Source organism: Drosophila elegans, unplaced genomic scaffold, assembly GCF_018152505.1.
Source record: "Drosophila elegans isolate 14027-0461.03 unplaced genomic scaffold, ASM1815250v1 contig_538, whole genome shotgun sequence".
In the NCBI taxonomy this organism is placed as follows: domain Eukaryota; kingdom Metazoa; phylum Arthropoda; class Insecta; order Diptera; family Drosophilidae; genus Drosophila; species Drosophila elegans.
Window position 1 is genome coordinate 26172 of NW_024545921.1, and position 288358 is coordinate 314529.

General features: G+C 39.3%; 2 protein-coding genes and 1 pseudogene across 2 annotated transcripts; 1 reads left to right on the plus strand and 2 right to left on the minus strand.

Moving 5' to 3' along the window:
- The first annotated feature begins 12157 nt into the window (after positions 1 to 12157).
- LOC121467735 (cytochrome P450 307a1) lies at positions 12158 to 179330 on the plus strand. Its single transcript, XM_041709994.1, has 2 exons — positions 12158 to 12710; positions 177744 to 179330. The coding sequence occupies exons 1-2, from the start codon at positions 12296 to 12298 to the stop codon at positions 179024 to 179026; spliced, it is 1698 nt and encodes a 565-aa protein (XP_041565928.1). The 5' UTR covers positions 12158 to 12295; the 3' UTR covers positions 179027 to 179330.
- Positions 179331 to 200482: 21152 nt separating this feature from the next.
- Positions 200483 to 207799, minus strand: LOC121467727 (annotated as a pseudogene).
- A 72530-nt stretch (positions 207800 to 280329) lies between these two features.
- LOC121467728 (protein GVQW3-like) lies at positions 280330 to 280939 on the minus strand. The gene is made up of 2 exons (XM_041709989.1): positions 280662 to 280939; positions 280330 to 280489 (listed from the first exon to the last, which is right to left on the minus strand). The coding sequence occupies exons 1-2, from the start codon at positions 280937 to 280939 to the stop codon at positions 280330 to 280332; spliced, it is 438 nt and encodes a 145-aa protein (XP_041565923.1).
- Between the last annotated feature and the right edge of the window lie 7419 nt (positions 280940 to 288358).

A 288358-nucleotide genomic window follows, 5' to 3' on the forward strand; every position in this document is an offset into this window, starting at 1 on the left:
CTTGAAGGTATACTCGGGGCAGCAGCCACTATTTCAACACCAAAAGGAAAAGACGTGCAAGCTAATCATTTCAAAACCAGTCTAAAAATTGAACAGCTATTACTGAAAAAAAGGCGACTGCGACGTGCTTGGCAAACCAACAGATCGCCATCCTCAGAACAACGTCTTAAGGGAGCCACCCGCACTTTCGCCAACCAATACAAATTATCATCTGTGGAGGGCTCACCCAAACCTGAGCTCTCTAATCGAAACAGTCACTCCGATAATAAATTCATCAGGTAGCTGGGCCCGCAGCGACAAAGATAGAGCCGAAACTTTTGCTTCACATCTTCGAAAAGTCTTCCAGCCGAACTCAGACACTGGTCCATATGTGTTACCACAAACCGAATCAAAAACTGTTTCAGACGAAGGAGATCGCGAAAGTCATAGGGGAACTGAAACCGAAACGGCCCCGGGCGATAACCTTATAAAATTATACTTGGACTTCCCAACTCTGCTATCGAGGTTATTTGTAAACTCTTCAATTGGAGGCTTCTATCCTAGAAAATGGAAAAAAAAATCATAATGATACCGAAACCCGGAAAAGACCGCACAGTTCCGTCTTTCTACAGACCAATTAGCTTATTATCGTGTCTGTCTAAACTGTTGGAAAAATGTCTTTTAACACGCATAATACTATATATAGAATCATAATGTCATCCCGGCACATCAATATGGCTTCCCTCAAAGCCATGGAACAATCGAACAAATTAACAGATTAACATCAGAAATTTGCACAGCCTTTGAGCATGGGGAATATTGCAGCGCAATATTCCTAAATGTATCTCAAGCTTTCGATCTAGTCTGGCTCGATGTCCTCATGTATAAAATCAAATCAATCTCATATACAGCGAATATTCCTACCAAATAGCAACTAACAACATCTACGTTCGCTGACGACACTGCAATCTTAAGTCGCTCTAGGTGCCCAAACCGAGAAACAACACAACTAGCCAATCAGCTCATCGCAAACACAATTCGTTTACTCTGAACAGGCAAACATGCCCTCCACTATCATTGAATAGTACGTAGATTCCCCAAGTCAACGAAGTAATGTATCTCGGCGTTCACCTAGACACCCGATTATACTGGAGAAGACACATCGAATGCAAGAAACTACATTTAAAACTAAAAGAAAGCAGCTTCCACTGGATCTTAAACGCTCGATCGCCCCTGCGTCTGGAATACAAGGTCCTGCTGTACAATTCCACTCTCAAGCCCATCTGGACATATGACTCCCAGCTATGGGAGAACGCGAGCAGCAGCAATATAGACATCATACAGCGTTCACATTTAAAAATCCTGAGAACTATCAGTGGAGAACCATGGAACCAGGCACCTCGGCATTCTTGCACTAAAATATGAAATATACAAATAAAAAGCAACCTACAATGAAAAACTCTCTGTGCACCAAATCATATCGCAAGAGGCTTGACTCGGGTTTCCAACAGAACCCGCCTACAACGCAAAGACCTCCCAACCCAGCAATAATTCTCAGGGCCCCATAACTCCGAAAAAAGAAGATTCAATAAATAAATAGCAAAGCAATTTAAAAAAAATGTAACAAACCAGATCTGCATTCTTTAATTCCTTTCCTAACTCTTGTTGGCATATTGGCAGAAAAACATTCGTTGATTGCTAAAAACGATTATTATTTGCCTAAAATTGGAAGCAGCAACTCGTCTTAATCACAATTTGTTAGGTATCAATAAATTTAACACCTCAGCCAGCTTTCATTGTGATCGGTTGTTTTTCACTATGTCTCTTTGCACCGAATGCAATTGCGAGGTTACTGCTACGCAGCTACGTAGCTTCGAGGCGGTCCGTTGTTCGTCGGTCTGTCTCCGCACATTTCACATATATTGTGATGATTTGCCCAAATAGGCAATTAAATTACTAATTAATATGCCGAACCTTCTCTGGCAATGCTACGGTTGTTTTGTGAGTAACGATTCTCACTCTAAAATCGGAGAACTAATGGAAGAGATTCGGGAGCTAAGAAATCTATACATGGACTTAAATTCAAAGTTTAATAATGCTTTTCCCGTTCCTGCTATTGGCAACAATAATGTCAGTCAGCGCAAAAAATTGGTGAAACTTGCAGCACCAACTCCATCTACTTCCCATCAAGCGAACCAGGCTTCATCCCATCATGCTAAGCAAGCTGTTCTGGTATCCACCGCTCTAGCAGCTGCCCCCAAAAGGAATCACAAAAATAATCATAGGAACAAGGGACGCAATTTTGGTTTAGCCCCTAGTTGTGACCAATTCGAAGTTCTACCAAGCAACAAATTTCTGCATATTGGTAAATTTGCAGAAAACCAGAGGCGTTGTGCGAATTTGTTGCTAATAAGTTGTGCATTAAAACTGACCGTATAATTTGCAAACCTTTACCTTTTGGTATACAAAAGGCCTAAAAAAGCTGAAAAATCTTCGCAATAAGTTTTATAAAAAATTCTTAGTATCGCGTGATCCGAGTGATTGGAATAGGCACTTGCAACACAAACGTGAATTTGAGTTTTTAAATAAATTTCTTTACCATCAGTACATAGCAGACGCTGAGCGGGCTGAAACTCAACCCCAAATCTTTTTGGAGGTTTGTCAGATCCAAAAAAAAACCGTTTATTCAGTTCCCTCTGCTATGTACCTTGGAAATTTAACTTCTCATTCTGATAAAGAAACTTCAAATCTGTTTGCTTCTTTTTATACCCTTGCAGAGGGTATTATAATTTCAGTCAGAAGTTTGCAACGCAGTGAAGGAGACATCTCCGACCCTATAAAGTATATATATTCTTGATCAGCATCACTAGGAGAGTCGATCTAGCCATGTCCGTCTGTCCGTCAGTCCGTCTGTCCGTCCGTTTCTACGCAAACTAGTCTCTCAGTTTTAAAGCTATCTGCATGAAACTTTCCCAAAAGTTGTCTTTCTATTGCAGGTAGTATATAAGTCGGATCGAGCCGGATCGGACGACTATAGCATATAGCTCCCATAAGAACAATCGGAAAAATAAATTTAAAAAATTATAACTTTGGTGTTTTTTAATTTTTTTTGTTAGTTCTTCGACATATAGTAATGGTTAAATATTTCAGAATTACGGTTCAAATTTCATCAAAATCGGACGACTATTGCATATAGCTCCCAATCGTATAGCTGCCATAGGAACTATCGAATAATTAAGCTGCAAATCATTATAGCTTCAATGTTTTTAAACATACACGCAAGTAAATAATAATTTTAACGTTTTCTAGAGTATTTAGTTTTTGAAATAGCTGCGAGGGTATATGAACTTTGGCTTGCCGAAGTTTGCTTGCTTTCTTGTTTTAGAGCTAATTTTGAACGAGCAGAAGATTGGCATGATTCCCAAACCCTTGATTCAATTACAATATTGGTAAACATAGGTTCTTTGTCTGTTGAAGACGAGAATATTCATTCGGCTATTCAAGACTTCGACGATTCTTACAACCCTGATTGCGATGGGATTCCTGCTTATGTCCTCAAATGTTGCAATGAAGAGCTATGTGTACCGTTAAAAATTATTTTTAATCTATCACTTTTGAGTGGACACTTTGCTGATAGATGGAAGGTTGCATAGGTTGCACTCCAATTCGAAAATCCGGGCCCAAGAAGACCATTGCCAATTATTGCTCTATTGCTAAAATAAGTAATATTTCTAAGCTTTTTGAGCGTATTGTTGCCTACAAACTTTCGTTTCCTCTAAAAAGATACATAATCAACTGTCAACATCTTTTTGTATCAGGTCGGTCAACCATGACAAACCTAGCAGTTTTCAGCAACTATTGCATTCAAGCCTTTAATTTTTTTTTTTATTACATATGCATTTTATTTATTGAATCTTCTCTGAAATGAGACTAACAATAAGTATATAAAATCTTAAATTAAAAAGCTATATCTGACAGTCAAGTTGACTGACGCGGGATGAAAGGGCTCTAATAACTATTGCTGAGCTGGAAGGTCATTTCGTTGCAATCGGGTCCGGTTGGAAACCCTGGCTAGGCCCCTGGCGAGCTGGTTTGGATGAGAACTTAGCTTGGTGTGGTAGGACGCCTTTTGTTTTGAAATTTCATCTTTTACGGGTAGAATGCCAAGATCTCTGTGGATGTTGTCGTTCCATGCCCCAGTGATAGTTCTCAGGATTTTTGATTGTGCTCGCTGGATAATGTCGATGTTACTGCTGCTCGCGTTTCCCCACAATTGGGAGCCGTAAGTACAGACTGGCTTAAGCGTTGAATTGTAGAGCAGAGCCTTGAAGTCTAGGCAGAGGGGGGAGCGAGCGTTCATGAGCCAATGGAGGTTATTGGATTTTAGTTTTAAATTAATTTTCTTAGCTTCGATATGTCTCCGCCATGTAAGTCTTCTGTCAAGGTGAACGCCAAGGTACGTTACATCGTTAGCTTGTGGAAGTGGCGTGTTATTCAGAGTTAGCGGGGGACACGTTTGTCTGTTAAGAGTAAACGTTATGTGTTTACACTTTTGCGCATTTATTTTTATACGCCAGTCTGATAACCACCTCTCCACTACCACGAGATGATCAGCTAGTTGTGCTGTTGCCTGAATTGGGCTTTTGACCGACTTAAGATCGCGGTATCGTCTGCGAATGTAGAAGAAGTTAGCCGCTCGTTCGTGGGAATATCTGCGGTGTAAAGGAGAAATAGAGTTGGACCAAGGGCGCTACCTTGAGGAACTCCAGCCTCTATCGTGTAATCGTCGGATATTGTAGTGTTGCATCTCACGGCGAAGGCTCTGTTGTAAAGGTACGATTCAAGTATCCTGTGAGTGTTTTCCGGCAGTAACGTTCTGATTTTATGCATAAGGCCATCGAGCCAGACTCGGTCGAAAGCCTGCGCAACGTCAAGGAATACCGCACTGCAGTATTCCCGAGACTCGAATGCTGTTCTTATTTCTGTTGTTAATCTGTTAACTTGCTCTATTGTTCCATGGCTTTCTCGAAAGCCAAATTGATGCGCCGGAATAATGTTGTGCTCTTCCAGATATGGGATTATGCGTGTCAAAAGGCATTTTTCGAGCAGTTTTAACAGACACGAGAGTAAACTTATTGGTCTATATGAGGCTGGTATTGTGTGATCTTTTCCTGGCTTTGGGATCATTATGATTTTTCCCTTTTTTTTGGGAAGTAGCCAAGTCGTGTAATCCCGTTAAATAGTTTACAAATTACCTCAACTGCACAGTTTGGGAGTTCAATTAGCATCTTGGGAGTTATTAGATCACCGCCTGGGGCCTTTGTTGTTTTTAGTTGCTCGCTGATGACTTTTGCAACTTCGTTTGTTTGGAACAGAATTGGCGCCGTCTCAGTTCCACCTCGAATTGACGGCGACGGTAGTGTGAATGAATTATTTGCAGGGTTTGGCTGAAAAACATTTCGAAGGTGTAGGAGGTGTGAAGCAAATGTACAGGCTCTGTCCTTGTCGCTTCTGGCCCAGCTGCCTGAAGAGTCTCTTACGGGAATTACTGTTTCGGCCGGCGCACTTAGATTTGGGTGGGCCCTCCACAGGGGATGCTTGGTGCTGGTGGGTGAAAGTTTCTCAATGTACTGGCGTTGTGCTTTTTGTTCTTCGTGCCTTAGAGCCCTGCGACCAGCTTCCTTAAGACTATGTTTTGAGGATGGCAATCTGCTGGTTTGCCAAGCACGCCTCAAACGTCTTTTCTCCAAAACAAGCTGTTCGATTTCAAGGTTAGTTTTGTGTGGGTGTGTGTGCCCATCCCTCCCTTGCGGTGTAGAGACTTTGGCTGCTGCGACGAGTACAGACTCCAGTGCATTGGCATAGCAGTCGATGTCCTCCTTGAAGTTGAGCTGTGGACTTAGTTCGATGTGGGAACTTACGTACTTTTTGAACTTCAGCCAGTTGGTTCGATGCGACGTCAGTCTGCAAGGGTGCTCGATTAATTCCGGGCTTTGAAGAAGAGTTATTAGCACTGGTGAGTGGCCCGATGATAGATCCAAAAGCGATTTTGCAGATATTAGATTGCGAGAAATATTTTTTGTCACAGCAAAATCAATTAAATCAGCTAGTTTTCTAGGATCCGTTAGCCAGTATGTAGGACTGCCTGGTGAAACGTAGTCCAGTTTGTTGCTTGTTTTGATGCATTATTTAGTTGCCTTCCTTTGGGGGTAACAAGGCGGGATCCCCAGTGTGTGTGCTTGGCGTTGTGATCACCTGCTGCTATGAATCGCTCTCCAAGTGAATTGTAGAAGTCCATGAATTGGTCTTCTGAGACTGTAAAGCGGGGTGGGCAGTAGACAGCGGCAATGGCAAGGTTGCTGGTGCCCAAATGTAATTTTATTGATGTAGCTTGCAGATAATTTTTTGCAAAACGTTGGTGAAAGTGGTGTTTGATAGGTCTCTTATTAAGATGCCGGCTCCGCCATGTGCTTTACCATCTGGATGATCGGTGCCGTAGAACGTGTATCCTCGTATTTGAAAGTTAAATTTGCTGGTGAGATGCGTTTCTGCCAGCAACATATCGTCGATGTGATTTTCTTTCAGAAATTGAGTTATTTCAGGTTTATGCCGTGAAACACCGTTGGCGTTCCACAGAGTTATTCGGAGGCTAGACATAATTTTTTTGGACTGCTGAGCTGCGACCATTTGTAACAAGATATTTTGGTTTTGCATTAGAGTTTGCATGATGGTTTTCACGAAGGACATAAATTCCATGATATTTTGTTGCAAAGTTATCATCATAGTTTCCATGTTACTTTGTGGCTGTCCCATGGCCTGCTGTATGTTATCAATTTTCGGCTCAATGTGAGCTGTGCCTGATCTTAGAGCACTGGCGTAGGAAATGCCGTTGGTGGTAATTGAAGGCCCAAATGAGGACCTGGCTGCTTTTGCGAAGAAAACTTCCAGTGTCGTTTGTGATTTCATGTAAATGTTCTGGCGTGCCGTTGTCGCTCTTTGCATCCGACTTTTCATCTCCTTGTAGACTGGACAGCCTCTGTAGTTTGCCGTGTTGTTTCCTTGGCAGTTTACACACTTTTTAGTGAGAGAGTCTCCCTTGTTGGCAGGGCAGGGTTCGGAGCCGTGGCAGTTTCCACAAGCTACACAAACTGACCTGAGGGTGCAGTAAGCCCTGGTGTGTCCGTATTCCTGGCAGTTTGTACATTGCACTGGCCCGTTCCGTTTGTGCGGCTCTTCAACTGTGATCCTACGGTGCAGAAGGAACTGCAACTTGTAGATCGGGTGCACTGCGTTTTTTTTCAAAGTTCTGCTGTCTGGCTCCAGCTCGACTTTGAAAAGGGGTTGCGGCTTCTTGTTTTTGTTCATAATGTTTATAACATTTTTGGCGCAAAAACCGTTTTCTTTTAAAGCCTCTATAATTTCAGAGAGGGTCACATCGGGTTTTATTCCCTTGAGGACAACTTGTAAGCCCTTGCAACTTTTCAGCTGGTACGTGTAGTAATTCTTTTTGGCATTGTTTAGGTACTTCGACACTGCTCGGAAATCATCTTCGGTTTTGGTTTGAAGTTTGGTTTCGATTATGTTCCCTTTCATAAGCGGAATAACATGAAAGTTATCCTTCCCGACCAGCTCAACTATTTTATTGACTAGGACGTTGGAGATCTTCTCCCGAATAAAGATAGGTGGGGGCTTAAGTTTCTTTGGGGCTAATTCTTCGTACTCCGTTTCAGGCTCCGCCAAAATGGAAAATCTATTTTCATTTAATGGCCCGAGATTTTCAGGGCCTTTGTTGGTACGGTTTATTTTGGGCATATTGCCGTCAGATTTTTTTGGGGGGGTTAGCTTGCGCTAATATAGCGATCCATGCCTGTCTGCATGGCCGAACCCGCTTGCGGAATTGTAATTTTTTCTACCGTAGCTTTGTTTTTGCCGTTTGACCCGATTTTTGCACTTGGTTGTGTTGTTGCTTTACCCGCTGCAGAAGAAGAGAGTGGAGTCGTTATTGCATTGTTGGCGACAGAGACCGTTGTAGTTGACGTAGTAGTTGCTGTTGCTGTTGCACTAGGTGGCAGAAGCTCTGTTGGAGTTTTGCATTGCTTACTCCATGGTGTTTGTGCGGTGAAAGGCAGGGCGGGAGAGCAAGAACTAGCTCTCTGGCTTTCGGCGGTCAGTAAACTTGCACTTTCTTGCACTTGCGGTTCTAGAGTATTACTCGTGAATGAGAAATAAGCATTGTTTCGGGCCAAAGAGAGACGACGTTTGTCTTGCTCTCTCTGAATTTTTTCACGGGCTTCGTCTTGTTGTTTTTGGCGTTGAGTGCGCTGATCCACGTTCTTACTCATTTATTGATAGAGCGCAATATTAATTAATTAATTAACTAAAACTTTAGTTTACGATATACGAATTAGCATCGCGAATCGCAAAACCTCGCGTTTATAAATTTTTTCGAACGTTTATGACTTAGTGGCTTATTGTTTTTCCGGAGCGTTAAGAAAACACGTCTACACGCGACCGAAGTAGACACGAGTGAAAAAGCCTTTAATAAGCACTGCCAAGTTGATACCGTATACACGGATTTCGCTAAAGCTTTTGATAAAATTTATCACTGTGCCTTGTTGGCAAAGCTTGCACATTTGGGCATACACTCAGCTATGTTAAACTGGATAAAATATTATCTAAACCATCGTAGCTACAAAGTGAACATTAATGAAACATTTTCGGAACCTTACTTGGCAACATCTGGCCTTTCGCAGGGGAGTGCTTTGGGACCCCTGCTTTTCATTATTTTTATAAATGATGTACAATTCAATATCTCTTCAGAATGTCTCCTCTATGCAGACGATTTAAAAATTTTTAGAGAAGTCGAAACTCCAGTAGACTCACTATCTCTGCAGTTAGACTTAGATTTCTTGAGTTCATAGTGCCGGCAAAATTTACTTCCGCTAAACATTAATAAATGCTTTATGTTAGCTACAGTAAATGCGTATACAACCTTATAACCACATACAGTATTGCAGGGCAGCCCTTAAATGTTCAACAAGAATGCATAGATCTGGGTGTAATGTTTGATTCCAAATTTAATTTCTCAGCACACTTTGATTATATCATGCCTGAAGCGTACGCTATGTTTGGGTTTGTAAAGCGGAACTCAGCGCTTTTCATGAATCCCTATACGAGGCTTGCGCTCTATTCAACATTTGTGCGCTCTAAAATAGAGTACGTGGCTTTTATCTGGAATCGTTCAGCCAATATCCACATAAATAGTATAGAAAGGCTACAGAAAAACTTTCTAAAATTCGCTCTTTTACCCTTAAGAATTTCTGAACCCTTCCCCCCTTATCAGCAGCAGTGTCTCCTCGTTCACCTTCCCACACTTGCCAATCGCAGAACAATCGTCTCCATCTGTTTCATCGCCGATCTGGTGGCCGGAATCATTGACTGTCCAGAACTTCTTTCAAAAGTAGTCTTTAATGCTCCTGCCAGGCACCTACGAGATTTTGCTCCCTTTATTGTTGAGTTACGCAGGACTAATTACTCCCAAAACGAGCCACTTTATAGAGCCTTGTGTGAGTGCAATAAACTTCAAACTAACATGCGACTTAATTATTTTTCTAGCAAGTCTGATCTTAAACATAAATTGATCGATTACTTTTTTCAATGTTAGTGCGTAAGAATAATGTTAAATATATAAGTAGCCAGCTAAAGAATGAATACCGTTGGCGAAATAAATAAATAAATAAATAAAGTTATTGAGCCAAAACGAAAATATACTGAGCTGCGGCAGCGCCGCATGAGCATAGAAGTCGGGGCGACAGAGAGCGGACTTCTTCGGGCGCGGTCATCGACATTGCGTTGCTATTTGGGTTCGGTGAGCTGCATCTAAGCTCAATATCCAACAGTGTACGGGAACGCCAAATATATATATATCGGAAAGCAGATCGCTTTCAAGTCGGCAATGCATTTTACTTTCACACACTCAAGAACCAAAAGTGTATGACAACGAAAAAAAAATTTCAAAGCTTCTGCTCTGAGCATAAGATGTTCAGCCGCTATACCCAGAGATGGCTAATGAGTCTGCGGAGACGTGCAGACGAAACTAACGCTAGTCTTATCTGAGTCCGAGAATCATTCCCTAACGAGTGCTAGCGTGATGAAAGTTATTAAAAAAAGCTCTACTATAAAGATTTATAACTTACTAGGACCTAGAGTTTTTCACTTCGATTTATGTATATGAAAATTATTTATTTTTTCTATTTTTTAATTATACCCTTGCAGAGGGTATTATAATTTCAGTCAGAAGTTTGCAGCGAAGTGAAGGAGACATTTCCGACCCTATAAAGTATATATATTCTTGGTCAGCATCACTAGGAGAGTCCCTCAGTTTTAAAGCTATATGCATGAAACTTTCCCAAAAGTTGTCTTTCTATTGCTGGTAGTATATAAGTCGGAACGAGTCGGATCGGACGACTATAGCATATAGCTCTCATAGGAACAATCGAAAAAATAAACAAATTATAACTGTTTTTTAATTATAACTTTGCTGTTTTTGAATTTTTTTTTAGTTCTTTGACACATAGTAATGGTTAAATATTTTAGAATTACGGTTTAAATTTCATCAAAATCGGACGACTATATCATATAGCTCCCATAGAAATAAAAAAATATATATAAAACTATCTAATAAATGAGCTGCAAATCTTCATAGCTTCAATGTTTTTAAAAATATACGCAAGTAAATCATTAGTTTAATGTTTTCAAAAATATTTAATTCTTACAATAGCTGCAAGGGTATATGAACTTCGGCTTGCCGAAGTTTGCTTTCTTTCTTGTTTTTTTTTTTAATTCTTTTGGAAATCAGTAAATGTCATATGTTATCATAGGTAACATTATTCTAGCATATGCATGTTTAAATCGAAATTTAGATGTCTTAAATAATATTTAATTTTTGTTATTGCTGCAAGGATATATAAAATTCGGCTTGCGAATATAGCTTCCTTTCTGGTTTATTGTTTTCGTGTGTTTTTCGAGATTTAGTATTGGTAAAATTTTTCAAAATTAAGGTTTAAATTTCATTAAAACTTGCCGACTATAGCATAACGCTCCGATGGGAACAACTTGAATATTAAAAAACCGAGAGACTTGCTTGCGAAGAAACGGACGGACAAATGGACATGGCTCGATCGACTCTTCTAGTCATGCTGATCAAGAATATAAATACTTTATTGGGTCGCAGATGTCTCCTTCACTGCGTTGCAAACAATTTATAATAAACTACCTATGTACATTATCTGCAGATTCGACTTGACCCAGCCATTACTAGATGTACAATTTCCATGTTTAATACGTGTGAGGAGTCTGAAAACTGTCGACAAAATCCGATTCAGGAGAACGGCCTAGCATCAGCGAAGAAGGCGAAAAATCCGAAGGTGGCAATAGAGCAACAGACTTTGGACCCACGCAAAACGGAGTGACCGAACCGCGCTGCGCGTTAGACCCTCACACGGCAAGGGCAACGAGGTCGAACTGTGAAAAAAACAGGGCTGTGAAGCACAGCGGAGGGGAAACCTCCGATAATTACGGGCTTATAAATCATGTAAAATAATATTTTTGTAAACGTTAAAAAATAATTTGGACTCTGATCAAAGTGAAATTACGTTTCTATTGAAGAAAAACATCTTTCGGTGCTAAATCAGTCCCAAAAACAAGAATTCAAAGTATAAATATGTATTAGAATTGCAGTTACATGATAATTAATGAGCATTGAACCCACCCAATTTTGATCGAAAATTATTCGATTGTAAATTGCAAACTGTTAACTTTTAATGCATATACTGGGTAAATGCAAAATTACGTCGTTTTGGTATTAAATGGTTTGCTTTAAGGCATAAATAAGAGTAACAAGAAGTTACGCTATAGACGAGTGCCCCGACTGCTATCGGTAAAAAAGCGTTTATCTTGTAGTCATTTGTTTGCAAAAAACATACAACCTTTATAAATTAAGAACCATCTTAAAGCTTAAAAAACAAAAATATTGTGTTATTTTGAGTACACGTGCTTCTTCTTCACTTTACACATATATATTTATATACATATAGCAATAATCATTTGTATATTATTATATGTGTTCTCGTATATAAGAGCACGCGTATACGCATACCAAAATAAGAACAGTTGAAAACGTTGCTAAGCATGCAAATAATAACAATACAAAGTGCGGAGAAAGTGTAAATATATCACGAGCATATCATCTAAGTATTGAACATTACTTAAAAATATTACAACCTATTAGTTAAAAAGAAAACTGAGGAAATTAATAATGACAATGATCCTGTTGGTGCCTTACTTAATATTTGCTATTGGAATAACCGTTGTTACGTTTTCTTACACAATCTTATTTTTTAAATGCAAACAAAAAGCATTTGTGTCAACAGGACTCTTCTATCAAGGAAAAGAAATTCGAAAGTTTGATCAGGCACCTGGTCCAAAGCCCTGGCCTATAATCGGAAATTTAGATTTGTTAGGTCGGTTTAAAAATAACCCTTTTGAGGGTTTCGGAGCATTAACAAAAAAATATGGTGACATTTACTCAATAACTCTCGGACACACTCGCTGCTTAGTTGTTAACAATGTTGAATTAATTAAAGAAGTTTTAAATAAAAATGGGAAATATTTTGGTGGGCGTCCGGATTTTGTTCGATACCACAAGCTATTCGGCGGAGATCGAAGCAACTGTAAGTTTTTAAAAAATATTTAAACACTTGCTATTTACCTATTACAGTTACACATAGAGTAATAGCCTAGATACACTCATGTGAGTTTCTTATCGATATCGGACTAAAGGCAATGACGCCGAACTTCCGTTTACACTTGAAAGTTGCGAGTAATGTCGTCTGCCGGAAGGGAATTTCGAAGACATAACGTTCTTAAACATTCCAATACATATTGTAAGGATTGAGTTTTCAATTTAGATGCTAAAGCTCCACGAAGTTTTCAGATCCACAACTTCAAAAATGCACGCTATAAAAGCGAAATTAATTTTTAAAGATGAAATATGAGCAAAGCTCTAAAGCGTAACAGCACACAGGTAAATTGGATTTTCTGTCAAAAGAAACGTGTATTTCTCGACTGGAAACAACCTTAAAAACAAGGTTTTTCCCAGTTCTAAAAATCCGTTTGAAAAAGATTTACGTGAGGTCTGTTAAGAATTATAGATTGTTGGAATTGTTGGTAGTGATTGATTGAAGATCAAGCTATAAAACTAATTTCTGCTTTTATTGTGCAATTTATTATGCATTATTAAGCATGTTTTGAAAATTTCGTCCGGCTTAAGCAATTATATTAGATGTCGTTCTATTCTACTCTATCAAATATTGTAGTAAAATAAGCTATTGTTGACGGAAATCGGTTAAACAAAACTGAAGACAAAAACCAATTAAGGGCGCTATAGTCAAATTCCCCGACCATAAGATACAAGCAAGCTCGATTTTACAGTTTTAGTGACTACCGATAGATAGCCCAAAACACACACACAGAGCCTAACTAAGGTCCAATATGACTCAGAGTGATTTCGCAATTTGGAGTGGTCAAAGCGGGCGATGCTCCGAAATCACGGACGGACATGACTAGATAGATTCGGCAATTGATCCTGATCAATAATATAAGTCCCTGCCTCCGCTCTTCTTATTAATTATCATCAGATGAAGCAGTGACGATCGCTAATGGGAAAGACAGAGCGAAATAACTGTTATAGGGTAGGGGCGCTGCATGATCTTAGCTTATAATATTGGCGTTGCAGTTCGGCATATGCACAATGGGCTAAACGACTACTCTTTGTGGCATTAATTAATAAATTAAGATCAAAATGAGATATTTATGTTTTATTTTTTTTGGATTTAAGTATATAATAACAAAAGTAATGAATTTTTGGGAAAAATGGGCCTGGTAGAGACCCTTTTCAAAGGAATTAATTTTTAATTCCTAACACAAATAATTTTTGTTGTTTTTTTTAATTAAAATACGACGACGTGGTCATATCCTTTTTATTACGGAAAATCTCACTTTTGTACATATTTTCGACAAAATGCTAAAAAAGATGCTTGGATCCTTCTAAGCGCAGTTATTATTTCGAGAAGAGGACGTGAAATGACTATATTGTATACCATTTTTGAAGCGTTCTTTTGAGACTGGCCTACACAAGACAAAAATAGTCAGAATTTTACATCTTTAAGATGTGACCTAAAAATGTCAGTTTTGAAGAAAGTGCGCAAAAGTGCAAATAACATTCATTTGAACAAGAATTGCATACTCTAACACGAAAAATGAATTTTAATTTGGAACTAGTTGAAACTCGTACTATTTCTTTATTCAAAGATTAATTTTTTATAACCAATTTTTACATGTCAGACGGCTTCTGAAAACACTCAACTTAAGAACACCGAGAATATTTAAAGAAGTTGGCAATCACAAACACATAGCTATTTTATGATTCCATAAAAAATTGTCATTTAAATCTTCTTAATTTCGCTGTTTTATGTATTAACAATATATGTATGTATTGTTTTGTTAAAAAACTGCCGCTTGCGCACGTCACTTACAACAGCTGTTATAACAGCCGATATCTGAATAGTTCGGGTCTCTGTTAAAATTTTTGGTACGGAACATTGAAGTCTGACGTAAAGTTAACACGATGCGGTAAAAAGATCTTTATATTAACGACTATTAAAAAATGGGTCTGGCCAAAACCAAAAACTGGTCGCACAGCCTATAGTGATAGCGCCAACTAAATCAAAAATGTTTTGTTTGAAACTTGTTAGCTGAGTAGCGGGTGTCTAATAGCGTGGGAACTTGACCATAGCGTTCCTTATACATACATTAATGATAGTTTTTACTTGAACTCGAGTTCATGTATTTAACGTTGATTTAAATATTTCTATAACACATCGTATTCAACTTCACACATCATTAATAAATTCCATTTCTCCCACTACGTGTATAAGCGTAAAGAATAACATTTTTGGCAGAATGGCTAAGCTTTTTCCCATTGGAAAATTGACCAATATTGTCCACCCGAACAGAATTCAAAAGAATTTGTTGGTGATTTATTCCTTTACTGGTAGGAGGAGAACTTTTATTGCTTGTAGTCGGGGATGAAGTTTGAGTTACCGCACGACAACCGCGCTTCGTTATTTTTCCTGCCTTGCACAATAACTCAGCTTATAAAAGCTTGAAGTCGAAAATTGGCATTTTCTGACGGCAAAAAAAATCCATGAATAATCCACGGGCATATAAATCATGAAAAATACTTTTTCTGTAGATCATTTTTTTGGACGCAATGAAATTCTATAAAGTCCCAGTAAAGAATCCAGTAGGTCAACGCCGCCCATATCGTAATTGTACACATCAACAGTCTTAGGAGAGTCAATTTCTATGTATATACTTTTTGTTTTGATTTTTTTTTTGCAGTTTCTTGCATAACATAGTACATGGGATGCTCGCCTATGGTCAAATTATATTTTTTATGAAAGAATAAAACTATTTTTTAATAGAACAAATTTGATTTGAGGCGCTTGCACAACACTGATAGAAACTTTAGATTAGCCGACGCAAGAAAGTTCTGAAAATAGAATTCCAAAAGAATACAGTGCAAATAAAATAATTGAGAATAATCGAATCAGCGTATATACCGCTTTACCTCAAATAAATTATTGAAGGTGAGAAGCCGTTTATGGCTTTCTATGCCGAAGGGGATAAAAGTAAGTAAAACTTTTTTGAACTAAAAAGGAAGTTAACTTCCGCAAGCCGAAGCTTATAAACCCTTATTCTAAATGTACATACTGGGTAAATGAAAAATAAAATCGTTTTTATATTAAATGGTTAGATTTTAGGCATACATAAGAGTAACAAAAATATACCCTATAGACGAGTGCCTCGTCTGTTATCGGGAAATAGGCGTTAATTCTTGTAATCATTTGTTAACATAAACATACAACCTTTACAAAATAAGGACCATCTAAGGGCCCACACCCACTAGAGGCAATGACGCTGAAATGCCGCATACACTTTGCAGAAGCGGGGAAATTGTGATTTTTGTTTTGGTTTGTAAATGAAAACTAACAAAATAAAGGAATATAACGTTCTTTAGCATTTCTATACATATTTTATGGATTGATTTCATATATAGATGCTAAAGCTCGACATCAGCGACCACAACAGTTCTATCTTATGAGCATTCGATAGTGTTTAGTGGTGGCAGAGGACTCAATAAATTTTAAATAAACTGCTTGCTTTTGAACATGTTTGTGTCTTCCGATATGTATGAGAAAAATTTAAAGCTTTCAAACTGAGAAACTAGTTTGCGTATAAACGAACAGAAATACGGACAGACGGACGGACAGACGGACGGACAGACGGACGGACGGACAGGCGGACGGACGGACAGACGGACGGACAGAAGGACGGTCGGACGGACGGACAGACAGACAGACGGACAGACGGACGGACCGACCGACGGACAGACGGATGGACCGACGGACAGACGGACGGACAGACGAACATGGCTAGATCGACTCTTTAGTGATGTTAATCAAGAATATATATATTTTATAGGGTTGGAGTTGTCTCCTTAAGTGCGTTGCAAATTTTTAACTGAATATATAATACCCTCTGCAAGAGTATAAAGATGTTAATTTTAAATAAAAATTGGTTTTGTTCATTCTTAAATTGTTTCATTTGTCTATCTCAAGATCAGTTTTTTTAACTATTTGGCGTAAGGATGCTCTCTGCTCAGTCAGATCAAGAAGACCTTTCACAAGAAATTGGTAAATCACTGAATCACCGGACTAGAGAATTCCGCTCAACAGGTGAACGAAGATTTAGGGGTTTTTATTTACCTCGGAAGGGAGTAAACGATGTTGACTGTGTTGCTGACCTGTCGGGACGGTGGTCCACTCTCAGGTCAAAGTGCTAAAAGAGGAAGGGGACTAGGGTGATAGACCAGTCGCGACGGGTGCCCACGCGCAGGCCAAAATTCTATGGAGTAAAGGAAACTATGGCCTTTTCTATCGAATGTCGAATGGCCACCTCGGGTTCTAAAATTGGCACCAACTTATACTTTTATCTCTTAAAACTTACAAATTAAACTAACAAATTAAGAAAATGTAATTGGGGAGTATCTGCCAACTAGGCGGGATCGTCACACTTTAAAGATTATTTTATTATTAGCTTAAAAATTTTCTGCAATCCCAAAAGCATTTGGGCGTGTTATTATTTCTTATTTGTAAGACATGTTTTCCTCGCTGATCTCACCTTATCAACATGGGTTTGTTAGTGGGGTTATGACACTACATTGTTGACCTCATTCATTACTCATTTTTTGTTTAAACTATCCGATTTTACGTAAGTGTGAGCAAGACTAACGTATGACGTTTCCAATGAGCAATGAATTAAGAAAATTGACAAAAATAAAAGTACAATTTTGCGCTTCCCATGAGTTCTGAGGCGCTCTCATATTTCACTTGGCTAAGAGTTGCGATTTGTTTAAGTACAGTGGGTACTCACTACAATGACACATGCATACTACATCTCCCTCCTTTTGAAAAATAGCGTTGTGTAATGAAGTTATTTTCTAAATATGTTTTTTTTTCTTTAATTTTAAAACGTAGTAAAATGAGATTACATTTAGTTTAGTTTTTTTTTTTATTAATAATCGCCGCCCATATCGTAATTGTACACATCAACAGTCTTAGGAGAGTCAATTTCTATGTATATGCTTTTTGTTTGAATTTTTTTTTCGTAGTATTTTGCATAACATAGTACATGGGATGCTCGCCTATGGTCAAATTATATTTTTTATCAAAGAATAAAACTATTTTTTAATAGAACAAATTTGATTTGAGGCGCTTGCACAATACTGAAAGAAACTTTAGATTAGCCGACGTAAGAAAGTTCTGAAAATAGAATTCCAAAAGAATACAGTGCAAATAAAATAATTGAGAATAATCGAATCAGCGTATATACCGCTTTACCTCAAATAAATTATTGAAGGTGAGAAGCCGTTTATGGCTTTCTGTGCCGAAGGGGATAAAAGTAAGTAAAACTTTTTTAAACTAAAAAGGAAGTAAACTTCCGCAAGCCGAAGTTTATAAACCCTTATTCTAAATGTACATACTGGGTAAATGAAAAATAAAATCGTTTTGATATTAAATGGTTAGATTTTAGGCATACATAAGAGTAACAAAAATATACCCTATAGACGAGTGCCTCGTCTGTTAACGGGAAATAAGCGTTAATTCCTGTAATCATTTGTTAACATAAACATACAACCTTTACAAAATAAGGACCATCTAAGGGCTTAAAGCCAAAATGAAAAATGTTGTGTTACTTTTTGTTCACGTGCTCCTTCTTCACATTACATATAAATACTATCAAATGAAAACACTTTGAATAATATAAAAAAAATAAGTGGACTTCGATCAGAAGATTGCGATTGGTTAATATGGTGGCCTGATAATTGGGTTCTCAGGTTGCATCTATTGTAAATTAAATTTGGATTGGTCAAAGCATTAATGCTGATGAATGGGTTCTCAGACTGGACCGTTTCTTTAAAAGTTTATAATTGGTCTAAGTCTGTTGTCGTCGGTAAGGGCAAATCGCTTTCGAATAGACAATGCATTTAACTTTCACACACTAAAGAAGCTTTAACGACAAAAGCTGCATTATAGCTCAAAAACCAGAGGTGTACGCAACGCTATAAATGCAAAGCTTCTGATCTAAGTCTAGGATTGCTAGTGTGATGAAAGTTATCAAAAAAGTTGTGCTACAAAGATTTATAACCAACTATGACATCGAGTTTTTTAATCCGATTTATCCGTTTGAAATGTTTATAATTAGGGGACTGTTGATAACAGGGAAAATGTTTATGTCTAATGTAATATCTGATTGATTTGAATAACTCCATTAGTAAGCTCTGAAATATTTTTTTTTGACAAATGAAGTTATGGCTATCTCGGGATATACAGGCCGAGTGTTAGGCTTGATGACTAGAGTGTTTGGTAATGCGTCACTTATATATATTTATATGTATATAATAAAAAACATATATACGAGCATGCGAATGCACACAGAAAACTAAATTGCCTAAATTCTAGGACAAATTTTCCTTAAAACTAGAAATAATTGCATTTAACTTGAACCTAGAACGGAGTTTAGGACAATAAACTCCTTGGGATTCGTATTAGACATTACCTAGTCTTACAAAATTTTGTATGAAAGGCTCAAATTTAAGGCAATTATTCCAAATGTTGAGGCAATTTTTCCTAAAATCAAGGAACTTAGTTTTCTGAGAGTTCGTATAACAAAATAAGAGCATTTCATGTAAGCGTTGAATATTACTTAAAAACATTAGCACCTAATTTAAAAAAAAATAACTAAGGAAATTAATAATGACGAAGGTCCTGGTGTCTTACTTGATATTGCTATTGAAATAACCGTTGTTACGTTTTCTGGCACAATCTTAATTATTAAATGCAAACAAAGCATTTGTGCCAACCGAAATATCATAACACTCGTTGCTTAATCGTGAACAATTTTGACTTAGTTAACAAGTTTTAAATAAAAATGGGAAATATTTTGGTGGGCATCCAGATTTTGTTCGATATCATAAGCTATTCGGCGGGGATCGAAGCAACTTTAAGGTTATTAAAAATATTTAAACGCACCCACTAGACACACCCACTAGAGGCAATGACGCTGAAATGCCGCATACACTTTGCAGAAGCGGGGAAATTGTGATTTTTTGTTTTGGTTTGTAAATGAAAACTAACAAAATAAAGGAATATAACGTTCTTTAGCATTTCTATACATATTTTATGGATTGATTTCTTATATAGATGCTAAAGCTCGACATCAGCGACCACAACAGTTCTATCTTATGAGCATTCGATAGTGTTTAGTGGTGGCAGAGGACTCAATAAATTTTAAATAAACTGCTCGCTTTTGAACATGTTTGTGTCTTCCGATATGTATGAGAAAAATTTAAAGCTTTCAAACTGAGAAACTAGTTTGCGTATAAACGGACGGAAATACGGACAGACGGACGGACAGACGGACGGACAGACGGACGGACCGACCGACGGACAGACGGATGGACCGACGGACAGACGGACGGACAGACGGACGGACAGACGAACATGGCTAGATCGACTCTTTAGTGATGTTAATCAAGAATATATATATTTTATAGGGTTGGAGTTGTCTCCTTAAGTGCGTTGCAAATTTTTAACTGAATATATAATACCCTCTGCAAGAGTATAAAGATGTTAATTTTAAATAAAAATTGGTTTTGTTCATTCTTAAATTGTTTCATTTGTCTATCTCAAGATCAGTTTTTTTAACTATTTGGTGTAAGGATGCTCTCTGCTCAGTCAGATCAAGAAGACCTTTCACAAGAAATTGGTAAATCACTGAATCACCGGACTAGAGAATTCCGCTCAACAGGTGAACGAAGATTTAGGGGTTTTTATTTACCTCGGAAGGGAGTAAACGATGTTGACTGTGTTGCTGACCTGTCGGGACGGTGGTCCACTCTCAGGTCAAAGTGCTAAAAGAGGAAGGGGACTAGGGTGATAGACCAGTCGCGACGGGTGCCCACGCGCAGGCCAAAATTCTATGGAGTAAAGGAAACTATGGCCTTTTCTATCGAATGTCGAATGGCCACCTCGGGTTCTAAAATTGGCACTAACTTATACCTTTATCTCTTAAAACTTACAAATTAAACTAACAAATTAAGAAAATGTAATTGGGGAGTATCTGCCAACTAGCCGGGATCGTCACACTTTAAAGATTATTTTATTATTTTCTATCGAAAGAAAAGGGAAGAAGCAAATGTACTAGTTTCCTTTCCTTTGTAGTATTTGAACCCGCGCGTCGACACCCATCCCAACTGGTCTTTCACCATAGTTTCCTTTACTCCATAGAATTTTGGCCTGCGCGTGGGCACCCGTCGCGACTGGTCTATCACCCTAGTCCCCTTCCTCTTTTAGCACTTTGACCTGAGCGTGGACCACCGTCCCGACAGGCCAGCAACACAGTCAACATCGTTTACTCCCTTCCGAGATAAATAAAAACCCCTAAATCTTCGTTCACCTGTTGAGCGGAATTCTCTAGTCCGGTGATTCAGTGATTTACCAATTTCTTGTGAAAGGTCTTCTTGATCTGACTGAGCAGAGAGCATCCTTACGCCAAATAGTTAAAAAAACTGATCTTGAGATAGACAAATGAAACAATTTAAGAATGAACAAAACCAATTTTTATTTAAAATTAACATCTTTATACTCTTGCAGAGGATATTATATATTCAGTTAAAAATTTGCAACGCACTTAAGGAGACAACTCCAACCCTATAAAATATATATATTCTTGATTAACATCACTAAAGAGTCGATCTAGCCATGTTCGTCTGTCCGTCCGTCTGTCCGTCCGTCTGTCCGTCGGTCCATCCGTCTGTCCGTCGGTCGGTCCGTCCGTCTGTCCGTCCGTCTGTCCGTCCGTCTGTCCGTATTTCCGTCCGTTTATACGCAAACTAGTTTCTCAGTTTGAAAGCTTTAAATTTTTCTCATACATATCGGAAGACACAAACATGTTCAAAAGCGAGCAGTTTATTTAAAATTTATTGAGTCCTCTGCCACCACTAAACACTATCGAATGCTCATAAGATAGAACTGTTGTGGTCGCTGATGTCGAGCTTTAGCATCTATATAAGAAATCAATCCATAAAATATGTATAGAAATGCTAAAGAACGTTATATTCCTTTATTTTGTTAGTTTTCATTTACAAACCAAAACAAAAAATCACAATTTCCCCGCTTCTGCAAAGTGTATGCGGCATTTCAGCGTCATTGCCTCTAGTGGGTGTGGGCCCTTAGATGGTCCTTATTTTGTAAAGGTTGTATGTTTATGTTAACAAATGATTACAAGAATTAACGCCTATTTCCCGATAACAGACGAGGCACTCGTCTATAGGGTATATTTTTGTTACTCTTATGTATGCCTAAAATCTAACCATTTAATATCAAAACGATTTTATTTTTCATTTACCCAGTATGTACATTTAGAATAAGGGTTTATAAACTTCGGCTTGCGGAAGTTAACTTCCTTTTTAGTTCAAAAAAGTTTTACTTACTTTTATCCCCTTCGGCATAGAAAGCCATAAACGGCTTCTCACCTTCAATAATTTATTTGAGGTAAAGCGGTATATACGTTGATTCGATTATTCTCAATTATTTTATTTGCACTGTATTCTTTTGGAATTCTATTTTCAGAACTTTCTTGCGTCGGCTAATCTAAAGTTTCTATCAGTGTTGTGCAAGCGCCTCAAATCAAATTTGTTCTATTAAAAAATAGTTTTATTCTTTCATAAAAAATATAATTTGACCATAGGCGAGCATCCCATGTACTATGTTATGCAAGAAACTGCAAAAAAAAAATCAAAACAAAAAGTATATACATAGAAATTGACTCTCCTAAGACTGTTGATGTGTACAATTACGATATGGGCGGCGTTGACCTAATGGATTCTTTACTGGGACTTTATAGAATTTCATTGCGTCCAAAAAAATGATCTACAGAAAAAGTATTTTTCATAATTTGTATGCCCGTGGATTATTCATGGATTTTTTTTGCCGTCAGAAAATGCCAATTTTCGACTTCAAGCTTTTATAAGCTGAGTTATTGTGCAAGGCAGGAAAAATAACGAAGCGCGGTTGTCGTGCGGTAACTCAAACTTCATCCCCGACTACAAGCAATAAAAGTTCTCCTCCTACCAGCAAAGGAATAAATCACCAACAAATTCTTTTGAATTCTGTTCGGGTGGATAATATTGGTCAATTTTCCAATGGGAAAAAGCTTAGCCATTCTGCCAAAAATGTTATTCTTTACGCTTATACACGTAGTGGGAGAAATGGAATTTATTAATGATGTGTGAAGTTGAATACGATGTGTTATAGAAATATTTAAATCAACGTTAAATACATGAACTCGAGTTCAAGTAAAAACTATCATTAATGTATGTATAAGGAACGCTATGGTCAAGTTCCCACGCTATTAGACACCCGCTACTCAGCTAACAAGTTTCAAACAAAACATTTTTGATTTAGTTGGCGCTATCACTATAGGCTGTGCGACCAGTTTTTGGTTTTGGCCAGACCCATTTTTTAATAGTCGTTAATATAAAGATCTTTTTACCGCATCGTGTTAACTTTACGTCAGACTTCAATGTTCCGTACCAAAAATTTTAACAGAGACCCGAACTATTCAGATATCGGCTGTTATAACAGCTGTTGTAAGTGACGTGCGCAAGCGGCAGTTTTTTAACAAAACAATACATACATATATTGTTAATACATAAAACAGCGAAATTAAGAAGATTTAAATGACAATTTTTTATGGAATCACCAAAAAGGTTTTTTAGCTATGTGTTTGTGATTGCCAACTTCTTTAAATATTCTCGGTGTCCTTAAGTTGAGTGTTTTCAGAAGCCGTCTGACATGTAAAAATTGGTTATAAAAAATTAATCTTTGAATAAAGAAATAATACGAGTTTCAATTAGTTCCAAATTAAAATTCATTTTTCGTGTTAGAGTATGCAATTCTTGTTCAAATGAATGTTATTTGCACTTTTGCGCACTTTCTTTAAAACTGACATTTTTAGGTCACATCTTAAAGATGTAAAATTCTGACTATTTTTGTCTTGTGTAGGCCAGTCTCAAAAGAACGTCCTCTTCTCGAAATAAAAACTGCGCGTAGAAGGATCCAAGTACCTTTTTTAGCATTTTGTCGAAAATATGTACAAAAGTGAGATTTTATTCAAAACGATAATTTTGTTTGAATCAGAAATTATTGATATCATGTATAATATTTGTTGAAAATGATATGATATGATATTAAGACGTTACGACGTTTTTATACCCTCGCAGAGGGTATTCTAGTTTCAGACAGAAGTTTGCAAGGCAGTGAAGGAGACATCTCCGACCCTATAAAGTATATATATTCTTGATCAGCATCACCAAGCGAGTCGCTCTAGCCATGTCCGTCTGTCCGTCTGTCCGTCCGTTTCTACGCAAACTAGTCTCTCAGTTTTAAAGCTATCTGCATGAAACTTTCCCAAAAACTGTCTTTCTATTGCAGGTAGTATATAAGTCGGATCGAGCCGGATCCGTCGACAAAAAAAAAATAAAAAAAAATTATAACTTTGATATTTTTTAAGTTTTTTTTTAGTTCTTCGAGATATAGTAATGGTTAAATATTTCAGAATTACGTTTTAACTTTCATCAATATCGGACGGCTTTATCATATAGCTCCCATAGGAACAATAAGAAGAAAAAATACAAAAAAATTATAACTTTGCTGTTTTTAAATTTTTTTATTAGTTCTTCGAGATATAGTAATGGTTAAATATTTCAGAATTACGGTTTAAATTTCATCAAAATCGGACGGCTTTATTATATAGCTCCCATAGGAACAATCGGAAGAAAAAATACAAAATAATTATAACTTTGCTGTTTTTAAATTTTTTTTATTAGTTCTTCGAGATATAGTAATGGGTAAATATTTCAGAATTACGGTTTAAATTTTATCAAAATCGGACGACTATAGCATATAGATCCCATAGGAACAATCGAAAAAATATATAAAAAACAATTATAACTCTGCTGTTTCTTAATTTTTTTTTTAGTTCTTCGACATATAGTAATGATTAAATATTTTAGAATTGCGTTTTAAATTTCATCGAAATCGGACGACTATATCATATATCTCCCATAGGAACAATCGGAAAAAAATGCAAAAAAAATTATAACTTTGCTGTTTTCTAATTTTTTTTTTTAGTTCTTCGATATATAGTAATGGTTAAATATTTCAGAATTACGGTTTAAGTTTCATCAAAATCGGAAGACTATATCATAAAGCTCCCATAGAAATAATAAAAATATATAAAATAACTATTTAATAACTGAGCTGAAAATCATCATAGCTTCAGTGTTTTTAAACATATACGCAAGTAAATCATAATTCTAATGTTTTCAAAAAATTAATTCTAGCAATAGCTGCAAGGGTATATGAACTTCGGCTTGCCGAAGTTTGCTTCCTTTCTTGTTTTTTGTTAATTTTGGTTTTATTTTTGTGTATGTCCTTAATAAAATTTCAAGTTTATTAAAATTATAATTTTTTTTTTGGTATTGGCCATACCATTGCAAATGTAAAAATAAAAAATATTAATATATATATCAATAAAATCAATAAGGTAGGACATAAGTTTCCTTTTTTTTTTAATTTTTGTTGAAAACCAATAAAACCTTAATATAAGTATACTTAGTAAAATTGTAAAGTGTTTAAAATTGATCAATATTATTTAAATAACTTTGGGAGTTATATGTTCTATGAATTAAACGATTTTAACCTATCTTTATGTACTATCTGCTGTGTTTCTTATTGTCATTTATTTTACGTTATCTTTTTGATTGATTTCAATTACTACATAAGGTCCTAAATACTTGTTACGGTTTAAATTTTATCAAAATCGGACGACTATAGCATATAGATCCCATAGGAACAATCGAAAAAATATATAAAAAACAATTATAACTCTGGTGTTTCTTAATTTTCTTTTTAGTTCTTCGACATATAGTAATGATTAAATATTTTAGAATTGCGTTTTAAATTTCATCGAAATCGGACGACTATATCATATATCTCCCATAGGAACAATCGGAAAAAAATGCAAAAAAAAATATAACTTTGCTGTTTTCTAATTTTTTTTTAGTTCTTCGATATATAGTAATGGTTAAATATTTCAGAATTACGGTTTAAGTTTCATCAAAATCGGACGACTATATCATAAAGCTCCCATAGAAATAATAAAAATATATAAAATAACTATCTAATAACTGAGCTGAAAATCATCATAGCTTCAATGTTTTTAAACATATACGCAAGTAAATCATAAATTTAATGTTTTCAAAAAATTAATTCTAGCAATAGCTGCAAGGGTATATGAACTTCGGCTTGTCGAAAATGTATACTAGCCCAATGAATTGCTGCTAGTTCCTGTTCTGTAAATGAACGTGATGCATATGCTATCGGGAGTTGGAGTCCGTTATGGTTTTGAGTTAATACCGCTCCACATGCTGGTTTACTTGCATCCGTTATTATACAAAATTCTTTAAGGAAATCGGGGTTTTGTAACAACGTCTATAAGTTTATCTTTTAAATATTGGAATAAATTTTGCCATTCGGAAGACTATTCAAATGGAACATACTTTTTGCATAATCTAGTTATGTACCGTGAATAGTCGTCCAAGTTTTTAATAAAACGTCTATAATAATTGCAAAATGCTATAAATCTTGTAGCGCTATCTGGATCATGTGGGACTGGATAGTTTTTTATGACATCATATTTCTTGTCGTCCGGTAGGATTCCTTTATCTGTGCATTTATAACCAAGAAAAGTAGCTTAATGCTTAAAAACTGAACATTTTTGTGGATGTAGTTTTAAATTGTATTTTCTGCATGTTTCGAAATTGTCTTTTAGGTTTTTAAGCATATGTTTTTCGGAACATCCGATGACTATTAAATTATCCATAAAAAGGAATGCTTGAGAAGCTTCAAGTCCAGAAAATGCAATAGTCATCATTTTCTGAAATGAATTTGGGGCTATTTTTAAACCGAAAGGTAATCGCGTGAAACGATATGAGCCATTGCTCGTTGAAAACAACGATAAGTTTCTTGAATTTTCTTCTAGTTTGATTTGATGGAAACCTGACATTAAGTCAAGGCATGAAAATTACTTTACTCTACCCAGTTTGTCCAAAATGTCATCCATTCTTGGGGGTGGAAATTTATCAGACATAAGTTTTTTGTTGATTTGGCGATAGTCAATTACTAGTCGCCATTTCTTTTCGTTTGAACCCTAAACTGTTTTCTTTGGGACAAGTAAAAGTGGGCTGTTGTATTCTGATACAGATGGTTCGACCATATTGTCTTTAAATAATTTTCCTACTTGTTTTTGAATTTCCTTAACTTGACTGCGGGCTTCGATAATTTTTTATATAAATTGGTTCATCGTCCTTCAATCTCAATTTTTGCTTGTAAAAATTATTTGTTGTTATTGATTCGGTTTTTAGACCGTTCATAAACATACACATACACACATAGTTCAGTTAATTGTTTTTTTTTATTTGAACGGGAAATTTTTTTTGTAGTTTTTCCATAATGTTTGGTTCTCTATTACTTGAAGTGTTTTGAATAACATTACAATCGGAAATTGGTTCACATTTTAAATTTTTTATACTATTCAATTGATCGGTAGTGGTTGTGTAAAGCAATCGGACAAATGCATTCTGTTTTGATGTGATGGTATTGGCAATGTAAATACCAGGTTGAATCTCCTGATTTGGTATTAATAAAGTATCAGTATCGGACATTATTTCTATTTTTCGTACTACTTGAGATCTGGCTGGTAGGAGAATTGTATTAGTACCAGAAGTGTATGTTTGTGGAACATAAATGAGAATGTCTATATTATTTGGTCTTATTATAAACCAATCCTCTGTAGGGTTAAGATCTATTTGACAGTTTAATTCTTTTATAAAATCGATTCCTATTATTCCATTCCATGGAATCGCAAAATCTTGATTTACTATATGAAAAGTAAAGAATTTGCTCCCGTATCTACAAGGAACGTAAGATGCTTCCCTGTTTCTGAATTAATAAATGGTACGAAAATATTGAGATTGAGATTAATTTATTGTTTATGGACTTTTAGGACCACACTTGCAAACATTATAATTACACTTATTATTAATAGTCTTGGTATTTGTATCAATATTGTCAGATTCTATTTTATTAACGACGTTCGAGGTTGAATCAATACTTTTTGTGTCTACTTAATCCATCTTGGGAATATTTTCCAAAATTCTATATTTTATGCAAAGTGTATATGGCGAATTATAATTTTCAAGTTCTATTTCTTTATTTATACTATTGTTCAATTAAAAAGAAAATTAGGAAAGTGAAGAAAATATTGGGTATAGTAATGTTTCACATTGGAGATTTGCAATGTGTCGATCTATGTAATTAAAATATTTTCCATATGATTTTAGTATAAAGCCTATCAGTGGTTAGTATTTTTCAAGCAGCGCTTTCGCGCATCGGCTTGAGTTAGAGGTTGTTTAAAACTAAAGGCAACTTAGGCATTGTCATAAATGCAGCCCATGTTGCGTTACTTTGCAGTGTGATCGTGAACTTATTACCAAAAAAATCTCAAGCAGTTTCCATATAATTGTCTCTGTCTCTGAGCTTCAATGAATCCGTCAATGAATGAGGCGAACAATGTAGTGTCATACCCGTATAAGCGCAGGTCAACCACTTGGATTTAAAGTTATTGGAATGAAAGAATATATAGAGTTATTTTTTAAAAGCTGTTTCCCATTTGTATCCGGTTTGCCTCCGGGTAGTCATTTAGACCCTTTGCTAATTAGTTTATTCAATAATGATCTCCTTCTATCATAACAAATTCGCGCTTACTAATGTATGCTGATGGTTTATTTTATATTCCTTTATTAGTAACAAATCTTACGAAGCCAACAAAGCTGACTAGTGCGTGAATAGGGAGTCGTACCGTCTCAAGGCATTGTTTCGCGCGACAGATAACCACCTAGTCTGCTGCTCCTCTTCTTAACCTCTCCAAAACGCTTTTTGCGAATGCTGCTGCTGCCTCCCATGTCCTTTGGCTCATTAGCATCAGGGAAACGAGGGTTTCCGGAAGTACTCTCGCCCCAGTTGTGTCCTCCAACACTTGGCGCTCGTGGGTAAGCCGGTGACACTCAAACAGGGTATGCTCCTCTGCAATCCCGCTGTCGCACTCAGGGCAACCGTCCTCCGTATCATGTCCGTAGTGCTTAAGGTAGCTCCGGAAACAGCCGTGACCGCTTTGCGCCTATGTAAGGTTGACATCAACCTGACCATGCTTTCGGTTTACCCACGACTCGATGCGCTTGAGGGTCCAGCGTCCTTTGCCTTTGTCCCATACTTCCTGCCAGTTGCTGACGCTCTGCCGTCTGGCACGGGCCCTAGTTAATAAATTCGAGGTGCTCGCGGTACGATAGACGTGTGTCCAGCATGACTCCAAGATACTTTAGGGCCCGCTAGGTCTGTATTGTCGCCCCGCCGACATGTATCTGCGCTGATTCCACCACTTTCCTGCTCGAGATTAGGACTGCTTCTGTTTTATGAGCCGCCAGTTCCAGGCCCGCCACTGAGAGCCACGCCTCTACCTCTTGGATCGCCCTGTTTGCAGTACCAACCACCACTACCAACGCCACGTCGTCGGCGAAACCAATTATGTTGGAGTTGTTCGGCAGTGGAAGCTTCAGGACACCATCGTACATAGTGTTCCACAGCAAAGGCCCCAGCACCGAACCCTGCGGTACTCCGGCTGTGATCGCGTAAGCCGTGGGTCCCGATGTGGTGTCTAGGATCCGCTGTCTGTTGCTGAGGTAGATGTGGACTATGTTCAGCAGGTATCCGGGTATGTTGAAGGACCTTATCGAGTCCAACGTCTTTCCTCCGTCCGCTGTGTTGAACGCGTTCCGGATGTCGAGGGTGACCACCAGGCAGTACTCCTTCATCCCTCCCTTCCACCGTACCTGCGATGGCATCTACAGCAATGCTGGTTAATTTGCCTATCGCATCCAGGGCTGATCTTCTTTTCGTTACCCGTGTTGACTTTTAGAAAGCCCTCCTGCGCCCTGCAGGGCAGCGTTCAGCCTTGATGCTATGACTCTCTCGAATAGCTTCCAGATAGTATCCAACAGGCAGATGGGTCTGCTTGTCCTCGACTCGACCAATCCATCAGGAACGGAGTGCGTGCGTCTCGCGGGAAACAGTGCTTCTAAAGCCGCTAGGTCCGATGGCGATCTATTGCCTGCATTTATGCGTTTCACAGCCATCTTGTACGCCCTTCCCAATGTCATTCTCCAGTTCGTCACAGAGCTTCAGTTAGCATTGTCTGTTGCTGTTCCTGATCGACAGCTTGAGTGCTTTGCCGCCTTGAACCTCTTATTAAGGGTATCCTGGTTCTGTGTGCCCCTCGCTCTCTGAAACAACATTTTCGCTCGAAGGCATGTCTTTCGCAAACTCCAGAGTCCCCTTCGGAAATAGCCAAGCCCTTCAGCGCACTGGTAAAAGTGTGAGCTTTGATGATGTCCTGGCGGTAGGCCTTCCTGTGCACCTCCGGCGGCAGACTATTTAAGGTCTGCTGTTTAAGGTCTGTTGGAAGCCCTCATTATGCAGCAAAATGTCTAGGGATGCATTGTATTTGTGATTGATTCTGTTCCCGGGCATTGAATTCCCCTCCAACCATCACCTTTGGTCCGCCCTCGGAGTTCGCTGCAGTGGTCGTCCGTGGCTCGATTGAAGGAGTCCTGGGAGACGCTTGGAGTCAGGTAACAGTCCCTTATTTTTGCGCAAACATACCCCTCGGCCGCCTTGATTTTGGCACCTCTCTTCCGCAAAGCCATAGGGCTGATTTGCCAGTCTTGTCGACTGCCAGTCGACGGTTATTTCCGGCCTTGTGTGGTGCACTAAGTAATGCCACCTCCAGGACCAGCCTATCCTGATCTCCAGGTGGTTCGTTACCATTTGCCCATTGGGAACTGATAGGCCGAACACTGCCGTCTGTGTCCCGCAGAAACTTGGCCGAATCTTGCGTACCATCCCCTTTTTCGCATCTATTCCATACAACAGAGACCTATGAGTCCTCGGTGATGGCACGGATCTTCGCGATATTGCCAAGCACTTGCGCTATATTCCCTCATTGTGTCCGTGCTCTTCTCGCTTGTTTTGGCCACTTACAGGAGGAGGTTTCCATTTGCCGTGACGGACCTTATTAACACAAGAGACCATCGCCAGAATCTCCTCTTTCTTCTGGTCACAGTTCTCCACTCGTTACCGTGCTCTGCGCCGTCGCTTGCATCCGGTTTGCGTTGTTGAGCGCTGTTCCCCTGCTGGACATGTGAGGCCCTCGAGGCCGGTATCCTGGTCGACTTGGACGCCGTTGGCTTTATGCGATCGCACTATTGCGGCCTGTCACCCTCTATACTTTTAACTACTTCCTCGGGGAATTACTTCGTTTCAGTTTGAACTTCTCACGCCTTGCTCAAAACGTTTGCGTTTTCCTGCGCCTTGTTAGCAGAGCCCAATTCAGGCTCAGTGCACCCCTTCTTCCCGGCTACTTAAGTGAGGTTCAGCCACACTCCGATGCTAGACTGCAGCTGCTACATCCGCGCTAACCTAGCCTTTGTAGCCATCGTGATATGACGCACCTTGTCGTTGCTCACGATGTTCAGTACTTCGTCCAGGATCTTCCCCAGTTCCGACAAGTTGTCGAGACAGGATGGCTCCTCGGGGACTGCATGAGTCGGTTACTTTTACCTTCCTTCTTGGCTTGGTGCTGTCAGCCCTTCGCCACATCAGTGTTCTTTGGAATATTTTTTAGGGCCTCCAGAATCCTTGTCCTGGCGGAGGGTTCCCCCCGGGGGGGTTTCCTCGATTGTGGCTGCCACCTGGAGTAATCTCGTTTTGCGAGGACATTCCTTAATTTTGCAATTTTCCCGAGACTGCGAGACTGCATTTCATACCGACTGCCAGATGTGTCAGCTGCCGCCCACTATGGCTCAGACGCAGACCACGCAGCCGCTCATTGTGGGACATACGCTACGCGGATTTTTATCCAGAGCGGATGCGCTTATCGCCGGCCGAAGATTGCCCTCCGACGTTGAGGTAATGGGGGTATACCGCACTGCCTCGGTTGCCAGAGCCACGTTTTGAGTTTACCGCCTAGGCGGTGAGGATAGCATCTGTCTGTTTCATGACCTTTACCACCCGTTGGTCTCCCTTGCGTACCTCAAAGGTGCAAAACGCCAAAATACATCCTTTTTTGAAAAGAGTGCGAGTAACAGCCCTGAAATGTATGTTACAGTCCTTGAAGCGGTCGTCAAGTGAAACTCGCAGCAATCAGTTTCCGATAACCAGCGATAACAGCCACCATAGGGGGCGATGTAGTGCAAAGCGCCGTCTGGTGCATCGCTGCCATGCTCCTGCAGGTCACCCATTAACTAACATTGGGTCACAGATGGTGCATCCACATTTGCTACCCGAAGAGAGTTTGGACATAAAGAGAGACAGTGGAAGAGAAAGTTTCAGGCAACATATGATCCCCTATCACCCCTGACCAGCGACATCGCTCCGCGTGGACGGAGCATGGATGTGGCCTCGACTGGTGAGTCCACTCCGAGGCTTTGTGCTGCCTTGTAACCAGAACTTTACACACTTCAAACTATGTATGCTGATGGTGTTAGTCTTTGTTTGTCATGCAATAATTTGCCGTCGAGTTTCACCTTACAGTCAGGTATTAAATATTTTCATAGATGGTATTAATCTAACCTCTTAAATCTAGGTATCCTTAAATGTAAAGTATTGACATTTCATAGAATAAAAATTTGGAATATTGATTTCCCGTTTGGCCCCAATATCAAGTACAAATTGATCGTATTAAGTCGGTAAAGAACCAATTTATGTTGTCCATTTTGGTTTGAACAGACATCTTCTAACCCTATTAGATTATTATCGCCTAATTAACCTATTCTTGTAATTCGTAGAATCATGCTTGGTTATTCCTTAAATAAGTGAATTTAAGGTTTTCTTTGCGAAGTTTTTGCACTGCGTTTAGTAATTTTTCCAAGAATTCTCCTTTGGTTTTTCCGATAACCACTATGTCGTCTATTAGTGGTTTGATCACTGAGTCCAGAGTTCTTTGAAAAGTGGCTAGTGCTGCCAATAGCCACTTTTCAGATCAAGTGTGCTGATGTACTTTGCTTCCCGTAGTTGAAATGCACCTCGTTCTGAGTGCACATTCAGATGCCTATAGTCTTATATTCCTAACTACGATCACCAATTTCTTATTTAAGCTATGTGACTTATTCCGTTGATCTGGCTTCTAGATCATTTTAAGGTTTCTACTGGATCTCTTTTTCTGTAGCACCGTGCGTAATTGACTGATGGCGCAGGCGAATAGAGCAGCTTTAATTTTCATACTGTTATCCAAATTGGATGCAATAACTCGGAAATCCTTTGTTGAATGCGGTGAATCTGATATTGCCATCAATCAATTCCTGGCATTTCTGACGTGACATCGAGACACCTTAAAGGCCTGCTCTTTCCCCACAAACTCGATGAGCAGATACCACACACTACGATGACGTGAATCCGAAATGCGACGAACAAAATTGCATATCGGGCCGGCAGAATCATCCACTTTTTAGTTGCATTCAGTTTCTAGCATTAAACATCGAGAATCGCCGAGAATTCTCTAAACAAAATAAGCCCTGTTTTAATTGCCTTTAGGCAACCCATATGGTCGACAAACTTACATCGAAAAACAAGTGTCGGGTCTGCCACCGCAAGCATCACATTGCTTCACTTAGAGCCAACCAGCATTAGCAGCAACTATCTTTTCACAACCTCCCGACGAGTGTTTTCATTTGTAAACAATAAATCTCGTACGCAAGAAGATCAACCACCGGGGAGCGCTTCTCCTATAGAAAGCAACCCCACTTATCACACCGTGGGTAATGTTCCCTATTGCCAGCGCCTAGAGAAATACCACAGCATGCAGGATGCTCCTGAACACGGGATCCACCATAGCATTGGCAACGGAATCATTTTTCCAGCTGATAGGCGTGTGTCGATCGCACGCTCGGATTTCAATTATTGATCTCGCAGTTACCAACTGATCTCTCTCCTGTACGCGCACTTTTTTAGCTGCGCTCTCGACATTGGGATCTGGTCATCAAATTCGCCTCTTTCATATGACATTATAGACGCTAGCGCTACCAGCGCAAATTTTAGACAACAATTATATACTACCTGCAATAGAAAGACAACTTTTGGGAAAGATCGGCTCTCCTAGTGATGCTCATCAAGAATATATATACTTTATATGGTCGGAGATGTCTCCTTCACTGCGTTGCAAACTTCTGACTGAAATTATAATACCCTCTGTAAAAGTATAAAAAAGATATTCAGAAGGGTTCAATATATCCAGCCCCACATCAAAATTCAACGATTGATTGGCAAAGAAATGAGAGAAATCCCATTCTAAATGTACGGTTTTTGATCGTCATTCAACCACGATACCAATATCTGCTGCCGAAAGGCATATTCCGCGTTTCGGCACATCTGTACATCAACAACAAATGTATCCACGAGTTACTCATCAAAATGATTTTATCATGGACGCATCTTACAATAGTATTTTGTTGATCGTTTATGCACTATAGTCAGTCCAAACAAGTGGGCCAAAAAAATCATGCATGGGACTGTTACGCGTGGGTTCTTTTAGCATTGTGGGCTATTGAATTTGCGAGGGAAACTTAAACAAGTTAAAAAAGAGACATATATAAAAATATTAAAACTAAGCGGTTAATGCAGTTTCAGTTGGACATTCATGCGTTTACTGCGTAACACTCCTGCTCTCTCTCTCTCTCTCTCTTTCTTGAAAGTTCTAAGCGTGCAATTTCTGCGCTTACGGTTCCTTTTACTGCTCGCTTACCAATTTCAGTTCAGTAGTCGTTCGATTTAATATAAATTGGAACAAAAATTTTACGTGTTTTTGCAAGAAAGGCAGTCGAATGGCCAGCGCTGACCAGTCAAGCATGATTTGATGTCAGGCCAGGCTACAGGCCAAGCAAGAATGGTCATCTTTCTAAGGGGCCCAATCTGCGATTTTGTCGTAATGACTGTCGAGGTTGCGAACAAGATGAAATCGGTCATGCGCCAAACTAAAGGCGTCCTTTTAGAGCTTATCAGCTGTTTCTCTGCGCTGGACTCGTAGTTTATTAGCCGCAAGATATTAACGGGGTCCCCTAAGCGCAAAAAGGCCGCTGGTGGTGGGCAGCCAAAGGGGAATACACCGCAGCCATCAACAAGCAAGCAGCAGAACGCTCCGCCAAGGCCGCTAAGATCGGCAGCTTACGACAGGGACTTCCCCAATTTCCGCTGTCCGCTGTGGTTTCGCAATCAGTCAACCCATAAAACCCAAGTAACCAAACTTTACCACCGCAAGGGGATATTGTGTTCGGAATACCGGCTGTAATTGGTTCTGCAGAAACTAAGTCTGCAGTTCTGAACCCCCTTTAGCGATATTGCTCAAGAAACAAATATTTGTTTCTCGGTTTTCCTTTGCTCAGACATCTTCTGATATGCTGTCTTATATACAAGACAGAACTAAAGCCGATTATATTTTTGTTAAAGAGGGAAAATTCAACTTTTCTTACACAAAAAAAAATCCAATCTCAATTAATTCTGCGTGTCAACATGACATACGACAATAAACCTTTTGGAGCTTACGACATTTGTAATTTATGTCTTCAGAAATAAACTCCAGACTGATGTAGCTTTCACTGATTTGAGTAAAGCGTAAATCACTCGCTTCTTATCATTATGGACGACAGGTTATGCAGTGACGATGCGCACCAAAAGCGTGTGCATAGGAGACTACTATGATGGCCCAATTGTAACAAGAAATACAGGAGAAAGGGCGGTGAAAGTGACATTTTTAAAATTTTTTTAGTGGAGTTTTTGAGCTTAAGTTGGTAAAATTCTACACTTTTTTTAACACAGCTTAAATTTTATTAAAAATACGCGTCGAATGATGCTCCGTTCAAAGTTTATTAAAAAAAATTTTTTTTTTTGTAATCCAAAAAAAAAAAGTCTTACTCGTCGTGTCAGTTTAAAAAGATTTTAAGGACTTGTTTTAGAATTCTTGAACTATTTTTTTTGTGTTGGGCAGGTCGATACAAAAAAGTTTGTTCCGCGACTTTTAAATAAACTAGCTTATTAAGCGGAAAATCGTTAAAAATAGCTACACATTGCACGGCCTTAACTTCTAAATTAGTAAAGCTAAAGACAAGAAATATATTTTATTAGGAAGGTATTGTAAAATACTAATCATGAAGCAGTAACATAATTCGTCTAAATAAAATAATTTAAAAATTATTTATTGTTTATTTATTTTTTTGGCAAATTTTTAATTTTTCTGCATGAATGTTTTCGAAAGCTATTAAGAAACAAAAACGGCTGCTTTTCTCAGTTTGAAGAAGTTAACGCTGCTTAGCTAAGAATTTCCACCTATAAGGGTAAATGACATACAAAAATTGTTTCAGGTTAAAGACAGATACATTTTCATTTAATAATTTTAAAATATTAATTACTGTTTTAAATTTAAATTTCAAACAAATTTAATTTAAACTATCTTTTTTAAATTTTAAATTTAAATTTTAAATTCAATTTTATTGTTCTATGGGGCCAAATAACATTCTCGTTAAGTTATATATCCTTACAAATGGTATTTTAATTTCAGAAAGAAGGATTGTTTCCGATTGTTTGTCCACTCGTTTTTACGCAAACTAGCCCATCAGTTTTAAAACTATTAGTAGAAGTTGAAACGAGCCGGATTGGACGATTTATCATACAGCTCCCATGGGAACAATCGGGAAAACATATGAAAAAAATATAATTTGGCTGTTTCTCAACTGATTTGAATATACTTAGATACAAAGTAATGGTTTGTTGTTTCAGAATTACGGTTCTAATTTTATAAATATCCGACCACGATATCAAACAATTTTAAATGTTCCCAGTCGTCACGCCTGTGTAAGCAAAATACTTGGATGAAGCGTTCCGAATGGAAACATTTAAAAAGTGTATTTATTAGGCGAATGCTTATTCATTTTTCGTCACAAAATTTGATATCAGACATTTTATATGAATATTTAGACTAAGTTAGTTATTGGGCTTTAAAAATGATTGTTATTATTTTTATACCCTTACAGAGGGTATTGTAATTTCAGTCAGAAGTTTTACAACGCCTTGAAATGGAAATGTATACTTCCGACCCTCTAGTGTATATATTCGCAGACATCCAAAGCGAACGGTCGTGTTTTTTCGGGATCTCCAAATTTGTATTGTTTTTGTAGTAACCCATCGGTGTGAAATATCAACATATATATTAAGCGGACACTTAGTATGTAAACTTTAGTATCTCCGTTCGCGAGTGTAGTGAATTATATTTATTTAAACTTTTGTGTTTTTTTTTCTGTGTTTTTGTGGTTTTTGCAGTTTCAATTTTGTGCTTTGTCTGTCCACGCTGTAGTGTTGTTTTGATCTCTTGATCTCCCGCTCTCTCTTTCTCTCTCTCTCCCTCTCTCTCTCTTTCTAACTCTCTCCCTCTCTCTCTCTCTCTCTTTTTTTCTCTCTCTCTCTCTCTCTTTTGAAAGTTCTAAGCGTGCACTTCCTTTGCTCTAACGGTTCCTTTAACTGCTCGCTTACAAATTTCAGTTCCCATTCACTGGTACAGTATTCGTCCGATATAATATAAATATAAATATGAACAAAAATGACCAGTCAAAAATGACTTGCTGCCTTTCTAAAAATTTGGTACACAATAAGTGCGCCGGCTTTACAGGCCGAACAAGTTATGACCTTTCTAAGGCGCCCAATCTGCAATTTTATTGTGATGCCTGTGTTGAGATTGCAAACGAGATGAAATCGTTCATGCGCTAAACTAAAGGCGGCCCTTAGAGCTTATCAGATGTTTCGGTCAGGCTAGAGATAGTTTTTACCGAGCAGATGAGCTGCTCTCTGCGCTGGACTCGTAGTTCACCCCGCAGCCATCATTAAAGTGAAACAATTCTACTATTCTTACTCTATGTACATTTCATATAATTTTTCAAGATCACTGTCCCAAATGAGCTTTTTGAAACCATATGCCGAGCCGACTTTTGGCCGCAACATATGGTGGTAAAAGAGTTCGAAGCTAAGACAAAAAGAAAAGGCCCGTGGAAGTCAGTCTTCCCAGTCGAGGCCCGATTATTGCGCCATCTCTTTCTTCAGCTCCCTCTTCAGCTCACTCTTAAACAAGGGGCTTATTTAGTAAGCTAACTAAACTAAAATACTGGCTTAATAAGGAGTTACCTGGCCTTAAAAATGTTTAGTCCAGACTTAATAATAAAGAATAACAATATTATAAGAATAACAAATATAAAGTGTTTGAATCACAAGCTGCCTTTTCCAGGTACATAAGTGCTCGGTCTAATTTTACCGTGCTTTACGCTCAGTCTTTTACGGCTTAATTAACTCGTTGTGGGATCCAGTTTTTAAGAGATCCAAAACATTTTTATAATATTGTGAACAATAGGTGTAAATCCGCATCTTACCCAGCACACCGATCAGGCAATGCCGATCTTTTTGCGCAGTTTTTCAAAACGACATATTCAGTTACGTCCCGTCCCAATCAGTCCTGTTCAGAAAGAATCAATCTAAACTAATCTTTTTTCTGAGTCTAAGTAACAGTTCCCTTATCCTAGATCTGCAATGGGTAAAGCTAGTTTACTCACCGGGTCCTGACGGTGTTCCTATGTGCTTAGATACTGCGCAGAGTCCCTGTGCAGACCACTTCAAATTGATTACCCTATCCATAGAAACCACTGACTTTCCTTCTGTTTGGAATGAATCATTTGTTATTCTCTTTCATACAAAGGTATCTCTAAGCGGTCCGCTATCCCAAAGCTTTCCCAAAACGTTAATACTCCCCATTTGCAGCATCTTTATAGATCGATTATAACTCCATGGATCTCATCATGGCTTTATAACACGCAGGTCTACTAGGAAAAATTATTTGAAACTAACATCGTTCGTTATAAATTACTTTACTAATGAATCCATCGCACCAAAACGCAAGAGCTCGTCAGACCGTTCAACAGGTCAAAGACACCAAAGCGTTAACAATGTCGTGCAAACTGACTCCAAAGAAGCTGTGACAGAGTACGGGAAGGCGGCCAAAGAGGCAGTTGAAGAGTTAGAGAGTGAGAACGAGTTCGCACCTTGTGACGACTCGGTTAATTTTTTAGGGAACATTCCCGGCTTCCGTACATTGAACGGCGGTTGGCTGGGAGAACTCTGAAGATGTTGATTGACACTGGCGCGGCAAAGAATTATGTTAAGCCCTTAACAGAGCTAAAGACCATAACGCCGGTCACCAAGTCATTCTCGGTAAACTCGATCCACGGGTCTACGGAAATCAAGCGCAAATGCTTGATGAATATTTTCAAACATACTTCCCCATTTTTTCTCCTCGATACCCTAAACTCTTTCGACGCGATCATAGGCTTCGACTTGCTAACACAAGCCGGGGTCAAATTGAACTTGGAAAAAAATACTCTGGAATACCAGGGTATATCCGAAAAACTCCAGTACTATCAATGTGCTGACGTGAACTTCACCGATGTCAACGACATCGTAGTTCCCCCTTCCGTAAAGAAAGAGTTCAGGGACATGATACTCAGAAACAAAAAAGCTTTCTCAAATGCAGATGAAGTTTTCCCTCTTAATACTGCTGTGGTCGCTACAATCCGAACAGTAGACAACGAGCCCGTGTATTCAAGATACCCGAGCCTCATGGGTGTTTCTGATTTCATAAACAAAGAGGTCAAACAACTCCTTGTCGACGGCATAATTAGGCCCTCCAGATCTCCTTACAACAGCCCAACTTGGGTGGTAGATAAAAAAGGCACTGACCCATACGGTAACCCAAAAAAAAGGTTGGTAATCGACTTCAGGAAATTGAACGAAAAAACCATACCGGACCGTTACCCCATGCCTAGCATCCCTATGATCTTAGCAAGTCTAGGAAAGGCAAAATACTTCACTACCCTCGACTTAAAGTCTGGGTATCACCAAATCTACCTTGCGGAGCATGACCGCGAAAAGACTTCGTTTTCGGTAAGCAGCGGCAAGTATGAGTTCTGTCGCCTACCGTTCGGCCTGCGCAATGCAAGCAGCATATTCCAAAGAGCAATAGATAATATCCTGAGGGAGCACATAGGAAAGATTCGCTTTGTCTATGTTGATGACGTCATATTTTTTTCTAAAAATGAAACGGAGCACGTTCAACACATTAACATTGTGTTAAAATGCCTAATCGACGCCAACATGCGTGTAGGCCCTGAAAAGACTCAATTCTTCAAAGAAAGTATTAAATTCCTGGGTTTCATCGTAACCAAAAATGGAGCAACATCCGATCCCAAAAAAGTCAAAGCCATTCAGGAATTCCCTGAACCAAAGAGTGTCTACAGTGTTAGATCCTTCTTGGGGTTAGCCGGCTACTATAGGGTCTTTATTAAAGACTTTGCCGCTATAGCTCGTCCGATATCGGACATACTTAAAGGGGAAAATGGTTCGGTTAGCAAGCACGTATCAAAGAAAATCCTTGTTGAATTTAATGAAGTTCGAAGCGATGCGTTCCACCATCTACGCAATATTTTGGCATCAGAAGATGTCATGTTAATGTATCCAGACTTTCAGAAACCGTTCGACTTAACCACGGATGCTTCGGCCAGTGGAATTGGTGCGGTTCTCTCCCAAGGCAATCGGCCAATAACAATGATTTCTCGCGCTTAAAAACAAGCCGAACAAAACTATGCCACCAACGAAAGAGAATTGCTGGCCATTGTGTGGGCTTTAGGCAGACTGCAGAACTTTCTGTACGGCTCTAGGGAAATTAACATTTTCACAGACCATCAGCCATTCACGTTCGCTGTGGCGGACAAGAACACAAATTCCAAGATTAAAAGTTGGAAAGCTTACATTGACCAGCACAATGCCAAAATGTTTTACAAACCAGGCAAAGAGAACTTGGTGGCAAAAGGCAAAACATTAATGCTCTTCAAGATGAGATGAGCAAAACATTAATGCTCTACAAGATGAGCTACGTTCGGACGCTGCAACCGTTCACAGCGAACTCTCCCTGACCTACACGGTCGACTCAACAGAATTGAATTGATTTGCTTCAGGAACCAGATTGTCCTGGAGGAATCGCGTTTTCCGCTAAAGCGAATTCTGTTGCTGTTTCGCAGCAAAACACGCCACTTGGTCAGTTACACTGACAAAAACTTAATTCTTGGAACACTCAAAGAAGTTGTGAATTCTGGAGTCGTAAATGCAATACTTTGCGATCTCCCCACGTTGGCAAGTTTCCAACACGACCTGATTTTACTTTTCCCTGCTTCCCAGTTTTGGCATTGCAAAAATCTGGTGCAGGATGTAACGGACAAAAACAACCAGTTAGAAATCATCACTGCCGAACACAATCGAGCGCACAGAGCAGTTTAGGAAAATATTAAACAGGTACTCCGTAACTACTATTTTCCCAATATGGGCAACTTACTTGGCAACTACTTGGGCACCAAAGCCAAGTACGATAGGCACCCGAGGAAGCAAGAACTTGGGGAAACGCCTATACCAAGTTATACTGGTGAAATGTTGCATATTGACATTTTCGCGACAGACAAGAAACAATTTTTGACCTGCATAGGTAAATTTTCCAAATTTGCAGTCGTCCAACCGATATTGTCCAGAACAATAGTCGATATCACAGGCCCTCTACTAAAAATTGTTAACCTTTTCCCCGCAACCAAGTCAATTTATTGCGATAACGAAGCAGCTTTCAATTCCGAGACCATCACCTCGATGCTCCGGAACGCCTACGGCATTTGCATTGTGAATGCGGCCCCGCTTCACAGCACTTCAAACGGCCAGGTGGAACGCTTTTATAGCACCCTGACCGAAATTGCGAGATGCCTCAAGTTAGACAAGAAAATCAGCGACACTACAGAGTTAATCTTAAAGGCTTCGATAGAATACAACAAAAGTTTGCATTCAGTAACCCGCGAGAAACCAATTAGGTTGTTCACGCAGCAGCCGGTGATCGTCGCGAAATCGTCAAAGACAGGCTACCTAAGGCACAGCAAGACAATATCAAAAGATGCAATGCATCCAGGCAAAAACGCGTTTTCGAGGTCGGAGAAAAGGTGTTCCAGAAGAACAACAAAAGGTTAGGGAACAAATTAACTCCCTTATGCTCAGAACAAAAGGTCGAAGCAGACTTGGGAACGTCTGTCCTCATTAAGGGGAGGGTGGTCCATAAGGACAACCTGAAATAGGCTTCCCACCACAATTAGCTAGTAAGTCAAATTAGAGTAGAACAACGTCTTATATTGTTTATCCGTTTCAGGTTTGCACTCACTTTACTAGAAGTACTAGCAGCGGTAAATGCTCGGATCGCATGCCAACTACATTCCGGTCCTAGACGGAGAGGTACTGGTGTTCGATCAACGTAGCTACTTGAGGCACTCAAGTAACATTTCTGAATTCATACCGATGATACCGAAAAACAGTCCGATTCCTTTCCACAGTCGCATATGCGCAAATTACTAGACGTAGATACAGATCACCTTAGAACATTATTGTCCGTTCTTCAAGTGCACCACAGATTTGCACGAAGCCTCGATTTCTTAGGCACTGCCTTGAAGGTTGTTGCCGGTACCCCTGATGCTTCAGATTTCCTAAAGGTCCGCGTTACAGAGGCTCAGTTGGTAGAGTCTAACTCCAAACAGATCCTAATAAACTCCGAAACTCAAAAGCAAATTAACAGATTGACGGACACTATCAATAAAATTATCAGTTCCCGCAAAGGCGATTTGGTTGACACTCCTCACTTATTTGAGACACTGTTGGCAAGGAATAGAATACTTAATACAGAAATTCAAAATTTAATACTCACAATAACGTTGGCAAAGGCAAACATAGTAAATCCTACAGTCCTTGATCATGCCGATCTGAAATCACTTATTGAACAAGATACCCCAATAGTTAGCTTATTAAAAGCTTCTAAGATCAAGGTCCTTCAGTCCGAGAATATTATCCACATATTAATAGCCTACCCTAAAGTCGAATTTAAGTGCCAGAAAGTCTCCGTCTACCCCGTCTCACACCAACAAACCATCCTGCGACTCGACGCGGACACGTTGGCGGAGTGCGAAAAGGATACCTTTGCAGTTACAGGATGCACTGTGACTACGCATAACACCTTCTGCGAACGAGCACGACGCGAAACCTGTGCTAGCTCCCTTCATGCGGGAAACACCGCCAACTGTCACACGCAACCCAGTCACCTGAATGCAATAATGCCTATAGATGACGGCGTCGTGGTAATCAACGAAACGACAGCGCGCGTCCGAACTGACGATGCCGCGGAAGTAACCGTCTCAGGAACCTTCCTGATAACTTTCGAACGGTCTGCAGCTATCAATGGCACGGAGTTGGTTGCCCTCAGCAACAAAGTAATATTATTGTAAACAATGCTTACTTGCTACCAAGAGTTCTGCGCGCAGCAACTGTAAACGGACACCGTGTTGCTTGCGCAAGAATGCTGAGTCGGCACGCCGACTCGAGCGAATGGCGTGATGCATTAACTTCGCAGGGCTAACTTAAGCTTGAATATTTCTGTAGCCTTCAGTCTCAATCTAGATCGCAACACCATAAGACGAATAAATGATTAAAGCTCCGGCATCGCCGTAAAACAAGAATATAAAACATTAATTGTGTTATCAATCATAGTTGACCACGTGCAAGACGGGCAACTGGGAAGGTTTCCCACAACATAATCACAGTGTTCCAGTAATCAATTATTGGATGCATCAATACCTCAACGAAGAGAAGAAGTTATCGCCGTCCACGGATCGTCACTCAACAACGAAGTTAGGCGGAAGACTTAATTTACACGGATTTTAGCAAAACTTTTGATTCCGTAAATCATTCGATTCTTATACGGAAGTTAGACTTCTGACATGGATTTCGAGCTGTGTGAAAGGAAGCCGCAGGGAAGCCACCTTGGCCCACTCCATTTTATATTATTAATTTTTATTATCGATCTCCCTTCAGTCTCGATATTTTTCGTAGGATCTTGACGCCTTTTAAACAGGGAAACCACCTTTGCTCACTCCTTTTAACATTATTTATTAACGATCTCTCTTCAGTCTCGACATTTTTCGCAGGATCTTGAAGCCTTTTAAACAGTGTGTTGTGAAAATCTATTGAACTTAAATAGTGCTCAATGCATAATAATGACATTCTATCGGGCCAATCCACAGTATGCCACGTATACTTTGGTTGGTTATGAATTGACTAATATTTGACAAATTGATGATCTTGGCGTCCTTCTGGACCCAAAACTTAAATTTCCTGACCATATTTCGTCCATGGTAAATAAAGCCAGGGGAGTGCTTGGATTTATAAAGGTCTTATTTCATTAGTTCGTCCAATCCTGGAGTACGTTTCATTATTTGCTCTACGGTGCCTTAACTGGAATGTAAACCTTATCTTACCATCTTACTCTAGTAGACTGCCCCTAATTAATTAACCATCCTTATTCCACCGTAGAACGATGCTTGGTATTACGTTATTCAGGGGGATGTGGAGAGTACTGAGCTGCATTCATTTCTCAGTGCCGTATCTTATCAATAGGAACTATATTACTCTTATTTTGAAACATTGCAGATCAAACTATGATATGCACAAATCATTTAGAGAACTATGTAATGACTAATATAGACATTATCATTAAATTTCTACTACTGACTCTTTACCAATTTTAAAAGCATTAATCACATTAAATTAGTTGATTTTTTTCTTTGGTATATATTTTTAATTAGTCTGTCCGTTATTTACTGTCCTTTTTCTTTCACCTCTTGCGATCTCGTTTTTACGGTAAGAGAGCGCGTCACAAGATTAGCTTGGTGTCGTAAGGGCCGCTTGTTTGAACTAATCATACTGCACTAACGTCCAAAAAAATAGTTCCAAGAATGATTCTACGATTTACAAGAGTGGGTAAATTAAGCAAATATTCAGTTTTTTTCCAAATCTTAATTTTGGGTCAAGAAGAACCCTGAATCGTTAACCGAATATATACGGTCTAGTGGCATATTATGAAGAGAAAAAAAGTCATTACGTTACATTTAATGCAATTTAGAATTCAGATTTAGATAGATAGTTAGATTGACACCAAACTCACATTATCAGACTGTAAACTGAAAACCGACTGCAGACAATTATAGGACAAACAAAGTTTAATATCATCAGCATAAATCTATAAACGAGCGTGTGTTATGATGATTAATGAATAAAGTTAATAGCAAAGGGTCGAAATGACAGCCATGAGTCACTCCAGATGTTACATAGATCAAATTGACAACATTTTTTGAAATAGTTTATTGAGTTCTTTCATTTAAATAACTTGAAATGTAAGTGAATAGATTAGATCGGAAACCCCTAGATGGTCTAATTTAAATAAAGGAAGAGAATGATTAATAGAGCCAAAGGCCCTAATAAAATATGTATATATAACATCAGTCTCCATTTTTTATTTAAATCCCTAAGAAGAGAACATTCTGTTATTACCGGGGAAAAAATACAATTTGACCAGTAAGGATAGTCTGACTTAAGACAAGAATTCGTATTATAGGTAATTTGGAAAAATGTTTCAAATAAATCAGCAAATTAAGAATCTGAGTAAAAAAAGAGACAACGAGTAAGAGCGCCGGCTTTAATAAAAAATTAAACAAAAATTAGCAACGCTCGGCACAGCAACAGAACGAGCGACGGTTCTCGTACATCATGAGTTATCAGCTCAAACAAATCTGCAACACTGCCAGCGGACACGGAGCGAGCTAAATCACTCTCTCCAGCATTATTACGCCCAAGCGGCAAAATACAAAATGAGCCATGGAGTGCCCAATGAACGTCCCCCGATCCGTACAACCTTACCAACGATTTGCTAATTACAAGAACTGCCACTGCTTTAAATAAACCTTTCAGCAGAAGTCGTGCTTCTAGGTTTATTAAATATATGCTTTGCAATATGAGAAGGCCTCGGCAAGAGTGACAAGCTCATAGATCTCCGACCTCGAAGGAGCGGTTAAAACTAATCAACAACCTAATACGTAAAGTTTTAGATACGAGAAATCGAACTCAAGTATTCTTTATTCTTTATGAAGCGTCTCTCTCCAAACATTAAAAAAAATCTACTGTGGAAAGCTTAATCAGGCATATGTCCACCAAGAGTGAATCACCTTTACATACATACATAAACAGGCTGGCCGCATCGAAGAGAGGGCAAATACATAGAATTGCCGAGCTGTGCAGTATATTTTCTTACCGTAATATTGAATAGGTGAAATGGGGCTATTATCCTAAAGAATGGAGGAAGTCTGTCATCACAAATCCGGAAAGGACAAGGCCCAGCCATCGTCATATAGGCCAATCAACCTTCTGCCATGTTTATGAAAGATATTTAAAAAGTTGCTCCTGCACCGTATCAGGCAACACCTTCAGGTTCATAATGCCATCCAAATGCACATCTGGTGCTATTTCATTCTCCAACGACATGCCTGTCCCTATTATCCCTTTGAGTGGTGTTCTGGGAAGTATCTGTCAAAGGAATACTCAAGCGACTTCCGAGGTCTCTAAGATTCCTCTGAGAGGGGTAATTCAAAAATCTACATTCGTGACGAGACTTAATTCCGAAGCCACTGCCGAGGATGAGAGGATCTTCCTTTGTGAGAAAATTCATTCATCAAAATCGGACGACTATAGCATATAGCTCCCATAGGAACAATCATAAAAAAAAATAAAAAAATATTATAACTTTGGTGTTTTTTAATTTTTTTTTTAGTTCTTCGAGATATAGTAATGGTTAAATATTTAAAAATTACGGTTTAAATTTCATCCAAATCGAACGACTATATCATATAGCTCCCATTGAAATAATACAAATATACATAATAACTATCTAATAATTGAGCTGCAAATCATCATAGCTTCAATGTTTTTCAACATATACGCAAGTGAATCATAATTTCAATGTTTTCAAAAGTATTTAATTCATGCACTAGCTGCAAAAGTATATGTACTTCGGCTTGCCGAAGATTGCTTTCTTTCTGGTTAAGCTTGCTTTCATGGTCTTCCCAATTGCTCGGCACATTTTCAATTTCCTCTTCATCTTGCAGTTCAGTTCTCCGACCCCTATTTCTTTATTTGGAATACAACTTTCCACTCGGGTTATTTTTTAAATGTACCCCGAGGAATAAAATAATAATCCTTCAGATAAAAACAGAACTTTTAAAATAAGATAAAAATACATATCACTCAATAATAATTTGTAAAAAAAATTAACCGACTTTTTGCTTCGTTTGGAAAAATTTTTGGAAAACTGCTTACTTGAAGGTTATTATTATTATTATTATGTTATTGTTTTTGATTTCCCCAGTTATAAGGCTAATGAGAATGTCTATTTGCTTTTCAGTCAGTAATTTACAATCTAGAAGTTCTTTTCCAGCAGCCGTTCCACTTAAAATTGAATTCAAGGTCTATGAAAAATTATATTATAAATTAATTATAATTAATATTAGACTCAGGTTTTTGGTTATCAATTTAACTGAATAAATAACAACATTTTTAAGATTAAACTTATTAAGGTTACATAATTATAACAACTTAAAGACCCGTACCTTGTAAGGAGTGTATTTGAATTAAGACGCATTAGACGGCAACGGAGATAAAAGTGCTGCAGGTGCCTTTTATGGCGATGGCTTTGGAGACGATGGTTGAGAAGATATTTCTTGAGTAAACTTTAAAAATAAACAAAGAAAGTTACAAAGAAATTTGGAAAGAGAGATAATAATGTTTTACCTTTGATTTCCTCCAAGCGAAACGTTTTTCGCGAAGAGTACTATAATTCCGATTGGCGGAATCGCCTCCTTAATTTCCTCCGCGGTGATAAATTCCAGACAGTCGAAATTTACACCGGCGACTAGAAAAAAATAATTAAACAGCGTAACAATTTTTATACTCGAATTTCAAAACTAACTTGTCCAAAAATTTAAATTGCTAAATTTCAAATTTATTTATTTAAATTGAACACGAGTTGTGAGTCACGCTGCCATGTATGTATGTGTGTTTTATTTGTTGTTAACGCCTTGCAAATGCTCGCATACTTTCTCGTATGTATGTATGTAAGCCTGTTGTGCGAGCATTTGCAAGACGGAAAAGAATAAGATCCAAGGGAAACAAAATTCACATACATACATGAACTGCAGCAGCGTGACTTGCAGTAAATTCCTATTTTACAACTCGTGGTAAATCATTCGTTTTACTAAAGCACGTGTTAAATAGTAAATTTAAACATTCGAAACAAATGTTTTTATTTTTATTTATTGACAAATAAGTTAATACAATCACATTTGCTTAAGTTAAATGAAAATTAGTATATTAAATATTTTTTCTACATATATGTAAATATTATTAGTTATATACTTAGTTTTCATTTTATAAAATATTAATTACTTACCGTGCAAATATCGTCGGGCCTCCAACAAAGCAAACGAGACCAATAAGTCCAACAACCGGTCATCTATTGTCTCCGTCTCCATGCTTCCACTTTTCAACACTCGATCAATCAAAGACAAAAATTTAAAAGGGAAACGACGAGGCCCGAAGTATACTTCGGTAACTTTTCTAACAACTTGAGAGAGACTTTCTCTCCCAATTTTTATCTCTTTCTCTTTTTACGTTTTAAACTAATTTCTTCTCGAGTTAAGATCTTTCCTTTGCGATTAGCGAAATCGAGAACAAAAAGAACAGTCTCTCCTCGATTTCAAGAACGTTTCTTTTCGATAAAGTGAGGAGTAAAAATACTGAAATCGAGCAGATTTGCTCTTGGTTTTTTCGTTCTCAAATTGTCTCGGTGGAGGCAGTGTTACTATTCGGCCAATCAATGCTTTTGAAGAAAGATCTTTACCAGAAAGTTCTAGAAGTAAATATGCAATTTTGCTATCGATTGAGTGTTTTTTTTTAACGGTACAATTAAGTTTTTTATTTACATAAATAGCGACATCACCAGCCTGACAACCATAACACGCAATAGACAGATCACAAAAATCAGACAAGAACCAAGTTTCGGTTTTTTTTAAAACATCTTAGAATATTCTGCAGATTTATTTTTTTGCATAAGCTTGTCATAGGTGATGTGAACTCCTGCCTGCCCCTTAGCTATATTGACATTGCTGTTCCCTCAAGATTTATTCGTACTTTTCACATAATTCACTTGCCAATTTGTAGATCCTACTTTGTCCTCCAAATTCAAATTATAATGCAGTATATCCTGTAATATCTTTGGAAAATTCTATTAATCGGTAATCATCAAACATTTATGCTTTTCTCGAATCATTTAATATCAAGTCATTTAGTGTCTTGCACAGTTTGATTTAAATTACACTTGTAGATGTAACTTATAGGTTCATTGTTAACTATAAATCACTAAAAAATCAAATAAAAACAACGGAGGTTTGCTATTTCTTGGAGGAAGACTGTCTGGAACACATTCATTAAAAATTTCCTTGAAACGCTATAAAATAGTTCAGTGGCATTTTCCGTGTCCATGCACTTGTATAAGTTTATCCAGTTGTATTCGAAAATCAAGTAGTTAAGCCTCTACGGAATCATCTCGTCTTAGTATATGTCGAGGTGTTGGTGGCTTCTTTAGGCTGGAATAGAAAAATACTAAAGGATTCCCACGGTTGAATGCGACACTTGTAAGTCGGAACTACCTAAGTAAAACTTAACTAGCGCTCTTCAAGGCCCACCGGAGACTTGGGGAAGAATTGGAGCTGAGAGCGTAGGGCAGCGGATGGAAACCTTTCGAGGAACTGTCTCTCTACACTGGCAGAAAATACAATCGCCTTTTTGGCGTGAACAGTATAAGAAACTAAATCTTAATAGGTATCAGAGCAGGGCAAGAAAATTGTCAATTTAAATGTGGGATGATTTATGCATAATAAAAATAGTTCCAAGCATAATTCTACGATTTACAAGAGTAGGTAAATAATAGAAACATACTAGAGTAAGAATGCAACCTTACGTTTTGATCCCAGTTTAAGCCACAAAGGGCGAAAAGAAGAATTTTTGTTTTGTACCGACCCAATACGATCGATGTGTACTTGATGTTATTGACACCAAACGACAAGGGAAGTTAATAATAATTTAATTGTATAAGTATCATCAAATTCTTTCGACCACCGCTTAATAAGCCCAAGAACACTCATAACCTTGTTTATGTGACAGTCATATTTTAGTTTTGGGTCAAGAAAAACTCCTAAATTGTTGACCGAATATATTCTGTCCAGTGGCATATTATGAAGGGAATAGCTTATAAATTAAGAAGTACCCCTATAAAATGTCATTACGCTACATTTAAGGCAATTCAGATTTAAGAGGTTAGATTGCCACTATCTCTGAAAACAATCAATATCAGACTGCAAATTATTGTTTGACAAACAAAGTTTAACATCATCAGCATACATTAAAATGTTTTCTGACATTCATCATTGATGAGTTAAGTAAATAGCAATGGGTACAAATGACTACCCTGAGGCTCTCCAAATGTTACGTTAATCATATTAGAAACTGCGATTTTAAAAATAACCCTCTTAGTTCTTCCATTCAAATAACTTGAAATCCAAGATTAAAGATTATTTTGAAAACCCGAGCTGATCTTATTTCAATAGAATAAGAGAATGATTAACACAGTCAAAAATTTTACTATAATCTGTATACATAACATCAGTTTTTATTTTATTTTTAAATCCTTTAACTATAATAGATGCCAATTCAAATAGCTTCGTGGTAGTAGACCCTTACTTAACAAAACCATGTTGATAAGGTGATATTAGTGAGGAACACAAACCTTGCAAATGGGAAGTAATAGTGCGCTCAAATGCTTTAGGTATTGCAGACAATTTATAAATAACTCTATATATACCCTATAATTTTGAACATCAGACTTCCCTCCCTTTTTATGGCGTGGAGTAATAAAAGAATCTTTCCAGATAGTTGGAAAAACTGATGTTGAGGCAGAAAAATGAAACAGTTTAAGAATAGGTTTACAAATAGTTGAGACACAGAACTTAAGAACGCGCCCAGGAAGCCAGTCCGGACTTCGAGAATATGTTTGTGTAGTGGTCTCTAAATTCCTTACAAGAGAACTTTCTGGGGATAAAAGCACAATTTTACATATAAAAACGGTAAGGGTAGTCTGAGTTAAGACAAGAATTCAGGTAGGTAGTTTGGATGAACTTGGCAAATAAAGCAACAATTTAGAGTCAGTAGATGCCTCAGTTGAGTTTAATCGTACTAATGAAGGCAAGCGGAGTTTTTTCTCTTATAAAGTTATCAAAGTGGTTTAAACAATTTGAAAATTCGTTACACCGGCTAAAAAACATAGCTTAGCATTGACTGTTAAGATCACAAAAATCCGATCGAGCAACCACATATTTCCAAAAATCGGATGGCTTGCCCGTCCTTGTGTACTTTTTGTAAGTGTTTGTTTTTAGGTTTTTAAATCTTTGAAGCTCTTGTGAGTACCACGGAGGTCTGCTCGGTCTTGCAAGAAGACTGTCAGGAACGCTTTTATTAACAAACGTGTTTAAAACGCTATAGCATAATTTAGTGGCAATTTCCATATCCATGCTATTGTATAAGTTTGTCCAGTTGTATTCGGAAACCAAGTAGTTTAGTTAATTAAATTCACATTTACGGAAACATTTCGTTTTAGTTTAAGACACTGAATGGGAATAGGTATCATGACCGGGCAGGGAATCCGATGCTATCGGTCCTTTGGGACAACTAGAGGGTCAATTCTAGATACAACGACCTCAGACGGATCCAAATACCAGATCTAATTGCCTACGGATAGAGCTTGTTTGTTAAAATGATAGATCTAAGGGTCATTAATAAAGTCATGTTCCGATAAAAGGGTGCAAGTGAATCAGGAGAGGTCCAAGATATGTCTGACAGATAAAAATCAACCAAAACAAACAAATGATTCCTATCAAATGATCCCTAGAACAGAATTAATAGCAGACAAATGATGTTCATAAATTGTTATGTCAGGTCCAAGGGTATATAAGAACACGTTACAAAAATTGATAAGGACTGTAAAGAAAATTTTACATTAACAAATTTAATTTCATAGGGGAAATCGGGCTGAATTATCTCAGATGTAAGACAGGAGTAAACAGCAATAAGCACCCCGCCTCCCCTACGAAAAACGCGATCAGTTCTTTAATTGCTAAAGTGAGTAGGAAATACTTCAGAGTTGGATATCTCCGGTTACAGCCAAATTTCAGTAAACGCTTGAATATTCAATAAAGGCAGAAGAGTCTTTTCTTCAACCACCAACACCCTGAAAATGTTGAAAATTTTAGTCAAACTTTCGGATGGAAAGAGTGGTTCAGAGCTTGCAGTGCCATTCCGGGCTTCTCCATAGTTTTATAGAGTTTGGACCGCCTTAATAAAATTCTGCTTACGTCATTGTAACAGAAGGTGGATGATGGGTGCTGGTTTTGTGAGAGCACCAGTCCACCATCCATCAAAAATTCAAACCGTTTTCTGATCACTTACCGCATTGAACCCTTCTGTGAGTGTATTTAGCACACAAAAAAGATTTTTAAAAATGTGTCGATCGACTGAGCGTGGCTTGTACGTACAATGTTAGTCAAGTCCCGAGAAATAGAGCAGAAGAGAGAAAAATCGTGCAATGTTACAATAACAAACACTAGAAGCATTGGCAAAGCATGCAATGTAAATACAAGAACAACAACAGGGTTACAAAATTTAAAAAAAAGAATTTATTCACATAATGCACGCAAACATATTTCGGTAAATATAAATATATAATATATATATCTTCCAAAGCGCAGTACCCAGAGCGTCGAGATCTCACGCCGGATAAAAGCTGGAAAGTTTATCGGGACATGATTCCATATCTATTGAACGTATTTATATATATATTCATGACAATGATCACAACTACAGAAAAAGCAAATACTTTCTGTAACGATACAGAATTTAACAATCGGTTAGAGTATTTGTTATCCAGAATTTGCCTAACTATCTGTGTATTTGAAATAGAACAGAAATACAAATATGAATTTAATTTAGATTTTTCTCCACTGTATCATTGTATTAAGACGCAAAAAGCCATTGTTTATCCAAGTTAAACTGGACTAAAGTATATTCAATTATCGGTGATAATTGTTTTTCTGCCCCTTTCTGGGCAATAATTTATTGTATAACAGTACAAGCAAGTGACAAAAGAAGTAGTTTTTTACTTCCAGCATTGTCGGCAATTATGAAGTTCGCGAGGTCAATACAAATAACATAATAGAGAGAAATTTAAAAAATGATGTATTGGTGTCTAATTGCCTACTAAGATAGTTAATGATTAAGCTAATTTGTTGTAATAATAGTTTAAAGGGGTTTCAAGGAAGGAAGCATGATCCGATAAAGGGTGCAAGCAAGTGAGTCAGTTGGAGAGGACCAAAATATTTCCGGCAGATTCAAGTCACTCAAGTCAGATAGAATAGATAGAAAAGATTGACAAATGATGTACACAAACTGGTAAGTCAGATCCATCGGAGATATAAGAAGACGTTATAAAAACTTTGCTAGGAAACTTTTTCACTAACAAATTCAATTTCATAGGGGTAATCGGGCTGAATTATCTCTGATGTAAGACTGGAGTAAACAGCAATTAGTACCTAACCATCCCTATAAGAAACGCGATCAGTTCTATAAGTTAAGTCAGAGGTCTGTTTGAAACAAACAAACCAACTAACTATTGTTATCGCTTCATCGAACGCCTTCGTCTAGAGCAAGGACCCGATTCTGAGACCTCAGTTCATTGAAGCTTCTGGCAGAAGGAAGCTAACTCCTTTGTCACATTTAACGAAAGGCTTTTAAAGATGGTCAGGTACCTAATTGGCCCGCATGAGCTCGCCGGATTTGGGTGTGTTTCTTCTTGGTAGCTTCTGCCCTTTCCAACATATTAAGAAACAATATTAGACTTACCTGCTAAAAGCCAATGAATGTAAAAGTCATTAAACATTGCCCAAAAAGCTCAGCTGTCGCTTGATCGTAATGCGATTCGGTTTCATATCCTCCCCGTCAATGTGCCAACGGATCGTCACGGGCCGCGCAATATGATCCCCTTTTCTCATGGTTGTACGTCAGAAATAACGTAATTTTCTGGACCTACTCCACTGTTGCGTCAGCACCCGCTTTGAATTGGTGTCTACCAAGCCTTGTTTAAATTTGAGGTACTTTATAAGTTTATTTGTTCAAAATTTTATCTGTGCTAATACGGATTTCAAAATAAAAACAAGGAAGAAAGCAAACTTTGGCAAGTCGAAGTTCATATATATTGCAGTTATTGCAAGAATTAAACATTTTTGAAAACATTAAAATTATGATTTACTTGCGTATTTGCTTAAAATATTGAAGCTATGATGATTTTCAGCTCAGTTATTATATAGTTATTTTATATATTTTTATTATTTCTATGGGAGCTATATGATATAGTCGTCCGATTTTGATGAAATTTAAACCGCAATTCTAAAATATTTACCTATTACTATATATCGAAGAATTAAAACAAATTAAAAAACAGCAAAGTTATAGTTTTTTTGTATTTTTTTTCTGCAAGGGTATAATTATTATTTATAAATAACATTTTAACTTTATTTAAATTGGCAACTAAAGGAAAAAAGATTAATAGCAAAGGTATTAAATAAAACAAGTATAATGTTAAAACAAATGTAGGAACTTATATTGAATTACTCCTAATTTTCTTAATATAAAAAAAAAACTATAAAAAACATGAAAAGAAGTAAACTTCTGCAAAAACAATTTCTAAAAAAAAATTACAAAATAAAAAAGCTAAATTAAAAACAATTTTTTAAAATATTTTTATTGTTCCAATGGAAGCTTTATGTTATAGTCGTCCGATTTTGATGAAATTTAAAGCGTAATTCAAAAATATTTAACCACTACTATAAGTCGAAGAAATAAAAATTAAAATTATTATTTTTTCATTTATTTTTCCGATTGTTCCTATGGGAGCTATATGTTGTAGTCGTCCGATCCGGCTCGTTTCGACTTATATACTACCTGCAAATGAAAGATGCTTTAAAACTGAGAGACTAGCTTGCGTAGAAACGGACGGACAGACGGACAGAATGACATGGCTAGATCGACTCGCCTAGTGATGCTGATCAAGAATATATATATTCTTTATAGGGTCGGAAACGTCTCCTTCACTTCGTTGCAAACTTCTGATTGAAATTATAAGGGTATAAATATTACTGTTGTGAAGAAAAATTTGTTATATTTGATTTTAAGTAGTATATTATTTTCTGATACACGTGTATATATAGAAATCTATATTTAAACCGAATTTAATGAAACCTTTCATAGTATATTGGTCTTAGTTCAAAGATGGTTTATAGCCATATATTGTCCTGCTAGCACTCCACCCGCACACACCTACGCATTAACTCGAACTATCGAACCGATTGACCAATCTTACCCAAATCTTTCCCAATAAAACACTATTAATTTCTGAAAATCACAAACTGCCGTGAAACGTTAACGAAACAGATTTATAGAATCTCATGCAAGAAATCCAGTAAGTTCTGTGCTGTATTTTATTATGCCCCTTTTATCAACTTTAATGTACATGGATGTATTGGAATGGTGGAATTTACATGCTCACATTGTGAAGCGGGTAAAGTAATCAATGATATTATTACGGAATATCAATCCACCAAAAATGTGTAATGATGCATGACTGGCAATAATGAATCTAAAGCCAAATTTGATTGAAGCAACTATAATCAATGGCAAAGCATAAGGCGAAAATGTGCTTATACCTCGTATTTATATGGTTCCAACAGACATGTCGTTCAATTTCAAACGTCTGCAATTTCCCGTGCGTTAATCATTTGCCATGACTATTAAAAAGGCACACGGGCAAACACTTCAATTATGCTGCGTAAAATTAGAAGACTCGTGTTTCTCACATAGGCAGTTATATGTTGCATTTATTTATGCACCGGACAGTAAAACCAAAAACGTTTTTTATCCAAATGGTTTGGATTAGAATTTTAGATTTTACTTCATTTGTCAAACATAACATTTCAGAGCCTACAATAAAAGTTATTCAAATTAATCAGACATAAACATTCCCCATTTCCAACGCCTGTTATCAACAGTCGCCTTATTACAAACATTTCACACGCCTTTACCGATGATAGCAGGCATAAACTTTTAAGCAAAGGGTCCAGCATGAGAACCCATTCATCAGCATAAAAGCTTTGACCAATCCAAATTTAATAAGGAAAAGATGCAGCCTGACAACCCACTCACCAGGCTACCATTTCAACCAATCGAAATCTTCTGGTCGAAGTCCTCTTTCGCTGCTGTTATAAGAATAATAAAATTGTAAAATAAGTTCAATTTTGGGAATCTAACTGTAAAGACTTTACCAATAAAACTCCACTGTATATTAAAATAAAAATCGTTTTTTTTAATATATCTCAAAGTGATACTTGTTTTAAAATAAAAGGTAACTATTTCAAATGTCACATATTGTACTAAGGATGCATAAGCCGCATATACTTTGTTAAACATATCTTGGTCGATTCTCATCCAAAACTAATAATACTATTTAATTTCATATTAACGAACTGCGCAGGAAGAGCTAGTATAAATTCAAATGGAAATTGTTCCGATATAGTTACCCTATTCGTCCGACGATGAGATCTCGACGCTCTGGATCCTGGGCTTTAGAGGATCCATATGCGTGCTTTACATATATATCCGTGAAAAAAAAAAGGTGGATTTTTTTAATTGATTAATTCGAATCAAACTTAAAACAACATAAATATAAAAAAAAATAACTGGCACATATTTATATATGTAAGCCAGCTCAAAGTTGTGACGCCTGCGAAATAACGACGCTTACTGCTCTCCGTCTCTTTATGTAATTTTAGTTGCATTAAAGTAGTTGTACTTTCGCAGGCGGCTGGCCAAGCTCCTTCCGCCGTCTTCCCATTTGTTTTGTCTTGGCAGCCCATTATATAGAGGTATAGGGCTAGGAATGGTGAAAGGTGAATTTCACTATTCCTATTCAAATGCCGTTTCATTTGTTTTCTCAACGCTTACATCCGACCGCGTTCTGTACTGCTGCTGCTGCTCTTCAATGCTTACATGCTCTATGCCCTGCTGCTGGTCTGCTGTTCAACGCTTACATCTGACCGCTCTTCGCCCCGCTGCTGCTGCTTCAACGTTTATACGGTACACCCGAGCTCCCCTCTCCTCGTCTGTGCACATTGACCTGATACTTAACAAAATGATCATAGCTTGCACTGCAGTTAAATTCGAGTATAATGGAATTATAAGTGGTGAAAACTACTTCATATGCTGGTTAAGTGATAACTATTCTCATGTTAGGTGAGCTGGTTTCAACGGCAGTGTTGGGAATTTAATCTCTAACATAGTTGGTTTTAACTGGTCCTGCACGTCACGCTCCTACAAACTAGGACTGTATTTATGGAAGTTCGTAAACTTTTCTACGCTATGAATGACAAATTTCTGACAATGGAATCCCAGTTTCTTGGTGCTAAGATTCTAAGCGAGTCACTGAAAAGAAAAATAACAATCTTCTTCTTGTAAATGATTTGCCAACCAACTCCACGCCAACTAACGCTTATAATATGGACCTTTCGCCAAACGATCTAACATCTTCCACGGGCTCACAGTTCTCTTTCTGGACCTTCTGATGATCCCTCTCATGCTTCATTGACTGCGGTAGCACTTGTTAATGTTCTGCTCCTGTTGCTACAAATTCTGCTCATACATCTGCTTCTGCATCTAGTGCTGTTTCCTTCTCCAACGATATGCCTGGCCCAAGCCTTGCGGCTCCTGTACGCACTAATATTCCTTTGAGTGGTGTTCCAAGAAGTATCCGTCAAAGGAAGAGTTATGCGACTTCTGAGGTCTCTGGGATACATTATATTATGTATTATAATAATAATACATATAATATTATATAAATTCTGCTAAAATAAGATAGATCTCAAGTCTTAAAACAAAATTTTAATATTTTCAACCCATTTTGACTAATGCAATAAATCTAAGCTTAACCTTGTGGCACTAGGATAGTAAATAAATAAATTAAATCACTTGCGTTAGAGTTTCCAAAATGATTAGAGTGTATGGGAGCTGAAGTCCGATAAAAGGACATATATAGGGTCAAGTAAAAAGTAATCCATAATTTGAACAGTGGATGACTTAAGTGATCGGTATCTCCCGTTGTATAAGTCAGATTTTATTTTAGTAGGCGGCATTAGAAAGTTGAGCTTTTGTACTGAAAAGCGTCTCAGAAAAGTTTTGTGGGTGATAACACAAACGCTTTGAGAACTCGATAAATATGAAGACCGACAAATAAAAAATTCGATATATTTTACAATATTTCTTTGACAAAGGAGAAACCGCAATCCAGGCAGCAGAAAATGTAAATGGAGTATATGGCCCTTGTACTGTAACTGCCTACCATCCACAACTCTGGTTAAAGATGAGGAACGCTGGGGAAGGTCAATCGTCAAAATTGCCGAATAAATAATGGAAATCGTTGTGTCTGACCGTCATTCAAGCAGTGATTCAATTGCCCAAGACCTAAACAAGAGAGGATTGTGAAAACCGACTGGCTCAGTTTTTTGCAAATAAGGGCGAAGGATTTTATGAGAGGGGTACCATCAAAATGGCAATCGAGAAAGGAAGCAAACTTCGGCGAGCTGAAGTTCATATACCCTTGCAGCTATAAATAAAATTAAATATTTTTGAAAACATTAAAATTGTGATTGACTTGCGTATATTTTTAAAAACATTGAAGCTGTGATGATTTGCAGATCAATTATTGGATAGTTTCCATGGCAGCTATATGATATCGTTTTCCGATTTAAATAAAATGAAAAGCGTAATTCTCAACTGCCAAATTATTAATTAGTCAGAAAAATGACAAAATAAAGAATCTAAATTTTGTTTGTTAATTTGATTTTAAATATTTTTATTGTTCCCATGGGAGCTTTATGTTATAGTCGTCCGATTTTGATTAATTTTAACCAGTAATTCTAAAATATTTAACTAATATTATTTGTCGAACAACTAAAAAAAAAATTAAAAGACAATAAAGTTATAATTTTATTTCATTTATTTTTCCCATTGTTCCTATGGGAGCTATATACTATTGTCGTCCGGCTCGTTTTGGGAAATTTTCATGCAGATAGCTTTAAAACTGAGAGACTAGTTTTCGTAGAAATGGACGGACAGACGGATAGACGGACAGACGGACGGACAGACGGGCGGACAGACAGACGGACAGACGGAAGGACAGACGGACGGACAGCCGGACGGACAGACGGACGGACAGACGGACGGACAGACGGATGGACAGACGGATGGACAGACGGACGGACAGACGGACGGACAGACGGACAGACAGACGGACGGACAGACGGACGGACAGACGGACGGACAGACTGACGGACAGACTGACGGACAGACGGACGGACAGACTGACTTGGCTAGATCGACTCTCCTAGTGTTGCTAATTAAGAATATATATACTTTATACATCCGTCCGTCTGTCCGTCCGTCTGTCCTTCCGTCTGTCCGTCTGTCTGTCCGCCCGTCTGTCCGTCCGTCTGTCCGTCTATCCGTCTGTCCGTCCATTTCTACGAAAACTAGTCTCTCAGTTTTAAAGCTATCTGCATGAAAATTTCCCAAAACGAGCCGGACGACAATAGTATATAGCTCCCATAGGAACAATGGGAAAAATAAATGAAATAAAATTATAACTTTATTGTCTTTTAATTTTTTTTTTAGTTGTTCGAGAAATAATATTAGTTAAATATTTTAGAATTACTGGTTAAAATTAATCAAAATCGGACGACTATAACATAAAGCTCCCATGGGAACAATAAAAATATTTAAAAACAAATTAACAAACAAAATTTAGATTCTTTATTTTGTAATTTTTCTGACTAATTAATAATTTGGCAGTTGAGAATTACGCTTTTCATTTTATTTAAATCGGAAAACGATATCATATAGCTGCCATGGAAACTATCCAATAATTGATCTGCAAATCATCACAGCTTCAATGTTTTTAAAAATATACGCAAGTCAATCATAATTTTAATGTTTTCAAAAATATTTAATTTTATTTATAGCTGCAAGGGTATATGAACTTCAGCTCGCCGAAGTTTGCTTCCTTTCTCGATTGCCATTTTGATGGTACCCCTCTCATAAAATCCTTCGCCCTTATTTGCAAAAAACTGAGCCAGTCGGTTTTCACAATCCTCTCTTGTTTAGGTCTTGGGCAATTGAATCACTGCTTGAATGACGGTCAGACACAACGATTTCCATTATTTATTCGGCAATTTTGACGATTGACCTTCCCCAGCGTTCCTCATCTTTAACCAGAGTTGTGGATGGTAGGCAGTTACAGTACAAGGGCCATATACTCCATTTACATTTTCTGCTGCCTGGATTGCGTTTTCTCCTTTGTCAAAGAAATATTGTAAAATATATCGAATTTTTTATTTGTCGGTCTTCATATTTATCGAGTTCTCAAAGCGTTTGTGTTATCACCCACAAAACTTTTCTGAGACGCTTTTCAGTACAAAAGCTCAACTTTCTAACGCCGCCTACTAAAATAAAATCTGACTTATACAACGGGAGATACCGATCACTAAAGTCATCCACTGTTCAAATTATGGATTACTTTTTACTTGACCCTATATATGTCCTTTTATCGGACTTCAGCTCCCATACACTCTAATCATTTTGGAAACTCTAACGCAAGTGATTTAATTTATTTATTTACTATCCTAGTGCCACAAGGTTAAGCTTAGATTTATTGCATTAGTCAAAACGGGTTGAAAATATTAAAATTTTGTTTTAAGACTTGAGATTTATCTTATTTTAACAGAATTTATATAATATTATATGTATTATTATTATAATACATAATATAATGTATCCCAGAGACCTCAGAAGTCGCATAACTCTTCCTTTGACGGATACTTCTTGGAACACCACTCAAAGGAATATTAGTGCGTACAGGAGCCGCAAGGCTTGGGCCAGGCATATCGTTGGAGAAGGAAACAGCACTAGATGCAGAAGCAGATGTATGAGCAGAATTTGTAGCATCAGGAGCAGAACATTAACAAGTGCTACCGCAGTCAATGAAGCATGAGAGGGATCATCAGAAGGTCCAGAAAGAGAACTGTGAGCCCGTGGAAGATGTTAGATGTTAGCAGCAGCAGTACAGAACGCGGTCGGATGTAAGCGTTGAGAAAACAAATGAAAAGGCATTTGAACAGGAATAGTGAAATTCACCTTTCACCATTCCTAGCCCTATACCTCTATATAATGGGCTGCCAAGACAAAACAAATGGGAAGACTGCGGAAGGAGCTTGGCCAGCCGCCTGCGAAAGTACAACTACTTTAATGCAACTAAAATTACATAAAGAGACGGAGAGCAGTAAGCGTCGTTATTTCGCAGGCGTCACAACTTTGAGCTGGCTTACATATATAAATATGTGCCAGTTATTTTTTTTTATATTTATGTTGTTTTAAGTTTGATTCGAATTAGTCAATTAAAAAAATCCACCTCTTTTTTTTCACGGATATATATGTAAAGCACGCATATAGATCCTCTAAAGCCCAGGATCCAGAGCGAGTTTTGACAAATGAAGTAATGGGTATCTCGGGATATTAATGGGTTGAAAATGTTAAAATTTTGTTTTAAGACTTGAGATCTATCTTATTTTAGCAGAATTTATATAATATTATATGTATTATTATTATAATACATAATATAATGTATCCCAGAGACCTCAGAAGTCGCATAACTCTTCCTTTGACGGATACTTCTTGGAACACCACTCAAAGGAATATTAGTGCGTACAGGAGCCGCAAGGCTTGGGCCAGGCATATCGTTGGAGAAGGAAACAGCACTAGATGCAGAAGCAGATGTATGAGCAGAATTTGTAGCAACAGGAGCAGAACATTAACAAGTGCTACCGCAGTCAATGAAGCATGAGAGGGATCATCAGAAGGTCCAGAAAGAGAACTGTGAGCCCGTGGAAGATGTTAGATCGTTTGGCGAAAGGTCCATATTATAAGCGTTAGTTGGCGTGGAGTTGGTTGGCAAATCATTTACAAGAAGAAGATTGTTATTTTTCTTTTCAGTGACTCGCTTAGAATCTTAGCACCAAGAAACTGGGATTCCATTGTCAGAAATTTGTCATTCATAGCGTAGAAAAGTTTACGAACTTCCATAAATACAGTCCTAGTTTGTAGGAGCGTGACGTGCAGGACCAGTTAAAACCAACTATGTTAGAGATTAAATTCCCAACACTGCCGTTGAAACCAGCTCACCTAACATGAGAATAGTTATCACTTAACCAGCATATGAAGTAGTTTTCACCACTTATAATTCCATTATACTCGAATTTAACTGCAGTGCAAGCTATGATCATTTTGTTAAGTATCAGGTCAATGTGCACAGACGAGGAGAGGGGAGCTCGGGTGTACCGTATAAACGTTGAAGCAGCAGCAGCGGGGCGAAGAGCGGTCAGATGTAAGCGTTGAACAGCAGACCAGCAGCAGGGCATAGAGCATGTAAGCATTGAAGAGCAGCAGCAGCAGTACAGAACGCGGTCGGATGTAAGCGTTGAGAAAACAAATGAAACGGCATTTGAATAGGAATAGTGAAATTCACCTTTCACCATTCCTAGCCCTATACCTCTATATAATGGGCTGCCAAGACAAAACAAATGGGAAGACGGCGGAAGGAGCTTGGCCAGCCGCCTGCGAAAGTACAACTACTTTAATGCAACTAAAATTACATAAAGAGACGGAGAGCAGTAAGCGTCGTTATTTCGCAGGCGTCACAACTTTGAGCTGGCTTACATATATAAATATGTGCCAGTTATTTTTTTTATATTTATGTTGTTTTAAGTTTGATTCGAATTAGTCAATTAAAAAAATCCACCTCTTTTTTTTTCACGGATATATATGTAAAGCACGCATATGGATCCTCTAAAGCCCAGGATCCAGAGCGAGTTTTGACAAATGAAGTAATGGGTATCTCGGGATATTAATGGGTTGAAAATGTTAAAATTTTGTTTTAAGACTTGAGATCTATCTTATTTTAGCAGAATTTATATAATATTATATGTATTATTATTATAATACATTAATATTATGTATTATTATTATAATACATTATTATTATAATACATATATCTATATATATATATGTCGGCGCACACTAAGAGTGTGTGGATGTTGGTATGAGTGTATGGGTATACAGTCTCTAGAAAATTCCAGAAGACTAATTTCATCAGTAAAGTAATATTGCATAGGCCTCTTACGGTGCTTTGTTTGGTTGTATGCGTGTTGTCGCTTAAGAAGTACCGTTTTAGCGGGGCGACAGCTGTCGCTGTCGCCGAGTGTGGTTCGGTGGTAAGCACAGAAATAAGAAGGGATGACGCCAGAAGTTGCGTTCAGGATTTCGTGCGTGAAAAACCGAAACTCGCTGCGCTTTTACAATGTCGGAAAATAATATCAATGTTGTAACATCAGAAGTGGGATCTGGCTCGCTGCCTAATGAATCAGATGGACCATGGCGAATTTTAGTGGAAATGCAAAATAAAAATTTCATCGAGCTTATAAAAGCTGTACAATCATCGACACCTGAAACAACAAATAAAAAAACAATTGTGCTACCAAAATTCAACGCGGATCTTGATGGCGCTGACGCATCGGCGTGGTGTTCTACAGTGAATAATAATAATAAAAGGCAGCGCGTTGGTGATGGCCTTGAGTGTATCGTTGGAAGGTAGTGCGTCGCAGTGGCTTGCACAAACATGTTATCCTGACATAACATGGGACGAATTTAAAGAACTCTTCATGCAGCGTTTTGGCAGTGTAGAAACGCCAGCGGCTATGTTTCTGTCAATGTTAGCTAATTCTCCGGCCGATGGCGAATGTCTCTCTAATTATGCTAGCCGTATGATGATGACACTTCTCACAAAATGGTGTGACATGAATGTGGAGGAAATTGCAGTTTCGGTAACGCTTGCCAAGATAGCTCATGTTGATAACAGATTGCAGCGCCTAACCTTTACTTCAAATATGCGCACCAGAATTGAGTTGCAAACCGAGCTTAAAGCATTCACGTTCAACAAAAGAAAGAAAACTTTGCAAGATGAAATAACTTCAGCTGACGTAAAGCGTCTGAAACTTTCAACAATCAAGTGCCATTTTTGTGGAAAATTAGGCCACAAAATGATGGAATGTCGAGCTAAACAGCAGCAAAATCATCCTTCGTCTCACGGAACATTCTGGAACAATAGCGACAGGAGCGCACTTGCTCACCATAAAAAAGTGAACGTAACCTGCTTTAAGTGTGGTGAACTTGGCCATATTTCAACACATTGCAATAAGTTCAAGATGGATAAACACAAGGATACACACCAGATGAAAAGAGTGGAGCTATGCGAAGTGGTTGACCCCAAAGGAGAGATGGTTCATCAAGGCGAGACGTTCATAACAACTTTCGATTCTGGATCGGAATGTTCATTGATAAAGCAGAAGATAAGTGTCAAATTAGTTGGTAAAAGAATTAACAATGTAGTGATGTTGAAGGGTATTGGTAGTGGTGGCATATTTAGCACATTACAAATACTTAGCAACGTAAAAATTAACCAACACTGTATTGAAGTTTTGTTTCATGTTTTGGACAATGAGTATTTGAAGAATGATATTGTTATTGGTCGAGAAGTACTGTATCCTGGATTTAATGTTATAATATCACCAGGAAAATTTGAAATTGTTAGATCAAAAATTGTAAATTATTGTTCAAATGAGAAATTTTGTGAATTAAATACCGATCTTGTGGGAGAAGATAGAGATAAATTACAAGATATATTGGAAAAATATTCAAAAGCTTTTATTAATAGAATTTCGTCGTCTAGAGTTAGTTCGGGTGAAATGAAAATTAAACTAGTAGACCCAAGAAAAATTGTTCAAAGAAGACCATATAGGCTTAGCCCAAATAAAAGAGAATTGGTACGAGACAAGATTAAGGAATTATTACAACATAAAACCAAGTTGCTCACCTTACGCCAGTCCCATAATGTTGGTTAACAAAAAAGACGGCACTCATCGTTTGTGTGTTGATTACCGCGAATTAAATTGTAATACAATCGAAGATAGATATCCCTTGCCACTTATATCAGTTCAGATAGCCAGACTTTATGGAGCAAAATATTTTACATGTTTAGTCATGGCAAGTGGGTATTATCAAATTCCCATGCACAAAGAATCGGTAGAGTGTACAGCATTTGTCACACCAGACGGGCAATATGAATTTTTGGCAATGCCTTTTGGGCTCAGAAACGCACCTTCAGTATTTCAACGCACAGTCATGCAAGCTCTTGGAGACCTTGCAAATACGTTTGTTGTCGTTTATATGGATGACGTAATGGTGGCTGCTGCAACAAAAAGTGAGGCTTTAAAAAGGTTTCAAATTACTCTTAATTTTTTCACGGAGGCTGGATTCTCATTCAATGTCAAAAAATGTTCTTTTCTCAAGTCAACAGTTCAATATCTGGGGTATGAAGTGAGTGCAGGTGAAATCCGCCCGAATTCGCTTAAAGTTACAGCGTTAATTACCTTGCCACCTCCTAAGACAGTCTCTGCTTTATGCCAATTTATTGGATTAGCGTCTTACTTCAGGCAATTTATGCAAGGATTTTCCTGTTTTATGAAACCGTTATATTTTTTGACTTCGGAGAAGAATGATTTTGTTTGGAGATCGGAACATGAAGAAATTAGACAAAAAGTTATTTCTATCCTTACACAAAAGCCAGTTTTAGTAATTTTTGATCCGAACCATCCGATCGAGTTGCATACTGATGCAAGTTCTCGGGGATACGTTGCCATCTTGATACACAAAATCAATAACAAGTCTCATGTCATTGAATATTTTAGTAAGGCTGCTTCTCCGGCTGAATCACGGTATCAATCTTATGAGTTAGAAACTCTTGCTGTTGTTTTGTCTATAAAACATTTTCGCCATTATCTATTGGGTAGAAATTTTGTTGTCTTCTCTGATTGTAACTCACTTAAAGCATCAATAACTAAAAAGGATCCATGTCCCAGGGTACAAAGATGGTGGGCGTATTTACAGTCCTTTACATTTGACATACAATATAAAGAAGGCAAACGAATGTCTCATGTTGACTTCTTTTCAAGAAATCCGCCTTCAGCAGAATTGACTTGCAAACTCTAGAAAAACGAGTAAATTTGGCGGTAATATCTGACAATTGGCTTTTGGCCGAACAGCGTCAAGATTCTGAAATAGTTAATATTGAAAGAAAATTCTCTTGCTGAGGACATTGCTAAAACTTACGAATTGAGAGCAGGAATACTTTATCGAAAAATTCAGCGAAATGGTAGAACTCGAACCTTATCAATTGTTTCTCAATCATTTAGATGGTCCGTAATAAATCAAAATCATGAGTCCATCATGCATTTGGGTTGGGAGAAGACTTTAGATAAGGCCTACGACTATTACTGGTTCGATAATATGTCCAAGTATATTCGGAAGTTTGTTGATAACTGCATTACATGTTAAATATCAAAGTCTTCTTCGGGTAAAGTTCAAGTAAGTCTTCATCCAATACCAAAAGTAAATACACCTTGGCACACAATTCACATTGACATAACTGGAAAGATGTGTGGCAAGTCTGATCAGAAGGAATATATCATTGTTCAGGTGGACGCTTTCACTAAATTTGTTTATTTAACCCAAACGCTTAAAATTGATGCTGAAAATTGCATAAATGCTGTCACGTCCGCTATTTCTCTATTTGGAGTACCAAATCGCATAATAGCGGATCAGGGCAGATGTTTCGCCAGTACTAAATTTAGTGAGTTTTGTTCACAACAAAAAATTAATTTACATTTGATTGCGACAGGTGCAAGTAGGGCTAGTGGTCAAGTTGAACGCATTATGAGCACCTTAAAGAATTTATTAACGGCCGTTGAAACTAGCAATCGATCTTGGCAAGATGCATTAGGAGAAGTTCAATTGGCCTTAAACTGTACGGTTAGTCGAGTGACAAAAGCAAGCCTCTTGGAATTGTTTATCGGCAAAGTTGCTCGCCCGTTGGGGTTGCTTCCACTCTGCGATATGATAGAAGAGGTCGACTTGGCAGAAGTAAGAACACGCGCAGGTCAAAATATTTCAGCTGCAGCAACATATATCAAGGAGCGATTTGATAAAAACAAGGCTAAAATTGTTGGATGCAAGGTTGGAGATTTCGTATTGTTAAAAAATGAAGAAAGGCATCAGACAAAGTTAAGTCCAAAGTTTTGGGGGCCGTTTCAAATAACTGAACTATTAAAGGGGGATAGGAATATGCTCAGGTCTTTGACAAATAATAGAAAATATAAATATGCTCATGATGACATAAGAAAAATGCCAAATCCTCAAATACCAGTTGAATTTGAAAGTTGTAATAAGGATTTAAATGTAATTGAAACTGAAACTGTTGAAAGAGACAGTAATAAAAAAGTTGAATCAGAAACTAATGTAATAGTTGAAAAAGACACTGTTGAAAGAGACAGTAATGAAGTAGTTGAAAAAGACACTGTTGAAAGAGACAGTACTGAAATAATGTAAAAATAAACTGTTGAAAGAGACAGTAACAAAGAAAATGAGTTGAATCAGAAACTGTTGAAAGAGACAGTAATGAAGTAGTTGAAAAGGACACTGTTGGGAGAGACAGTACTGAATAATGTAAAAATAAACTGTTGAAAGAGACAGTACTGAAATAATGTAAAGATAAACTGTTGAAAGAGACAGTACATTTGTTTTTAAGAGTTAATAATAAAATCTGTTATAATAATGTAAGCACAAGTGCAAAACAATTGTTTTGATCATGGCGTGTGGAGCATTAGATAATATTTTGAGAAACCTGAGTGGTTAATGATAATGTAAAAATGAGCTGTATCAATAAGAAGATGTTATTTGTAATGAAAATAATAGATTTAGATGAAAAATTCAAAATTATATTTGAATAAACTTTTATAAGGTGTTGAATGGTAACAAAGCATTTTTGGTAAAATTGCACGAGGTCGTGTAATGGTCAGGATGGCCGTGTCGGCGCACACTAAGAGTGTGTGGATGTTGGTATGAGTGTATGGGTATACAGTCTTTAGAAAATTCCAGAAGACTAATTTCATCAGTAAAGTAATATTACATCGGCCACTTACGGTGCTTTGTTTGGTTGTATGCGTGTTGTCGCTTAAGAAGTACCGTTTTAGCGGGGCGACAGCGTTGTGTGGTTCGGTGGTAAGCACAGGAATAAGAAGGGATGACGCCAGAAGTTGCGTTCAGGATTTCGTGCGTGTAAAACCGTTATGTTACAGCATTGATATTATTTTCCGACATTGTAATAGCGCAGCGAGTTTCGGTATATATATATTATATTGTTATGTTGCTACCTCTCTGTTACAACTAAATAAAGAGTCCTATAATCTTTTTTTTTTTTATTTAATTTGTTATGGTATACCGACGATATAAGACTAAGCCTTTTAAGATTCATCGGTCACTTTCTGATTGTTACATTAAAACTTAAATACTTTGTGATTTGTACAATAAAACTTAAATACCAGAAGTACAATTTCATTACATTGCGTTACAATAACAATACTCATTTTAACATTTACAGATTAATACATTTAATAGGCTTCGGCGACATGAGTAATTGGATTTAAAACAAAATGAGATTAACATTAAAAAAATAAAATAAAATAAAAAAAGGATTAGCTTGTGCCTTTTAAATAGTTTATAAGTTCGTTTTTAAAGTGCGTTTTGTTTGGGACGTTATTCCAATAGCGAATAGCCTGTATGAAAAAGTGTTTTTTCGTCATCGCCAATTTTAATCTTTTGCAGAGAATGTTGTTTGTTCTAGCCGACGAAGCCATTTGCACATGTTCAATTAAGATCCGCAGTTCTTTTTTAGTCAGGAGTTTATGCAGAAATAAGAGGGTTTTTAACTTAATCCATGACTCAAGGCTTAGTTCAAGACTCAAGGTTTTAGTAACATGTTATGTGCTCCCTGCGGTTTAAATTAAAAACATATCGCGCAATTGAGTTCAAGGCAACTTTTAGTCTTCGCATGCTTATGGTGTCACAGGAACCAAATACTTCAATACCGTAAAACAACGTTGGAATTATGCAGTTTTTCGCTACAAGCATCTTGATATTCTGTGGTATACGGTTTCTGGATAAGGAAAGCTGCCTGAGCATGCCATATGCTTTTCCTGTGGCTTTGTTCACATGGTCATCCCACGTTAAGGTGGAATTAAATACTATTCCCAGATTTGTGGCTCGTTTAACAAATTCTATTTCAACACTTTTTACCTCAATCTTTGGAAGACAGCTAAAGTCAATTGATTTTTTATGAATTTGTATGCATTCTGATTTGAATGGATCATCCTTCGCATCAGCCCAATCATTTATTTGTTTAATTTTATTGTTGCTAATTCTAATACACTCAATAATTTAATTAGGGGACGGCTAACATATAACTGGACATCATCTGCATATAGGTGCACATCACATACAGAAATACATTTAGGAAGATCATTTACATATAACGGGAAAAGCAGTGGACCTAAAAATGAGCCTTGTGGAACTCCTTGTGTGAGAGGCAGAAATGAATGAATATCCATGTGGTCAAGTTTAGGTCTAGAAGTTTAATAGTCAAGTGTGAAACATGGTCAAGTCGTTTTAGGTTATCCACATATCTGATTTAGATGCTTTTTTTAACTTGTGTATCTAGTATCTCTAGTATCACAGTGACCAAAAATCGCAACCCCATAAAATAGTGTGTGGATTAGGATTACTAATACAAGCTGTGGCAGATAGTCTTTTGAAGCTATATGTACGTCCAGTTGCTTTAGAAATGTGTTTACCCCAGCTCAAGTTATTGCTAAAAGTGATACCTAGTTTTGTTGCATACTTCTTCATATTTTATAGGCATGTTATTAATTATTAGCCTTTCTAAGCATCTGGTAACCAATGATTTCTTGCTAATTACTATGCATTTCGACTTGGATGGATTTATGCTTAAGCCGTTGTCTTTAGCCCAATTGTCAACTAGACACAGAACATTATTACTCTTACATTAAGTTGATTAATCCGACTACTCACATAAACTTGGACATCATCATATATAAATGGACTTCACAACCGGACAAGACACTAGGTAAATCATGAACATATATGAAAAACAATTGAGGTCCTAGAACAGATTACTGAGAAACTCCCCTAGTAAATCTCTAAAGCTGGACATAGAACTCCCAGATACCACTGCTTGTTGTCTGCCAGCAAGATATAAAGAAATAAAATGCACAGTCGTATCTGTAAAAATTTACAGATTTGTTAGCTTACTACTGAGAAAGTAGTGGTTAACCGAGTCAAATGCTTTGCTATGGTCAAGGAAAGTTAAGAATTTTGCACAATTAATGTCCAGTTGGCAGCGAATGTCTTCAACGATGTCTGTTATTGCACCTATGCAGTTAGTTTTTTTCTAAAGCCAGAATGCTTTGGCGAAAGCAACGAGTTCCGTTCAAGAAAAGTCTGAATTTGTAAGGACACTACATTTTTGAGCACTTTGGCTGGGAAGAGTAAAATAGAAATGGGCCTGTAATCTTAATTTAGTTTAATAATTGGGATAACTTTATCTTTCTTTCAAATTTTTTTTTTATTTTTATTTTATTTTAAGGTTACACTCTAAGACAGCACATTCATTGACGCACACAAAGCTACAACTATTATCACAGTAGGGTTAATAAGTCAGGTAATTATTGAATCTTGCCTCAGGTACTTCAAGTTGTGAAAATTCTCGGCAAAGTATTGTAACAACAACGGAGTGGTCATTCATTTGCTTACATTTCCCTATTCCAAGGTTATTCATTTCCCTACAAGTTTGTTCAGCGGAGGTAGAGCTTTCAAACTTATTTTTAAAGTAAATGCGCTTAGCATTTTTAAATGTTTTGGAATCTTTGGCTTTGGCTAATTTGAACTGTATCCTATGCGATTCTGTTTTATAGCGCTTCCACATGTGGAATGCTAGATCGCGTTCGTATATTAGACACTTAATTTCGTTACTAAACCAATGATTTTAATCAGGTCTTAACACTTTTCTTTTAAGCTGAACACTTTTATTAAACATATATTGCAAGTTTGTGTAAAATACATCCAGTTGACATTCAACAGAAGGGCTTTAATAAATAGGAAACCAGTCACAAGCATTGTATTCATCCTGAAGATCATTGTAGTCAGTCTTATGTCATATGTCAAAAAAAACTACACTGGTAAAAAAACATAGTAAATGTAACTATTTCATCATTGAATCAATTATTTTTCCTAACGAATTAGAGTCACACATGAAAATAGTAAAAATAATTATGTCGCATATTATGCGCATAGTAAATTCAAACATTTTTGTATTTGATTCAAATATGCCAAAACAGTTAAAAATATTTAATTTAAATACGCTGCGTACTAAACCATAGTAACTATTTCCATATTTGAATTGATATATTTGATATTTTATATATAATTTTAATATTGACGTATAATTTTTGGGTAAATTAAAAAAAAAAAAAAAAACCCCCCCCCCCCCCCCCCCCCCCCTCCCCCCCAAAAAAAAAAAAAAAAAAAAAAAAAAAAAAAAAAAAAAAAAAAAAAAAAAAAAAAAAAAAATAAAAAAAAAAAAAAAAAAAAAAAAAAAAAAAAAAAAAAAAAAAAAAAAAAAAAAAAAAAAAAAAAAAAAAAAATTAAAAAAAAAAAAAAAAAAAAAAAAAAAAAAAATAAAAAAAAAAAAAAAAAAAAAAAAAAAAAAAAAAAAAAAAAAAAAAAAAAAAAAATTTTTTAATTTTAAAAAAAAAAAAAAAAAAAAAAAAAAAAAAAAAAAAAAAAAAAAAAAAAAAAAAAAAAAAAAAAAAAAAAAAAAAAAATTTTTAAATATAAAAATAAAAAAATAATACATTTCTAATATAATAAATTCATTTTAACTTCACAAAGTTTTCTTCAGAACTCGATCGCTGTTTCGTTTGTTTTCCTTTTTTACCTTTTTCTACACTGGTAAAAAAGTAGTAAATTGAAATACTTTGTATTTAATTTAAATCTCTTTGATTTTCATCCAAATTCGTATATATTTACCTTAAATGTGCACCATATTAATTATATTTTCGTATTTAATTTAAATATTTACAGAGTAATTTTTAATGTTCATTTTAAATTTGGTCCATATTTAAGTTAAACATAATTCATAGTTAAATTATACACGATGCGTATTTGTTTAAAATATAAAACATTTAATTTAACTAGAAACCGTATTTAAAGTAATTATAAACATGTTTGTTTTCAATATTAAAATATTTAATTTAAGTAGCAACCGTATTTAAACTAATATGAAATAAATTAAAGTTAAATACGGTTCATCTTTGTTTTAAATATTAAAATATTTATTTTGATTTATTTAATATATATTTAATATTTAATGTTAATAAAAAACATCTTTAAATTAAATATTCCCAAATTCAATACAGTGCAATTCATATTTAATTTTAATATATTTAAGTATTTAGTTTAAATATGAATTATATAAAATGTATTACTTATCGTCTTAAATATAAATATTTATTATATTTAAATCAAATGTAGGGTATATTCACATAAATTATTCAAAAACATTTTTTAACATAAGAAAAAAATCGAGCAGGTTATTTTTTTTAAATCATTTTATTTCAGCACAAATTATTAACAGTACGGCTTATATAGTTTGTCAAAGATATCTAAATTAAACATAGTTTTTAACACTCACTTTATACATGTTTTTAAAATGTTTGTTTTGTGGCTTTCTACTAACATAAACGGTTGAACTGTTTTTAAATTCGAATAGTTTTTACCGACAAGTTCAGCAATCCTTTGGCGATAGTCGGCGATGGAGTTCACTCGAAGGACTAAACTTTCCTGGAAGTCCTGGTTGTTGATGCTTTTGAAGAGTACCATGTATTGGACGGTAAAATTGAGGGGAGCAGGATAGTCAAAATAAAGTCTGATGAAAAAGAAATAAAAGAAAGACAAATATAAGAACTTTAATTAAAAAATAAAACAAAATATTTCATAATGTCTCTGAATGCTGCTGTTCACGTTGTGGATATTATACGCATAGTACTGTTGTATTTTCTTCTTAAACGCATCCCATTTTGGGGCTAATGCCCCTTTCCTTTCCAGAGAACATTAAATTAAAATCGATTTGTATCTGAAAATAGATTTGCTTAGCTTGGGTTTTTCTAAGTCATTCGTTATCACTAGGGATTGTTTTATTCTATTTTATGGTTATTATTGATTTGATTTTTAAAAATAATAATAGCTTAAGCATTATTATTATTTTGTAATATTTTAAACAATCAAATCAAGTATTCGCAGTTTGAAAACTTTGTTATTCTTTTATCTCTACAAAAATTTAAACATTACGCTACTAGCGGTCCCATAGAAACAGTCGGAAAAAAATGAAAAAAAATATTATAATATAATTCCGACTTATGTATATACTACCTGCAATAGAAAGACAACTTTTGGGAAAGTTTCATGCAGATAGTTTTAAAACTGAGAGACTAGTTTGCGTAGAAAGGGATGGACAGACGGACGGAGAGACGGACATGGCTAGATCGACTCTGCTAGTGATGCTGATCAAGAATATATATACTTTATAGGGTCGGAAATGTCTCCTTTACTGCGTTGCATACTTTTGACTGAAATTATAATACCCTCTGCAAGGGTATAAAGATTAGAATAAACGAAAAAGAAAAGAAAATTCCCAGAAAAACAAGAAACAAAGATAAAATGCAAAAAAACACATGGATAACTTTTACAATATTATCAATAAAATAATCATTAATTAACATTATAATTAAGAGTTATTTAAGTTATTACTCGCCTTTTCATCACAACCCCAATCCACTTTCACAGAAATAACACTTATTTTATTTTAATTGACGTCCGCGTTACTCAACCGTATAACTTAAAGTGATATTCTTCGCGAAAGCGTGGGGTGTAAGCTTATTCACATGTGTATGTGTTTGCAAAAGAATTGACAAATTCTGTCGAACTTTGCCGCATGCCGTTATGTTACAGTAGAGGTTTTTGTTGGCTTGTTTAATATGTTTTTCCATCGCGAAAACTTCAAAACACTGAACAAACATTTTTACATAGATTTTTGACCACTGGTGTACAAATTTCGGATTAAAAGGGCAGACGCAACCTTGCATTTGCTTCTTGTTTACGCATATGTGTGTGTAGAAAAAGCGAAAAGAATGAAAAACGAAAAGCAAACACGCGATCTTGGTTTTTTGCTTGCTTGACCTTGCATTTATAATACATATGTACATATGTATGTTCCTGTACACATGAATATAAAACAAGAAAGCAAGCAAACTTCGCCAAGCCGAAGTTCATATACCCTATACTATACTAAATATTCTTGAAAACGTTAAAATTATGATTTACTTGCGTGTATGTTTAAAAACATTGAAGCTATAATGATTTGCAGCTTAATTATTCGATAGTTCCTATGGCAGCTATACGATTGTTCGTATGTTTTGATGATTGTTTTTGATGAAATTTAAAACGTAAATTTTAAATATTTAACCATTATCTCGAAGAGCTAAAAAAAAAATTAATAAACGGCAAAGTTATAATATTTTTATTTTTTTTATGATTGTTCCTATGGCAGCCATATGCTATAGTCGTCCGATTTTGAAGAAATTTAAAACGTAATTCTGAAATATTTAACCATTACTATATCTCGAAGAACTAACAAAAAAATTAAAAAACACTTAGTTATAATTTTTTTTAATTTATTTTTCCGGATGTTCCTATGGGAGCTATATGCTATAGTCGTCCGATCCGGCTCGTTCCGACTTATATATTACCTGCAATAGAAAGACAACTTTTGGAAAAGTTACATGCAGATAGCTTCAAAACTGAGAGACTATTTTGCGTAGAAACGGACGGACAGACGGACGGACAGACGGACGGACAGACGGACAGACGGACATGGCTAGATCGACTCTCCTAGTGATGCTGATCAAGAATACATATATATACTTTATAGGGAGATGTCTCCTTCACTTCGTTGCAAACTTCTGACTGAAATTATAAAAATCTCTGCAAGGGTATAAAAATGCATAAGGGTATAAATGAACTTGAAAATAAGAATTTTCGGCGCATATTGCTTTTATTCTCTCTCCTCTTCGTCTGCCTTAACTAATTAAAAAGTCGATGTTCAGCATTCGTAAATATTGCTGCAGTTTAACAATTGCATTTTAAAAAAGAACACGCACATATTTTGTGAACGCACGTAAATGCATGTTTATTATGTGTATACATGTGTCAACTTGTAATATTACCCATATCCATAATAAATATGTTAATGTTTCAAATAAATTGCTTAAATGTTTATATCAATTATGAAATAACATTAGTTAAACTATGTTAATTATGTCAAACTTTATCTTAATCCCTCTTTGCTATTTATTTATTTTCTTTTAATGGTTTTAACGTTTTTCATATTCAAAACAAATGGCTTCATGTTTCGGATAAATTTCTAAAATGTTTAAACAAATATAAAATATGATATATCATACTATACAAAATTGCAAATTGTTAAAATAGTAAAAATAAGGATGGAAAACTTTGATTTTAATATAAGGAATATCTTTTTAAATATTATTCTCTTTGATTTAATTATGTTCATAATTGACTGAAGGTTTAACTATGTTTTCTATTGAAATCAATGATTTTTATAATTGGTTCGAATACGAAAATATTAAGATAAATCAATTATAAAAATGTTTGTTTTTTTTTTACCAGTGTATTTTTATTGTTTCCATGGGAGCTATATGATAAAGTCGTCCGATTTTGATACAATTTAAACCGTAATTCTGAAAATATTAACCATTACTATATGTCAAAGAACTAAAAAAAAGAACAAAACAGCAGTTTTAATTTTTTTTATTTATTGTTCCGATTGTTATTATATACTACCTACAATAGAAAGACAACTTTTGGGAAAGTTTCACGCAGATAGCTTTAAAACTAAGAGACAAGTTTGCGTAAAAACGGACGGACGGATAGACGGACGACTCTGCTAGTGATGCTGATCGGAGATGCCTCCTTCACCGCGTTGCAAATTTCTGACTGAAATACCCTCTGCAAGGGTTTAAAAATATTTCTTGACATATATTTATCACAGGAATTACTAAAATGCGTCGGAATCGTCGTATTAACAGCCTTCTGTCCAATTGCTTCAAAACTATTCAAAAGTCGACTTTTGCTAAGATGATTACTATGGAAATCGCCAGCAATAATAATATCCACGTACGCAACTGGTCATTCACTTATAATGTCAACAAAGGGCGCATAGTCTATTAACGGATTTGGTTGGTATATACATCCAATTTGTTTTGAAATTGGCTGTCCACCTCTAAGAATATATATTCAATTGCAATGTCTTCAGGTTCTTTACACTTGAATTTATATTTAAGTTTTCTACTAACATATATGGATACAACACCAAAGCACCATCACAAGCAATTCTCTCCTTCATGGCACGCAAGTCCTCAATCTACCGGTTCAATTTGTTAACACGCTCAGACAGCTGTTCTCGTTGCTCGCGTAGATCAGGTACTTCGCCCTCTAGGCTGAGTACCCTATATCCCCCGTCCGTTTTCCCTCACCCTGGGTTCCGTCCAAGTGCTCCGTAGGGCTGCTAAGGATGCGCGTCTCCGCCTCCCGCACCAGGGTTGCAATATTATTGGTGTGCTCCTGCAGGCTTCCCCGTAGTGATGTGGAAATCTATGCGGAGTGATCCTGAAGACGTACGGTGAGCAAGGCCATAAGCTGCGCTCACTGGCAATCCAAGCGTTGTTGCGGTGTCGCTTATTGGCCGTTGAAGAATAAGACATTATGAGGTTTGGTTTTTGTTTTGCCGTTTTCCAATTCACTCCTTTCTCTGCTTGTTTGTCGTTTTCAATGTGTAGAAAAAAAGGCGACTTGTAATAAAGTTTTTCGCGCTTTGTTGATATTAATCACGGAGCGATAAAAGACGCGTATGACCTTAATTAGTTGTTTTGTATAATGAAAGTTTGTATAAGTGAGTTATGTTTACAAAGTCATTTTTCGGTCACCATTGGTAAAGCTAAGGGTGTTTTAGCCTTCATAAAACGTTGGGCCAAGGAGTTTGACGACCCGTTTACAAAAAAAACTATGTACATTTCCATGCTTCGGCCTATTTTAGAATACTTCGCTTGTGTATGGAGACCTCAACATAATGATCAACAAAAATATCTTCAAAAAATCGTAGAATGTGCAGCGGAGTAATTTTTTGCATACAGTTTGCATGCAGTATATCCTGTAATATCATTGGAAAATTATCATCAAACATTTATGCTTTTCTCGAATCATGTAATGTTAAGTTATTTGGTTTTTGCATAATTCAATTAAATAAATTACTATAAATAATTAATTCAAATCAATTCATAAACTGTTCCCATAATTGCACTCAAATCAATTTCACAGACTCAACTTCCTTAGCCCTCAACTTGGGTGCAATTACCTATGGTGTATGTTGTCAAATTGCAAAGCAATGAACATGGTTGATTTGGGAATGATTTAAATTCAGTTATGGAAAACAGTTGTGAAACACAGAACTATAAAGTTTGGATGCACCTACTGGTTGCTTAGTCATTGGATGGTGTAGATATTGTATGACTCCACATTAGGGTGTACATAGGCTTAATGTTTTTATCGACTTGCGAAATTCTTGTACTAGACTTAAGATAATTATGGTCTGGTAGGCGTACGAAACAACTCTCTAATCGCTGTCTTACTCGTCCGACATTTTTGTATGATTTACCGGTTCACTGTTAGCTAAACTTGGTCAACAGTACTGGATTCCGGGTGCACTTAACATTGTCAGAAAGGTTGAATTCCACCGCTGTTTCCTACAAAGAAAAGGCACAAGTACCCAGATTTTGGAAGATCTACCTATACCTCCTGTTCATGCAAGTCACTGCAATTAATGTATGTTAAATCTTAATTAAAGAATTAACTAAGCGCACAACACGAATCGGAAAAACATGTTTCGCCATATGAGCATGCCTTAAAACTTAGGCATGCACTAAGCCAATGAAATCTACTCAGACGTGTACTTAATGAAATTAAACTTCTGGCCATGTTGCAAAGATTGGATGAAAATGTAGTTCATTTTATTTGCCACCAATCATGTGTTCACCATCTGCGTCCCACTTTATTAATATAAGAAGCCGGAGTTCGAATCAGTAACACATGAGGCGCATAATAGGATAGACAGTCTTCCTTCGACGACCATGACCATACGAGCGTCAAGATGCCAATTTCCGGGTTGTTACAGTGAATACCGCTCAAGGAGTCTTTAAATGTCCGATCACCAAAATGACAGTATTGCTCCTTTTTTTCAAAAGCTTTTTGTCGTTAAGTCAATGACGCCATTTTTTTTTATAGATAATTTTAAATCCCAAACTTATATCAAAGCTTTATAAATTATTGACTTAGTATTGATTATAATTCTTAGAGCTCTCAAAAAAACGGTTCTCCGTTTTTCAACCTCCAAATATAAGTCTCATTTGGTGACCCATTGAGCAAAACGTCAGAAGTGAGTTCTTTGCTTAGCGAACAACCTATTTCTTTGTTTCATTTGTTTTGGTGTAAATCTGATCGGCTCGCAGGCAAACAAATTCAAAACGCCATTTAATGGCAAAACTTCATAATTTAGTTCATAAAATAGAAACCAATATAAAAATAAATAATCAAAAAGAAAAAAATTTATAAAGATGATTACCTATGAAACAAGAAATCTCTTTCTTATTAATGAACTTTGTATCCACCGACGGAAAAGCATTTTTATTTCTGAATGGCGAAAGGTTTTAAGAAAATAAATTAAACCCATTTTACGCCAAGGAATGAATTGAATTTTGTGACTGTAAGGCAGCACTCTTTCAAAGATACCTAAGAGCCCTTGTTAACGAAAAAATTGTACCCCTTAAAATTAATGACGCCACTAGAATGGGTAACTCTATTTGAGGTGTAAATCAAGAATTATAGCCGAATTAATTATCGGTTTCGGTTACTGTTACGGTTACAACAAATATAACCAAATTCGGTTTCGTTTCAAATTTGTTTTAATTTTTATTTTAATTTTGTTAATCTATAAACTTTAATATTAATCTGTTGAGTTAAGTGCTAACAAAACTTTTTAAGCATTTGTGTTTCTTTTCTGTTTTTGAGTTTTTAAGATGTTTCCTTTGTCCGACAACGCTGTTTTAATGTTTTTGGTGTTGGGCTTGCATGCATATTACTGCATTTCGCTGCTGCTCTCTTGCTCTACCGTTCTCTCTCTCTCTCAAAAGTTCTAAGCGTGCAGTCTCAGCGCTCTTGCAGTACTTTTAACTGCTCGCTTAAAAATGTATTTTTTTCAGCACAGTGGTCTAATTAGATATAATTATAGAAAAGAATGTAGTCTGCTTCTGCAGCCCTTTATTAAGGGCTGATCAGTCAAATACGACTTGCTGGCTGTGTGAAAACATGTTTTTAAAGTCCGGTCAAGTAAGCTTTTTCGAAGTTATTAAAATTAGTTTTCGTTGTGCAGATGAGCTGCTATCTGCGCTGGTCTAAGCCCAAAAAAAGACGCTGGTGGTTGGCTTTCAAAGGGGAACGCCCTGCACCCCATATCAGAACAGCAGAACGCGGTTAAGCGGCCGATCGGGATCCCGAACAATCCGGAGTGGACGAAAGCCGATCACGGCAATGTAAAGGTGGAAAAATTAAACTTTTTATTGACGCTAAAGACATTTAATACTTCAAGATTACTGTCCCAAACGAAATCTTTGCAGTCATATGCCAGGCGAAAATACGGTGGTAAAAGAGTTCGAAGCAAAGATAAAAAAAGCGACCTGTGGGAATAAGACTTCCCAGTCGAGGCCTATCCAGTGATGGCACACTGCAAAACAAACCTCTAACCTCCTTCTTTCTTACAAAAGGCTTGCATAGCAAGCTTACTATATTGTATTTTGATGGAAACTTGGTTAAGGCCGGAGATTCTAAGCTCAGCAGTTTTGCCAGGTTTTAACCAAACTTATTTGCTTAACCGTCTTTCTAGACGGGGCGGTGGAGTACTAATTGCCGTGGACTCCAAACCACCACTGGTCGTGGATCGGGGAACTCTGCTGCTGCTGCCGGGGGATCTTGCTTGCTGCTGGTCGCTGCGTCTGTTCCTCCTCGTGCTAGCTTTCCTGCAGTGCCAATCGGCTAATGTCAATACAATCGCGTCTTCCCGGTTCTTCATCAGTGCCAATCGTCCGCTCCGCAAGAAGTGAAGTTCGTGGAAAAAACCTAGTGGGTTTTGTCTTGTTTGCGTGTGAGTGTGTGGTTAGTTAGAGATCTGCGCGTTGCCAACTTATTGATTAAATACTAACTATCATTCGTGTTTTCCTTATAGCTATTATTTATTCTAAACTAAACGTTGCCAGCTGGACTTCATGATTTTGGCTTTTACAGAGTATGGAAAACAAACTTAATATATATATATATATTTGTGGGGAACCTCGGTTCCAAACGCTGCCTTATTCTTATGCCCTTTTCAAGTCGAACCTAATATTCTGTCCCACCTTCAACGTGTTAAGCATATTTATTCGCCAGGCGCGATGGAATTTCTGGTTGCGTGCTTAGGTATTGCGCGGAAGCTTTGTGCAATTGTTCACCAAATCACTTGAAACTTTCCAATTTCCACATAAACTAGATGCCAAGAATTATAGAGGTATATCTAAGTTTTCGGATATTCCAAAGCTTTTTGAAAATATAATGAGTCTCGCGCACTTATGTACGCAGTACTATGAAATTATGTCTGCAGTATAAAAATTGCAATCCAATCTAAATCTCTTTCACAATTCGCACCTGAATAATTTACTAAATTTAAATGGCTCAAAGTCTAAAGTGATGACTTTTTATGGTGTCAATCCAAAAACATGAAATATTCTCGAAGTGACTGCTCGCTGGATTAAATTTCTCTGTAAACGATGCTGGCGTCCTTCTTGACCCAACACGAAAGTTTTCCGATCAAAACAAAACTAGGGGTGTGCTTCGTTTTATTAAAAGGTGGTCAAAGGAATTTGTGGATCCCTATGTTACCAAGACTGCACATATTTTGCTAGTTCGTCCGAATCTGGAGTACTGTTCTCCCGTTTGGAGTCCCCAATATGGAATACATATTGACCGCATTGAATCTGTACAAAAAACTTTTTACTTTTAGCTTTACGGCGCCTCAACTGGAATGCGAACCTTATATTACCATTTTATTTTAGTAGACTTCTTTTAATTAATTTACCCCCCTAGCAAATCGTAGAACGATGCTTGGAACTGTCTTTATTAAAACCTTATAGGTGGTGAGATAGATATCTATGATTTGTTGGGTAGTCTTAGATTCACTGTGCCAAGGGGATTAACTAGAAATATGACCCTAATATTAAATCAGTGTAGATCTAATTATGACTTGCATGAACTTTTCAGTGTATTATGTACTGGCTATTGACTTTACCTTTAAATATCTATTTCTGACTCTTTGCCGCTCTTAAAACGTTTAATCCTTGAGTCACTAACTCAAATGCTACTTTTTCCCAGGACTTTTATTCATAATTTGATATCTCACGTCTATCCTCTCGCGAATCGTGCAGTACGACACGGTTGGTTGGGCTGGTACTTAAAAAAAAATAAACAATAAAATAAAACAACATGCTATATTCTTTTATTAATAATTTAAATATAAATAAATGTTATTAAATTAATTATTGAAGTTTCTAGAATCTTGGAGCTTATTAACATATATTCCTTTGCACGCTTAACAACTTCATATGACCACTAACTTGATTTCTTGCATTGATATGTATTGTAAAAAAAATGTTCTAAAAGGAAAACATCAGCAGGATCTGACATATGAATTTTCTAAGACGTTATACGACTTATCTTTTCTAAAATGACATTAGCAAAACCGGTACTAATGTTGATATATATTTCGGTTATTGTTTCGGTTAGGCAATAAACATCGGTTCTGGTTTCCATTTTGCTTACGATTTTGACTAGTTAAAACCGGCTAAGGATAAAGGTTACGAAACCGGTCGGTCAAGATCTTAGACATGATCCAGCTTCACAATTCACACACTAGAATGCATATGAGGGTAGGTAGTCTTTTATGGACGAAAAATCTATATGTCTTAAATCACGCTAGACCGTTCTTATTTGCAAAAGAAAAATAATGTTTTGTTGGAACAATGACGCTGAAACCAACAACAATAACAAAAGGGGAATTATACGCCCAACACTTGTCGCAGTTGCAAATGCATATAAATTGCGTACATTTTCCGAATTTACATTCGAGGTATATATCGGAAAAGAAGTTAAGAGGCTTACCAGTTCTATGAAGTCAATATCTAGAAATAGTTCGAAGCATGATACAACGATTTACAATAGTAGGTAAGCTTAGCAATATTTATCTACTAGAGTAAGATGGCATCCTTACGTTTTGATCCCAGTTCAAACCACGAAAGGCAAAAAGAAGACATTTTTTTTGTACCGACTCAATACGATCGATGTATACTTTATATTGGGGACTATAAACAGGACCGCAATATTCTAAATTAGGATGGAAAAGGGAAGTAAACTATAGTTAAGTTATTGTTTATGTGAAAAACGAATTATAATTTTAATTCAAGAAGAACTCCTAAATCGTTGATCGAAATTATACGGTCCAGTGGCATATTAGGAAGAGTATAGCTTATAAATAAAGGCATAACCCTATAAAAAACCCTTAGAGACTTAGGTTCATTGGAAAAAAATCTTAGAATGGTTTTTACTCCAACATCGTAGGTTTTAATAAAGCAATAATAATAATGAAGACGACCAATTTCAAAGTCTTCTTCGAAATTTTACAAGGAATAACAATTATTTTGATTTTGAAAATGGGGATTCTTAAACTAATTTTAGACACATAGTTCTTTTGGCAATATTAATAAGAAACGCCTAAAGATTACGTTCCGTCCATCAAGTAACATTCCGCCCTCAAATCGACTCGTTGTTAGCAATTGGACTTGTCATTGCAGGGGAAATATATTAAGCTTTTATAATCTTTTCTAATTTTTCGATTTCAGACACTTATTTGCCCGAAATCAAGTCAGCAATTGGAATTCCTTTTTTTTTGAGCCTTAGCGGACAGCCAATAGTAATTTTATTTCAAAATATTTTTATAAAAAAAAATGTTAAAATAAAATGAAAGTTACATTATTATGTGCAAAAAGTTTAAAATCATTCTATCTAGTACATTTTTCATACAAATTTTAGTATTGACTATATTTTCGGGGGCTAAGGCCCCTGTTCTGTCTAATTAAATTCTTATAACTAAAAAAACTTAACGTAAATTATGTGCTCGATGTTTGCTTTTGCTTTTGCTATTTGCCCTGCGTGGCTCTGGTTCAATTGCTGTACTTGTTTCTCCTTTTTGAATTCATTTCGCCAATCGCCGCCTGACCCTTTGTCCACGGCAAGAATCTTTTTAGTTTTAGTTCATTAAACATTAAACTATATTAAACTTGGTGCCATTTTAAATAAACTTAGTGCACAATTATTTTGAAATTCGTGTGGTTTTTATTAGGGCATCACAAAGGTTAGCGTTAGTGAAAAAGCTCACTGACCCAACATTTTTATGACCCCGACGTGATCTAAAAATAATAAAAACTAAAGTGCAACCAAACAAATAATTTAATTATTTAAGTTCGTTTGAATAATCGCGCATATACATAACCTGCGAGTTCTATGTACATAAACGCAAGCGGTAACACATAAACTCCGCTAGAAACTCACATCGTACCCGCCCATGCGCATCGCAAAAAATATTTTGGTTTTTTCTTTATGCCTTCGTTTCCGCTTTGAACGTTTTACAGCGGCGACGAAACGCTTTCGTTTCCACCGCTATATCACAGTTTTTATGCACATACAATCCATTAGTTTTTCGGTGGTCAAGAGTTTTGGTACAGTGCACGCTGCACAGTCGAATTTAATTATTTGCAAGTGATAAAAACTGAAAATAATTAAAATAAATTTAATAAAAGGTCAACTGAAAAAACTTTAGCTGTTCCAGTTCAGCAAGTGAAGCATCATAAATTAATGGCTGGGTTCGGTTGAGCAAATTTCAAACTGCATTCTTTTCATGCTTTGCTCCAAAAATTAGATTAAAAAACTCAGGCCAATTGGGAAGAATTTGCAGTCATTGATGAAATTCCTTCGATTGATCAATTTACTACAATTTTGTCCAAACGTTGTCAAAAATTGTAGAGGACAATACAGCATCGTACTCGAATAATTCACAATCAGGAAGAAGCCGCAACAAAAAATCACATGTCCGTCGTGCCCAGAGACTCCTTGAGCCACCACTGCGTTTTCAAGGAAGAAAGCACCACGACTAAATTGCGAGTCGTTTTTGATGGGTCTGTCAAAACATCAAGTGGACATTCGCTGATCGAAGTTTTCATGAAACTAGGCCTGCCGCCTTTTTATTCGTTCGACCGATGTATCAATTGGCGAGTGATGAGAAGAGCACATTTACAATCGGCTCTAAAATCGTTTTGCGGGACTTCTATGTTGACGATCTGATCACAGGAGGCCAATCAACACAGGAAGTCCTGGAAATCATGTCTCAAACAACAAACTTGTTTGCACAAGGTAACTTTACGCTCACGAAATGGTGTTCAAACGAGCGTGATGTCCTTGATCAAATTCCTGACTCGGAAAAAGAAACATTCCTGAAGTTTGACTTCCCCATATTAGAGTTGTGCGCTGCTTTACTAATGGCTCAACTGATGCGGGACGTACGCAACATGAATTTCTGTGATTTCCCGTTTTAGTGCTGGTCAGATTCTGCTGTACCTTTATCATGGATAAGCAATGAGCCTTCACTTTTTCAAGTTTTTATTGCTAATCGAATAATTTTAATTCAAGAGCTATCCAATGGCATGAATTGGCGCTATATACCGACTGACTGCAATCCAGCCGACACTTGTCAAGAGGTACTTCCCCGAGCGAGCTTCTGGAATCTGCCTTTGGTTCAGTGGCCCAGAATTTCTTCTCAAGAATCCGCACGGTTGGCCTGTATCTTTTTTGCCTGTGAAGACTCTTTTCGACCTCAGAAAGCGCATTTTGATCGGCGTCGCCACCGAAGTGGATCTTTCTTTTAAATGAAAATTCGTGAATTTTTGGCAAAAGATCACCCACACTTTTGGATACGTATACAAATTTGTCTGCCGCAGAAGACGTCCTGGTCTCAACGAAAATGTTAGAATGGGCACTCAGATGCTTATCGGAAGTATCCAAATGAGCAACTTGGTTGATGACTACCGGAGACTCCATTCTAAGCGGCATATTACATAGTCCAGCCAATTGGCCTTACTTTCTCCATTCATCGATAGCTTTGGTTCACTGCGAGTTGGTGACAGACTACAAAATTCGCCCTTGGATTATAATTCGCAGCATCTTGTCATACAACCACTCCAGCATCCAGTTACACCTGTTATTACACTGGACTTGCTTCTTGAAAATTTGCTTTCTGGTCCGCGAGCGCTGCTCGATAACATAATCTTTTTAGTTTTATTTCGATTTTGTATTCGCTCTCTGCACGGTCGCAGATCGCCTGCCTATTCTTTTCGTTTTACTTTCGCTAGTTAAAAGGTACAGACAGATCGGTCTACCTGCCCAGCCAACTAATCTCAAACATAAACAGTAAACTTTATAAATAAGGCCTTTGTGCCATTTAAAATAAACTTAGTGCATAGTTAAGTTTTGCGGTTTTATTTTATTTGGGCATCACAACAGTTAGTGTTAGTGAAAAAGCTCACTGGCCCAACAGTCCCTTGAGGCAAAATTGATGTTCCAGGTCAGCAGAACTGCTAAACATATCATTTGATTTCGATAACTTTAATCCACCGTATGGTCGTTTACCTCTTAAATTTAAAAACGGGCAAATTATGGCGTTTAACCACATACCGCACCAGACACTCACTCGATGTGGATTCTTTGGCTTCTCCAAGAGACGTGCGGTTTTTCGGCAATACAAGCAGTATTGACATTACCAGGTGGTGAGGAATCTGAAAAGATGATTTTTCGAGATCAATAGCTCAACCAAAAACACTCGACCAAAAGCAAACACAATGACAGTCAAAGTGCTTTGATTGGAGCAAGAGCAAATTAAGTTTAGTATTTTGTTATCTTTCAAGGTAAACCGTAAAAAATATGTAAACTTTTATTTCTGATCGTTTTTAAAATATTTTGTATTATAAAAAAACCACCTCTTGACGAGGTAAGATTAACGTGACAGTCACACCTTCAACTCCGTAAACTTCTAATATCAATTATTGTTACACCTATTTTTTATTTTACCAAAAAAAATTAATTTGTTTTGTAATCGGCACAAAGCTGCACAATAAAATCAGCTCTTTAACTTAACAAATTTAAAGCAGCGTGCCGAGTCAATGTAAGACTTTTTGCTCTACAAGTCCCAAATAAGACAATAATTTCTCCCACTTTCATTCCCATTTCTCCGAAACCAAATGACTTTCTGAAGCTCTTAGTATGCACAAACTCTTATAAAAGTGATACATTTGATTGCTTTATCATTTGTTAATATCGGACTATTCTTAACTGACATCGAACATTGCGAACTATGTATAGAAGTTGCTCATTTAGCGCAAATTTAAATTCGCTTTAAGTAGTATAACAATTTATAATTCAAAATATTTTTGTTAAGGGTGTATTCTGGTCTATAAGTTGGAAAAAATGATTATTTTTTTGGCTTATGTTAAAAGTTTAGTTAGATTTTCAAAAATATAATCCTAAAAGGATTTTTCGAAATTCAAATCATTTTTGAAAACTTAACTTTACATATTTTTGATAAGGCGCAATATAACCCGGTTTAAGCTGAGCATTTTTTTTTTTTCATCTACTGATTACCAGAAATAGAAATGAAAAACACAGAAAAAAGTGCTCTGCCCAGAGGAAGAGCAACAGTAGCGGATCTAGGGGGGGGCGAAAGGGGCAAGCGCCCCGGGCGCCAAATCTAAGAGGCGCTAAATCGAGTCCGACTAGCAATATATGTTTCGAGAATTCATATTTTCCCGCGGCGCTGAGCATGTAACGCCTCCTATAGAATACAAGTGTAAGTGATTAATTAATAATTGCCTAAAATTTTCACTTTAAAAAACACTTCCTCACTCTGTTGCAGTCGAATTCAAGAGCAAAGGGAATGGGGAGAACGAAAAACGAAACCGAAATGTCTGCCTGACGCGTGCCAGGGTATATGCGACCATAACAATGCCTTGTAGTTAAAATCTCTTATGGCAGATAATCAAATATTAACATTTTGGCGTTGCCTATAGCAACTTTACAATAACTTCCAAAATATTATTACATTTAATCAATAAAAATCATTTATATATCATCTTAAAAATTAATAAATATACTAGCGCTTCTAAAAAAGGGTATTTAAAAGTATAAACAGTTCCTTTTCTTCTTGTGCCGTCCAATCCTCTCCCTATTTCAGCCGCTGCTTCTAATTACTTCGAAATAAACAACTACAAAAAAGTTCGAACTTCGGCAGAATTTTGTCAGCCTGCTTTGTTTTAAACTTCGCTAGATGAAGCCCATGTGATTTGTTTTTGTTTTTCGAACTTGCCGGCCAGGAAATGGCAGGGAAGGGAATTTCAGAACTACAGGGGAGCGCGATTGTTGACATACATTCCAATCAAAGCAGTGTTTTTCTATTGCAACATTTAATCAAGGTACTTATGCTTCGATGTTATTTATCAAATATTATTCACTGAACCTTCCATTTCTTGATGTTCTAAAAATATATTTCTACTATTGCTAATTAGGCGTGGAAAACACAAAAATGAACGAATAAAACCAAGTAGTGCCCAGTTCAAAAAAATCCGTGCAAAAAAGCAACACACCGAAAATTTGTCGAAAGAATTTATGTTAACTTACGTGAAAATTCATAACAAGGAAACCTCAGACACCTCAAACCGAAGGATTAGGTTTCTGAATCAAACCTGGAAAATTCATCACAGCATTTTATAGACGAGTGTACAAGCGATATTGAAAATGAGGTATGATGAAAGGTGGTGCAATATTTGGAATATGTTGTAATTTTTTTTTAATGAACCAAATTGATTGAATAAAAATTCAGGTGGAATCTTTATCAAAGGAGATTCTGGAGGTAGAAAACGCTGGACAATCATCTGTTGGAATTGATAGTGAAAAACAACATGTAATAAGTGTTGAAGAAAACGTGGTATGAAATGCTTTTAATTTTTAAAAGCCAGATAACATTAATATGAAAGTGTGAACAATATTTTTGAGTGACTGATTTTTTCTAGGAGACTGTTTTATCACAGGAAAATTCAGGAACAGAGAATATCGAACTATCTATAAACAAAGACTATGTCTGGCCCGAGAAAATGTCACAATCGTTTCGTGATTTGATTGTCAATACTGGAACAGAATCTCTACAGAATAAAAATGGTCCATTTCATCAAGATGATTCTGGAAGATCATTGAATAAGGCTTGGTTTCAACGAACACATAAAAATGGCGAAAAAACTGAAAGAACCTGGATGTGCTATTCTGTTACGAAAAATGCATTATTCTGTCTGTGCTGCAAGTTGTTCCCCTGCAAAAACTACCAGAGTAGTTTCAGCAATGAAACTGGTTTTTCATCATGGAAGAAACTGAATCCTCGAATAGAAGAACATGAAAGTAGCAGAGCTCATCGTTCCTCGTTTCTAGAGTGGAAGGACATGGAACGCTCTTTGAAGAAGGGAGGACTTCTCGACGATCGTCTTTAACAGCAGATTCGAAATGAAACAAAAGTATGGAGGGATATTCTCGAGCGTATTATTGCCACAATACAAACACTCGCACAGCAGGATTTGGCACTCAGAGGACACCGAGAATCCGTTTCTGAAGATCAAAATCCAGGAATTTTCCTTGCTCTTATAAAATATCTGAGCAAATTTGATCCTGTTATGAAAGCCCACGTGGAATCGGTTTCTGCTAATAAGGGACATCTAAGATATTTTTCCCACAACATTCAGAACGAAATCATTGCGCTGCTAGGCAACAAAGTTAGAAAATCCATCATAAATGCCGTTAAAGATGCGGTATACTACAGCATTTCTTTTGATACAACTCCAGATTCTAGTCATGAAGAACAAATGGCTCAGAACATAAGATACGTTGAAGTGAAAAAGAATTCTGTTGAGATTAGAGAATCATTCATCGATTTTATCCCTCTAAAGATAAAAGATGCAGAAGGAATGACAAATGAAATCTTGAGTAATCTCGAAAATGATTGGTTAGATGTCAATAACTGCAGAGGCCAAGCCTACGATAAACAAGCAACAATGGCTGGTACTCGTTCTGGGGTGCAGCAAAGAATCTTAGATCGGAACCCATTGGCAACATTCATTCCTTGTAATAATCATTCGCTGAATTTGGTGGGAGTGCATGCAGCTCATGTTAATGCCCAGGCAGTTACATTCTTCGGAACAGTGGAACGAGTATATACCTTCTTTTCAAAATCGACTTATAGATGGGATGTCTTGAAACAACACGTCACAATCACAGTCAAACGTCAGTCTGATACTAGATGGAGTGCCAACGCAGCAGCAGTAAATACTTTATCTACCCAACTTGATGAAGTAATAACAGCTCTAGAAATACTCCGAGATACCTCTTCTGAAACCGTGGACACAAGACAAGATGCAGCACTTGTCATTGGTGCTGTTGAAAAATTTGATTTCCTGGTTCTGCTCCTCTTATGGGCAGAGATCCTCCCTTCTATTGACAGAATGCAGAAAATGTTCCAAACCAAAGAGATCACCATCTACGAAGCGACAGAATTACTTGAGACATTGTCAGACCACATAAAAGAGTGGAGGGTTAGTCTTTGCGACACAGTATATTGAAAGCTAAAAAACTGTGTGAAGAAATGGGCGTAACGATTTCGAAGAGGAGAATCAAGAAACGTAAGATGCCAGGTGAACTTGCTGATGACGCTGCGCTCGATACCTACGAAGAAACAAGACGCTTTTTAGTTAAAATTTTGGACAGCCTTTCAATCGAAGTTTCTACTCGTTTTGCTAGCTTGAGAGTGATGAATGAGCGCTTCGGATTTTTCTTCAACTTCAAAGAATATCTTAATGACGATGAAGAAGTTTTAAATAGAAAACTATTGGAAGTTAACGATAAATGTAAATCATTAGCTAAAATTTATTCTAATGACTTAAATGGTACGGAATTGTTTCACGATATCAAAGATGTCATTTTTCTTCTGAAAAGGGCCAATAAAAAGGCAGAAAGTCTTGATCTCACTCCAAAAGGAATACTATTGTATATTTCATCGTTGGGGTTAGAGGCGTACAAAACACTTGTGACGGCATTGAAAATTTTTCGCTTTGCCCCGGGCGCCAGCAACCCTAGATCCGCCACTGAAGAGCAAACAATTTTTTTCGTCTCATTAACAGATTCATTATAAGTTTTAACATATCCTACATTTAAATCTTTTTCGATGTTTTCATACAGTATGCACAGCGTTTACTTACGCTTTCGATTGATTCCCAATGGGTCGGAGCACTATGTCAAAATTTGTTTATGGACATTGTTTTTGTAGACTTCCAGTGAAGCTAAAGGTAAGATGTTTGCACTTTTGACCTATTACATGTGTGTCGGTAGATCTGCTGTGTAAATTACTGGGATGATGTTCAAAAAAGAAGTCTTTGCGACGTACTGTGAAATTTCTTTGCTGTAGATTTGACATTCAATTAATATTATGAATTAAGTCAACCGCGGTCGATGGCCTGGGCGACATTCGGAATATGATAGGCATAAAGCTGTTTGTTACTAAAAGTCGTTTGAAGACGTTTTCTTGATGGACGGCAAAGATATTTGCCTCCTCTTCGTTGCTGTGAGCCCACTACCCTGATAATTGTTTATTGTATAGCAATGAACTACTACATAATACATAATATTTTTTATGTAATTCTATAGTGCCAAACCACAACAGGGGTGCATTTTATAACCTATATGTTATCAGAATAAAACGGACGTATTTTCTATCGCTCAGGATTAAATTGATATAAAACACCGATTCTGTATTCAAACAGCAATCTTTGTAATAGAAGTCTTCTCTTTTAATTATTCTGGTATTATAAACAAACAATATAAGCAGGATTAAAGCGAAAAATATCGTTTTCTCTGTGTATTAAAAAAAAATTTTTTAATACATGAATACCCCAATATTGATTGTGTAATAGTTTCCTTTCATGCCTTATCTATTTTTGTATCCTGTTCTTATAACCCCCCTGGATCTGACATTATAATTTATGAACATCATTTGTCAGCTAATAAATCGGTTCTACCTCTACTTTCTGACAAGGATTATTTGATTGTTTTGGCAGATTTGAATCTCCCTGATATATTATGGACCTCTCTTACTGACTCAATGTATTACACGCCTTTGACGGATCATAACTTGGCTGATGGAATTCTATCAATACAAAAAACAAGCTCTATCCGTAGGCATTTAGATCTGGTATTTGTTTTGGATTTGTCTGTGGTCGTTGTATCTAGAATTGACCCTCTAGTTGTCCCAGAGGACCGATAGCATCGGATTTCCCTGCCCGGTCCTGATACCTATTCCCATTCAGTGTCTTAAACTAAAACAAAATGTTTCCGTAAATGTGATTTTATTAGCTAAACTACTTGGTTTCCGAATACAACTGAACAAACTTATACAATAGCTTGGATATGGAAATTGCCACTGAATTATGCTATAGCGTTTTAAACACGTTTTTTAATGAATGCGTTCCTGATAGCTCTTGCAAGACAGAACATGCCTCAGTGGTACAAACAAGAGCTTCAAAGACTTAAAAACTTAAAAACAAACACAAAAAGTACACAAAGCCATCCGATTTTTGGATATATGTGGTTGCTCGATCGGATTTTTATGATCTTAACAGTCAATGCTAATCTATGTTTTTTAGCCGGTGTAACGAATTTTCAAATTGTTTAAACCCCTTTGATAACTTTATAAGAGAAAAAACTCCGCTTGCCTTCATTAGTACGATTAAACTCAACTGAGGCATCTACTGACTCTAAATTGTTGCTTTATTTGCCAAGTTCATCCAAACTACCTACAGTCTGAATTCTTGTTTTATCCCCAGAAAGTTCTCTTGTAAGGAATTTAGAGACCACTACACAAATATATTCTCCAAGTCCGGACTGGCTTCCTGGGTGCGGGTTAAAGTTCTGTGTCTCAACTATTTGTAAACCTATTCTTAAACTGTTTCAATTGTCTACCTCAACATCAGTTTTTCCAACTATCTGGAAAGATTCTTTTATTACTCCACGCCATAAAAAGGGAGGGAAGTCTGATGTTCAAAATTATAGGGTATATATAGAGTTATTTATAAATTGTCTGCAATACCTAAAGCATTTGAGCGCACTATTACTTCCCATTGGCAAGGCTTGTGTTCCTCACTAATATCACCTTATCAACATGGTTTTGTTAAGTAAGGGTCTACTACCACGAAGCTATTTGAATTGGCATCTATTATAGTTAAAGGATTTAAAAATAAATTAAAAACTTATGTTGTATATACAGATTATAGTAAAATTTTTGACTTTTCATTCATTCTCTTTCATTCTCTTTTTTTATTGAAATAAGATCAGCTCGGGTTTTCAAAATAATCTTTAATCTTGGATTTCAAGTTATTTGAATGGAAGAACTAATAGGGTTATTTTTAAAAACGCAGTTTCCAATATGATTAACGTAACATTTGGAGAGCCTCAGGGTAGTCATTTGTACCCATTGCTATTTACTTCACTCATCAATGATGAATTTCAGAAAAAAATGATCGAGTATTTATGTATGCTGATGATGTTAAACTTTGTTTGTCAAACAATAATTTGCAATCGGGTTTCGGTTTACAATCTGATATTGATTGTTATCAGAGATAGTGGCATCTAACCTCTTAAATCTGAATTGCTTTAAATGTAACGTAATGACTTTTTATAGGAGTACGCCTTAATTTATAAGCTATTCTCTTTTCTGGCACTAGACCGAATATATTCGGTCAACAATTTGGTAGTTCTTCTTGACCCAAAATTAAATTACGACTGTCAAATAATGTCTACTATTAACAAGGCTATGAGCGTCTTGGGCTTATTAAGAAATGTTCGAAGGAATTTGATGATACTTATACAACTAAATTATTATTAACTTCCCTTGCCTGTTCAAATTTAGAATAGTGCGCTCCCGTTTGGTGGCACCAACATTAAGTACACATCGATCGTATTGAGTCGGTACAAAACAAAAATTCTCTTTTCGCCCTTTGGGGTTTAAACTGGGATCTTACTCTAGTATATTACTGTTATTTACCTACTCTTTTAAATCGTATTATTTGTGTTGTCCTTGCGAACTCGAAAACTGCCCACAATGCTAATAGGGCCCGCGCATTACAAGCTCATGCTTGGTTTCGTTGCGCCACTTGTCTGTACAGTTTATTTTGCATCAACGTTCAACAATATATTATCCGTAATCACTGCGAACATTGAAAAAAAAACCACTATCGACGATTTCTTTGAACTTTAAACGAGTTTTAAGTCGTAAACTTTAATAAATTTGGAGCCCGGCACTCGTATTTGTATATGTGCTGCGAACCCGGTATTCTCATTTGTGTGCGCGTATCGAACCCACGTCTGCCTTCTATTCTCAACCCCGTACACACTGCTAACTGCTCAGCTCTTGGCAACTCCAGCCTGCGAATTTCGTATTCGTATTCCTTATTTATAGGGTAAGAATTTAAAAATTCTTTACCACAAACTCTGATTCTCACTGAAGTTCACTCCGCCACCAAAATTTACTGACATTTTCTGAGCCGGAAAAACACAAGGATCATCTGTTCACCGGATGGTCATCATAAAAATTTAAAATGTTCATGAAAAATTTACGTTTTTTTTGCAACAACTAAGCTTGCAGCTGACGGAGTTCGACTCGCAAGCCGCCCTTTACGTTAATGAGCAACTCTTAAGAGAGCACTTCGAGATTTTTAAAGGGGCAATAAAGCTTAAGAGTCTTAAAGTTTTATCGGCAGTGTTTACTCGCAGATGCCTCGTAGCGGTGTTAACACCCATGGTGCAACTATACAAGTTGGTCCGAACGCACGAGCTGCTCTCTATTGAGAACGTTATTTGTACCAGTCGTTTGTCAAATGTGCGAAAGAAAACCGGTTGCTATCTCTTTCTATCGCTTGTCTCTAAAAAATTTATTGTCCTCGGCAGAGCTGATGGGACCTCCTTGTATGGGACCACCATGATAACACCTACCGCATTGAGCGCATGGATGAGCTTTCAGCGCTCTCTCACGATCTGAGCGTCGATAACCAAGCTTCTCTGCCCTTCTCCACACCGTCTAGCGCTTGGTCTGGATTGCAACATTATATTTATCTTTATATTTATTTTTATGATTACTTGTATTTTTTATACACTCTTTTAATTGTCAAAGGTTTGCAACTATCTCTAGGTCTTTTAACGTTCTTTAAATTCTGACACCTTAAAATTTAAGGAAGTGAAAAATATCAATTATACTGGACTGGAAGCAGAATATAATTGCTGTGATTGGACGATATTGACTACCTTTTCAAAAAGACTGTGTTGATTAAAAAGACAACTTTTTAAGTCAAGCACAATCCTTGGTTTTCTGACCCAATTAAAAGAACTAAAGCCATCCGCGACGAATTTTATAATAAGTGGAAGCGCGATGAAACCGAATTTTTCAAATCTAAATTCACACAGGCTCGAAAGGATTTAAGTTCACTAGATCTAAATTTTAAAATATTTCTACTAAAAACTACTGGCGAGAACTTAAAAACATAGAAATTAGTAAATTGCTACCTGAAGCTACATGTAACAACTAGCTGTACACTGTACCTGACTGTGACAACAGTTTTAGCATTATGTGTGTCAGCCAATGTGATGTTTTAGAATTTGTTAAATAACTTTTACCCATTCTCCTCACACACATAACGCATATTATGAACACTGCTATTACAACCTCTACCTTCCCTTCTGTATGAAAGCTCGCAAAAATTGTCCCATACCAAAATGTCAAAACGAGTTCAGACCAATATCTCTACTTCCCTTTCTGTCTAAAATTTTTTAAAATCTTGTGACCGCTCAAATTCAACATTTCCTGGACACTTATTTACTTCTAAGTCATAAGCAATCTGGCTTTAGAAAACAGAGGAGTTTTACTATTATCAATGCTGAAGACGTTCAAGATTTGATAATAACTAGATCGCATTTTGACTTTACTTGATCGATACCGACAACAATTGCATTCTGTCCGCGCCAAGGAGGGGCCACTGTCGATATTACAGTTATGTCCAGATGAAATCTCATCTCGCTCTCGGTCTGTTAACAGTCTCCACCCCCGCTCTCCTAGCATTAGATTTAAGTAGAGTTAGTTAGTTCTAATTACGAAGCCATATAGTGAAGTTTTAACGTTGTGCAAGTTACCTGAAATAAAACCTTGAAGAAAAAAGAACTCCGCAAGTCGCCATTTTCAACCAGCATTTACCACGGGCACAAATCCGCCAACCCCCACCTCTTCATTTTGGGTATCCAGCGGCACCGGTGAATTTCCGTCAATTTCAAGAATAATAAAAGATAAGTACGATTTTACTATTTCCAACCGATCGCCATTTTGCGACTCCACGGTTTTTTTTTTCCATTTCCATTTTTATGTACATATTTACATACGTACATTCCAAAATATATTCACATAGGTACATTCCAAAATATATTCACATACGTACATTCCAGAAACTTATTCACATACGTACATTTCCAAAAACATAATCACATACGTTTAAAATAATAATTTTACATATCCACATTTGTATATTCGTGAAACATACGAAAACAAAATACAATACAATCCACAACCAACAAACATTTCCAGCAAACATCCCAGTCGTTTATGTGTGTTAACAAATAAACGCAAAGTGATCATACATATTTCAAATTAATTTAGATCTTTGTCAAGTATTTGTTTACATAAACAACATTAAACAAGTGTATGTGAGAAATAACCAGACATATCAAGAGGAGGGCTACGCATGACACGACGGAGCAGCAAATAAATATAATAACGAAATACTCCAGCTCAACCTGCGTTTTTTTGTAAATTTATTTCCATACATATATATGTCGGATCTTTAGTTTTGTTCGCATTCCTTTCTTTATATGAGTTTCTGTGTGTTAGTGTTGCGTTGAGCCTAACGGAGGTCCGTTATGTGCAGTCTCGCTGTGACATGGTGTGAGTAAAAGAGACGGCCATATGGTATTTGGCAAGGTATGTGAACAAGAGGATGTTGACCAATTTGAGCTGTATAAAAGGGAGTTCTGATGGATAGATCAAACAGTCTCGATTGAGATGCGGTTACGAAAGGTTACGAAATGTCACAGCCGAGAAAGCGCACGGCTCGCAACGCCGCAGTATTCATTGAGGAACTCGATGTTCCTACATCAGAAGTGGGATCGCCTACACTCCAAATTCAGTCCAATGACTGCGTTTGTGCACTTATAGGTGATAAGTGCAGTGACAAATGCAGAACCAAAAAGAAGTGAAAAAAGTCTAGGATATATTGCATCGGCTTGCCGAGGACGTCTATTATTACAAATCCAGGGCAAATCAGAAAAAAAACGTATTAACTTGTGTAATGTATCAGGACCAATAAGGACTTTGACATCATCCGGTGAGTCGTATCCATTTTGCTTTGATTCTGGAGCAGAGTGCACCCTCGTAAAACAATCGGTATCCCAACAGCTGTCCGGCACACTAACCAATAACGTTTTTGGATTAAGAGGGATAGGAAATAAAACGGTAACTAGTACGTTACAAATATTATCCAATGTCATGATTGGCGAGTACACGTTTGAAGTTATTCTGTATGTTGTTCCAAGATAGTTATATTAATTATAGTATTATAATTGGACGCGAAATTCTAAGTCAGGGTTTTGTCGAATCAATAACGATCGATTAATTTAAACTGTTAAAAACTGTATCTATAAATACCTGTTCTGCATTGATTAATAGTTGTAATTTCGATAAGTTAATCAAAATAAGACGGTCCGAAGGCGGCCTTACAGACTCAGTATCGAGGAAAAAGAAATAGTGAGCAAAAGAATAGAAGAATTACTACAAGCTACTATCATCCGTCCTAGCTCTTCTCCACTTGCTAGTACAATGCTGTTGGTAAAAAAAAAGGAAAAACGAATCTAACCGATTCTGTGTAGATTACCGCGAGTTAAATTCGAACACGGTTGCAGAAAAGTATCCCTTGCTTATTAATGATCAGAATACTAGATTAGGTGGGGTAAAGTATTTTACGGTTGTGGATATGGCAAGCGGCTATCACCAGATTCCGATACATCCAAACTCAGTTGAACCACTAACCATACAACATATAGACTGGTCATTTCATACGACGCATTTGGACACAAAAAAACGGACCGCGGAAGGTCCACCGTTCTCACAGCAGCAGGTCCATGCACTTCGTGTGCGTTCGGGTTTTTTACTCTCTCATTCTTATTCTCATTTTTATGCTCGCGCACTCATTGCACGAGTTCAGTCGTTCAGTCGCAGAGAGGCGCTTTTAAAGAAGGCTGTCCTGCGCTTGAATTCGTCTTTGTATGTATGCGTGATCATGCATTCTCATACACGGGAGCATGTGTGCGTTTATTTCATTTCGGCGCATCAAGAATATTTTGTCTTTTGCCACTTTTCAAACTTGGTACCCTAAGAATATGGGCGTATTTACTATTGGGGTATGACATAAATATTAATATTATATGTTATAATATATTTTTTTAATATTTCAGCATACATTTTATTTTTGTTTACAAATTCAAATCAGTGGTAGCAGTAAAATGTTTTACATATATGTATGTATTCGAATTTATAGAAATCATTCCACTGAGATGGGAACAGGGCATATCGCAGTCGTGTCACTTGAAACACCGACTGCTCTTCAGTGGTTGAGAAAACTTCAAACTACATAAATCAATTCTTGTCGATGTTTTGCGAGCGGTTGGTGCCTGCATACCCTACCGACGATTGCTTTTAAGGGGAGCGGGCTTATAGGACACTTGTTTTAAATGTTATGTTTAGTGATCTTTGGTTGATTTATTTTTTAATGATTCGCAGTGTTATTTTAATTGTCTTTAAACAAGTAATAAATAATAAAATACTTTTTATATTTTTGAAAATGTAAATGTAACAAATATAAAAATCCACATGTTTTTAATGATAATAATTTATTTTAATGATTATAATTTTAGATTTTAATTGTACCAATATCTTGAATTTTAACGAATTGTTTAAAGACAATTAAAATAACACTGCGAATCATTAAAAAATAAATCAACCAAAGATCACTAAACATAACATTTAAAACAAGTGTTCTAAAAGCCCGCTCCCCTTAAAAGCAATCGTCGGTAGGGTATGCAGGCACCAACCGCTCGCAAAACATCGACAAGAATTGATTTATGTAGTTTGAAGTTTTCTCAACCACTGAAGAGCAGTCGGTGTTTCAAGTGACACGACTGCGATATGCCCTGTTCCCATCTCAGTGGAATGATTTCTATAAATTCGAATACATACATATATGTAAAACATTTTACTGCTACCACTGATTTGAATTTGTAAACAAAAATAAAATGTATGCTTAAATATTAAAAAAATATATTATAACATATAATATTAATATTTATGTCATAACCCAATAAAAAATACGCCCATATTCTTAGGGTACCAAGTTTGAAAAGTGGCAAAAAACAAAATATTCTTGATGCGCCGAAATGAAATAAACGCACACATGCTCCCGTGTATGAGAATGCATGATCACGCATACATACAAAGACGAATTCAAGCGCAGGACAGCCTTCTTCAAAAAGCGCCTCTGGGACTGAACGACTGAACTCGTGCAATGAGTGCGCGAGCATAAAAATGAGAATAAGAATGAGAGAGTAAAAAACCCGAACGCACACGAAGTGCATGGACCTGCTGCTGTGAGAACGGTGGACCTTCCGCGGTCCGTTTTTTTGTGTCCAAATGCGTCGTATGAAATGACCAGTCTATATGTTGTATGGTTAGTGGTTGAACGTACAGCATTCGTTACACCAGAGGGTCAATTTGAGTTCTTAACAATGCCTTTCGGACTTAAGAATGCGGCACCTGTGTTTCAAAGGGCGGTAATTAAGGCGTTGGGTGAGCTGGCATATTCATATGTCATAGTTTATATGGACGATATCTTAATAATCTCTTATCTTAATAATCTGAAACTGGTTTTTCATTTAATATCGCAAAATTTTTCTTTTTAAAAACAAGTGTGGGTTATTTAGGTTTTCAAATTAAAGATGGCGAAGTTAGACCCAATCCCGAAAAGGTACATGCTTTGGTCAATCTATCCCCCCCGCAGTCAGTTACACAAGTAAGGCAGTTTATCGGTTTGCCGTCATACTTTCGACAATTCGTCCCAAAATTTTCTGAAATAATGAAACCGTTGTACGCCCTTACCTGTAAAAATAAAGAATTCGAGTGGAAAAGCGACCATGAGGAAGTGCAAAGAAAAAAATGTATCGAAATTTTAACTGATAAGCCGGTGCTTTTAATTTTTGACCCCCAATATCCCCTCGAACTGCACACTGACGCTACGGTGCAATACTACTCCATAAAATCGACAATAAACCTAGGGTCATTGAATATTTCAGTAAACAAACACCCGCAACTGAATCACGTTACCACTCTTAGAAGTTAGAAACACTAGCCGTGTTTAACACTATGAATCAGTTTCGTCACTATTTACACGGTCGACATTTTGTTGTATTTACGGACTGTAATTCTCTGCAAGCTACGCGAAATAAAATAAGCCTTACACTAAGAGTACAACGTTGGTGGGCCTATGCAGATGTTTGATTTTGATATAAAATATGTACCTGGTGCAAAACTGACCCACGTAGATTTTTTAATCCGTTGCCACCGAAGATAATTACTAATTCGTATCCAAGTCCTGAAAACAAATGCGTTTCGATAGCCGAAATATCGGACGATTGGTTGCTTGCTGAGTAGCAACGAGATGAAGAAACTTTATCCAATATTTCAGGGATTCAAAATGGAGAACTGGGAGATGATTTGGCCATAAACTGTACTGTAAATCAAATTACGAAAGCAAGTCCTCTAGAACTATTAATTGGAAGAAGAAGAATATGTTGCCCCTCTGTGAAAAAAATAATAAAATACATTTAAGCACTGTAAGAAAAAAAAAAAAAAGAAAAGAAAAGATTTGATAAAAACAAATGTAAAGTTGAAAGTTCTAAAATTGGTGATTATGATTTGCTTAAAAACGAAGAGAGGCATCAGACCAATGATTGGTCTTCCTTCTATTCTCAACCCCGTACACACTGCTAACTGCTCAGCTCTTGGCAACTCCAGCCTGCGAATTTCGTATTCGTATTCCTTATTTATAGGGTAAGAATTTAAAAATTCTTTACCACAAACTCTGATTCTCACTGAAGTTCACTCCGCCACCAAAATTTACTGACATTTTCTGAGCCGGAAAAACACAAGGATCATCTGTTCACCGGATGGTCATCATAAAAATTTAAAATGTTCATGAAAAATTTACGTTTTTTTTGCAACAACTAAGCTTGCAGCTGACGGAGTTCGACTCGCAAGCCGCCCTTTACGTTAATGAGCAACTCTTAAGAGAGCACTTCGAGATTTTTAAAGGGGCAATAAAGCTTAAGAGGCTTAAAGTTTTATCGGCAGTGTTTACTCGCAGATGCCTCGTAGCGGTGTTAACCACCCATGGTGCAACTATACAAGTTGGTCCGAACGCACGAGCTGCTCTCTATTGAGAACGTTATTTGTACCAGTCGTTTGTCAAATGTGCGAAAGAAAACCGGTTGCTATCTCTTTCTATCGCTTGTCTCTAAAAAATTTATTGTCCTCGGCAGAGCTGATGGGACCTCCTTGTATGGGACCACCATGATAACACCTACCGCATTGAGCGCATGGATGAGCTTTCAGCGCTCTCTCACGATCTGAGCGTCGATAACCAAGCTTCTCTGCCCTTCTCCACACCGTCTAGCGCTTGGTCTGGATTGCAACATTATATTTATCTTTATATTTATTTTTATGATTACTTGTATTTTTTATACACTCTTTTAATTGTCAAAGGTTTGCAACTATCTCTAGGTCTTTTAACGTTCTTTAAATTCTGACACCTTAAAATTTAAGGAATTGAAAAATATCAATTATACTGGACTGGAAGCAGAATATAATTGCTGTGATTGGACGATATTGACTACCTTTTCAAAAAGACTGTGTTGATTAAAAAGACAACTTTTTAAGTCAAGCACAATCCTTGGTTTTCTGACCCAATTAAAAGAACTAAAGCCATCCGCGACGAATTTTATAATAAGTGGAAGCGCGATGAAACCGAATTTTTCAAATCTAAATTCACACAGGCTCGAAAGGATTTAAGTTCACTAGATCTAAATTTTAAAATATTTCTACTAAAAACTACTGGCGAGAACTTAAAAACATAGAAATTAGTAAATTGCTACCTGAAGCTACATGTAACAACTATCTGTACACTGTACCTGACTGTGACAACAGTTTTAGCATTATGTGTGTCAGCCAATGTGATGTTTTAGAATTTGTTAAATAACTTTTACCCATTCTCCTCACACACATAACGCATATTATGAACACTGCTATTACAACCTCTACCTTCCCTTCTGTATGAAAGCTCGCAAAAATTGTCCCATACCAAAATGTCAAAACGAGTTCAGACCAATATCTCTACTTCCCTTTCTGTCTAAAATTTTTTAAAATCTTGTGACCGCTCAAATTCAACATTTCCTGGACACTAATTTACTTCTAAGTCATAAGCAATCTGGCTTTAGAAAACAGAGGAGTTTTACTATTATCAATGCTGAAGACGTTCAAGATTTGATAATAACTATATCGCATTTTGACTTTACTTGATCGATACCGACAACAATTGCATTCTGTCCGCGCCAAGGAGGGGCCACTGTCGATATTACAGTTATGTCCAGATGAAATCTCATCTCGCTCTCGGTCTGTTAACAGTCTCCACCCCCGCTCTCCTAGCATTAGATTTAAGTAGAGTTAGTTAGTTCTAATTACGAAGCCATATAGTGAAGTTTTAACGTTGTGCAAGTTACCTGAAATAAAACCTTGAAGAAAAAAGAACTCCGCAAGTCGCCATTTTCAACCAGCATTTACCACGGGCACAAATCCGCCAACCCCCACCTCTTCATTTTTGGCCCTTCGAGCCGGATCGATCTGCGATATCCAGCGGCACCGGTGAATTTCCGTCAATTTCAAGAATAATAAAAGATAAGTACGATTTAACTATTTCCAACCGATCGCCATTTTGCGACTCCACGGTTTTTTTTTCCATTTCCATTTTTATGTACATATTTACATACGTACATTCCAAAATATATTCACATAGGTACATTCCAAAATATATTCACATACGTACATTCCAGAAACTTATTCACATACGTACATTTCCAAAAACATAATCACATACGTTTAAAATAATAATTTTACATATCCACATTTGTATATTCGTGAAACATACGAAAACAAAATACAATACAATCCACAACCAACAAACATTTCCAGCAAACATCCCAGTCGTTTATGTGTGTTAACAAATAAACGCAAAGTGATCATACATATTTCAAATTAATTTAGATCTTTGTCAAGTATTTGTTTACATAAACAACATTAAACAAGTTTACGTGAGAAATAACCATACATATCAAGAGGAGGGCTACGCATGACACGACGGAGCAGCAAATAAATATAATAACGAAATACTCCAGCTCAACCTGCGTTTTTTTGTAAATTTATTTCCTTATACATATATATGTCGGATCTTTAGTTTTGTTTTCGTGGTATTACGCTATTAAAATAAGAATTAACATGAAATGCTGACTTACTTGGAATTACATTTTTACTTAGAATTTAAGCTTATGTTATGAATGCCACTCGTTGCTTTTTATTCCTCCCTTCGCATTCCTTTCTTTATATGAGTTTCTGTGTGTTAGTGTTGCGTTGAGCCTAACGGAGGTCCGTTATGTGCAGTCTCGCTGTGACATGGTGTGAGTAAAAGAGACGGCCATATGGTATTTGGCAAGGTATGTGAACAAGAGGATGTTGACCAATTTGAGCTGTATAAAAGGGAGTTCTGATGGATAGATCAAACAGTCTCGATCGAGGTGCGGTTACGAAAGATTACGAAATGTCACAGCCGAGAAAGCGCACGGCTCGCAACGCCGCAGTATTCATTGAGGAACTCGATGTTCCTACATCAGAAGTGGGATCGCCTACACTCCAAATTCAGTCCAATGATTGCGTTTGTGCACTTATAGAAATGCAACACCGAAACTTGATAGAAGTGATAAGTGCAGTGACAAATGCAGAACCAAAAAGAAGTGAAAAAAGTCTAGGATATATTGCATCGGCTTGCCGAGGACGTCTATTATTACAAATCCAGGGCAAATCAGAAAAAAAACGTATTAACTTGTGTAATGTATCAGGACCAATAAGGACTTTGACATCATCCGGTGAGTCGTATCCATTTTGCTTTGATTCTGGAGCAGAGTGCACCCTCGTAAAACAATCGGTATCCCAACAGCTGTCCGGCACACTAACCAATAACGTTTTTGGATTAAGAGGGATAGGAAATAAAACGGTAACTAGTACGTTACAAATATTATCCAATGTCATGATTGGCGAGTACACGTTTGAAGTTATTCTGTATGTTGTTCCAAGATAGTTATATTAATTATAGTATTATAATTGGACGCGAAATTCTAAGTCAGGGTTTTGTCGAATCAATAACGATCGATTAATTTAAACTGTTAAAAACTGTATCTATAAATACCTGTTCTGCATTGATTAATAGTTGTAATTTCGATAAGTTAATCAAAATAAGACGGTCCGAAGGCGGCCTTACAGACTCAGTATCGAGGAAAAAGAAATAGTGAGCAAAAGAATAGAAGAATTACTCCAAGCTACTATCATCCGTCCTAGCTCTTCTCCACTTGCTAGTACAATGCTGTTGGTAAAAAAAAAAGGAAAAACGAATCTAACCGATTCTGTGTAGATTACCGCGAGTTAAATTCGAACACGGTTGCAGAAAAGTATCCCTTGCTTATTAATGATCAGAATACTAGATTAGGTGGGGTAAAGTATTTTACGGTTGTGGATATGGCAAGCGGTTATCACCAGATTCTGATTCATCCAAACTCAGTTGAACGTACAGCATTCGTTACACCGTCAATTTGAGTTCTTAACAATGCCTTTCGGACTTAAGAATGCGGCACCTGTGTTTCAAAGGGCGGTAATTAAGGCGTTGGGTGAACTGGCATATTCATATGTCATAGTTTATATGGACGATATCTTAATAATCTCTTATCTTAATAATCTGAAACTGGTTTTTCATTTAATATCGCAAAATTTTTCTTTTTAAAAACAAGTGTGGGTTATTTAGGTTTTCAAATTAAAGATGGCGAAGTTAGACCCAATCCCGAAAAGGTACATGCTTTGGTCAATCTATCCCCCCCGCAGTCAGTTACACAAGTAAGGCAGTTTATCGGTTTGCCGTCATACTTTCGACAATTCGTCCCAAAATTTTCTGAAATAATGAAACCGTTGTACGCCCTTACCTGTAAAAATAAAGAATTCGAGTGGAAAAGCGACCATGAGGAAGTGCAAAGAAAAAAATGTATCGAAATTTTAACTGATAAGCCGGTGCTTTTAATTTTTGACCCTCAATATCCCCTCGAACTGCACACTGACGCTACGGTGCAATACTACTCCATAAAATCGACAATAAACCTAGGGTCATTGAATATTTCAGTAAACAAACACCCGCAACTGAATCACGTTACCACTCTTACAAGTTAGAAACACTAGCCGTGTTTAACACTATGAATCAGTTTCGTCACTATTTACACGGTCGACATTTTGTTGTATTTACGGACTGTAATTCTCTGCAAGCTACGCGAAATAAAATAAGCCTTACACTAAGAGTACAACGTTGGTGGGCCTATGCAGATGTTTGATTTTGATATAAAATATGTACCTGGTGCAAAACTGACCCACGTAGATTTTTTAATCCGTTGCCACCGAAGATAATTACTAATTCGTATCCAAGTCCTGAAAACAAATGCGTTTCGATAGCCGAAATATCGGACGATTGGTTGCTTGCTGAGTAGCAACGAGATGAAGAAACTTTATCCAATATTTCAGGGATTCAAAATGGAGAACTGGGAGATGATTTGGCCATAAACTGTACTGTAAATCAAATTACGAAAGCAAGTCCTCTAGAACTATTAATTGGAAGAAGAAGAATATGTTGCCCCTCTGTGAAAAAAATAATAAAATACATTTAAGCACTGTAAGAAAATAAAAAAAAAAAAGAAAAGAAAAGATTTGATAAAAACAAATGTAAAGTTGAAAGTTCTAAAATTGGTGATTATGATTTGCTTAAAAACGAAGAGAGGCATCAGACCATTGATTGGCATTGAAGGCGACGTCGAGAGTCAGTTGGAGGATTCTAAGTAAGATGTGGCATTGATGGACTTCAATGCGTAATGAGAGAATAGAAAATGATGATAGCTTATTGGTGGATTCCAATGAAGCAAACGGCGTGGAAGGCGATTTCGAGAGTCAGTTAGAGGATTTTAACTAAGATGTGACATTGATGGACTTCAATGCGAAATTCTATACAATCATACACTTAAATCAACTCTAGCCACTAGGTTGCTGTAGGTACATGGTCATGTATTCACCTGGCTATGGTGAGGCGCCTAATTAGTGGTGGAAACCTGAATGGTGTGTTTGTTGTAGATGATATTAAAATCTTTGGGAATCGATTTCTAGTAAAGGATATTCGCAAACGAATAATCTAATTAACTAGAAACTATTGGAAAAAGTAACAACGAACGACGTATTAATACGATTTATTATTCCTTTTGAGCGGTACCTTCTAATTACTCTTAGTATTTTCTTTAAAATTTGCAACACACGAGGACGTGTGAATAGCAGGATGACCGTGTCGGATCTTTAGTTTTGTTTTCGTGCTATTAAAATAAGAATTAACATGAAATGCTGACTTACTTAGAATTATATTTTTACTTAGAATTAAAGCTTATGTTATGAATGCCACTCGTTGCTTTTTATTCCTCCCTTCGCATTCCTTTCTTTATATGAGTTTCTGTGTGTTAGTGTTGCGTTGAGCCTAACGGAGGTCCGTTATGTGCAGTTTCGGTGTGACATGGTGCGAATAAAAGAGACGGCCATATGGTATTTGGCAAAGTATGTAAACAAGAGGATGTTGACCAATTTGAGCTGTATAAAAGGGAGTTCTGATGGATAGCTCAGACAGTATCGATCGAGTTGCGGTTACGAAAGGTTACGAAATGTCACAGCCGAGAAAGCGCTCGCAACGCCGCAGTATTCATTGAGGAACTCGATGTTCTGACATATACATATATATCCAGAGATTGAGCAACACATTCCCCTTGGGACAGTGGAAATGTTCAACAGGTTTATTGTAACATTGCATTTATTCCGTCAAAGCTTGAGCCAAAAAATCCACTTGGGACAGTGGAAATTTTCAAGAGGTTTCTTGTTACATTCCATTAATTCCGTCAAAGCTTGAGCAACCAATTTCACTAGACACAGTGGAAATATTCAACAGGTTTATTGTTACATTCCATTCATTCCGTCACATATAAAACGCCATTTATTGGTATATTTTAATATTATTGATAATTACCATACACAAATATATATATATATATATATATATATATATATATATATATATATATATATATATATAAATATATATATATATATAAATATATATATATATAAATATATATATATATATAAATATATATATATATATAAATATATATATATATAAATATATATATATATATATATAATATATATATATAAATAATACACCTTAAAAATTGTTTTGGTGTTTTCCAACTAACATTGTTAATTAATTTTTCCCTATCGAGTTACAAAGTAGTCATTGGCAAAACCCACACCAGCTTGACTGTTCTGGATATATACAATTTATATTTTTTGATATATTTCCTATATTCTTTGTTCCAAAAAAATTGCCATTCATTCCATTCCATAAATTCTAAGTTTTTATTTACCGCTTATTAATTATTTCTTTATTTGCGGCGAATAAAGGCTATTTCCTGATCCTTATTCTAGCTTGCCCATAGGGGATAAGAAAAATTTGGAGACAACCCCGCAGGTAAGCTTAGAGCGACCACGATCAGCGTCCCCTCGCGTGTCTCAGGGTAAACAAGAACCCAAAGCGTTTATTTCCAACGCAAAAAGCGATAGCTCCTTAAACGCTTCTGTAGTTCCACAGATAAAAGTCACGCGATCCAGCGTAAAGATGGCCCAACGCGACGCAGTTTTAGACAAATTTATTTCGATCTCTGACCGTCTGAGCACATTTGAAGCCAGAATAAACGTTTCAGGGGCTTTAGATCCTTCGGTCCACACGTGCCAAGTTCGACGTGATCAAATCAAGTCATTATGGGACAGGGTACAGAACGAGTACGAAGTGTGTTCAGACGCAATTCTTCCAGAGGGCGAGGAGGCGCATGCAATGTTAGAACTTCTCCAAGCCAAGTATGAGCACTGCTATGAAGTTTACGAATCTTGTACCGCGAAACTCAGTGAACAAATTGAGCGAGTGAAAACTCAAACGGCCAACGCCATTTCCAACACCCTGCCCATTCCGTTTTCGTCCGGTTGCCGACTACCGCTATGCGATAGTCCAAGTCCAAGATGAAATGAACACATTTCTTAGCGAACGATACCGAACACTAGAGGCGATTGAGGATATGAAACCCAGCCACAGCAACCACTCTAACGCTAAGAGTCAATCCGTTCCCAGGAAGCTCAACTCCTTCGAAGCCAAGGTAGTTACTAAACCAAAGAATTGCGATCTGTGCTCAAAAGAGAGTCATCCAGTGCGCTTATGCCAGCGTTTTCTCCAGATGTCTGTGGATGCGCGAACAATCTACATCAAAAAAGCAGCTTTGCCTAAATTGCTTCGCAAGAGGACACTAGCTACGTCACCGTACTAGCACTCACACCAAGGTGCAAGGGGCCGCCAATGGTCTAGAAAATCCGCCCAGTGTGAAGAATTATTTCGCAACCGGTGATAGAGCGGTTTTGCCAGGCTCGGCCATTATTGATATATGCCACTTGGGAACGAACTACAGGACTCGTGCTCTAATAGACTCGGGTTCTGAAGCAACGTTTATTTCGGAACGCCTGTTCAATCTGATTAAGCTGCCATTCCGCCTTATCCAAGCCCAAGTTTCGGGCTTAAATCAAACCGTATCCGTTCAGGCGACCAGGCTCTGCCATGTTTCTATTCGAGCCCCTAATAAGCCAGGCCTTCAGCTAGAAACCACAGCTTACGTTTTGCCCGAACTGGCTGGAATGCTTCCGTTGTACCCAATTCCACGAGATGCGCTGATTTACCGGCCATCCTCCTGGCAGATCCAGAATTTTTAGAGTTCACAGATAGATGTTCTGATCGGAGCCGACATCATACTGCTAGGACGGGAAACTATTTTCGGCTGGGTGCTTACCGGGCCAGTGTCCAACGCATCAGTCCAAAAGCGGGATCCAAATTGGGGCACTCGCGATCCATTGCCCCAGCTCAGCTTCCTAGGAACGAAAACCGTTTAAAAAGAGACTTTCCACTAAAAGAGCAATATGACTCAGTCATTCAGGAATATTTGGATCTGGGTCACATGAGAGAAGTTCCCCCGTTTTACGATACTCCAAACTATTATCTTCCATACCATGCTGTGATCAAACCCGAGAGCACCCCCACCAAACTTCGCGTGGTATTCTAGCCCTTCAGCAAATGGGACGAGCTTGAACGATACTCTTCATGCTGGTCCAGTCCTACAATCTGATTTAATCATTCAGATCTTGAAGTGGCATTATTTCCAGTACGTGTTCAGTGCAGACATTACAAAAATGTACCGTCAAATCTGGGTCGATCCCAAGCATAGGCCGTTCCAAAGAATTTTATTCCTGAATAAAGAAGAACAAGTAAGCGATTTCGAGCTAAAAACCGTCACCTTTGGTGTCAACTGTGCACCGTTTCTGGCACTTCGCGTACTCCAACAATTGGCAGACGACGTAGAAATGGAGTTTCCTAAAGCAAGCAATATTATTCTGCATTTTATGTACGTGGACAACGTTCTGGCAGAGGCCAATTACATACAAGAGGCTCGACTTGCTATCAGCGAGCTTTGCCACGCTTTTAAACTCGCCGGGTTCCCGTTGAGAAAGTGGACAGCTAATCATAATAGCATACTCGAAGATATCCCTAACGAGGACCTACTCCACGATGACTTTCGCGATATCAATTCCGAAAGCACTACCAAAACACTTGGTGTTCGGTGGAATGCGACCTCGGACGAGTTCTATTTTGTTCCACCGCTAGTTTCGATTGAATCTACGTATACGAAGGGAGAGGTTCTTTCCCAAATCGCGAAACTTTTTGACTCCGCGGGGTGGCTGTCCCCGTTTGTTGTCCGCTCAAAATTCTTTATGCAAGAAATTTGGTTCCAAGAGTTGGGCTGGGATGAAAATATCCACACAGATATGAATCAATGATGGCAAGAGTTTTTGGGCAGCTATTCCGAGCTCAAGCAAATCCGTATTCCTAGGTGGGTTGGTTTCCAGCCACAGGTGAAGGTCGAGCATCATGGGTTTTGTGATGCGTCGCAGAAGGCATATGGGGCCGCAATATACTTGCGGGTTGAAGTAGGACATAATATTATAACACATCTGCTTACCGTCAAGATCCGATGTGTCCCTGCACGGCTCGAGATGTGTGGGGCATTGTTGTTGTCAGAAATGATCGCAGCTATCCTTCCGAACATGCCAATTTCCAATTCCGACATTTTCTGCTGGAGTGATTCCACCATCGCTCTCGCATGGTTGAACAAACCGGCATGCTACTGGGCCACGTTTGTAGCCAACCGAGTGACCGAGATTACTCAGGTGACGAGCGCTGAGCATTGGGCGCATGTGCGTTCTGAGCAGAATTCCGCGGACCTAGCCAGACGAGGCGTTTCGCTGCGGGATTTGGTTTATAGCCAACTTTGGTGGGAAGGACCTGACTGGTTACAACAGCCAAAAGGCAAGTGGCCAACGCAGGGGCTTGCGACTCCAGTTACAGACTTAGAGCAGCGTGCTGTGAAGGTCAATTTCGCAAAGGCCCTATTCGACGATTTTCTGGAACGATTCTCCAAGTTGCACAAGGCTCTGCGGGTCCTTGCGTACGTGTTACGGTTCAGTCAACGCTGCCGAAAGATGCCAAGGGGCCCAGCTGACCGGCCTACAAAGGCGGAGGTCCGAGAAGCTGAAAGAGCCCTTATTCTATATGCTCAGCGTGAGGAATATACCCAAGAGCTTAAATTCCTAAACGATAAGCGTCCAATTCCAGTGTCCAGCCCGATAGCCAACCTGTTTCCATTCCTAGACCAGCACGGCCTGTTAAGGGCATGTGGTCGCATTACTGCCTCAACAGCACTTCAGTATGACGAGCGCCACCCTATTATACTGTCATAAAACTGTAGGCTTTCTCGTCTGCGCGGCCTTTTTTCACACCAAATTTCCCTGCTTGGCGGCAACCAACTAGTGGTACGCCTCATTCGATCGAAGTATTGGATTCCTAAACTCAAGAATCTGGTAAAAGCTGTGCTAAACTCCTGTAAGGTGTGCACTATTTACAAGAAGAGATTACAGACGCAATTAATGGGCGATCTTCCGTCCGAAAGAGTTTCCTTTTCCAGGCCGTTTACATATAATGGCATTGATTATGCAGGCCCATTTGAAATAAAAAACTATACAGGCAGAGCATGCCTCATTACCAAGGGATATGTTTCCGTGTTTGTGTGCTTCTCCATAAAGGCGATCCATTTAGAGCCTTCTTCTGACCTCACAACCGAGTAGTTCCTCGCAGCATTTGCACGGTTGTCCTCAGCGGGTTCATTCAGATAATGGCAAAACCTTTGTGGGGGCAACGACTCTACTTTCTCGTGATTTAATGCAAGCAATCAATGAGTCTGTGACTGATGCCTATAGCCATCAGGGACTTTTGTGGCGTTTCATTCCACCAGGAGCTCCACATATGGGGGACCGTGGGAGGCTGGAGTGAAAAGCTTTAAAACACTTTTCTTCAAGTCGACGTCAAGTCGGAAGTACACGTTTGAAGAGCTCTCTACCCTTCTTGCCAAAGTTGAAGCATGCCTTAATTCCAGACCACTGTCTCCCATGTTCGAAAATTCTTCTGATTTGTTGGCGTTAACGCCAGGCCACTTTCTGATTGGGGGTCCGTTGCTTTCCACAGGCCCTGCATCAGCAGTTCAGTGCGCGATGGAAAGAGGAATATTTAAAAGAACTGCACAAGCTCAATAAGGGGCAGAATCCTTCCAAAGATATACAAGTGGTCGTCAAAGAAGACAATATGTCATCCAACGACTGTCGGCTCGGCAGAGTTGTATCTGGGTAGTAGAGTTCGCGTAGTAGAAATCCGTACCACTCGAGGAATTATTAAACTTCTTCCTATGGAACCCAAGTACTTCCAAAATAGTGCCTTCTGTCCTCATGCTTCAAAATTCGTCCACGATTGACACTAAATGTACTTATCACTCATCTTTTTTTTAAATATTAAAGCATTAAAACCATGGCTCCATGTCCTCGCAGCGCCCAAACTCTGGACGACAGACGTTCCCGAGGTACTCGACCGCTGCCGAGTCTGTCGGGGAATCCATCCGCTACGGAAATGCAACAGGTTTCTGAGGCTCAGTACTGAGAAGCGTTTCCGCGCCGTTATGATTAACAAATACTCGCTAATTGCCTGGCACATCAGCATTCCGAAGAAGTATGTCGCAGCGGAGAAACGTGCAAAAAATGTGGGCAGGACCACCACACGTTGCTCCATATGCGCGAGTCTTCCAGTTCGCAACGCCAGTCAATTTCTCCAGTGCAACCTTCGGTAACTTCATCACGACCATCAGCTTCCGGCTCACGCTCTTGGGGTCCAACGCCCAGCTTGCGGAATCATTCCCGTCATTCCGACCAGACCGCGGCGCCAACTGCAGCTCCATCTGTGGTGTCTGTGTTGCAGCATCGGAGTGTGCAAATCATCCCGACGGCCATCGTGGTACTCGACACAGCAACCAACAAATACGAGACGGGTGCCCTGATCGACCCGTGCTCCCCGGTGAGCACCATCGATAGATCGCTCGCTGCGGCGTTCCGTCTCCCCACGAAAAGCGTCGGAGACACCGTCTCGTCTCGGCGACTATAAAGTCACGGACAGGCACCTTCAAAATCGACGTGGTGCTTAAGGTCAGCCCCAACTTCTCCACTCGTACTCCAATCCGTGCACTAGCCGACGATGTTCGCGCTCGGTTTAACGATATCCGTCTTGCTGATGAACAGTTTCATCGCCCGGCGACGATATCCCTGGTGTTGGGCTCTGACGTTTATCGTGATGTTATCCAACCCGGATTCCTAAATCTGGATGAGGGGCTGCCTGTCGCACAAAGCACTTGGATTGGATTCGGTTGGATTGTCTCGGGATCATGTCGACAATCTTAAGGCGCCAGACGTGTAGAAAATTTGGTTGCTACGTTTATCGTCGTGAGAGGGGGAGAATGTCTGCGCCAAGGAGGGGCCAGTAAGGGGTAAACAGTCGAGAGTAGATATGTCCAGATGAAATCTCATCTCGCTCTCGGTCTGTTAACAGTCTCCACCCCCGCTCTCCTAGCATTAGATTTAAGTAGAGTTAGTTAGTTTTAATTACGAAGCCATGTAGTGAAGTTTCAACGTTGTGCACGTTACCTGAAATAAAACCTTGAAGAAAAAAGAACTCCGCGAGTCGCCATTTGCAACCAGCATTTACCACGGGCAGAAATCCGCCAACCCTCAACCTCTTCACATTCTATGTTCTAAGCTAAAAAGATTTTTTTTTGCAGACTCTACAGTTAGGCCTTTGAAGTCATTTCTCACAGATAAACAACAATCTGTCGTGTCTTGGTTGTGTTCCCCTTCTTTTATTACACTAACTAGAGGTGTTCCCCAAGGTACTGTGCTAGGACCTTTGTTATTCTCAATTTATGTTAATGACTTACCAAATGTTCTGCGGACGATGTTCAGTTTTATGTCAGTAAGCCTTTACAACAAGGTAGTGACTGCACCAGTGAGTGTAATTTGTTACTCCTTAAAATTTATAAAGGGGCATTATATTGGACTATTTCGGAACCCTAACATAAGTGTACAGTTATATGCCAAAAACCATGCAATACCACCCAATTTCAGACTTTTTTTATTGGCAATAGTTTAATTAAATACGAAGAATTTACAGTTACTTGGGCCTTACTTTTAATAACACATTGTCTTGGAGTAAACATATTTCTAAGGCAACTGGTCGAACGTATGGGCTTTCGAGACAACTTTCGACATCTCAATCAATTCTACCGACTCAGACACGATTGCTAGAGACCAAAACGATTCTGATTCCCACTCCGTTTTATGGTACTAAGATCTTTGGGCACTGCGACTCTCATGACAAAAAAAAAACTGTTGCTTGCAATTCTATCGTCCACTAAATAGTTGATCTCCGTCGGGCTGACCACACATCTCATCTTATTAGTAATATTCTTGACCTTAGTCTTAGCACCGTTAACCTTCATACTTGCTTCCTAAACTTCTTCCAGGATAATCACAAAGAACAAAAAATTGTATTCTCCCCAGATATAAAACCTTGTCCTCAAAGATCCAAATTTTTATTACCGCCATACTCCTACGGAACAATCTACACAAACCCTGAAAACCAGCGCGCCTAAGTTCTTTTCTAAAGTAAACAAATTTCTGTGTACCTAAGGATAGTTGTAACTTACTTAAAGTAAATTTCTTGTCAGACTTTGTGAATTTAAAAATTCCCAAATATGTCATAAATATTATTTTAAAGTGACGAACTCAATTAAAATTAGCCTGTATTTGTAGCGTTATGATATTATAATAATAATAAATAAAATTAAATTAAATATGCCACTGGACCGTGTATATCTGGTCAACAATTACTGTAAACAAGGCTATGAGTGTTCTTGGGTTTGTTAAGCCGTGGTCGAAAAAATTTGATGATACTTATTGTTATTTACTTCCCTTGTCCGACCAAATTTAGAATATTGCGCTCCCGTTTGGAATCCCCGATATCAAGTACACATCGATCGTATTGAGTCGGTACAGAAAAAATTCTTCTCTTCGTCCTTCGTGGCTTGAACTGGGATCAAAACCTAATGTTGTCTTCTTAGTCTTGTAGGTTAATATTGATTTATTAACCTTCTCTTGGAAATCGTAGAATCACGCTAGGAACTATTTTTATGCACGATCTTGTCAGAGGTTAAGTTGATTACATAGAATTGGTATGCCTCTTAAGTTTAACTTGCGAGGATTTTGGACTGCATGAACCCTTTCGAGTTTTTTGTTATTATTATACAAACCTATATAATCAAATTTGTAATTCAACCTCTATCTCTGTCTTAAAAGCTACAATTATAATATATTTGCACCGTACTAAGTTTAATTTATTATAAATGTCTTTATATTATGTTACTTGTGTTCTCCTCGCATGCTCGATAATTGCCCACAATGGCAAAAGGGGCTCGCGCGTAACAAGCTCGTTCTTGGTTTCCTTGGGGCGACTTGTTTTACTGTTAAAAATGCATAAACATTCAACAATTTATAGAGACTATAAAAGCACAAATTACACGGAACTTCAATGTGAGGACCTTACTTTTTGTATGTTACTACCTTTCGTTTTTTGCTTGTGTGAAAGAGAATTAAGTTTCACTCAGCACAGAAATCAATAAGCCCTTTGTTTTGTTCATATCCAAACAAAATGAACTGTCTGCCACAAGCTATATAACAATAAGAACGCAACTCAGTTTAAACCTAATATAAAAGAACATTTAAATCAAAATGAAAAGGAAAATAAAAATTAAAATTCTATTTTACTTATAACAGTTTTAAGTCAATGAGTGCTTAAATAAGTTTGTATCTCCCATTCAATGTGACTAGCGCTACAAATTTAAGTCGAAACTTTCTGCGCTGGGATATTTATTAAATTAAATTAAATTAAAATGATTCCCCTGCTTACAACGAACGGTAGGCACATAGAAATAAAAATCAGGGCAGGACAAACCAGCTAACAACCTAATATAATTACACATTGAAGAGGCTCCGTACAACAAGTTATGGCTAAGACAACTATATTTGTGACAAAGAACACGGAAAGAGTAACGAAGGGCATAATTGAACTTGCACAACGGCAGAGGTAAAGGCCGAAAACGAATTGTCCTGCATGGTACATTCCAGTTTAGGGAACTAAGAAGAAAGGAGGAATCGTCATCACCATTAACTAGTTACTAACGCTTTCGTTTCCTAATAGTTTGGAGTTCAAATTGGTTTTAGGACTGCATCGTACAAAAGGCTTTCGATATGCTTACGCCAAGTAAGCTGTCTATCCAGGTGGACTCCGAGGCATGTTACTCCAGTTGCTTCTGAAATGTTAAAGTTATTTAATGATAGTGAAGGGCAAGTAAAAGTAACGTTTTTGTTCTTTCACTCATTTACAGCGGAGCTTTACCCTCGTCATTCAAATGCGAAACCGAATTGGTGCATTGGAATGGCATTATGGGCCCGAAGCTGTTGCTTGATACGATTGACACGTAGAGAGGCTGATTGGCCTATATGAAGATATCTTAATGGATCATCATGAGGACAGCCCCGTCTTGATGATAATAGCCCCGTTTCAGAAAGCTGCTGAATATTATGGTGGGAAAATATACTGCACAGCTCGGTAATTCTATGATCTTTTAAGCGGAGATAGTATCGCTACCCACCGCTTTTTTTTGATCTCTTGAAACTTTATGACTCTTGTTACTTCTTCTAATTGAATTAGGATAGGCGAAATAGCTTAAGGACTGTAGATTATTGGAAGAACCCAATCTCTTTGTTGCTGGAAGTGGGTAAAAAACGTTTTCTAAATGGACGGCAAATGTATTTTCCCTCTCTTAGTTGTTGCGCGCCTAATCTCCTGTCTGTGTATGTAAAGGCGGATCACTTTGCGTAGTAGGCTGTTCGTTATTTTTAACCGCTCCTTCGATTCAGGTTATATATGGGCTTGCCATTATTGCTCAGCACTTCTTCAAATTGCCTAGAAGCACGACTCCTATTGGAAAGTTTTGTTCGCAGCGTATATCGCGTGTCTTGGGGGCAGCTCAAACCGCTCCGTTCAACTAGCAACATATATCGTTAACCGCCGAATCCCTGACTAAAACACAACAGTATTTCGTTAGGAACTGATTTTATTTGGCGCTCATCGCGTCTTTTATACCCTTTTCCACTTATGTACTAGTTACAGTGTTCTTATGTATAACCAATTCTAGGGGTTTATTCTAGGAGTTCATATGTATACTCTATTTCAGGGACAAATCATGTCAAATGTCAATTCTTTGGGTTATCCCATCCTATTTATGTGGGAAGGAAAACATGCTTCTCAGGTCACAAGTGTAATCTGAAGTGGTGTTGCACCAACAACCTAATTATCCATGTTCAAACGTAAGCATTCTGCGGGGAGACTTAATGCCTTTATTTATATGAATTTAATGTATTCATTGGTAGCTCAAACTTTAAATTAATTTGTTTCTTATCATTCTTAGAAGAACGTCTAACGAAAATTAAACTTGTTACGATTATTTTTTTAATTATAACTATTAGAGCCAAATGCTCACTAGCAGTATGGATTTTAATTCCTCTTAACTTAACATTTTCTGCATTTTGTTTTTTTAGTTGTTTTTTTACTGTTAATTATATCATATGTATTATTTATAAGCCTTGATGCCATTGGTTTTATTTTTTCTTTCTTAATATTAATCGCTACTGTAATCAGTGATGCTACCGGCTCTGTTATATTGTCATCTGTGATTATTTCGTGCAGCTGTTAAAAGGTGTTGTCCATTGCGGGCTGAACATCCGCTGCGCAGTCTCAGTACTTCTTGGGTTTGAATTTGCGTGACCTGACTTGACGTGATGGTTTCCACATGTCCATTCCAACACCGGGTCGTTGAAACCCTTAAAAAGCCAAGAACTTGCAGTAGACAATTCTACCCACGACTCTCCTGGAATTCACAGATTGGGTTCCGATTTGCATTAGGGCCGATAGCTCAGAGGAATTGTCTGATTGGCTGATTACCAGACCCAGTTTCCGCGACAAAGAAAATACTGATTACTTTGACGAGGGCAGGCGTTTAATTGTGTATTTGTTTTCAAAGCGTAAGAGTCTTTGTTAAAGTTGTATATTAACAAGTCAGCCTTTAACTGAGGAAGGATTGTTTTGCCATAACATCCGAATAGTATTAGTATCATTCTATACGCCGTAGATGCTTCCTGATCGAACAACGGCATTTCTGCGTGTATGACGAGTTTCTCATAAATTGTATATCTTTCTTACTTCTGTTCCAGTTGCTGCTCCAGGAGCTGTAGGTTCGGTGCTAGTTTTTCCTTAATTAGTGAAATTTCCTTTTTTAATTGCGGTGGTTTTAACAATTGAGGGTTAACCCGACCGTGATTGAGATCAATTAATAAATTTGTAATTGATCCTTGCGTTGCTCACAAATTTCCAGCAATTGTGCAAATTGAAACAGCATCCTTTTATATGCTAGTGCCATCCGATTGACATATTGATTTTCGTGTTCTTCCTTGTTCTACTTCATTATTTCGTCTTCCATCGCTTTGAACTGGGTGTCCATCGCCAAACACATTGGTTTCACGCATTTTATTACGCTTTCTGCTTGTCCATCGCCCAACACTTGGCTTCACGAATTCATCAATCTCATTTCTAAAGCAACCTTCGATTATCACCAATCACATGGCTTCACTACACTCTTCTGTTTCAACAGACTTTTCCAACAGAGTTTGTTCTTTATAATTTACATCAAACTCTTCTGGAATTTGCACATCCGGTAACTTTCTCAAACTTTCGTGTGGATACTTGTTACGTCTTTTGTTCTGTGTTGACTTTAAAACGTATCGATCTTCGTCCAAAACCTCGACCACCAAAATGGGTCCTCCGAACTTTGGGTCTAATTTCGTTTGGTGTCTCTCACTGTTTTTAAGCAACACAAAGTCACCCACACAGAACTTAATTACCTTAGCCATATTATTATCAAATTTTGTCTTCTCATATCTAGCGACCCCTTCCATGTTCTTAGCGGCCAGCTCCCTTTATTTGATCTTGTCAATTTCAGTTTCAGTATCGTTAATAGGAATCAACCCCAGTGGACGCGCATCTTGACCAATCAAAAGTTCTAAAGGACTACACTTAGTGCTACGATTTACTGTACAGTTAAGTGCTAACTGAACGTCCCCTAGTACATCTTGCCACAATCTAAAACTTGTCTTAATAGCCGTCAACAGATTCTTGTTAACTTTTTATGCTGCTTGATTGTTTTTGCATACAACAGCAGTTTTATTTCACAATTATTTTATGAAAAGAATACAGAAATTTTGAAATCGGGTTCGCTGGCTTTGGACGTTGTTTATGGGTCAAGAAACCTTTCGAAATTAAGCCCCCAAGAAGTTATAAAAACAAAGGTCCCTAATTAAGTGAATTTTATGATAGGATTCAACTGGTCTCCACCGGAGATACCAGTTCCAATCATGTCTTTCTGACCTCTTCCCAGGACTATAGCCTCCACCGGAGTGCTGATTCCCCGTAGAAGGAACTGTCCGAAACCCCCTCCCGCCCAGTCGTCGGAAACAGGTAGACTTGCTCGCAGGCAGACGAATAGAGCTTTACTTCAGACAGATGAAAGAAATTGCCTCCTTGTTTCCTCTCTCTCTGAACTCGAACCTCTCGAGCGACCTGGTTCGTGCCTAGTACAAGCGGATATCGTCGGCCAGAGAGATAGATTCAGTCCTCCCGCCCTTGTATTGGTGGAATCCGTACAGACTCGAACCTCTCGGGCGACCTGGTTCTTGCTTGGTTCAAACGGATAGCGTCGGTTTGTACGGATCTGGTCTGTTCGCCCCTCCCCCCTCTTGGTCAATTGGTTTCCTCTGGACTCGAACCTCTCGAGCGACCTGGTCCTTGCCTGATTCAAGCGGATAGCGTCGGCCAAAAAAAACCCATCAAAATCAAATTTGTTCCATAAAAATGCTATGTCGGTCTTGCATGTGATTTGATAATATTATATAGGGAGTATAACATATTCATAAAACGCATTAAATTTTTCTATTAATAAATCAAAGACAAATGATTTTACTAGACAATGAAAAGAGTCATAAGGTCGCACGGCTATTTTGAGACAGAGTTCCGACTGAGAGGCCTTCTCAATTTAGACTGTCGCTGAAGTTGGGGACTTTATATGTGCAGAAAAAAAATTAAATTAAGTATACCTGCAAAGAGGAATTTTAGGTGTGGCCACAAACTATTTTTGAGCAATAGTTTGAAAATTGAAACTTATGCCTGGCATGTAATTTTTTTCAGATATGCCCTTCATTCGGTATTCCGATTTGAAAATCGTTACCTTTAATACGTAAAACAAAGAAAAATTGTCAGATGTTGAAAGTCCTAGTTCTAAGGATGCGAAGAATCCTTCGTTGGGCGCCAATTCTGTTACGTCGCTGTATTAGTGCCCAATTCCAAAGGACTTGGGCCGAGGGAGTTGCGTCCTGGGTAGGCTCGCTGGGTGCCGGCTCAGCTCGCCGGACGGGGTGGGTTCTTTGGAAACCACTCCCTCCCCAACATAACGAGAATAAATAATACGTCCCGTATGCCGATGGATCGCTGCCGGCCACTGCAATGCGATCCCCAATTGCCAATGTCGTCAGTTGAAAGTTACGTCATTGTTCTTGACCCGAGTTTTTCCATTAGCGCCAGCTCCCCCTTTTATAGACGTTTACCAAGACATTATTGAGTTCTGCCTCACATTGTAATTTATTGAATAGATTTTTCATTTAAAAAGGTGCACATTTAATTGACAAATAAAAGAGTAAACAAGGGTGCCACATTAATTAAATTGAGAAATATTCTACGTGGTGTATATAATATTTATATTAACGTATAATGAAACTGTTGAGAATGAATACATTTTTAAGAATAATATTTTGAGTTAATTTATAAAAATAATAATATGGATCTTACAGGACTTTAAATTTAATGTATGAGGATTAGATATATATCTAAACGTTTAAGTTTCACATAGATCTTGGTATATACGCATATATGTATATATATATATATATATATATATATATATATATATATATATATATATATATATATATACATTTGATTGAAAGTAATTCACACGTAAATCACTTACCCCTTTTTATTTCCATCGACGAGAGCTCTCATTGTGGTAATCTGGGTTTGGAAAATTAATTATACACATATGCATAAATATATTTATATTAATACAAATTCACTTAACATTATCAATAAAGTGTTGGATTAATTTATATAAAAAAAATTATGTTAATTGTCATTTCTTGGGCAATTGCGCGATGTTGGTCTTATTTCACAAACAGAAGAAAAAAAGAAGTTATTCGCTTCATTGCGATACGAATTGCGAGGAAGACAAGTGTGAAAACGGCACTCGCGACGGTTGACGGTAGAACTTCTAGCTGAGGTTTCTTCTGGTGGTGTCAATTACAAATAAAAACTTTGGTCTTTTGCCTGCATTTAATTGTTTGTTTGTTGTTGATTGGTAATGTTGATTGTTTTGCCGAAATTGAAATAATAATAATGAAGTAATTGTTATTTTTGCACGGGTTGATATGTTAGTGCTGGCTCCTTTCTGGCCAATTGGCGGTGGCAGCTATCATTTTCTCCAGCTCGTGTCCATGGTCCCGACGAATCTGCACAGATCGCTTGTACGTCCGGAGGAAGTTCAGAATCAACATACGAATCAAGAGTTTAGTAATGAAGCACAAAACATTGTAGACTTTGGTTATGTCCTCCTTGTGGTCTACAATTTCGACGTTTTTCACCACGTTTGCCGAGTTGTCGGATGCCTTCGAGTTTGTAGATCCCATGATATATAAGTTATATTTCTATCGGGTTCTAAGTTCGATCACTCGGATAGGTCCTCCGCGATTACTGTTTTTGCCAGTAATGGACTTAACGCGGTTCCGCGGTCGTTTCTGTCTCGACTCCCGATTCTCAATTATCTTGGACTATGACTGCCCGATTCACAATCATCTTGGACTGTCTCTCTCGATCCTAAGGTGGGGGCTCTTTTATACCGGTGGTATTGCTTCCGGGTCATCTAAGTGTTCCCACTTAGGTACAGCATTTCCCCGTTTTCTGGCTTAATGGCCCACTTCTGGATTCTGCTAGGTTTCATATTAATTGCTGCGCACACCCATTGCCTGCTGTATGTTCTTATGAATTGCTTACTCTGACCAATTCGTTGCTGGTTACTGTATTGGCCAATTTCGGTGTTTCGCCACCTGCACTTCACAGTGTCTTCTGTCTCTGGTTATTGTATCTATTTCTTTCTTGTTTTATTTCTTACCCCGCTCCCGTAACAGGACCTCAGCTGCCTGTGTCCCAATTCGGAGTCTTTAGCTCTAAGTCCCGTACGTCTCGACGTAGCGATCTTGTTTCCCTGATGACTCCTCACTGCTCTACTTGGTTCTTCACGTTGTTTCACTGATTACTGGTTCAGTTCCAGTCCTAAGATAGAGCCTTAAGGTGCAAACGTGGTGTTACGTCGGTGTAAAGTCCAAAGGACTTGGGCCGAGGGAGTTGCGTCGTGGGTAGGCACGCTGGGTGCCGGCTCAGCTCGCCGGATGGGGAGGGTTCTTTGGAAACCACTCCCTCCCCTACATAACGAGAATAAATTTATCGTGCCTTAGGAAAAAGATAGAGATCGTTCAGTTCGTTTTGTCATTTGTCGTCGCTGCCCACAAGCTACTCAAGTAGCTAGTTCGAGCGTTTGACCGAATTTCGATCGGCAGCGTGTGACTGTTTTACCCTGCCCCTTCATACCTCCCGTATGCCGATGGATCGCCGCCGGCCACTGCAATGCGATCCCCTATTGTCAATGTCGTCAGTCGAAAGATACCAGAGTTTTTCCAGTTGCGCCAGCTCCCCCTTTTATAAAAGTTTACCAAGACATTATTGAGTTCTGCTTCATATTATAATTTATTGAAAAGATTTTTCATTTAAAAAGGTGCGCATTAAATTGAAAAATTAAAGAGTAAATTAGGGTGCCAAATTAATTAAATTGAGAAATATTCTACGCGGTGTATATAATATTTGTATTAACGTATAATAATACTGATAAGAATGAATATAAATTCAAGAATAATATTTGGAGTTAAGTTATAGGAATAATAATATGGATATTAAATGACCCTAAATATATATATATCTAAATGTTTAAATTGCACATAGATCTATGTATATACGCATATGTGTAAATATATATATATATATATATATATATATATATATATATATATATATATATATATATATATATATATATATATATATATATATACTTTTTGCTTGACAGTTAGTCGAACGCAACTCACTATTTATTCTGAATTTTTAAACTGCTTTCGATGTCTTCAGCACCTTATTCATCATTTCATCATTTTCCAATTTCTAATAGAGTTCTTGTTGCTAAAAATGGAGCAGATGCAGTTCCATATGTTACCGTTTTTAGCTTAAATTGCTTTATGTTTTTATCATCATCGGCCTCTGCTTCCTCTATGTGTCCTTGTCGTTTATAATCATCCAAGATTTCCGAATATTGTTGCCTTAATTTTGTATCTTTTCCAAACTTCTATTCCAAATCTATTAATCGCGCCACTGCTTTTCCGGGATTCTTCCAACTCTTTATTTTCCACCAGGGGAATTTTGACCACAAAACGCCCGTCAACATCAATCATCGTCGTTTTTTCGTATAAGTCCATAAATTTCTCATTATCTGTTATGGTTATTGTTTCTGGAACTTCTTTCAATTCCCAAAATTTCTCCAAATTGACTGCCGAGTGAATGCGCTTACTACCCGGTATTTCCACCATTCCTGATAAAATCCATCCTAGTTTAGTACGTTGACCAATCCCGTTTTCTTCCTGCTTCAATCCTTGAGTAATAATTTTAGCTAAGAGATCTCCTCCTATCAGCTCATCAATCCTGCTACGCTTGTTAAAGGTTTGGTCCGCCAAGGTTGTATCTTCCCATTTTCGCATATCATACTCAAATGATTTAACTTCGTTAAAAACACTGCTTCGGTCTCAAATTGATCATTGCTGGAAAATCTTAGAAGAATTTTTAGCTGGATCGACGCTTTTGATAACCCAACCAGACTTTCTCCTAATCCATATATTTGGGTTCTCTTTTTCTTTTTGGGCACCTTTAACATATGAACTGCATCTTGGACCTCAATCTGCGCTGTGGCAAACAAAATTGTGTTTCTTGTTCTTGATATAAGAGTTGCTTTAGTTTCTTCTTGTCCATGTAACAACCCGTGATGGGGTCTACCACACTGCGAACAACCTTGTTCCTCTGGACAGACCTTGTAAAGGGTATATTTGTGGCCCAAGCACTTGAAACAAATCCTTTCTCGACGAACAAAATTCCACTTTTCCTTAATAGCCAGTTGACAACATTTAACGCAATCTTGTAATTTATGCCCTGGAGTTTTACAGTATAGGCAGTTGCCACTCATAACCGCAGCCAATACTCTCGGAGTTTCTCGGATCATGTGTCTGGGCTGCCTTACTGCTTTTATGGCTTGCAGATGTTTCTCCGAAAATTCCAACACATCTTTAAGCGTCTGAACCTCTTTTATTGTTTTCGAAGAATGTGCGTATTGTTGTTTTTCTTGTCGATCAAATTTCCTCAGTAACATTCCAGCGATGAAACCATCGGTTTCATCTAATGCGATACCCATGCCCTTGATGGCATGTTTAAAACACTTCTTTCTGATTCGCTGCTCATCATAGGCAAATCAAGAATTTGATGAACATTTTTCATAAACAACTAACGTCTGTTTTTTAAAATGTCCAAAGCTATTTTATAATTTTCGTCACATATCAGAAGATGTTTTATCAAATATGATGCTTAACCCTTTACAACTTCCTTCAGTCGCATTAGTTTCATCTTATCTTCATCATTTCATCGCTGTCGACCATTTCCTTAAACATGCCAAAAAATCCCGACCATGCGGAAATGTCTCCAAAAAATTTCCATCTCCCTAACAGAAACTCGACGTTCTTCGAATTTATTCTGTTGCGTCCAAATTTCTTTTTTCATTTTTATCTTCTCATACCCCTCTAAAATCTTTAAGGTAATTTGTCCATTTATTTTAAATTATTTTAAATTTTCAATTAGCCGCTGAAAATCTTCCTCAATACACTTCATATATGTTAGTTGTAGTTTCGGGTCTTGGCACGCAGTTTCCAAGGTTCCATGCAGCGCTTGTCTTGTTTGGTTGTACTCGTGTAAGCGCGTGTAAGCGGCCGCCTTCTTTTTAAATTCCGCCAAAATGTTTGTTTTTGATGCGTTTGCCAACAGCTACTTTTGAATAGTTCTCTTGACTCTGTACTTCAGATAGGAATTTCAAATCGGACATTTCTATTTGACCGACATCTTCTTCTCATTTCTTCATCTGGCTATATATGGCTGATTGACTAGCCGCCAGAGCATTAAGTTTATCTATTGTGTGTACAATTTTACTATTTATTTATTAGTGGATTTATTTCTACACAATTCTAGTTCTTTGAACAATTGTTTCTTATATTCCCCTGTTTAAAGGTGGATAAGCCTTCACAATTCTTTTATTTTCCGCCTCTTCTGCTTCTTCGTTCCAGATCTTTTGGATTTTTTTTTCCTCTCCTGAGTTGGTCGGGACTTCTTTTGTCGGGCCTTGTACTCATCGATCACCAATGGTTGTGGTCCTGCTCCATTCTTCGACGCTGCTTTCCAGAAACCTTGTACCTTTTCCAGTACTCAATTAAATTTCTGGTGAAACTCTTCCATCTAATGATGACTCTGTCGCCTCGCCGATGTTGTGATTTTTTCTTTGCACCAAGCCTCCACAGACGCTTTCCTATTAGTCGTGGTCCGACGCTTGATTCGTATTATTTCGTGGACCTCCTACGCCGTTATAGATTTATTTCAAGCCTCCGATGTCCCTTGCCTATGTGTAATCCGCGGTCCGTTACTTGGTTCGTTGTAGCTGAATCTCAAGCCTCCTCTGTCGCTTGCCGATGGGTAAGCCGCGGTCCGACACTTGATTTTGGTATATTTGTGGACCTCCCACGCAGTTGTAGCTGCGCTGCAGTCACAAGCAACCACTTTCGCTACAATTTTAACCGCGGTCCTGCACTTGAATTTCGTAAGCCGTAGCAGCTCTGTATTCAAGCGTCCGCAGTCGCCTCTTTCTCATGTCCACCGCCTCAGTCCCACGCAGCAGTCTTAGGTTGCAATCGTCGATTTATTTGTACATTTTGTTCCCTAATTTTTCCGTAGAGCACCGTTAATTGCGCTTTGCGGACTTTTCTACCGTGGATACCGTCAAGTATACCGAACGGTTTGACAGTGTACATGAGCAAAGAAATTTTATGCTCGAAGGACCAATTGTTAGCAGCGTGTCTTGGGGGCAGCTCAAACCGCTCCGTTCAACTAGGATCTTATATCGCTAACCGCCGAATCCCTGACTTAAACACAACAGTATTTCGTTAGGAACCGATTTTATTTGGCGCTCATCGCGTCTTTTATACCCTTTTCCACATATGTACTAGTTACAGTGGAGTATTAGGAGTTTATATGTATACTCTATTTCGGGGACAAGTCATGTCAAATGTCAATTCTTTGGGTTATCCCATCCTATTTATGTGGGAAGGGGAACATGCTTCTCAGGTCACAAGTGTAACCTGAATTGGTGTTGCACCAGCATCCATATCCATGTTCAAACGTGAACAAGTTTGTTAGCACTTTTAGTGTTTTATAGACAGTAACATAAAATACACTAACGCAGCTACTGGGCTGACAATTTATTTGTTACAGGAAACGACTGGGCAGCAATCAATTGGGGTACTAACATACTTTCTGTCCTTGGGGGGTTATAAACAGCTTGAAAGCCGAAAAATCCCTTAAGGGGTTACATACACTTAGAAGACCGAAAAATTCGAATTTTGAGTTTTCTGAGAAAACTTTCAAATTTAGAAATCTAAAATTTCATTAATTTATTATGCTATCTCGTAACTGTATTTTAAGAGTAAGAAGTAGTTAAAATATTTAAAAATACGTTTTGCTCTGACCAATATATCTTTGAACTGGATCCTCTTAAATTGATTTCGTTAAAGTAAGCAATATTCTATTTTTAAATTAAATGGAAGCTTCTCCAAAAAAATTGATTTTTGACAAACATTTCGGTTTTAAATTGTTTAAAAAAAAATTATATTTATCGGTGAGAAAAAAATCGATTAATTACTAAATAATATACTTAAGAAGATCGTGTTAAAATTTGAGACTTATCGGCTTAGCCGTTTTTTCACCGGCTTTAAAAACTCAATTTTGTGAAAAACGCCTTTAAAGTTTGTACTTGTACTTTCGGGCACTCTGAAACGCCTATCTGAAATTTTCTGTGTCTATTCTTAAATATTTTTACCATATGAACAAAAAACAAAATAAATTGATTTTTAAAATTCTAACTGTATAAATCCCCTTAAGCCAATCTATTTTGCTAAAAGCTAAAAAAGTGTGAGCGTTCTGACAGTGTTGGATGGTCATAGCGATGAAGAATGATCGGCGAGTGATCCGCTGATAGATCTGATATGTTTTCCGCGCGAATATGAACCGTGGCACTATTTTTTAACAGCAAAATAAATCAAGTCGTGCTTCTTTTTAGGATCTTTGGGCAAGTATTAAGGCTTGCTCGGAGAAATAAAGTCAAGCTTGTTGGTGGTGTTATTATAGCATTGTAAAGTTTTCCTCCTTTGGTTTTGGTGAGTCCAGATCACCGGTGGGTGTGTTTTGCATTATAGTCACCAGCTGCTATAAAACGGTCATCTTTTGGTCAAAGAGTTAAACAATTTCTGCTTCGGGAATGGAGAAGCGCGGCTTGCAGTACACAGCGGTTTGCTTAAGCACGATGGCAATTGGTAATGCCTAATGCGTTTCCAGATCAAAAGGGCAGCACCCGGTACCCAGTACAAGAAGTAAACAGTTTTTAAAAACAGAGCTTGGGACCATATGAGGTCTAAGTGAAAAAAAGCTTGGAAGCGATTACACTCTGGATTAAATCCAGATAAGGTAACGCGAATATGAATAGTTGAGATTATTTCTCTTGTCGGACACTGAAAAGTTAATTTATAAAAATCTGCAAATAAAAATACTTATCTCATTCGAAGAAAAAACAAGAAAGGAAGCAAACTTCGGCAAGCCGAATTTCATATACCCTTGCAGATATTGCAAAAATTTGAATATTCTTGAGAACATTAAAATTATCATTTACTTGCGTATATGCTTAAAAACATTGATAATTTACAGATCACTTATTCGATTGTTCCTATGGCTGCTATATGATATCGTTTGCCGATTTTAATAAAATAAAAAGCGTAATTCTCAACTGAAAAATTACTAATAAGTCAATAAGAATTAAAAAAAAAAATACAAAATAGAAAAGTTAAATTTTTAAATATACTTTTTTTATATCTCTTTCGTTTTTACGGTAATTGTGAAATATTTAACCATTACTAAATGTCGAAGAACTAAAAAAAAAATTAAAAGCAGCAAAGTTATAACTTTCCTTATTTATTTTTCCTATTGTTCTTATGGGAGCTATAGTCGGCCGATCCGGCTCGTTACGACTTATATACTACCTGCAGTAGAAAGACAACTTTTGGGAACGTTTTATGCAGAAAGCTTTAAAACTGAGAGACTAGTGGAAACGGACAGACGGAGGGACAGACGGACATGGCTAGATCGACTCTTCTAGTAATGTTGGTCAAGAACATATATACATTTTGGGGTCGGAAAAGCCTCCTTTACTGCTTTACAAACTTCTGCTTGAAATTATTGTACCCTCTGAAAGGGTATAAACATTCAGGAGAGAACAGACAAAAAAAGCTTGCGATTACTTTAAAAGTCACTTTAACAGTGTGTTGGGTAGTTATTGCAACATTCAGAATTAAGTTGAATGTAGTCTGAATTGACTAATGCTTTTTAAGCAAAATTAAACAGTGTGTTTTTCATATATTAGATATGTAAACTGACGAGCAAACCACGGACGTGTATGTAGAGGTGATCTCGTTTTTGTTTGAGGAGCCAATATAATTATTTTTGTTACAGCTAAATCGGTCAAGTCAGGCTTCTTCTTATGATATAAGGGCCAGAAGGTATGCTTGGCAGATTTCTTTCGTGGTATTATAGCGTTTTGTAGTTGTCTTCTTTTGGTTTTGGTGAGTCAAGATACTTAATGGCTGTGCTTTGCATTGTAATCACAAACTGTTATAAATTTTTTTTTTTAGGGAAATGCAGAAGCGGGTAGTAGTGGGTAGTATAAAGCGATTCTTTATTAGAATGCCAGTACCTCCAGTCGTACCAACAGGATGATTTTTCGCATAAAATTTAAAGCCATTAAGGAGAAAATAGTTAAAGGAAAATCTAACATTATCCTATTTTTATGCTCATCATTGAACATTCTTTTATTGCAAATTTATGCGTTTTATTTTGATTTTGTTCAGCAACACATAGAGAAAGTAGAGAATTAGCATTATTTAGCAACGTGACGTATCCAATGCGGAAATTGCGCGCACGCATGCGTTGGTGCATTGGAGTTTGGAACATTTTGTTTCTTCTTTTAACCGCTTAGTTGACCTTACTGGTTATTAAGTAGAATATAATGAAGACAAGGAGTATGAGGATCCTAATTATTATATTGCTGAAAACGAAGCAAATGTTCTCGACGAAACATAAATCTTTTATTGCTCGGTCGTTTGTTTGAAAGTTTCTTTCGTTGCCAGTATCTACTTGTGTACTAAATTTAAGGCCGTAGACATACTGCATCGTCGGTCAATTGCAAAGGATTGCACCTATGCTTCAAATGCCTCAGTTCATCCTATCATTGAAGTTCGTCAAATACTTGTCGCCAGTGCAAGTCCAAATATCACACTTTGGTCTATCTAGCTCGTGAGAGCCGAGAACGGGCCACATTTACTTTGCACTTTGGAGGTTGTTCAGTCAAATCTGTGCGCTCATGTATTAGAAAGAGCTTTCGCTCGCTCGCACCCGCGAGAACCACTATTGAAACTTGAAAACTCATTTAATGGCTCTAGAAGAGCATGAATAAATTTGAGTGGGGCACTCTCCATTTGAAACCGAAGGTGTCCACAAGTTTTGTTCTCGTCTGTCCGACTCATTATTAGAAAATAATTTGTCGTAATTGCACTGACATTGTTGTCGGATCCATTTCGTTGGAGCCGTTGTACTTTTCGTTGGAGCCATATCGTTGGAGGCATCTAAGAAAATTTGGTTGGAGCCGATTTTTGGACGCCGGGCAATTAAATTTGGATTAAAAGCCCGCATCGCGAAAATTCGTTTGGGAGGGACAATGCAACTATTACAAAAATAGTTGGCATCAAACAAATATTGTAAAAACTTAATAAAAAAAATATATCCGCTAATTCGCAAGTACCAGCAAAAAGTGTCACAGAAAATAAATTACCGTGTCTTTGGTAATCGTCTTCTCTTTGTGCCAGTTTTGTTTTGCTGTGGCTGCAAACATAATTGCACACAGTTATTTAAGCCCCTTGACTAGAGCTAAGCCCAGCTTAAATACATCAAAAAAAGTTGAGTGATTTGCATGGTAGTTTTTCACTTATTGTTTGCATTGCGGTTGTCTAATTGGAAGTCACTCTTATGTTCTAACAACATTGAGCCCTTTTTAAGTGATTTGGTTTGAAGTGACAGTGGAACATTGTAATAACAGCTCTGCGCAATAACTACAAATTATTTTGGATAACACTGCGCTTTTTTAGTTGGAGATCACTCAAACTGAGTTCGATTTGTTTCAGTGACTTTATTCGGAGTTACAGTGGAACATTTTGCAGAATTAAAACTTTGTGAAAGTGGAACATTTCAACAATTATACCTTTGAAAAATATTCAAATCAATTTTTTTTTAATTTTCTTAAAAATACCTAAACGTGGAGCTTCTGACAGCAATACTTCTATTGTAGAAGAAGCTGATTCAGAAAATATTATGAGAAAATTGGATTCAGTTAAAAAGGATATTAATCGTATAGCTTAAGCCGTGCAAAATAAAACGATTTCGTTTAACTCTGTACAGTTGGATTGTCGTTTGAGTATTTTAGATACGTATATAGATCGTGCGTTTTCGTTACAGCTGCAAATTGAGGATGTCGATCCGGAATTGTCATCGCGTGCTAACCAGGGCATTGTTATTGTCAGTAAAAACTCCAGCCCCACCAACCAATCTAAACGAATCAGTGTTAAATACAACTGTATCGAATACAAGGCACCTGCCTCGAATGCAGTTGCCCAAGTTGTAATGGTGGTCATTATTCTGAATTCAAAAACTTTATTGGATTACTTTCGAGCATAATTGATAGTGACCCATCCCTATGCTACCCAATTCCATCTGCAAGCGTATTGCGGTCGCTTATTGATATAGTTTTGGCAATATATGAGTCCTTATTGTCCGTTGGCGACGAAAAGGTTATTGTAAACGCACTATTATTTCACATTGTCATGTCAAAGGTTGACGGAAAGACTCGCTCTAGGTGGGAAAAGAGTTTAGATTATCAAAAAATTCCGTAATGGTCTGAGTGCGTTACAGCCCTTACTAAGCAACTTCAGCAATAAGAACCTCTGCAAGTCTATTGATCATTTTAGCCCGACATGTCCATAATTCTCAGCTGCTTCTGTCATAACTCGTTTTAAATTTGCCAAAGGGGTCCCACTTTGCATAAATTGTTTGAGAAAAGGGCATAATGTATCCGCCTGCAAGGCAGTTCACTGGAGAGTATGCTCAAAGCCCCACCATACATTGTTACATCGCTATACGGCTGACGCAAACATACAACAATATTTAGATCCTGCGGCAAGCCATATGGGGGGCAAACTGCAGAACATTCAAACCTTTTGTAGTCGAATCATGCAAGCACCCTCGATGCACAGCAAGTTGTTTTGGCGACAGCGGTTGTAGATATTAAAAGTGGCTCCTGTCAGATTCAGCCAGGCAGGCTGAATTCAGGTGCCCAGATCAATTTTATAACAGACGTGTTGGCGAGAGGTTTGCAGTTAAAACGGATTCGAAAAAAAATTAATTTGTTGGGAGTTGGAAATCTTGCTTATCTGCGCACCAAGTTGTGAAAACAACAACAAGTTTTCGCATTAATAAATATGAAATGGATTTGATTTCGTCTTTCTAAAATATATTTCCTCTTATCACCCAGAAAATGGAGTTTCAATTGAATCTCGTAACATTCCTCCAAATTTACCGCTTGCTGATCCAGCTTTTCACCAGCCACAAAACGTAGATCTGCTGCTTTGACCAGACGCGTTTTTTGATCTTTTGAAAGATGGCCAAATTAAACAAGAAAATACTCTGACTTTGCAAAACATTGTTGGTGGGCGGTGTAAATCAAAACAACTCCAAAGGACTGAAGCGTGTTCTATGGTGAACATAGTTGAGTAGTCTGGTCCACTTGAAAAACGATTCTGGGAGTTGGAACAAGTTCCAAATGTTTCAGGTGACAAACTATATACCCCAGAACAAATGCTTTGTGATTGCAAGTATCCTTACCGTTTAAATCTAGCCCAACGTGTCTCGGATCATCCTTTGAAATGGTAAGAAGGCGTTTTTTATCGTTAGAAAGACGATTAAGTAAAAATCCGAACACACAGTTAATGTTTAATCAATTTATGGAAGAGTATTTGGCTCTCGGACATATGATTGGAATTGAGGGTTCAATTCTGAAAGATTCGCATTGTTTTATACCCTACCAATGTGTAGAACGTCCACAAAGCACATCTACTAAGCTTAGAGTGGTATTTGATACATCTTGCAAGACTACTTCGCAAGTATCGCTTAATGACCTTCTTATGGTAGGACCAACAATACAGCCATGCTTATATTCCACTCTCCTTAGGTTTCGTTGTCGCAAATACGAACTTTTTGCAGATATAACTAAAATGTACCGCCAAGTGGAGGTTGGCGAGGAGCAACGAATATTTACATTTAATTGTAGGGAGAAGAGATGCTGCCAGCGCCTTAAAAACTTATCGCCTAAATACTGTTACGTATGGAACAGCAAGTGCTTCATTTCTAGCAGTAAGATGCTTAAAATATCTTAGCGAGACCCATTTGCAATCTTTGTCATGACACGGACTTCTACGTCGATGACGTCCTCACCAGAGCGGATACAGAGCAGGAAATAACTGTTCTTCGTCACGAGCTAATTGAGATCCTGGAACCAGCGGTCTTTGTTTTGACAAAATGGGCTTCAAATTGCAAAACAGGAGATCTTCAAGATCTCACGACTCTTAGATAGACATGGAATCTACAGACTGAAGTTTTCAAGTACGGCGTTAGGAGAGTATCCACAAATCAGGTGGTTACAAAAAGATCAATCTTGTCCTTTATCGCCACAGTTTTTGATCCTTTGGGCTTGTTATGCCCAATAATAACCAGATCGAAATATTTCTGCAAGGGACTTGGCTTTTGAGTCTGAACTGGGATGGCCCTGTGCCCCAAGACTTTGAAAAGAAGTGGAACCTAGTAAAAAACGACTATGCATTCTTGGAAAAATTGGTTATTCCAAGATTTGTTGGAACACGCAAAGAAGCAGTGTGTCAAATTCATGGGTTTGCTGATGCTTCTACAAGGGTGGTAGAGTTAAACGGGGCGTCGGTGCAGTTGCTAACAGCAAAATCTAGGGTTGCCCCTTTAAAAACAAAGACGGTGTCCAGACTAGAGCTATGTGCAGCGCATTCGTTGGTAAAGCTTTGGGAATCATCAGCTGTTTGGCGGCATGTGCCAACCAAGGAAAATCCTGCGGATTTAGTCTCGCGAGAATGCTCTGTTGTTGAGCTAGATACCTCATTTTGGTACAATGGTCCTAGTTTTTTACAGAAGGAAGCCGAGTGTTGGCCAATAAATTCTCATTTTCAGCTATCAGAAACAGGCGCAGCACTAGAACTAAAAAGGCACGCGTTGCTTTCATCGCAGCCGATGTTGAACTAAAACCGATTTTAAATATTGTGGAAAGGTCATCGTCGTATCTAAAAATATATCGCATTGCGGCATTTATGTATCGATTTATCAACCGAAGAAAAAAGATATCTTGGAATTCAATTTGTCCGTCTGCGGACGAGCGTGGAACAGCGTTTCTTAAAGTAGTTGAAGCTATTCAAAAGACAGTATTTGCTGAAAAAATTGTAAAACTAGAAAATTCCGCTAATATCCGTGCTGGAATTCAAAAATTAAATCCGATTCTATCTGTTGAACAGTTTGGAACGTCGTCATACTCTTTGTTGCGAGTAGGTGGTCGTCTTCTACATGCCCCCATTGTTCATAACGCTAAATTCCCCTTGTTAATGACTAAAAATTGCAAATTTGTGACCCTATACTTGAGATACTTAGATAGAACCAACTGTCAAGCGGGTCCACGGTCGTTGGTTGGCCTTCTCAGACAAGTGGCTTGGATTATAAACCCACGTCGCGAGTGCAGTACCATTGTACGGCAGTGCGTTCATTGTTTTCACTATAAACCGAAACTTCGATTACAGATAATGGGTAATTTACCAAGAGAACGATTGCATGATTTAAAGTAAGAGGAGTTGATCTCTTTGGGCCTGTTAAAGTCTCACTTGAAATTCGGGGAAAGCAGCCAATCAAGATGTACATAGCAGTGTTTGTCCGCTTTGCTTCCAAGGCTTTACATTTGGAAATTGTGAAAGATTTGATACATTTATTTTATGCCTATCCAGGTTTGTGGGACGTCGTGGTCCTGTTGTCAAACTTTATTGCGACAATGCCACGAATTTTGTGGGAGCTGCACGAATCCTGAAGGAGTTTTTGGAACCTTTCGACACCAACGACCAGAGCATCATGTCGTATGCTGCGGTCCACCATCGAATTCATCCCTCCCAGAGCGAAGACGAGCTCCATACCGTCATAGTGGAAATAGAATCCGTCCTAAAGTCGAGGCCGCTCACCGTAGACAGTGGCAGACACAACGAGGGAGAGGTTGTCACGCCAGATTATCTGCTAGTAGACACAACGCTAGCATCGCTGCCGACCGCATCCGCGCAGCCATAGGCACACGGCAGCCTTACGTACTTGCAGAGATGGCAGCTAGTCTCAGCAATTAAATAGCGGTTTCGAGCGACTGGTCGCGGGACTATCTTCTGAGCCTACAGCAGCGAGGGGAATGGACCAAAGGCGTGGAAAATCTTCAGATCGGAACAGTGGTGGCAAGTCACGTTCCCCCAGCTATGGATAATAGGCGAAGTCATAGAGGTCGCTCCAGGACATGATGGGAAGGTTCGCGTGGCTATAGTCAGAACCAAATCTGGGGTATATAAACGCTCCATTCACCGCCTTGCACCTATTCCTATTAGTTGAAGCATTTGTCTGTTAATGCTGTCAACGCGGCCGATGTTCAGTCCATTTGGTGGCGATTTATTTTTGTAAAACAATGTAACAATTAGTACCTTGAAGTCGAACTTGCGCTCTTGTATTAGAAAGAGCTTTCGCTCACTCGCACTCGCGAGAACCAATATTGTAATATTTGAATAAATTTGAGTGGGGCACTCTCAATTAGAAACCGAAGATGTCCACAAGTTTTGTTCTCGTCTGTCCAACATATTATTGGAAAATAAATTGCCGTATCGGCAGTCGTGATTTGCACGAACAGTGGTATCTGTACAAATTATAAGGTCAAGTCCTAAGCGCCGATTGGGGAGAAGATTTGTAATCTACCTCCAGCGATCCGGGTAAAATCGTCGAGATCTGAGACCTTTTTTATACCCTAGCAGAGGGTATTATAATTTCAAATTTATTGCAAAGCAGTGAAGGAGACATTTCCGACCCCATGAAGTATATATATTCTTAATCAGCATGACTGGGAGAGTCCATCTAGCTATGTATGTCCGTCTGTCCGTCTGTCCGTCCGTCTGTCCGTCTGTCCGCCTGACAGTCAGTCTATCCGTCCGTTTTTACGCAAACTAGTCTCTCAGTAATAAAGCTATCTATAAAGCATGAAACTTTTCCAAAAGTTGTCTTTCTTTTGCAGGTAGTACATAAGTCGGAACGAGCCGGATCGGACGACTGTAGCATATAGCTCCTATAAATCAATCGGAACAAAAAAAATATAACTTTGCTGTTTTTAATTTTTTTTAATTCTTCGACATTTAGTAATGGTTAAATATTTCACAATTACGGTTTAAATTTCATCAAAATGGGACGACTATAAGATAAATCTCCCATAACCACAATAAAAATATAAAAGAAAATATTTGTTAAATGTAACTTTTCTGTTAGTTAATTTTTTTTGACTTATTAATAATTTGATAATTCAGAATTACGCATTTTTTTTTGATCACATATCACATATATGCAAGCATGTGATAATTTTAATATTTTCAAGAATATTTAATTTTTGCTTTACCTGCAAGGGTATATAAACTTCGGCCGAAATTTGCTTCTTTTCTTGTTTAACTATGGAATCTACACTGGCACACCTCAATTTTCGAAAATGAATTTCAAACTGTACCCATTATTAAAATCACTGCAAAAGTATATCTGTGAGTATCCAATTAAACTCCTGACGTCCCCACTGCGCTCGTTGAAAGCATTTTCTTTTCTGAACCGCCGGGCTGCGATTCTGGAACCTTGTCCACGTAACTTCTGGCAACATATACGCAGTGGCGATAATCCTGAAAACTGCGCTTCACGAGGAGTGCTATTCAAAAAACCTTAACACTCATGAACTGTTATACAATTGACCATCTTAGCTATTTCAGCCAAGTTCAACTTCGCAAACTGTTAAAGCTAAGTTTACGCTGTGAAAAAGATGGCCGCAAAGAAGTTAAGTGTCAGCCGAACGTTAATCTGCATATTTCCTATGGGGAAAATGTTCTATCTTGTATGAACAACAAAACTTTTTCATGATATCATTTAATCCGGACACTCTAGTACTGTTATCGCTTTGTCTATCGATTGCGTTGTAAGACCCGCCATTCTCCGCCCTGTCGGGACCAATAATATGTAAGCTCTATGATATTTAAAAAAATTTTAGAAGGAGTTCTTCACAGTGGGATACAAGCAGTGAATTGTGAATCAGCCCCTGTCAACAAAATGATGGACGCCTTTTCTAGGGCTGCATATTCAGTTTTTAAAAACAAAATTACAAAACAGAAAAGTTACATAAACAAATATTTTTTAAAAGTTTTTATTGTTTCTATGGGAGCTTTATGTTATAGTCGTCCGATATTGATGATATTTAAACCGTAATTCTAAAATATTTAACTGTTTACTATATTTCGAAGTACAAAAAAAAAAAAAAAAAAAAAAAAGAAAACTTATATTTGTTTGAAAGTTTTTTTTTTCCATTTATACACTACCTGCAACAGAAAGACAACTTTTGGGAAAGTTTCATGCAGATAGCTTTAAAATTGAGAGACTAGTTTGCGTAGAAACTGACGGACAGACGGACGGACGGATAGACGGACGAACAGACGGATATGGCTAGATTGACTATATATATATATATCGGAAATGTCTAATTCACTGCATTGCAAACTTGTGACTGAAATTATAATACCCTCTGCAAAGGTATAAAAATAACACAAAATGATACAGTCTGCAATTATTAGGAAAAACCAGCTATTATCTCGTCGATAAAGACTATTGGTTCGATTCCTTTGATAGCCGCTTGTCATCCTAATAGGGTTGTAATTTATTTTTCCGATGTCGACATTTTTTTTAACTTATCGATTCTTTATCTGTGCATTTACGTACTAGTGACTTCATACATAAAAATATCATTTTTCAGAATGTAACTCCAGGTTATATTTCCTACATTTTTTAAAAACATCAGTGAAGTTTTTAAGCATATGTTTTTCGGAACAATTAATGACTATGAAGACATAATTATGTCTTTATGACAAGGCATGATAAATATTTTGCTCTACCTAGTTGATCCCAAAATATCATCAATTCTAGGTAGTGAAAATTTATCAGACAACAGTTTTTTATTAATCTTACGATAGTCATTTTCCAATCGCAATTTTCCGTTGTCGAAAATTGGAAGTGACTTCTTTGGTACAAACAAGAGTGGGCTGTTATAAGCAGATACTGATGGTTAAACTATTTTGTCATTAATAAGTTTTTGTACTTGTGCTTTAATTTCACCTTTTTGGCTATGAGGACTTCTATAATTGTATTGGTTTTTCATCATTCATCCTCCAATCTCAGTTTTTTATTATAGAAAGCCCATTTTCTTTATATGAAGCCAGTAATTTGAGTGAGACTCTTAAGCGTACATTAGCATCTAGCTGTTACTCATGCATAATTTCTATATATTTACCCGGTTTTACTGCTGCACTTCCAGCGCTACGTCCTGATGGTGTCCTATAACCTATATAACCTTAAGAATCGTTTACAGTCAGACGAGATAAAGAAAAGATTTTATAGTTTAATGTATTTTTATGAAAACATCAATGTATCAATGACGTTTCTATTTCATTTTCTGCATTTTGATCTTTATGTCGTTTTGCTCCAAGTTGAGCCATTTCACCAAGTCACAATGCCAATGAAAAACCGATTTAAGGGAAAAAACTCTATGCATTGCTTGCAGAAGTATGTTGGTGGTCAAATAAAACTAACAAATATAAAGACACCAAAGATTGCAACAACACAAGTATTAAAGGAAAAACCGAATTCGATATGCCATTGAATCCTATATGTGATAGTGAAGACTCAGATGAAGATTTTGAACCACACCGCAAAGATTGAGAACATCAGAATCATGACTGGGGAATCTAGTACAATGGATATTGACAACTAACTTATTTTTATTTCAATTTCATATATACACAAAAACAATAAACTCATCCTTCCATTTCATTTCATTTTCACCTTTATTTGTTTCATTCGAAATAAAGAAAACCAAAAACGACATATTTGTGCATGTGTGGTGGAATTTTTAATTTGAAATATATAAGCCTGGCGCGGCAAGTTGAAAAACTTATAGTTATAGCGCTAGTCACAATTGGTGATTCATAAAATATTGATATTAATCTAATACCTAAAACTAATTCATCATTTCATTAAAAAACTACATGTTTAAACTATGGATTTAGATATTTAATACATTATACATTAAAAAAGAGTCAAAAAAACTATTGAAAATTATTAGTTTTATTATTATTATAAATTCTAATATTTTGTATGCCTATATATGTATTTTATACTTTTGTTTTTCTTTTGCTTAAATATTTATTGTTCATGTTTTCTAATTAGTTTGTGTGTTTGATTCTCGAGAAATTCTTTAACTTTTACCAAAAAAGGATATGAGATCTTGATTGGCTTAATACTATGCGGTAGTTTGTTCCACAACAATCAAGCGGTTATAAAAATTGTCTTTTTGAATTTAAACACTTAAACCTTGGACGCAAAAAGTTATTTATCCTTTGTGAAACGGTTGGAATAACTTGTTGAATTAGTATGAGGGTTCCATAGTAGTTATAATTTTGTGCTTTTATGCAATAGTCCTGAGATCAATCCATTGACTTAAATTTAGGCCGAGAATCTTATTACACAAATGTTATACATAAGGCTAAACACATATATGACGATAGCATTACAAACAACAACTATTTTTTTCATATCTTGTGAATCTCAATGACCAAACACTTCCACTCAATATAACATAGTCGAAACAAGGATAGTATTATACTTTCAGGTAAAAATGTTTGTGATGTTGACAGTTGGCGTAATAGACCATAAGTTCGACCTGTTGCATAAATATGTTTACTCAGACAGAGTTCTATTAAAAGGTAAAACCAAGATGCACTGCGTGTTCTTCATAGCTTAGGGTAGTGTTATTTAAAACTAGACACTGCAACTGGCTTGTATTAAAATATATTTTTGCGATCACTATGTACTTTATTTTTTTTTGGTTAAGACACAGACCATTGTCGCTGACCCAGATATTAATAACAGAGAGATCACTATTACTAACAGAGACACAATCGTTCACTTGGGACAACGGTTTTCTAATATAAAATTAGACGTCATCAGCGTATACATGGACATCTTGGACAATCGAACTCAATCAGATTCTGTTCTTTCTGAATCCTGACTGTTTCAAACAAAGTAGATAGTTATTTTTTATAAAAGAGGGGAAATTGCATAGCCATGAAGTTTTAGCCAGGAAAGGACGTATGGATATAGACTGTTGAGTGTTTATGATTTTGAGAGCGGAAGGACTTTAGCCTTTTTCCAAATTGTTGGGAATGTAGATATCATAAAAATTGTATTGAATATGTATGTTAAATGCATGAGTAGGTTTGGTAAGAGAAATTTTATAATTGTCTGGTTTAAGCCATCTAGTCCTTTAGCATTATGTTTAACTTTTAGAATATACTCCAATACTTCACATTGATTAACACACACAAAACTAAAACTATTATCATAGGTCGTTAAGGTATTTAGGAACACGTTTGTTCTAGCTTCAGGTGCATTAAATTCCGTTAAAAGTTTTACTTAACCTCTATACGTCAACATATTTATTTACAAATTTTTGTTTCTTCCCAACACCTATAGTTTTAAGTTCTTTCCAAACTTGTTTAGAAGAAACAAAACTGTTAAACTTTTCTGTAAAAAGCTCACATTTAACTGATCTTATCTCTGTTGTTGCCTCCCATGTGCTCCAAGTTTCAGTTCGGTATACAAACAAACGCTTTACCGTGTCCCGCAAACGCTATATCTTGACTAAACCAAGGATTATTACATATCCTATTTTTGACAGAAACACATTTATCAAACAGATACAAGATATTATTGTTGAGAAGAGCTATTTGGGAATCCACTTCCGAAAAGTATATTCTTAAAATCTCTTAAGAACAACATTAAAGACAAAAGAAATATCATACGTCAGGAATATAAGGTTATTTTTAGAAAAGGCAGGTACAGGTATTTGGTCGTATATCAAAGTTTATCGTTTACTGGCACAGGCCCCAAGGCCTCCATTCTATCACTCAAACGCTTTTCTCTAATTAAAATTATGTAAATATCCGCTGCAAGAATAATTTCTGTGTAGCTCCCAGTTACGTCGGATATAGCCACTAATAAGGGTTCGTTGTCGATATTACAGTTTGGACAATATACACACCCAATTAACGTTTTGGCAACCGAATATCTGGTACAAATTTCTTAAAATAAATACTCTACCTTACTAACACCGGGCTGCTTACATATAACACTACATTTAAATTTACATATATAGCCACACCACCACCGTTACTAGGAGATCTGCAGGGTACACAACAAACCGCGTAAACCAAGTCTCAGAAACACATACAAGTATAATATGAAAAAGATCTCAAACGTCCTAGTCAACAAAATAAATGAGCTTGTCAGCTGGGCCGGAAGCGACAAAGACAGAGCTTGTACATTTGCTTTACACCTTCGAAATGTTTTTCAGCCAAACACTGCAAATAATTCATTCACACTACCGTCGCCGTTAATTCAAATTGAACTGAGACGGCGCCAATTCTGTTTTAACCAAACGAAGTTGCAAAAGTCATCAGCGGGCAATTAAAAACTAAAAAGGCCCCAGGAGGTGATCTAATAACTCCTAAGATGCTACTTAAACTCCCAAAATGTGCAGTTGAGGTAGTTTGTAAACTCGTTAACGGGATTACACGACTTGGCTACTTCCCAAATATATGGAAATAGTCGGTAATCATAATGATCCCAAAGCTAGGAAAAGATCACACAATAGCAGCTTCATACAGACCGATAAGTTTACTCTTGTGTCTGTCAAATCGGCTCGAAAAATGCATTCTGACGCGCATAATCCCACATCTGAAAGAGCACAACGTTATTCCGTCACATCAATTTGGCTTTCGAGAAAGCCATGGAACAATAGAGCAAGTCAATAGATTAACAGCAGAAATACGAACTGCATTCGAACCTCGGGAATACTGCAGTGCGGTATTCCTTGACGTTGCGCAGGCCTTCGACCGAGTCTGGCTCGATGACCTTATGCATAAAATCAGAATGTTACTGCCGGAAAACACTCACAGGATACTTGAATCGTACAACAGAGCCTTCGCCGACGATTACATGATAGAGGCTGGAGTTCCTCAAGGTAGCGCCCTTGGTCCAACTCAATTTCTCCTTTACACCGCAGATATTTCCACGAACGAGCGGACGATACCGCGATCCTAAGTCGGTCCAAATGCCCAATCTCGTGGTAGTGGAGAGGTGGTTATCAGACTGGCGTATAAAAATAAATGCGCAAAAGTGTAAGCACATAACGTTTACTCTTAACAGAAAAATGTGTCCCCCGCTAACTCTGAATAACACGGCACTTTCACAAGCTGACGATGTAACGTACCTTGGCGTCCACCTAGAAAGAAGACTTACATGGCGGAGACATATCGAAGCTAAGAAAATTCATCTAAAACTAAAATCCAATAGCCTTCATTGGCTCATAAACGCTCGCTCCCCCCTCTGCCTAGACTTCAAGATCCTGCTCTACAATTCAACGCTTAAGCCAGTCTGGACTTACGGCTCTCAATTGTGGGGAAACGCGAGCAGCAGTAACATCGATATTATCCAGCGAGCACAATTAAAAATTCTAGGAACTATCACTGGGGCACCTTGGTCTGTTCGGAACGACAACATCCAAAAAGATCTTGGCATTCTACCCGTAAAAGATGAAATATCAAAACAAAAAGCGTCCTACCACACCTAACTAACTTCTCATCCAAACCAGCTCGCCAGGGGCCTAGCCAGGATTTTCAACCGGACCCGATTACAACGAAATGACCTTCCAGCTCAGCAATAGTTATTAGAGCCCTTACATCTCGCGTCAGTCTCTTGACTGTCAAATATAGCTTTTTAATTTAAGATTTTATATACTTATTGTTAGTCTCATTTCAGAGAAGATTCAATAAATAAAATGCATATGTAATAAAAACAATTAAAGGCTTGAATGCAATAGTTGCTGAAAACTGCTAGGTTTGTCATGGTTGACCGACCTGATACAAAACCATGTTGACAGTTGCTTATGTATCTTTTTAGAAGAAACGAAAGTTTGTAGGCAACAATACGCTCAAAAAGCTTAGAAATATTACTTATTTTAGCAATAGAGCGATAATTGGCAATGGTATTCTTGGGCCCGGATTTGGAGTGCAACCTATGCAACCTTCCATCTATCAGCAAAGTGTCCACTCAAAAGTGATAGATTAAAAATAATTTTTAAGGGTACACATAGCTCTTCAATGCAACATTTGAGGACATAAGCAGGAATCCCATCGCAATCAGGGTTGTAAGAATCGTCAAAGTCTTGAATAGCCGAATGAATATTCTCGTCTTCAACAGACAAAGAACCTATGTTTACCAATATTGTAATTGAATCAAGGGTTTGGGAATCATGCCAATCTTCTGCTCGTTTAAAATTAGCTTTAAAACAAGAAAGCAAGCAAACTTCGGCAAGCCAAAGTTCATATACCCTCGCAGCTATTTCAAAAACTAAATACTCTAAATACTCTAGAATGTTTAAAAACACTGAAGCTATAATGATTTGCAGCTTAATTATTCGATAGTTCCTATGGCAGCTATACGATTGGGAGCTATGTGCAATAGTCGTCCGATTTTGATGAAATTTGAACCGTAATTCTGAAATATTTAACCATTACTATATCTCGAAGAACTAAAAAAAAAATTAAAAAACACCAAAGTTATAATTTTTTTATATTTTTTTTATGATTGTTCCTATGGGAGCTATATGCTATAGTCGTCCGATTTAAATGAAATTTAAACCGTAGTTCTGAAATATTTAACCATTACTATATCTCGAAGAATTAAAAAAAAAAATTAAAAAACACCAAAGTTATAATTTTTTAAAATTTATTTTTATGATTATTCCTATGGGAGCTATATGCTATAGTCTTCCGATTATGATGAAATTTAAACCGTAATTCTGAAATATTTAACCATTACTAAATGTCGAAGAACTAAACAAAAAATTATAAAACAGCAAAGTTATAATTTTTTTTCATTTATTTTTCCGATTGTTCCTATGGGAGCTATATGCTGTAGTCGTCCGATCCGGCTCGTTCCGACATATATACTACCTGCAATAGAAAGACAACTTTTGGGAAGGTTTCATGCAGATAGCTTTAAAACTGAGAGACTAGTTTGCGTAGAAACGGACGGACAGACGGACAGACGGACGGACAGACGGACATGGCTAGATCGACTCTCCTAGTGATGCTGATCAAGAATATATATACTTTATAGGGTCGGAGATGTATCCTTCACTGCGTTGCAAACTTCTAACTGAAATTATAATATCCTCTGCAAGGGGTAATTTTTGCGATATTGTTGCACAAGATGGAATGTTTTTGCTTAATTTTGTTCCGCTTTTTTTCCATTCCATACCTAAAAGTTTGCTGAATAAGCAATAATAACATTTCTTTCTTTTAAATGTTAAAGCTTTCCAAGGGCCAGTTTCAGCAACGAAATTTGGCAAATGTAATAATGCAGAATTTATAGTTTTCCAAGCCTTTTAGCAGCAACTAATTCGAGTTTTAAGTAACTAAAAAAATAAGTATATAAGTGATCTGTGTATTTGAAAACTGTCTTGCGTCTGAACTGTCCGATTTGTTGATTGTGATGGCTTTGCTTTGTTTCGCTCAGACCACGCTGGTGGTGTCGCCATATGTGTTAAGTGTACACCAAATTGTAGGGTTAAATGTAAGCAAGAGATTGTTAAATCGAGTATACATTGAGGCCCTACGTCGCAACAAAACTACACCAGCACATTTTAGTAAATTCGGTGATTGAACCTTCAAAAATGGTATTATATGAACATAACAGCTTTTTCCATACATGATCTAATTTTTATACCCTTGCAGAGCGTGTTATAATTTTAGTCAGAAGTTTGTTGTTTGGAAAGAGACATCTCCAACCCTATATAATATATTATTTCTTGATCAGCATCACTAGAAGAGTCGATCTAGCCATGACCGTCTGTTCGTCCGTCCGTCAATCCGTTTCTACGCAAACAAGTCTCTCAGTTTTAATGCAGTCAGCATGAAACTTTCCCAAAAATTTTCTTCCTGTTGCATGTAGTATATAATTCGAATTGAGCCCGATCGGAGGACTACAGCATAGGAACAATCAGAAAAACAAATGAAACACATTTAAAACTTTGCTGTCTCTAAAATTTTTTTTAGTGCTTGAAAATGTAGTAAAGGCTATATACTTCAGGGTTACGGCTAAATTTCATGAAAATCGGACGACTATATCATATAGCTCCCATTATCGGAATATTAAAATAAATAAATTTAAAAAGTGTAACTTTTCTATTTTTGAATTTTTAAAATATTTCTTCAGAAATAGTTATAATTTGATAGTTTAGATTTACGATTTAAAATTAATTCATATCGATAAACGATATCATATAGTTGCCATAGAAAATAATTGAGCTGCAAAAGCTGCAAGGGTAAATAAACTTCGGCTTGACGAAGTTTGGTTCCTTTCTTGTATTAACTTCTATATTTCTAGCCTATCAAAATGTATGGGGACTTAATATGAAGTTACCTAGGCTTTACGCTGACTCCTCTGCCTTTAGTGAACATATTTTAATTTTTTTGAAGTTTCTAGATGAAACCGGAGATTTCCAACTCAATCTTTTGACTGCTATTAAATAGACAGTTTTAATCTACTTTCTGACGGGGATCATTTGATTGTTTTGGGAGATTTTAATCTAGACCTATCATTACAACAAACTTGCTTTATCCGAAACTTTTAAAATGGCCAATTAGATTTGGTATCTCTCTTGGATCCGTCTGAGGTCGCTGTATCTATAATTGACCCTCTAGTTGGTACCATAATGGAATTGACCATTTCCCTGCCCTGCCTTGACTCCAATTCCCATTTAGTTTCTCAAACTAAAACAATATGCTTCCGTAAATGTAACTTTAATAAACTAAGCTACTTTATTTCCGAATACAACTGGAGAAACTCATACAGTTGCATGGATATGGAAAATGCCAATGAATTATTCTATAGCGTTTTAAACACGTTTTTTAATGCATGCGTTTCTGACGGTCTTCCTCCAAGACAATACAGACCTCCGTGGTTTACACAAGAGCTTCAATAAATTAAAAACCTAAAAATAAACACTTACAAAAAGTACAAAAGTACGGGCAAGCCATCTGATTTTTCGAAATATGTGGTTGCCCGATCAGATTTTAATGTTCTTAATGGTCTATGCTATTCTATGTATTTGAACCGGTGCAAACCGATTTTCAAATAATCCGAAGCAATTTTATACATTTGTAAGTGTCAAGCGAAATAACTCCGCCTTGCCTTCATCAGTACGATTAACTTAATTTTTTCTAAATTGTCTGCAATACCTAAAGCATTTGAGCGAATTATTACTTCTCATTTGTAACATTTGTGTTTCTCACTAATATCACCTTATCACCTTTTGTTAAGCGAAGGTCAACTACCACGAACCTATTTGAATAGATATCTGTCGTAGTTTAAGGATTTAATAATAAAATGCAGATTGATGTTATATATACAGTTTTTTGTAACGCTTTTGATTCTGTTAACCATTCCCTTAATTTATTAATATTAGATCAGCTCGGGTTTTGGAATAATCTATTAACTTGGATTGCAAGTTATTTGAATGGAAGAATTCAGAGGGTTATTTGTAAAACCGCTGTTTCCAATATGATTAACGTGACATTATTATACATTAATGATCTTCTTTCTTTCATAACATATTCTAGTGTTCTAATGTATGCCGATGATGTTAAACTTCGTTTGTCCCATAAAAATTTACCATCGGGTTTCGGCTTAGAGTCTAAAATTGATTGTTTTTAGAGATGGTGTCAATCTAACCTATTAAATCTGAATTGCCTTAAATGTGACGTAATGACTTTTTACAGGGGTACGCCTTCACTTTTAAGCTTTTCTTTGTATGCCTAATATGCTACTGGACCGTATACTTGTATATTCGGTCAACGATTTAGGAGTTCTTCTTGACGAAAAATGAAAATTAGACTGCCACATAAGGACTACAAGTCTATGAGTGTTCTTGGGTTTATTAAGCGATGGTCAAAAAAGTTTGACGATCCTTATACAACTATATTATTATTAACCTCCTTTGTCCGTCCTAATTTAGAATATTGCGCTCCCGTTTGGAGTCCTCAATAGCAAGTACACATTGATTGTATTGAGTCGGTAAAAACAAAAATTCTTCTTTTCGCTCAAAACGTAAAGTTGCCTTCTTATTATACTAGATTACTAATGCTCAATTAACCTACTCTTGTAAATGCTTAAAACTATTTTTATGCACAATCTTGTCAGAGGTGAAATTGACTCTATAGAATAGACTCCTCTTTACGTGAAGATGTACATCAAATTTCGGCCTGCTGTTACGTCGGGGTATTAGTACCCAGTCCAAGGGACTTGGGCCGAGGGAGTTGCGTCCTGGGTAGGCACGCTGGGTGTCGGCTCAGCTCGCAGGACGGGGGTTCTTTGGAAACCACTCCCTCCCCTACATAACGAGAATAAATGTATCGTGCCTTAGGAAAAAGATATAGATCGTTCAGTTCGTTTTGTCATTTGTCGTCGCTGCCCACAAGCTTCTCAAGTAGCTAGTTCAAGCGCTTGACCGAATTTCGATCGGCAGCGTGTGGCTGTTTTACCCTGCCCCTTCATACGTCCCGTATGCCGATGGATCGCCGCCGGCCACTGCAATGCGATCCCCTATTGTCAATGTCGTCAGTTGAAAGTTACGTCATTGTTCTTGACCCGAGTTTTTCCATTTGCGCCAGCTCCACCTTTTATAGACGTTTACCAAGATATTATTATTATTGAGTTCTGCTTCACATTATAATTTATTGAAAAGATTTTCATTTAAAAAGGCGACCATTTAATTTACAAATTTTCCTTCTTTGGATGAATTCGATCTTCTTTGGGGTATCTTGATAAAATTATTCCCTCTACAGACCAAAGGCCGGATCCAATATCTGACACTAAGCGCCAACCCTAATTCAAAAAAAACTTTTGGGTCTGCAATTCCAACAGCCGATTCTTTTCCTTACCCATAAACAGGATTTAGCGCTATATTTAAGCTAATCCTTAAATTCTGTCCTTCACATTTACACACTGCCACTATAGTGATATCAATTTTAGGTTAATTCTTACCAACTAATTAGCTTGCATTTACAATTAAATTGAACTGCACTCGATGACTGCCGAAAAGGGAAAGAAAGCCAGCTCTGGGCGGGAAGCTAAATTAGCCCCCATTGAATAACTCTTTATCTCCGAAAATTCTTACCCCAATCGCGGCTCCCAACTGACCCCTAGACACTTTCAGTTTTTTCCACATAGATGGCACTGCCCAGCGATTTACCTGCCACAGCGTTACAAATTCCCCCCTCACAAGATAAGACATGGGGGTGAAACACACAAAGCTGACCAAAACTGAGCTGGAGGCAGCTACGTTACTGTTGCATATCCTTGGCATGATATCTACCAATAAATCGCCCCTGCAAGTCTTCCAGATCATAGTAAGCATTTCCCACCTTCTGACGTACCCTGGCCTTAAGATACCTCGGACTCAATTTAGCATTATAGCCTGTTTGGAAGTTGCTTTGCCTGAAATTCTTTAGAAATACTTCTTGCTCAAGGTTATAGGAAACGTCCTTAGCCCGCATTATAAAGTCCCTCGTTTTTCTCATTTTGTTTTTTATAACTTCGACAGCTTTATTCCGCACTAACTCTAAGGAGTCTTCTCTAGAAAATAGCGCAGAACGATCATCCAGCAACCCCAAAGCTCTTAACAGCTTGTATGTCGATCCGGAATTTATAAAATGCTGGCCAAATACCCTCTCATTCGCTGTGCGTTTCTGGATTGAGATTCTTAATGTTTTAAACAACCTTGTATTTTTGATGAATTTATTTGTAAATTTAATTTCTTCGACCAAACAGATTTTCGAACTGAAGTTGGTGCTGAAGATTTTGGATATTCTATTTCAACAGAAGTATTTTCAAAATCTATTGTTCTGCCTCGGAATTTGTCGGGCGGTGGCGTTGAACACACGACTGCTGTCGAGGCTGTGTGTTCCCCTTCGCGTTTTTTTGGCACTTACTACACGAAGGTTTGTAAGTGTTCGGCTTGCCACAACCATAGCATAAAATCCTACGCTTCCCTTCACAATCTTGGTATCGATGCCCTTCTTTGTGGCAATTCCAACAAATCAAAGTCAAGCTCCCACTTCCACTTCGCTTTCGATGTCGGAAAATTCGGCGACTTCATCTGGCAACGGATCTTCAAGCAGTTCAGCAACTTGCTTCCGGTAAGGAGTTGCCTTTGTGTATGCATAATTCTGCCTAACATCCTCCAGAAAACTTTCCCTTCGCCTACAAATTTCCCTCAATTGCCCCACCGAATTAATTTGGACATGAAGGAGTTCATGTCGTATTTCAGGAAGCCAATTCCTAGCCAGTATTTCTACAACGGATTTTTCCGAGAGCGGCACTTCTAACCCATCCGTTAATGAGACAATGGCATCATGAAAAATATCAAAGTTTTCCTTCTCTTTTTGTTTTCTATCAACATCGGAGCGGGTGTCCCTAAATTGTTTTCGAAGAGCTTGGCAGAGAGCTTTCCAATCGGGCCCTCACCCTTGCAGGATTTATGATATCGCCAATAGAAATCGCGAGCTTTACCATCAAACAATAGGCTAGCATTGCTACCTAAACTTTCAAACTTTGAATTTAATGTTTGCTCTGTTAACGCCTCCACTCGATATATAAAATTGTCCACGCTTATGCCATCAAGACTGCCATTAAAACGAATTTTCCAACTATTTAATATTTGGCCTTTCCTATCTGGTCTATAAATAGAATCGGATTCTACGCTGACAGGAGTAAATCTGGAGTCTCTCCGGAATTGATCAAAATTTTGGACTGGCTGTCTCTCTTGATCCGTCCAATTGGTGTTTGTGCTTGGGTTTGGGGGTGCTAAGGGATTTCCGGGAACCAGTGCGGCAATATTAGCTTGTATAATCTGAGCCATTTGCTGAGAAAGTTGAGTGAGTAAATACTTTTTCATCCCTTGGACCGCTTGAGTCACTAAATTCCCTATGTCTACCTCAGAGGGGGGTGGCGAATTGACGATCGTTTTACCACTCGGTGGGAGTTGAAAACAAATGACTCCGCAAATCGGACATTCCCTGTGAGTCTTCGAATAACTAGTTATGCAAGTCTTATGGTCATGACAGCATTTCGTCTTGTAAATTGTGGAGATCGCCAAGCCTTTCTCACACAATTTGCATTTAGACTCCGTTGCAGTCTCTACTTTATCGGCAACGCACATTGCTTGGCCTTTTTTTTGAGCTTCAATCAATTAGAAAAGTTAGTGACCTAAATTCCTAAAATTATATATGTTTCTAATTTACAGCTAAATTAACGAGTTAGTTAAAGTTACCAATTATATACTCGGCTAAAATTTATAACATTTAATTATTTACTTTGTTTTTTTTTCATAAATTTGGGTTAATTTATATAACAACCGTTTTACCTCAGCGCGCTTATCGCTTTCCTTCCTTGCTTTTATTTTATCTCTACACCTGCGGTCAATGACCTTAACAAGCGGAAGTGGATGAAATTCCACCCCCCACCTAGGCCGCAGTAAAAGGAATATTTCTAAGCTTGTTGAAGGTGCGACTGTTCAAACCATGTGGTATGGTTTAAGGATCTCATGAGGATGGCTTATTTGATGAGTGGTATGACCGCAAAGTTCCGCCAAAGTGCCTGAAACGTTTAGTGCGCTGGGCACAAACACAGGAGGTGTTCGATGGTTTCTTCCTCGTCTGTCTGCCTGCAACTACGGCAGAAGTTGTAATATTGGACTCTGAGTCGTCTAGCATGATTGCCTATGGGGCAGTGTCCTGTTAGTGCTCCAATTAGGTGGAACTGAATGAGAGCCCTTGTTCTTTTTGGGATACGAGAGGGCCATTAAGCCTGGAAATTTTGCAGGTGTTGATTGAGTTTCATCTGCTCTCAGAGAGACTAGTAACATTCTGTTTTAGGAGTAGCTTGAAAGAGGCTATTGGCATGCCCACCGTGACCTTCTTGGGAAGGATATCGGCAGTTCTTCCTTGTCTGGTCAGCTCATCAGCTATGCAGTTGCCTTGGATGTCTCGGTGACCAGGCACCCAAAAGAGGTTGATCTTGAGTTGGCTGGGCATCTTGTTAAAAGATCTGCGGCGCCCAGAGATGGGTACAGAGGTGGAGTTAAAGAAGTCAATGGCTTTAAGTGCTGCTTGATTGCCTGAGAAAAGGTATATATCTTTGTTGTGGTGTAGTGTTGGATTTAGAAGGGTCATAGCGGCTTGTGTTGCTAAGACACTGCAGTGGTCTGACAGACGAAAGGAGTTTTTGATGTTCACCTCTGGGGAGTAGACTCCGCCACGTGCTTGCAGCCCTTTTCAAGAAGGTCCAGGGGTTCAAGGTTCAGAATTGCATCTAGGGTGACAGTGGGGGTTGTACGGAGTGCGCTACTGATGCAAAGTTCAGCGCTTCTTTGAATTTTGTGTACCCTGACCAGGTTGCTCTTCTTGTCTTAGGAGTTCCACCAAACGATGATCCCGTACAGAAGGATTGGTCTACTAATGCTGTGAATAACCAGTGTACAATAACAGAGAAGAACCCACATTTACGTCCTATTGCTTTCTTCCAAGCGAACAGAGCTATGGCCGCTTTACGAGTGCGGTCAACTATGTTTTCTGTCCAGAGAAATTTTCTGTCCAGTATTAGGCCGTGGTATTTGGCTTTTTCGCTAAAGCCTAGGCCAGTATAGTGTAGTTTGGGTGGAGTGAGTTCAGATACTTCATACATTGTGGTGAATATAACCAGTTCTGTGTTGCTTGGATTGACCCCTAGTCCACACCCCTGTGCCCACCTAAGAGTGTTGACAGGGCTGTTTCCATGAAGTTGCATTAGAATTAGAATTAATACGTCGTCCGTTATGCGACCATCTTAAAGCCGCCTCTTTCTAGAATGACTCCGCAAATCGGACATTCCCTGTGAGTCTTCGAATAACTAGTTATGCAAGTCTTATGGTCATGACAGCATTTCGTCTTGTAAATTGTGGAGATCGCCAAGCCTTTCTCACACAATTTGCATTTAGACTCCGTTGCAGTCTCTACTTTATCGGCAACGCACATTGCTTGGCCTGTTTTTTGAGCTTCAATCAATTAGAAAAGTTAGTGACCTAAATTCCTAAAATTATATATGTTTCTAATTTACAGCTAAATTAACGAGTTAGTTAAAGTTACCAATTATATACTCGGCTAAAATTTATAACATTTAATTATTTACTTTGTTTTTTTTTTCATAAATTTGGGTTAATTTATATAACAACCGTTTTACCTCAGCGCGCTTATCGCTTTCCTTCCTTGCTTTTATTTTATCTCTACACCTGCGGTCAATGACCTTAACAAGCGGACCAGCTGATTTGTTTTATTTCTCTACGCTCAATTCTTAAAGACACTCAATTTTTAAAATCACTCAAGAGAAACTTGGGTCTAAATCTGAAATGAGAAGAAAGGAACAAATAAACGAGATTGTTCATGTATTAAGTAAGCTTAAAAATTGTAAGAAAAATCAAAAACACGATAAAAATATATAAACAGTTTGCCTTCAAACATAGGAGTTCTCCATGCCAAACCCTTATCAGCAGTTTGACTTGGAATCCGTGAGTAAGAGAAGCTGGAAAAAAATAATATAATTGCTGCCTATGCAGAATAAATAAGAACATAAATACATGCAATACAATTAGGTTATTAAATGAATATTCGAAGTTAAATGGCAATACGAATTTAACATCAAAAATATCATTTGAGAGTGAGTTTACGGAAGTTGCAGAAATTGCAGTGATGAGCTTTCGGCGAAGTCAAATGGAGTGGTTTTACTTCTTTCAAAATTAATCTCACAAAAATAGCTCGAGAGGCGAGAGAGATGATAAATCCGCTCTCTTTTCTTCTCCTTTACGGACTATTTAAACTGTTATGCTTTGAACGGAGGGACATATAATAACTCTTTTGGTATATATTTTCATGGAGACATATTAACAAAACGTGATATTTGACTTACCACCATTCCGAAGATCCACCGACGAAAGCGCTTCCGCAAGTGCACCTTAGGCTGAAAATCTAAATTTCTATATATATTCACTACCAGCCCACTGTGCAAAACCAACAGCAATTATTTCTCTCTTTCTTTTCCGTTAGGCTTTTTTCTAACACATTATTTCATTTAACCACCAAATAAAATTAAAATAAATATTGCTTACAGCAATCTGGGCCTTTAGCCTCTCACCATTAAAGCCTTCCTGGCCTTCTAACCATCACCACACTTTCCTTTTTTCTTCTTTTTTTTTACACTCACTTGCTTCTCTCACATAGCCTAGACAAAAAAAAATTACAAAATAACTTATGAATTATCCATTTTCCGCATTCTTCGACCGATCTTTGGCTTTCCGATTTACTTTACATTTCGTGCGGCGTTTAAACTATTATTCTATATTGTATACGCCGAGTTAATTTAAATTTAGTCCGATCGTGGACCGAGGCGTCTTGCCTAGGTCAGCGCGCGGAAAAACTGCCTGACAAGCGAAGCTTCGCTAATTTACGCTCGCTTGCGGGAGATAACGAAGATGATGAAAACGAAGAATAAGAATAAGAAGGTGGTACAACTTGAGTTCTCTTAGACTCTCTTCCCCTCTCTCCCTCCTAATTCGGCTCCCAGCCACTAAGGTGGAATTAATAATTTACTCGAGTGACTTTTAGGCCTTTGAGACCCCTTTGGTGACGATAATTTTCCTTCTATCGGATGAATTCGATCTTATTTGGGGTATCTTGATAAATTTATTCCCTCTACAGAGCAATTTCCACAGCCGATTCTTTTTCTTACCCATAAACAGGATTTAGCGCTATATTTAAGCTAATCCTGAAATTCTTTCCGTCACACTAACACACTGCCACTTTAGTGATATCAATTTTAGGTTAATTCTCACCAACTAATTAAGCTTGCACTTACAATTAAATTGAACTGCACTCGATGACTGCCGAAAAGGGAGAAAAAGCCAGCTCTGGGCGGGAAGCTAAATTAGCCCCCATTGAATAACTCTCCGTTTTCCGGGAATATGACAACTGACTCTGTTGCCTTTTGATCTCCGAAAATTCTTACCCCAATCGCGGCACCCAACTGACCCCTAGATGGCGACACTTTCAGTTTATTTCCTCATAGATGGCACTGCCCAGCGATTTACCTCCCACAGCGTTACACAATGTTTGATAAAAGCCAGCTGGCTTCGGGCCTTGTTGATATTGTCGAAAAGTTTGTGGTCAAGTAAAACAAAATACGTTGAAGGACATTGTTTTCAATAGAAGATGAATACAGAGACGGTTTACTACGAATAAAAGTAATAAAGTTGCATTTAGTATATTTTTTATTATTATTATTATTTAGACAGTATTTAATTTATTGAACGACTAGTAGGCAAATCTTAATCTAATATATTTATTAAGTTAATTACAATTAATTATTGTAATAACGACCATACTTTTGTTGATAGGTGGGTAGGTCTGTTCGACGGAGTCGTGTCTGGCTGGTGTTCCTAATTAGGGAGACCGAAGGCCTATTAGGATGGGCCTGAAATTGACCTTTTTCTTAGCATTCACCTTGTCGACTTCGTCCTTAACGAATCCTACACTTAAATCTTTGTGGATATTATCATTCCGTATGTACTATGGTGCCCTAGTTATTGTTCTTAATATCTTTGAATGAGCTCTTTGAATTATTTTTAAGTTGGGTTAGGTTGGGTTAGATACGGCTGGAAGTGAATGAAATTCCACCCCCCACCTAGGCCGCAGTAAAAGGAATATTTCTAAGCTTGTTGAAGGTGCGACTGTTCAAACCATGTGGTATGGTTTAAGGATCTCATGAGGATGGCTTATTTGATGAGTGGTATGACCGCAAAGTTCCGCCAAAGTGCCTGAAACGTTTAAGGTTGTGCGCTGGGCACAAACACAGGAGGTGTTCGATGGTTTCTTCCTCGTCTGTCTGCCTGCAACTACGGCAGAAGTTGTAATATTGGACTCTGAGTCGTCTAGCATGATTGCCTATGGGGCAGTGTCCTGTTAGTGCTCCAATTAGGTGGAACTGAATGAGAGCCCTTGTTCTTTTTGGGATACGAGAGGGCCATTAAGCCTGGAAATTTTGCAGGTGTTGATTGAGTTTCATCTGCTCTCAGAGAGACTAGTAACATTCTGTTTTAGGAGTAGCTTGAAAGAGGCTATTGGCATGCCCACCGTGACCTTCTTGGGAAGGATATCGGCAGTTCTTCCTTGTCTGGTCAGCTCATCAGCTATGCAGTTGCCTTGGATGTCTCGGTGACCAGGCACCCAAAAGAGGTTGATCTTGAGTTGGCTGGGCATCTTGTTAAAAGATCTGCGGCGCCCAGAGATGGGTACAGAGGTGGAGTTAAAGAAGTCAATGGCTTTAAGTGCTGCTTGATTGCCTGAGAAAAGGTATATATCTTTGTTGTGGTGTAGTGTTGGATTTAGAAGGGTCATAGCGGCTTGTGTTGCTAAGACACTGCAGTGGTCTGACAGACGAAAGGAGTTTTTGATGTCCACCTCTGGGGGAGTAGACTCCGCCACGTGCTTGCAGCCCTTTTCAAGAAGGTCCAGGGGGTTCAAGGTTCAGAATTGCATCTAGGGTGACAGTGGGGGTTGTACGGAGTGCGCTACTGATGCAAAGTTCAGCGCTTCTTTGAATTTTGTGTACCCTGACCAGGTTGCTCTTCTTGTCTTAGGAGTTCCACCAAACGATGATCCCGTACAGAAGGATTGGTCTACTAATGCTGTGAATAACCAGTGTACAATAACAGAGGAGAACCCACATTTACGTCCTATTGCTTTCTTCCAAGCGAACAGAGCTATGGCCGCTTTACGAGTGCGGTCAACTATGTTTTCTGTCCAGAGAAATTTTCTGTCCAGTATTAGGCCGTGGTATTTGGCTTTTTCGCTAAAGCCTAGGCCAGTATAGTGTAGTTTGGGTGGAGTGAGTTCAGATACTTCATACATTGTGGTGAATATAACCAGTTCTGTGTTGCTTGGATTGACCCCTAGTCCACACCCCTGTGCCCACCTAAGAGTGTTGACAGGGCTGTTTCCATGAAGTTGCATTAGAATTAGAATTAATACGTCGTCCGTTATGCGACTATCTTAAAGCCGCCTCTTTCTAGAAGTTGTATTAATTGGTTGACTACTATGAACCAAAGGACTCCTTCTTCAGCAGTTCCTCTGCTAACCAGTCTTGTAGCGAGAGCCGATCACCACTCTGCTGGTGAGCATTGAGCGTAAGATTCTCACCAGGGTTGGTACCACTTCAAGACTAGTCAGTGCTCTGATGATTGCTTCTGGGGTGACGTTGTCGAAAGACGTCTTTATGTCGATAAAGGTCGCAAAGGTGTATTCCTTATCATAGAATCCTTTTTTAGTCTTGGAGACCAGTGTAGGGAGTGCGATTTCAGTCGATTTGCCCTTTCGTTATGCTTGTTGTGCGCTTAAGAAAAGGTTCAGGTTAACTGTGGCTCTGATATGGGTGTCTTTCAGCCTTCCTTGGGCTTGAAGTAGGAATGAGGAAAGACTTATTGGTCTGAAGTTTTTGGGAGATGTGTGTGACGGTTTCCCAGCTTTTGGGAAGAAGACTTTAACTTCGAGACACCTTTTAGGTATATGTGGTAGGATTTGGCAGTTATAGAAGATAACTTTAAGCCACGACATGATAATATGCAGGATCTTTTGTAGTTCTGCTGGAAAAAGACCATCTGGTCCTGGGCCCATTATATGCACTCTGCGCTTGATAGTTCTTGGATTACTTGCTCGTCGAGAGATTTCGATTTACTTCTTGCTTTTTGTGGGTTCAGGTTGTTGCTTCTTGAAGGTTAGAAAGAAAGTGAGTGTCTAGAAGCAGCTTTGGAGTTTCTTGGCCTGTGTCTGTCTACTGGCTTGTAGGTTTCTTGAGATATCCTATGGTATAAGGTGATTTACATAGAACCTTCCTAAGCCGACTAATGCAGAAATGAGCCCTATTCTTTCCGTTTGGCCGTTCTGATTTCTTTTTCATATAAGCTGAGTTTTGAGTAGTACTCTTCCCAGCTAATGTCAGTGTTAACAAAAAAAAAACCCTGTTGAATTGTTGTCTACAGTCCTAATTGAGTTTCGTAAAGGTGGTGGACCACCATGGGGGTTTCGCGGTAGATTTGACCTTCCTACTGGGGCAGGATTTTTTTAAGATTTCACCGCCGGTGTCTCTAATTCTTCCCGGGTGTTGGAAGCGACAGGAGGGAGGTTCTCGAGGTTGGTGGCTAGGTTTTTTTGTGCAGTAACGCCAGTTAGTTTTTCTAAGATTTATTTATTTATTCGCCAACAAACTAAAATTACTGTCTACATCTATATATATGGCTTAAAACAAGTTAAAAAAGAAACCCCCTTGCTAGGTGATAAAGCATTATATAATCGAAGAGCCCGACAAATAGGGCGTATTTAGTCCTAATAATCAGTGCAATCTAGGTTGCCAGCAAGATGATCATCCAAGATTAGTCAGGCTTGTATTTTCCAACGGTTTTCAAGGCTAGATGGACGAGACGACATCTGCTAGAATAAGATTGCAAAAGGTCAGCCAAATTAGTTGAAGAAAGAGCAAATTAGAGAATTTTATTTTGAATGCGCTCAATTCTATTAACGTGCGAAATAGCCGTAGGCTTCCATATGAATGAGGTATAATCAAATTTGGAGCGCACAAATGCTAAATAGAGTGTAAGTTTACTATGAGGGTCAAAATGCATACTATTTCGCTTAACAAACCCAAACATAGCATAGGCTTTGGGCATTATATTATATAGTTAAGATGCTCAGCAAAACTAAACTCAGTTTGGCGTGGCAAAAGCTGTCAGTACAATGAATAGGAACTTAAAATATCAAAAGTGCGTTTACTATTACGGACGAAATAAGTTAAGTGGGAGCAAGTTATTGACACACCACGAACTAATGAGGTTCAGGTCATCTTGAAGCAGGTTAGTGTCAGCAACTGAACGTATAGATCTAAAGATCTTAATATCATACTCTGAGTTCATAAAACAGAAGGAAATGCCATTAATAAATATTATATAAAGAAGAGGGCCACGGGCACTACCTTGAGGAAGGCCTGAAGTTGCAGCAAATGGGCAAGAAAGGTCCTCCGATCCAAATATGATACAATCAGTTTTAACAACGAGGGATGAAATCCCAATTGCCGAAGCTTGGCGAAAAGTGATTTATGGCAAACTTTATCAAATGCTTTTGCAAAATCAATATAGGTATTATCCATCTGACACTGACGTTGAAATTCACTGAGACAATAATTACTAAAAACAGCTAAATTTGAGGTAGTAGACCTACCGGACATAAACCCATGCTGATTGGGCGATATGTAGGGCTTAACAAGAAAGAAACGATGCTTGGTGATAATCCGCTCAAAAAGTTTAGATATGTTACTCAATTTGGCAATGGGTCGATAGTTAATGATAAAGCATTTACTACCCGATTTAAGAATTGGTGTAACCGTGGCTTCTTTCCATTTATTAATAAAACACCCCTTGGAAAGTGACAAGTCCAAAATCAATTTTAGAGGCTGACAAAGTGCTGAGACACAATTTTTTAAGAAGCAGAGAGAAATCCCATCCAGGTCAGGCTTGTTATTGTCATCAAAAACTTCTACCGCTTGATGAATATCATCAAAGGACAGTGAAAAAATTCCAATATTACGAAGAATCGGAAAATTATTCAACGTCTCTAGATGGTTCCAATCAGTAGGAGGTTCGAAGTTTGAATTAAAAAATGTTACAATAAGATTTGCCACAGCCAACTCAGAGAAAACAGTAAAGTTATCCATAGTCATAGACGAAGGTATAAAAGACAAATTCTTTTTTGAATTAACAAACCTCCAGAAAGCTTTTGGATTTTGTTTAAGACCATTTTCAACATTGATAATGTACTGGTTGTACAAAAAATTTCAAACTTCCGCTTGTGCAGCCTGTATCGTTCCCAGTCAAGAGAATTACGAGTTGACAGATATCGTTTGTAAAACTTATTATGAAGGTTTTTAAATTTTTTGAGACCACATTAGTTATATTTGTAGGGTTTGGACATACATATTGTAAAATCTATGTAACGGTGGTCAGAGAAGGAGTGGTTATCCCCAACCCTCCAGTTCCCGATTTGGTCAACCAGGGCCTCGGAGGATAGGTTAATATCCAGAAATTCCATTCTAGTCTTAGTGATGAAGGTCGGGTCAATACTCTTATTGCCAGTATATAAGTTTGATTGTCAGAGGTAATCAAAATGTAACCCGGCCCTTTCGTTTGTGTTTGTACTTCCGCATTGTGTGTTGTGTGCGTTTGCGTTGCGTTGGTTTGCTGGTTGGCCTCTATTTCCTCTGAAACGTCTGGCAATCTGATTTGCGTGTCGGCTTGAGCGTGAAGTTTGTCTTCTCATTTGGTTCCATTTCGTCGGCACTGTCCGCCAAATTGTCCATGTCATAGATCCGGAGCTTAGTCTTTTCGAACCCGTAATTTACAACGTTTTCTAGAGCTGCGAGGGGCATTTTTCGCCTTTAATTACGTTAACTTAGGTTTAGAATCAATAATACATGATAATAAAAAAAAAAACAAAACAACATAGGCGTGTAGAATCGATTAGGTGATGAAAACAATAAGTGGTTGCAGGTGGTACATATTTACTTGGATGCATTTTCACTGGCCGACTGGCCATCGCTGTCAATGCTGTCGTCCTCCTTTTCACCCTGTTTAAATAATAATAATCTCCCTTAAACGTGACTAGTGCTACAAATTTCAGTCGAAACTTTCTGCGTTGGTATATTAATTAAAATAAATTAAATTAAAATTTTTCCCCTACGCACATCGAATGGCAGGTACATAGAATTACAAATCAAAACAGATTAATAAAGTTGACAACCTATTATAATTACGCATTGAAGAGGCTCCGGACAACAAGATATGGCTAACGACGGCCTTAGCCCAAGTTAAAGCCTACAAGAGCGAATAGCGAAAGCGGGTTTTAAATATACGATATCCTAACAATGAAAAGCTTAGTGGTATAAAGGTTATCTAACTCTCTAGACCAATGTTTGATAAAAGCCAGCTGGCTTCGGGACTTATTGACATTGTCGAAAAGTTTGGTCAAGTAAAACAAAATACTTTGAAGGACATTGTTGTCAATAGAAGATGAATACAGAGACTGTTTACTACGAATAAAAGTAATAAAGTTGCATTTAGCATAGTTTTTATTATTATTATTTAAGCAGTATTTTATTTATCGAGCGACTAAAAGGCAAATCTTAATCTAATATATTTATTAAGTTTATTACAATAAATTATTGTAATAACGACGCTACTTTTATTGTTGGGTGGGTAGGCCTCTTCGACGGAGTCGTGTCTGGCTGTTGTTCCTAATTAAGGAGACCGCAAGCCTATTAGGATGGGCCTGAACCTTGACCTTATTCTTAGCATTCACCTTGTCGACTTCGTCCTTAACGAATCCTACACTTAAATCTTTGTGGATATTATCATTCCGTATGTACCATGGTGCCCTAGTTATTGTTCTTAATTATTATGACCGCAAGGTTGGGCCAAAGTGTCTGAAACGTTTAAGGTTGTGCGCAGGAGCCTGCAACTACAGCAGAAGTTGTAATATTGGACTCTGAGTCGTCTAGCATGATTGCCTATGGGGCAGTGTCCTGTTAGTGCTCCAATTAGGTGGAACTGAATGAGAGCCCTTTTTCTTTTTGGAATACGAGAGGGCCATTAAGCCTGGAAATTTTGCAGGTGTTGATTGAGTTTCATCTGCTCTCAGAGAGACTAGTAACATTCTGTTTTAGGAGTAGCTTGAAAGAGGCTATGGGCATGCCCACCGTGACCTTCTTGGGAAGGATATCGGCAGTTTTTCCTTGTCTGGTCAGCTCATCAGCTATGCAGTTGCCTGGGATGTCTCGGTGACCAGGCACCAAAAAGAGGTTGATCTTGAGTTGGCTGGGCATCTTGTTAAAAGATCTGCGGCGCCCAGAGATGGGTACAGAGGTGGAGTTAAAGAAGTCAATGGCTTTAAGTGCTGCTTGATTGCCTGAGAAAAGGTATATATCTTTGTTGTGGTGTAGTGTTGGATTCAGAAGGGTCATAGCGGCTTGTGTTGCTAAGACACTGCAGTGGTCTGACAGACGAAAGAAGTTTTTGATGTCCACCTCTGGGGAGTAGACTCCGCCACCTGCTTGCATATTAAATTTGGAAATGTCCGTATACAAGAAGATGTTGATGGCATTCTCCACCCGATGTGGGACGTTTGCCCAATCTGTACGTGATGGGATGAAAACTTTGTATAGTTTTGTGAAGTCTAAAAAGGGTAAGTTATTAAAGGTTTGTAAGATGGAGGAGTATCCCGTTGGTCCAGCTTGCCATGTCATTGCAGTGCGCAATCTCAGTGCGGTTGCCGCAGCGCAGCCCTTTTCAAGAAGGCCCAGGGGTTCAAGGTTCAGAATTGCATTTAGGGTGACAGTGGGGGTTGTATGGAGCGCGCTACTGATGCAAAGTTCAGCGCTTCTTTGAATTTTGTGTACCCTGACCAGGTTGCTCTTCTTCTCTTAGGAGTTCCACCAAACGATGATCCCGTACAGAAGGATTGGTCTTACTAATGCTGTGAATAACCAGTGTACAATAACAGGGGAGAACCCACATTTAGGTCCTATTGCTTTCTTCCAAGCGAACAGAGCTATGGTCGCTTTACGAGTGCGGTCAACTTTTTTTCTGTCCAGAGAAATTTTCTGTCCAGTATTAGGCCGAGATATTTGGCTTTTTTGCTAAGGACTAGGCGAGTAAAGTGTCAACAGTCCACACCCCTGTGCCCACCTAAGAGTGTTGACAGGGCTGTTTCCATGAGGTTGCAGAGTATTTCTGGGTATTTGCCTTGAATTAGAATTAATACGTCGTCCGTTATGCGACCATCTTAAAGCCGCCTCTTTCTAGAAGTTGTAGTAATTGGTTCACTACTATGAACCAAAGGACTCCTTCTTTAGCAGTTCCTCTGATGACCAGTCTTGTAGCGAGAGCCCATCACCACTCTGCTGGTGAGCATTGAGCGTAAGATTCTCACCAGGGTTGGTACCACTTCAAGACTAGTCAGTGCTCTGATGATTGCTTCTGGGGTGACGTTGTCGAAAGACGTCTTTATGTCGATAAAGGTCGCAAAGGTGTATTCCTTATCATAGAATCCTTTTTTTAGTCTTGGAGACCAGTGTAGGGAGTGCGGTTTCAGTCGATTTGCCCTTTCGTTATGCTTGTTGTGCGCTTAAGAAAAGGTTCAGGTTAACTGTGGCTCTGATATGGGTGTCTTTCAGCCTTCCTTGAGCTTGAAGTAGGAATGAGGAAAGACTTATTGGTCTGAAGTTTTTGGGAGATGTGTGTGACGGTTTCCCAGCTTTTGGGAAGAAGACTTTAACTTCGAGCCACCTTTTAGGTATATGTGGTAGGATTTGGCAGTTATAGAAGATAACTTTAAGCCACGACATGATTATATGCAGGATCTTTTGTAGTTCTGCTGGAAAAAGACCATCTGGTCCTGGGCCCATTATATGCACTCTGCGCTTGATAGTTCTTGGACTACTTGCTCGTCGAGAGATTTCGATTTACTTCTTGCTTTTTGGGGGTTGAGGTTGTTGCTTCTTGAAGGTTAGAAAGAAAGTGAGTGTCTAGATGCAGCTTTGGAGTTTATTGGCCTGTGTCTGTCTACTGGCTTGTAGGTTTCTTGAGATATCCTATGGTATAAGGTGATTTACATAGAACCTTCCTAAGCCGACTAATGCAGAAATGAGCCCTATTCTTTCCGTTTGGCCGTTCTGATTTCTTTTTCATATAAGCTGAGTTTTGAGTAGTACTCTTCCCAGCTAATGTCAGTGTTAACAAAAAAAAGCCCTGTTGAGTTTCGTAAAGGTGGTGGACCACCATGGGGGTTTCGCGGTAGATTTGACCTTCCTACTGGGGCAGGATTTTTTCAAGACTTCACCGCCGGTGTCTCTAATTCTTCCCGGGTGTTGGAAGCGAAAGGAGGGAGGTTCTCGAGGTTGGTGGCTAGGTTTTTTTGTGCAGTAACGCCAGTTAGTTTTTCTAAGATTTATTTATTTATTCGCCAACAAACTAAAATTACTGTATACATCTATATATATATGGCTTAAAACAAGTTAAAAAATATTCAACTAAAAAATAACGCACTATTTGCTTCTTGAAACTGAAACCGAACCGCATGCTAGGTGATAAAGCATAATATAATCGAAGAGCCCGACAAATAGGGCGTATTTAGTCCTAATAATCAGTGCAATGTAGGCTGCCAGCAAGATGATCATCCAAGATTAGTAAGGCTTGTATTTTCCTACGGTTTTCAAGGGTAGAAAAATGGACAAGACGACATCTGCTAGAATAAGATTGCAAAGGGTCAGCCAAATTAATTGAAGAAAGAGCAAGTTAGAGAATTTTATTTTGAATGCGCTCAATTCTATTAACGTGCGAAATAGCCGTAGGCTTCCATATGAATGAGGTATAATCTAATTTGGAGCGCACAAATGCTGAATAGAGTTTAAGTTTACTATGAGGGTCAAAATGCATACTATTTCGCTTAACAAACCCAAACATAGCATAGGGAATAGGTATAATATTATATAGTTAAGATGCTCAGCAAAACTAAACTCAGTTTGGCGTGGCAAAAGCTGTGTGTACAATGAATAGGAACTTAAAATATCAAAAGTGCGTTTACTATAACGGACGAAATAATTTAAGTGGTTAATTAGGTTCAGCTTGAAGTAGGTTAGTGTCAGCAACTGAACGGATAGATCTAAAGATCTTAATATCATACTCTGAGTTCATAAAATAGAAGGAAATGCCATTAATAAATATTATAAAAAAGAAGAGGGCCACGGGCACTACCGTGAGGAGGGCCTGAAGTTGCAGCGAATGGGCAAGAAAGGTCCTCCGATCCAAATATGATACAATCAGTTTTAACAACGAGGGATGAAATCCCAATTGCCGAAGCTTGGCGAAAAGTGATTTATGGCAAACTTTATCAAATGCTTTTGCAAAATCAATATAGGTATTATCCATCTGACACTGACGTTGAATTTCACTGAGACAATTATTACTAAAAACAGCTAAATTTGAGGTATTAGACCTACCGGACATAAACCCATGCTGATTGGGTGAAATGTAGGGCTTAAGAAGAAAGAAACGATGCTTGGTGATAATCCGCTCAAAAAGTTTAGATATGTTACTCAATTTGGCAATGGGTCGATAGTTAATGATAAGGCATTTACTACCCGATTTAAGAATTGGTGTAACCGTGGCTTCTTTCCATTTATTAATAAAACACCCCTTGGAAAGTGACAAGTCGAAAATCAATTTTAGAGGCTGACAAAGGGCTGAGACACAATTTTTTAAGAAGCAGAGAGAAATCCCATCCAGGTCAGGCTTGTTATTGTCATCAAAAACTTCTACCGCTTGATGAATATCATCAAAGGACAGTGAAAAAATTCCAATATTACGAAGAATCGGAAAATTATTCAACGTCTCTAGATGGTTCCAATCAGAGGTTCGAAGTTTGAATTAAAAAATGTTGGAATAAGATTTGCCACACCCAACTCAGAGAAAACAGTAAAGTTATCCATAGTCATAGACGAAGGTATAGAAGACAAATTCTTTTTTGAATTAACAAACCTCCAGAAAGTTTTTGGATTTTGTTTAAGACCATTTTCAACAATGATAATGTACTGGTTGTACAAAAATTTATTTAAGAATTCAAACTTCCGCTTGCGCTGCCTGTATCGTTCCCAGTCAAGAGAATTACGAGTTGACAGATATCGTTTGTAAAACTTATTATGAAGGTTTTTATATTTTTTGAGACCACATTAGTTATATTTGTAGGGTTTGGACATACATATTGTAAAATCTATGTAACGGTGGTCAGAGAAGGAGTGGTTATCCCCAACCCTCCAGTTCCCGATTTGTTCAACCAGGGCCTCGGAGGATAGGTTGATATCCAGAACTTCCCTTCTAGTCTTAGTGATGAAGGTGCGGTCAATAGTCTTATTGCAAGTATATAAATTTGATTGTCAGAGGAAATCAAAATGTAACCCGCCCCTTTCGTTTGTGTTTGTACTTCCTCATTGTGTGTGGACGAGTTCCTTTGTAGGACGAGTTCTTTTGTAGGACGAGTTCCTTTGTTGAGGTGGCTAGGTAAAAAGATGCGATGGTGTGTCTAGTCAGTCCGTTGTGAGGTCACCGTCGGTAAGCTGTGGAAGAAGGTAGGCATTAAGGTGTGACTTAAGAAGGGTGCAGGTTCTGATATGGCCTTACTACTGTTGTAGAATAAGCTATATTTAAGTCCACAGATTTGGTTACCCAATATCCAAGGTTCTTGAATGAGGATTACACCTGTCGCGCTTGTCTCCAGGCGCGTCAGGAGGGCAAATATGGCTGCCTTTGAGTGATGCAAGTTAATTTGCAGAACTTGCATCACGTTTAGCTTTGGTTTGCTGGTTGGCCTCTATTTCCTCTGAAACGTCTGGCAATCTGATTTGGGTGTCGGCTTGAGTGTGAAGTTCGTCTTCTCATCTGGTTCCATTTCGACGGCACTGTCCGCCAAATTATCCATGTCATAGATCCGGAGCTAAGTCTTTTCGAACCCGTAATTTACAACGTTTTCTAGAGCTGCAAGGGGCATCTTTCGCCTTTAATTACGTTAACTTAGGTTTAGAATCAATAATACATGATAATAGAAAAAAAAACTAAACAACATAGGCGTGTAGAATCGATTAGGTGATGAAAACAATAAGTGGTTTCAGGTGGTACATATCTACTTGAATGCATTTTCACTGGCCGACTGGCCATCGCTGTCCATGCTGTCGTCCTCCTTTTCACCCGGTGCGTGGTTCTTTTCCTCGGCGGCTCTCCCGGTTGACGCAGATGAGGGCGTCCAGGCTGTTGTTCACGTCCTCCATTTCTTGGAGGTCCGCCTCCTGGACATTGCTGTTGACCCAATCCACGGATGATGGCGACGCATCGTGCTTATTCTTGGGTAACATTCTCCCCGGACTTTTCTCATGTTTTCCTCCTTTGTTTTTTCCATCTGGATTTGTTGTCACGGGGTATTTATTTAATGACTGGGGCCAGCAGCCAGACTGGCTCTTCAATAATTATCGGTTGCCAATGGCTCGGACTTTCGCGCTTATTCACAGCTACCCTGCGTGTAAGCCTTCAGCTCGACACCCTCAAAGCAATCCCATTTAAGTTACTAACGCCTGGGTTTCCCCATAGTTCTGAGCCGTATGTCTAAATTGGTTTAAGGACTGCATTGTACATGGTAACAAAAGCACGAGATAAGCTGATGAGTTTTGCGTTTCTGTTGCAGTTCTGCGACTGGCAGTGTCATCAGCATATCTTGATACTGTTGCAAGATTGGTTGTCGGTAGATCAGCTGTGTAAATGATATACAGATATACAACAGTCGGTTGGACCTTGGGGTATTGGATGGTATTCAGAGAAAAAATCTGTGCATCGTACTACAAAACTTCTTCCTGTTCTGTGGACATATGATTTTAATTTTATGAATTAGGCCGTCCAACCAAACGCGGTTGAAAGCCAGGTGACATTCAAAAAAACAGCGGAGCAATACTCCTGTCGTTCTAATGCGAAATCAAATTAGCGCATTGGAATGGCATTATGGGCCTGATGGTGTTGCTTGATACGACTCTGGAGTAGATTTTCAAATAACTTCGATTGACACCGAAGGAGACTGATTGCTTGGGACTTGTCCTTTCCGGCTTAATGGATCATCATGATGACAGACTACCTCCATTGCTCAGGATAGTAGCCCCGTTTCAGCATGCTGGTGAATATTATGGTAGCTCGGCAATTCGATGATCATTTTGGAGAGATAATATCGCAACCCGCCTTTTTTTTTATCTCTTGAGACTTTATGACTTTTTTTACTTCTTCTAATTGGAATATGATAGGCGATTATTGGAAGCACACAAGCTCTTTGTTGCTGGCAGTGTGTTGAAGACGTTTTCTAAATGGACAGCAAATGAATTTGCACTCTGCGAGCCTAATCTCTTGTCTGTGTATTTAAAGGTGGTTCCCTTTCGATTGGTGGATATATGCCTGATTTAGGTTTCGACGGTGGAAATCGTTTGCTGTTATGAGAGAGTTATATACTGCCGAAAAATTGCAATTTTTAAGAATTTTTTTTTGAACTCTTAAATTTGTTGATTTAAAAGTTCATATCTTATATTATGTTATCTTTTAACGGTATTTTAAGAGTTAGTATTATTTAAAATATTTATTTGGAAAGGAGTTAAAGCTGATCTTCGGGAGCTCCTCTCATAACATACGTTTTGCGTTAACCTCTATATCTCTGAACTGAATCCTAAACCAAAAATTGTTTTTTGATTAATATTTCGATTTTAAATTGTTTCCAAAAAAAGGAATATTTATCGGTTGTTACGAGGGCATAGTAGTGCCCCAGCTGTGAAAGGACTTGGGGCGAGGTTTAAGCGTCCGATGATCAGGCTCCTGGTTCGCCGGATTTGGTTGTGGTACCGTAAGTACATTTGGTTGTGGTACCGTAAGTACATAAAATAAAAAAATTGATTTTGTTATATTTCTAACTGTATAGAACCCCTTAAGCCAGTCTGTTTTACTAGAAGTTAAATATGATAGATCTGATAAGTGTTCTGCGCAAGTATGAGTCAGGCTTCTTCTTAGTATAGTAGTATATAGGCTTGCTCGGAGAGATAAAGTCAAGCTTGATGATGATGTTATTAAAGCATTGTTTTCCTCATTAGGGGTTGGTGAGTCCAGACCTCCAGTGGGCGTGTTTTGCTTTATAGTTACTAGATGCTATAACGCGGTCATCTTTTAGGCCAAAGAATTTAACAATTTCTGCTTCGGTAATGGAGATGTGCGGGGTCAGTATACAGCGGCTAGGTTTATATAACCGCTTTGAATGTCGATATGTGTTGACGTTGCTTGTATATAAGCTGTAGCAAAGAATGGCAATTGGTAATGCTTGATGCGTTTCAAGATCAGAAGGCCAGTATCCAGCACAAGTAATTAAAATTAAATTATTTAAGAATAGCGCTGAGCCTAATATTTCCTTGGAATTTCGCTATCGCTATGGTATGGTGACGTCAGTGACCACAAAATGGCGCAATATGAACGCCGAGGAAATAGCTGTATTCACGGTACTTGCGCTTATGGCGAATTTTGGCAACCGTTTGCAGCGTATTGTGTTTTCGTTAAATGTACAAACTAGAAGTCAACTCCAGATGGAATTAAAAGCATTTACACTTGACAAAAAGCGGAGTTCTGGAAGTACTGATGGTAATAGCGGCGACTACAAGCAAGCCAAAATCGTGTGCCACTTATGCAAGAAACCAGGACATAAAATGACGGATTGCAAATTAAAGCGGTCTGAATCGGAGAACAAACAGCATCGCGATTTGCAGAATGTGACCTGTTACCAGTGTGGACAACTTGGACATCTTGCGAATCGGTGCACGAACAATGCAGCTAAATATGGAGCAGTTACTGAGAAGAAATGCAATCAATGTTTTGTGGCTGAGCCAAAAGGAGTTTTGACATACCAGGGTGAGATCTTTCCAATTTGTTTTGACTCTTATTCGAAGTAGTGTTGCCGATATCAAATGCATTTTTAATGGAAATATTGTAGAAATACTGTTTCATGTCATAGCAGATAAGTATCTCACAAATGATATTGTAATTGGAATGGAAATCCTTAGTCAAGGATACGAAATCATCTTGACACCTGATAAATTTGAATTTTTTAAGTTTAAATCTGTAAACGTCTGTAAAGTATCTGAGCCATCTGCCGTGTTACTTAATGTTGATACTGAAATGATAGGTAATGACAAGGAAAACTTAATTAAATTACTTAAAGACTATAAAGCTGCATTTATTGATGGAATCCCTTGCTCAAAGGTTAAAACGGGTGAAATGACTATTGATTAATTAATCCGAACAAAACTGTGCAGCGGCGTCCATATCGGTTGAGTCCAAATGAAAAATAAATTGTAGGTGAAAGGATAACAGAATTGTTAAACTGTCAAATTATCCTACCTAGTTGTTATCCTTATGCTAACCCTATAGTCTTGGTTAAAAAGAAGAACGGATCCGATCGACTTTGCGTTGACTATCGTGAACTGAACAGCCATACTGTTTCTGACAGATATCCCTTACCACTTAACAACGGCCATATTGCGGGTGCAAAATATTTTACTTGTCTGGATATGGCTAGTGGATATCATCAGATAACCATTCATCCCGATTCTGTTGAATATACCGCGTTTGTTACACCTGATGGGCACTATGACTATCTGACAATGTCATACCCTTATGTAATAGTCTATATTGACGATATAATGTTGGTGTCATCTACCATAAAATTAGGTATGGAAAATTGAGGACTGTGTTGGATATATTGACTGCAGCGGGATTTTCTTTTAACATAGCAAAATGTGAATTCTTAAAAACAACTGTACAATACTTGAGGTATGAGGTACGAACTGGAGAGTTAGGGCCTAATTCGCGAAAAATTCTTGCGTTAAATTCCTTGCCACCACCGCAAACAGTTCGTAGCGTAAGACAGTTCATAGGATTGGAGTCTTATTTTCGAAAATTCGTGCCTCGGTTCTCACAGACTATGAAACCTATATGTTCCTTAGCTTCGAGTAAAAGTGTGTTTAATTAAAATAACGAATTGGAAGATATATCCTTATAAATGAGCCTGTACTTGTTTTTTTTTAATCCACAACATCCAATAGAGTATCACACAGATGCAAGCTCTTAAGGTTATGGTGCAATGTTAATGCATCGAAGCAATGGTAGTCCTCATGTAATAGAGTATTTAAGTAAAACTACTTCCCCTGCAGAGTCTAGATACCATTCATACGAATAAGAAACCTTGGCAGTGGTAGAATCCGTTAAACAGTTTCGTCATTATTTAGTTGGTCAAACGTTTGTAGTGTATACTGATTGTAATTCTCTTAAATCATCGCGGACAAAGATTGATCTGATACCAAGAGTGCATCGTTGGTGGGCGTATTTGCAGTCGTTTGATTTCAAAATAGAATATAGAGAAGAAAAGCGCATGGCGCATATGGGCTTTTTTTTTTATCGAGAAATCAAATTCAGGAAGCCAGCAAAGTTGAAAAGTCTTTAGTTCCTGAAAAGCGTGTAAACTTGGCAGAAATCTCAAGTGACTGGCTTGCTGCTGAACAGCGCCAGGATTTTAAAATTACTGATATCATTACTAAACTTAACTCTAAAGAGTTGTCAGATGATGTTGCACAGGCTTATGAGTTGAGAAAAGGTGTTCTGTTTCGTAAAGCTCAGAGAAATGGAGGAACCCGTTGTTTGCCAGTAGTGTCCCATGCATTTCGATGGTCAGTAATAAATCAAGTGCACGAGTCTATCATGCATTTGGGATGGAAATAGACTCTTGACAAAACTTACCAATATTATTGGTTTGCTAAGATAAATAAATATGTTATGAAGTTTGTCGATAGCTGCATTAAGTGTAAAATTGTTAGGGGTTCATCTGGGAAGATACAAGCCGAGTTACATCCAATTCTAAAAGTGAATGTGCCATGGCACACGGTGCATATCGACATTACTGAAAAATTAAGTGTGAAAAATGATCTTAAGAAATACGTGATAGTGATGCCTTAACAAAATTTGTTTATTTGTTTCATACTTTAAGATTAGATTTTGGCAGTTGTATTCAGTCAATGAAATCAAATATATCTTCGTTCGGAATACCGCAGCGTATAATAGCTGATCAGCGTAGATGCTTATTTTAAGCTTCATCTTATAGCTACAGGAGGAAGCCGTGCAAACGGTCAAGTTGAACGTGTGATGAGTACCCTTAAGAATCTACTGTCAGCGGTTGAATCAGGTCACCGATCTTGGCAAGATGCTTTAGGTGAGGTACAACTTGCCTTGAAATGCACAGTCAGTAGTAAAATCAAGGCAAGTCCCTTAGAGTTACTTGTCGGATAGGAGGCTCGTCCTTTGGGTTTGATTCCACCGCATGATACAGAAATGGAGGTAGATAAAGTTAAAGCTAGAGATAGGGCAATTGAACAATCAAGACAGTTACGGCAAAATAAAGTTTGATAAAAATAAAGCAGCAGTTGAACGACATTAAATTGGAGATTTGGTTTTACTAAAAAATGAAGAACGGCATCAAACTATATTGAATGTAAAGTTTAAAGGACCATTTTTGGTTGGTGAAGTTCTAGAAGGAGATAGATATATCTTGAAGTCATTCCATAATAAGAGAACTTTTAAATATTGTCATGAAGATTTGAGAAAGATGCCAGATGGTTATGTTCCGAGTGAATTGGAGTGCCCGCCTGAGACTTGTTGAAATGGTTATAATATATCCGTGTGAGAGGATATGATATGTGAAAACAAAATGTCCATATAGAGTATGGAATGGTTGCAATGAAGTTGCAATAGACTTCGATAAGAAAATGTTTGTGAATTGCGGATGTGTTTAAGAATTCGAATGGAAATTACCTGGCGGGTGCAAAGTTTATGCATGGTCAATATATGTCAATATTTGACTGAAATGTATGAGTTAAAGATATGGATTTGAGATTTAAGCTACCTGCGTCATTGGGTAAGCACAAGTGAAAGACGAAAGTTGGGACATGGCGTGTGGCGCTCTTGACGGGATTATGCTCTTAAACAAAAGGGAATCATAGTGGCGATAACTAAAGTCGAATTTTGAATTGCTGAGAATTAATTGTTAAAATGAATTTGATTATGCAAAGAGAATAAAAATAGAAATTTGTTTATAATGTTGTGTAGAATGTAAAATAATGATAAGTTATGAAATAAGAGAAAAATGTTAGGCGTAAGATAATATATCGAATAAATAAATGGTATTTGAAATTGATGAGATAAGGAAAACACAAGCTATAAATACGGATTTACAAGTCATATTTGAAATATTAAGATTACAGTACACGAAGACGTGTAATTGTCAGAATGGCCGTGTCGGATCTTAAATTATGGTAGTCAGTGTAAAATAATTAAATCAAATGCGTGTACCAAGTGACAATTCTCGTCTCTGCACTCTAACGTATGTTTGTTAGTACGCTTTGTTTCGTTATTCGCCAGGCGTTCAGGATAGTTCGATGCGATCATGAGAGAGAGATGTTGGGTGAGGTTAGAGGCTTGAGAGAGAGATGCGCACTACGATTGTTGTGCGTGTATGCTTGAGCCACTGCGAGAGGCAGCGTTTTCTGGAGAGCATTTTCGATATGCTTAGAAGCTGGCAAGGAGTCTCAAGTGGGCAGTAGTGTGATCAAGTGTATTCGCCGTATCGGGTCCTGCTGCTCTGAGCCCTGGTGCCTGCCGCTAGGAAATTTTTGTGTCCACTTGTATGAAATGATTAGTCTATCTGTTGTATGGTAAGTCGATTTATGTAACATTTCGTTTGGTGATTAAAAGATAAATAACAACTTTTTGTTTTTTATTTGTTTTATATTTGAAAGGGAAACATTTTATTTCATTTCACAACAGTAATGAATTCATTTCTATTACAAAAATGTAGTGTTATTTAGTTGAATTCATTTAACCGAAAGTCGAGAACCGTTGCAAAGTCGCGGTGGATTCAAATTAGGCAACATCATAAAAACTTTACCCACTTTGAGTGGCAAGTTATGTGATGGAAATTCTGATAACTCCAGAGAGTTCAAAAACTCCGTTAGATAATCAACGGATTTGTATGACACCAAATCGCCAGAAATTTTTGATTGAATGGTGAAAATCAGTGCGTGTACATCATTATTCTTTGCGGCAAGAATTGCTCGTTCACTTAACTGCCTTCAGGCAAGAAGGCGTTCCACAAGGAAGGCAACGTCTGCCTGAAATCGCCTGCCAATAATATCATCAAGCCGCCAAAGATGTTTTTATTTTGCCAAAGATCCATCAGTGTCATCTGCAGGCGTTCCACAAGGAAGGCAACGTCTGCCTGAAATCGCCTGCCAATAATATCATCAAGCCGCCAAAGATGTTTTTATTTTGCCAAAGATCCATCAGTGTAAAGTTAAGTGCTGCAAGTGCTTTCTTATGTGCCATTGTGCACTCATCTCAAACAATGAGCTTACATTGCATCAATAATTTTCCCATTGCACTGGATCGGGAATTATTGCATGTTGGAGCATCAACTGTGTTTAAATTGAATGGCAACTTAAGCGCAGAATGTCCAGTATGGCCGCCATCTAGAAGAGTTGCCGCACTTCCAAATGATGCTAACGCCAAACCTATGTCACATCTGCAACTGCACATTATTTCGGACAAATTCCTGCAATGTATCATTGTAGGTTTCATCGGTTATTTGGATTCAGGATTATTTGTTAGAATGCGTAAGCAATGAAAGATATCTTCACATATATCGTCTTTGTATTTGTTTAATAACTGAATTGGTTGTTAAGGAAAACATGTGGAGATGATAGTGGCAAATGCGCAAATGATTTTGGTCCTCGTACATTTAACAACAGCAGTCGCAAATGAAAATATTCATAATTTCCAGGATGAGCAGTATACAATCGACCTAGTGCATCAGTGGAAAACATCTGTGGCCAATCTGGAACTGGGGTTCCTTGTTGGAATTTCTTTGTTAATTGATTCCAAGTGTAATACTTGGGCATTTCAACGTACATCAGCGTTGGTGGAAATGAATCTGCTTCACACATGGCAAAGAAGCTAGTCAATGTTCTCGATGGTGGTCTCTCAACTCGTTGTGCCGCATTAGCCTCACTGAAGTAAACTCTTTGGCCATTTTTCAAATCCACTGCTAAATGTACAACTGTGGGGTATCTTTCATAAATTTGATATGACAATAATCGCCACAGTTTTTCATTAGTACTGACGTATACCAAATTTAGCCATGTCGCTGCCTTTTGTGACGTACTTGCACAAATATTTGATTGATTTGGCCGAATGACAACTCTCAACGTTTGCATGTGTTTCGAAAATTCGTGATAGCAGCGGGCAATATGGTACAATGAATTCATTTCCGATCTCAATCTCTTGATTTTGAACTTGGGTAGTTTGACCATTATCCTCTTTTGAACGCCGACGATAAACTGACTGACTGTTTCAGCAACTAACGGTTGCGGATATCGATTTGTGCACTTTCCATCAGCCATAATGGATTTAATGCACCGCACGGTCCGTGCACCATCTGTCACAATGTCGTGGAGATGGGGATCAGTGACTGTATCAGGAATTTCAGCTGAAATAATTCATTTGAATGTAAGTTGTTCAGCAACCATATTAGGATATGAGCATGCGGTAGTCCACGCTTCTGCCATTCCACAGAGTACATATAACAACGTGTGTCACCAAAAACTCGATACTAAGTAAGCACATTCATCAGAACCTTGAGTTTTTGCTGAAATACTCTGGCGATTATGTCATGGTTATTATGTCAACTTACGCTCAAGTTCGTCCACTTCGGATTGGTTGTGAAAGTAATAAATAAATCGGGAATTCCAAGATTTCGCACTTATTCATGGGCTTCCGATATAATATAATGGGAGAATCGTCAGACGTCCAATATTCTGAACATCACCATCACATCACCTTAGATAGTAGCTTTGCCTGATTGAATCGGATGAACGATAAACGTTCGTTCTCGACTTTGACTTATATGTCGACCACGATTGCTGGAATAACCGCCGCCACTTCAGAATGACATTGCCCTCATGTGTACGAATCATCATACGATATGCATAGTAATTCATTGCGCTTAGATATTTAATCGTTGATACGCCTGAAAATGAGAATTAAATGTATTGTTAGTGGAAACCAATAATAGCAATAATAGCAATTATTAGTGTGTGAATATTGTACCTGTGATTGGATCGACCGATGCATTATAATGATTCTTTGCTAAACGACAATGTATAGCGGTTTAGTTGGATCGCCAAAAATAATTGCATTATTTGCATTGCATTGCATTATTAGCGTGAAAAAATGCTTGCATTTGTTCAATAATTCGTTTCTTTAACTGTTGAGTTCCCTGTATATTGCACCGCACATACATATTTTCACCATCGACGAAATTAAATATATTTGCAGAAATTGAGGCGGTTCATCTGGTGTTGGCACCATTGAACCATGCAAATGATATATTAGTCCTTGTAACTGTAATTGCAAACAATCATTTGTTGAAGAATACGGTGTAAGTTCGGATCGTTGATGGTGTATATGTAGTTGTTACATGTTGCAATTCATTGTGTTGGTGTGAATGATTGGTTATGGTTATAGGATACAACACACACTTTACCTTGCAAGAATCCGCATTAATCCACCTTCTCGAATGATAGTAGTCATGAGAAAGCAGTTGTTGTATTCAAGGATGTGTTGAAGAAAATGGCTGGAATCGAGATCACTTCCACCCAACAATGTTTTGAGTGGCTGTGGTGGTGTAAGCAATGGATCCAGTTTGACTTTTCCACTTGCGCAGCACAATCCAGCCCTTTCTCTTTTGATCTTTAACGCATTGCAATATCGGCATATAGCCGTCATTGGTTCAATATCTAAATTTTCATCATCACTGTAGTTCCCAGTGGGATCATATTGGAGTGCCAAGCGATTGTACGATACCAATGATCTTCGTTGTCCAAATCGGGCATTTTCTCTTATTATATTTCGTCTTTCTTCGCTTATGTGCGGCGGCCGATGTTCGCACGTCGTCCTCTAGGCATAATATTGATTTAATGGTTTCCAATTTAAATGTAAGGAAACGAATAACTTATATTTAAAAATTATTTTCACAATTTCACAGTGAACACAATACTGGTTTGTAACATGAAATCAACTGAGCAGAAAACAATGAGTAGCTGTCAAACAATTTATAACGCACCGGCGCCATCTACTTAAAACATTGGTTTGTAGTACATGCGATGTATCGGAGATGGCGCTGTATGTAAAAAACGATTTTCACACGTTTCTGTTGAAATTTTTAGCTATAAACCTCACGAAGCTCGAGGCCTTTCCAACGAATGAAAAACCATGGAAATCGGGAAGGAAGAAAACCCGACTTATTTTTGTATAATAATGTAATAAAAAAATTGTTAAATTTTTCGTTTAAGGGTATATAATTTATTTTTGTAGTTGTCGTGGGGCTCCTTATCTGGTTTTTTTTAATTTCCTTTGTTTCAAAAATATATTTAATGTACCTGGTACTCGTAGAGTATCAGTCAGTATCGTAGAGTAAAAGGGTATATTGTATACGTCTAAAAGTATGTAACAGGTAGAAGGAAGCGTTTCCGACCATATAAAGGCAGCGAATTTGTGTGATTAATTTCCCCGGGAAAACTTGTCAATGTGTGTGTGGTTTTATACTGTTCCTGTGTGCTCTGCAGCTTGTCATTGTAGCGGGGGGTGGGGTGCAGCTCGCACTTATCTTGTAGTGTTGTCAATGCAGTTTGGCAGATGGCGCCAGGTATAACACGACTGTTTTCTGAGGGAATATTTATTTTGAATTTTGTTAGCTGAGTAATGGGTATCTAATAGTCTGGGAAATCGGCTATAGCGTTCGCTCTTGTTTTTTTTACACTTGCGGGGGGAAATATAATTTTAGTTAGAAGTCTTCAACGCAGGGAATATAAAGCATAAATATTTTTGATCAGCATCAATAGGTTAGTTTATTTAGCCATTTCCTTTTGTCTGTCCATCTTTCCGTCAGTTTCTACGCAAACTAGTCTATATGCTATAGTCGTCCAATCCAGCTCGTTCCGACTTGATAACTACTTGCAATAGAAAGACAGATTTTGGGAAAGACAGAAGGACAGACGGGTTTCCTTCACTGCGTTGCAACTTCTGACTGAAATTATAATACCCTCTGCAAGGGTATAAGAAGTATAAGTTTGCTGTTTTTTTCATAAAAGGTTAGTTTTATAATTTTAAAATACCGGTTTAAATTAAACAAAATTTAAATTAAAACAAAAAAAAAAACAAGAAAAGAAGCTTGCATCGGCAAGCCGAAGTTTATATGCCCTTGCACTTGTTTCAATAATTTAATATTCTTTAAGACATCATAATTTCGATGTATATAGGTATATGTTTTTGAACATTAAAGTTATTACGATTTTCTACTCAATTATTCGATCTTCTAAGGCAGCTATATGTTATAGTTTTCTGATTTGAATAAAATTAAAGCATAATTCTGAATTTTTAAATATTTACTATATCAAAAAATTCAAAGCATAGAGGAGTTACAATTTTGTTTCCTTAATTGTTTTAATTTTCCGACTGTTCTATTGGGAGCTATATTATACAGTCGGCCGATATTATTGAATCTTAAACTGTAACTCTGATATATTGAACTACTACTAAATCTTAAACTCAAACAAAAATTTATAGCAGCGATTTTTCCTAAGGGAGCTATAATACTGACTTAGTTTTTGCAATATCTGCAAGGGTAAATAATCTTCGGCTTACCGAAGCTTGATTTCTTTCTTGTTTCAAAGAGATTTCGTTAAAAAAGTGTACAAACGATCCGAACTGTTACGGCTGTGTCATAACAAAAATTTAACATAGAGATTAAGTACTCTAATTTGCGAAAGTTCCAATTTGATAAAATTGTATAGCTAAGTTTAGAAATAAAACATCATTTTACTCGCCTACAATAATTTTGTAAACTCAAAACATATGTTTAATCCAATATTTATAACTTTACCAACATTTTAGTTTAAAACTTATAAAATGAATTGTTTTGTTTATTTATTAAATAGCATTGGCCCTGTGCGATTGGTCACAATTACAACAAAGACGGAGAAATCTGGCACGACGGCATTGTTCTCCTCGAGAAGCATCCACATATTTTTCAAAGATGTCTGATATCGGAGGCATTGAAATCATTCACTTACTGGACCAGCTAAATAAAACCTCATCGGGAAATTCATGCGACATAAAACCTTTAATTCTTCAAGCCAGTGCCAATATGTTTTGTCAATATATGTGTTCAGTCCGGTTCGATTATAACGACAAAGATTTTAGAAAAATTGTTGAGTACTTTGATGAAATCTTTTGGGAAATTAACCAAGGATATTCTTTTGATTTCTTACCGTGGTTAATACCGTTATACAATAATCACATAAAACAAATAGTTCATTGGTCCACCACAATACGTACATTTATTTTAGATAGAATTGTCAACCTTCGGGAAATAAACGTTAATTTAGAAGAGCCTGACAAAGATTTTACTGATGCTTTGCTAAAAAGTCTAAAAGAAAATCAAGATGTATCGCGTAATACAATAATTTTTATGCTTGAAGATTTTATTGGAGGGCACTCCGCGGTTGGGAATTTGGTAATGTTGGCACTGGCGTACATAGCTAAAAATCCATCGATTGGTCAACAAATTAAGCAAGAGGTAGATATCGTTTCCAAAAAGGGCTTAAGAAGTATTAGTCTTTATGATATGAATGTAATGCCATATACAATGGCTTCGATTTCAGAAGTTTTACGATATTCGTCGTCTCCTATTGTTCCTCATGTAGCTTTGGAAGACACAGTAATATCTGGATTTGGCGTTACAAAGGGCACAATCGTTTTTATAAATAACTTTATTTTAAATATGAACGAAAAAAACTGGAGTTGTCCCGATCTATTTGAGCCTGAGCGATTTTTAGAAATAAAGAATATGGATCACAAAAATCATCCATTAAAATTGATTGACTTTAAAAGAAGGTCGGAGGGATCAGACCTCTGTGTTAGCTTTGACGAACAGAGAAACAGCAAGTCGGGTGAGATTAAGCTAGACAAATTTGCGAAAAAAAAATTAAACACTTTGCTTCAGCTCAAAAAGACTATTCCTCATTTCATACCTTTCAGTGTAGGTAAGCGCACATGCATTGGACAAAACCTCGTAAGGGGGTTTGGTTTTCTTTTACTTGCAAATATTATAAAGAACTATAATGTTAACAGTCCTGACATTTCAAAAATTAGATTAGAAAAATCGAGCGTGGCTTTGCCGCCAAAATGTTTTAAGTTATTATTGCGACCAAGAACATAAATTTGTTTGCATAACATTTATGATAATAATTTGTAAATCTGTAAGCACGACAGTCAGAAAAAAAAAATTTCGCAAGAAACTGCATTTAATAAATAAAATGTTATACTTAACTTTTAATAGCATAGAGAAAACTAAAATTTAACTGTTTATGCTTTCCTAACAGAAATATCTTTATTTACAGAAATACGTATTACGGATAAAAAGCGTAATACATATTTCTGTACATATTATCCCAAATCAGCGCCCAGGTCGAATGAACTTGACCAATAACTTAAATATTTATGTTTTTGTAAAACGAATGTGAATAAAATGTCATGAATTTTCAATATATGTTTATTTATTGGTAATAAATTTGGAATTTTTTAGCAATAAAACGGAAAATTGAGTTTTTAAACCCTTGACGAGTGAGCTTTGCTATATCATTCCGATCAGCACGGCGTTTGCAATACGACAAGTGTAACAGCTTTAATAAATACCGAAGTCAAGGAATGAGTCAAAACAGGCAAGCAGCAATAATTTTTTAACGACAACAAAACTTAAAAAATTGTACCTGATCATTCCTATAACAGCTGTAAGATACAGTCGTCTCATTATCAATATTTTTTAACATGAAATATATATAAACGCAGGATTACGGTCTCGGAATATTTAATACTCATCTAAATAAAAATTAGTACGTGCGCTATAAAAGCTTTACTAAATTTGGTTTACTTGGCATTGTTCTGGCGACAACTGATCCATCTGGGAGGTGAAACAATCGATAATAGGAATATTGGGGTGTTTAGAATTTCCCCCCTTTCCGGAGCCATGTTCTTCTATCTCGCTGTCCGTCTGTATGTACGTCGAGATATCGGAAACTTTAAAAGCTGGAGATTTGGGATTAATCATGTAGATTATAGTAATTCCCACGCAGTGCACGTTTATTTCAAAACGGAGCCCACTCTAACGCTCACAAATCGTGAAAGTATATACTGCCACTCTGAGACATGTATGTAGGTATTTAGCTTTGTGTATGTGTGTCAGCCATATCCATCGGTGACATAAAATGTTCACAATCGATTTATCTTCGTATATATCAAGGTCATCCTCGGGGTTTTCCCAACTCTCTTCAGACTCGAATCCGTACAGCTCCTCCGTGAGCCGCACGAACCGCAAGTAGTTGTCTTGTAGTTGAACCAATCGCGCGACATGGGTCGGAATTGACCGAATATCTTCCACGAATTTAAGAGCATGCTTATGCGCCCCAGTAAAAAAGCTTTTGCAAAAGCCCCGCTGTTGAATTAGACTCCGCATGGCGATCGAGGTTCTATACGATGTAGGAATCTATAGATCACCGATGACAAATTCGAATTTAATTAAAATGTCTCGAATGCAAACACATTACTGGCTATCCGGCTCAAAGGATTACTAATTTGATGAGTCATAGAAGAATAGTATGAATTAGTTCGTAAACATGTTACCGTTTTGAGATGAATGGAGAAGTACTACCTAAGACAATGCATATGAAATAAGCTGCGCTTCATGCCCTGGTGTGAGTGTGGATATAATACAATGTTTAATAATTTATCGAACTGCGCTAATTAGATAAGATAAACAAAGTAAACGTATAGGGTGTCTGGTTTCCAAACAATAATTAATAGTATATAGTTTAATGAGTTATAAAAAAAGATGACTATTTTGTTGCTTATGTTTGAGTTTTTTTTTACTATTTACGAATGTTATAAAGCCCACGCGGAGGTTGTTGGCCAATAATTTTTACAGTATTAGGTAAATACTGAGTAATTATCTTGAGGAATTAAAGGCGCAGACCGTTAACTGTACAGCTTCCCGATCCAACCTTGAACGAATCTCATAGAAGCCGAGTGGATTTTTAGTTCGAGCGAATCAATGTCCCAACCTTTTCGGGAAATTATGAGGTCTGGAAACATTTTGGTTCTTTTTGGGATCTATCGGAACAATTTCAAGTTTCACTGACAAAAAATTCATTATCTTAAATACTATCTATCTGGCGATGCGCTCGCATAATCAAACATGTTCCCGATACTAATAAAAATTAAAGTGAAGCCTAGGACAAATTACAAAAACGATATAACAAACAATCATTAATCGTACGATCGTTTCTGAACAGTTTTATAACGCTACCTATTGCCACTACCTGTAACATTAGTACCGTGTGGAAATTGACTGATGGCGCAGACGATGTAATTCGTGGTTTACAAGCCATTCAATGTGACCAACGAAAACCTTGGTTAATTTTTATACCATTACCCAAATTGGATGCTGAAATTCGTCTATCATGGCCGAATGTGTAGAATCTGATCTAGCCAGTGTATCACTAACCAATTCTTGGATTTTCTGGCGTCACATTATGACACCTTAGAAGCCTGCCAGCTCGTTCGTGCGCCACAAGCACGACGATTAACTGCCACACAACAAGCACACTCTCATCCTTGACGAGAGGAACACAATCATCTTGCCAGCAGAACCATCCACTTTTTAGGTGCAACCAATTTTTTGTGTTGGACATCGCAGATCGCCGAGAATTCCTGAATATCAAGAAGCTTTGTTTTAATTGCCTTAGCGCCTCACATATAATCGGCAGTTGTACCTAAAAAACACGTGTCGGGTTTGCCACCGCAAACATCACACATTGGTCCACGGCTCGCCGCAGCAAGTTCAAAATAGAATCTACGTTGAAGCAACACGCTTTAACCGTAACGAACTTCCCACAGCCTCCCGAGCTGCGTCTTCACTCGTAACCAATAAACATCGCCATCAAGAAGACCCACCATTAGGGAGCGCTCCGCCTATAGAAAACAAATACCCTGGAGAATATTCCGGTTGCCGGTTCGCAAACCTTTTTGCCACCCATCCTCGCAGACGTAATAGGCGCCTGGGGAAACACCACAACGTGCAGGATGCTCTTAGACAAGGGTCGCTTAAAGCGCAAACGATCGACACTTCGTCTCTAGCGTGGAAACAAATTTCGGCGCTTCAATTAGCAGATCGTCATTGGATCAGATCAACTTTGGTCTCTATACACCGGAGAAAGAAGACAATTTGGTAAGGGCTACCCAATTTAAGGGCACTCAATTTAATGTTTGGTTGGATTATTGCAGGATCTTACAATGCATCCAACGACCACGAGATTTCGGCTGTGATACATCACACGGATCTTGACATGATGGTCCATTCTTTTATGCAGATAGACAGTCTTCAACCTAGCCAGACACTCTTGGACTTCAGTGACCCCACAGAAATTCATTTTGCAAAAAAACACACACACGCTACCGAGTCAACTCTACCACAGGCCACAAATCGTCTATTTTCATTGGAGCAAACATTTTTGGATGACTATTTGAAACGTGGTCACATAGAACAGCTGAACATAAGCTCAAGTCGGTGAAAACCCCTAACATCAGCACGCCGTCGTCAAGATGGACAGCCTGATCACCAAGTGTCGGGTAGCTTTCGATGGATCCGGAAAAGATAATTCATAAAATTCGCTAAACGACAGACATCATGTTGGACCGCCGAGCCACCGTGACCTGCTCGGAGTTTGCTTACGTTACTATGTTCTGATATCGAAAAAAAGTTCAGAGGGATTCAAGTTTCCAAGCCCCACACCATTTTTCAACGCCTTGTTTGGCGAAGAAATTAAGGTGAGCCCATTACACATTTTCGGCTTTTGAACGTCACTTATGGCCTAGCGCCCCCTCCACTTCTGGCTGTTAGAGTGTTTAAGCAGTTAGCCGACGATCAACGCCATGAGTACCCAGCAGTATCACGTGTGTTGTCCCATATATTGACGATATACCAACTGGATGCGATTCAGTTACCGACTTATTGGTTCCCAAACAGAATTTATTCAGCTTTGGGACAAAGCGAAATTTAAGTTACGAAAGTGGAGTTCTCACTTTTCGCGCCTTCTGCAATCTTTGCCTTAAACGGATCGATGTTATGACCCTGTACAGCCTGTACGATTCAATCGTGAATTCGCGCGTCAAGATCCTTGGAGTTCAGTGGTATGGGTCGCGATGTGATGTTTATCAAAACAATTGATTTTAACCTCAACTTTGATCCAACGAAGCGAGAATTGTTATCGCAACTTTCCAAGATTGATGATCCAGTAGGCCTTGCAGCGCCGAGTACAGTAATTCTTAAACTCATATTTGAGTTTAAACTCATATTTCACTTTGACACAATTCCCGAAGTCTAAAACTCACTCTGGAAAGCCGTAGTTGAGGATTTTCCATCGCTAAAACACTGTCAAGTACCTCGAAATATTAGTTTCAACATTTCAACAAATCCAATTGCACGGATTCGCCGACGCGTCCATGCAGGCGGTCGTCTACAGTCGTGTTGCAATTACGGACAGGTTCCATATAACCTTCATTGCCGCCAAAACCCGAGTGTCACCCATAAAAGCAGTAACGATTCCATGCCTTGAATTATCAAGACTTAATTTACAATTCTTATTTGCAGCACCACCTGTTGGATGGATTCAGAGATAGTGCTCCACTGGCTGTCTGCACCACCACAGCACTGGAATACATACGTCTGCAACACAACGGCTGAGATCCTGAACGACTGCTGGAATCATGTCCGTTCTGAGGATAATCCAGCCGACTGCGCGTCTCGTGGTCCCTACCCATCCAAGCTTCTCGAGCATGAACTTTGGTGAAACGGCCCATTTTGGCTTGCCAAGCCACAATACGAATGGCCGCCGTCGACTAGCAAGTTTCGCGTTTGGACACATCCGGTCATTAACACCGAGGAACCTGCAGCAATACCTTCCACTCTTGGATTATGCTGGCCCAATCTCGGTCAAAGAAACAAGTGGTCGCACACCACGGATCGGCATGGATTGCAATATTCGTATGCCTAACAACTAAGGCGCTCCATATCGAAGCTGTCAGCGATCTAATTACCAAGGCGCTTATCGCAGCGTTTTAAAGACTTATAGCCCGCTGATCTAAGCCAACTGTTCTCTACTCAGACAACAGCACCACATTTCATGGCAGCAGACGCGTACTTGATGAAATGAGGATACTGGCTGTGGACCAAATCAAAGACGAAACATTAGCTAATTTCTTTGCCACCGAGGGAATAATGTGTCACTTCATACCGCCTTCTGCGCCACACTTCGGAGGAATATGGGAAACCGGAGTTCGATCTATCAAGTTACATATGAAGAGGTTAATAGGATCTGGTGCTCCCTACACTGCTGTACCGGAACCATCCCGTTTAGATGTTCCTATCAACCGCTTAGAACGATGGAAGTGCAATCAATGGACCAAGGCTTTTGGAAACGTTGGCATACGGAATTCCTCACCTCGTCGCATGAGCGTACAAAATGGCAACTGGAGAACGAGAACTTGAAGGTCGACACCCTGACCTACTTAAGGAACCCAAGGATGCAGGTAACTCCATCCAAATGCATTCTAGGACGTATTACGGAAGTGCTGTAACGAACTGATTTTCTTGATTTAAATGCTCGCTACGAATATCGTGCGGCTAGCTCAGAAAATGTAAGTGTTCGTCCCACCAAATTTATATAAACGTGACCACCCTATTGATCAGTGAAAACGCACAGAAAGATTGGGAGTATACAAGGATCTTTTATTCGCCAACATGACCCTCGGTTTTGTATTGACAATGTATAAATATGCTCCGCCGTCGGCTCTAGACAACTTTCCTTCTGAGTCCACGGTTCCTTGTCGAAGGACTCTATATGTTCAACTCTGTTGAACACGCCGGGTGTGAGGCAAAGCTCAAATTGCGACAGAAGTTGTGACTTAGCGCCTGGACCTCGCCGTGTGATGCCGTAAGGACCTCAGCTTTCACCTATCACTGGTTCACTTGATGACTGATACTTGTTGAGTAATAGAAAACGACTGATCCAGCTTCCTGCACTCGGCCGGCTTATATAGGCCTCCGTTTTCCGCCAGTTATCGGCGTCTCCTTGCCATCTGGTTCAAAGTTCACGGTTTTACCGTGCGACCTTTCGCCCACTGTGCACGGCACCAATATCAGGGTCCGAAGTCCGGTGCCGACCAGTTACTTCCTTCTGCACACGGACCTTAGCTGCTATCTTTTATTGCCGTCTCTCTCTCTCTGACTCTCCTTGTCCTTGTCTGGTTCTAAAGGAACCACACTTTCTCGCCGTACTACCGTTACCACGGGCGAATTCGCCGCGCAACTGGTAACTGGTAGGCCACTGCTTGCATGCGTTTACTCTTCTTTCTAACTTGCGGGGATTTATTTAACTCCTCACATTCTCCCCTTACTTCGGGAACGAAAAAGAGACTTGTTGTTCTCTCTGTCTTGGTATACTCCACGTCCTGATATCCTTCCCTCCACGTGTCTTCTTCTCGTATTTTTCCTCGTTAACTTGCAGCCTTCTCGTCGACTCGTTCTTCCAGATGGTTCCTGTTGTGTTCCAAAGAAATAAGAAGACACGATCGGGTTGAAGTCAAATATGCAAGTGATTTTATTCGACTACCTTCGCAGTCTTTTATACATGTTTTGAGTGTGTTAGTATTGTGCGTGTACATGTAATAAGCTAATGCGAGAGGAACAGAGTTTTCATAAGAAGAGCTGATACCAGAAAATAACTTTTAAGAAGAATGATGCATATTCTTTGAATTTACGATACATATCAGTTCCCAAGACGCTCACAGCCCCTTCTTCAGTTCCACAGCGCCGATCCCCCTTCCAGATTTTGAGTCCCCGCCCTAGACTTTTCCCGCATAGACATAGACCTAGCGTAGCGGTGCCACCCGATGTTATCGATGTTCCCCATTGTGATTCTCCATGTGCCGATATTTCCAGTATTTTCTGCCCACCGATCGACACTATCGTCCAGCGCCAATCGGCCGCTATAAATCGAAGCGCCCATCCCTTTGTTATGGTGACTTCCCACAATGATATGGTAAGAGCAATTTCCTATTGATTTGTTGTTAACTTAGTTTTTCTTTCCTTCATAGCTTGGCCCAGGATTGCAGGTTTGACCTTTCCTGCCCTTGGGGCCGGGGTCATTGACCTTGCTAGGTTCATCACTCTCTTGCGGCGTTCTGCATTTAGTTGCCAAGTGGATTGTTTTCCTGCGATTGCCGGCTCAGTTGTAGTGCATTTTATGTGTGTGTGTGTTTTTTTTTTAATTGTGTCCATTTATGTGTGTTCGCGTCATTTTCGTGTTTTTCCGGCTTGGCATGCTACGGTAAAGCTCTCGAGCTGTACCGTCAAATGATGCTCCTTCGCCCAGACCGTGTCCCCTGTTGTCGGATTCCACTGCCTCCTTTGTAAATCTAATGCCTGCCTTGGTCCTGAGCAGCTTTTTCCTTGTTCCACAATTCGAAAATTTCCTTCATCTTGTTGGCCTTATTTACAGGCGTTTCCGACTGCTTTCCTGTGCCGAAGGTTTCCCTGTCGTACAGGGCGCTGGGCAGCCGAGGCTCTCGAGCCTGCCTGAGGAAACACGAGGAGTACCGTGTTGAGTTTGACGTACTTGAGTTTAACTATCATGGTCTTTACGGTTCGGTTTGCTCCTTCTGTCGGATTTTTCTGCGGTGTATATGGCGCTGTGAATTGTTGCTTAATGCCCATTTCGTTGATAAATTTTTTGAATGTTCGGCTAGTAAGCTGTACTCCATTATCCTTTACCACTTTTGGGGCTTCGAACCTAGCGATGATTCTTACTCGGAATGCTTTTTGAAGCGTTTCTGGTGTTGCCGTTCGCAGTGGCACCAATTCTGTCCACTTTGAAAATCTATCTATCAGCACCAGCAGCATCTGGTTACCATGCGTCGGTCTTGGCAATGGTCGGACTGAGTCCGCGCATACTGTTGCAGATGCCTGCATCTGGTAAGGTTTGTATTTAAGACATGTCTCGCATTTTCCTACGTGTGCTCGGCCGTCCCTATGCATTGCTGGCCCGTAATATCGAGCCGCCAGCCTTACAATCATTTTCCGACTTTGCACGTGTCCAGCGGCTGGTGAGTCGTGATTCTCCTCAGCCCCCGTGGGACACAGAGCTTTCGATGCTGTTCAACCAGTTAAGCGCCATATGGTCAGTCACCACTTTGAAGTGGTATCCTTCAAAGTATGGTTTGAGCTTCCGGATCGCCCACACGATTGCCAGGCATTCTTTTTCGCTGGTTGAATAGTTCTTTTCCGCGCCATTCAGGGTCCAAATTGCATGCAAAAATGACCTTTTCGCCGCTTTCTGCTTCCTGCGCCCATACCATAATGGCTTGCGTCTGTCTGCAGTACGAATGGTTTATTGAAATCTGGGCATGCCAGCACAGGATCGGCCACTAGCCTTGCCTTTACCTCCTCGAATTCCTGCTGGTGCTCTGTAGTCCATGTTCATTTTGTGCCTTTTCGCAATAGATCATTTAACTACTATTCGATCAAAATCGGGCACGAATCGTCTGTACCAAGACGCTACGCCTAAGTATTGGCGCAGGTGGTTCCAACTCGGCTATGGCTGCTACCTTTCGGGATCAGTGCCGATTCCTTGATTTGTAACTCGGTGTCCCAGGTAAATAAGTTCGCTTCTAAAGAATTGATATTTTTCGGGATTTATTCTGAGGTTTGCCTGCTTTAGGCGTCGGAAAACTTCTCTCAGGTTCCTTCTGTGTTCCTCCAGTGTGCGTCCGATCACGATGATGTCGGCTTGGTAACTATGTAGCAACATCTCCGGTCCTATAACCTGATTCAGTGCTCTCTGGAAAGTGGCATTACTTTCCACTGGAAAAGTCCAATTCCTGGCACTGCGAACGCCGTGAATAGCCTGCTATTTGCCAGTAGCCATCTTTCAAATCTAGACTGCTTATGTATCTCGCCTCCTTCAACTGATCCAAGATGTAATTTATCCTTGGCATCCGATAAGCATCTTTGATGGACATGGCATAAAGTCGACACAAGCCTCCACTGACCTGTCTTCTTTTTCACCATGACAATCGAGGAGCTATACGGACATCTCTAGTGTTCTATGCATCCTTTCTCAAGCAATTCGTCGACTTTCGCAATGATTTCCTTTTGAACTTTTGGATTTTTCGGGCAGTATTTCTGTTTGATTGGCTTGTCGTCTTTTATGGAGACTTGTTGCTCGGCTATGTTAGATGTTCCACTCATTGCTCGAAATTCTGCGAGCTCCTGCTCTAGGAATTTTTCAACATCGCATTCCTCAGAGGTGATTTGCACCACTGGTACAGACAATTTTCCCTCGAGCCATTCGTTGTGCCTTCTCCTCTCTGGGATCACCACTGTATGTCCAGCACATTTTATTTCGCCACCGACTCCTGTGAGGAAATTCCATCCTAGCACCAGCGAGTTGGTACCACTCCTGGTAAGATCAACAGGCTCATGTGCAATCGCTTATTGCCGAACTCGATCTCAACCTTGTGTGAGGTTCCGCCAATCGTTGCCGCTGCGGATAACTGCTGCTCTTCTTCGATTAATTCGCCCGTTAGTATTGATAGACCACACCTTGCGACCCCTGCTCGCCTCTCAGCCATTTCCCGATCTCTGGCAGCACTCTACTACCGACACGAAACACACAAAACTAAACTTTGTGGCACTGTTTTCTTCACTTTCCGTTCGATCTCTATGATTTAGACTACCGACACGACCTTTTTTGACTTTTTTCCTCGTCGCCAGCAAATGTTGTATTCCAAAGAAATAAGAAGAAACGATCGGGTTGAGGTCAAATATGCAAGTGATTTTATTCGGCTCCCTTCGCAGTCTTTTATACATGTTTTGAGTGTGTTAGTACTGTGCGTGTACATGTTATGAGCTGATGCAAGAGGAACAGAGTTTTATAAGAAGGGCTGATACCAGGAAAAAACTTTTAAGAAGAATGATGCATATTCTTTTGAATTTACGATACATATCAGTTCCCAAGACGCTCACAGCCCCTTCTTGAGTTCCACAGCGCCGATCCCCCTTCCAGATTTTGAATCCCCGCCCAAGACTTTTTCCCATAGACTTTTGAAATTCCGTGCTTTGTCCTCTCCGTTGGGTGGTCACTCTACGCCGTGGCGATCGCTCTCCAGCTGCTATAGTGTGGGTTTGCCCCGGTGTTATCGATATTCTCCAGTGTGACTCTCCAGTGTCACTCTCCGCCATGCCGATCGGTATTCAGCTGCTATCTGTTCCGAGACCTAGCGTAGCGGTGCCACCCGATGTTATCGATGTTCCCCGGTGTGATTCTCCATGTGCCGATATTTCCAGTATTTTCTGCCCACCGATCGACACTATCGTCCAGCGCCAATCGGCCGCTATAAATCGAAGCGCCCATCCCATTGTTATGGTGACTTCCCACAATGATATGGTAAGAGCAATTTCCTATTGATTTGTTGTTAACTTAGTTTTTCTTTCCTTCATAGCTTGGCCCAGGATTGCAGGTTTGACCTTTCCTGCCCTTGGGGCCGGGGCCATTGACCTTGCTAGGTTCATCACTCTCTTGCGGCGTTCTGCATTTAGATGCCAAGTGGATTGTTTTCCTGCGATTGCCGGCTCAGTTGTAGTGCATTTTATGTGTGTGTTTTTTTTTTTTAATTGTGTCCATTTATGTGTGTTCGCGTCATTTTCGTGTTTTTCCGGCTTGGCATGCTACGGTAAAGCTCTCGAGCTGAACCGTCTCCCCTCTTTCCTTGGGAAAACAAAACTCTGGTCATGGACTTCCACGATTTGTGCAGAGTCCGCCGACGCTACGGATTGTTGCTGGCCTGCGGTCTTTTAGGTTTCTTGACCTCTGCATCACCTTATTCTACGCGGCGTATCAACAGATGACTCTGGCCTCATGCCCGATGCTTTCTTTCCGTTTGACTCGTTGTCTAGGTCACAGTGCATCCTTGTGTCCTGCGTTCTATAAAGACTCTGGTATATTCCCGAAGTTATAGCCCGTTTTTTTGGTGCATGCATTTGTGTCCTGCGTTCTATAAAGACTCTGGCATATACACGTACCGCTTGTTGTTGCAAACTCGACAAATGATGCTCCTTCGCCCAGACCGTGTCCCCTGTTGTCGGATTCCACTGCCTCCTTTGTAAATTGTAATGCCTGGCTTGGTCCTGAGCAGCTTTTTCCTTGTTCCTGCGCACAATTTCGAAGATTTCCTTCATCTTGTTGGCCTTATTTACAGGCGTTTCCGACTGCTTTCCTGTGCCGATGGTTTCCCTGTCGTACAGGGCGCTGGGCAGCCGTGGCTCTCGAGCCTGCGTGAGGAAACACGAGGAGTACCGTGTTGAGTTTGACGTACTTAAGTTTAACTATCATGGTCTTTACGGTTCGGTTTGCTCCTTCTGTCGGATTTTTCTGCGGTGTATATGGCGCTGTGAATTGTTGCTTAATGCCCATTTCGCTGATAAATTTCTTGAATGTTCGGCTAGTAAGCTGTACTCCATTATCCTTTACCACTTTTGGGGCTTCGAACCTAACGATGATTCTTACTCGGAATGCTTTTTGAAGCGTTTCTGGTGTTGCCGTTCGCAGTGGCACCAATTCTGTCCACTTTGAAAATCTATCTATCAGCACCAGCAGCATCTGGTTACCATGCTTCGGTCTTGGCAATGGTCGGACAAAGTCCGCGCATACTGTTGCACATGGTTCTTCGGGTATATGCGTCAGCATCTTTCCAGCTGCCTGCATCTGGTTAGGTTTGTATTTAAGGCATGTCACGCATTTTCGTACGTGTGCTCGGGCGTCCCCATGCATTGCTGGCCAAGAAGGGGCTGTGAGCGTCTTGGGAACTGATATGTATCGTAAATTCAAAAGAATATGCATCATTCTTCTTAAAAGTTTTTTCCTGGTATCAGCCCTTCTTATAAAACTCTGTTCCTCTTGCATCAGTTCATAACATGTACATGCACAGTACTAACACACTCAAAACATGTATAAAAGACTGCGAAGGGAGCCGAATAAAATCACTTGCATATTTGACCTCAACCCGATCGTTTCTTCTTATTTCTTTGGAATACAACATTTGCTGGCGACGAGGAAAAAAGTCAAAAAAGGTCGTGTCGGTAGTCTAAATCATAGAGATCGAACGGAAAGTGAAGAAAACAGTGCCACAAAATTTAGTTTTGTGTATTTCGTGTGGCTGAGAGGCGAGCAGGGGTCGCAAGGTGTTGTCTATCAATACTAACGGGCGAATTAATCGAAGAAGAGCAGCAGTTATCCGCAGCGGCAACGATTGGCGGAACCTCACACAAGGTAGAGATCGAGTTCGGCAATAAGCGATTGCACATGAGCCTGTTGATCTTACCAGGAGTGGTACCAACTCGCTGGTGCTAGGATGGAATTTCCTCACATGAGTCGGTGGCGAAATAAAATGTGCTGGACATACAGTGGTGATCCCAGAGAGGAGAAGGCACAACGAATGGCTCGAGGGAAAATTGTCTGTACCAGTGGTGCAAATCACCTCTGAGGAATGCGATGTTGAAAAATTCCAAGAGCAGGAGCTCGCAGAATTTCGTGCAATGAGTGGAACATCTAACATAGCCGAGCAACAAGTCACCATAAAAGACGACAAGCCAATCAAACAGAAATACTTCCCGAAAAATCCAAAAGTTCAAAAGGAAATCATTGCGAAAGTCGACGAATTGCTTGAGAAGGGATGCATAGAACACTCGAGAAGTCCGTATAGCTCCTCGATTGTCATGGTGAAAAAGAAGACAGGTCAGTGGAGGCTTGTGTCGACTTTATGCCATGTCCATCAAAGATGCTTATCGGATGCCAAGGATAAATTACATCTTGGATCAGTTGAAGGAGGCGAGATACATAAGCAGTCTAGATTTGAAAGATGGCTACTGGCAAATAGCAGGCTATTCACGGCGTTCGCAGTGCCAGGAATTGGACTTTTCCAGTGGAAAGTAATGCCACTTTCCAGAGAGCACTGAATCAGGTTATAGGACCAGAGATGTTGCTACATAGTTACCAAGCCGACATCATCGTGATCGGACGCACACTGGAGGAACACAGAAGGAACCTGAGAGAAGTTTTCCGACGCCTAAAGCAGGCAAACCTCAGAATAAATCCCGAAAAATATAAATTCTTTAGAAGCGAACTTGTTTACCTGGGACACCGAGTTACAAATCAAGGAATCGGCACTGATCCCGAAAGGTAGCAGCCATAGCCGAGTTGGAACCACCTGCGCCAATACTTAGGCGTAGCGTCTTGGTACAGACGATTCGTGCCCGATTTTGATCGAATAGTAGTTAAATGATCTATTGCGAAAAGGCACAAAATGAACATGGACTACAGAGCACCAGCAGGAATTCGAGGAGGTAAAGGCAAGGCTAGTGGCCGATCCTGTGCTGCCATGCCCAGATTTCAATAAACCATTCGTACTGCAGACAGACGCAAGCCATTATGGTATGGGCGCAGGAAGCAGAAAGCGGCGAAAAGGTCATTTTTGCATGCAATTTGGACCCTGAATGGCGCGGAAAAGAACTATTCAACCAGCGAAAAAGAATGCCTGGCAATCGTGTGGGCGATCCGGAAGCTCAAACCATACTTTGAAGGATACCACTTCAAAGTGGTGACTGACCATATGGCGCTTAACTGGTTGAACAGCATCGAAAGCTCTGTGTCCCACGGGGGCTGAGGAGAATCACGACTCACCAGCCGCTGGACACGTGCAAAGTCGGAAAATGATTGTAAGGCTGGCGGCTCGATATTACGGGCCAGCAATGCATAGGGACGGCCGAGCACACGTAGGAAAATGCGAGACATGTCTTAAATACAAACCTTACCAGATGCAGGCATCTGCAACAGTATGCGCGGACTCAGTCCGACCATTGCCAAGACCGACGCATGGTAACCAGATGCTGCTGGTGCTGATAGATAGATTTTCAAAGTGGACAGAATTGGTGGCACTGCGAACGGCAACACCAGAAACGCTTAAAAAAGCATTCCGAGTAAGAATCATCGCTAGGTTCGAAGCCCCAAAAGTGGTAAAGGATAAGGAAGTACAGCTTACTAGCCGAACATTCAAAAAATTTATCAACGAAATGGGCATTAAGCAACAATTCACAGCGCCATATACACCGCAGAAAAATCCGACAGAAGGAGCAAACCGAACCGTAAAGACCATGATAGTTAAACTCAAGTACGTCAAACTCAACACGGTACTCCCCGTGTTTCCTCAGGCAGGCTCGAGAGCCTCGGCTGCCCAGCGCCCTGTACGACAGAGAAACCTTCGGCACAGGAAAGCAGTCAGAAACGCCTGTAAATAAGGCCAACAAGATGAAGGAAATCTTCGAAATTGTGCGCAGGAACAAGGAAAAAGCTGCTCAGGACCAAGCCAGGCATTAGAATTTACAAAGGAGGCAGTGGAATCCGACAACAGGGGACACGGTCTGGGCGACGGAGCATCATTTGTCGAGTTTGCAACAACAAGCGGTACGTGTGTATGCCAGAGTCTTTATAGAACGCAGGACACAAACGCATGCACCAAAAAAACGGGCTATAACTTCGGGAATATACCAGAGTCTTTATAGAACGCAGTACACAAGGATGCACAGTGACTTAGACAACGAGTCAAACGGAAAGAAAGCATCGGGTATGAGGACAGAGTCATCTGTTGATACGCCGCGTAGAATAAGGTGATGCAGAGGTCAAGAAACCTAAAAGACCGCAGGTCAGCAACAATCCGTAGCGTCGGCGGATTCTGCACAAATCGTGGAAGTCCATGACCAGAGTTTTGTTTTTCCAAGGAAAGAGGGGAGACGGTACAGCTCGAGAGCTTTACCGTAGCATGCCAAGCCGGAAAAACACGAAAATGACGCGAACACACATACATGGACACAATTAAAAAAAAAAACACACACACACATAAAATGCACTACAACTGAGCCGGCAATCGCAGGAAAACAATCCACTTGGCAACTAAATGCAGAACGCCGCAAGAGAGTGATGAACCTAGCAAGGTCAATGACCCCGGCCCCAAGGGCAGGAAAGGTCAAACCTGCAATCCTGGGCCAAGCTATGAAGGAAAGAAAAACTAAGTTAACAACAAATCAATAGGAAATTGCTCTTACCATATCATTGTGGGAAGTCACCATAACAAAGGGATGGGCGCTTCGATTTATAGCGGCCGATTGGCGCTGGACGATAGTGTCGATCGGTGGGCAGAAAATACTGGAAATATCGGCACATGGAGAATCACAATGGGGAACATCGATAACATCGGGTGGCACCGCTACGCTAGGTCTATGTCTATGGGGAAAAGTCTAGGGCGGGGACTCAAAATCTGGAAGGGGGATCGGCGCTGTGGAACTGAAGAAGGGGCTGTGAGCGTCTTGGGAACTGATATGTATCGTAAATTCAAAGAATATGCATCATTCTTCTTAAAAGTTATTTTCTGGTATCAGCTCTTCTTATGAAAACTCTGTTCCTCTCGCATTAGCTTATTACATGTACACGCACAATACTAACACACTCAAAACATGTATAAAAGACTGCGAAGGTAGTCGAATAAAATCACTTGCATATTTGACTTCAACCCGATCGTGTCTTCTTATTTCTTTGGAACACAACAGGAACCATCTGGAATAACGAGTCGACGAGAAGGCTGTTAACGAGGAAAAATACGAGAAGAAGACACGTGGAGGGAAGGATATCAGGACGTGGAGTATACCAAGACAGAGAGAACAACAAGTCTCTTTTTCGTTCCCGAAGTAAGGGGAGAATGTGAGGAGTTAAATAAATCCCCGCAAGTTAGAAAGAAGAGTAAACGCATGCAAGCAGTGGCCTACCAGTTACCAGTTGCGCGGCGAATTCGCCCGTGGTAACGGTAGTACGGCGAGAAAGTGTGGTTCCTTTAGAACCAGACAAGGACAAGGAGAGTCAGAGAGAGAGAGACGGCAATAAAAGATAGCAGCTAAGGTCCGTGTGCAGAAGGAAGTAACTGGACGGCACCGGACTTCGGACCCTGATATTGGTGCCGTGCACAGTGGGCGAAAGGTCGCTCGGTAAAACCGTGAACTTTGAACCAGATGGCAAGGAGACGCCGATAACTGGCGGAAAACAGAGGCCTATATAAGCCGGCCAAGTGCAGGAAGCTGGATCAGTCGTTTTCTATTACTCAACAAGTATCAGTCATCAAGTGAACCAGTGATAGGTGAAAGCTGAGGTCCTTACGGCATCACACGGCGAGGTCCAGGCGCTAAGTCACAACTTCTGTCGCAATTTGAGCTTTGCCTCACACCCGGCGTGTTCAACAGAGTTGAACATATAGAGTCCTTCGACAAGGAACCGTGGACTCAGAAGGAAAGTTGTCTAGAGCCGACGGCGGAGCATATTTATACATTGTCAATACAAAACCGAGGGTCATGTTGGCGAATAAAAGATCCTTGTATACTCCCAATCTTTCTGTGCGTTTTCACTGATCAATAGGGTGGTCACGTTTATATAAATTTGGTGGGACGAACACTTACATTTTCTGAGCTAGCCGCACGATATTCGTAGCGAGCATTTAAATCAAGAAAATCAGTTCGTTACAGCACTTCCGTAATACGTCCTAGAATGCATTTGGATGGAGTTACCTGCATCCTTGGGTTCCTTAAGTAGGTCAGGGTGTCGACCTTCAAGTTCTCGTTCTCCAGTTGCCATTTTGTACGCTCATGCGACGAGGTGAGGAATTCCGTATGCCAACGTTTCCAAAAGCCTTGGTCCATTGATTGCACTTCCATCGTTCTAAGCGGTTGATAGGAACATCTAAACGGGATGGTTCCGGTACAGCAGTGTAGGGAGCACCAGATCCTATTAACCTCTTCATATGTAGCTTGATAGATCGAACTCCGGTTTCCCATATTCCTCCGAAGTGTGGCGCAGAAGGCGGTATGAAGTGACACATTATTCCCTCGGTGGCAAAGAAATTAGCTAATGTTTCGTCTTTGATTTGGTCCACAGCCAGTATCCTCATTTCATCGAGTACGCGTCTGCTGCCATGAAATGTGGTGCTGTTGTCTGAGTAGAGAACAGTTGGCTTAGATCAGCGGGCTATAAGTCTTTAAAACGCTGCGATAAGCGCCTTGGTAATTAGATCGCTGACAGCTTCGATATGCAGCGCCTTAGTTGTTAGGCATACGAATATTGCAATCCATGCCGATCCGTGGTGTGCGACCACTTGTTTCTTTGACCGAGATTGGGCCAGCATAATCCAAGAGTGGAAGGTATTGCTGCAGGTTCCTCGGTGTTAATGACCGGATGTGTCCAAACGCGAAACTTGCTAGTCGACGGCGGCCATTCGTATTGTGGCTTGGCAAGCCAAAATGGGCCCTTTCACCAAAGTTCATGCTCGAGAAGCTTGGATGGGTAGGGACCACGAGACGCGCAGTCGGCTGGATTGTCCTCAGAACGGACATGATTCCAGCAGTCGTTCAGGATCTCAGCCGTTGTGTTGCAGACGTATGTATTCCAGTACTGTGGTGGTGCAGACAGCCAATGGAGCACTATCTCTGAATCCATCCAACAGGTGGTGCTGCAAATAAGAATTGTAAATTAAGTCTTGATAATTCAAGGCGTGGAATCGTTACTGCTTTTATGGGTGACACTCGTGTTTTGGCGGCAATGAAGGTTATATGGAACCTGTCCGTAATTGCAACACGACTGTAGACGATCGCCTGCATGGACGCGTCGGCGAATCCGTGCAATTGGATTTGTTGAAATGTTGAAACTAATGTTTCGAGGTACTTGACAGTGTTTTAGCGATGGAAAATCCTCAACTACGGCTTTCCAGAGTGAGTTTTAGACTTCGGGAATTGTGTCATACCAGTGCGTAACAGCCGTCCAAGTTTCTTAAAATATGAGTTTGAGAATTACTGTACTCGGCGCTGCAAGGCCTACTGGATCATCAATCTTGGAAAGTTGCGATAACAATTCTCGCTTCGTTGGATCAAAGTTGAGGTTAAAATCAATTGTTTTGATAAACATCACATCGCGACCCATACCACTGAACTCCAAGGATCTTGACGCGCGAATTCACGATTGAATCGTACAGGCTGTACAGGGTCATAACATCGATCCGTTTAAGGCAAAGATTGCAGAAGGCGCGAAAAGTGAGAACTCCACTTTCGTAACTTAAATTTCGCTTTGTCCCAAAGCTCAATAAATTCTGTTTGGGAACCAATAAGTCGGTAACTGAATCGCATCCAGTTGGTATATCGTCAATATATGGGACAACACACGTGATACTGCTGGGTACTCATGGCGTTGATCGTCGGCTAACTGCTTAAACACTCTAACAGCCAGAAGTGGAGGGGGCGCTAGGCCATAAGTGACGTTCAAAAGCCGAAAATGTGTAATGGGCTCACCTTAATTTCTTCGCCAAACAAGGCGTTGAAAAATGGTGTGGGGCTTGGAAACTTGAATCCCTCTGAACTTTTTTTTCGATATCAGAACATAGTAACGTAAGCAAACTCCGAGCAGGTCACGGTGGCTCGGCGGTCCAACATGATGTCTGTCGTTTAGCGAATTTTATGAATTATCTTTTCCGGATCCATCGAAAGCTACCCGACACTTGGTGATCAGGCTGTCCATCTTGACGACGGCGTGCTGATGTTAGGGTTTTCACCGACTTGAGCTTATGTTCAGCTGTTCTATGTGACCACGTTTCAAATAGTCATCCAAAAATGTTTGCTCCAATGAAAATAGACGATTTGTGGCCTGTGGTAGAGTTGACTCGGTAGCGTGTGTGTGTTTTTTTGCAAAATGAATTTCTGTGGGGTCACTGAAGTCCAAGAGTGTCTGGCTAGGTTGAAGACTGTCTATCTGCATAAAAGAATGGACCATCATGTCAAGATCCGTGTGATGTATCACAGCCGAAATCTCGTGGTCGTTGGATGCATTGTAAGATCCTGCAATAATCCAACCAAACATTAAATTGAGTGCCCTTAAATTGGGTAGCCCTTACCAAATTGTCTTCTTTCTCCGGTGTATAGAGACCAAAGTTGATCTGATCCAATGACGATCTGCTAATTGAAGCGCCGAAATTTGTTTCCACGCTAGAGACGAAGTGTCGATCGTTTGCGCTTTAAGCGACCCTTGTCTAAGAGCATCCTGCACGTTGTGGTGTTTCCCCAGGCGCCTATTACGTCTGCGAGGATGGGTGGCAAAAAGGTTTGCGAACCGGCAACCGGAATATTCTCCAGGGTATTTGTTTTCTATAGGCGGAGCGCTCCCTAATGGTGGGTCTTCTTGATGGCGATGTTTATTGGTTACGAGTGAAGACGCAGCTCGGGAGGCTGTGGGAAGTTCGTTACGGTTAAAGCGTGTTGCTTCAACGTAGATTCTATTTTGAACTTGCTGCGGCGAGCCGTGGACCAATGTGTGATGTTTGCGGTGGCCAACCCGACACGTGTTTTTTAGGTACAACTGCCGATTATATGTGAGGCGCTAAGGCAATTAAAACAAAGCTTCTTGATATTCAGGAATTCTCGGCGATCTGCGATGTCCAACACAAAAAATTGGTTGCACCTAAAAAGTGGATGGTTCTGCTGGCAAGATGATTGTGTTCCTCTCGTCAAGGATGAGACTCTGCTTGTTGTGTGGCAGTTAATCTTCGTGCTTGTGGCGCACGAACGAGCTGGCAGGCTTCTAAGGTGTCACAATGTGACGCCAGAAATTCCAAGAATTGGTTAGTGATACACTGGCTAGATCAGATTCTACACATTCGGCCATGATGGAAGAATTTCAGCATCCAATTTGGGTAATGGTATAAAAAATAACCAAGGTTTTCGTTGGTCACATTGAATGGCTTGTAAACCACGAATTACATCGTCTGCGCCATCAGTCAATTTCCACACGGTACTAATGTTACAGGTAGTGGCAATAGGTAGCGTTATAAAACTGTTCAGAAACGATCGTACGATTAATGATTGTTTGTTATATCGTTTTTGTAATTTGTCCTAGGCTTCACTTTAATTTTTATTAGTATCGGGATCATGTTTGATTATGCGAGCGCATCGCCAGATAGATAGTATTTAAGATAATGAATTTTTTGTCAGTGAAACTTGAAATTGTTCCGATAGATCCCAAAAAGAACCAAAATGTTTCCAGACCTCATAATTTCCCGAAAAAGTTGGGACATTGATTCGCTCGAACTAAAAATCCACTCGGCTTCTATGAGATTCGTTCAAGGTTGGATCGGGAAGCTGTACAGTTAACGGTCTGCGCCTTTAATTCCTCAAGATAATTACTCAGTATTTACCTAATACTGTAAAAATTATTGGCCAACAACCTCCGCGTGGGCTTTATAACATTCGTAAATAGTAAAAAAAAACTCAAACATAAGCAACAAAATAGTCATCTTTTTTTATAACTCATTAAACTATATACTATTAATTATTGTTTGGAAACCAGACACCCTATACGTTTACTTTGTTTATCTTATCTAATTAGCGCAGTTCGATAAATTATTAAACATTGTATTATATCCACACTCATACCAGGGCATGAAGCGCAGCTTATTTCATATGCATTGTCTTAGGTAGTACTTTTCCATTCATCTCAAAACGGTAACATGTTTACGAACTAATTCATACTATTTTTCTATGACTCATCAAATTAGTAATCCTTTGAGCCGGATAGCCAGTAATGTGTTTGCATTCGGGACATTTTAATTAAATTCGAATTTGTCATCGGTGATCTATAGATTCCTACATCGTATAGAACCTCGATCGCCATGCGGAGTCTAATTCAACAGCGGGGCTTTTGTAAAAGCTTTTTTACTGGGGCCCATAAGCATGCTCTTAAATTCGTGGAAGATATTCGGTCAATTCCGACCCATGTCGCGCGATAATGAGACGACTGTATCTTACAGCTGTTATAGGAATGATCAGGTACAATTTTTTAAGTTTTGTTGTCGTTAAAAAATTATTGCTGCTTGCCTGTTTTGACTCATTCCTTGACTTCGGTATTTATTAAAGCTGTTACACTTGTCGTATTGCAAACGCCGTGCTGTTCGGAATGATATAGCAAAGCTCACTCGTCAAGGGTTTAAAAACTCAATTTCCCGTTTTATTGCTAAAAAATTCCAAATTTATTACCAATAAATAAACATATATTGAAAATTCATGACATTTTATTCACATTCGTTTTACAAAAACATAAATATTTAAGTTATTGGTCAAGTTCATTCGACCTGGGCGCTGATTTGGGATAATATGTACAGAAATATGTATTACGCTTTTCATCCGTAATACGTATTTCTGTAAATAAAGATATTTCTGTTAGGAAAGCATAAACAGTTAAATTTTAGTTTTCTCTATGCTATTAAAAGTTAAGTATAACATTTTATTTATTAAATGCAGTTTCTTGCGAAATTTTTTTTTTCTGACTGTCGTGCTTACATATTTACAAATTATTATCATAAATGTTATGCAAACAAATTTATGTTCTTGGTCGCAATAATAACTTAAAACATTTTGGCTCGATTTTTTTAATCTAATTTTTGAAATGTCAGGACTGTTAACATTATAGTTCTTTATAATATTTGCAAGTAAAAGAAAACCAAACCCTCTTACGAGGTTTTGTCCAATGCATGTGCGCTTACCTACACTGAAAGGTATGAAATGAGGAATAGTCTTTTTGTGCTGAAGCAAAGTGTTTAATTTTTTTTGCGCAAATTTGTCTAGCTTAATCTCACCCGCCTTGCTGTTTCTCTGTTCGTCAAAGCTAACACAGAGGTCTGATCCCTCCGACCTTCTTTAAAGTCAATCAATTTTAATGGATGATTTTTATGATCCATATTCTTTATTTCTAAAAATCGCTCAGGCTAAAATAGATCGGGACAACTCCAGTTTTTTTCGTTCATATTTAAAATAAAGTTATTTATAAAAATGATTGTGCCCTTTGTAACGCCAAATCCAGATATTACTGTGTCTTCCAAAGCTACATGAGGAACAATAGGAGACGACGAATATCGTAAAACTTCTGAAATCGAAGCCATTGTATATGGCATTACATTCATATCATAAAGACTAATACTTCTTAAGCCCTTTTTGGAAACGATATCTACCTCTTGCTTAATTTGTTGACCAATCGATGGATTTTTAGCTATGTACGCCAGTGCCAACATTACCAAATTCCCAACCGCGGAGTGCCCTCCAATAAAATCTTCAAGCATAAAAATTATTGTATTACGCGATACATCTTGATTTTCTTTTAGACTTTTTAGCAAAGCATCAGTAAAATCTTTGTCAGGCTCTTCTAAATTAACGTTTATTTCCCGAAGGTTGACAATTCTATCTAAAATAAATGTACGTATTGTGGTGGACCAATGAACTATTTGTTTTATGTGATTATTGTATAACGGTATTAACCACGGTAAGAAATCAAAAGAATATCCTTGGTTAATTTCCCAAAAGATTTCATCAAAGTACTCAACAATTTTTCTAAAATCTTTGTCGTTATAATCGAACCGGACTGAACACATATATTGACAAAACATATTGGCACTGGCTTGAAGAATTAAAGGTTTTATGTCGCATGAATTTCCCGATGAGGTTTTATTTAGCTGGTCCAGTAAGTGAATGATTTCAATGCCTCCGATATCAGACATCTTTGAAAAATATGTGGATGCTTCTCGAGGAGAACAATGCCGTCGTGCCAGATTTCTCCGTCTTTGTTGTAATTGTGACCAATCGCACAGGGCCAATGCTATTTAATAAATAAACAAAACAATTCATTTTATAAGTTTTAAACTAAAATGTTGGTAAAGTTATAAATATTGGATTAAACATATGTTTTGAGTTTACAAAATTATTGTAGGCGAGTAAAATGCATGTTTTATTTCTAAACTTAGCTATACAAATTTATCAAATTGGAACTTTCGCAAATTAGAGTACTTAATCTCTATGTTAAATTTTTGTTATGACACAGCCGTAACAGTTCAGATCGTTTGTACACTTTTTTAACGAAATCTCTTTGAAACAAGAAAGAAATCAAGCTTCGGTAAGCCGAAGATTATTTACCCTTGCAGATATTGCAAAAACTAAGTCAGTATTATAGCTCCCTTAGGAAAAATCGCTGCTATAAATTTTTGTTTGAGTTTAAGATTTAGTAGTAGTTCAATATATCAGAGTTACAGTTTAAGATTCAATTATATCGGCCGACTGTATAATATAGCTCCCAATAGAACAGTCGGAAAATTAAAACAATTAAGGAAACAAAATTTTAACTCCTCTATGCTTTGAATTTTTTGATATAGTAAATATTTAAAAATTCAGAATTATGCTTTAATTTTATTCAAATCAGAAAACTATAACATATAGCTGCCTTAGAAGATCGAATAATTGAGTAGAAAATCGTAATAACTTTAATGTTCAAAAACATATACCCATATACATCGAAATTATGATGTCTTAAAGAATATTAAATTATTGAAACAAGTGCAAGGGCATATAAACTTCGGCTTGCCGATGCAAGCTTCTTTTCTTGTTTTTTTTTTTTGTTTTAATTTAAATTTTGTTTAATTTAAACCGGTATTTTAAAATTATAAAACTAACCTTTTATGAAAAAAACAGCAAACTTATACTTCTTATACCCTTGCAGAGGGTATTATAATTTCAGTCAGAAGTTGCAACGCAGTGAAGGAAACCCGTCTGTCCTTCTGTCTTTCCCAAAATCTGTCTTTCTATTGCAAGTAGTTATCAAGTCGGAACGAGCTGGATTGGACGACTATAGCATATAGACTAGTTTGCGTAGAAACTGACGGAAAGATGGACAGGCAAAAGGAAATGGCTAAATAAACTAACCTATTGATGCTGATCAAAAATATTTATGCTTTATATTCCCTGCGTTGAAGACTTCTAACTAAAATTATATTTCCCCCCGCAAGTGTAAAAAAAACAAGAGCGAACGCTATAGCCGATTTCCCAGACTATTAGATACCCATTACTCAGCTAACAAAATTCAAAATAAATATTCCCTCAGAAAACAGTCGTGTTATAGCTGGCGCCATCTGCCAAACTGCATTGACAACACTACAAGATAAGTGCGAGCTGCACCCCACCCCCGCTACAATGACAAGCTGCAGAGCACACAGGAACAGTATAAAACCACACACACATTGACAAGTTTTCCCGGGGAAATTAATCACACAAATTCGCTGCCTTTATATGGTCGGAAACGCTTCCTTCTACCTGTTACATACTTTTAGACGTATACAATATACCCTTTTACTCTACGATACTGACTGATACTCTACGAGTACCAGGTACATTAAATATATTTTTGAAACAAAGGAAATTAAAAAAACCAGATAAGGAGCCCCACGACAACTACAAAAATAAATTATATACCCTTAAACGAAAAATTTAACAATTTTTTTATTACATTATTATACAAAAATAAGTCGGGTTTTCTTCCTTCCCGATTTCCATGGTTTTTCATTCGTTGGAAAGGCCTCGAGCTTCGTGAGGTTTATAGCTAAGAAAATACAGGAAGAATTTCAACAGAAACGTGTGAAAATCGTTTTTACATACAGCGCCATCTCTGATACATCGCATGTACTACAAACCAATGTTTTAATAGATGGCGCCGGTGCGTTATAAATTGTTTGACAGCTACTCATTGTTTTCTGCTCAGTTGATTTCATGTTACAAACCAGTATTGTGTTCACTGTGAAATTGTAAAAATAATTTTTAAATATAAGTTATTCGTTTCCTTACATTTAAATTGGAAACCATTAAATCAATATTATGCCTAGAGGACGACGTGCGAACATCGGCCGCCGCACATAAGCGAAGAAAGACGAAATATAATAAGAGAAAATGCCCGATTTGGACAACGAAGATCATTGGTATCGTACAATCGCTTGGCACTCCAATATGATCCCACTGGGAACTACAGTGATGATGAAAATTTAGATATTGAACCAATGACGGCTATATGCCGATATTGCAATGCGTTAAAGATCAAAAAGAAAGGGCTGGATTGTGCTGCGCAAGTGGAAAAGTCAAACTGGATCCATTGCTTACACCACCACAGCCACTCAAAACATTGTTGGGTGGAAGTGATCTCGATTCCAGCCATTTTCTTCAACACATCCTAGAATACAACAACTGCTTTCTCATGACTACTATCATTCGGGAAGGTGGATTAATGCGGATTCTTGCAAGGTAAAGTGTGTGTTGTATCCTATAACCATAACCAATCATTCACACCAACACAATGAATTGCAACATGTAACAACTACATATACACCATCAACGATCCGAACTTACACCGTATTCTTCAACAAATGATTGTTTGCAATTACAGTTACAAGGACTAATATATCATTTGCATGGTTCAATGGTGCCAACACCAGATGAACCGCATCAATTTCTGCAAATATATTTAATTGCGTCGATGGTGAAAATATGTATGTGCGGTGCAATATACAGGGAACTCAACAGTTAAAGAAACGAATTATTGAACAAATGCAAGCATTTTTTCACGCTAATAATGCAATGCAATGCAAATAATGCAATTATTTTTGGCGATCCAACTAAACCGCTATACATTGTCGTTTAGCAAAGAATCATTATAATGCATCGGTCGATCCAATCACAGGTACAATATTCACACACTAATAATTGCTATTATTGCTATTATTGGTTTCCACTAACAATACATTTAATTCTCATTTTCAGGCGTATCAACGATTAAATATCTAAGCGCAATGAATTACTATGCATATCGTATGATGATTCGTACACATGAGGGCAATGTCATTCTGAAGTGGCGGCGGTTATTCCAGCAATCGTGGTCGATATATAAGTCAAAGTCGAGAACGAACGTTTATCGTTCATCCGATTCAATCAGGCAAAGCTACTATCTAAGGTGATGTGATGGTGATGTTCAGAATATTGGACGTCTGACGATTCTCCCATTATATTATATCGGAAGCCCATGAATAAGTGCGAAATCTTGGAATTCCGGATTTATTTATTACTTTCACAACCAATCCGAAGTGGACGAACTTGAGCGTAAGTTGACATAATAACCATGACATAATCGCCAGAGTATTTCAGCAAAAACTCAAGGTTCTGATGAATGTGCTTACTTAGTTTCGAGTTTTTGGTGACACACGTTGTTATATGTACTCTGTGGAATGGCAGAAGCGTGGACTACCGCATGCTCATATCCTAATATGGTTGCTGAACAACTTACATTCAAATGAATTATTTCAGCTGAAATTCCTGATACAGTCACTGATCCCCATCTCCACGACATTGTGACAGATGGTGCACGGTCCGTGCGGTGCATTAAATCCATTATGGCTGATGGAAAGTGCACAAATCGATATCCGCAACCGTTAGTTGCTGAAACAGTCAGTCAGTTTATCGTCGGCGTTCAAAAGAGGATAATGGTCAAACTACCCAAGTTCAAAATCAAGAGATTGAGATCGGAAATGAATTCATTGTACCATATTGCCCGCTGCTATCACGAATTTTCGAAACACATGCAAACGTTGAGAGTTGTCATTCGGCCAAATCAATCAAATATTTGTGCAAGTACGTCACAAAAGGCAGCGACATGGCTAAATTTGGTATACGTCAGTACTAATGAAAAACTGTGGCGATTATTGTCATATCAAATTTATGAAAGATATCCCACAGTTGTACATTTAGCAGTGGATTTGAAAAATGGCCAAAGAGTTTACTTCAGTGAGGCTAATGCGGCACAACGAGTTGAGAGACCACCATCGAGAACATTGACTAGCTTCTTTGCCATGTGTGAAGCAGATTCATTTCCACCAACGCTGATGTACGTTAAAATGCCCAAGTATTACACTTGGAATCAATTAACAAAGAAATTCCAACAAGGAACCCCAGTTCCAGATTGGCCACAGATGTTTTCCACTGATGCACTAGGTCGATTGTATACTGCTCATCCTGGAAATGATGAATATTTTCATTTGCGACTGCTGTTGTTAAATGTACGAGGACCAAAATCGTTTGCGCATTTGCAACTATCATCTCCACATGTTTTCCTTAACAACCAATTCAGTTATTAAACAAATACAAAGACGATATATGTGAAGATATCTTTCATTGCTTACGCATTCTAACAAATAATCCTGAATCCAAATAACCGATGAAACCTACAATGATACATTGCAGGAATTTGTCCGAAATAATGTGCAGTTGCAGATGTGACATAGGTTTGGCGTTAGCATCATTTGGAAGTGCGGCAACTCTTCTAGATGGCGGCCATACTGGACATTCTGCGCTTAAGTTGCCATTCAATTTAAACACAGTTGATGCTCCAACATGCAATAATTCCCGATCCAGTGCAATGGGAAAATTATTGATGCAATGTAAGCTCATTGTTTGAGATGAGTGCACAATGGCACATAAGAAAGCACTTGCAGCACTTAACTTTACACTGATGGATCTTTGGCGAAATAAAAACATCTTTGGCGGCTTGATGATATTATTGGCAGGCGATTTCAGGCAGACGTTGCCTTCCTTGTGGAACGCCTGCAGATGAATTGAATTCTTGCTTGAAGGCAGTTAAGTGAACGAGCAATTCTTGCCGCAAAGAATAATGATGTACACGCACTGAATTTCACCATTCAATCAAAAATTTCTGGCGATTTGGTGTCATACAAATCCGTTGATTATCTAACGGAGTTTTTGAACTCTCTGGAGTTATCAGAATTTCCATCACATAACTTGCCACTCAAAGTGGGTAAAGTTTTTATGATGTTGCCTAATTTGAATCCACCGCGACTTTGCAACGGTTCTCGACTTTCGGTAAAATGAATTCAACTAAATAACACTACATTTTTGTAATAGAAATGAATTCATTACTGTTGTGAAATGAAATAAAATGTTTCCCTTTCAAATATAAAACAAATAAAAAACAAAAGGTTGTTATTTATCTTTTAATCACCAAACGAAATGTTACATAAATCGACTTACCATACAACAGATAGACTAATCATTTCATACAACGAAAGTGGACACAAAAATTTCTTAGCGGCAGGCCCCAGGGATCAGAGCAGCAGGACCCGATACGGCGAATACACTTGATCACACTACTGCCCACTTGAGACTCCTTGCCAGCTTCTAAGCATATCGAAAATGCTCTCCAGAAAACGCTGCCTCTCGCAGTGGCTCAAGCATACACGCACTACAATCGAAGTGCGCATCTCTCTCTCAAGCCTCTAACCTCACCCAACATCTCTCTCTCATGATCGCATCGAACTATCCTGAACGCCTGGCGAATAACGAAACAAAGCGTACTAACAAACATACGTTAGAGTGCAGAGACGAGAATTGTCACTTGGTACACGCATTTGATTTAATTATTTTACACTGACTACCATAATTTAAGATCCGACACGGTCATTCTGACAATTACACGTCTTCGCGTACTGTAATCTTAATATTTCAAATATGACTTGTAAATCCGTATTTATAGCTTGTGTTTTCCTTATCTCATCAATTTCAAATACCATTTATTTATTCGATATATTATCTTACGCCTAACATTTTTCTCTTATTTCATAACTTATAATTATTTTACATTCTACACAACATTATAAACAAATTTCTATTTTTATTCTCTTTGCATAATCAAATTCATTTTAACAATTAATTCATTCCATTCGCTTCTCAGCAATTCAAAATTCGACTTTAGTTATCGCCACTATGATTCCCTTTTGTTTAAGAGCATAATCCCGTCAAGAGCGCCACACGCCATGTTCCAACTTTCGTCTTTCACTTGTGCTTACCCAATGACGCAGGTAGCTTAAATCTCAAATCCATATCTTTAACTCATACATTTCAGTTAAATATTGACATATATTGACCATGCATAAACTTTGCACTCGCCAGGTAATTTCCATTCGAATTCTTAAACACATCCGCAATTCACAAACATTTTCTTATCGAAGTCTATTGCAACTTCATTGCAACCATTCCATACTCTATATGGACATTTTGTTTTCACATATCATATCCTCTCACACGGATATATTATAACCATTTCAACAAGTCTCAGGCGGGCACTCCAATTCACTCGGAACATAACCATCTGGCATCTTTCTCAAATCTTCATGACAATATTTAAAAGTTCTCTTATTATGGAATGACTTCAAGATATATCTATCTCCTTCTAGAACTTCACCAACCAAAAATGGTCCTTTAAACTTTACATTCAATATAGTTTGATGCCGTTCTTCATTTTTTAGTAAAACCAAATCTCCAATTTTATGTCGTTCAACTGCTGCTTTATTTTTATCAAACTTTATTTTGCCGTAACTGGCTTGATTGTTCATATTTTCAATTGCCCTATCTCTAGCTTTAACTTTATCTACCTCCATTTCTGTATCATGCGGTGGAATCAAACCCAAAGGACGAGCCTCCTATCCGACAAGTAACTCTAAGGGACTTGCCTTGATTTTACTACTGACTGTGCATTTCAAGGCAAGTTGTACCTCACCTAAAGCATCTTGCCAAGATCGGTGACCTGATTCAACCGCTGACAGTAGATTCTTAAAGGTACTCATCACACGTTCAACTTGACCGTTTGCACGGCTTCCTCCTGTAGCTATAAGATGAAGCTTAATCTTCTGTGGTGTACAAAATTCTTAAAATAAGCATCTACGCTGATCAGCTATTATACGCTGCGGTATTCCGAACAAAGAAATATTTGATTTCATTGACTGAATACAACTGCCAAAATCTAATCTTAAAGTATGAAACAAATAAACAAATTTTGTTAAGGCATCACTATCACGTATTTCTTAAGATCATTCTTCCCACTTAATTTTTCAGTAATGTCGATATGCACCGTGTGCCATGGCACATTCACTTTTAGAATTGGATGTAACTCGGCTTGTATCTTCCCAGATGAACCCCTAACAATTTTACACTTAATGCAGCTATCGACAAACTTCATAACATATTTATTTATCTTAGCAAACCAATAATATTGGTAAGTTTTGTCAAGAGTCTATTTCCATCCCAAATGCATGATAGACTCGTGCACTTGATTTATTACTGACCATCGAAATGCATGGGACACTACTGGCAAACAACGGGTTCCTCCATTTCTCTGAGCTTTACGAAACAGAACACCTTTTCTCAACTCATAAGCCTGTGCAACATCATCTGACAACTCTTTAGAGTTAAGTTTAGTAATGATATCAGTAATTTTAAAATCCTGGCGCTGTTCAGCAGCAAGCCAGTCACTTGAGATTTCTGCCAAGTTTACACGCTTTTCAGGAACTAAAGAATTTTCAACTTTGCTGGCTTCCTGAATTTGATTTCTCGATAAAAAAAAAACCCATATGCGCCATGCGCTTTTCTTCTCTATATTCTATTTTGAAATCAAACAACTGCAAACACGCCCACCAACGATGCACTCTTGGTATCAGATCAATCTTTGTCCGCGATGATTAAAGAGAATTACAATCAGTATACACTACAAACGATTGACCAACTAAATAATGACGAAACTGTTTAACGGATTCTACCACTGCCAAGGTTTCTTATTCGTATGAATGGTATCTAGACTCTGCAGGGGAAGTAGTTTTACTTAAATACTCTATTACATGAGGACTACCATTACTTCGATGCATTAACATTGCACCATAACCTTAAGAGCTTGCATCTGTGTGATACTCTATTGGATGTTGTGGATTAAAAAAAAACAAGTACAGGCTCATTTATAAGGATATATCTTCCAACTCGTTATTTTAATTAAACACACTTTTACTCGAAGCTAAGGAACATATAGGTTTCATAGTCTGTGAGAACCGAGGCACGAATTTTCGAAAATAAGACTCCAATCCTATGAACTGTCTTACGCTACGAACTGTTTGCGGTGGTGGCAAGGAATTTAACGCAAGAATTTTTCGCGAATTAGGCCTTAACTCTCCAGTTCGTACCTCATACCTCAAGTATTGTTCAGTTGTTTTTAAGAATCCACATTTTGCTATGTTAAAAGAGAATCCCGCTGCAGTCAATATATCCAACACAGTCCTCAATTTTCCATACCTAATTTTATGGTAGATGACACCAACATTATATCGTCAATATAGACTATTACATAAGGGTATGACATTGTCAGATAGTCATAGTGCCCATCAGGTGTAACAAACGCGGTATATTCAACAGAATCGGGATGAATGGTTATCTGATGATATCCACTAGCCATATCCAGAAAAGTAAAAAAAAAGATGATTTCGTATCCTTGACTAAGGATTTCCATTCCAATTACAATATCATTTGTGAGATACTTATCTGCTATGACATGAAACAGTATTTCTACAATATTTCCATTAAAAATGCATTTAGATAGTTTTACAGCTTACTGGAATTGCCAGCATCACCAATACCTCGTATTATGACAATATTATTAATAAGTTTGACATCAAATTTATCGGCAACACTACTTCGAATAAGAGTCAAAACAAATTGGAAAGATCTCACCCTGGTATGTCAAAACTCCTTTTGGCTCAGCCACAAAACATTGATTGCATTTCTTCTCAGTAACTGCTCCATATTTAGCTGCATTGTTCGTGCACCGATTCGCAAGATGTCCAAGTTGTCCACACTGGTAACAGGTCACATTCTGCAAATCGCGATGCTGTTTGTTCTCCGATTCAGACCGCTTTAATTTGCAATCCGCCATTTTATGTCCTGGTTTCTTGCATAAGTGGCACACGATTTTGGCTTGCTTGTAGTCGCCGCTATTACCATCAGTACTTCCAGAACTCCGCTTTTTGTCAAGTGTAAATGCTTTTAATTCCATCTGGAGTTGACTTCTAGTTTGTACATTTGACGAAAACACAATACGCTGCAAACGGTTGCCAAAATTCGCCATAAGCGCAAGTACCGTGAATACAGCTATTTCCTCGGCGTTCATATTGCGCCATTTTGTGGTCAATGACGTCACCATACAGTGATAGATAGCGAAATTGCGAGGAAATATTAGGCTCAGCGCTATTCTTAAATAATTTAATTTTAATTACTTGTGCTGGATACAGGCCTTCTGATCTTGAAACGCACCAGGCATTACCAATTGCCATTCTTTGCTACAGCTTATATACAAGCAACGTCAATACATATCGATACTCAAAGCGGTTATATAAACCTAGCCGCTGTATACTGACCCCGCACATCTCCATTACCGAAGCAGAAATTGTTAAATTCTTTGGCCTTAAAGATGACCGCGTTATAGCAAATAGTAACTATAAAGCAAAACACGCCCACTGGAGGTCTGGACTCACCAACCCCTAAGGAGGAAAACAATGCTTTAATAACATCATCATCAAGCTTGACTTTATCTCTCCGAGCAAGCCTATATACTACTATACTAAGAAGAAGCCTGACTCATACTTGCGCAGAACACTTATCAGATCTATCATATTTAACTTCTAGTAAAACAGACTGGCTTAAGGGGTTCTATACAGTTAGAAATATAACAAAATCAATTTTTTTATTTTATGTACTTACGGTACCACAACCAAATGTACTTACGGTACCACAACCAAATCCGGCGAACCAGGAGCCTGATCATCGGACGCTTATACCTCGCCCCAAGTCCTTTCACAGCTGGGGCACTACTATGCCCTCGTAACAACCGATAAATATTCCTTTTTTTGGAAACAATTTAAAATCGAAATATTAATCAAAAAACAATTTTTGGTTTAGGATTCAGTTCAGAGATATAGAGGTCAACGCAAAACGTATGTTATGAGAGGAGCTCCCGAAGATCAGCTTTAACTCCTTTCCAAATAAATATTTTAAATAATACTAACTCTTAAAATACCGTTAAAAGATAACATAATATAAGATATGAACTTTTAAATCAACAAATTTAAGAGTTAAAAAAAAAATTCTTAAAAATTGCAATTTTTCGGCAGTATATAACTCTCTCATAACAGCAAACGATTTCCACCGTCGAAACCTAAATCAGGCATATATCCACCAATCGAAAGGGAACCACCTTTAAATACACAGACAAGAGATTAGGCTCGCAGCAACGAAGAGAGTGCAAATTCATTTGCTGTCCATTTAGAAAACGTCTTCAACACACTGCCAGCAACAAAGAGCTTGAGTGCTTCCAATAATCAACAATCCTTACTCTACTTCGCCTATCATATTCCAATTAGAAGAAGTAAAAAAAGTCATAAAGTCTCAAGAGATAAAAAAAAGGCGGGTTGCGATTTTATCTCTCTAAAATGATCATCGAATTGCCGAGCTACCATAATATTCACCAGCATGCTGAAACGGGGCTACTATCCTGAGCAATGGAGGTAGTGTGTCATCATGATGATCCATTAAGCCGGAAAGGACAAGTCCCAAGCAATCAGTCTCCTTCGGTCGTATCAAGCAACACCATCAGGCCCATAATGCCATTCCAATGCTCTAATTTGATTTCGCATTAGAACGACAGGAGTATTGCTCCGCTGTTTTTTTGAATGTCACCTGGCTTTCAACCGCGTTTGGTTGGACGACCTAATTCATAAAATTAAAATCATATGTCCACAGAACAGGAAGAAGTTTTGTAGTACGATGCACAGATTTTTTCTCTGAATACCATCCAATACCCCAAGGTCCAACAGACTGTTGTATATCTGTATATCAATTACACAGCTGATCTACCGACAACCAATCTTGCAACAGTATCAAGATATGCTGATGACACTGCCAGTCGCAGAACTGCAACAGAAACGCAAAACTCATCAGCTTATCTCGTGCTTTTGTTACCATGTACAATGCAGTCCTTAAACCAATTTAGACATACGGCTCAGAACTATGGGGAAACCCAGGCGATAGTAACTTAAATGGGATTGCTTTGAGGGTGTCGAGCTGAAGGCTTACACGCAGGGTAGCTGTGAATAAGCGCGAAAGTCCGAGCCATTGGCAACCGATAATTATTGAAGAGCCAGTCTGGCTGGTGGCCCCAGTCATTAAATAAATACCCCGTGACAACAAATCCAGATGGAAAAAACAAAGGAGGAAAACATGAGAAAAGTCCGGGGAGAATGTTACCCAAGAATAAGCACGATGCGTCGCCATCATCCGGTGATTGGGTCAACAGCAATGTCCAGGAGGCGGACCTCCAAGAAATGGAGGACGTGAACAACAGCCTGGACGCCCTCATCTGCGTCAACCGGGAGAGCCGGTTATCTACTTGCATTCAAGTAGATATGTACCACCTGAAACCACTTATTGTTTTCATCACCTAATCGATTCTACACGCCTATGTTGTTTAGTTTTTTTTTTTTTATTATCATGTATTATTGATTCTAAACCTAAGTTAACGTAATTGAAGGCGAAAGATGCCCCTTGCAGCTCTAGAAAACGTTGTAAATTACGGGTTCGAAAAGACTTAGCTCCGGATCTATGACATGGATAATTTGGCGGACAGTGCCGTCGAAATGGAACCAGATGAGAAGACGAACTTCACACTCAAGCCGACACCCAAATCAGATTGCCAGACGTTTCAGAGGAAATAGAGGCCAACCAGCAAACCAAAGCTAAACGTGATGCAAGTTCTGCAAATTAACTTGCATCACTCAAAGGCAGCCATATTTGCCCTCCTGACGCGCCTGGAGACAAGCGCGACAGGTGTAATCCTCATTCAAGAACCTTGGATATTGGGTAACCAAATCTGTGGACTTAAATATAGCTTATTCTACAACAGTAGTAAGGCCATATCAGAACCTGCACCCTTCTTAAGTCACACCTTAATGCCTACCTTCTTCCACAGCTTACCGACGGTGACCTCACAACGGACTGACTAGACACACCATCGCATCTTTTTACCTAGCCACCTCAACAAAGGAACTCGTCCTACAAAAGAACTCGTCCTACAAAGGAACTCGTCCACACACAATGAGGAAGTACAAACACAAACGAAAGGGGCGGGTTACATTTTGATTTCCTCTGACAATCAAATTTATACTTTATACTGATTTATACTTTATACTTGCAATAAGACTATTGACCCCACCTTCATCACTAAGACTAGAAGGGAAGTTCTGGATATTAACCTATCCTCCGAGGCCCTGGTTGACCAAATCGGGAACTGGAGGGTTGGGGATAACCACTCCTTCTCTGACCACCGTTACATAGATTTTACAATATGTATGTCCAAACCCTACAAATATAACTAATGTGGTCTCAAAAAAATAAAAACCTTCATAATAAGTTTTACAAACGATATCTGTCAACTCGTAATTCTCTTGACTGGGAACGATACAGGCAGCGCAAGCGGAAGTTTGAATTCTTAAATAAATTTTTGTACAACCAGTACATTATCATTGTTGAAAATGGTCTTAAACAAAATCCAAAAACTTTCTGGAGGTTTGTTAATTCAAAAAAGAATTTGTCTTCTATACCTTCGTCTATGACTATGGATAACTTTACTGTTTTCTCTGAGTTGGGTGTGGCAAATCTTATTCCAACATTTTTTAATTCAAACTTCGAACCTCTGATTGGAACCATCTAGAGACGTTGAATAATTTTCCGATTCTTCGTAATATTGGAATTTTTTCACTGTCCTTTGATGATATTCATCAAGCGGTAGAAGTTTTTGATGACAATAACAAGCCTGACCTGGATGGGATTTCTCTCTGCTTCTTAAAAAATTGTGTCTCAGCCCTTTGTTAGCCTCTAAAATTGATTTTCGACTTGTCACTTTCCAAGGGGTGTTTTATTAATAAATGGAAAGAAGCCACGGTTACACCAATTCTTAAATCGGGTAGTAAATGCCTTATCATTAACTATCGACCCATTGCCAAGTTGAGTAACATATCTAAACTTTTTGAGCGGATTATAACCAAGCATCGTTTCTTTCTTGTTAAGCCCTACATTTCGCCCAATCCGCATGGGTTTATGTCCGGTAGGTCTAATACCTCAAATTTAGCTGTTTTTAGTAATTATTGTCTCAGTGAATTTCAACGTCAGTGTCAGGTGGATAATACCTATATTGATTTTGCAAAAGCATTTGATAAAGTTTGCCATAAATCACTTTTCGCAAAGCTTCGGCAATTGGGATTTCATCCCTCGTTGTTAAAACTGATTTGGATCGGAGGACCTTTCTTGCCCATTTGCTGCAACTTCAGGCCCTCCTCAAGGTAGTGCCCGTGGCCCTCTTCTTTATATAATATTTATTAATGGCATTTCCTTCTGTTTTATGAACTCAGAGTATGATATTAAGATCTTTAGATCTATCCGTTCAGTTGCTGACACTAACCTACTTCAAGCTGAACCTAATTAACCACTTAACTTATTTCGTCCGTTATAGTAAACGCACTTTTGATATTTTAAGTTCCTATTCATTGTACACACAGCTTTTGCCACGCCAAACTGAGTTTAGTTTTGCTGAGCATCTTAACTATATAATATTATACCTATAGCCTATGCTATGTTTGGGTTTGTTAAGCGAAATAGTATGCATTTTGACCCTCATAGTAAACTTAAACTCTATTCAGCATTTGTGCGCTCCAAATTAGATTATACCTCATTCATATGGAAGCCTACGGCTATTTCGCACGTTAATAGAATTGAGCGCATTCAAAATAAAATTCTCTAATTTGCTCTTTCTTCAATTAATTTGGCTGACCCTTTGCAATCTTATTCTAGCAGATGTCGTCTTGTCCATTTTTCTACCCTTAAAAACCGTAGGAAAATACAAGCCTTACTAATCTTGGATGATCATCTTGCTGGCAGCCTACATTGCACTGATTATTAGGACTAAATACGCCCTATTTGTTGGGCTCTTCGATTATATAATGCTTTATCACCTAGCATGCGAATCGGCTTCAGTTTCAAGAAGCAAATAGTGCGTTATTTTTTAGTTGAATATTTTTTAACTTGTTTTAAGCCATATATATATAGATGTATACAGTAATTTTAGTTTGTTGGCGAATAAATAAATAAATCTTAGAAAAACTAACTGGCGTTACTGCACAAAAAACCTAGCCACCAACCTCGAGAACCTCCCTCCTTTCGCTTCCAACACCCGGGAAGAATTAGAGACACCGGCGGTGAAGTCTTGAAAAATCCTGCCCCAGTAGGAAGGTCAAATCTACCGCGAAACCCCCATGGTGGTCCACCACCTTTACGAAACTCAATTAGGACTGTAGACAACAATTCAACAGGGCTTTTTTTTGTTAACACTGACATTAGCTGGGAAGAGTACTACTCAAAACTCAGCTTATATGAAAAAGAAATCAGAACGGCCAAACGGAAAGAATAGGGCTCATTTCTGCATTAGTCGGCTTAGGAATGTTATATGTAAATCACCTTATACCATAGGATATCTCAAAAAAACCTACAAGCCAGCAGACAGACACAGGCCAAGAAACTCCAAAGCTGCTTCTAGACACTCACTTTCTTTCTAACCTTCAAATAGCAACAACCTGAATCCCCAAAAAGCAAGAAGTAAATCGAAATCTCTCGACGAGCAAGTAATCCAAGAACTATCAAGCGCAGAGTGCATAAAATGGGCCCAGGACCAGATGGTCTTTTTCCAGCAGAACTGCAAAAGATCCTGCATATTATCATGTCGTGGCTTAAAGTTATCTTCTATAACTGCCAAATCCTACCACATATACCTAAAAGGTGGCTCGAAGTTAAAGTCTTCTTCCCAAAAGCTGGGAAACCGTCACACACATCTCCCAAAAACTTCAGACCAATAAGTCTTTCCTCATTCCTACTTCAAGCCCAAGGAAGGCTGAAAGACACCCATATCAGAGCCACAGTTAACCTGAACCTTTTCTTAAGCGCACAACAAGCATACCGAAAGGGCAAATCGACTGAAACCGCACTCCCTACACTTGTCTCCAAGACTAAAAAAGGATTCTATGATAAGGAATACACCTTTGCGACCTTTATCGACATAAAGACGTCTTTCGACAACGTCACCCCAGAAGCAATCATCAGAGCACTGACTAGTCTTGAAGTGGCACCAACCCTGGTGAGAATCTTACTCTCAATGCTCACCAGCAGAGTGGTGATGGGCTCTCGCTACAAGACTGGTCATCAGAGGAACTGCTAAAGAAGGAGTCCTTTGGTTCATAGTAGTGAACCAATTACTACAACTTCTAGAAAGAGGCGGCTTTAAGATGGTCGCATAACGAACGACGTATTAATTCTAATTCAAGGCAAATACCCAGAAACACTCTGCAACCTCATGGAAACAGCCCTGTCAACACTCTTAGGTGGGCACAGGGGTGTGGACTGTTGACACTTTACTCGCCTAGTCCTTAGCAAAAAAGCCAAATATCTCGGCCTAATACTGGACAGAAAATTTCTCTGGACAGAAAACAAAGTTGACCGCACTCGTAAAGCGACCATAGCTCTGTTCGCTTGGAAGAAAGCGATAGGACCTAAATGTGGGTTCTTCCCTGTTATTGTACACTGGTTATTCACAGCATTAGTAAGACCAATCCTTCTGTACGGGATCATCGTTTGGTGGAACTCCTAAGAGAAGAAGAGCAACCTGGTCAGGGTACACAAAATTCAAAGAAGCGCTGAACTTTGCATCAGTAGCGCGCTCCATACAACCCCCACTGTCACCCTAAATGCAATTCTGAACCTTGAACCCCTGGGCCTTCTTGAAAAGGGCTGCGCTGCGGCAACCGCAGTGAGATTGCGCACTGCAATGACATGGCAAGCTGGACCAACGGGATACTCCTCCATCTTACAAACCTTTAATAACTTACCCTTTTTAGACTTCACAAAACTATACAAAGTTTTCATCCCATCACGTACAGATTGGGCAAACGTCCCACATCGGGTGGAGAATGCCATCAACATCTTCTTGTATATGGACGTTTCCAAATTTAATATGCAAGCAGGTGGCGGAGTCTACTCCCCAGAGGTGGACATCAAAAACTTCTTTCGTCTGTCAGACCACTGCAGTGTCTTAGCAACACAAGCCGCTATGACCCTTCTGAATCCAACACTACACCACAACAAAGATATATACCTTTTCTCAGGCAATCAAGCAGCACTTAAAGCCATTGACTTCTTTAACTCCACCTCTGTACCCATCTCTGGGCGCCGCAGATCTTTTAACAAGATGCCCAGCCAACTCAAGATCAACCTCTTTTGGGTGCCTGGTCACCGAGACATCCCAGGCAACTGCATAGCTGATGAGCTGACCAGATAAGGAAAAACTGCCGATATCCTTCCCAAGAAGGTCACGGTGGGCATGCCCATAGCCTCTTTCAAGCTACTCCTAAAACAGAATGTTACTAGTCTCTCTGAGAGCAGATGAAACTCAATCAACACCTGCAAAATTTCCAGGCTTAATGGCCCTCTCGTATCCCAAAAAGAACAAGGGCTCTCATTCAGTTCCACCTAATTGGAGCACTAACAGGACACTGCCCCATAGGCAATAATGCTAGACGACTCAGAGTCCAATATTACAACTTCTGCTGTAGTTGCAGGCAGACAGACGAGGATGAAACCATCGATCACCTCCTGCGCACAACCTTAAACGTTTCAGACACTTTGGCCCAACCTTGCGGTCATAATAATTAAGAACAATAACTAGGGCACCATGGTACATACGGAATGATAATATCCACAAAGATTTAAGTGTAGGATTCGTTAAGGACGAAGTCGACAAGGTGAATGCTAAGAATAAGGTCAAGGTTCAGGCCCATCCTAATAGGCTTGCGGTCTCCTTAATTAGGAACACCAGCCAGACACGACTCCGTCGAAGAGACCTACCCATCCAACAACAAAAGAAGCGTCGTTATTACAATAATTAATTGTAATAAACTTAATAAATATATTAGATTAAGATTTGCCTACTAGTCGCTCGATAAATAAAATACTGCTTAAATAATAATAATAAAAACTATGCTAAATGCAACTTTATTACTTTTATTCGTAGTAAACAGTCTCTGTATTCATCTTCTATTGACAACAATGTCCTTCAAAGTATTTTGTTTTACTTGACCAAACTTTTCGACAATGTCAATAAGTCCCGAAGCCAGCTGGCTTTTATCAAACATTGGTCTAGAGAGTTAGATAACCTTTATACCACTAAGCTTTTCATTGTTAGGATATCGTATATTTAAAACCAGCTTTCGCTATTCGCTCTTGTAGGCTTTAACTTGGGCTAAGGCCGTCGTTAGCCATATCTTGTTGTCCGGAGCCTCTTCAATGCGTAATTATAATAGGTTGTCAACTTTATTAATCTGTTTTGATTTGTAATTCTATGTACCTGCCATTCGATGTGCGTAGGGGAAAAATTTTAATTTAATTTATTTTAATTAATATACCAACGCAGAAAGTTTCGACTGAAATTTGTAGCACTAGTCACGTTTAAGGGAGATTATTATTATTTAAACAGGGTGAAAAGGAGGATGACAGCATTGACAGCGATGGCCAGTCGGCCAGTGAAAATGCATCCAAGTAGATATGTACCACCTGCAACCACTTATTGTTTTCATCACCTAATCGATTCTACACGCCTATGTTGTTTTGTTTTTTTTTTTTATTATCATGTATTATTGATTCTAAACCTAAGTTAACGTAATTAAAGGCGAAAAATGCCCCTCGCATCTCTAGAAAACGTTGTAAATTACGGGTTCGAAAAGACTAAGCTCCGGATCTATGACATGGACAATTTGGCGGACAGTGCCGACGAAATGGAACCAAATGAGAAGACAAACTTCACGCTCAAGCCGACACGCAAATCAGATTGCCAGACGTTTCAGAGGAAATAGAGGCCAACCAGCAAACCAACGCAACGCAAACGCACACAACACACAATGCGGAAGTACAAACACAAACGAAAGGGCCGGGTTACATTTTGATTACCTCTGACAATCAAACTTATATACTTGCAATAAGAGTATTGACCCGACCTTCATCACTAAGACTAGAAGGGAAGTTCTGGATATTAACCTATCCTCCGAGGCCCTGGTTGACCAAATCGGGAACTGGAGGGTTGGGGATAACCACTCCTTCTCTGACCACCGTTACATAGATTTTACAATATGTATGTCCAAACCCTACAAATATAACTAATGTGGTCTCAAAAAATATAAAAACCTTCATAATAAGTTTTACAAACGATATCTGTCAACTCGTAATTCTCTTGACTGGGAACGATACAGGCAGCGCAAGCGGAAGTTTAAATTCTTAAATAAATTTTTGTACAACCAGTACATTATCATTGTTGAAAATGGTCTTAAACAAAATCCAAAAACTTTCTGGAGGTTTGTTAATTCAAAAAAGAATTTGTCTTCTATACCTTCGTCTATGACTATGGATAACTTTACTGTTTTCTCTGAGTTGGGTGTGGCAAATCTTATTCCAACATTTTTTAATTCAAACTTCGAACCTCTGATTGGAACCATCTAGAGACGTTGAATAATTTTCCGATTCTTCGTAATATTGGAATTTTTTTCACTGTCCTTTGATGATATTCATCAAGCGGTAGAAGTTTTTGATGACAATAACAAGCCTGACCTGGATGGGATTTCTCTCTGCTTCTTAAAAAATTGTGTCTCAGCCCTTTGTCAGCCTCTAAAATTGATTTTCGACTTGTCACTTTCCAAGGGGTGTTTTATTAATAAATGGAAAGAAGCCACGGTTACACCAATTCTTAAATCGGGTAGTAAATACTTTATCATTTACTATCGACCCATTGCCAAATTGAGTAATATATCTAAACTTTTTGAGCGGATTATCACCAAGCATCGTTTCTTTATTGTTAAGCCCTACATTTCGCCCAATCAGCATGGGTTTATGTCCGGTAGTAATTAGTAGTAGTAATTTAGTAATTATTGTCTCAGTGAATTTCAACGTCAGTGTCAGGTGGATGGTACCTATATAGATTTTGCAAAAGCATTTGATAAAGTTTGCCATAAAACACTTTTCGCCAAGCTTCGGCAATTGGGATTTCATCCCTCGTTGTTAAAACTGATTGTATCATATTTGCCCGTGGCCCTCTTCTTTATATAATATTTATTAATGGCATTTCCTTCTGTTTTATGAACTCAGAGTATGATATTAAGATCTTTAGATCTATACGTTCAGTTGCTGACACTAACCTGCTTCAAGATGACCTGAACCTCATTAGTTCGTGGTGTGTCAATAACTTGCTCCCACTTAACTTATTTCGTCCGTTATAGTAAACGCACTTTTGATATTTTAAGTTCCTATTCATTGTACACACAGCTTTTGCCACGCCAAACTGAGTTTAGTTTTGCTGAGCATCTTAACTATATAATATTATACCTATAGCCTATGCTATGTTTGGGTTTGTTAAGCGAAATAGTATGCATTTTGACCCTCATAGTAAACTTAAACTCTATTCAGCATTTGTGCGCTCCAAATTAGATTATACCTCATTCATATGGAAGCCTACGGCTATTTCGCACGTTAATAGAATTGAGCGCATTCAAAATAAAATTCTCTAATTTGCTCTTTCTTCAATTAATTTGGCTGACCCTTTGCAATCTTATTCTAGCAGATGTCGTCTTGTCCATTTTTCTACCCTTGAAAACCGTAGGAAAATACAAGCCTTACTAATCTTGGATGATCATCTTGCTGGCAGCCTACATTGCACTGATTATTAGGACTAAATACGCCCTATTTGTTGGGCTCTTCGATTATATAATGCTTTATCACCTAGCATGCGGTTCGGCTTCAGTTTCAAGAAGCAAATAGTGCGTTATTTTTTAGTTGAATATTTTTTAACTTGTTTTAAGCCATATATATATAGATGTATACATTAATTTTAGTTTGTTGGCGAATAAATAAATAAATCTTAGAAAAACTAACTGGCGTTACTGCACAAAAAAACCTAGCCACCAACCTCGAGAACCTCCCTCCTTTCGCTTCCAACACCCGGGAAGAATTAGAGACACCGGCGGTGAAGTCTTGAAAAAATCCTGCCCCAGTAGGAAGGTCAAATCTACCGCGAAACCCCCATGGTGGTCCACCACCTTTACGAAACTCAATTAGGACTGTAGACAACAATTCAACAGGGTTTTTTTTTGTTAGCACTGACATTAGCTGGGAAGAGTACTACTCAAAACTCAGCTTATATGAAAAAGAAATCAGAACGGCCAAACGGAAAGAATAGGACTCATTTCTGCATTAGTCGGCTTAGGAAGGTTCTATGTAAATCACCTTATACCATAGGATATCTCAAGAAACCTACAAGCCAGTAGACAGACACAGGCCAAGAAACTCCAAAGCTTTTCGTTTGACTCGTTGTCTAGGTCACTGTGCATCCTTGTGTACTGCGTTCTATAAAGACTCTGGTATATTCCCGAAGTTATAGCCCGTTTTTTTGGTGCATGCGTTTGTGTCCTGCGTGCTATAAAGACTCTGGCATATACACGTACCGCTTGTTGTTGCAAACTCGACAAATGATGCTCCTTCGCCCAGACCGTGTCCCCTGTTGTCGGATTCCACTGCCTCCTTTGTAAATTGTAATGCCTGGCTTGGTCCTGAGCACCTTTTTCCTTGTTCCTGCGCACAATTTCGAAGATTTCCTTCATCTTGTTGGCCTTATTTACAGGCGTTTCCGACTGCTTTCCTGTGCCGATGGTTTCCCTGTCGTACAGGGCGCTAGGCAGCCGTGGCTCTCGAGCCTGTGTGAGGAAACACGGAGAGCACCGTGTTGAGTTTGACGTACTTAAGTTTAACTATCATGGTCTTTACGGTTCGGTTTGCTCCTTCTGTCTGATTTTTCTGCGGTGTATATGGCGCTGTGAATTGTTTCTTAATGCCCATTTCGCTGATAAATTTCTTGAATGTTCGGCTTGTAAGCTGTACTCCATTTTCCTTTACCACTTTTGGGGCTTCGAACCTAGCGATGATTCTTACTCGGAATGCTTTTTGAAGCGTTTCTGGTGTTGCCGTTCGCAGTGGCACCAATTCTGTCCACTTTGAAAATCTATCTATCAGCACCAGCAGCATCTGGTTACCATGCTTCGGTCTTGGCAATGGTCGGACAAAGTCCGCGCATACTTCGGGTATATGCGTCAGCATCTTTCCAGCTGCCTGCATCTGGTTAGGTTTGTATTTAAGGCATGTCACGCATTTTCGTACGTGTTCTCGGGCGTCCCTATGCATTGCTGGCCAGCAATATCGAGCCGCCAGCCTTGCAATCGTTTTCCGACTTCGCACGTGTCCAGCGGCTGGTGAATCGTGAATCCTCAGCCCCCGTGGGACACAGAGCTTTCGATGCTGTTCAACCAGTTAAGCGCCATATGGTCAGTCACCACTTTGAAGTGGTATCCCTCAAAGTATGGTTTGGGTACGAATCGCCTGTACCAAGACGCTACGCCTAAGTAGTGGCGCAGGTGGTTCCAACTCGGCTATGGCTGCTACCTTTCGGGATCAGTGCCGATTCCTTGATTTGTAACTCGGTGTCCCAGGTAAACCAGGTCGCTTCTAAAGAATTGATATTTTTCGGGATTTATTCTGAGGTTTGCCTGCTTTAGGCGTCGGAAAACTTCTCTCAGGTTCCTTCTGTGTTCCTCCAGTGTGCGTCCGGCCACGATGATGTCGGCTTGGTAACTATGTAGCAACATCTCCGGTCCGATAACCTGATTCAGTGCTCTCTGGAAAGTGGCATTACTTTCCACTGGAAAAGTCCAATTCCTGGCACTGCGAACGTCGTGAATAGCCTGCTATTTGCCAGTAGCCATCTTTCAAATCTAGACTGCTTATGTCTCGCCTCCCTCAACTGATCCAAGATATAATTTATCCTTGGCATGCGATAAGCATCTTTGATGGACATGGCATAAAGTCGACACAAGCCTCCACTGACCTGTCTTCTTTTTCACCATGACAATCGAGGAGCTATACGGACTTCTCGAGTGTTCTATGCATCCCTTCTCTAGCAATTCGTCGACTTTCGCAATGATTTCCTTTTGAACCTTTGGATTTTTCGGGCAGTATCTCTGTTTGATTGGCTTGTCGTCTTTGATGGTGATTTGTTGCTCGGCTATTTTGGATGTTCCACTCATTGTTCGAAATTCTGCGAGCTCCTGCTCTAGGAATTTTTCAACATCGCATTCCTCAGAGGTGATTTGCACCACTGGTACAGACAATTTTCCCTCGAGCCATTCGCTGTGCCTTCTCCTCTCTGGGATCATCACTGTATGTCCAGCACATTTTATTTCGCCACCGACTCCTGTGAGGAAATTCCATCCTAGCACCAGCGAGATGGTACCACTCCTGGTAAGATCAGCAGGCTCATGGGCAATCGCTTATTGCCGAACTCGATCTCTACCTTGTGTGAGGTTCCGCCAATCTTTGCCGCTGCGGATAACTGCTGCTCTTCTTCGATTAATTCGCCCGTTAGTATTGATAGACCACACCTTGTGACCCCTGCTCGCCTCTCAGCCATTTCCCGAACTCTGGCAGCACACTACTACCGACACGAAATACACAAAACTACCTTTTTTGACTTTTTTCCTCGTCGCCAGCAAATGTTGTGTTCCAAAGAAATAAGATGAAACGATCGGGTTGAGGTCAAATATGCAAGTGATTTTATTCGGCTCCCTTCGCAGTCTTTTATACATGTTTTGAGTGTGTTAGTACTATGCGTGTACATGTTATGAGCTGATGCAAGAGAAAAAGAGTTTTATAAGAAGGGCTGATACCAGGAAAAAACTTTTAATAAGAATTATGCATATTCTTTTGAATTTACGATACATATCAGTTCCCAAGACGCTCACAACCCCTTCTTGAGTTCCACAGCGCCGATCCCCCTTCCAGATTTTGAATCCCCGCCCAAGACTTTTTCCCATAGACTTTTGAAATTCCGTGCTTTGTCCTCTCCGTTGGGTGGTCACTCTACGCCGTGGCGATCGCTCTCCAGCTGCTATAGTGTGGGTTTGCCCCGGTGTTATCGATATTCTCCAGTGTGACTCTCCAGTGTCACTCTCCGCCATGCCGATCGGTATTCAGCTGCTATCTGTTCCGAGACCTAGCGTAGCGGTGCCACCCGATGTTATCGATGTTCCCCGGTGTGATTCTCCATGTGCCGATATTTCCAGTATTTTCTGCCCACCGATCGACACTATCGTCCAGCGCCAATCGGCCGCTATAAATCGAAGCGCCCATCCCTTTGTTATGGTGACTTCCTACAATGATATGGTAAGAGCAATTTCCTATTGATTTGTTGTTAACTTAGTTTTTCTTTCCTCCATAGCTTGGCCCAGGATTGCAGGTTTGACCTTTCCTGCCCTTGGGGCCGGGGTCATTGACCTTGCTAGGTTCATCACTCTCTTGCGGCGTTCTGCATTTAGTTGCCAAGTGGATTGTTTTCGTGCGATTACCGGCTCAGTTGTAGTGCATTTTATGTGTGTGTGATTTTTTTTTTTAATTGTGTCCATTTATGTGTGTTCGCGTCATTTTCGTGTTTTTCCGGCTTGGCATGCTACGGTAAAGCTCTCGAGCTGAACCGTCTCCCCTTTTTCCTTGGGAAAACAAAACTCTGGTCATGGACTTCCACGATTTGTGCAGAGTCCGCCGACGCTACGGATTGTTGCTGGCCTGCGGTCTTTTAGGTTTCTTGACCTCTGCATCACCTTATTCTACGCGGCGTATCAACAGATGACTCTGGCCTCATGCCCGATGCTTTCTTTCCGTTTGACTCGTTGTCTAGGTCACAGTGCATCCTTGTGTCCTGCGTTCTATAAAGACTCTGGTATATTCCCGAAGTTATAGCCCGTTTTTTTGGTGCATGCGTTTGTGTCCTGCGTTCTATAAAGACTCTGGCATATACACGTACCGCTTGTTGTTGCAAACTCGACAAATTATGCTCCTTGGCCCAGACCGTGTCCCCTGTTGTCGTATTCCACTCCTTTGTAAATTGTAATGCCTGGCTTGGTCCTGAGCACCTTTTTCCTTGTTCCTGCGCATAATTTCGAAGATTTCCTTCATCTTGTTGGCCTTATTTACAGGCGTTTCCGACTGCTTTCCTGTGCCGATGGTTTCCCTGTCGTACAGGGCGCTGGGCAGCCGAGGCTCTCGAGCCTGCGTGAGGAAACACGAGGAGTACCGTGTTGAGTTTGACGTACTTGAGTTTAACTATCATGGTCTTTACGGTTCGGTTTGCTCCTTCTGTCGGATTTTTCTGCGGTGTATATGGCGCTGTGAATTGTTGCTTAATGCCCATTTCGCTGATAAATTTCTTGAATGTTCGGCTTGTAAGCTGTACTCCATTTTCCTTTACCACTTTTGGGGCTTCGAACCTAGCGATGATTCTTACTCGGAATGCTTTTTGAAGCGTTTCTGCTGTTGCCGTTCGCAGTGGCACCAATTCTGTCCACTTTGAAAATCTATCTATCAGCACCAGCAGCATCTGGTTACCATGCTTCGGTCTTGGCAATGGTCGGACAAAGTCCGCGCATACTGTTGCCCATGGTTCTGCGGGTATATGCGTCAGCATCTTTCCAGCTGCCTGCATCTGGTTAGGTTTGTATTTAAGGCATGTCTCGCATTTTGGTACGTGTGCTCGGGCGTCCCTATGCATTGCTGGCCAGTAATATCGAGCCGCCAGCCTTGCAACCGTTTTCCGACTTCGTACGTGTCCAGCGGCTGGTGAGTCGTGATTCTCCTCAGCCCCCGTGGGAAACAGAGCTTTCAATGCTGTTCAACCAGTTAAGCGCCATATGGTCAGTCACCACTTTGAATTGGTATCCTTCAAAGTATGGTTTGAGCTTCCGGATCGCCCACACGATTGCCAGGCATTCTTTTTCGCTGGTTGAATAGTTCTTTTCCGCGCCATTCAGGGTCCAAATTGCATGCAAAAATGACCTTTTCGCCGCTTTCTGCTTCCTGCGCCCATACCATAATGGCTTGCGTCTGTCTGCAGTACGAATGGTTTATTGAAATCTGGGCATGCCAGCACAGGATCGGCCACTAGCCTTGCCTTTACCTCCTCAAATTCCTGCTGGTGCTCTGTAGTCCATGTTCATTTCGTGCCTTTTCGCAATAGATCATTTAACTACTATTCGAGCAAAATCGGGCACGAATCGTCTGTACCAAGACGCTACGCCTAAGTATTGGCGCAGGTGGTTCTAACTCGGCTATGGCTGCTACCTTTCGGGATCAGTGCCGATTCCTTGATTTGTAACTTGTAAGGATGCTTTCTGGCCGGGGTACAGATCTCAGTCAGATCCAGGAGTCCTTTACAAGAAATTTGTAAATCACCGAAACACCGGACTAGAGAGTATCATTCAACGAGCGAATGAGTCGTTTAGGGAGTCACACCGAAGATTCTCATAGACGCCGGGAGAGAGAGAGTTGGTGTCGGAGTTGGTCGCGCCGTACCTTGTTCCTGGGTTAAAAATTCCACGGGCTGGACCTTGGGGCGAGGCCAAGCCAGGCAAACAGTTTTTCGCGAGTATGGGGACGCCGGATAGTCCCGCTGATCACTTCCGCGATTGGAACACGTAAGTCAGTTTCCACGTGCCGTAGGCCAAAATTTCACCGGGCTGGACCTTGGGGCGAGGCCAAGCCAGACGAACGGTTTCGCGAGTATGGGGATGCCGGGTGGTTCCGCTGATCACTTCTGCGATTGAGACACGTAAGTCGCTTTCCGCGTGTCGCAGGCCAAAAATTCACCGGGCTAGACCTTCAGACGAGGCCAAGCTAGGATACTATTTCGCGAGAGTAGGGCCGGGGAGGTTGCGTCGCGCGCAAGTCGTTCTCGACGTATCGGATGCCAAAAATCCACCGGGCCGGACCTTCGGGCGAGGCCAAGCCGGATAGGATTTGTCGGGCACGAGGGGGGATTGGAGGAGAAAGGATGGCGGTACGATTGACCGGTCGGGAATGATGTCCGCGCGCAGGTCACATGCACTACGAAGAGAAAAGCTATTGTACTAGACCAGACGGGCCGGGTGTCCACGTACAGGTCACATGCACTACGAGGAGGGGGAATCTAAGGTACTAGACCGAACGGGATGGGTATCCACGTCGGGTCTCAAATGCTACGATGTGGGGAACCAAGATACTGGACCAGACGGGCCGGGTGTCCACGTCAGGTCTCAAATGCTACGATGTGGGGAACCAAGATACTGGACCAGACGGGCCGGGTGTCCACGTACAGGTCCCAAATACTACGGGGAGTGAGGTTAGGATACTAGACCGGACGGGACGGATGTCCACGTACAGGCCCCATGCACTACGAGGGGGGAGGTTAGGGTACTAGACCAGACGGGACGGATGTCCACGTACAGGCCCCATGCACTACGAGGGGGGAGGTTAGGGTACTAGACCAGACGGGACGGATGTCCACGTACAGGCCACATGCACTACGAGGAAGGGAGCTAGGCTACTATAAATAAAAGAATCACGATCATGGAATTTACTTTGTTTTATTATTCTATTTTATTATTATTATTATTATCTTTTTATTTATCTACTGTCTTCCTATGAGTCCGCTACACCGTCTTTGTTTGACGGATAGGAATTTTGCATACACTAACCTCAAAACAATCACTAGTCCACTTCTTCACTAACCGCGTGCCTTCGCGCGGTCGAGGCGTAACTCGAATTATCCGGCAAGCGAGTTAAGGGAGGCGCGTCCGCTCCGTTCTACTTTTCCGGCACGAGAGCCCCATATTCATTTGTCGTCGCGCGGTCGAGGCGTTACTCGAATTACACGGAAAATTACTGCGGGAGACACGTCCGCCACGTCTTACCATTCCGACACAAGAGAGCCCTCGCTCGATCGGTGTGTGACCACCTTCCCCACGCTCCCTTTTTCCCGCTTTCGGGATTTCTAGTATATTTCTTAATTTCTAGTATTTTCTGTACTCACTAAATACCTGCTGGCGTTGCCACTCGGGTTCGGAACTTAGCTTAACTACGGCTTAATATTTAGTTTCAACTTAATATCTATTATTCATTATGTGTCACTTACACCTATAACTTACATACGCTTATACCTATAACCTTACATATTACTATTCAAAAATTGTATCGTACACCTAAGTGTGTACGTTACACCCCCCTTTCTTCCCGTGGCGCGATGAAAAGGCGCCCGTCGCCGGTAAACTAACCTTCGAATTCCCTACGTGACGGCGTAGCTAACAAAGGACTCGGTCTTAATCTATTACAATGGTTATACGAGGCTTAAACAATGGTTACTAGACTAGTTGTTATACTATTCTGCGGCTGTATGCCGCTTACTGTATCGGGTCGTTCGATCCGACAATACTATCGTCGATCCTATCCGGAGGGGCTTCTGCGTAATACGGTTTGAGCTGGGATATGTTGGCGATGCGTCGCCGTCGATCTCCGGGACGTGGCAGGCGTACCAAGTTCGGAGATGTGAATTTTGTAACGGTATAAGGGCCGTCATACTTGGGAGCAAGTTTGGCGGCGAATCCCTCGGCTGCTTTCGATAAGGGATGCTGACGCAGCCAAACTTGACCGCCGAGCGTGGGTCTCCATTCCCGCCTTCGTAGGTTATAGTGTCTCGCCTGGTCTTGAGACGCTCGCTGAAGATTCGCTCGTACGATGTCGAAGATGCCTTTGAGGTGAGACGCCTTGTCTTCAGGACCTGTATGCACGACCGCCGATCCGGGGGTCAGTTCATCATACAGCATCGCAGGCAAGCGTGGTTCCCGTCCTTGAGTTAGGAACGCGGGACTATACCCCGTCGAATCCGATACACTGCTATTGATCGCAAGGGATATCTCTGGCAGCATATTATCCCACGAACTCTGGTCGCCTTCCGACAGCTGGGATATCAGCGTCTTCACAGTGCGGTTGGTCCTTTCTGTGGGATTCTCTTGTGGACAATATGGAGCCGTGTACTGGACTTCTACGCCGAGCTTGGTGAAATAGTCTTTTAGAACCCGGCTTGTGAATTGGGTCCCATTGTCGCATACGAACTTCCGAGGAATGCCCGCTCGTGCAAGTATGCGTTCCCGAAACGCTTTCTGCACTTGAGCTGCGGTGGCTTTCCGGAGTGGTATCAGTTCTATCCATTTCGAAAATACGTCGTGAAACACCAGAAGCATGGTATTCCCTTGTTTTGACCGGGGTAGCGGGCCTACAAAATCCGCGCAGAGAATGTCGAAAGGTTCGCTGACAACCCGGGTTAGCATCTTACCTGCCGCTTTGGTTTGTTCCGTCTTAAACTTTTGACAAGATTCACAATGGCGAACATGGCGTTTCGCGTCGCGATACATACCGGGCCAGAAATACCTCTGGGTCAGACGCGTAATTGTTTTTCGGACTCCCAAGTGTCCTGCGGTCGGGGAATCGTGACATTCACGTAAGACGCGGCTTCTACGAGAGGTTGGCACACAGAGCTTCCACGGGAAGTAGTCCTCATCGTCAGCTCGGTAACCCATGTTCCTGTAGAGCTGGTCGTTTTCGATCATGTAGTCAGCGAATTTCTCGGGTTCCTCCTGTATTTGCTCCTTCATCCTTTTGATCCAGTCGCAGTGGTCCTCGAGTTCGACAGCACCCTGCAGTATCTCACAAGGCTGCCGAGAAAGTGCGTCGGCCACGACGTTTAATTTACCTCGTCGGTAGCGTACGTCGAATTGGAATTGCTGCAATTCTAGCGCCCAACGCGCTATTCGGCCAGAAGGACTCTCAATAGAATTTAGCCACTTGAGGGCTAGATGGTCAGTAACGACCTCGAATCGGTACCCTTCCAGGTAGCACCGCATCTTCCTGATTGCCCAGATTATGGCCAGACACTCTTTCTCCGTGGTAGTGTAATTTTGTTCCGCGGGGGTTAATCGGCGGCTAGCGTATGCGATGACCTTCTCTTGACTTTCGGAGCCCTGTGATAAAACTACGCCCAAGCCGACGTCACTCGCGTCTGTTTGCAAAATGAACTTCTGGTCGAAATCCGGACAGCCTAATACGGGAGCAGTAGTCAGGCATCTTTTAATTTCTTCCAAGGCGGCTTGCTGTTCTGGTCCCCAAGTCCATTTCCGTCCTTTCTTTAGTAGCGCGGTCATCGGTTGCACGATAGTCGCGAAGCTAGGGACAAATCGCCGATACCACGAGGCCATCCCGATCCATTGGCGGAGTTCCTTTAAGTTAGAGGGGGCCTTCAACCCGTTGATCGCAGACACCTTCTCGGGATCAGTCTGAATTCCGTCACTGCTGATGACGTGGCCGAGGTAAACGAGTTTCTGCTTGAAGAAGCAACACTTCTTTGGATTTATCCTTAAATTCGCAGCCCGCAATCTGCGGAAAACTTCCGAGAGATGAGTAAAGTGCTGTTCTTCTGTCGCGCTTATGATAATAATATCGTCTAGGTAAGCGAAGGCGACCGGTTCCATTTCCACGCCGATTACACTATCCAGAGCGCGTTGAAACGTGGCGCTGGCAGAATGCAACCCGAAGGGCATGACCTTCCATTGATACAATCCTCTCCCAGGGACCGTGAACGCTGTATATTGGCGACTATCCCTAGCCATGGGAATTTGCCAATAGCCATGCTTCAAGTCCAACGTGGAGATATATCGGGCGTGGCGTAATTTCTCCAGAATGTGATTGATTCTCGGGACTGGGTAGGCGTCGGGCACTGAGTGTGCGTTTAACTGACGGTAATCTATAAACATGCGCCAATCGCCAGTTTTCTTCTTGACCAATACGATGGGAGCGCTGTGTGGGCTTCTGGAGGGTTCGATGGCCCCGTCACGGAGCAGTTCGTCTACTTGGGCATCGATGACATGTTGCATCGCGGGGTTCCGGGGATAATATCTTTGTTTTACGGGCTTGTCGTCGCGCATGACGATGGTGTACTCGGCGACGTGAGACACCCCGTGCAGTTTCTCGAATAAGGCCAGTTCCCGATCGATGAAGCTTTGTTGCGCCGGACTCAATAATGTGCTCTGTCGCTGTTCTTCGTCTTCTACCGTCCCCATCCTAATGGGCGCACCGGCATTGATGTTCGGGGTTATAGTTCGCGTAGGAATAGGACTGGGTATCTCTGCTTCTTCTGGCCTGGCAGTTCCCAAATGGGCACCAACCGCAACAGGGTGTACCGTTTTCTCCTGGTTGCCCCGCGCCTTTATAAGTACTGGCTGTAAAAAATGGTCTCCCGCCGCTTGGGCTTCATTTTGCAAGTCGAGGGTAGCTCGACCACATCGCACCTGAGTTCCCGCTACTTTGAGGAAGTCCATTCCAAGTATTATACGATCTAACATGGTGGGCATTACTAACATGGGTAAGAGCACCGTAGTGCCGGCCAACGTAACCGAGGTTCGCCAGAGCTTTGTCACATCCAGACATGACCGATCGGCCAACGCTATTCTAGTGACAACATCCTGTAACTCGTATGCACGCGCGGCCAGTCGAGAAAAACTTTCACTGACGAAACTCCTCGATGCCCCTGTATCAATGGTGGCGTCCACACGTTGTCCTCCGACTTCTATCGCTGCTGTGATGAGACCGCCGTGTAATCTCAGCGGGGGTTTTACTGGGGTCGGGTTGCTGCTCCGTTCGTCTCCGCCGCACCCGGGTTCCGGCGGAGGCGTTCTCCGTTTCCCGACGCATTTCGACGGCAACATTCTATCGTTAAAACTCCTGGTCGCCCACAGTCCCAACAGAAATCCCGACGTGGATTGGGGCAGTTCCTTTGGAGATGTCCGTTCTCTCCACAGCGATTACAAGCCCGCCTTATATCTACTCGAGAGGTTCCTTGACCGATCATCTGATGGGTCACGTGTCCTGTCTGCGTTGAATTCACCGGATTCCGGAATGGGTTCGGCGATCGGCGAAGTTGAGGTTCTTCTTGGTTCCTGTCCGTGGTTACTTTTGGCTCGCGTCGAGTCGTCTCGAGTTGTTTGACACTCTCATATTCTGTGGCCATATGAGTCAGTTGTGTCAAAGTCGCGAATTCACTGCGTTTAATATACAGTCGGTATTCTGGAGCCATATTTTCATATGCCCGGTACAATTCTTCCTCTTCTCGATAACCGGCTTGCTGCATCTTGGTTCTGAGCTCGATCAAGTAGGTCTTGAAAGGCTCTCCTCTCCGCTGCACGTGGGTCCGTATCTCATCTTCCAACCGCTCGAAATATCGAGGTGGTAGGAAGAAGTCGAGGAATTCCCTCCTGAAAGTTCCCCATGAGGCCGACTGTAGGCGGCTCGTGCGAAACCACCGTGCCGCCGGGCCCTCCAAGATCTCGGACATAACGCGGGGTACCTCCTCTGGATTTATCCTGTAAGTCGTCATCTTTTCCTCGAGCGCGGCGATGAGAGTCAACGGATCTGAACTCCCATCGAACCGTAAATTCCATTTGTGCATCTTCTCGGGGAGCAGATGTTGAGTTGGAGCCGTGCTGCTCCGTGTGTCTTGTGCTTGCAGGTCGGCGGGTAAGCGGGCGTCTACCGGTGGCATCCAGGTACCGTGCGTCGATCCTGGGTGGATCCCCCGATGGCGGGCTGGAGTCCCGATCGATGTAGCTCCGGACGTCATGGGAATGGTGAGGGATTCTGCGAACTGTCCCGTCTCACCGTTCCTGTCTGGAGGGTTCGGACTTGGGGCCCGGCTACTATATTGCTCCTGCAACTGAGCCAGTCGGTCCCACACACTTTGTGGGAACGACCCTGTGTTGACGAGGTTGGCGAATGCCTTCCTGGTCTCCTCGACGGTTCCGTTGGCTTTAAAACCAAACTCCAGGGCGAGAGCGCTGAGTTCGTCCTTTCGGCGAGCATATATCCAGCGGACTCCTATACCTGGATTCTTAACAAAATCGGCTTCTTCGTACTCACCGTCAGATTCCTTAGGGTTACTCATCATTGGTTAGCCTCTTCGATTTAGTTTGGCGTGAACTTCCTTCTCAAGTCTTCTAGATCCTTCCGGAGATCGGTTCGGATGACTCTACCCTTCTTTTTCTTCAGTGGGTCTTTAAGCCACTTGGGTGATTCTCTAGCTAGTCTCGGTGTCCCTGTTCGGGCGCCACTTGTAAGGATGCTCTTTGGCCGGGGTACAGATCTCAGTCAGATCCAGGAGTCCTTTACAAGAAATTTGTAAATCACCGAAACACCGGACTAGAGAGTATCATTCAACGAGCGAATGAGTCGTTTAGGGAGTCACACCGAAGATTCTCATAGACGCCGGGAGAGAGAGTTGGTGTCGGAGTTGGTCGCGCCGTACCTTGTTCCTGGGTTAAAAATTCCACGGGCTGGACCTTGGGGCGAGGCCAAGCCAGGCAAACAGTTTTTCGCGAGTATGGGGACGCCGGATAGTCCCGCTGATCACTTCCGCGATTGGAACACGTAAGTCAGTTTCCACGTGCCGTAGGCCAAAATTTCACCGGGCTGGACCTTGGGGCGAGGCCAAGCCAGACGAACGGTTTCGCGAGTATGGGGATGCCGGGTGGTTCCGCTGATCACTTCTGCGATTGAGACACGTAAGTCGCTTTCCGCGTGTCGCAGGCCAAAAATTCACCGGGCTAGACCTTCAGACGAGGCCAAGCTAGGATACTATTTCGCGAGAGTAGGGCCGGGGAGGTTGCGTCGCGCGAATTACAGTATCTGCTGATACTGGGGGGGGGAATATCCCACTTCTGATACCAAAAGAAAAGAGGACTTGCTTCGTCTTCGGTCAAAATTATAATGATTCTTTATTGTTCTACAAACTCAGAAGTAACTTATGGGATACAGTGGAATATATGAGAATGGAATGGTGTGATCGGGAATTCGCATATCCAGCAGATTCGAGTGGGGTGAGAATCTGCCTAGTTGACATATCTGGTGTGTTGTTTGGTTGTGGTTTCGCGTAGCTGTTAAGTGTTGGTTCTGCTTACTTCCGTTGGTTTCCCAAACTCAGCGTTTGTATCCAGTGTTTGGGTTAATGACCATTTGGTTGAGTCGCTGAGGTTTGGGGGGCGGCGATGTGTCCGCAACAATGTGTGCGGTAACTCCTCCCCCCCTAGAGTGGAGAGAGGGCCATAGCGAAGGAATGGTCGGCTCCACCAAGGCAGTAACAGTCGGCGGGTGTGGGAGGAAGATGGTCTGTGGTTTATGACATAAACGGAGGATGACGATCAGGATAAGGATCAATGATATTGTTGAATATATGGCCGTGAATTTGTAGTGTGTAATATTATCCATGTTGATAATTTTTCCGGCTGTCGAAAGGGCTTCTAAGTGTAATTTTTCCAATGATAGTGCTTTGATCGTTTGATTTTTTGTTATCTTGACGACTGGTGGGAGTACAAAGGTGAAATGATCGTGTTCCACCAGTTCTTTGTCGCTGTATTCTATTCCATTTATCCATATGGTACAATTCTTATAGCGTACTATGAAAGAGCCATTTAAAAATGTTTCGTCGTTGCAGGTTGATTTAAGGGTGTTGTTTTTCCCGTTGAAAATGAAGATAAACCCTTTCTCTGGTTCAAAGATGTTCGTTTCGTGGCCTGTATCTATCATGTCACATTTTGTTTCTTTTTCGTTATTGACGATGTCTGCCAGGCATTTGTTGTTTTTTATCATCGGGTCAGCGTGAATTCCCTGACAGAAGAACTCCTGTTCTACCTTAAGGCAGCTTTCGCGAAACTGATGTAAAATATTGTTGTTGTGTGCCAAGAATTCAGGGGAAATGATGAAATGCGAATTATTTATCGGTAGGGGTATGATGTGGGTGAACTTATAAATTTTTGAATCGAAAATTGGTATCTTAACGCTAAACAATAGTTTGTTATTAAAAGTAAAGCAAGATGGCGTAAGTATATTATAGATGTGTTCATCTAGTTGTAGTGTAATATTTTGTGTGGTTAACATATTTCTTATAGTATTTATTTCTTGTTTATTAAATAAAAATTTTGGGATTAGGCCCAATTTGCTGGCCAGAAGGCTCTCAGCTATATTGTTAATATGTTCTTTCAAGGTGTCGATATGGAAATTTATTCGATTAACATATTGTAGTGTAAAAATGTTTTCTCTATCTTCCCTAAGTTCTTTGAAGATGGTATTCTGTGCTGTGTCTAAGAATTTTTGTATTTTAATTTGTTCGTTATTTATGTGATTCGTAATATTACTGAGTCTAATTATGACCTGTTTATTAAAATTTTCTTGTTTGTCTTGACCATTTTTTAATATGTGTGAGGTAACTTTTAAGGTGTTTAGTTCTGCGAGTATGTTTTGTCCGTCGTTGTTGTCTAAATTACCCGAAATTGACTTGAGAATAGTCCCTAGGCCGTTAATCAAACCTCTTTTTGTTCTAGCGTGAGGGAGTAAGGTGTCTATTCTGGCTTCTAGCTGTTGCAGTTTCCCTTTTATAATTCCTAGCGAAATGTTAAATGTTTCATCTAGTCTAAGGGCTTTTAATGTATCTTTTATTCCGGTAAGGCATTCTTTAAACTCTTGGACGTCAACGACATGGGTTAGGATTGTATGGCTTTGTGTTATACGAGCGTCTCCCAGATGAATGAAAGCGAGGGGTGAAGATCCGTTGAGTCTTTCTAAAGAGAAGGACTGCGTGGCGGAATGGGTGGTTCTGGAATGAAGTAGTTCATTGAGTGTTATTATTTTTCCTGATTATCTTTCTTATTTTCTGTTTGTGTAGTTTTTGTTGTCTGGTTGTTAGTAACGTGACTCCTTTGTCGGTCCTGACTTTGTGCATGGAAAATCTAGGTGTAAGCTTGTTTCTCCTATTTTCTTTTCTAAAGATGACATCGTCCGGTTCAACTTGGATTGGTGGTTCCCTATTTTCATTTAATTTGGTTAGTCTTTTTTCCGTTTGGTTGTCTAATTTTTCTTGGATTTTAGGGTATATTTCTTTCCTGAATTCATTCAGTTTTTCTAAATAGTCGTGATGGTTGTCGAATTTTACTGTTTTGTCAAACATGTGGGTTCTGCCATGAAAAAGTTCGAACGGTGTATGAGCAGTGCTAGAGTGTATTGCATTATTATATGTTGTCAATACCTCTGCAAATATCTCCGCGTGATCGGATTGGAGTTGAAGCTCCTTCCTGCGGTTATCAACTATTCTATAGAGCTCTGTGAATGTCGAGTGTAGTCTTTCGACGGGTGCGTTTCCCGTCGATTGTTGGAAAGAGGTGGTGTGAATTTCTATATTATACTGGGTCAGAAAATCGGTGAACAGATTTCCTGAAAATTCTGCACCTTGGTCGAAGACAATTTTCTTCGGTAGGCCAAAGGTACTGAAAAATGTTGATAGTGCTGCTATTACTTTAATTGAATTTCTATTGGTTAGTGGATACGCTTGTGCGAATTTCGAGAATTTATCAATGACGGTCAAGTTATTTGTATTGTTAATTACATAAATGTCAATATGGATAATGTCTAAGGGACCTGTTGGTGCTGGTGGGGTTTGGAAAAAGGGTCTGTGAGGTTGTCTATCATATTTGAGTGTTAGGCAAATGTCACAGTCTTTAATTATTTGTGTAATAATTTCTTTCATACGTGGAAAATAAATGTCTCTTTTAAGGTGGTTAAGGGTCTCGTCGATACCTCTGTGGTTACTACTAAGATGGTATGACTGAACTTTTTGTTTCTGTTCTAGCGGATCAGAAAGGTCGGTTAGAATTGATGAGCAACGACAAATATTATACAGGTTATTTCCTGTAAAGTAGTTGTTGTATGCTTCTTCAATTATAAAGAAGACGTTGTCTGGTGCTAGTATAGCATGCGTTTTGTTTGGCCTTAAAATAGTCTGCAATATTTTTGTGATTGCGTCGAATGTGTATTCTGGTTCTGAAAATATGCGTCTTATCTTGTGAGGGAATGGGGTAATTAATTGTACCGGAATTGATGGACCGATTTGAAATATTGTTTGGATGTTAAAATAGTTTAGTGGTTTTTGATCGATTTTAATTCTTGTTGGATCTTCATTTACATTTAGGTTGGGTTCTATTCTGCTGAGTGCATCAGCGACGACGTTCTGTGATCCTTTTTTATAGACTACTTCGTAGTCATAGGCGGCTAGGGTGGTTTTCCACCGAAGTAATTTTGGGTTTTGGCCTTTAAGATTTTCTAGCCAGACTAACGGTTTGTGATCGGTCACTATTTTGAATCGGCGACCGAAAAGGTAGGGCCTAAAGTGTCCTACAGACCAAACAATCGCAAGCATTTCTTTTTCTATTGTTGAATATCTCACTTCAGTGTCAGATAGTGTTCTACTGGCAAATGAGATAGGCCTATCGTTGGTGTTCGGACCTTGAGATAATACTGCGCCTATGGCGTAATTACTTGCGTCCGTGGTCAGAGTGAACGGTTTCGAGAAATCAGGGTAAGCTAGGATCGGGTCATTACACAAGAGATTTTTGCAATAGGCTACTGCCTCTTTAAATTCTTCGTCTATCACTATTGATTTTTTTCCTTTCAATTGTCTGGTTAAAGGTTTGGTTATTCTGGCGAAGTCTCTTATGAACTTCCTGTAATAACCCAGTAGGCCTAAAAGGACTTAATTTCCCTAACAGTTTTTGGGCAAGGGAAATTCTTAATTGCTTGAATTTTGTCGGGATTAGGTTTTACTCCTTCTTGTGTAACAATGTGTCCTAAAAAGTCAATTTCTTTTCTTAAGAAATTGCACTTTGCGGGTTGTATTTTCAGGTTTGCAATTTGTAATTTAGTGAATACAGATTTAATATCTGTTATGTGGCTTTGCAGTGAAGGGGAAAATATAATAATATCGTCGAGATACACGAGACAAATTTTTCCTATCAGATCCCCCAGGACGTTGTCCATAACGCGCTGGAATGTCGCAGGTGCGTTCTTGAGACCGAAAGGCATTCTCGTGAACTCGTAATGTCCATTTTCGACAGTGAACGCCGTTTTGTTAGCATCACGTGGATTCATCTCAATCTGATGAAAACCGCTAGCCAGATCGATTGTTGTAAAATATTTAGTTTTACCTATACTGTCCAATATGTCTGCTATATTAGGAATCGGATATCTATCTGAAATCGTTTTTTCGTTTAATTTACGGAAATCAATTACTAATCGCCACTTTTTCTGACCTGACGAATCGGTTTTCTTAGGTACGACCCATACAGGTGCGCTCCAAGGGGAATGGCTATTTCTGATAATATTTTGTTGAAGCATTTTTGAAATTTGTTTACGAACTTCTTCTTTGTGTATAAAAGGGTATCTGTATGATTTTGTATGTATGGGGACGTCGTCCACTGTGGGAATCGAATGTTTGACAACGTTTGAAAACGTAAGTTGATTATTCTCGTTGTAGAATAGTTTTTTAAATTGTTTGCAAAGTTTAATTAAATTTTGTGTTTCTTCGTCGTTTAAGTGTCCCGTTTGAATTTCCAATTTGGTCTGTAAGTCTGTGGATTGTGGGGTTTCCCCGCGGACATGCAGTTCAAATAATCATAGTCTCGTATATGAGACGTTTCGGTTTGTAACGGTTCTTCTAGGAATAGTGTTTGGTCATAGTCAGATGTGTTGCAGACTTCGAAGTGTGCGAAGCCATCCAGTGCAGTATATAGTCCCCCTGTGATAGATAAGTCATTGTTTAGGGTTGTAGTTTCGAATAAGAAATCTCCCTCCATTATGTTTACGGGGAGTGACAATCTGATCTTCGTATTTAGTGGTACGGTATGTGTAGTGTCTACCGGGTTTGTGCTTGTTAGGATCAGCAAAGAGGCCTTTTTTATTTCTAAAACAGAGTCCGCTATGTTTATTTTTGCATCCAAGCTACTTAAAAAGTCCATACCCAAGAGACCGTTAAAATGTGGGTGGAAATCAAATAAGAAGAATTTTGGTTCTTTTGCTGAATTGAATTGTTCAAAAATAATAGAGTCTGTATATTCTTGGATTTGGAATTTATTGAGAACGGTATGAATGTCAATAGGAGCGTTTATTTCCTTAATGTGGTCTTTTGAAATTAAGGCTGGTTTTATAAAAGAATAAGTTGATCCAGTATCTATGAGAAATTTATGTGGATTAGTTGTAAAAAATTTTGAAGATAAAAGGACATAAGGTAAAGAGTTCCCATGGGACTTTTTGTTTAAGAATCCGACTGGTTTTCCGAGGCTTCTTGTGAAAAATTTGCACCATCATTGATGTTGCAGGAAGCAGTAGGAGTTTTGTCATTTGGTCTTGAATTACCCCGGAATGGGTTTTGGTTTCTAGTTGAGTGGCTTTCTTGACGGTTTTGGGATGTCTGTCGTGAGTCGTTCTTTTTAGTGTTATTATTGTCCGATTGTTTTTGGTTCTGTTCATAACGTTGATATGGGCGGTTTCGTTCGCCCGAATTTCCGCGGTGTCTATTATTTTGTTGATCATTAAAATTGTCGCGGTAACGATTATTGTTGTTACCGGTAGAGCTAGAATTTTGGTGATAAAAATTCTGTTCCGACTGAGCTAACTCGTAAGCCTTTTCTAAAGATTCTGGATTTCGGGATCTAATTATTGTTTTTAATGGGCCGTTTAATCCGACAAAGAATGCATTAAGACAGATGTCGGCGTATAGGGCGTGTTTCTCTGTGATACTTTGAGCGTCTCGGTTCGAATTTTTAGCCAATGATACCAGTTGGCCCCTCAACTTTGCTATTGAGAAAAATAGTTTATTAATAGAGAGTCCGCTTGGTAAGGTTTGAATTTCTCGGATTAATATAGCTTCCGTCTTCTTGCAAGTGTAAAGTCGTTTAAGGTTTGCTTTAATTTCGTCCCAGATAAGTGGTGTATTACAAAGGTTCAATGCCTCGTGTGCCCTGCCTCTAATTCTATGTCGTATAGACATGAGGATCATTTGCCCGTACGTCGACTGATCTATAGATCGAATGAGCATTAGTAAGTCCTCAACACTAGTAATAAAAGTTTCCAGGTTATCATTGGGGCCTTCGTAAGTTGGTAAATGTTGTACGAATGCTAATATATCTTTCGCGTTCAAAGTTGTGTTGATGATAGTCGTTGAGTTGCTAATTGTGGGACTGAGGGAGGCTGATGCGTTACCGGAGTCTAAAGGATTCATGATGGGGTTAGAAATTTGGTTTGTTTGGTCGTGTTGTTCTTCTTCCTCAATTTCTCCTAGGTCTAGCAAACTGCCCCTACTTCTCAAACCTAATCTTCTACTAGCTGCGTTAACTTTTTTTAACATTTAATTGACTTCCTTATGTTATAGAATCTTATAATTAATGTTTGAATGTTATAATTAATATGATTAGTATTAATATGTGTAGATGTTACTTGTTGCGATTAGTTGTTGTGTGTTTTCTCGTTGGTATCCTCTCCCTGTGTCGTTTTTCTTAGTGTTGACTGTAATGTACATATATAAATAGAGTTAGTGATTTGTTTAAAATTTGATAATATAATTGAATATAGGCAAGTGAACATATGGCGTCTAAGAAAGAGGTTTATATAATTTTTTTATTATTATTTTCTTTGAGCTATAATATGACATAATTGTTTGAATCCAATTTCTCGTTTAGTGTATAGTTGGGGGTATTTATTCGCTCTCCAGCACAACAAGCGAAAACTGCCGATGCAGCAGTTTCAACTCAAGTGAAGAGAGAGACAAACAAAATTTGTATTTCAGCTACGTGATCCCGGTGCCCTGTCAGCGTTTGACGTGCACATATTCGGTCACGAATTCTAATAATTGTAAATGTTTTATAGTTTGTGTGTAAAAGATGTTTTTTTTTTTCTGTGTATTTTATTGGTATGTGATCCCGGTGCTTTATCGTCGTTTGATTTGCACATATTCGGTCACAGACTTTAATAATTTGTAAATAGTTTACGGTTTGTAAATGGAAGATTTTTTTTCAGTGTATTTATTGTTATGTGGTCCCGGTGCCTTATCAGCGTTTGATGTGCACATATTCGGTCACAAATTCTGACAGTTGTAAATAATTTACGGTTTGTAAATGGAGGATTTTTTTTTCAGTGTATTTATTTTTTATGTGGTCCCGGTGACTTATCAGCGTTTGATGTGCACATATTCGGTCACAAATTTTGACAATTGTAAATAATTTACAGCTTGTGTATAAAAGATTTTCTGTATTTGTTGATTGCGTGATCCCGGTGCCTTATCGTGTTTGATGTGCACATATTCGGTCACGAATCTTAAAAGTTTTTCTTTTGCATTTGGTTGTGTGTGATTTTATGAATTTGTCACTATTTATTTTTGTTTTCCAATAATGCGGACCGGGTGCCTTATCAGCGTTTGATGTGCACGTATTTGGTCGCATCTTGAGGGAACACTAACAACTGTACACTTGCGTGAATTTGGTTCATCACTTTTCACTAATTTTTTTTTCATATTTTTGTCCAAATTATTTATTTCATTTTTCCTTACTTTTCTTTCTTCCTCTTAGTTTCACCACCATTTGTTCACTTACCTATCTTACAGGTATAATATGATCAGGAGCTGGAGCATTGTGAGATCTCCTTAGTCCGAATCCGGCTGCGCCAATTACAGTATCTGCTGATACTGGGGGGGGGAATATCCCACTTCTGATACCAAAAGAAAAGAGGACTTGCTTCGTCTTCGGTCAAAATTATAATGATTCTTTATTGTTCTACAAACTCAGAAGTAACTTATGGGATACAGTGGAATATATGAGAATGGAATGGTGTGATCGGGAATTCGCATATCCAGCAGATTCGAGTGGGGTGAGAATCTGCCTAGTTGACATATCTGGTGTGTTGTTTGGTTGTGGTTTCGCGTAGCTGTTAAGTGTTGGTTCTGCTTACTTCCGTTGGTTTCCCAAACTCAGCGTTTGTATCCAGTGTTTGGGTTAATGACCATTTGGTTGAGTCGCTGAGGTTTGGGGGGCGGCGATGTGTCCGCAACAATGTGTGCGGTAACTCGCGCAAGTCGTTCTCGACGTATCGGATGCCAAAAATCCACCGGGCTGGACCTTCGGGCGAGGCCAAGCCGGATAGGATTTGTCGGGCACGAGGGGGGATTGGAGGAGAAAGGATGGCGGTACGATTGACCGGTCGGGAATGATGTCCGCGCGCAGGTCACATGCACTACGAAGAGAAAAGCTATTGTACTAGACCAGACGGGCCGGGTGTCCACGTACAGGTCACATGCACTACGAGGAGGGGAATCTAAGGTACTAGACCGAACGGGATGGGTATCCACGTCGGGTCTCAAATGCTACGATGTGGGGAACCAAGATACTGGACCAGACGGGCCGGGTGTCCACGTCAGGTCTCAAATGCTACGATGTGGGGAACCAAGATACTGGACCAGACGGGCCGGGTGTCCACGTACAGGTCCCAAATACTACGGGGAGTGAGGTTAGGATACTAGACCGGACGGGACGGATGTCCACGTACAGGCCCCATGCACTACGAGGGGGGAGGTTAGGGTACTAGACCAGACGGGACGGATGTCCACGTACAGGCCCCATGCACTACGAGGGGGGAGGTTAGGGTACTAGACCAGACGGGACGGATGTCCACGTACAGGCCACATGCACTACGAGGAAGGGAGCTAGGCTACTATAAATAAAAGAATCACGATCATGGAATTTACTTTGTTTTATTATTCTATTTTATTATTATTATTATTATCTTTTTATTTATCTACTGTCTTCCTATGAGTCCGCTACACCGTCTTTGTTTGACGGATAGGAATTTTGCATACACTAACCTCAAAACAATCACTAGTCCACTTCTTCACTAACCGCGTGCCTTCGCGCGGTCGAGGCGTAACTCGAATTATCCGGCAAGCGAGTTAAGGAGGCGCGTCCGCTCCGTTCTACTTTTCCGGCACGAGAGCCCCATATTCATTTGTCGTCGCGCGGTCGAGGCGTTACTCGAATTACACGGAAAATTACTGCGGGAGACACGTCCGCCACGTCTTACCATTCCGACACAAGAGAGCCCTCGCTCGATCGGTGTGTGACCACCTTCCCCACGCTCCCTTTTTCCCGCTTTCGGGATTTCTAGTATATTTCTTAATTTCTAGTATTTTCTGTACTCACTAAATACCTGCTGGCGTTGCCACTCGGGTTCGGAACTTAGCTTAACTACGGCTTAATATTCAGTTTCAACTTAATATCTATTATTCATTATGTGTCACTTACACCTATAACTTACATACTACTAACTTAATATTCACGATCAGTCGCTTATACCTATACCCTTACATATTACTATTCAAAAATTGTATCGTACACCTAAGTGTGTACGTTACAAACTCGGTGTCCCAGGTAAACCAGTTCGCTTCTAAAGAATTGATATTTTTCGGGATTTATTCTGAGGTTTGCCTGCTTTAGGCGTCGGAAAACTTCTCTCAGGTTCCTTCTGTGTTCCTCCAGTGTGCGTCCGATCACGATGATGTCGGCTTGGTAACTATGCAGCAACATCTCCGGTCCTATAACCTGATTCAGTGCTCTCTGGAAAGTGACATTACTTTCCACTGGAAAAGTCCAATTTCTGGCACTGCGAACGCCGTGAATAGCCTGCTATTTGCCAGTAGCCATCTTTCAAATCTAGACTGCTTATGTCTCGCCTCCCTCAACTGATCCAAGATGTAATTTATCCCTGGCATCCGATAAGCATCTTTGATGGACATGGCATAAAGTCGACACAAGCCTCCACTGACCTGTCTTCTTTTTCACCATGACAATCGAGGAGCTATACGGACTTCTCGAATGTTCTATGCATTCCTTCTCTAGCAATTCGTCGACGTTCGCAGTGATTTCCTTTTGAACCTTTGGATTTTTCGGACAGTATCTCCGTTTGATAGGCTTGTCGTCTTTCATGGTGACTTGTTGCTCGGCTATGTTGGATGTTCCACTCATAGCTCGAAATTCTGCGAGCTCCTGCTCTAGGAATTTTTCAACATCGCATTCCTCAGAGGTGATTTGCACCACTGGTACAGACAAATTTCCCTCGAGCCATTCGTTGTGCCTTCTCCTCTCTGGGATCTCCACTGTATGTCCAGCACATTTTATTTCGCCACCGACTCCTGTGAGGAAATTCCATCCTAGCACCAGCGAGATGGTACCACTCCTGGTAAGATCAGCAGGCTCATGGCCAATCGCTTATTGCCGAACTCGATCTCTACCTTGTGTGAAGTTCCGCCAATCGTTGCCGCTGCGGATAACTGCTGCTCTTCTTCGATTAATTCGCCCGTTAGTATTGATAGACCACACCTTGCGACCCCTGCTCGCCTCTCAGCCATTTCCCGATCTCTGGCAGCACTCTACTACCGACACGAAATACACAAAACTAAATTTTGTGGCACTGTTTTCTTCACTTTCCGTTCGATTTCTACAATTTAGACTACCGACACGACCTTTTTTGACCTTTTTCCTCGTCGCCAGCAAATGTTGTGTTCCAAAGAAATAAGAAGACACGATCGGATTGAGGTCAAATATGCAAGTGATTTTATTCGGCTCCCTTGGCAGTCTTCTATACATGTTTTGAGTGTGTTAGTACTGTGCGTGTACATGTTATGAGCTGATGCAAGGGGAACAGAGTTTTCATAAGAAGGGCTGATACCAGGGTAAAACTTTTAAGAAGAATGATGCATATTCTTTTGAATTTACGATACATATCAGTTCCCAAGACGCTCACAGCCCCTTCTTGAGTTCCACAGCGCCGATCCCCCTTCCAGATTTTGAATCCCCGCCCAAGACTTTTTCCCATAGACTTTTGAAATTCCGTGCTTTGTCCTCTCCGTTGGGTGGTCACTCTACGCCGTGGCGATCGCTCTCCAGCTGCTATAGTGTGGGTTTGCCCCGGTGTTATCGATATTCTCCAGTGTGATTCTCCAGTGTCACTCTCCGCCATGCCGATCGGTATTCAGCTGCTATCTGTTCCGAGACCTAGCGTAGCGGTGCCACCCGATGTTATTGATGTTCCCCAGTGTGATTCTCCAAGTGCCGATATTTCCAGTATTTTCTGCCCACCGATCGACACTATCGTCCAGCGCCAATCGGCCGCTATAAATCGAAGCGCCCATCCCTTTGTTATGGTGACTTCCCACAATGATATGGTAAGAGCAATTTCCTATTGATTTGTTGTTAACTTAGTTTTTCTTTCCTTCATAGCTTGGCCCAGGATTGCAGGTTTGACCTTTCCTGCCCTTGGGGCCGGGGTCATTGACCTTGCTAGGTTCATCACTCTCTTGCGGCGTTCTGCATTTAGTTGCCAAGTGGATTGTTTTCCTGCGATTGCCGGCTCAGTTGTAGTGCATTTTATGTGTGTGTGTGTTTTTTTTTTTAATTGTGTCCATTTATGTGTGTTCGCGTCATTTTCGTGTTTTTCCGGCTTGGCATGCTACGGTAAAGCTCTCGAGCTGTACCGTCTCCCCTCTTTCCTTGGAAAAACAAAACTCTGGTCATGGACTTCCACGATTTGTGCACAGTCCGCCGACGCTACGGATTGTTGCTGGCCTGCGGTCTTTTAGGTTTCTTGACCTCTGCATCACCTTATTCTACGCGGCGTATCAACAGATGACTCTGTCCTCATACCCGATGCTTTCTTTCCGTTTGACTCGTTGTCTAGGTCACTGTGCATCCTTGTGTACTGCGTTCTATAAAGACTCTGGTATATTCCCGAAGTTATAGCCCGTTTTTTTGGTGCATGCGTTTGTGTCCTGCGTTCTATAAAGACTCTGGCATATACACGTACCGCTTGTTGTTGCAAACTCGACAAATGATGCTCCTTCGCCCAGACCGTGTCCCCTGTTGTCGGATTCCACTGCCTCCTTTGTAAATTGTAATGCCTGGCATGGTCCTGAGCACATTTTCCCTTGTTCCTGCGCACAATTTCGAAGATTTCCTTCATCTTGTTGGCCTTATTTACAGGCGTTTCCGACTGCTTTCCTGTGCCGATGGATTCCCTGTCGTACAGGGCGCTGGGCAGCCGTGGCTCTCGAGCCTGCGTGAGGAAACACGGAGAGTACCGTGTTGAGTATGACGTACTTAAGTTTAACTATCATGGTCTTTACGGTTCGGTTTGCTCCTTCTGTCGGATTTGTCTGCGGTGTATAATGCGCTGTGAATTGTTGCTTAATGCCCATTTCGCCGATAAATTTCTTGAATGTTCGGCTAGTAAGCTGTACTCCATTATCCTTTACCACTTTTGGGGCTTCGAACCTAGCGATGATTCTTACTCGGAATGCTTTTTGAAGCGTTTCTGGTGTTGCCGTTCGCAGTGGCACCAATTCTGACCACTTTGAAAATCTATCTATCAGCACCAGCAGCATCTGGTTACCATGCTTCGGTCTTGGCAATGGTCGGACAAAGTCCGCGCATACTGTTGCACATGGTTCTTCGGGTATATGCGTCAGCATCTTTCCAGCTGCCTGCATCTGGTTAGGTTTGTATTTAAGGCATGTCACGCATTTTCGTACGTGTGCTCGGGCGTCCCTATGCATTGCTGGCCAGTAATATCGAGCCGCCAGCCTTGCAACCGTTTTCCGACTTCGCACGTGTCCAGCGGCTGGTGAGTCGTGATTCTCCTCAGCCCCCGTGGGACACAGAGCTTTCGATGCTGTTCAACCAGTTAAGCGCCATATGGTCAGTCACCACTTTGAAGTGGTATCCTTCAAAGTATGGTTTGAGCTTCCGGATCGCCCACACGATTGCCAGGCATTCTTTTTCGCTGGTTGAATAGTTCTTTTCCGCGCCATTCAGGGTCCAAATTGCATGCAAAAATGACCTTTTCGCCGCTTAATGGCTTGCGTCTGTCTGCAGTACGAATGGTTTATTGAAATCTGGGCATGCCAGCACAGGATCGGCCACTAGCCTTGCCTTTACCTCCTCGAATTCCTGCTGGTGCTCTGTAGTCCATGTTCATTTCATGCCTTTTCGCAATAGATCATTTAACTACTATTCGAGCAAAATCGGGCACGAATCGTCTGTACCAAGACGCTACGCCTAAGTATTGGCGCAGGTGGTTCCAACTCGGCTATGGCTGCTACCTTTCGGGATCAGTGCCGATTCCTTGATTTGTAACTCGGTGTCCCAGGTAAACCAGTTCGTTTCTAAAGAATTGATATTTTTCGGGATTTATTCTGAGGTTTGCCAGCTTTAGGCGTCGGAAAACTTCTCTCAGGTTCCTTCTGTGTTCCTCCAGTGTGCGTCCGATCACGATGATGTCGGCTTGGTAACTATGTAGCAACATCTCCGGTCCTATAACCTGATTCAGTGCTCTCTGGAAAGTGGCATTACTTTCCACTGGAAAAGTCCAACTCCTGGCACTGCGAACGCCGTGAATAGCCTGCTATTTGCCAGTAGCCATCTTTCAAATCTAGACTGCTTATGTATCTCGCCTCCTTCAACTGATCCAAGATGTAATTTATCCTTGGCATTCGATAAGCATCTTTGATGGACATGGCATAAAGTCGACACAAGCCTCCACTGACCTGTCTTCTTTTTCACCATGACAATCGAGGAGCTATACGGACTTCTCGAGTGTTCTATGCATCCATTCTCTAGCAATTCATCGACTTTCGCAATGATTTCCTTTTGAACTTTTGGATTTTTCGGGCAGTATTTCTGTTTGATTGGCTTGTCGTCTTTCATGGTGACTTGTTGCTCGGCTATGTTGGATGTTCCACTCATTGTTCGAAATTCTGCGAGCTCCTGCTCTAGGAATTTTTCAACATCGCATTCCGCAGAGGTGATTGCACCACTGGTACAGACAAATTTCCCTCGAGCCATTCGTTGTGCCTTCTCCTCTCTGGGATCACCACTGTATGTCCAGCACATTTTATTTCGCCACCGACTCCTGTGAGGAAATTCCATCCTAGCACCAGCGAGTTGGTACCACTCCTGGTAAGATCAACAGGCTTATGTGCAATCGCTTATTGCCGAACTCGATCTCTACCTTGTGTGAGGTTCCGCCAATCGTTGCCGCTGCGGATAACTGCTGCTCTTCTTCGATTAATTCGCCGTTAGTATTGATAGACCACACCTTGCGACCCCTGCTCGCCTCTCAGCCATTTCCCGATCTCTGGCAGCACTCTACTACCGACACGAAACACACAAAACTAAACTTTGTGGCACTGTTTTCTTCACTTTCCGTTCGATCTCTATGATTTAGACTACCGACACGACCTTTTTTGACTTTTTTCCTCGTCGCCAGCAAATGTTGTGTTCTAAAGAAATAAGAAGAAACGATCGGGTTGAGGTCAAATATGCAAGTGATTTTATTCGGCTCCCTTCGCAGTCTTTTATACATGTTTTGAGTGTGTTAGTACTGTGCGTGTACATGTTATGAGCTGATGCAAGAGAAAAAGAGTTTTATAAGAAGGGCTGATACCAGGAAAAAACTTTTAAGAAAAATGATGCATATTCTTTTGAATTTACGATACATATCAGTTCCCAAGACGCTCACAGCCCCTTCTTGAGTTCCACAGCGCCGATCCCCCTTCCAGATTTTGAATCCCCGCCCAAGACTTTTTCCCATAGACTTTTGAAATTCCGTGCTTTGTCCTCTCTGTTGGGTGGTCACTCTACGCCGTGGCGATCGCTCTCCAGCTGCAATAGTGTGGGTTTGCCCTGGTGTTATCGATATTCTCCAGTGTGACTCTCCAGTGTCACTCTCCGCCATGCCGATCGGTATTTAGCTGCTATCTGTTCCGAGACCTTGCGTAGCGGTGCCACCCGATGTTATCGATGTTCCCCAGTGTGATTCTCCATGTGCCGATATTTCCAGTATTTTCTGCCCACCGATCGACACTATCGTCCAGCGCCAATCGGCCGCTATAAATCGAAGCGCCCATCCCTTTGTTATGGCGACTTCCCACAATGATATGGTAAGAGCAATTTCCTATTGATTTGTTGTTAACTTAGTTTTTCTTTCCTTCATAGCTTGGCCCAGGATTGCAGGTTTGACTTTTCGAGCTGTACCGTCTCCCCTCTTTCCTTGGAAAAACAAAACTCTGGTCATGGACTTCCACGATTTGTGCAGAGTCCGCCGACACTACGGATTGTTGCTGACCTGCGGTCTTTTAGGTTTCTTGACCTCTGCATCACCTTATTCTACGCGGCGTATCAACAGATGACTCTGTCCTCATACCCGATGCTTTCTTTCCGTTTGACTCGTTGTCTAGGTCACTGTGCATCCTTGTATACTGCGTTCTATAAAGACTCTGGTATATTCCCGAAGTTATAGCCCGTTTTTTTGGTGCATGCGTTTGTGTCCTGCGTTCTATAAAGACTCTGGCATATACACGTACCACTTGTTGTTGCAAACTCGACAAATGATGCTCCTTCGCCCAGACCGTGTCCCCTGTTGTCGGATTCCACTGCCTCCTTTGTAAATTGTAATGCCTGGCTTGGTCCTGAGCACCTTTTTCCTTGTTCCTGCGCACAATTTCGAAGATTTCCTTCATCTTGTTGGCCTTATTTACAGGCGTTTCCGACTGCTTTCCTGTGCCGATGGTTTCCCTGTCGTACAGGGCGCTAGGCAGCCGTGGCTCTCAAGCCTGCGTGAGGAAACACGGAGAGTACCGTGTTGAGTTTGCTATTGCCAGTAGCCATCTTTCAAATCTAGACTGCTTATGTATCTCGCCTCCTTCAACTGATCCAAGATGTAATTTATCCTTGGCATTCGATAAGCATCTTTGATGGACATGGCATAAAGTCGACACAAGCCTCCACTGACCTGTCTTCTTTTTCACCATGACAATCGAGGAGCTATACGGACTTCTCGAGTGTTCTATGCATCCATTCTCTAGCAATTCATCGACTTTCGCAATGATTTCCTTTTGAACTTTTGGATTTTTCGGGCAGTATTTCTGTTTGATTGGCTTGTCGTCTTTCATGGTGACTTGTTGCTCGGCTATGTTGGATGTTCCACTCATTGTTCGAAATTCTGCGAGCTCCTGCTCTAGGAATTTTTCAACATCGCATTCCTCAGAGGTGATTGCACCACTGGTACAGACAAATTTCCCTCGAGCCATTCGTTGTGCCTTCTCCTCTCTGGGATCACCACTGTATGTCCAGCACATTTTATTTCGCCACCGACTCCTGTGAGGAAATTCCATCCTAGCACCAGCGAGATGGTACCACTCCTGGTAAGATCAACAGGCTTATGTGCAATCGCTTATTGCCGAACTCGATCTCTACCTTGTGTGAGGTTCCGCCAATCGTTGCCGCTGCGGATAACTGCTGCTCTTCTTCGATTAATTCGCCGTTAGTATTGATAGACCACACCTTGCGACCCCTGCTCGCCTCTCAGCCATTTCCCGATCTCTGGCAGCACTCTACTACCGACACGAAACACACAAAACTAAACTTTGTGGCACTGTTTTCTTCACTTTCCGTTCGATCTCTATGATTTAGACTACCGACACGACCTTTTTTGACTTTTTTCCTCGTCGCCAGCAAATGTTGTGTTCTAAAGAAATAAGAAGAAACGATCGGGTTGAGGTCAAATATGCAAGTGATTTTATTCGGCTCCCTTCGCAGTCTTTTATACATGTTTTGAGTGTGTTAGTACTGTGCGTGTACATGTTATGAGCTGATGCAAGAGAAAAAGAGTTTTATAAGAAGGGCTGATACCAGGAAAAAACTTTTAAGAAAAATGATGCATATTCTTTTGAATTTACGATACATATCAGTTCCCAAGACGCTCACAGCCCCTTCTTGAGTTCCACAGCGCCGATCCCCCTTCCAGATTTTGAATCCCCGCCCAAGACTTTTTCCCATAGACTTTTGAAATTCCGTGCTTTGTCCTCTCCGTTGGGTGGTCACTCTACGCCGTGGCGATCGCTCTCCAGCTGCAATAGTGTGGGTTTGCCCTGGTGTTATCGATATTCTCCAGTGTGACTCTCCAGTGTCACTCTCCGCCATGCCGATCGGTATTTAGCTGCTATCTGTTCCGAGACCTTGCGTAGCGGTGCCACCCGATGTTATCGATGTTCCCCAGTGTGATTCTCCATGTGCCGATATTTCCAGTATTTTCTGCCCACCGATCGACACTATCGTCCAGCGCCAATCGGCCGCTATAAATCGAAGCGCCCATCCCTTTGTTATGGCGACTTCCCACAATGATATGGTAAGAGCAATTTCCTATTGATTTGTTGTTAACTTAGTTTTTCTTTCCTTCATAGCTTGGCCCAGGATTGCAGGTTTGACCATTCCTGCCCTTGGGGCCGGGGTCATTGACCTTGCTAGGTTCATCACTCTCTTGCGGCGTTCTGCATTTAGTTGCCAAGTGGATTGTTTTCCTGCGATTGCCGGCTCAGTTGTAGTGCATTTTATGTGTGTGTGTTTTTTTTTTTAGTTGTGTCCATTTATGTGTGTTCGCGTCATTTTCGTGTTTTTCCGGCTTGGCATGCTACGGTAAAGCTCTCGAGCTGAACCGTCTCCCCTCTTTCCTTGGGAAAACAAAACTCTGGTCATGGACTTCCACGATTTGTGCAGAGTCCGCCGACGCTACGGATTGTTGCTGGCCTGCGGTCTTTTAGGTTTCTTGACCTCTGCATCACCTTATTCTACGCGGCGTATCAACAGATGACTCTGGCCTCATGCCCGATGCTTTCTTTCCGTTTGACTCGTTGTCTAGGTCACTGTGCATATCACTGGGTATATTCCCGAAGTTATAGCCCGTTTTTTTAGTGCATGCGTTTGTGTCCTGCGTTCTATAAAGACTCTGGCATATACACGTACCGCTTGTTGTTGCAAACTCGACAAATGATGCTCCTTCGCCCAGACCGTGTCCCCTGTTGTCGGATTCCACTGCCTCCTTTGTAAATTGTAATGCCTGGCTTAGTCCTGAGCAGCTTTTTCCTTGTTCCTGCGCACAATTTGAAAGATTTCCTTCATCTTGTTGGCCTTATTTACAGGCGTTTCCTGTGCCGATGGTTTCCCTGTCGTACAGGGCGCTGGGCAGCCGAGGCTCTCGAGCCTGCGTGAGGAAACACGGGGAGTACCGTGTTGAGTTTGACATACTTGAGTTTAACTATCATGGTCTTTACGGTTCGGTTTGCTCCTTCTGTCGGATTTTTCTACGGTGTATATGGCGCTGTGAATTGTTGCTTAATGCCCATTTCGCTGATAAATTTTTTGAATGGTCGGCTAGTAAGCTGTACTCCATTGTTCTTTACCACTTTTGGGGCTCCGAACCTAGCGATGATTCTTACTCGGAATGCTTTTTGAAGCGTTTCTGCTGTTGCCGTTCGCAGTGGCACCAATTCTGTCCACTTTGAAAATCTATCTATCAGCACCAGCAGCATCTGGTTACCATGCTTCGGTCTTGGCAATGGTCGGACAAAGTCCGCGCATACTGTTGCACATGGTTCTTCGGGTATATGCGTCAGCATCTTTCCAGCTGCCTGCATCTGGTTAGGTTTGTATTTAAGGCATGTCTCGCATTTTCGTACGTGTGCTCGGGCGTCCCTATGCATTGCTGGCCAGTAATATCGAGCCGCCAGCCTTGCAATCGTTTTCCGACTTCGCACGTGTCCAGCGGCTGGTGAATCGTGATTCTCCTCAGCCCCCGTGGGACACAGAGCTTTCGATGCTGTTCAACCAGTTAAGCGCCATATGGTCAGTCACCACTTTGAAGTGGTATCCTTCAAAGTATGGTTTGAGTTTCCGGATCGCCCTCACGATTGCCAGGCATTCTTTTTCGCTGGTTGAATAGTTCTTTTCCGCGCCATTCAGGGTCCAAATTGCATGCAAAAATGACCTTTTCGCCGCTTTCTGCTTCCTTCGCCCATACCATAATGGCTTGGGTCTGTCTGCAGTACGAATGGTTTATTGAAATCTGGGCATGCCAGCACAGGATCGGCCGCTAGCCTTGCCTTTACCTCCTCGAATTCCTGCTGGTGCTCTGTAGTCCATGTTCATTTCGTGCCTTTTCGCAATAGATCATTTAACTACTATTCGAGCAAAATCGGGCACGAATCGTCTGTACCAAGACGCTACGCCTAAGTATTGGCGCAGGTGGTTCCAACTCGGCTATGGCTGCTACCTTTCGGGATCAGTGCCGATTCCTTGATTTGTAACTCGGTGTCCCAGGTAAACCAGTTCGCTTCTAAAGAATTGATATTTTTCGGGATTTATTCTGAGGTTTGCCTGCTTTAGGCGTCGGAAAACTTCTCTAAGGTTCCTTCTGTGTTCCTCCAGTGTGCGTCCGATCGCGATGATGTCGGCTTGGTAACTATGTAGCAACATCTCCGGTCCTATAACCCGATTCAGTGCTCTCTGGAAAGTGGCATTACTTTCCACTGGAAAAGTCCAATTCCTGGCACTGCGAACGCCGTGAATAGCCTGCTATTTGCCAGTAGCCATCTTTCAAATCTAGACTGCTTATGTCTCGCCTCCCTCAACTGATCCAAGATGTAATTTATCCTTGGCATCCGATAAGCATCTTTGATGGACATGGCATAAAGTCGACACAAGCCTCCACTGACCTGTCTTCTTTTTCACCATGACAATCGAGGAGCTATACGGACTTCTCGAGTGTTCTATGCATCCCTTCTCTAGCAATTCGTCGACTTTCGCAATGATTTCCTTTTGAACCTTTGGATTTTTCGGGCAGTATCTCTGTTTGATTGGCTTGTCGTCTTTTATGGTGACTTGTTGCTCGGCTATGTTGGATGTTCCACTCATTGTTCGAAATTCTGCGAGCTCCTGCTCTAGGAATTTTTCAACATCGCATTCCTCAGAGGTGATTTGCACCACTGGTACAGACAATTTTCCCTCGAGCCATTCGTTGTGCCTTCTCCTCTCTGGGATCACCACTGTATGTCCAGCACATATTATTTCGCCACCGACTCCTGTGAGGAAATTCCATCCTAGCACCAGCGAGATGGTACCACTCCTGGTAAGATCAGCAGGCTCATGGGCAATCGCTTATTGCCGAACTCGATCTCTACCTTGTGTGAAGTTCCGCCAATCGTTGCCGCTGCGGATAACTGCTGCTCTTCTTCGATTAATTCGCCCGTTAGTATTGATAGACGACACCTTGCGACCCCTGCTCGCCTCTCAGCCATTTCCCGATTTCTGGCAGCACTCTACTACCGCCACGAAATACACAAAACTAAATTTTGTGGCACTGTTTTCTTCACTTTCCGTTCGATTTCTACAATTTAGACTACCGACACGACCTTTTTTGACTTTTTTCCTCGTCGCCAGCAAATGTTGTGTTCCAAAGAAATAAGAAGACACGATCGGATTGAGGTCAAATATGCAAGTGATTTTATTCGGCTCCCTTGGCAGTCTTCTATACATGTTTTGAGTGTGTTAGTACTGTGCGTGTACATGTTATGAGCTGATGCAAGGGGAACAGAGTTTTCATAAGAAGGGCTGATACCAGGGAAAAACTTTTAAGAAGAATGATGCATATTCTTTTGAATTTACGATACATATTAGTTCCCAAGACGCTCACAGCCCCTTCTTGAGTTCCACAGCGCCGATCCCCCTTCCAGATTTTGAATCCCCGCCCAAGACTTTTTCCCATAGAATTTTGAAATTCCGTCGACACTATCGTCCAGCGCCAATCGGCCGCTATAAATCGAAGCGCCCATCCCTTTGTTATGGTGACTTCCCACAATGATATGGTAAGAGCAATTTCCTATTGATTTGTTGTTAACTTAGTTTTTCTTTCCTCCATAGCTTGGCCCAGGATTGCAGGTTTGACCTTTCCTGCCCTTGGGGCCGGGGTCATTGACCTTGCTAGGTTCATCACTCTCTTGCGGCGTTCTGCATTTAGTTGCCAAGTGGATTGTTTTCCTGCGATTGCCGGCTCAGTTGTAGTGCATTTTATATGTGTGTGTTTTTTTTTTTGATTGTGTCCTTTTATGTGTGTTCGCTTCATTGTCGTGTTTTTCCGGCTTGGCATGCTACGGTAAAGCTCTCGAGCTGAACCGTCTCCCCTCTTTCCTTGGGAAAACAAAACTCTGGTCATGAACTTCCACGATTTGTGCAGAGTCCGCCGACGCTACCCGATGCTTTCTTTCCGTTTGACTCGTTGTCTAGGTCACTGTGCATATCACTGGGTATATTCCCGAAGTTATAGCCCGTTTTTTTAGTGCATGCGTTTGTGTCCTGCGTTCTATAAAGACTCTGGCATATACACGTACCGCTTGTTGTTGCAAACTCGACAAATGATGCTCCTTGGCCCAGACCGTGTCTCCTGTTGTCGGATTCCACTGCCTCCTTTGTAAATTGTAATGCCTGGCTTGGTCCTGAGCAGCTTTTTCCTTGTTCCTGCGCACAATTTCGAAGATTTCCTTCATCTTGTTGGCCTTATTTACAGGCGTTTCCGACTGCTTTCCTGTGCCGATGGTTTCCCTGTCGTACAGGGCGCTGGGCAGCCGAGGCTCTCGAGCCTGCGTGAGGGAACACGGGGAGTACCGTGTTGAGTTTGACGTACTTGAGTTTAACTATCATGGTCTTTACGGTTCGGTTTGCTTCTTCTGTCGGATTTTTCTGCGGTGTATATGGCGCTGTGAATTGTTGCTTAATGCCCATTTCGCTGATAAATTTTTTGAATGGTCGGCTAGTAAGCTGTACTCCATTGTTCTTTACCACTTTTGGGGCTCCGAACCTAGCGATGATTCTTACTCGGAATGCTTTTTGAAGCGTTTCTGGTGTTGCCGTTCGGAGTGGCACCAATTCTGTCCACTTTGAAAATCTATCTATCAGCACCAGCAGCATCTGGTTACCATGCTTCGGTCTTGGCAATGGTCGGACAAAGTCCGCGCATACTGTTGCACATGGTTCTTCGGGTATATGCGTCAGCATCTTTCCAGCTGCCTGCATCTGGTTAGGTTTGTATTTAAGGCATGTCTCGCTTTTTCGTACGTGTGCTCGGGCGTCCCTATGCATTGCTGGCCAGTAATATCGAGCCGCCAGCCTTGCAATCGTTTTCCGACTTCGTACGTGTCCAGCGGCTGGTGAATCGTGGCGTCGGAAAACTTCTCTAAGGTTCCTTCTGTGTTCCTCCAGTGTGCGTCCGATCACGATGATGTCGTTTGGTAACTATGTAGCAACATCTCCGGTCCTATAAACTGATTCAGTGCTCTCTGGAAAGTGGCATTACTTTCCACTGGAAAAGTCCAATTCCAGGCTCTGCGAACGCCGTGAATAGCCTGCTATTTTCCAGTAGCCATCTTTCAAATCTAGACTGCTTATGTATCTCGCCTCCCTCAACTGATCCAAGATGTAATTTATCGTTGGCATCTGATAAACATCTTTGATGGACACAAGCCTCTACTGAGCCTTTTCTTTTTCATCATGACAATCGAGGAGCTATACGGACTTCTCGAGTGTTCTATGCATCCCTTCTCTAGCAATTCGTCGACTTTGGCAATGATTTCCTTTTGAACCTTTGTATTTTTCGGGCAGTATCTCTGTTTGATTGGCTTGTCGTCTTTCATGGTGATTTGGTGCTCGGCTATGTTGGATGTTCCACTCATTGTTCGAAATTCTGCGAGCTCCTGCTCTAGGAATTTTTCAACATCGCATTCCTCAGAGGTGATTTGCACCACTGGTACAGACAATTTTCCCTCGAGCCCACTGCCCTCTCCTCTCTGGGATCACCACTGTATGTCCAGCACATTTTATTTCGCCACCGACTCCTGTGAGGAAATTCCATCCTAGCACCAGTGAGATGGTACCACTCCTGGTAAGATCAGCAGGCTCATGGGCAATCGCTTACTGCCGAACTCGATCTCTACCTTGTGTGAGGTTCCGCCAATCGTTGCCGCTGCGGATAACTGCTGCTCTTCTTCGATTAATTCGCCCGTTAGTATTGATAGGCCACACCTTGCGACCCCTGCTCGCCTCTCAGCCATTTCCCGATCTCTGGCAGCACTCTACTCTTCTTGCTGCAAATACAACAGAAAATTAGCCGCTGGTTTTGGCATCCTCGTGCCCAATGTCCGTGACCGCCACACCTTCTTCATGCTTCGTGTGGGTTCATGATGTGTGTCTGTGACCTGTGGGCTCTTGGTGCTGTGTTGGGTGGTCTCTGATTGGTAGTAGATGGCCTCCATAACGTGTTCTGGTGGTTATAGTTGTTTGGAGTTCATTGGCTTGGTCCGTCGATGGGCGCTTGGTGTCCGTCTTCTTTTTCGCACCTTCTACATGTAACTTGTTGTGGTGCTGTTGATTTGCTTCGAGAGAATTTGTTTTCTTGTATAAACGCTTCTCGCTCATTCTCGAGTTCCTCATACTCATCAGCCAGGACCATTAGAGATTCTAGATCGTCTATCTTGTACGTTCTCAGGGAAATCCTCAGATCAGGCGTGCAGTTTTCCTTTATCAGCTCGAGTGTTTCATTTGGAGAATAGCTGAGTGGTCTCATCATGGTCGGCATGTCGACCATATAGTCCTTGAATGATCTGAAACCCTGGTTTGGAGCGCTGGGCCTTTTCTGTTCTGGTCTTCTTCCTTGACTTGTGCCCCTGTTTCTTCATGCTCTCCACGCCCATGCTAGCTATGAGTTGTTCGGCGTCTGGGACTTGCAACTTGACGCTTGAGCCTGGTTTGTCGTAGATTTCCTCCAGCTCGGACCACATTTTCTCCATTTCTGGGTCATTTTCTGCCAAGCCAAGCTTGGCTGCCACTTTTGAAAAGTCCTCTTTCTTGAGTAGATAGATCCCTCCTTTCCCCATTTCTTTTTGATGCTGAATTTAACTGTCGGACAATCACGTTATGGGCGCCAGATGTAACGAACTGATTTTCTTGCATTATCTGCTCGCCACGAATATCGTGCGGCTAGCTCAGAAAATGTAAGTGTTCGTCACACCAAATTTATATAAACGTGACCATCATATTGATCAGTGAAAACGCACAGAAAGACTGAAAGTATACAATGAACTTTTATTCGCCAACTTGACCCTCGGCCTGGGTTTTGTATTGACGAACGCTTCCACCCTACCCTCTCTGCCGCAGACATTAGAATTCGACGTTTCTGATGCTTACACGGCGCTTGTTGTTGTTACGATTCGGTAAGCTGCCGTTCTGGGACTCTAGCGGTGAACTGCTGTGCTCTTAACGCATACGCCTTTCGAGACACTAGCTGAACAAACGCGCGTCCTCCCGGCTAGTCGCACCAGGACCTTTTAAAATTCCTGCAGTACAATCAGGCATACGCCGGTGTTCGCCAATGCAGTCCTTGTAGGCAGACAGCTGGTGCTAGAAAACATTCCTTCTGAGTCCACGGTTCCTTGTCGAAGGACTCTATTTGTTCAACTCTGTCGGACTCGCCGGGTAGGAAGCCAAGTTCAAATCGCGACAGAAGTTGTGACATATCGCCTGGACTTAGCCGTGTGATGCCGTTAGGACTTCAGCTACCTGTGTCTCAATTCGGAGACTTTAGCTCTAAGTCCCGAAAGTCTCGACGTAACGATCTTGTTTCCTTGATGAATCAACACGGCTCTACTTGGTTCTTCACGTTGTTTCACTTGTTACTGGTTCACTTGATGACTGTTACTTGTTGACTTGGCAGAAATCCACTGATCCCGCTTCCTACGCTTGGCCGGCTTATATAGGCCTCTATTTACCGCCTTTTGGTCCAAAGTCCACGGCTTTACCGTTCGACTTTTTGCCCTCTGCCCACGGCACCAATATCAGGGTCCGAAGTACGGTGCCGTCCTTCTGCACACGGCCCTTAGCTGCTCTCTTTTATTGCCGTCTCTCTCTGACTCTCCCTGTCCTTGTCTGGTTCTTAGGGCACCACACTCTCTGGCCGCACTACCGTTACTACGGGCGAAATTGCCGCGTAACTGGTAACTGGTAAGCCACTGCTTGCATGCGTTTACTCTTCTTGCTTTCTAACTTGTGGGGAGTTATTCAACTCCTCATAGTGCACATCGGCCAAGACGACAAGTTCCGGGTTGTAACAGTAGAAACCGCTCAAGGAGTCTTCAAACGTCCAATTCAGACTACGAACTAATTCAGACTATTCTTCTATGAGTCTGCCAACTCTTGTAATACTCTGCAAACCTATAGTCAGACACATTTTTGCTACCAACGCTACCACAACGCACGACGCGTATCGACCAATTTAATTTAGAATGTTCGGTTAATAAAGATCAAACCAAACAGTTACACTATTGGCAATTCATTTATTAACAATAATATTAAGTAATACTAAGAGGGCGAGCCAAACCCAGGAATATTATATGCCTGTCGAGTGCGAGATAATTTCAACAGTCGGCAGGCCCACGCTCCTGAAGTTATCGAGCTTCTCCAGGAACTTGAGACCCAGATCCTTATCGCGCTGAACATAAGGAAGAACCGATCCCCCAGCTTACAACCGAACAAGATGCGAGTTCCCCTATCAGGAGAATAGGAGGAAACTAAGGAAACGCTGGCAGAGAATCTAAGGATCTCGGGAATAACATTTGATGAACCACCAATCCCATTACGTTTATTCAACATACGAAGTCAACGTGGAAAAGATGACGCAAGCGATTTCGGGCCTGTTAACGCAAACAGAAGGACACTGGCTTAGAACAAGCCAACTACTCGGAGCATCATGGGCCAAGCTTAAGCAAGCCTTCCTCGACTATTTTCGACAGGCTTGAAGACACTGTGCCGAACAAGGACATTTCTCGCCAAGCTAACCCGGAAAACGCGGGTGGTCTTCGATCCTCCGGGGAGCGGACGGAGACTATCAGGAGAAACCTCAGAACTAATTAGGATTCTTCAAGTCAAGGACGGCCGGATTAAATCACAAGTGAGAATCGAGGGGCAGATTTTCGACGCAACGATCTATACGAGTAAGAGTTTCGTGAATAGCGAGTCGTTCAACTCGTAGGTCAGCCTTGCCGGAGGCTCGAAGAAAGAAATTAATAAGTCACTATTTGCAAAGGTCCAACTTGACCATCGGTGGATCAGATTTCATCTTTTAGTGTTACCCTCCATCATGGAAGAAGTTCTCCTAGAAATGGATTTTCTATGTGGCGTATCCGAGCGCAACCCCACAGCTGAGTTTTCCTATCATATCCGGTTTTACCACCTATTACCCCAGCTGGAGCCATCCTGTCACAGAGGCACATGAAACCGAGTTACTCGCCAGCAATCGAGTCAGAAGGACTCAAGCCGCAGTGAGTATCACAGAACGCAGACAGAGAACAAAAAAAACAAAAAAACATAGCAACAAAGAACCCAATGAGCATCAGAGCAACAGAGAACCCAGAGAGAATCAAAACAACGAAGGGACCCCAGCTAGACCCGAATTTTCATATGACGTAGGTTAAGCCCAACCCATCAAGCAACGGGCCAAAGATTTCGGCGATGCAACGGATAGTTATTGAGCAGACTGACGAGCTTTTTTAGAGCCCTCACGTAGTCCCCGATGTGCTTCCATTGTACTTGTCGGTAAGTGTTAAGGATAGTAAATAAATACAACCTTTTTGTTTGAGTTCTGTATTGAAACTGTTTCATTTTATTTAAAACTTCTTGACAAGAAACTTATGTGAAAATCTTATTCTAATCTTAGCTATGGTCTACGCAGAGACCTAATCTTTTAGTCTGGGCGGGGGAGTTATTTATTTTGCCCCCCGCACAAGAACTCTCGGTATTAGATAGCTCAAGTGGCCTGCTGTTACAGATTACAAGTGCATTTGAAAAACTGAACCCTTGTCGGGTCCCAGATCGAATTACACAGTTCTACATGACATGTGTAGAGCTCATTAAATCTTAGACATAATATTTATCAGTGTTCGTCTGAACATTCTGGCAAGGGCCGGCAAACTGTGGTGTATGTGTTGTAATTATATAATTGATTCAATTGCAATAGAAAATTAGTGGACTGTATTTATTCGATACATTTTATTTTGCATTATAAATTTAACACCTTGCACGGCTTGAAATGACTTATGTTTTAGGATTACAAAATTTAAATCTTTAATTTATTTATTTTTAATCAACACATTCTTTAACATAATTTATTTGTAACATAAATTGATTAAATATTAATTATACCGTTTGGTATGGCAATGGCTTGCAATCCTTGCCTTCGTACATTTATTTTTCTTATAAAATATACAGTTAATACAAGTATTATAATAATTGCCAAAATAAAAGAAGCATGTCCAGTCACATGATGGAAGTCTAATTCCTTTAATTCTAACTTGTGAGTATTTAAATATTGTATTTCTTGTGTTAATCGATTGATTTCATCAGTATGATTTACTAAGGGCAAATCGAGCTGGTTCCAAACTATCTTCGGTACATCATTAACCTCTCCAATATAAGACACAGAAAATGTTCCCTGATCTTCTAGCTGAATACTGTTTTGGGCAACTAATATTTTGTCATCAGTTCGAGCAGTACAATCTGACCTTAGCGTTAATATTCCTTGCTCAGGTAAATCCACTATTTCTATTTTCGAGTTGCTGCACTGAATTCTAGCCTTAGAATGGTTCTGAACCTTAAAAAGCCAACTGCTCTACCTTTCAAACTCGACCCAATATGATTTACTCTCAATCACTGATTTATATTTGCAATCTGATTGCTTATTTGGTTTGAGAGGCTTAAGCTCACAACTATTATCGTTAGCACTACTCCAAGGCCAACTTCCTTCACAAACCCTTTTATTAGATTGCCATCTTTGACACTTATTAATGGTTGGTTCTGTCATGAGGTGATAAGCATCTATTTCAAAATTGTAAAATAAGTACTGAGAATCGACATGTACTGTAATCATACGTTCATCTAGCCTAACTGGTACTGGGATAATTTTATAAAGCACCGAAGCATGTCTTCCAAACAAAGGTATTTTTGCATTGATAATTAACTTATTATCTACAAATAACCCCCTAGCCGTGAGTAAAGTAAAAACCTCTTTTAATTCTGTACCTGTTCTTTTTCCTGGCAAAACTAAATTCTCTGACAAACTGTCTTTTATTTGGGAAATCTCACTTTTCAACTGACTAGGTTTCAATATATTGGTATTAAGTCGAACATGATAAATGTCAATTAACAGGCTTATGACTCCGGATTGAATCTTTTCGCATTCATCTATAATGTTACTTAATTGTTTTGTTATCATGAAGAAGTTGATGGACTCCTTGTACACATAATAAGATTCCTGCAATACCGCCGTCATGTTCTCAATTCTTTTATTCATTCCTTTAAAGTTTAAATTAACTTCTTCAGTCGTTCTTTTCAAAATATTAGTCGTAGAATCAACTAAGGAAGTTTGTTTCCTACTTAACTCATTAAGACTATGTTGATTGCTTAATAAGTTTTTCATATTGTCCTCCATTTGTATCCGGTCGTCTTCATCCATTATCCCAAATAAAATGTGATAAAGCGATAGCTATATAGCCGAAGTTTTGTTTATTTTCTCTATTGTATATTTTGGCTGATCAACTTTAGCTGAAGCGTAAGAGAATTGACACAATATACATAATAACAAAGCCATTATAAAAGAAAGTTTCGATATTGTCGATGTACCTCTTGTTCGTCTTTTAGGTTTTGTTTCTTCAGGGTCAGATTCTACTTTGTCCACAGTCTTAATTCCTTCTAAAGGACAAATTTTAGTGATTGGTCTAGTTACAAATTCATCTTTTATTTTTATTTCTACCACTCTGACCTTTTCATCTTTGCCCTTGTGGATCCTTTCTGCTTTGCCTATTGGCCATCTGGCTGGATGAGTATTCTCATCTTTCAATAACACAATTTGTCCCTCTTCTATATTAGGACTGTCTCTCTTCCACTTGTGCCTCTGTTGCAGAGTATGTAAACAGTCCTCTTTCCACTTAACCCAGAAATCTCTTTTAATTTTCTGGATTAGTTTCCACCTGTCTAAATTCCCAATTCTCTCATTTTCAATTGGTTCAACTATTTCTAGCGGTGGTCTACCAATCAAGAAATGTCCTGGTGTTAGGACTTCATCTTGATCAATTTTATTTTCATAGGTATACAATGGTCTTGAATTTAAGCATGATTCTATCTGACATAAAAGTGTAGACATTTTTTCGTATGTCAGACTATTTTCTCCGATTACCCGTTTCAAATGGTATTACATGATTTAACTCCAGCTTCCCAAAAACCTCGGAAGTGAGGTCCTGCCGGGGGGATAAAATGCCAATCAATTCCATCTTTTTCGAGCTGCGCGGCAACCATTGTATTTTCCTTGATTGCTTTAACTAAATCTTGATCTAATTTTCTTGAGGCTCCTACGAAATTAGTTCCGTTATCCGAATAAATATTTTTACATTTATCAGCAATATCTACCAGAACTCTGGTAGCTAAATATGGTGCGGATGCAGTACCATATGTGACTGTTGTCAATTTATAATTTTTTATTTTTTCATCTGGAGAGTTTCTCCTCTCTCTCTTTATTTGACGATACATTTTTTCAACATCCGCGAATACCACATATTCCCATTTTCTCCATTTAACGATAATGTCAAAAATATTCTTTTGAACTTGTGGACCAACCCACATTATATCGTTCAAACTTTTGTTATTAGTAGTTTTTGCAGAAGCGTCAAAAACTACTCTTAATTTGGTCGTCAAGCTCGAATCTCTGATCACGGCTTGGTGCGGTAAGAAATACTTACCTTCATTCTGCACTTCGACCATATGTCCTAAATTCATATATTCATTCATGAAATTAGTGTAGTCTGCCCTTAGTTTCTCGTTTCTTTTAAATTTTTTCTCCAGATTCATGAGCTATCGCTTGTTTCTTTGAATCCCCTAAGGTGACATCATCTTTAAATGGAATTGACACAATGTATCGCCTATCTGAATCTATCTTTGTAGTTTTTGTGAAATTATTTTCACATATCTCAGATTCGATATCATTTTTATCTTCATCCTCTACTTCCCAATACCGATCCATATCTTTTAATTCTATGGTGGTTGCTACAATTGTCTTCTGTTCCTTTGATTTTTTACATCCAGAGATAATCCACCCGAAATCGGTTTTTTGGCCGAGGAGGCCATTTATTTTGACCACTCCACTCTGTAGAATGTCAGTATATAGATCTGCTCCAATAATTAGATCTACACGCCCAGGCTTATTAAAGTCGGGGTCGGCCAAATTATATTTTTCCCATTTCGTTTTGTCAACATTAACTTTGTGGGCTGGGAGAGCCCTCATAAGTTTTGGGAGTACTAATGCTTCAACTTTTAAAATTTTTCGGGAAGCATTACATTTAATTGAAAGATGAATTTTGTGCTTCGAGATGCACTTTCCTGTGGAGGATACTCCACTGATCTCTGTTTGAGATCGGATTTTTTGTAATTTTAGAATCTGCACAGATTCTTCAGAAATTATGGTGCTTTGAGAACCACTGTCAATCAAAGCTCTGAAATTTTCAAACCCTCCATTCGAGGATTTTATTTGAACGCGTACTGTAGCAAGCAATGCCTGTTCGGATGTCCTGCAAGTGTTAACCTTTTCTAATTTTTGGTTAACGTTATAATTTATATGTAGAATGCTGTGGTGATTTTTCTTGCAAATAGAACATGAAATGTCGCTTTGACATTTTTTATTAAATGAGTGTTTCAGACATTTGAAACACAAATGGGCATTTTTTACTTTTTCCATCCTTTCTGATGGATTTAAAGCCTTAAATTTCTGACACTGGCATATAAAATGTCCCGAAATTTTACATATGGGACAATTATTAGTAGCTAATTCTTTTATATTGCTACTATAAATTTTCTTTACAGGCTTTTCATCCTGAACTGAGCTTATCGAACTTAGCCGTTGCTCTAAAAATTCAATGACGTCCGATAACGCTTGAATCTCTTTAGTTTTTTTTAACATGGCTCTCATATAGTTGAAGAGCTTCTTTGTTAAACTTTTTAATTATTTTGTGTGCAAACATAATATCCACTTCATCAGAAAGTTGTGCCTTCAATTTTATCATATGTATTGACTCGTTAATCGTGTCAATAAATATTTTTAGTTGCCTAACTGAATCAACATTAACGATTTGAAGATCCAGAAGGCGGTTTAATTGATCGGAAAAAATTTTCCTTTTATTTTCGTACCGCTTGGTTAATAACTCCCAAGCGGCCTCATAATTCTCCCCAGATCCCAACAATAAGTGAGAAACCACATTTCTGGCTTCTCCCTTAAGTGAGATCTTAAGGTAACTGAACTTAAAAGAAGGACTTAGATCCTCTCTTAAATGAATGAGTTCATTAAACAACTCATTAAACAGGTCCCAGTCTTTGGAATCTCCATAGAACGTGGGTACCTGAATTTAAGGTAACGTTGGCAAATCATCAAATTTATGATTTCCAACGTTAACCTTTCCGGGCACAATTTGTTCGATTTTTTTTTTTCATTGTGTTGGTTATTGACGAGATGTCGAACGCTAACTCGTTCAACTCCTCGTCATAACCCCTATCAGTGACATCTACTTGGTCGACTTGTTTTAGACCTACTATTTTTGTCCAATAAAATTCTAATTTCTGGACTCTAATCTCAAAGGTTGAAACATTATTTAGCTTAATGTCTTCAAAAGTATCTTTTAAGTTTTCTCGTATCTGTACTATTGCCCTATCTAATGAATTGACAACTTTAGAACTACTGGCCTCTAAGTCAACTTCGTCAGCTTTGTTTAAAACCCTATTTATCCTATCTTTTATATTTGAGAGATCTATCATCATTTTCTCATAATGGTTCTTCTTGAAGTAGTCATGATCGACTACTCCAATTTGAACCAAAACCGAATGATTTTGAACACATTCGGACCTTAATTCCTCATACTGTTTCAAATATTCGAATGATAGACTAGGTAGGTCTTTAAGGGTATGAATTAGTTTTGTAATTTCTACTTGCCTTTTTATTAAGGCAATAGTTTCAGCGGACAACATGGTTTTGACTTTAGTTTTGTATATGTATATATATAAAAATAAATTGCTGTTCGTTAGTTTTGCTAAAACTCGAGAGCGTCTGAACGGATTTATCTTTTCTTAATATTAAAATGCTCGTAACTTATTAATTTTTAAAATTAACTTAGCTGGTGTCTTTGTTGTCGTCACTGCCGTTGTCGCCGTTGTAGTTGTTTTAGCTGATGCTGTTGTTGCTGATGCGCTTGTTGTTGCGGCTGTTGTTGCTGATGGTCGTTGTTGCTGCTGCTTCCGTTGTCCTTGTCTCTGTTGCCGCTTCTGTTGTTGATCCTGCTGGCCTTCCTTCAGTTGTCGTCTCTTTGAGGGTCTTCGTTGTTGTTTTTAAAGATGATTTAAGTTTTTTTTTTTAATCTTTTTATTTATTTATTTTTGAACAGTTAATATTGGGTTTTTTTTTTTTAGCTTTAATATTTGTTTTTTGTCACTGATAGTTTATATATATATATACTTTTTTTTTTGCACTTTTTCGATGTGTGGCCTCGAATACGTCTGATTTTAATTAATCACTTTTTTTTCTTTCGTTGTTGAAAGGCTACGAAAATGCCTCAAAATCAAATTGTTCGATGACAATTTATTATATTTTTTTTTTAATTTAACTTGTCGATTTCTCGACCACAATTTCACAAAAATTGTTATATTTTTTTATTATTTTTGAAAATTGCTTTAAACAATAAGGACTCTTATTTGTCCTTTTGCTTTTAAATTTATACTCTGTTTCTTACCATAAAGGGGAAAACAAGAGTCAATTAAGGTGCTGGCTTTCCTCTAAGTCTCTTACCACTGGTGGGGGAAAACTGTAGAGTTGCTCGTAGGACCAAAATGTTAAGGATAGTAAATAAATACTTTTTGTTTGAGTTCTGTATTGAAACTGTTTCATTTTATTTAAAACTTCTTGACAAGAAACTTATGTGAAAATCTTATTCTAATCTTAGCTATGGTCTACGCAGAGACCTAATCTTTAAGTGTGGGCGGGGGAGTTATTTATTTTGCCCCCCCGCACAAGAACTCTCGGTATAAGATAGCTTAAGTGACCTGCTGTTACAGATTACAAGTGCATTTGAAAAACTGAACCCTTGTCGGGTCATAGATCGTAAATTATGGCTCTTGATCGAATTACACAGTTCTACATGACATGTGCAGAGCTCATTAAATCTTAGACATAATATTTATCAGTGTTCGTCTGAACAGTAAGACATCAAGCAATATGAGATTATGTGTCGATTTTCGGCAACTGCATGCCTATTGATACCAGACGTATCGGCTGCTTAGAATTACGCACATCCTGGAGTGATGCCTTTCGGTCTTTATTCAGCGACCGCTCCCTTCCAGCGAGCTCTGAATAGTAAAATCGGACCAGATATAATGCGGTTGCATACCTAGATGATATTATAATCATCAGACCCACCTTCGAAATTTATGTTAGGCATTTCAAGGTGGGAATTCACGCAGACCCAGTGAAAAATATTAGCAGTGCGCCAACTTATTCACCCAACCAATTGCTGCGTCGCTGTTTCGGAATTGCATCTTGGTACCGGCGTTTCGTGCCCAACATTTCGAGTGTCGTTTAAACAATGTCTTTGCTTTTCAAAAAAAAAAACTTTTGGCAAATAAGTTTGAAATTTCGAACTCAATATAAGCCGAAACGGTGGCAAGATAAATTAAAAAAGGAATAAAACTGCTTGCGTTTATCGTGGAACTCGTTTCTGCAATGATTTAGATAGTTCTTGTAGCATTGGGAATTTGAAAATTGAAAAATCAGAGAATTGAAAAATCAGAGCGCGAAGTTAGTTATCCATTCTAATTCTGAAACCAGGTCGGACTTAACGGCAATAAGAATACCGCCGCCAAGACGTATTGCACAAGCACATCTATAGATGACATAATTTCCCCCAAATATTTCGCATTCAGACGCAGAGGAATTAAACAACGTTTCAGCAAAAAACACCTTAATTAATAATAAACTGTAATAATAATGAAAAACAAGAAAGGAAGCAAACTTCGGGAAGCCGAAGTTCATATACCTTTGCAGCTATTATATATACTTGAAGACAGTAAAATATGATTTACTTGTGTGTATGTTTAAAAGCATTGAAGCTGTGCTGTTCTGTACCTGAATTATTTGAGTTCCTATGGCAGCTATATGATATCGTTTTCCGATTTTAATAAAATTAAAAGCGTAATTCTGAACTGTCAAATAATTAAATAATCAAAAAGAATTTCTAAAAAAAATATAAATTTGTAAATTTGTAAGGTTAAATCTAAAATTTTTTTTTTAATATTTTTTTTGTTTCCATGGGAGCTTTAAGTTATAGTCGTCCGATTTTAATTAGATTTAAACCGTAATTTTGAAATATTTAACTGTTACTATATGTCGAAGAACTAAAAAAATGAATTAAAAAACAGCAAAGTTATTATTTTTATCAATTATTTTTCCGATTGTTCCTAAGGGAGTTATATGCTATAGTCGTCCGATTTTGATTAAATTTAAACCGTAGTTCTGAAATATTTAACCTTTACTATATGTCGAAAAACTAAGAAAAATTAAAAACAGCAAAGTTATAATGTTTTTGTATTTATTTTTCCGATTGTTCCTATGGGACCTATATGCTATAGTCGTCCGATCCGGCTCGTTCTATATGTACTTATATACTACCAGCAATAGAAAGACAACTTTTGGGAAAGTTTCTCGCAGGTAGCTTTAAACCTGAGGGACTAGTTTGCGTAGAAACGGACGGACAGACGGACATGGCTAGATCGACTCTCCTAGTGATGCTGATCAAGAATATATATACCTTATAGGGTCGGAAACGTCTCCTTCACTGCGTTGCAAACTTCTGACTAAAATTATTATACCCTCTGCAAGGGTATAAACACATATTTAAGGTGGCCTCTAAGGAAATCCTTGGAGCAGAAGCCAGCACTGTACGAGGCAGGAAGGAAAATAAGCTTTAGGGGTGAGACCGATCAACGGTTTTGCGCAGTCATTCGATCATTGATTGGTAATCAAACGTTGGCCGAGCTTTTAGATACAGGAGTCTCAGTCAGCACACTGGGTCATGCATAACTTTGGTGGAGAATCTGCATATGCAATTGAGTCCAAATGACTCACTAGTACATTCTGCTGGAGAAACTTCGCATGGAACAATAGGATAAGTAGAAGGGGAAATTGCATGAAAAATAAGTTTAAGTACACTTTGCTCTGAAAATTCATATAAAATGTTTGTAATATTTGTTTGACCAGTGTATAATGACCCATTTAGTTAAACTCTTCCTTTGTTCTTAGTTAAGGCAGAAACTGAATTTAGGAGTAGGTTTTTGGAGATAATTTAGTTTGGCACCGGAAAACCTAGTCGTCAAAGAAATGTTACCGGCAAGAAATGACTTCTAGACCAAAAACATACCCTTCGAGCCTTATACTTTGAACTAAAAGCAACAAAATCGCCTGGACGAAGTAGTCAGTCTGTTCCGAAACTTTGAGGGTCAGAGAATCGGGCATACGAGCATGCAAACATACGTGATATAGTTGAAAGTGGGTTAGATTCCTGTGAAGAAACGCTTTTACCCGGTGTCTCCGGCTGTTATTGAAGAGATTTTGAGGCTTTGAGTCATTGAGGAGAGCGAAAGCTCTTGGAACAACAGGGTGACGCTGGTCCGAAACTGGATGACCTGCTCATTATATCGAAGACATTCGACGAACACTTTGGTGTATTAGGGGAAGTGGCAGCCTGCCTAAAAAAGGCAAATTAGACAATAGGCTTAAAAAATTCAAAATTTAATTTCAGATTAATAAAATACCTAGGGATTATAATCGGAGACTGATGCTTACGAACTTATAAAGAGCGGGTGTTCACAGAGATACGGTTGCCTACGTCGATAAGACGGCTACAACGTTTTCTTTGAACTGTAGTGTGGAATAGGAGGTTCATCCAAAATTTCTCGGACTGACGGCACCGCTTACTAACTGCCTAAAAGTAGGAAAAAACTGAAAAATGAGTGAGGATGTTTCTTTTTTATCTATGCGACTCCAGCGAAAGTGAAATCGGAGCTGTATTGTTTTAGGGGGACGACGAGGGCAAGCAGAGACCGATTGATTTTAGCTTTGCGAAATTAAGAGGTGCCTAGGTTCACTACAATAGTTCGTATGTTCCAGCGTGGTAGCGGATATGTTATCCAGAAAGTTTCAGTTAGCCCAGGTGGATTTCTTAAATTTTTAGACGACAGCATTCAGTAATGAAGAATACCTGCAAAAAAATACTGTGGCTAAGAAGGAGCCGGAATCATATTTAGACGTACGGTTAGAGGACGATCTGCTATTTAAGCGCATTATGTTCTAAGAAATCGTATCCGAGGAAATTCTAGATTTCAGAGCCCTTGACAAACGCTTTAATTCCCAGGTCCATAAAGCGAATCAGCGCTACATGGGAGAAACATTAAAACACTCTCCAGGCTAGGACAGTTCTATTAGTGACCAAATATGGTTGTGAAAGTAAGGGAATATGTGCGGACTAGTGCTACCAGTAAGCAAAACAAACATGCCTCCGCTCATGGGAGCCGAAGTAAACAAATCTTTAACAACTTTGAAGCTCCGGAAATTTTGTCCACAGGCAATGGAAAGCAGATTACCTCGGCGAAGTTTAGCCAGCTCGCGGTCGTGCAGCGGAATACAATTTTAAAAATCAAACAATAAACAAATCCTTGAAACTGGTAAGAAAAGTCTTAATAAAAGCAATGGTGAACTCATAATTTGAAATATTGGAGTGCGGCAAGGATACGGGAGATGTGCAGCCACCGGATTAACTAATAGTATCAACACTATTGGCCAACACCGTCCGGGTGGCCGCAGGTTTTTATAACCTTCGTATATATACAAAAAAACAAATATAACCTTTATTTATTCTCAATTTTTTATTTGGATAATTAATGTAGGTAAATTTAAAAAGAAAGTTTTTTTGGGATTCTTTATTGGCCATGAATTAATTATAGCATTCCAACCCATGCTCTTTTAAGTGAAGGTATTTGTAAAAAAGGCTTTTCTAGGTTCAGACCACAAATTGTTATGGATATGCACTGATCGGAAATTGAACTCGTTTAAGTTCAAACAACAAGTCGGTTATAGTTACTGATATTTAATTTCTTTTTTGGAATAATTAATAAATAATTAAGTATTGAACATTATGCTTTTACTGTATTGTGTTTTCGTTCAAAAAAAAATTTTAAAAAAATGTCGTACCACGATGCAATTAATGCAATGGTTTGGGTGCTGGAGAAAGTTAACTTTCCCACTAAGGCAGCACAATCCAGCACCGATTCCCCGGAAAACTTCAATGCACCACAATACTCGCAAACAACATCCATTGGTCTAATGCGAATGCTAGTATGGACGCCGTAAATAGTGCTGGAATTCTATCGAAACGCTTCTCAATTCAAATAAGTACTTGATGTATTTCTTCTTGTGCGTCGTCAAGAATCTTCTTGTCGATAAAGATCTATCGCGAGGGCACCGGGAATTCCTTGGAAAGTGGACTAATACAATTAAAAAAAAAACATGAAAAGCAGTAAACTTTGGAAAGCTGAAGGTTGCAAATGTTGCAAAAATTAAATATTTTTTAAAACATCAAAATTTTGAATTATATGCTAATATAAGTTAACACCCAAAATAATACAATTTCTCAGACAGAGGAAATGAGTAAGCATTGATTGCACAACAAACAGCAAAGCAATGCCCTCAATAATAGAATTTCCCAAACCGAAGAAGAGAGCATTAATTGCACAACTAACAGCAAAGCAATGCTCTCAATAAAGTTCTAACGAACTTAGCTTGCACCTTTTGGTCAGCGATCGTGGGAATGCAGAATAGCCAATTTCCAAAGTTGATCGAACTCAACTTAGTGCATACAACAAAAACTATAATTAAAATGCACTGGCCAATTACAATTAAGTTTGGCCAACGGCGACGGCGACCAAGAGCAGCAACCAATAATATGAAAGAACGTCAGCAGAAACATCAACAGCGGCAGAGACGGCGGCAGCGATGGAGCGACGCGTAGCTATAAAAACAATTGTTTAACCTAAGTAAGTTAGTTCTTAATCCAACTCAATAAAGGAAAGTTTGATTTTTTTATATAAAAATCATAACCAATCTTTTAACTGGCGCCCGAACAGGGACCTGATTAAAACCGCGAAAGGATAACAAGTTCCGCGTCGCGCGAAGTTCAGAAAGTAAAAAATTCTGACGTTTCGTTTCAAACCTCCGCCTAATCAGTGAGAAGTAAAAAACCAAAAATACCGAGATTCGGAAGTGCAAAAGTGCCGTTTAAAAAACGCCGCAAATTGTCACTCCTGAAAAAAAAACAGGACTTGTACCCGGTGGAATAATCAGGCCAAATTTTATCGCCGTGATCCCTTTAGTATCCGTTCGAAGGGAACGTGAATTAAGGTACAGAGAAGGCCCCTTAGTAAACTCACACTCAGGAGAGATCGTTGCAGAGTGGGATAAAACGGAATCTGCCGAGCCTGTCATCACGAGAGCACGCCGAGATATGTTACTACTGTAAGAATAGTTTTAAGCAATTTATTAACAAAAACATAAAAAATATTTAATCGAAAAATATTCAAAGAAGAAAAAGTTTTACCCAAATATAAAGTGTAGAAGACATATTTTAGTGAGTTAAAAAGAAAAAAATCCAAAATATAGGGAAAATAAAAATTCCCACACAATAATTACAAAGGTAATAAAAAATCGCACACCCTAATTCTTAGAAGACAAATTCCGAATTCTGAATAACTAAAATTAAAAAATTAAATTAAACTTTTCGCTGCTCATATATCCATACCCAAAATGACCGAACAAGATTTGGCAGACAGACTCGCGAATCTTACCGGACCCTCATCAGCCAGTTCCACACAAATAAACACACGAATCATGACCGAGAGGGACATTGAGGAAAAAATAAAAACAATCTTAGAGACAAATCTCAGTAGACTAGTAAAGGATATACTTAATCCAAATAAAGATTTTTCCAAATATACAGACCAAACAATTAAAAGAGAATTAACGCACAATCTTAGTGAGTTAGATAAATTACCAGACATTGTTCGGACACTTAGAGACTTTTCAGGAAACAAAAGTGAATATTCATCATGGAGGAAAAGTGTCGAGAGGGTGTTAAAAATCTATGAAAACAGAATAGGTTCACCAAAATATTATGGAATTCTTTTAGCAATCCGTAACAAAATTACTGGTCAAGCGGACGCAGTATTAGAATCATATAATACCCCCTTAGATTGGACAGCTATTTCAAAATGCCTAACAGCGCATTTCGCCGACAAGCGCGACTTAAAGACCTTAGAATATCAACTATATGCTCTTAACCAAGGTAACAATACTATAGATGAATATTATTAGGCAGTCTATCAACAATTATCACTAATTCTGAACCAAATTGGCAGCTTAGATGCTTCACAAGAAACTATACAATCTCTGACAGCCATGTATAGGGAAAAAGCCTTAGACACTTTTGTCAGAGGACTTAATGGAAACCTGGCACAATTGCTGGCCATTAAAGAACCACATGACTTAGGACACGCTCTACATTTATGCAGTCTGCTAGAGAATCAAAATGCTAGGAATAACCAGACACCAAAAACTCCGTATTTAGGGAGGGCACCCATGCTACCACCTAAACCTCAACAACCATATCGGATGGTAGCCGTCAAACAAAATTTCCATCCGCATCTCTACCATAACCCAAACCAATCCGGAAAACCCCTAATTACTCAAACTAACCAATTCAAATCTTATAGTCAACCTTATACAAACCAATCCGGTGTAGTAGCGTCCTATAACATACCAAAACCTCCGCCACGACCACAACCGAAACCGGTACCTATGGACGTAGATCAGTCAGTTCGATCACGTCATATAAATTATATGAACAAACCAGTAAATAATGATTATGCAGGGAAAAGACCTCTCAGCACCGCTAATGCCCCAAATAATAATAGAAGTAACGCCCCAACCAGAGACAGGAAGTAACGCGCAGCAAAATCCAGATGAAGCTTCATCAAGTTCAGAACAAGAGTATTATCAGTTGGCAGAAGAAAATAACGTTAACGAACTTCAGGAGGAATATGTATGGCAAAGCGATAACGAACAACAAGAATACATAGATATGTCAGAACTTTATTTTTTAGAATAAATCGTTCCTCACTACCTTACTTTAAAGTAACCACGGGGAACGGAAAAATTCTAAAATTCTTAATCGACACGGGCTCTAATCAAAATTATATTCAAAATCAATTAGTACCAAATCCAAAGCCAAATGAGAACACTTTTTCAGTTAGTTCAGTCGGTGGTAACAATAAAATAACACAACACGCAATACTTAAGCTCGCTAATATTTCGGATACACCCATGAAATTCTTTTTACTAGACACCCTGAAAACCTTTCATGGTATCTTGGGCAATGACACAATGAAAAGACTAGGAGCAATAATAGATGTAAAAAATTATATATTAATTCTCGGAAATAAACGCAAAATTAAAATTCATCAACTAGCGACACAAGCAGTAAATACAATTGGACCGCAAGTCAGCCATATGACCGAGTCACAAAAATCAATAATAAAACTCCTCGTACAAAGCCACAAAATCCTCTTCGCAGATCCCGATTCAAAGTTAGCATACACAACTAAAGTAGTAGGTGAGATCAGAACTTCATCAGATTCTCCAGTTTACGGAAAACATTACCCATACCCAATATCACTCAAACAAGAGGTAGAAAAACAAATAACTGAGATGCTAAGAGATGGTATTATAAGACCTTCAAGATCACCATATAATGCACCAGTCTGGGTAGTTCCGAAAAAGTCCGGCCAGTCCGAAGAAAAAAAGTACAGAAGTTACTATCTCAGATCGGTATCCCATACCCGAAATTGGAGAAATTATTGCGCAGCTCGGGGAAAACAAATATTTTTCGGCATTAGATCTTAAGAGCGGTTTTCATCAAATACCACTGAAATATACAGACATAGAAAAAACAGCATTCGCGGTAAATGGCGGAAAATATGAATTTACGAGACTCCCATTCGGTTTGAAAAATTCCCCTTCCATTTTTCAAAGAGCGTTAGACGACATATTGAGAGAATACATAGGGAAAATTTGCTATGTATACGTTGATGATATTATAGTCTTTAGCAAAAACGAAGTGGAGCAATGCAAAAACTTGGAAAGAGTATTTTCAACGCTACAAAACGCAAATATGAGGGTTCAAATAGAGAAATGCCATTTTTTTAAAAACGAAGTAGACTTCTTGGGGTACACAATATCAGAAAATGGAGTAAAAACCAACGTAGATAAAATAAAAGCGATTACAAAATTTCCAGTCCCAAAAACATTAAAAGATCTCCGTTCCTTTTTGGGCATGACAGGTTATTATAGGCGGTTCATAAAAGATTACGCCAAAATAGCAAAACCCCTAACCATTCTTCTAAGAGGCGAAGAAGGCCGGATATCTAAGACCAAGTCAAGCAGAACTGCTATCAACTTGAGCAAAGATGCGATTACAGCATTCGAGAAACTTAAAAATACTCTCGTCTCCAGGGAGGTTACCCTTGCCTATCCAGATTTCGGAAAAGAATTTCAAGTTACGCAATAGGCGCAGTATTGGAACAAAATCATAGGCCAATAACGTTCATTTCACGCACCCTGTCAAAGACTGAAGAGAACTACGCAACTAACGAAAGAGAGATGCTCGCGATCGTTTGGGCGCTCCAAAGTTTAAGACATTATCTTTACGGGTATTCAAAAGTGGTAATATACACGGATCACCAACCCTTGAGTTTTTCGAATAGCGTAAATAACCATAACGCTAAGCTTAAACGCTGGAGAGACCTCATTGGCGAGTATAACCACGAGATCAGGTACAAGCCCGGAGTAGCTGATGTGGTAGCGGACGCGTTGTCCCGGGCCCCCGCAGAAATTAATTCAATCAGCTCCTCAGCATCAGCCAATAGCGACGAAAGCTCGTCACACAACCTCATATTTTCAGTAGAAGCTCCAATTAACGTATTTAAAAACCAATTATTATTACTGACTGTCGATACAGATTCCTATAGCTTCGAAATGCCATTCCCAACATACCACAGACACATAATTAAACAAAAGTCTTACACGGAAGAAAAACTTATTGCAATTTTAACTAGTAAACTTGATCCTAAGCTTATAAACGGAATCATTACATCCGAAGAGGTAATGGGAAAAATTCAAAACATTTACCCTACCTATTTTAAATCATACAAGGTAAGGTTTACTCAAAACGAAATAGACGACGTAACTTCGGAGTCCCAACAAAACGAAATAATTATCCTCGAACATAAACGAGCCCATAGAGATGCAAAAGAGAACAAATTACAAATTTTGAAGAATTATTTCTTTCCACAACTTACCAAGAAAATCCAAGCAATAGTTCAAGCCTGTCAAACTTGTAAAGAATCAAAATATGATAGACACCCCCCAGAAGGAGAAATCCAACCGACCCCTATTCCTAATTACCCAGGAGAAATAGTTCACATAGATATTTATAGTACCGAAAAACATAGAGTCTTAACGGGAATTGACAAGTTTTCAAAATATGTTCAAGTAAAAATTTTAGAGTCAAGAGCATCTGAAGATATTAAAAATCCGTTGAGGGAAATGTTAATTGCTTTCGGTATGCCGAAATGGATAATAATGGACAACGAACGATCATTTGGCTCAGCAGCAATAAAGTTTATGTTAGAAGATGAACTCAAAATATCATTACACACCACCGCACCGTACGCATCGACAAGTAACGGACAAATAGAAAGGTTTCATTCAACCCTATCTGAAATCATGCGGTGTCTCAAATAAGACAACGGGAGCATATCATTTGAAGATTTAATCTTTAAAGCAGTTCAAGAATATAATAAATCGATACATTCTGTAACAAAAGAAAGACCCATAGACATATTTTTCAGAAGCACAATCTCTAGTTCAACAGAAGACATAGAAAAGAAACGAGAAGAAATAAAAAAGAAAATTAAAAATAAACAAACAGCCGACCTCGAATACCATAATCAAGGAAAAATATTACCAAAACTTTTTAAGCCAGGCGAAACTGTACATGTAAAAATAGATAAAAGATTAGGAACTAAACTTACACCTAAATACAAAACTGAGAAAGTAGCGGAAAATAGAACGACCACCATTAAAACACAAACCGGAAAAATCATACATAAAAATAATATAAGAATATAATTTTTCAGATTATTTGTACCAACATGCTTGGGAATAACTACAGTCCTCGACTATTCCAATTCACAAATCATCGCAATCGAAACCGGATTATCGGCTAAACAAGACGGAACATTTAAAATCATCCACATCTTTAACCTACAAAGCTATGAAGAAACTCTGGCGAAGTTAGAAGAATCATTTCATTCACTCACCCCATCTCATCCATTACACCCATATCTTTCCTATGAACTAAAACAAATCCAAACGGATTTACGCATACTCCAAACTCAAAAAAGACAAAAAAGGGCAATAGAAGCAATAGGTACTGCATGGAAATGGCTGGCGGGATCGCCAGATCACCACGACTATCAGATCTTAGAAGACAAGATAAATGAGCAGCTAGAAAACAACAAAAGACAAGTAGTAATTAACAGATTAATTAATCAAAAAATAAACCAACTTACTAACGCTACTAATGCAATGTTGAAAATTACCCAGAGCTCGGAAGAAATCATAAATCAGAAAGCAAATATTTTAAAGTATAAAATTCAATTAATAAAAGAAGAAATAATTAACATAATATACGCAATTACATGGGCCAAATCTAATACAATAAATTCATTTGTACTTACAAACACAGAAACCAAAATAGTGGAAGAAATTTTTAAAAAAGAAAATAACTTATTTTTTAACATAGAAGAATTATTGGAATTTGCTCGAATCAAGTTAGCCACAAATGGCAACGACCTTATTTACATTATTAGCTTACCAACCATTGAATCAGATAATTGTAGAACTTTAAAAATTAAAGCAATAAAAAAAGCCCAAATAATCAATGATATAAAATATGAAAATTTTTTAGAATGTAGGAGACAATTATTGGCAATAATTAAACCTTGTGAATCCTATAATGATAAAACAATTTGTAATTCAGAAAATTTGTTAGATTTAAGCAATGATACTTGCGTAAACGCTCTATTAAACCTTCGAGAACCAGAATGTAAGATGATCAACAATCAACATATACCGGATTTCGAAGAAATACTACCAGGCACCATCCTGCTAAACAACTTCAATGGACCAGTCTCACTAGATGAAAAACTTCTACAACTGCAAGACTCTTTCATAATACAATATCGTAATTCGACGGTAACAATTGGTGAAACCATCTTCAAGTCAAAGGAAATCAACGTAGTCGAACCAGAACCTCCGTTATTCCAACTATTGGGCGAAAAGACTAAGTTAGAGGAAGTTCTCTCACTACAAATGGTCAAGGAACTTAACATTAACAACACAAAAGCGCTGGAAAAATTAAGAAGCAAGGCAACCATAGAATCTTCCGTTAGCTACGGATCCGCCATCATCCTACTACTACTTATAATAGGATCAATCACGGAACGCCTACGAAGACGTAGGTCAACGGAAAGGACACCAGTTTCCGTGCCAGAAACGCAAGAAAAGCCCACGCACTCCGGACCTGTACTCTACTACGTTGCGACCGAGGACAGTCGCGTTTAAGGAGGGAAGAGTTAACACCCAAAATAATACAATTTCTCAGACAAAGGAAATGAGTAAGCATTGATTGCACAACAAACAGCAAAGCAATGCCCTCAATAATAGAATTTCCCAAACCGAAGAAGAGAGCATTAATTGCACAACTAACAGCAAAGCAATGCTCTCAATAAAGTTCTAACGAACTTAGCTTGCACCTTTTGGTCAGCGATCGTGGGAATGCAGAATAGCCAATTTCCAAAGTTGATCGAACTCAACTTAGTGCATACAACAAAAACTATAATTAAAATGCACTGGCCAATTACAATTAAGTTTGGCCAACGGCGACGGCGACCAAGAGCAGCAACCAATAATATGAAAGAACGTCAGCAGAAACATCAACAGCGGCAGAGACGGCGGCAGCGATGGAGCGACGCGTAGCTATAAAAACAATTGTTTAACCTAAGTAAGTTAGTTCTTAATCCAACTCAATAAAGGAAAGTTTGATTTTTTTATATAAAAATCATAACCAATCTTTTAACTTATATATAAAAATTGAAGCTATGGCAGCTATATGAGATCGTTCTCCGCGATCGTCCGATCCGACTCGTTCCTCCTTATATACTACCTGAATACTACAGGAAGAGAACTTTTGGGAAAGTTTCTTTCAGATAGTTTTAAAACTGAGAGACTAGTTTGCGTAGAAAAGGACGGACACACAGGCGTACATGGCTTGATCAACTCTAAAATCTAAAAATCATAAAAAAGTAAAAACAAGATGGGATGCCTACTTCGGCAAGCCATTGCAGCTATCGCCCTTGATCAAAAAGTTCCCGACTTTTATTAATAAAATCAAAAATACAAAGTTATTCATCAAAATCAATATTGTCCCCTTCAAAGTACTCCCCATAGACTGCAACGCACTTATGCCAGCGCTTGATCCAATCCTCAAAACACTTTTTAAAGTCAGCTCGCGGTATGGCCATCAGAGCCATCTTCGATTTTTCGATGATCTCATCTCGACTGCTGTAACGGGTTCCGCGGAGCGGTTTTTTAAGTCGACTGAACAGGTAAAAGTCGCAGGGAGCAAATCCGGTGAATGCGATGGTTGTTGGATGGTATTGGTGCTGTTTTTAGCCAAATGGTCACGGAAAATGGTCCATTTTTTTGTATGAAATTCAGTTCTTTTGGCACTAACTTTGCAGCGACGCGTCTGAAACCCAAATCATTAGCCAAAATATCTTGAACGGTTCCAAAAGCAATGTCCAACTCCTCTGCCATCTCCCTAATAGTCAATTTGCGGTTTATGGCCATCCAGTCTTTGATTTTGCCGATGTTTTCGTCCGTTTTCGAAGTGGATGGCCTGCCAGAACGGTCATCATAGTTGATGGAATTACGGCCACTTTTGAACCGTCCATGCCACTCGCGAACTGTTGTTAGTTTCAAAGCATTGTCACCGAAACACTTCTCCAACATTTCCAAAGTAGTCAGAACACTAATTTTACTTTTAACACAAAATTTAATGCAAATTCGTTGCTTTTGTTTTCCATCCATTTTTTAAAATCAAAAAATACGAAGACACGCTCAAAGATTAATGTAAACAACACAACGTAACTTTGACAAATGTCAATCGATGACGATTAAATATAAGCAACAGTTCTACTAATCTGGGGAAAAAAAATGCATTGAAATCGTTTGACTGGGAGCGCCCACACGGTGGCAAAGTCGGAAACTTTTTGATCAAGCTATGGTGATTTTTGTTTTATACGTTCGTTTCTATGACAAATATATGATATCGTTTCCCGATTTAAATAAAATTAGGAGCGTAACTCTAAATTAGCCACCATGTTCAAAAAAAAATTAAAAAAATTAAAAATTTAGAAGTTTTGCATTTCATACATTTTTTAAGCCCGTTTCTCGAAGAGTAAAAACGTATATTGCAATCGTTGGAAAGTATGTAAGGGGCAGAAGGAATCGTTTCCAACCCTACAAAGTATAAGATGTATAAATAAGTTCGTGCGATTTCGATTACAGACGTCGCTTCTTGTTTAGTAGGCCAGTATTTAATCCTGCAACACTGGCATTTTGAAGTGCCATTGCTTGGTGGACCAGGAGCGCCTTCCTGACCCACATGAGACTATCTTGATAAGTGCTGCCTTCACACAAGTGCTGCATAGGCACACAAAAATTGCGATGTAACCTTTTACTGGCATCTTTCCTCGAACTCGTAAATACGTTCATGCGGGTCCACAGAAGTCTATGCCGCAACGAGTGAATGGTCCTGAGATGGTGAGCAGGTTGACTGAGAGGTTACCCTGCTGCATTCACTTAGGTCTGAAACGTACACCATGTACGCAGGATACGTACAACACGGCGATCGACCCAGTATTGCAAGCGCATTAGTCCTACAAGTACCTTCGCACCAGTGCGTTAGTGACGAAGGTGTAGATGTCTGACGTAGTTGATGACTTCTGGTGCGAGTTCCAGCTGACCACCGACGTTCCTGTAGGAAGGGAGATAACAACTTTAGATGGGTACGAACCGGTGCTCCCTTTTGCAAAAGAGTTTGGTTATCAAAAGGCCGTCGGTGCACATCGTCCTTGCGTAGATGCAGCATCCATATCCCCGTATGGAGGCGTCGCTGAAGCCGTGAAGTTGCAGCTCTTCGATGTGGGGCTGTAAGCAAAATAGAGGTGTGGCCAGGGAATCCAGATGCTGTAATGAGTGAACAAATGTAAGCCATGCTTGTTGAAGGGGCATTGGGACCGACTTGTCCCACTGCAATTTTAGGAGCCAAATTTCTTGTAGCAGGATTTTACGCTACCATAATGATTGATGAGAGAAGTCCCAGCGGATCGAATACAGATCCACTGAAAGAATAGCCCGCTTTGTGACCTTTGGGTTGAAAGAGATTTTGAAATTCGTGATCCCATTTCAGGCCTAGTGTGCTTGTGAGGGCGCAGTCTTCGAAATTCTGATCCTTGTCAGTCAGCTCGTTGACGAAGTCCTGATGGTTGGAGTGCCACTTTGCGAGTTCCATCCTGCTCGTTTTGAGGATGGCGATGACTTCGGTCTGAACTTTGCTTAAGAGATCCACCGTGTCTGCTCCACTGTGGATGTCGTCCGCATTGAAAGTCGATTTGATAACCTCTGCACCGATTTTATATGTCAGGTTTAGGAACGACATACTGCGAATTACGGTGCCGCAAGTGAGTGTTAAGCTGCGATGCGCGGGATCAATCAGTACTTGCCGATACATTTTGACTATGTCGGCGGCCTGAAGACGCATTGCACAAGCACATCTATAGATGACATAATTTCCCCCAAATATTTCGCATTCAGACGCAGAGGAATTAAACAACGTTTCAGCAAAAAACACCTTAATTAATAATAAACTGTAATAATATTGAAAAACAAGAAAGGAAGCAAACTTCGGCTAGCCGAAGTTCATATACCCTTGCAGCTATTATATATACTTGAAGACATTAAAATATGATTTACTTGTGTGTATGTTTAAAAGCATTGAAGCTGTGCTGTTCTGTACCTGAATTATTTGAGTTCCTATGGCAGCTATATGATATCGTTTTCCGATTTTAATAAAATTAAAAGCGTAATTCTGAACTGTCAAATAATTAAATAATCAAAAAGAATTTCTAAAAAAAAATATAAATTTGTAAATTTGTAAGGTTAAATCTAAAATTTTTTTTTTAATATTTTTTTTGTTTCCATGGGAGCTTTAAGTTATAGTCGTCCGATTTTAATTAGATTTAAACCGTAATTTTGAAATATTTAACTGTTACTATATGTCGAAGAACTAAAAAAATGAATTAAAAAACAGCAAAGTTATTATTTTTATCAATTATTTTTCCGATTGTTCCTAAGGGAGTTATATGCTATAGTCGTCCGATTTTGATTAAATTTAAACCGTAGTTCTGAAATATTTAACCTTTACTATATGTCGAAAAACTAAGAAAAATTAAAAACAGCAAAGTTATAATGTTTTTGTATTTATTTTTCCGATTGTTCCTATGGGACCTATATGCTATAGTCGTCCGATCCGGCTCGTTCTATATGTACTTATATACTACCAGCAATAGAAAGACAACTTTTGGGAAAGTTTCTCGCATATAGCTTTAAACCAGACGGACAAGGCTAGATCGACTCTCCTAGTGATGCTGATCAAGAATATATATACTTTATAGGGTCGGAAACGTCTCCTTCACTGCGTTGCAAACTTCTGACTAAAATTATTAAATCCTCTGCAAGGGTATAAACACATATTTAAGGTGGCCCCTAAGGAAATCCTTGGAGCAGAAGCCAGCACTGTACGAGGCAGGAAGGAAAATAAGCTTTAGGGGTGAGACCGACCAACGGTTTTGCGCAGTCATTCGATCATTGATTGGTAATCAAACGTTGGCCGAGCTTCTAGATACAGGAGTCTCAGTCAGCACACTGGGTCATGCATAACTTTGGTGGAGAATCTGCATATGCAATTGAGTCCAAATGACTCACTAGTACATTCTGCTGGAGAAACTTCGCATGGAACAATAGGATAAGTAGAAGGGGTAATTGCATGAAAAATAAGTTTAAGTACACTTTGCTCTGAAAATTCATATAAAATGTTTGTAATATTTGTTTGACCACTGTATAATGACCCATTTAGTTAAACTCTTCCTTTGTCCGTAGTTAAGGCAGAAACTGAATTTAGGAGTAGGTTTTTGGAGATAATTTAGTTTGGCACCGGTCGTCAAAGAAATGTTACCGGCAAGAAATGACTTCTAGACCAAAAACATACCCTTCGAGCCTTATACTTTGAACTAAAAGCAACAAAATCGCCTGGACGAAGTAGTCAGTCTGTTCCGAAACTTTGAGGGTCAGAGAATCGGGCATACGAGCATGCAAACATACGTGATATAGTTGAAAGTGGGTTAGATTCCTGTGAAGAAACGCTTTTACCCGGTGTCTCCAGCTGTTATTGAAGAGATTTTGAGGCTTGGAGTCATTGAGGAGAGCGAAAGCTCTTGGAACAACAGGGTGACGCTGGTCCGAAACTGGATGACCTGCTCATTATATCGAAGACATTCGACGAACACTTTGGTGTATTAGGGGAAGTGGCAGCCTGCCTAAAAAAGGCAAATTAGACAATAGGCTTAAAAAATTCAAAATTTAATTTCAGATTAATAAAATACCAAGGGATTATAATCGGAGACTGATGCTTACGAACTTATAAAGAGCGGGTGTTCACAGAGATACGGTTGCCCACGTCGATAAGACGGCTACAACGTTTTCTTTGAACTGTAGTGTGGAATAGGAGGTTCATCCAAAATTTCTCGGACTGACGGCACCGCTTACTAACTGCCTAAAAGTAGGAAAAAACTGAAAAATGAGTGAGGAAGTTTCTTTTTTATCTATGCGACTCCAGCGAAAGTGAAATCGGAGCTGTATTGTTTTAGGGGGACGACGAGGGCAAGCAGAGACCGATTGATTTTAGCTTTGCGAAATTAAGAGGTGCCTAGGTTCACTACAATAGTTCGTATGTTCCAGCGTGGTAGCGGATATGTTATCCAGAAAGTTTCAGTTAGCCCAGGTGGATTTCTTAAATTTTTAGACGACAGCATTCAGTAATGAAGAATACCTGCAAAAAAATACTGTGGCTAAGAAGGAGCCGGAATCATATTTAGACGTACGGTTAGAGGACGATCTGCTATTTAAGCGCATTATGTTCTAAGAAACCGTATCCGAGGAAATTCTAGATTTCAGAGCCCTGACAAACGCTTTAATTCCCAGGTCCATAAAGCGAATCAGTGCTACATGGGAGAAATATTAAAACACACAGTTCTATTAGTGACCAAATATGTTTGTGAAAGTAAGGGAATATTTGCGGACTAGTGCTACCAGTAAGCAAAACAAACATGCCTCCGCTCATGCGAGCCGAAGTAAGCAAATCTTTTACAACTTTGAAGCTCCGGAAATTTTGTCCACAGGCAATGGAAAGCAGATTACCTCGGCGAAGTTTAGCCAGCTCGCGGTCGTGCAGCGGAATACAATTTTAAAAATCAAACAATAAACAAATCCTTGAAACTGGTAAGAAAAGTCTTAATAAAAGCAATGGTGAACTCATAATTTGAAATATTGGAGTGCGGCAAGGATACGGGAGATGTGCAGCCACCGGATTAACTAATAGTATCAACACTATTGGCCAACACCGTCCGGGTGACCGCAGGTTTTTATAACCTTCGTATATATGTATACAAAAAAAACAAATATAACCTTTATTTATTCTCAATTTTTTATTTGGATAATTAATGTAGGTAAATTTAAAAAGAAAGTTTTTTTGGGATTCTTTATTGGCCATGAATTAATTATAGCATTCCAACCCATGCTCTTTTAAGTGAAGGTATTTGTAAAAAAGGCTTTTCTAGGTTCAGACCACAAATTGTTAAGGATATGCACTGATCGGAAATTGAACTCGTTTAAGTTCAAACAACAAGTCGGTTATAGTTACTGATATTTAATTTCTTTTTTGGAATAATTAATAAATAATTAAGTATTGAACATTATGCTTTTACTGTATTGTGTGTTCGTTCAAAAAAAAATTTTAAAAAAATGTCGTACCACGATGCAATTAATGCAATGGTTTGGGTGCTGGAGAAAGTTAACTTTCCCACTAAGGCAGCACAATCCAGCACCGATTCCCCGGAAAACTTCAATGCACCACAATACTCGCAAACAACATCCATTGGTCTAATGCGAATGCTATGGACGCCGTAAATAGTGCTGGAATTCTATCGAAACGCTTCTCAATTCAAATAAGTACTTGATGTATTTCTTCTTGTGCGTCGTCAAGAATCTTCTTGTCGATAAAGATCTATCGCGAGGGCACCGGGAATTCCTTGGAAAGTGGACTAATACAATTAAAAAAAAAACATGAAAAGCAGTAAACTTTGGAAAGCTGAAGGTTGCAAATGTTGCAAAAATTAAATATTTTTTAAAACATCAAAATTTTGAATTATATGCTAATATAAGTTAACACCCAAAATAATACAATTTCTCAGACAGAGGAAATGAGTAAGCATTGATTGCACAACAAACAGCAAAGCAATGCCCTCAATAATAGAATTTCCCAAACCGAAGAAGAGAGCATTAATTGCACAACTAACAGCAAAGCAATGCTCTCAATAAAGTTCTAACGAACTTAGCTTGCACCTTTTGGTCAGCGATCGTGGGAATGCAGAATAGCCAATTTCCAAAGTTGATCGAACTCAACTTAGTGCATACAACAAAAACTATAATTAAAATGCACTGGCCAATTACAATTAAGTTTGGCCAACGGCGACGGCGACCAAGAGCAGCAACCAATAATATGAAAGAACGTCAGCAGAAACATCAACAGCGGCAGAGACGGCGGCAGCGATGGAGCGACGCGTAGCTATAAAAACAATTGTTTAACCTAAGTAAGTTAGTTCTTAATCCAACTCAATAAAGGAAAGTTTGATTTTTTTATATAAAAATCATAACCAATCTTTTAACTTATATATAAAAATTGAAGCTATGGCAGCTATATGAGATCGTTCTCCGCGATCGTCCGATCCGACTCGTTCCTCCTTATATACTACCTGAATACTACAGGAAGAGAACTTTTGGGAAAGTTTCTTTCAGATAGTTTTAAAACTGAGAGACTAGTTTGCGTAGAAAAGGACGGACATACAGGCGTACATGGCTTGATCAACTCTAAAATCTAAAAATCATAAAAAAGTAAAAACAAGATGGGATGCCTACTTCGGCAAGCCATTGCAGCTATCGCCCTTGATCAAAAAGTTCCCGACTTTTATTAATAAAATCAAAAATACAAAGTTATTCATCAAAATCAATATTGTCCCCTTCAAAGTACTCCCCATAGACTGCAACGCACTTATGCCAGCGCTTGATCCAATCCTCAAAACACTTTTTAAAGTCAGCTCGCGGTATGGCCATCAGAGCCATCTTCGATTTTTCGATGATCTCATCTCGACTGCTGTAACGGGTTCCGCGGAGCGGTTTTTTAAGTCGACTGAACAGGTAAAAGTCGCAGGGAGCAAATCCGGTGAATTCGATGGTTGTTGGATGGTATTGGTGCTGTTTTTAGCCAAATGGTCACGGAAAATGGTCCATTTTTTGTATGAAATTCAGTTCTTTTGGCACTAACTTTGCAGCGACGCGTCTGAAACCCAAATCATTAGCCAAAATATCTTGAACGGTTCCAAAAGCAATGTCCAACTCCTCTGCCATCTCCCTAATAGTCAATTTGCGGTTTATGGCCATCCAGTCTTTGATTTTGCCGATGTTTTCGTCCGTTTTCGAAGTGGATGGCCTGCCAGAACGGTCATCATAGTTGATGGAATTACGGCCACTTTTGAACCGTCCATGCCACTCGCGAACTGTTGTTAGTTTCAAAGCATTGTCACCGAAACACTTCTCCAACATTTCCAAAGTAGTCAGAACACTAATTTTACTTTTAACACAAAATTTAATGCAAATTCGATGCTTTTGTTTTCCATCCATTTTTTAAAATCAAAAAATACGAAGACACGCTCAAAGATTAATGTAAACAACACAACGTAACTTTGACAAATGTCAATCGATGACGATTAAATATAACCAACAGTTCTACTAATCTGGGGAAAAAAAATGCATTGAAATCGTTTGACTGGGAGCGCCCACACGGTGGCAAAGTCGGAAATTTGATTTTTGTTTTATACGTTCGTTTCTATGACAAATATATGATATCGTTTCCCGATTTAAATAAAATTAGGAGCGTAACTCTAAATTAGCCACCATGTTCAAAAAAGTTAAGTAGAATTAATATTGTATTTCATAAATTGTTTAAGCCCGTTTCTCGAAGAGTAAAAGCGTATA

What these genes read in the sequence shown, in the direction of transcription:
- LOC121467735 (XM_041709994.1), top strand. Translation starts at nt 12,296, where the DNA reads ATGACAATGATCCTGTTGGTGCCTTACTTAATATTTGCTATTGGAATA. An exon ending in CGGCGGAGATCGAAGCAACT is followed by an intron (nt 12,711 to 177,743) that starts GTAAGTTTTTAA and finishes TTTATTAAATAG; the next exon opens with CATTGGCCCTGTGCGATTGG.
- LOC121467728 (XM_041709989.1), bottom strand. Translation starts at nt 280,939, where the DNA reads ATGTTGGAGAAGTGTTTCGGTGACAATGCTTTGAAACTAACAACAGTT. An exon ending in TTCAGACGCGTCGCTGCAAA is followed by an intron (nt 280,490 to 280,661) that starts GTTAGTGCCAAA and finishes AACCCGTTACAG; the next exon opens with CAGTCGAGATGAGATCATCG.